At 36.7% G+C, this 288,358-nt stretch overlaps 5 protein-coding genes across 10 annotated transcripts; 2 read left to right on the top strand and 3 right to left on the bottom strand.

Annotated features, from left to right (window-relative positions):
- Positions 1 to 81,521: 81,521 nt before the first annotated feature.
- LOC133628370 (uncharacterized protein C12orf50 homolog) lies at positions 81,522 to 87,675 on the bottom strand. The gene is made up of 9 exons (XM_062016455.1): positions 87,621 to 87,675; positions 86,281 to 86,436; positions 85,975 to 86,052; positions 85,771 to 85,884; positions 83,767 to 83,886; positions 83,334 to 83,531; positions 82,611 to 82,736; positions 82,218 to 82,309; positions 81,522 to 81,611 (listed from the first exon to the last, which is right to left on the bottom strand). The coding sequence occupies exons 1-9, from the start codon at positions 87,673 to 87,675 to the stop codon at positions 81,522 to 81,524; spliced, it is 1,029 nt and encodes a 342-aa protein (XP_061872439.1).
- Positions 87,676 to 88,111: 436 nt separating this feature from the next.
- Positions 88,112 to 102,986, bottom strand: LOC104552312 (uncharacterized protein C12orf50 homolog). The gene is made up of 10 exons (XM_062016338.1): positions 102,819 to 102,986; positions 100,991 to 101,108; positions 99,884 to 100,045; positions 98,823 to 98,900; positions 98,619 to 98,732; positions 96,291 to 96,488; positions 94,585 to 94,704; positions 94,142 to 94,345; positions 91,403 to 91,494; positions 88,112 to 88,168 (listed from the first exon to the last, which is right to left on the bottom strand). Exons 1-10 carry the CDS (start codon positions 102,984 to 102,986, stop codon positions 88,112 to 88,114), a joined length of 1,311 nt encoding a protein of 436 aa, XP_061872322.1.
- A 1,352-nt stretch (positions 102,987 to 104,338) lies between these two features.
- On the top strand, positions 104,339 to 113,022 carry RLIG1 (RNA 5'-phosphate and 3'-OH ligase 1). The gene is made up of 7 exons (XM_062015996.1): positions 104,339 to 104,474; positions 106,185 to 106,302; positions 106,906 to 107,001; positions 108,440 to 108,556; positions 109,499 to 109,693; positions 110,792 to 110,961; positions 111,533 to 113,022. The coding sequence occupies exons 1-7, from the start codon at positions 104,385 to 104,387 to the stop codon at positions 111,719 to 111,721; spliced, it is 975 nt and encodes a 324-aa protein (XP_061871980.1). The 5' UTR covers positions 104,339 to 104,384; the 3' UTR covers positions 111,722 to 113,022.
- CEP290 (centrosomal protein 290) lies at positions 112,504 to 165,408 on the bottom strand. Of its 5 annotated transcripts, XM_062015992.1 has the most exons (54): positions 165,086 to 165,408; positions 163,058 to 163,114; positions 162,359 to 162,480; positions 162,144 to 162,221; positions 161,353 to 161,422; positions 161,139 to 161,185; positions 160,632 to 160,775; positions 160,378 to 160,431; positions 159,291 to 159,443; positions 158,740 to 158,922; positions 158,380 to 158,469; positions 158,185 to 158,307; positions 156,591 to 156,714; positions 155,907 to 156,079; positions 155,234 to 155,396; positions 154,507 to 154,607; positions 154,330 to 154,417; positions 153,723 to 153,835; positions 149,835 to 149,919; positions 148,313 to 148,455; positions 147,668 to 147,832; positions 146,567 to 146,716; positions 145,448 to 145,563; positions 144,097 to 144,199; positions 141,700 to 141,930; positions 141,276 to 141,449; positions 139,908 to 140,019; positions 138,884 to 139,089; positions 136,691 to 136,842; positions 135,920 to 136,031; positions 134,713 to 135,168; positions 132,069 to 132,233; positions 131,718 to 131,825; positions 131,493 to 131,627; positions 130,578 to 130,844; positions 129,972 to 130,079; positions 128,674 to 128,873; positions 127,850 to 128,063; positions 127,531 to 127,668; positions 127,219 to 127,440; positions 126,502 to 126,618; positions 125,013 to 125,158; positions 124,023 to 124,178; positions 123,286 to 123,409; positions 120,934 to 121,068; positions 120,689 to 120,775; positions 118,762 to 118,926; positions 118,298 to 118,420; positions 117,812 to 117,975; positions 116,343 to 116,484; positions 114,698 to 114,771; positions 114,452 to 114,555; positions 113,546 to 113,652; positions 112,504 to 113,270 (listed from the first exon to the last, which is right to left on the bottom strand). In XM_062015992.1, the coding sequence occupies exons 3-54, from the start codon at positions 162,458 to 162,460 to the stop codon at positions 113,070 to 113,072; spliced, it is 7,413 nt and encodes a 2,470-aa protein (XP_061871976.1). In that variant the 5' UTR covers positions 162,461 to 162,480; positions 163,058 to 163,114; positions 165,086 to 165,408; the 3' UTR covers positions 112,504 to 113,069. The 5 variants fall into 5 exon arrangements, 4 of the variants coding, with proteins under 4 accessions (XP_061871976.1, XP_061871966.1, XP_061871973.1 ...); XM_062015982.1 differs by lacking the exons at positions 112,504 to 113,270; positions 114,452 to 114,555 and having other exon boundaries at positions 113,545 to 113,652; positions 165,073 to 165,408; XR_009820526.1 differs by lacking the exons at positions 112,504 to 113,270; positions 113,546 to 113,652; positions 114,452 to 114,555; positions 114,698 to 114,771 and adding an exon at positions 117,527 to 117,658 and having other exon boundaries at positions 116,408 to 116,484; positions 165,073 to 165,408.
- Positions 165,409 to 165,445: 37 nt separating this feature from the next.
- TMTC3 (transmembrane O-mannosyltransferase targeting cadherins 3) lies at positions 165,446 to 204,513 on the top strand. Of its 2 annotated transcripts, XM_062015994.1 has the most exons (16): positions 165,500 to 165,546; positions 173,172 to 173,339; positions 174,464 to 174,575; positions 175,154 to 175,370; positions 176,727 to 176,945; positions 181,245 to 181,344; positions 182,046 to 182,161; positions 183,802 to 183,974; positions 184,797 to 185,049; positions 190,445 to 190,593; positions 192,852 to 192,972; positions 193,546 to 193,657; positions 194,339 to 194,442; positions 196,159 to 196,328; positions 197,113 to 197,339; positions 199,956 to 204,513. In XM_062015994.1, the coding sequence occupies exons 4-16, from the start codon at positions 175,182 to 175,184 to the stop codon at positions 200,774 to 200,776; spliced, it is 2,754 nt and encodes a 917-aa protein (XP_061871978.1). In that variant the 5' UTR covers positions 165,500 to 165,546; positions 173,172 to 173,339; positions 174,464 to 174,575; positions 175,154 to 175,181; the 3' UTR covers positions 200,777 to 204,513. The 2 variants fall into 2 exon arrangements, with proteins under 2 accessions (XP_061871977.1, XP_061871978.1); XM_062015993.1 differs by lacking the exon at positions 173,172 to 173,339 and having other exon boundaries at positions 165,446 to 165,546.
- Positions 204,514 to 288,358: the final 83,845 nt, after the last annotated feature.

Below are 288,358 nucleotides of genomic sequence, written 5' to 3'. Positions count from 1 at the left end.
CCTTAAAACATGCCAATGGAAAAAGTATCAAAAATCGCTGTCCAGATTCCCAGGTTGTCTGTTTTACTTGTATCTCAGGGAAAAAAAATTGTTTCAGCCTCAGTTGCCCTTCCTGAAAAATTCACTCTCCAAGATCCCTGGAGATTATTCTGTCTCTGAGGATTCAGTGAGATCTACTCCCAGTATAATTTTCAATTAATTTCCTTGAAATTATTTCCTTACAGGAAACTTTTCTTTTTTTATTTGTATGAATGTAGATGTCTATGTTTGTACTTCAGTGTTTCTTATGCATGCTAAGAGCATTCAGACTGGGAGCCTTTGGGCAGAAGTATGAGCAGCTCATTCCAGCAAGGAACAAGTGGAAGATTCATTCAGTTCCCTTGCACCCAAAACATACACATCTGGTGCAGAAATGTGTGTATGCATGTGCATGTGTATACAGAGAGCAGTGCGGGGAAGAACCAGAGCTGTAGGTACATCTCAGTTAAAAGTACCCCTTTTTGTTCTATGAATACGTCCACCAGACTTCCCAGGTCTCTCAGTAAAGCTTCTCCTAGCAGGTTAACTCCTAACAGGTACTGTTGCATGGGGTTGATCCTCCCCAGATGCAGGACTCTGCACTTGCCCTTGTTGAACCTCACGAGGTTCCTCTCTGCCCAACTCTCAAGCTGGTTGAGATCCCGCTGAATGGCATCACAGCCTTCTGGTGAATCAGCCAGTCCTCCCGGTTTGGTGTCATCAGCAAGCTCGCTGAGGGTACACTCTGTCCCCTCATACAGGTTGTTGATGAAGATGCTGAATAAGACTGGCCCCACAACTGACCTCTGTGGAATCCCGCTGGCCACAGGGCTCTACTTTGACTTGTCACCATTGATCACCACCCTCTGGACTGTGTCATTCAGCCAGTTCTTCATCCACCTCACCCAAGCCACACTGTCTGAGCTTTCCTATGAGGATGTTATGGAAGACAGTGCCACAAGCGTTGCTGAAGTCAAAGTAGATAACATCATCTACCATCATCTACGTCACCTCATCTACCCAGCCAGTCATGTAATCACAAAAGGTTATCAGGTTGATCAAGCATGATTTCCCTTTGGTAAATCCATACTGATTGATCCTGATAACCATCTTTACCTTTGTGTGCTTAGAGATGACATCCAGGATGAGCTAGCTGTTCAATCACCTTTCCAGGGATGGGGTTGAGGCTGACAGGTCTATAATTTCCTGGATTCATCCTTCTTGCCCTTTTTGAGTACTGGAATGACATTGTCCTTCTTCCAGTCTAGAAAAAATAAAAGTGACCATAAGTGGATCCTAGAGTGAGAAAGAAGAACATGAACTAAGACCTCCAAATGCTGACAATCCATAATAACATCCCCACTACAAACACTGAAGTAAGACTGTTCACCTTAGCACTCAGATGAACAGGAGATAGATAAAAAGCTAGGAGTAGGAACTGAATGTATATGTTTTACATTTTTAACGGTATTATTACTATTTTTAAGAGTGTTTCTTTGTAGAAATGTATTCTTTCTTTCTTGTTCTGTAATAATTGGATTTGGGCTAAAAATGGTTCTTAGATTATGCTGTAAAGATTTGGTTTCTGTTAACAATCTATTCTTGACTTTTTCTATAGAGTGTTTTTCCCTCTTTGTTGAGCATAACACAGTCAACACAGACTTTTTGATACATTTTCTTCTTCCAGAATCTCTCCCCTTACTGTCAGTCTCCAAGACAAATGGAACTTCTACTAGTGCATCATGACAACCTTCTAGGTAGAGATTTATGGAGAAATTATAATAACAAGTCAGAAACAGGAAAACAGCAATCTATCCAACCTGTGAAAAATAAAAAGCAATGGGTACATGGAAAACTAAGAATGAATGTTTATAGTTAAACTCAACTGAAGTTAGCAGACTATTTCCCTAAGATAATTCCAAAAAGTGGGAAAATAATGTCAAAATATGAAAGAGGTTTCGTGGTTTCACTCTCAAGGCAAAGAGAGCTATTTGTGAGAACTCAGCAGTCCTGTCCATGATGTGTTTTACAGTCATGGGTACAGATTCTCTCTCTAAAGGCATCTGATACTTAGGCAATTAAATGCTAACTCTACTGACTGGTCAGCAAAACAACTTTCTGGAGGCTACTAGGTACAACTGCCATGATCCACTCATGTTGTGTGCGCCCAGCCACTTGCTTACCCTTGAGACCTAAAGAGAGATAGGAGGCGAAAAGATAACCAAAGGCCTTGTAGATTGAGACAAGGTCAGGAAGGGCACTCTACTAGTTATAGTCACGGGCAAAACAGTCTCAACTTCTCAACTTAGGGAAGAAAAGAAGATTTTAATCACTATTAACTAGAAACAACAGACAGAAAGCAAAAACAGAGCATGATGATGAGAAAAATACAAACAGCCCTTTCATATCTCTTTCCCCCACCCCTCCTCTCTTCTGAGTTTAAGGTACCTGCTCCCAATATCTCTACCTCCTCCCACCTCAGTGGTACATGGGGGCAGAAAATGGGGGATCTGGTTGGTCTGTCACAGATGGTCTCTGCCACTTCTTTCATTTCAGAAGATTTGTCACATTCTCCCCCTGCTGCAACATGGGATCCTTCCCATGGAATCCAGTCCCAAATGAATCTTTCCGGTGTGAGTCCTTACCAAGGGCTACAGCTCCTCACAAACTCTTAAAGCACAAGTCTTCACCATGGCAGCGGAACTCCAGGCACATTGTGCTCCAATGGTATCTTCCAATAAAGTCATATCTTCCTCCAGGCATAGTCACCACCACCACAAGCTGCCAGCAGTTCTCAACTCGACTATTACTCCCCATGGCTTGCAGGGGGGACAGCTACCACTTCACCACAGAATGTAGGGAGTCTCCACTCTGGCATATCTCCTCCTCTTTTCAGTCACTGACCTTGGGGTCTACATGGTCGCTTCTTTCTCATCCAACTCCTTCTACCACCTCACAGAAAAAGCAATCTCCCTCTTTTAGCTTCTACTTCTTTAAGAGTGATCATAGATGCACTCAACTAGCTCAGCTTCAGACATGGGTCTGACTTAGAACTGGGTGAAGTCTCAAGCAATTTCTCACAAGAGCCACCAATGCAACCCCTCTCAAAATTACCAGAAATTACTCTACTCAAACTCAATACATCCAGGTTTTCAAAAGACCCTCATCCTTCTACAATGTCTGCTAGAAGTAGAAGGCATCACTCAAGGACATTTAAAACCGCATTTGACCCTGATGCTAAAGAAACTGAATACTGTCGTAACTGAGAAACACAGGAAGAAACATGAAATTGTACACAAAGAACCTTAATGAAATATCTTATATTTCAGCTTAATTTCGACAGGTTACTTTTTAAGCAGTCTAGTATAGCTGCTAAAGGAATATTCAAAAAAAACTAAACCAAAGACATTTTCAACAGAAACATTAAAATAAATCCTCAAGAAATAGCCGTTTATTAGATTAGAATAGTCCTTTATATGAAAATCATCTACTGAAAAAAGTCTTCACTATAAAATCATTCACTGGAGAAAAAAGTGTGCTACAGACATCAGGATGAGGATGAGCAGTAGTTATATTGAAAGTGTAAGCACATTTTAGGAAACATTTCCATACCTTTTAAACCTTCTACAGTCACTTCAGCACAGTTTCAGATATGTAAAATACATTTTATGATCACTAGTATTCTCATCCAGAAGCAGCATTTTATTGGCTCAAACAGAAGAAGGATAAAAACTCTTCCAGTAGTGAGAGATTTAATGATTAATTTGCCCTATGCAATGATGCATTCATCCATCTACTTATTTAGTTAAAAAAGCTTAATAGCGCTTTCCACTGGAATCACAATATTTTAGAACCTACATTAGAGAACATAATACACATAATTATAATACCACTCCTGGTACTACAGAGATTAGTATGTTTCCAGAAACGGATTTGGAAACACTGCTTCTCCCAAAGGACTAGTTGGAAACAAGATAGGCGCTTTTAAAAAATAAAAGGTTACAACTTTATGTTAAGGATTCTAAGGAGTTTCTGAAGGTTAATTCAGGGCTAAAAAAGGTCAGAAAAAAAGAAGAAAATGTAAATTATATTGTATACATGTAAAAGGAGAAACAGCGAAGAGCATGCTTCAAGCAAGTCACATAACTAAAATATGAAATATTTTATATTAAATATAAAATTTTATATTTATATGAAAATATGAAAGTATTCCATTTGATTCTACATGTTAGTGTGACAGAGAATCTATTTATTTATGTATTTATTGCTTTGAGAAGACTGTGATGATACCCAATGAAATGTGTTAAATTTGTCTTTATGGTCTGGTTCTTAACTCCAGAAGCACTGACTGTTGATGAGAAACTTGCCTAGAAAACTATCAGTTTTTAGCCTTAAGCTTTCTTAAGATTTTGCCTTACATGTACATATGAAAGATATAAGTTTTCGACACATATTAAAGAGATAATTTTTAAATTTATATTGGATATGTTTGCAAAAGCATCACAGAAAAGAAATTTATTATAAAAAGGAAGAATATGAGTGTCTAACACAGGTTTGCATGCATGGCCTCGAGAGAGTAAGCAGATACATGTATGCCTTTATCCCCCAAAAGAAAAGCTTAAAAAACAGTAATACCCTTTTCAGTGTTGATTACTGAATAAAAACAAGACCTTGGATACCACCCTCTTTCCTTACAAAAGGCAATGCATCCTTTCTCTTCAGAAAGCATCTTGATTCCACATGGGAAGAAACTATGTAGTTACATCAGATCACAAAGTAAATATGAATCTCACCTTAACGCTCATTACACTACCATCACTAAAATCCCCAGTGATATACTCTCCATAAAATATACCTTTTCTGACTGTCAGTGAAACAGCATCATTTCCAGTTAAAACATTAGCAATTCAACAAAATATTAAAAAAAAAATCTGCTGAAGAAAAATACACAACATTACAGATCATATAGTGTGATTTTTTTTTACATTAAATATGATCAAACCATCCACAGTCAGACACTTTTATCCTACTTTTATCTGAAGGCATCTCAGTAGCAACATAGCAGCGACAACAGTATCACATCATTCTCTATGTTAAAAATGGTGAAATGTTTTAACTGTACCTTTTCTGGAAACATAATGCTATTAATAGATGGGTATTTAATTCAGCTGTATTGCTCTGAGTCATGGTTTGATGTGAAACTGTTTCTGGTTTTGCTGGCTGGGCAAAATCATGACACTCTGTGATGATATTTTTTTTTTTTTTAAATAACTCTTGCTGAATTCTGCTTTTACTATGTCACCTTTAGAAAGTATAGGAGTATCTTAAAAGTTGTCAGAACACATTTCGACACTTGAAAAATAATTATGACACATAACAGCATCTTATAACAGTCAAAATATTTCAGGTGGGAAAAAAAGAATCCAAGAAAGCAATAAATCCCCCAAAATACAGTACAAATTGATGGTAGTCCTGTCCTTCATCTAGTATGGCAAATAATAGTTTAACATTGTTGGATCAAAAACTTAGAAATTCACAACTTTAAAACCCTAACTGCAGTAAACCAACATATTTCTCCCAGTTAATTAAGTTATAATTAATATGTTTTACAACATTGAAGAGTTGCACTCAATGACTTAGTATTCTAGTTAATAATGGTATCTAATATTTTATTCTAGCCTTGATAGCACATAGTTTCTTCACTAATGAAAAGATAAACAAGAGAGATGTATTATTTCTTCAAAATCATAAGAATTCTGGCACATTATGTTAGCTGCAAGGATAATAGATCTCTTGCAGCGAGATAAGACTTGACTGTTAAAGTATCTTTAGCAGATTTGTCAAGCTTCTAATTATCTCCTGTAGCATGAAGATTAAAAAATAAAAACTACTGGATTTTCTGCCTCTAAGATTGTTTGCTATGCTTAGGCATTCATGTTCCCTTTAATCAATACAGTGTTGACATAGCACTACAAAAAATATCTGAGATAAAATATCGTTTGGATACATGTACTTGTCTCATTTACATGATTCTCCAATTAAAAATAAATATTTCTATGTACTCAAAATGTTTTGCTCCAGATTTATAGCAATCTGTATCATAAAGTACAGTTTAGCAAAGCTGCAGTTTTATCAGTTCGTTTTCATATTTTTCTGGTTAAGTTTATGTCCAGATGAATTATCTCCAATTTTATTTATAGAGGTTTTTTCTGGTGATTTAAGACAAGAAACTAGATTTCTTATTAGGTAAATATTTTGTTTCAGTGGATAGAATTTTGATTAAATAATTAAAAATGTCAAGATTTTAGAAATAATATTTTATTAGAGGTAAATGATATTTTCATTAATAATTATTTTGGTTTGGTTTAGTACCATTTTTAATTGGTCATAAAGGTAACTGACAATCAGGAAATAACATGTCTAATTACAATTCTAGCAATTATTTCCTGTGTTGATTGGTTTAGACATTCTTGGTTTAGACATTAACAGACATCAAATTTTGTCTTTTAGTATTGTATCTTGGATCGAAATGTAAATGATCTTTTTCTTAGCAATCATGTCAAAAATTTGAAATTACCAACTTTATGGAAAGTTTTAACATTGTAAAGTTTTAAATATTTTCTGTGGAATATACATGAGAACAGCATTCTGTATATAGATGAAATTACCGCAAACATCATTTCCTGGAAACTCAGGGCACCGCATTTTACATGATTTTTGGCATAATAAGTGTAAACATAAATTAAAATATGTTATGAATTTTTTCATTTGGTATTTTAATTTCATTTTTATCAGTGACCTCACCAAAATCAATTTTATTTCTTGCCAAGAATCTTACTGTGTGAGAACACTTTAACAGAACCTTTCTGACTAGCTCTAATGTAATAACAGTGAAACACTGAAAATAAATTAGTATACACTAGTAGTCTGTATTTAAAATGACTGATTTTCCATTTCACTTCAGTTTGATTACAAGGATTTCTACCAAAATAAAGAAAATAGACTCAGTGTATGAAAATAAAAAGAAGTAGAGGTGAAATTATATGCTGTCTGACAGAAAGGAGACATGGGTCACTCAGACCTCAGCACAGACAAAATCCTCCATTCTCTAGGCACCAGCCACCACCTTCATGACCATAAATGTCTCAGGTCAGAAAGTTAGAGGGTGGTGGCTAAAAAGATGCTAGTATTTCTTGATATCGATGATATTAAAACGTGTGGTGATGAGAAAATTGCTTTACTTCTAAGCTTAACATTTTTTTTTCTTATGCATATTTCTTTCCCAAACTCAGCAACTCATTTATAAAAGAGAATTTAACAAAATTACGCACTTCAGAATCAGTTATGTTTCATGAATGAATAAAATAACATCTACTACTTTTTTTAAAAAGGGAAAACTGTAAAGAAGAGCAAATGAAAATTACTTTGGGGGTTATTTGAGTAAAAGTGTACTTTATTATGAATATTTCATAATGCAATACATAAATCATTGCAGAAAAGCTGGTACTGCAAGTTAATGCAGGGGATGTCAGAAAGGTTAAAGTCTATATAAGTAATGAATGAGGAAAAGAAAAAATAAAAACTTTTTCTTGGTAAGGTATCATGACAGATTTTTCATAGAATAGATTTATTAATATTTTCAAGCAAAATTTTGCTAAAGATCTTACTCATTAAAGATGAAAAAAGGACGCATGCTGTCGTCATCTGCTATTTCTACAGTTAGCATGACAATAGATTTTTCTTAGTCTAACATTTCCCTAGCTGTCTGAAAGTGAAAAGTAACTCTTAATTTATTTTTTCTGCCTCTTTCAGCACTCTTTCCCCTTGGATCTCCCATACCCACCCCATTGTCCCAAAAGAAAAAGATCAGGATTTCAGTAGAGTTTTGAAAAGAACAATAGAATTATTCTGCACAGTTCATGGTTTTCTGGTTTATATCATTGAACAAAGTTGATCGTTATTTTCAAATGGATTATCATGTTAAAGTTGATGGAAGTGTTAAAATTTTGATCCTTTTGAAAAGTTCATATTGGTACAATGCATCTTGTTGTAAAAAAGAACTGTGGTTAATGTTATCAAAAATATTCTCAAATTGTATCTATATGATATTTTTTATTATTTTTAACTTCAGATGTTTTTTCAACTAAGAAGAATTTTTAAATAATTCAGTATCAAGGATTTACACCACTGAAGTTTTTTCAGTATGATTAAACATTGCAAGACATCATTGTTCACCAGAAAAACACAAAAACACAGAAACATATGCAAATTGAAACTTACTTATGGATATGAGAAAAAGCCTTATCTAATTTTATGCTTATTTTATAAGCATTCATGTGAAATAATATTCTAAGGCATATTTAGTTCTTACTTCTACTCTTATACACATGGAATGGTAACATTCCCAAATTTGGTGTGTAGCCAAATCTTGATATTGCCAAGACACTATCAAAGTACTATTTGGTCTGATACAAAGAGTAGAAATGAAAAACAAATAAATAAATAAGCTCAAGAAGATGTTAGTTTAATCAAGAAACCTCAATAACATATCTGACTACCATAACCAACCCAGGGTTTGTAATGATGAACTTTGGAAAGATTCTGTGTGGGTTTTCTGGGGAATTCAGCATGCATTAGTAAATATGGAGCGTCATAAGGCAGTATTACTTTTCATGTCACACTTAACAAGAGCTCTCATTCTTGTTGGAGATGAAGGGTGACTGGATGAGTGCTACAGATAGAGTGCTGTGTGGGCCTGACAGGCTGACAAAGACAGATAGTTCTCACTTATTTTATTGACTATTGATGAATATGTTGGAGAATAGAGAAACAGTTCTGTAATATTTGAATTTTTGACAGATTAATGGTCAGGATCTAGCACAATGCTCTGCATAAAACAGCAATGCAGAAAGAACTATCAAGCCTCATCTCCCAAGGCTAATATGAGTCTCGATTGCGTTGAAGTCCTTTGTTTTACTGAATGTGTTCTGTACTCAGTACATCAAAGGAACACAAAACTTGGAAAGAGAAAGAAGGATTGCTGAAAAAGAACCTTTAACTTACTCTTGCAGGTAAATTATTATGTATCATGATGCTTACTTTTAAGAGCAAAAAAATAACATTTCCATAGACTACAAAAATAGATGTAGATATAACACAGTGCTTCCTGCTATTCAGAATGTGATCCTCTTTGCAAACATCTACAGTAAGTCCTTTTGATCTATGGAAAGAAAAAAAAAAAGTATAATTGCTTATCTCTGATTCAGTAGAAGTAAAAATATTGGATGTACATTAGAGTACTCCTTTAAAAACCTAAAAAATTAAAGAACCCCAAATCCACACAAGAACTCTCTGGTTTAAGCTGAAGTGTTTTGAATTTATCCAGATTTCAGTGCATCTTGGAAAGAAATTTTTTTGATTTCTTTGTTTAAAGAAATAGTCCTATAGTCCTTCACTACCAACACCTGGCCATGCAAAACCCCTACAACCTGTTATGTTGTTTCTTGACATATCTGTCCTAAGTTTACCTTATTCCAGCCTCCCATTTGTTTCTTACTGTTTCCAAATTGGCCTTAGCCTTTCCCTTTGTTTATTTTTCTCTGCCTTGTGATATAGACTTTGCTCTTTATCCTAGTTTTTGTCCAGACTCTGAACTTAGCTATTTGGTTCTGCATTTTACCACTTTTCTTTTCAATAACTTCAGTTTGTTATCTTCTCAATTTCTCAGATTCGGTCTGTCTTATTTTAAGCAGCATGCGTTTCCTGTTATCAGACTGTCCTAACTCTTGGTCCTTGCCTAACCTGCCTTATATAGTTCCTTCTGTATGTTTGTTTTATAATATGGGAGAGCACAGAAGGACAGTACCTTTACCAGTTTGTTGTTGGGCTTTTTGATGTTTGTTGGTTAGTTGTTAGAAATTTCACAGACACACAGGACTCCAAAGCAGAGGAGAAATTAGGTGCAATGCAAAGCATTCGGTCATTATGATCTCTGGACATTTACGAAAACACAGGTAGAACCATGAAAGAAAGTATTGCCCTAGTGAACAGAGCAAAGTTGATGGTTTCATTAATTTACAACGTTATCTATGTGCAAAACATCATGTCACTACGTGGTGTATGTCACCATTAGGAATGCTTTACGGAGAAAACACAAGGGCTGTGTGTCAGTGTGAATTCATTTTATTAGTGCAAGATAGTATGTAGTAAGATATTAAAGTTTACACTATGATTTTAGGAGTCTCAATAGAAGCTGCATCACTTTCCACTTTAGTAAAAAAAGTAGGGAAATGTCTAAATGGATTTGTCCTTCTTACTCAGGAAATTTCTGACAGACAACAAATGTAGTTCAATATATGATTCAAGAAAGAATATATATAAGCAAACTGTTAGATTAATCTGAAATATTGAAAATATCTTTAGTACAAGTGTCTGGTGCTGCCTAAAAATCATGATGAGAGAACACAGAGATCTGAGAAAAGAGCTCACAAAGGTCAAGAATTATTTATTTTCTGTACCATTAAGCTACTCATTTGTCCTTATTAATCATATCATAATTTTCCTAGGTAAAAACTAAAAACTTAATTTTTTCATATTGTGAATTAGAAATTTAGCATACTGCTCTGGTCCAAAGGAAATTTGCTATTAATATACTTCATAATAATACCTTTTAACAGTTGTTCTACCTGACATAAACCATCTATTTCCCTCTGGCTCGATATTCATTCTGTATCCTGATATGGAGGTCATTCGCTTCAGATCATGAAGAACTCTGTTCCAGCCCTTGATTTGAATCAATTGCACAATGATTGTATAGCTTTCCTGCTCTTATTTGGTGCCCCATACAACAGGCTATAATTTACTGTCATTTAGGTCCTGAAATATCCTGTAGGAAGCAGTTATTTGAAAGACATAGCTCTTCCACTTTTATTTTTTTCTCCAGTCAGTTCTAGACACATTCTTCCCATGCCTTGAAGAAAGTGATCCAAGTGATGCTTTACTCAAATAATAACTAAAGGCAGAAAATATTCCTTAATTTGTTTGAATTCTAGGCTTCATGTTTATATTCTAGAAAAACATGCTTGTTTTATTATAAATGGAAATAAATGAATGCATGAAGAAACTCTCAGAGGTTTAGTGATTCATTTATTAAGAATCCTTTCCATAAACACTTACCAGAGGAATATTTTATGCCCATCTAATGATCTGGGCTATAAAAATGTGCTCATTAGGATTCATCTTCGGTGTTCAGAAGTATTAAAAAGTATGTGCTGTTATACAATGCAGGTTGAAGCCTTTGTGAATTCAGCCTTTTCCCACAAGATGTTTATATTCATCAGTGCAGACATACTGAACAGTCAGAATGCCATATACATTTGCTAATCCAGCTTGATAATGCCAACATTATTTAGGTTACTCAAGTCATTAGCTACAAAAAACAGGAACAGCAAAACGGGGTTTTTTTTCACCCTGATTAATTTTCTTCATACTTAGTCTCTGGGGTTTAAGAGGTCCTACTTGTTTTCCTTTTCAGTGATTAAAATACTTCATTTATAATTTCCATACTTTAAATTCAGCATATTTAATGTCATATGATACATTCCATTGTCTATGCTTTGTAACTCCCCTTTTATAATGCAAACTTTATCATCAAGACCTTAAAATTCTCTTACACAAGCGGCTCACGAAAATGTGAACCTGTGAGTGTGCTGGAGCTGTTCAGTGTGAGTAGTAAAATTATCACTCACAAACCAATTGTGGAGCACACTTAAAAATTTTCAGATGCTTGGGGGAAAAAAAAAGTAGGGGGGAAGACCATCACCTCTTAATAAGTATTGATGAAGAAATAAGCAAGCAGTCAGAAAATGTAAAACCAGTAAAAATGTGAAAAACTAAGAAACAAAACAAAGTGCATGAGAAGAGATAAGCAACTTCAACATGGAACAATATTCTAAAATAATGTGTTACTAGAATTGGTATGTACCAATTTTAATGCATTCTCAAAAAATATTAATTTTCTGTAAAGTGATTCTCCGCTAAGCCTTTTAGGAAGATGATTATAAAACTAAGGAAATTCTTGTTATGAAACTATCCAGTGAAAGCATCAGAAAACTACAAAGAGGATGAACATTCTTTCTTATTTAACCTTAGAATATTGTAAGAATTAGGGTTGGGTTTTTTTTGTAATTATTGCTTGTTTAGAACTGAGCAGCTTCCTGTCTAAACTTAAATGTGACCTGAAACTAGGTGGAAAAATGCTTTAAAGAGTTTGAGACAAATAGTATTCCTGCAAGTACTTCTAATACCAAGACATAGGAACCTATTCCTGAAAAGAAAGAGATGCAGCCACTATTAAAACAAAGGTGATGTGACTGGTAGGGTTTCTAGTGTTCAAAAAGATTTTGAATATTTGAAATTAGGAGCCATGGATTTTCAACAATATGGAAGTTAACTTTAAATTTCAACACTGATTGTACTGTAACCCATCCTATCTTCCTAACGTTAAGCTAGAAAAATGTCAAATCCTTGGAGTCAGAACTATATAATGTCTGGAAACAGGTCATATCAAATGTGTGGTTTCCATGATCAGAAAGCACAACAATTACTCACAATTCTAGAAGACGTTACATGCCTGGAAATGAGGGAAAAAAATAAAAATTTATTACTTTAGCTCATTGGTTCTTAGAAAATAAGATCAGTCTTTGGGAACCTCATATATACTAATAATACATAATTACTTGGGCCAAATAGCTATTCTCCTTGTAAACCCATTCAAGAGAATAAAGGATGAACTCTACATTCAGTCTTTCTCCTTGTAATATCAAGTTAAGGAACAGAGTTCCTGAAGGTGATATCTCTCTATATTTGTCCTCCTTGAACTCCTCTCCGTATTTAGGCTTTCAGTCAGCTGTTTCATGTTTCCTTTTTTTAATTCATATTTGTTTGCATCTATTGTCTGGAGAGATATTTGATCCTTGCCTCCAGAGATTCAAAAAAAATAGGTGAACACAGGGGATAAGGAAATTCTGAATACTTGATAACAGTAACCCCTTTTATTCCTGAGGTAGAACCATGGCACAGATGGAGAAAAGGATGGTTCAGCTTGATTTAAGAGAGCAGTTTAATCTTTTGTTCACTTGCAACTGGCACTAAATCCTCTATCATCTCCTTTCTGAACCATTGACATATAAAGTTGCCATAAGGTATTACAGTAAAAAATTAGTCAGTCTGACTTTTTTTTTCCCCCTGAAATACATTGAGACGCTAGGCTGTCACAGGGGTGATGGGTGACTACCCTAGTGAGGACTCAGAATACAAACAGAGACTGTTACAAAGTCTCATATAATGGAACAGATAAAGCTGAAACACAAACGTAAAATAGTATGTGAACATAAAAATAGATAGTACATTAGTAAGGCTAAATGAGAATAGAGGGTTTGTGACAGTCCTGAAGTAATGGATCCAGAAATAAACAAATTTTTTTGAAAATATATAAAGTTCATCTGCCAATGAAAGAATTGGAGAGAAAATGCTGCTAGTATACTACTAGCAGACTTTCCATAAGATGCAAGATATCTACAGACAGAGCACATAGCTCATGGTCCTGTTGCTTACTCTTTCAATCACTCAGGTAAGATGACTTAATGAGGAATCAAGTGCCAGAATCACCTTTGGGTTTAACAGACAAAAATCACTGTAGCAAAGAAGCTTACAGGCTCTATAGAATGTCCAACTTTGGTAACTTCACAAAAAAATCAGTCTAACAGTTGGATCACTGTACTGTTTTAAGGCTGAATATGCATTTTTTGTAGCTGCTTTCCTTTCACTCTCCCTTTACTCCATCGGCTTTCTGCTCCACTCCATGAGTCCCTCTCCCTCAGTAACCTGCTACTGCGGGACCTGTGACTGCACAAACAATGAGGTACAAGTTGATTCTATCACAGAGAAGTCACAGTGAGCATTCAAAAGCTCAAATACAGTAAAGGTAAATGTAGAGGTTTTTCATGAGCCTTTACATGATTTTGTCAAGTTATTTCCTTTTTTGTATATAGACTTTATATTGAATGAAAGAAGAAAAAATATTTAAAAGGTGCATATAGGAAAATACAGGTAGCTAAAATCACTCTTACTGAAGAAATTACTTTTCTGATAAATGCCATTTTCTGAGAAGAGGTCCTTTTCTCCTCCTCTTCCTGGTTTAAATGTCTCCACAGACATTTACATCCAGTCTCTGAGGTTTATACAGAGACAAACACAAAGTAAGTTGGTACCAAGTGTTTAATATGAAAAACAGCATTCTGCAGTTCATTTTAGCAGCAGAGAAACAGAACATATCGACCTTCAAAACTGAAGACATTTCTGAAAATTCAATCAAAATATTTCTGTCTATAAGCAAAGTTCTTTGCAGAAAGACACATTAGGTTTTCCAGCTGAGATGCATTAATATTTTAGTCAAGTCTTTCATGGCATTTAGTGTAGCATGTATAATGTAGCATTTGAAAAGTTGCCTGACTCTCTTAGGATCATAATTATTTCTGTAATTTTAGAACCTAGTAGGATATGGGTAACTACAGCAATTATAGGCCAATTTTCTTAATTAATACAGTCTGAAAAATTCTCACACAAGCAATAGTAAAACTCATTAGAATTTTCTTCCTATCAAAATTAATTAAGAAAAAAGAGATACTCAAACAATAACGTAACACTCTTTCTTGATCTCGTTAATGAAATTTACAGTAAAAATAATAAAGTGGTAGATAAAGTATCAGATAGAGCAAGGGAGCTAAATTCAAAATTTAATAGTCTAATGTGTTTTTGCTAGAATACAATCAAACCAATGCAATGGAAGAAATAAAACATTTTCCTGAAAAGATAATTTCCTGATTAGTTTAACCTACTACTGATATCAGAAACATATATCAGCGCAAAAGAATGTTGTGGGTTTTGATTGATTTTTGACAAATAAAATGAAGTCATCAGAAATTTCTATTATCCGTGCCAGTTTTCAGTCATGATGGACACAAAGTTTTAGAAAAGATTGGTACAAAACCAATCTGAAGGAGTAGTAAAAATTTGAAATAATTATTTTAATTGTCACACGTCCTGCAGTACAACTGAAATGATGGTTCCAGACCTGAGAGAAGATTTGTATTGTTAAGAATGGTGGTGAGTTACAAAGCCAGTGTCTTCAAATAATGCTATTCCTGGAACTAAAGTATCAAGAACAGATGAGTGACAATGGGAGGAAAACATCTCCACAGTTAAAAATCTTGGTGTGATTAACTTTGTTAGACCAAAATGTTTGCAAGTGGAGGGTACTCTCCAACTATAAATAAGGAGAAGTACTTTTGCCCTCTAAGGAGTTCACAACTTCCAAAGAACTTCTTGCATTTTACTGACTTTCTCCTTGCCTATAGGCTTCTGGAGACCATAAGGAGTCTTCTTCCCTGAAGACATTGAAAATCCACTTGGATGAGTTCCTATGTGACCTTCTCTAGGTGGTCCTGCTCTGGCAGGGGGTTGGATTAGATGATCTTTCGAGGTCCCTTCCAACCCTTAAGATTCTATGTGATTCTGTATGAAATGATCTAAGCAGTTCATTAGGTTCAAATCCAAACTCTACAAAAAACTAACAGAAAAAAAAAAAAATCACAAAAAAAACCCCACACCAAACCAAACTAATCAAACAAAAAAAAAAATCCACGACTAAACCTTGCAATAATGCCAGATGATTTTTTATGACAATTAAAAATAGTGTATATAATGTATTTAACAACTCCTGTGAATATGGTTATCACCATTTGCTACAGAGATTTCTAATATCACAGTAGCTGATATCTAGTGTTCTTAAAACAAATGTCTATTTACAAAAAATATAAAAGGAAATTCAAAGTAATGATACATGAATATATTTTAAAAAGCAAATGATTTTGGTTACTTTCTAACTTGCTAAGAAACATAGCAATTTATCTGATTTTATCTTGACAGATACTATAGAATCATAGAATGGTACAGGTTGGAAGGAACTTCATCTAGTCCAACCCCCGTACAGAAGCAGGTTCACCTAGATCGCGTCACATAGGAACATATCTAGGCAAGTCTTGAAGACCTCCAAGGAAGGAGACTCCACAACCCCTCTGGGCAGCCTGTTCCACTGCTTCATCACCCTCATAGTAAAATAGCTTTTTTCTTATATTTAAATGGAACTTTGTGTTCCAGCTTTTATCCAGCCAACAATATAGTTTTCAATATGTCCATGCATTTTCTCACCTGACAGAACTTGGACATTTAGGCTAAATAGATACAACATACACTCCAAGCAACGTAGCACAAGCCTCCAAGACCCAACTGCCAACTTGTGAGAAATTGCAGATGACCTGCATAACACACGTGCCATATACACATACTGAAATCCATTTACTTTTGCTCAGCTAGGAAAAGGCTGAAGAGTATATTCATCATAATCTATACCGTCCTCAAGAAGGGGTAGTTGAGGGGGAAGTGCTGATCTCCTCCCTCTAGTTGCCAGTGACAGGACATGAGTAAAGGTACTGAAGTAACATCAGGGAAGTTCAGATTGGACATTAGAAAAAGATTTTTCACAGAAGGAGTGATCAGTCACTGAAACAGACTCCCTAGAAAGTAGTCATGACACCAAGCCAGTCAAGAGTTCAACGAGCATCTGGACAACACTGTTAGTCATAGGATATTATTTTAGGTAGTCCTGTGAGGAGCAGAGAGTTGGACTCTGTGATCCTTATGAATCTCTGTATAACCCTGTTGCAATATTCTATCACTCTACTTATGGCCACAGAGATCAGTTATTGAAACAACATCAAACTAATTTTATCTGCCTACTGTAATAACACATGCATAATTTTATGTATTTCAATACTGTCTGGCTGTTTTTCCAGAGAACATATGGTCAGATACAATTAAAAAAAATAGTATCTTTCCAGGCAACATACGATTCAAAGAACTTGTAGATCTTGTATGAAACCTAGAAGAAAGAGCTTCCTACTACAAATCTTGCAGGATCACAAAACAAGTTGTCCTGTTATTTTCTTTCATTTGGTCATAAATTGTGTGTGAATTCACTATTTGTAAGACATTTGTAAAAAAGAGCAAATTTGCTCTGTATTCCCAGTCATAAGCAAACATCAACCAAAGTGCAAATATAATACCTATTTTGTACAGCTTTCCAAAGATAGTTCCTGAAGTGATCATTTATTGCCAAGTAAAAGGCATGTAGAGTAAAAGAGGGAGGGGTGCTTGACTTTACTTTTACATAACAGCACTATCCTCCCTCCATACATCTATCATATACTTCTTCTATCTTTATATATTTAAAGAAAAAAAAAAAAGCTCTAATTGCTAGAACGTTCTTAACTGGTTGACTGATCTGGAGAAGGCTCTCCTGTTTGTAACACACAGTCTGACTAGATTTTTCTTCCCTTGCGCAGCATCGCTTTACGTCACTTGTGCTTTCCATGTGGAAATCTTTCTGTGTAAATTTTGAGAAATGTATATGTTTGTTTTGGATTTTTGAGTGATATTTATATATACCAACATGATACTTATTAAATAGCTAAGACCATCATACCTTTCACTAGTGGCTGCCAGAAACATTTGACGTACACACACTGTTGTTGTAGGGCATCAAGGGTATGTCTGATGTTTTCTGAAAATGCTGGATGTAATGATCATTATCTGTACTAGGTCAAGGTGGGTATGGAGTAGGTCTGATGCTTCAAGAAAACATCAGACTCCTTCAAGTATGATAAACAGCAATTTATGGTCCTCTAGGAGATCTTCAATTAACATGTGGAACTCCATTCATGCATCAATTGATTTAGAAGGCCTGAGATTAGATATAGTTATATTCCTGTAATTCCCTATTTGTAGTCATTCCTTGTTCAGTGGTAACACACAAACTGTTTCAGCACAAATTATAGGAAATGCATAATGACTTTGGGCTTAGCTAATGTCAGGGGAACTTGCACTATCCTTCTATCATGATCTGTAATTACATACTATTGAACAAGATTGTAAAGATCATTGGTGCCAATTAATCTTGCATGGAGAGCATTCAGTAGCAAAATAAAGTATTTGTCCTTTTGAATTAAGTATTTAGTGACTTATCTTGAGGAAAAAATAGGAGCTATATCCCTGTTCTCTGCCAAAGTTTGAAAAAGTAAGTTTTAATTTAAAAACCTTCTCTATGATTAGTATTTGTATTTTTGTAACAGTCAGATGATCTAATCAAGATCATGGTCAGGAGGCATTATTATGCAAACTAAAAATACAGAGTCAAGGAAGTAAAAGGAAATCAGTCACAGATTCTGTGCTATTTGCTCCCGGTGGTTCCCTGTATACTACCAACTCTGAGCTACTGGAAACAAACATTGTGATTCTGCTGTGCTCACTAACTACAATGGATTATACAAACAGGGCAGTAAGCACATTTAAACAATTCCTTGGAAGTGTGTTAATAAATAAAAAATCTTATGCGGTAAAATATTGCCTTTGACATTTCTCAGGCTTGTCAAATCATCTTGACAACATATGCCCTGTTGCACTGGCCTATTAGGTAAGGGTGAATGCCAAAACAAAAATGCATGACAGGCCAATTATCATGGCCTGGTTGTCGTCTTAACTTTTAGAATTTCTGAAGTATTGTGAAGTGTTATACTAAATAAAAACCAAAATTGCACTGTTACTTCTGTGCAATCATAGAGAATTTTTTAGTTCATACAGGTTAGAATTTATTTTCAAGGACCAATTTTGCACCTAATGCCCAAGCCTGACTGCACATTTTAAGTTTTGAATGTACATGGAGCATGGGCTGATTAAAATTATTTTGATCATTATTATTTTAGTGGATAAAGCTTATCCTAATCATAGCTCAGAAAACTCATGGTGTTTTTTAAAAAGATTTGAATTTGAAAGATTTCAGTAGAGTTGAGGTGATAAGTGAAAATCTACCAATGTGACTGACTTAATTCCAGCTATGTTTAGGATGTTTCTGTTACACTTTAAAAGAATATCCTACATTAATTCATTCCCCAGACAGTTCTTCTCAATCTGAAAAAATAAGTAGTCTCCATTTGTCAATATTTTGCCCTGGCATTCTCGGTCATATTTGACAAGGCTGGCCACTTGTGAGGTGGTCTCTCTTCCTACCTCCAGTGAACGGTTCAGAAATCATTAATTTAAGTGGAAGGTTGTTACTGTCAAATGCTCACTATAGCTATCTGTATTAGAACCCATGACAGAACCAGATAATCTAAAAATGAGACAAGTGATAACTCACCCATGTCATCGTAGTGATGCTTTTCAGTTTCTGCCTTTATAATCATTGGTTTCCCATCAATCTACTTGCTTTTTTAAAAATTAGTCAGTTATAGAGGAATGCCAATAACACTACAAGTTTTACTTCTCAAATATAAAGTATATAATGAAAAATCACCTTTCAAAATTTGTAGAGAGATACAGAACACTGAAAGCTTCTTAAATTAATATTCAAATCACATAATTGTTTCAACAATGGGCAGGTTTAATGAATGTACAAAGATTCAAATTTCAATTATATAATCTGAAACTGTATTTGTATATAAGTATTTGGTTAAGAAATCATTGAGAGGATTTGAAGATTAATCACTAGCAACAGCTAGCTACAATAAAACATGAGAGAATGGATAAATAATCATTTTAAAGATTGATGATGAAAGAATGGCTATATAGCTTCCTGTGTTTTAATGTTTGTAATAAGTAAAGTGTTTGCAACTGTCCTTACACTTGCCAATATGTGTTTCTTTATATTAGAACTAATGCAAGTAACTAAGAAAAATTACAATGATGAAGTTTCTTAAAGGTATTTACTTCTTGGAAAATTAATTTCCTATGTTCTCAGGTTAATTGTTTGGAATCATTCTTTCCATTTTCAAATTGAGAGAGATTCTTAGATGATATAATACAAGCCATAATCACCACATGGCTGGCACATTCAGTACTTCTAGAACAGTTTATAAATTAGTAAATACATATACCTGTTCCAGAGTTCTAAAGGATTTTTTTAGATGAAAAATTACTGAGTAAAGCAAAAACCTGAACATACAGAAAGAAAAGTTTATTCTAGGTAGTCTATAGGAAAAAATATTATGGTGCTAGCACTTCAACAAGAACAAGGGCTACTAAGTTGAATCAAATAGCATTGATACACTTACAGCACAGATTCTCTTATGTGTAGTCAAACTGGATACCCATTGGAAATGTTGTCTTTCAAATTTTAAAGGAATTTTTTCCAGCTATCTAAAAATAAATAGAATGGAAAAGCTGGACTACATATTCCTGTTTCTGAAATCATAACACTGATGTCACTGTTCTAACCCTTAAATTTCTATAGTCACGCCTGTTTTCGAACTTTCATCATATGCTACAGTCAACACAATGGAAAAAAACAGGAGTAAGCATCATTGATATCCATCTTATCTATCACCCAGAAAAGTCTGGGATTTGATTTCAGTCTTCCTAGCTAGTATTTTTCCACTCAATGAAACACCATCTAAATAGATAATGATAAGTATTAACTATTTGCTTCAGGTTAAACTCATCCTTAAAGCCTATTAATTTCAGTGACATTTAAAGTTCACCACATGCTTTAAATACATTGATGAAGTGGGCTTACAGGTTAGCCTGTTAGCAGGTATTGTTTGCATCCTGCGACCTATCTTTTCTGACAACTGTTGTCAGTTCAGTGTTCTCAAGTATCAGACATAACAGCATCGTCCAGTGTGTACCTCCATTTTAACATTAACAACGGACAAAATTTCAAGATCAGTTACATCCGTCTAACAGAAAAATATATGTATTAAAATACATAACAAGTTTCCACTGTTCTAACGATTTTTAAATGTCAACCATGAAATATTGCCTGAGGTAGTTTCTGTAGCATATTTTTGGAACATTTGCAATTGTATTCAGTATTTGGAAGCAAGAATAATCACAAAACTGTCACTTCTTCAGAACAACCTGCCACAGGAAAGCTGCCAATGCTCTTCACTGCACTGAATAATGACTGAGCATTTAAAGTTATGATTAAAAACTTAATCTTATTAATTAAAAACATTAACATATCTAGTTCTACTACCTAGGTAATTTTTGTAGCATATTGTTCATAACGTGCTAGAAAACATAGTAATACTTAAAACAAAAAGAATTAAATAAAAGTTAAGGTTTGCATTTCTTAATCAATTTGACAAGAGGAAATAATCATATGCAATAATAAGCATTATCATAGATGAAGCCAATATTAGTATGAGCATAGTTACACTTGGAAATCCAGAGAATGGTTGTTCATCCATAAGAGAATGACTTTTCTTTCATAAGAGAAATATCTAAGTCAATTGATTTATGGCAGGTTGGGCTTTTGTAAATTCTCTCCATCTGAATCCAAGTATACCTCAGACATTCAACTGAGCAGTAGTGGCATATCTTACTCTCCAAAGCACAGAGCTCAGTCATTTCTGCTGCAGTTAAAAATATGTGCAGGATCAGATACCTGTACCACCATCATCAGAGACTCTAGCAGAACCTGAACCTCAAGAAATAAATAGCTGAAATACCTACAAATTAAAACTCAGTTCAACTATCTGCCAGCTCCTGCCTTTTGGTTCTAAGACCCTCTTTCCACACTGAATACTCTAAGAGCTGAGCTGGAATCTCTCTCATACATTTACAAAAGATTTTCTGCCCAGTCACATACTATCAGTAGGGATGATGGGATGCATACTCATTTCGTAGCTTCTTGTTTTGTAAGTAGTCTTGGAAAGTAAGAACTCAGTGCTTGAGTCTGTTCAGCAGAGGATGTGACTGAACTCACATTTCTTGTTATTCTAGAAAGCACTTTGAACAGAAGACCTTTAATGGGAGAGAAAAAAAAAAAAAAAAGAGATACAATCCACACATTCTCTATTATCACAGTGTCAAAAGATGATAACGAGGTATAGTCATTTCCTTGAAATAATGGCTTTGGGAACCACTGTTACAGGAATATTCTGGACTGAACAGTAAAACACCCATCCCTGCATAAACAGAAGTACTTTAAAAAAATGGTTTTCCTCCAGATGTCCTACAATGCATTTCTAAATAATTTTTTTTTTTTTTTTACAGTATTTGTACTTCATTGTATGTTTTGTGTAGAACTAGTCCAGTGGCATCTTTGACAGAGATCAGCCCAAATTCTCACATGCTCATGTGGCTTCAAGATCATGTTAATTTATCTCTTCTTGCAAATGAGAGGTGCCAGATGGTTCTCTGGCCACTGTATTAAGATAGTCAAGTAATACACATTGAGATGAGATGACATAGCAGCATATGTTCATATATCTGGTAAAGCATTCTAGAGAATTCTAGAGGATTCTTAGAATGTTGGATCTGTCAGATTAAGTTCAAAGGAGTCAGAAGAGATCTGATATTTTATACCATTTTTGCTCTTTATTTTGTATTTTTTCAAGGCTTTATGTAGAAACAGATGGAATTTTATCCAACTATCATTTGTGGCACAATATCACTTATGTAAAGTAGCACTTATGATTTTTTACCCTACATTATACTTCAGTAAAAAGAAGAGTTACTCAGAAAAAATTAGTAGTGATTTTCAAGGAAGAAAAGCTCAAAAGGTAAGATCAGTAACCTAATACAATGAGGAGTATATTTTCTTGGATATGAACACTTCTCCAAATTTCAAGGAAGGGGACTACACAGAGTGTAGAACTAATAACCCAAATTATAGACTCGGAGAGGAAGAAAGCAAACAAGATAAAAATTGAAATTTAATAATTGGAAGCTCTATGAAAATTACAGAAACCTAGAAAAGCGTATCTTTATTCTGCAGATATTCAGTAAAGATTATTGGGACTTTCAAAACACCAGAAATAATGCTGCACAGCATTTGTATAGTGTATAGCTGTACGTCACTTCTACATGTATGTAAACACTGTTTCTGTATTTTTCTTGTGACTCTAAATCAAATTCCCATTATATTCATAGAGTCATTAAATTCTTTGATTGGAAAAAAATCTTTAAGATCACAGATCCAACCATTAACCTAACATTACCAAACTCATCACTAAACCATGTCCCTAAAATGATGCAAAATTCAAGAGAAAAACTACTAGCTTTGTGGGGTTTTTTTCCTCCATCTTCTTATCTCTCATGAGTGCTTTAAATAACTCTAAAAAAGCAAGAAGAAAGAGCATTTAATATTTCTAGAGGGGTTTTTTTCCCCATCAACATGACCTAGAGATGCACAAGATACTAAAGGCAATGTATAGTCCACTTATGGTCTATATATAAGTTGCATGAGTTAGTATGCAGACATTTTCATATTTTCTAATCAAATATCCCTCCATAATGGCAAGACATATTTCTATAAAACAAAAATTCACACAATCATTTATGAAGCTATAGTGAACATAGTAACATAATCAAACATAATTTTCACGTTTTACTCTTCATTCGTATTTGCATTAAGAATCAATGACAAAATATAAAAAAATAGTCATGCTTTTAGTAGACCAGACAGCATACTTTAAATACATTATGGATTTCTACTTCATACCTCTTTTTGAAAACAATTTCAAAAAGAACCGAAGTCATTCTATTGCCAAGTGTAAAAGTGACTATGCTTCATTCATGTCTGTACTGCAACTGTTGTCTTTAGGCTACTTGTTATGATTGAAGAGATTTCTTTCTAAATAATTACGTTGGTAAAAAAGAATAGGAAACCCCATATCTTCTTCAAAGGGAAGGGGGGGAAATAAAGTTTTCTACTGAAGCATTCTTCTTATGTCTTGCAGAATAATAATAATTTAAAAAAGAATAAATAATAATATGTTTTTTTTAAATCTAGCTTGAATCTGTTATTCCCTCTAAAAAGGAGGCGATATAACCAAGAGGAAAAACTATTAAAAGACAAAGGTCTTTATATAATATTTAATATATGTTAATAAACTTTCTAACTAGATTGGAATAAAAATAAACCATACTAAACTATAGTTTATATCAAACACATACTTAAATAATACTTAGCAGCAAGTGCACATCACTCCATACTGGGGAAAAAGAAATCCACAAGAGTTTAGATCTTTTTCTAGTTTTCTTATGATAATTTTACATGTAAAAATCACATTTAATTATTATTTCATACTACTTTTTATATCAGCCAAATTAAAAACTTACAAGAAATGGCAGGATAACGAAGTTAATGAATGCAAATCAGGAACTACAAATTGAAGAGACACAAGAATAGCACAAACCATATAATGTGTGGAGGGTGGTTTGAATGTACATTTTAAAAAATAGTCATGCTCAAATATATTAGTATATTCCACAAGAGAAAGAGTGGACAAAACCAGGAAGAATTAATAATTTCTATCATAATACTAGAAAATGGGAAGCTGGGGATGGGGGTAGCCAAGTCATCAATCATAAGAACTTTTTATTTTAAATATCATATTTCATCCTCATAGTCCAAAACAGAATCATCTATTCTATGTCATTCTAGGCACTCATTTTTAAAACTCAAAACTAAAGTTAATTTTCTAACATGGAAAATAATACATATTTGTAGCATCTTTACTCATCCTTGTAAGCTCCTAGTCTGTGATCTGTCTCCTTCAAAATTTTAAGGTTAAATTTAACTGAAAATAATTTAACCCGGGTGTTACTTACTCTCTCATTTCTGGATGTAAAGACCATATTGCCATTAATTAAAACCAGTTTGTTGTTACTTGACTTACTCATGTAATTTCAGGGGAATAAAAATAGCATTATATATTAAACTGATGGAATATGTTGACTGGGACAATCATTATAGCTTTCCTTCTTGTGCCATCTGGAGGTCATCTTTTTCAATATTTTTAATAAGAAATTTCTCTAGTAAACCAATTCACATTATCTGTGATACTTTCACAGTTACAGCTCTCAGCAATAGCTAACGTTATTATAGGTATTTCCAATCACAGTATCCTTAGAAAATGATCTGCAGTGACCTCGAGACTGTGGAGTTAAGGGAAGTGAGCTTGACTGACAGCAGAACTTCAGAAAAGCAAGACTCTTCAGGAATCTGCTTGGCAGTATCCTATAGGAAAATGCCTCAGAGGGCCAAGGAGTGCAGGGGAGCTGGCTGATTTTCAAGAACAGTCTTCATAGAGTAGAGGAATGGTCCTTTCCAGTGTGCGGGAAGGCAAGCAATCATGGCAGAAGGCCAGCATGGGTAAACATGGCGATCCTATCTGAGCTCAAACAGAGAAAAGTAGATGGGACATAAAGTGGAAATAGCAGTATAAAGGCAATGCCTGCATATGTAGAAAGAGTCGGGAAATGCAAAGGTCACCTGGAACTGAAATTACCAAGTGAAAACAAGAAAAGTAAAGGGAAAGATGTGTGCATCTATAGCAAAAAGAAAGGTGAGGAAAGTGTAGTAGGAGAAAAGAGCTTGGTATCACTTAACCCACTCGGACATGTGCAAGTCTCAGGTAACAAACACAATACATCCAAGAGTGCTGAAGGAGCTGGCCCATGTCATCCTGAGTCCAATCTCTGCTATCCTCAAAAGCTGATAGCAACTGAAGAGGTTCTTGATGACTGGAAAGGCACAAAGGCTGTGTCTATCTTCAATAAGACCAAGAAAGAGCCTTACCTCAGTCTCTGGGAAGGCTATAGAACAAATTCTCTTCTAAGATATTTTTTAACATGTGAAAGACAAGGTGACTAAGAGAAGTTATCTCAGGTTTATCATGAGGAAGTCACACCTGATTAAGGTCTTTGTCTTCTGTGATGAAAGAATTGGTGCTGTGAGAAAGGAGAGGGTAGTGAGTGTTTTACAACTTGATTTTAACAAGGCCTTTGAAAGTCTCCCATATTCTTCTTATCACCACATACATGATCTATAGGCTGGATAAGCAATGAAATGGTTAGAAAATTTGCTGGGCTTTTAGACTCAAATATCGAGTCTGCTTATGTAGAAGGCAACTCTACAGAAAAGGATTTGGAGGTCATAGCAGAAGACAAGTTGAACACAAAGCAGCAGTGTGCCTTTGCAGTAAAGAAGCCCAAAAGCTGAGTTTTCCTGGCAAGAGCATAGCCAACTGGTCTAGGCAAGTCCATCTGAAGTATAGCTTCCAGGTTGGGGTTCCATATTGGAACAAGTGCAGTGGAGGGCCACCATCTTGGGATAGTTAAGTGCTGAAGAATACAGCTTATAAAGAAATATTGAGAGAGTTCTGGCTTTTCATCTTGAAGTGAAGGTTTAAGCAGTAAAAGGTCTCACTTCTGTCTACAATGGTGTAACTGGAGATTGCAGTGAAGACAGATTCTTGAGGGTGCTACGCAATAGGAGGAAAAGCATCAGAGACAGCTCTGAGCAGTATGATCTAAATAAACCTGTTTAGAGCAAAAGTTTGCACTAGATGACTTTCAGACAACCCTTCCCAATCAAATTACAATCCCATGATTCTTACATATGCCGAGCAGAGTAAATAAACTTCTCTTTTCTAAACCACATCAGTTATCAAAATTTCCTCTTATTCCTCTACCAGTCTACAGCTTAGATAGCGGTGTCCTCTTCATTGTCTTTTGTTAATTACTACAAACACTAGAGATTTACACAAATGTGGTGGCTGAGATCATTGCTTCATGGGAAGTATAATCCAGTTTGCTGTAATCTGTATACAAGACGACAAATTCTTATTGACACTAACTGTTCTGAAAATTCTAAAGTGTGTTTTGAGTAGCATAACATCAGTCTAGATTTCTAGAAACTGCTCCTCTGCTGCTCTCTGAGCTGAGAACAGTAGTCCTAAATATTCTTATTTCTGTAAGCAGATTAACTAATGCACTGAAGCTGAAAATTGTAGTTTTGCATATTAAACTGTACTTCTTACTAAGAAACTTTAGGAGTTCCTAAACAAGAAGATTTTCTAATCTAGAGGAGACAGATCCTTTTTTCAAACTCTTCATAATTTGAATTCAAAATGTCGAATGAATGCTAAAAGACAGAAAATTAAGGTGGGAGGGAATGATGAAGCTTATAATAAAAGTAGAAGATGCTTCCAGCTGATTTTGTTATGTTTTTCTTATTTGGTGTATTCTTAGGTAGATCAGAAATATGTAGGATCATTACCATGAAAAATTCTACTCCCTCTGACACCATTGTTTTTTGTATATTTAAGTTAGCGAGAGCATTGTAACAACTGAATCTCTTCCATAATCAATGTAGTAAGTTTCCAAAGGTGATATTTGCATAATTGCACATGCAGAGCAACAAAGATAAATTACTGCATATCTAGCAGAAAAGTATTTTTTTTTCACACCATTGCTCTAAACTGTTTGGCAAAGCTAAATAGGAACACAGTAGCCCAGATGTTGTTACAGTGACAGGATCATCTAAATTCAGTGTAAATGCAATAGCCAACAGTTACAGAAGTTGTTCTGCAGTTATGCTTGTATAGCTGGCAATTGTACAAGACAATATTTAGAAAGGAATGACAGGCTTTAAAGAACAAAAGGTCAGAAAAAAGATGGTGTGTAGGTCCTAGGTAGTGTAACAGTTCAAAGTTCTTAAGTCATTTAGGGGAAGTTCTAGAATAGGTTAACATGAAAGGATTTTTTAAAATGTTGCTCTCTCTGAAGTTTACAAGTTTCCAAAGAAATTCAGTCAGACGATGAGAGCTAAGCATGTAATCCTTTTTTGATGTTAATTCATTACCAAGTCAGCTCAGAGGATTAGAGTGCTCAAGGTTACTTAATGTAGGCCATCAGAATGAAAAACCATATCTGACAGCAACCATTTCCTCACAGATACTGTACTTTACCGTTGCAGAGACTTCTAGACACATATCCCATGATTCTTTTTGCATGAATTATTCCTGTTCCTTCCCAATAAACTGTGAAATAACTTGTCAGTATTTCTGGACACTTTGGAGACTGATGGAAGCAGATGAGAACTGAAGTAATTTCACTTGCTTTATTACTAGCAATACCAAGTTACTCACATGTGCAAAACATTCAACCAAGTTTTAGTCATCCTAAACATCTCCACTGGAATTTCTGTCAGTTAAAAACCATATTGTTTGCCTTTTCATAAGACTCGTATGTATTCCAGTCTATACTGTGGCATTCCAAGTGCAAATAATTTAATATTAAAATATATTATTGACTAAATAACCTTTCACATCAGACCAGTGACATTATTATATAAAACACTAAAAATAAAACTTTAGCATCCAGATAGAAAATATATGCTTGTAAGTATATACAGATACATATACATATGTGCATAGTAAATGAAATGTTTTATAAGAATGGGACTATTTGAACCATCTGTTTTTCTAGAAATTGTAAGTATAAAAACTTTTGTATGGTTAAATAAAGACATATGGGTTGGCACACTCCTGCTCTAAGCTACCTCTTAGCCAATCATATCTAATACAGTATTTTATCCAAGCTAATTAGTCCACTGAGTGCAACATGGTCAGACTGAGTTAGTTTTATTTCCTGGAAATAATATTGTAGTCACAAAATATTATGCTCAAAGATAGTGTCACAAACTGACATGTAATTAAACCTAATCTCCCCAAAACAGCAAAGTATATCCACAATTTAATCTGATGGAAGTAGTCATGCTTTGAGAAACTGAGACAGTGACAGAGGTTCTTCCTTAAAAGGGTCATCATTTGAAAACAAGAAAAGATAGAAAATAACAGGTTCTGCAAATATAATGGAGTAAATCAGTTATCATTTGTTCAGAGAAATATTTTGTTATAAAAAACAAACTTTCAAAAAAGACATAAAACTGTGAAGTGTCATATTAAAATTCTGTTTATGTGCAAAGACAAAGAAGTTAATATTTTTAGTGTATTTGTTACATATATAGATCTCACTAGGAGATGGTAGAGTGCCTTTTGAGTCCAAGATTGATATTTAGAGATAGAAAGGGAAATAGGATTTGAAAACTATGTAAAAATGTTACTAAATTGAGCAGTAACTTTGTAAACTTATTTGCAAGTAACTAAACAATACTTAATAGTCTGTCCTCTTTTGCATTCTGTCTCCAATTTTCCCTCACTTCTCTCACAACTGTTTTAACAAGAGTTGTACTTGAAACAATTTACAGTTCAAGATGAATTTCAGCTTCATTTCACATTATTCCAGAATCTGTAGTTTAACTCAGTCATATTCATGTTGTATGTGATTCTCTACAAGTACCAGTTGTCATACATATGCCTCATAATCCAACAGATACAGATGAAGATAAGAAAAATAGATACGATTGGACAACGCTCCACAGTTCTGACATGCAAGATTATGTCCTCCAGCTAATGCAATTGCCTCTCACTGTATCAGTAATCTTCTCAAAAAAAAAAACCCACCAAACAAACAAACAAAAAAAAAAATAACCAAAAAACCCCAAACCATTTATGAGGATAACTTACTCCTAAATTCTGCCCTGTTAAAAAACTTGTTTTTATACATTGAAAAGCTAATGCATGTAATTAAGCTCTACCTTTTGACTTCTTGAAGAATGACAAAACTTTGGTTAGTTTTCTAAAAAGCATTTTTCATGGAAATTTAGTATTCTAGTCACTGAAGCTTTTTCAACCCCTAAATGTTAGGATGTAATGCTAGAAAGAAGAAAATCACAAAACTCTGAAAATTAAGTTGATTTGTATTAATTCATCTACATAATTCAGAGGGAAAGATGTTCATTATTAGCTTTTTCACTGAGAAAAGAAATGCCTCATTAATTTTAAACACATCAATCTGCAAATGCTATCCATGTCAGATAGAATAATGACTGACATAACAGAGAGCACAATAAAGTGCACAGAAAATACAATCACCCATTATTCACTGTCATATGAATTTATGCTCATGTGTAAATACACATGCTTTTTGGTGTTATGAAAGTTTTGAAAAGGAGAAATCTTAAGAAGAACTGTGAGGAAAAAATAACATGGATTCAGAAATTCAGATATAGATACAGACAACAACAGTGGGTTTTTTGCTTATTGAATTGATGCAACCACGCATTCAGTGCTCACCCTTGGTCCCTCGGTCCACAGGCTTACACATCTCTTCACAGAAAGCAATCAAATTGGTCAGATTTGACTTATTCTTGGTAAATCCATGCTAGCCCAACTCCACTCCTTTTTTTCATTTCTGGAAATAACTTCCATGTGACTGCAATGTTACATTATATTACTACTATCAGTCTGTTAAGTATACCTAGCTGTCCTATTTAATTTCGGAAATAGGATCATTTCAGAAGTATGTTCTTTCTTAAAGTTCTTACAACAGAAGTTGTTCTTTTGCTCTTCATTTCTTGCTGTAGATGATGGAAATGCCAGTAACAGACAGACTATTTTTCTGACTGAAAGTTTAAACATCTGATCGAATGGATGAAATGTGGGGAAACAAATAAATAGTAGTTTCATGATATAAGCAGACAACAACTAGGTAAGCTTTTTTCTTTTAAGGTATCAGCTGTCTAAATGGATATTAAAAAAAAAAAAAAAAAATCTGTCAATATATTTGCTAAAACACATCCCCAAAACCCCTTTTTGTAGTCCCTGTAGTGGCTTGCTCATCTCATCCAACATTAGTAGTCACATTGTGTTATTTGATTTATTGCAACTAATTTAAGCTGAAGGTAAAAACATCAAAGGAGAAGGTGAAAAAAAGAACTGGTCACCTGAGATATGTGAAAAACAGTAGCTCTCAAAGGAAGAAAAAACAGCAGTAAAGTAAATTAAGGTTTGTAGAGGGAAATAAATTAAGTACTATAATGAAGTTCTATTGACCAGCTTATAGTTACTTTGAAGCCTTTCCTCTGCAATATCCAACTTACATTTGCTGTTCTTAAAGCATAAGTCACTCTTCTTGCCTTCATATCTACCCATTTATCAACTTTCACATAAAAATAACAATAAATAGCTCAACCAACCATTCAGTTGATACGAAGGAAGATTACACATGAGAAGATTCAACTTAATGAAGACTTGCAAATTGTTATCAGCTTTATATTAGTTATTGCATCTCTATTTTTCTATTAACACTGGTTATCACTTCCCTGTAAATATAATCTTTAATGCCTGAAAACAAACGCCTGTTCAAAGAAACCTATACTACTACTGCAGATCTCTCATGTTTCTCAAGTAAAACATGCTATCAGGCTAAATTAATACACATGAGTTTGAGAGAAAAGTGTATCTGTCCATACAAGTAACAGTTGATCAGCTCCAGAAGAAGTCTACCTAAGGGAACTTTGAATTTAAAAGTAAAATCTACTCACATCTTGTTTAGCTGGATTTTTCCTTAGTTTTTCAGTATTTCCCCTGTATTAAATGACCCAGGACTGGATGAAGAATTCTAAATGTGATCCAACAACTGGTATGGTAAGCAGTGGAATCTCTCAGATTAAAGGACTGTGAAACAGGTTTTTACAGTACCACAGAAGTGTTAGAAGTCAAGCACAAGTCTCACATTCAGACACAAGGCTGCCCTTTCCCACTTATTTCCCCAAAGGATTCACAATTCATAAGAGTCTCTTCTTGCTTAATTATTTCTTTTGAATAGAACTCAGTGCTGACGTGAGCAAGTTCAGAAACATTATATAACACTTCTGAAGATACAGTTAGCAGTCAATGTACCTACTTTTACATTTTATTTCTTCTTATTTTATCTCTGAATTACTGCTAAGACACAACAATAGTTTGTTAAAACAGCTGTGTGTGGAATACACGTTGGCCCCTCTAAATGGATACAGTGCACTGCATTTCACAATTAGTGTGGTCTTTGATCCTTTTTCACAATAACTTGAGCAGCTCTGGAGTGATGAAATTAGCAGGTTCCACAGATTTGATTAAAATATCTTCTCTACCCACAGGAAAAAAAAAAAAAAAAAAAGAAGAAAAAAAGTAATTCTTGCCCAACTTTCTTGCCCCATATTACATTTTTCATACATATTTTAAAAAATTCAAGAAACTTACAGCATATTCCACAAATAGGTTGACATTCATTTTATGATGAGGAAAGTGTGGAAATCTCCAAGTTGAGAAGAGGTTTAAATCAAACGATCTTATCAAAGCTACTTCTGTCAGAAATCCAAGGTTCTCATACATTTTAAACCAGGGTGTTACAATACGGGACACTAAGACTCATTTAAAGATGCAATGAAACTGCAGTAACATGTATTAACAAAATATGCACATAGATACGGGCCTTTTACTTGCAAAACATTAAACTACCTTTAAGTACTTTTTAAGGCTGTTTCATGAAACAAAAATGAAATCTGTCTTCTAGTTCCCCTTCATGGTCATTTTCATTTTTTGAAAGATGAGTCCAACATTTGCTTTTTTGCAGTCATGGGGAATTCCCTCAACCTGTACATCAATTTAAAAGTATCAGAGATCTCTGGCTTGATCAGCTTTTACTGTTGGTTGTTTTTCTGTTTGAATTCTGTGTCTAGGCACAAAAACTGGGTAGACCTTATAGTGAATATAGAGGCAAAGAAGGCCCTGAATGGCCTGGTTTGTCATTGACCCACATTTTCATTTATTGTTTTACAGTTCATGTAGCAGTAAGCCTTGTTATTGCCTGCAACATCCCTTGCTATTTGAATTCTAATTGAGGTTTCGCTTTTCTGACACCATCTCTGCAGTCCTAGGCAATGTTTCCAAGTTCCCTCTTGGCAGCTTGCCTTCATTTAAATCTCCAGTATAGGTCTTTTATGTATCAGAGTTTGGTCATGAACTCCCTGTTCAGCCAAGCTAACCGCCCCAGATATTCATATGCGCATTTTTCTAAGTATTACGATGAATCATTCTTATACCTGAAGATATGCTAAGCATATATGAGGAATCTCAAGGAAAAAAAAAGGAAGCATAGACAGTACCAAAATTTATCACCTTCCAATTCCCTTGTTTCATCACTTCATAAGGCTAGGATAAATTTTACATAAAATCTAAGGTTTTCTTCTTTTTTTCTCTTCTCACTCTTTTTTAGAGCTAGGTAGAGAGAAAGAAAGATTTTTTTTTTAATCTTTCCTTTATTATATTTAGTTCAACTAAGACTGAGTTAAAAAATATAAACAATTACAGGTCTCACCAGAAATACTGAGAATAATCAATCTATCAATAATCTGAGGATTATCTTCATTTTTTTTTTTTGCTATCAGTTGTCCCTAATTATTTTGTTCTAAATGGTCCATGGATAAGGTGTTGTTCATTGTCTTGCATTCTAGAACTCCAGAATTGACACAAAAATACTCTCAACTACTTAAATTTCTTCTGTCCCTTTTCCAAGTAATTGTTAGAATATTAATCTTGCATAGTGAAACAGCAGTCACAGAATCCAGCTTCCTGAAAATTGTAAATATCTTTTATTTACCCTCCTTCACTCTTTCATTTAAACAGAATTCATAGACAAGTAACACATCTGGTTATTTTAGTCAAAAAAAAACATGTTAGTTTCATTACTACTCCTAGAAGATATTAGTGAATATTCAATTAAAAAATCCACAGTTAGCTGTTGAATCCATTCTTCACGACAGAGCTCTTTGAATAGCTTTTTAGATAAATTAATAGATGCATAGCTATTTGCCTTTTGTATATTCCTATAGAAACTCTATTATCCAGAATTCACATTTCATAGTTCTTTAAGTTCAATTAATTTAGAATCATAAGCATTCCAATAAAATTCATGACAAATCCAGTTTAATTAAAAGTCGGTTAATCTTCAGAAGTACTGAACATCCAATCATACATACTGTTAAAGCAATTGTAGTGGTAAATATAAGCCATCTTATTCAGGGCCTTAAGAGTAAAAAACAAAAACAAAACCACCTTTATATTTCTCATAGTTTGATGGCCAGACTAAGTAAGAGAAAAAAAATCCCTAAAGCAACACCCACACATTAGATTAGTAATTATTTTCATCACTAGGTATCTTACCAAAACAGTATGTCTAAAATTAACACAAAGCTACATTTGTCAAATATAGTAAGGCAAAAACTCTGCCTTGGTCCATATTTCGTACAGCGCAAGCTCTTCTTCAGATTATACTACATGACCTTATAGATCAATGTTAAAAATGATTGAAAATAATTCAGGTCTATATTTTTTCTGGACATGATGATAATTCATGAGCTTATTGGCTCATACTCCTCATTGATGTTACCAAAAAACTGCTTAGAAACTTTTCCACCTCTTTTATGCTACTAACCACTTTCAGTTCCTAGGTCACAGCTTTTTCATGAGACCAAAACTACAAATTACCTCTGCACATTCTAGGAAACTGGAGAACTGAAGCAAGCCTGTCATATTTGAAATACAAACCCATAGATAACTGCCTCTCAGTTTACAGACATTTCACTACTACACAATGCAAATGAAGGGAAGGATGGAGACAGAGAAAGAGTGAGATAACAGAGAAGTACATACAAAGAAAATCTAATATTTCCCCAATTCAGATTATAATCAGCTAGCATGGACTAAAACTCACACTGCAATAGACTTTGGAAAGGACAGTTAACTTATTTATTTGAATGTAAAATGTTAAAAGCAAATCTTCCAGATTTCTGATAACTTCAGCATTTTAAAAAATAAACACACACACACACAAGTCTACAACCAATTGTTTCCACGGCTCATAAAATGGAGACCATATCTCAACTGTGCCACAGAGCAAATGCATAGTTACCTCAGGTCCCCAGGCTCTCCATTGAACTCAGATGAACCAGGGAAGCATACTCAAATTATCTGAATATGACAGAACATACCTCTTCACAGGGAACAAATAATATAATTTCCCAGATAAAAACTGCCTCACATATAAATATCTAGATTTCTTTTTTTTAATATTTTGAGGTGCTATTAAAAATGAAAAAAAAAGCAAAGCAACAGAGAATGATGGAGACCAAGTAAGAGAATAAGTTAGAGACAAAGATAGAGGCAGAGGGGCAACAAGGAGATAACAGAGAGAAAGGCAGTCCAAAAGACAGGTGACTATATCAGCTACAGTTCTGGGCACACAAGCTTCAGGTGGTACTTGGGATTAGAGCTACACACACACCTTTATCCTATGAAGTTAATTGTCAGTGACAAGGGAACTGTAGAAAACAAGAGCCCAGATAAATTAGAGTAGTCTTTAAGCCAGGGAATAAGGAGACTACTTTCTATTTATATTCTTTTAGAGAAAATTATCTGTTTGCAGACTTTTGCTTTATTTTCTTCAAGTTTTTCTCAACTAAAGACTGAGGGAAAAAAAATTATACTTGAAATTAGTTTTGATCATAAAGGGAACAAGATGTACTCAGAAGAAAAAAAAAAAAAGTGAAAAAAAAATTTATTTCCCAGAAAATGTCACTACATTACATCTGAAAAGCCAAATCTTTCACTTTGGAAGATATTGCTCTCTGGATGGATTATTTCTTTAAACTATTATGTCTGCTAAAGGAAATAATGTAATTAGTAAAGCTGGACCTGAATACTAGAATAAACTGATAGCAAATGATCCTTACATTAGGAGTAATTTCTGAAACTGGTCTAGTTTTCACTTTCTACAAGGCTCAAGTGGTGTGAACAGAGTCCAACTGGATATCCCTGTGTAATATCAGGACAAGATGAATGCTTTTCAAAGTAGAAAAAGAAATAGAGTCCTTAGGCATTTGATGAGCATTTGAGAGAAATAACGTATGCAGACAACAGCGCCCAACAACATACCCAAGAGGTAAGGTCAGACAAAGTAATTACTGTTATTATTTACAGACGTTAGGACAATAACATCATCCTTGCTTTCAAACAGAATGGGTAGCAGAAGAATCCTGTCTTTGGTAGACATAATTACTGTGCTCCTTAATCAAATTGTTACTAAGTATGAAAGTTGATTTAAAAAGTAAGAAGACGTGACAAACTACTTGCTCAAAGAGGAGCTTAGTGGCTTTAAAAATATATATTTAAGGTAATATGAGGGGAGGCCTCTCTGTGTACTCAGATTTGTCTGTTGCTCAAACATACTAATTTTCAGCTTCCTTAAAATGCAAGAACTAATTTGGTGAATTATGCTGCTGCAATGACTACACCAAGAACAGATGATTACTCTGTGGTGTGTGTGGTTGTTGTGAGATAATTCTAACTCCTCTCTTGTGGAATATGATGAAGCAATGTGCTTCAGTTTCTCCCTGCAGAGAACAACCTAAGATACATGCTCTGATGTTGCAAATCTCATCCAGGTTATTGTACATACCTTAAGTAACAACAGTCCCCCTTGAGGAGAAAACACACATACCTAACACACAGAAATATTTAAATTTGTCCTGTGAGAAGGAATTGACAGACAGAAAGGGCCAGTGTAACTGTATATATTTGCTACTCTCTTGAAACTCCCTTAGAACATCCCAGCAAACACTGGATTTAAAAACATGTGGAAACAAAATACATTGTTCAAGAAAACTAATTTATTGTCATTCTTTACTGGTTCTTTTCCTTTTCAGTGTCCTCACTGTTATACTGTGGGAATTATGTCCAGGGTTTTCTTTCCAAGAATATTTCCTTGCTTTTAAAGTGCATGTCTCCAGTTCACGTTTGTAAAAAATTGCAAAGAGCAATCATCAGGGTCTTTTCATAGATAAAATATGTATGAAATATGTACAGCAAAATGAATCTAAAAAAAAAGAGTTGTCCTTAAATGTGTAAGCTGATACTTCACCAACATAAACTGAAATTCTCTATGAGGAATGAATTTGTACTTTCTTGATTAAGCTATCTTTGTTTAGTCATGTATTTTATTTGCTTTCTTACTGAACAGATAAATATTTTAAACTATCACAAGACCATGATCTATGGCATGTTTTTTACTTTGGTCTTATAATCAAACACAGCTGTCAAATCCAAGTTTATGCAAGATTAGATATAATATTACAATAACAAGAGTAAATAATAAAACCAATAGTCAGACAATTGACTTGGTCTTTGCCTTTAATTTTTGCACCTAGTTAATAATGATCTAAATATGTGAGACTGCTTCATCGCCCATCTATCTACTGCATTGAATGTTTTAAAATAAACATTTTTAGTTACTCGGCCTTCAATTGACAAATACATTGGTTTCCACAACTATGTGACAAACTGAAAAGTTTGTTCATTCTCAGAAGATCAAAAGTGGGACATAAATTTAGCCTTTTGACCTCAACTGTTCTGCTGCATACAGGGATAATAGATCCTCCTGCTATGTTAGTGAAAACAAGGACTAGGAGCTGCTTTCTGAGATTGCTGCTCACTGAGAGGGTTACAGATTCTGATGAGCCTTTTCTTACCTGTTCAGTGGGGCAATCTCTGGGCAGCAAGTAATGAACCTCTGCCAGTACTGTCTGTCAGAAACTGAACAAATCTCAGTACAGGATAAGAACACAAAGGATGGATTTGAAAAGAAATGTTCTTTCTTAAAGAAAGATATGTGATGATAAGAAACATTAGTTGGAGAGGCTATTTTCTCAGAAAATATTACCAAGATGCAACAGGAGAGAAAAACATTCAAAACCATATTGTTTCTCCAAGATAGCTGAAATTTAATTTTATAACACTGTTCATTTATTGTTCTCCTTTTGTGAAACATGGATTCAAAAACTTATTCTCAGTAAATTACACGATAGGTGATGGGAAAGCTGGAATTTCCATTAATCTGATGTTCTGTAGCCAGTGGAATGTCACTTTGGGATCTCAAGCATCACAGTCAGAGACCTATTGTCATTATTTGACACAACAGCCTTTTCCTTTTGCTAAGGGGGAAGGGGCTATAAAGATGGCTCCTGTAAGAGGTTGCTCAAAACTCTCCCCAGCTCTGAGCCAGACCCACTTCTGGGACTGAACCAGTTAGACTCCTCCACAATCACTTTTTAAGAAGAAGCTGAAAGAGGAGGCGTCTTCCTCCTTTTTCTTTCTATTTCTTCCTTCTTCTGTCCCTTCTTCTTCTCTGGCTGGTAGTGGTGCAAGGAGTAGGAACAGTGAGAGAAACAACCATGCAGACTCCAAGGTCAATGATGAAAGAGAGGAGGAGGTGTGCTGGAGAAGAGACTCCCCTGCATTCTATGGAGAGGATTGGTGAAGTATTATTTTTTTTGCATTTCTTTAAAGACCCCTCATCAGCAGTAGAGACTTATTTCATTAAAGGCCCCGAGCCAGGGACAGTGACTATGGCCGGAGGAGGCCATGTCCCATGGGAGGGACTCAATCACTTCACTACAGACTCCAAGTCAGGGGCAGTGATTTTCTTCGTTAAAATTATGGCCAGAAGAGGTCTCGTCCCGAGGGAGGGACCCTGTATCACTATGGCTGGAGCAGGCGGTGTCCTGTGGAAAAGACCTCAGGTTCACAGCTGTAACTGTGGGAAGGAACCCACAACAAAGCAGCTCATTAAATTCATGCCCAGAAGAGGCCACGTCCCGAGAGAGGGACCCTATAACTACAGAAACTGCAACCCTAGTGAAGAATCCACGCCAGAGACACTCACTAAGGACTGCATCCTGGTGGAGGGATCCCGTATCAGAGCAGGGGAAGAATGCAAGGAGTCGTCCTCATCTGAGAAGAGAGAAGGGGTAGAGTCCATCTGTGAGAGACTGATCACATCCCCCATTCCCTGTTGTGCTACTGCTGTGCAAGCTAGGCCAAACCACGACACCTATGTTTGAAGTAAAATACCAAAAGAAAAGACTGAAATTGCATTTAGGTGTTTTTTATTTCACTTCTCTCTCTCTGGCAAATATTTTTGCCCTTTCTTAAAATCTGTGCCCTGACAGGGCTCTGGATACCAAAACTTGCTTCTTAAAGTGTGTAGTCAGGTTTTGTCCAAAGACAATGGAATGCACTAAGTATTTAAGTGAATACTGCCTAAACTATGCCCTCCTCAAATTTGCCATATTTAAAAGCCTTTGCAGAATTGAGCTCATTTGCAAACTTATACTTAGGAGCAACATTGTCTCTGTATTAGGAAATACTGTGAAGATGTATTTTTAAATGGTTGTTTGAAAGGATGCAATATGCACACATACACAGACCATAAGTATGTTGTTTTGTTCAACATTTACAATTCAGAAGACATTGTAGCTGAAAAAACTTACATGACCTGTGTTTGGCACTCCTGAGAATATTTGAAGTTTTGAATTGCCCTGTAAAAGGTTAACAGAAGTAATAATTACAGCTGTAGTTAAGTGTGGAAAACTGCATTTAGGCTTTTTCTAAAAAAATTCCTAAAATAATCTATATCAAAGAAAACTAAAGGCTTGCTACTGAATGTAGCAATAATTTTTTTGAAAGCATGTCTGAAATCCAGTCACATCCCACAGCTTTCTATGGATCCACATTAATAGTCTCAAGGGCACTATCAAAAATTTTTATAAACATTCTAAATAAATGTTTCTTTCCAACAGTTTTGTACAGTGAGGATGCACCACGACAGACACAGTCGAAGCATTTTTTCTTTAATTTTTTTTCCATATCTTTTCTGTAGTATCCTTAAAAATCCATCTGGATACATCTATTAGTAATATGTCTGGCTTATAAGCAATTAAAAGTTGCCAAATTAACAGATTTTTGTATAGCAAATTTTGTGATATTGCCATACACTTACAAACTGCAGTAAAAAGGAAAGAAATAAGCACAGTAAAGTATAATACAGAAACAACAAACATTCAAAAAATTACAGTGACTAATTACAAAGATAATCAAACCTATGATATGTAAGTGAATGAAATTTGAATATGTCATGTGTATAGCTCAGCCTACCTATGCAAATGTTCATCTTGTTCTGTGCCTCTGATACTGAACAGATGAATGTTTTCAGTTGTAACTAAGTAGACAGCTTGATTCTGGCACTGACTGGAAATTGCTCTTGTGAAGCAGTGCAAAACAATACTGGCAGCCACCATTGGCCTATAAATAATCTTATCTGGCAAAGTTGTGAAACAGTTAAGCTCAATAAAATGAGGATTTATATATTTTAACACTTGCATAGTCAATTGAAAGTTCCACACAGAGTTCATTAAAAAGATAAAGATCTAACTTTTGGTAATTCGAAAAAGAAATTAAAAGGTTTGTTTGGAAGAACGAATTTAATGTATGGAGTAGCATTCATCCAGCAAAATAGGGACAGAAACTAAAAGAACCATATTAGGAGAGAAAGAGACAAATCAATACCTTTCACCATATCTTTCTCCACAAGATTGGAGTTTAGAAGCCACAAAACCTGACAAAATCTAGTCAGAGCCTAGCTGTTATTGAATGAAAAGGACACAGGGAGAGTGCTCAGTATTTTCAACCTAAATTTCCTTTCTGGAAGAAGGATTTGCTGGCAAAGTATATTCTTGGTATGGTAAAACAACAACATGATTTGTTTCTAAAGTCTAGCAATCTAATCTTTTGCTGAAGAGCATGTATGGCTTCTGGCTTAGGACAGTTATTTAGAGAGAGATTAGAGTACACGGCCCCAGTGATTGTAGGTCTGCAAAGGGCCTGCCAAGGGAAGGTGAGGATTGCTGAAAACTTTTCATCCTGACCACTTTTCTGCAGGAGACATAGGTGGAGACCAGGGCTCTGTCTAGGGTTACAATTATAGTTAGGTTTTGGAGAAAGAAAGTGCATAACCTCAGTGTTTGTGGAGCTGCAAAGTGGCTTCTAAAAGATAGTGAAGGCTGTCAAAACATTTTGGTCCTGGCCTATTTGTTGTTGGAACCACAGCTGTAGCCCTATACTCTTACTTCCACCTTCCATAAATAACAACAAAATAGATCAAATAAAGACAGAAAAAAACCCTATTGTTTTCTATTCTGTGCTTATAGGAACTGGATTTGCAATTTTGTTTATGTGTTGCCACCGTACCCTTCTAGCTACTGCAACTAATGATAACAACACTATCCCAAGAAGCTGCCCAGACTTCAACTCTATTAAATGAACATGTAAACTCCTCTGTTGAACCAGATCACCATTCTCAGATATTCAGTTTTCTCTCACAACATATCAATATTACCTCCCTGGCTTTCAAATTCCTCAGTCGTTACAATTACAATATCTATTTTACTTTGCATAGACTATTCCAACTCTACTTCAAAGACTGAATCTGCTCCAAAGATATGTTCTCTTATATGTTCATTAAGTAATCAAGTTGCACCCTACATTTCCCTCTATTAACCTTTTTATATTTTGGCTTTTTTTGTAAGGAATGTTTTAGCCATAAGCTTTGATACTGAATTTGAAGATACTGAGAATCTTCTTAGGTGTCTTGTACAGATGATAAAAAAACAGGTGCCGAAACTTTACTGGTTTAATTCAGATCAGCAGCGAGCTTTTGAAAATCTCCCAATCATCACTACTTACAGTACATAGGTTTACATGGAAGAAAGACCTTGAAGAGCAAACACTGTAGTCTTTTCATATAAAGACATACTAAAAAAAATGACATCTATTATGGAATCTTCAGGACTTGAAACCTTAGTTTCTCTTTGATATTGTCTTTGTAGGAGGGCTGCCATTTGGGAAAGTTCAGATGATGGTCAAACTTTCTCTCTTAAATATGTAACAGATATTTTCTTTAGTAATTGCTTTCCTGTGAAATAGCAAAGATGCTACCACAGGAAATATTTTGCTTATAGTAAAACTAATACTTAGATCCAGTATTCAAATAACAATTTCATTAGTCAACAAAGACACGTGAGGCATCATGAAAAGGAATGTGATAATGGTTAGGAGGTGCTTTAACTTCTTCTGAGTACACTTTTAATAATATTTTATGTTTGTGTGGATTTGTTTCTGGTAACAAGGGAGAGGCTATTGTGGTGGCCACTCTAAGAAGTTGGTGGAAAATTCCCCTGTCTCTAAGTCAGACACATTTCAGGGCTTGAGCCAAGCGAGTGCCTCTGTGAACACTTTTTAAGGAGAAGAAATCGGAAGAGATGGGTGGAGGTGTTGGAAAGAGTGGACAAGAAACCATGTAGACCCCAATGTCAGTGAGAGAAGAGAGGAGGAGGTGTGCCAGAGCAGAGACTACTCTGCATCCTGTGGTGAGACAGCAGCTATCCCTCTGCAACCCATAGAGGGCAATGGTGGAGCTGAGATCTGCTGGCAGCTCATGAAGGACCCCATGGTAGAGGGGATGGCTTTGCCAAGAGGGGCTATGACTCTGTGGGGAAGCAGCACTGGAGCAGAATGTACCTGGTGTTCTGCCAGTCACAGATGAGATTTGTGCTGGAGGAGTTTGTGAGAAGCTGCAGCCCTTGCGAAGGACTCACATCAAAGATGCTCATGAGACACTGCATCCTATGGGATGGACCCCATGTTGGAGCAGATGAAGAATGTGAGGAGTCCTCCTCCTCTGAGAAGAAAGAAGAGTCAGAGACCATCTGTGAGGGACTGACCACAACCTCCATTCGCAGTGCCCTTGCACCACTGAGAGGAATGATGTGGAGATATCAGGAGCAGAACTGAGACCGGGAAGAGGGGAGAAGTAGGGGTAAAGAGGTCTTAAAGGGCTGGTTGTATTTTCCTCATCAACCTATTTTTTTTCCCCATTTCTTCTCTTTCTAGTTGGTGATGTATCCTTGTTTTACAGGTCTTATTTTCTTCCCTAGGTTGAGTAGTGAAGTCTGTTTTGCCCAGAAACATTATTTGCAGGTGAGCCTTTCCTGTCCTTTTCTCAATCTGTAAGATCCTTCCTTATCTTCTCTCCTTCTTATCCAACCACAGGAGAGGATGAGGTGGGATGGGGGTGAGTGAGCAACTGTGTTGTGCTTCATTGCCAGATGGGCTTAAACCACAACATGTAATAAAACCTGATGATTTACTGATTAAGCCCAATTCCAGGTGAAATAGAAACAATTCACAGGAAAATTAGAAAATTCAAGTAGTTTTCTGTAAAGTTACCATTTGTATTTCTGTTTACCCTTCAATGGCTGATTCAGACCACTCATTTTCCTAAATCCTTCAGGATATTGTACAGATATGAGAACAATGAGAGATGTACTGATTACTGAAGCAAGGTGTCTCTCATTCATTTAAAAGAGTAAAAGAGCTGTAATATACAGCATGCTTAGGTTTTATCATTTGCTATCCCTTATGAACAATAATAATGTCCTTAGGCCGTACAAGCATCAGAGACTAGCTGCTTACAAGACTGAGATGTTTCTCTTCAGATGTCAAAGCTAGATTTCTTTTGCCTTCAAGTTCCAGCTTCACAGAAACTGGTTATTGGTTTATCTTCACTTGCATGATTCAATAAAATGGCCCCCACAAGAAATTCAAATTAGACTGGTGGGAACATACAGAAATTAGACACAGGTAGTACAAGATACTAATAGCACAAACTCTAAATTGAAATGAAAATGGAAATAATCAAGAACAGAAATAGAATACAGAGATTTTTTTTTCTTCCTCCCATACGGGGCAAATATTGTGCCCTTAGAAGGATATTAAATGCTTATTTCACTACTAGATACTCTCTGCACTGTCTACGAATTTGTTTCATACTTTCCCCTGTTGGAAAAATAATCTCAGAACAACTACTCAGATCTACAGGTGCTCACTGTATGGAGGAATATGAGTCAGCTACAAGGCAGTCAGAAGTGTCTATTTATAAAGTCCCATGGTAGCCGGAGAAATTGTGCTGGAAGGTCTGGCCGCTGCTCCTCCGGGATCTTCCTAGATGCAGGTTCTGAGCCAGCTGAAAAACCAGGGGGTGAAAAACAAAAAAGTCTCCTGCTTCTCCTCTGTTCCATACCTATTCTTAAACATGCAAGATTCTGCAATATCACAGTCCACTGAAAGTCTGACGAGAGTAGAAAAAATTCCCTTTGTAATGATGTTCCTGTTTTGTGTAACCAGCAGACTTTCTGTAAGCAAATTTAATTTAACTCTTCAAGCCTGAATTAGAGGATATTGGGCAAAGAATGAAGAACAGCTCACAGGAGATTACAGACATATATAGTTTCAACATATATAGTTTCTAGTGGTATCTAGTACAGTACAATCTGTTGGACCCTACTCCTTCTTATTCCGTCTGTTCTCTACTGGTTAAAGATATGAGTCAAAACTGTAACAGAAGAAATTGTATTAATGATTTCCCCGTGATGCTTCAAGGAAATCAAAACAACAAGGAATATCTAGTAAAAGGCAATTTATAGTACTTTAGCTGGAAAATTATCTCACTTGTGTTGCCAAGGTAAGAAGCATCTTTTTTTTAAAAGTCCTATCATGTAAATCAGGAGTGATTCAAAGAAGAAAGCCTGAAAAAACTGAAATTAGGCAATCAAAGGGAACAAAGAAAAGGCTTTCAATTCTAAAATACTCAGTATTTTAGTATAGTCAGCAGGATAAGTTACTGAACTGAAGCCTGGAACACAACAGAGACTCTTTAGGAGTGGACACTTTTGTCCAGAAAAGGCTCTCACAGGATGAGCATTTCAGTTTTTTCTCTTTTGATATTATCTATATAATTTAGGGAAATTGAGTGGATTTTAGACAAACAACTATTTTTGTCCTATTGTTAATGCAATGATTTTATTCTGTTTCATATATGCTGATATTTCCACAGTACAAAATATCTACATATCATATCTACCTGTGTAGATATTGTCAGACACCAGCCTGATACACTCAGGCATTCTCATTCAATTTTAGTACCCCATCGTAAGAGGTCAATAAGCCCATTGGGCAAATTATGGAATATTTTACAAGAGAAGCTATATTAAGTAACGGAGCAGTTCACTTGTTTGTTTTCATCTTTATCCTATTTATCTACTGGACACAGATATATACTATTTATCTAGAAATCATCACTGTAGTATGGCCTTAAAGATCAGATTCCTTTACTGTGTTTCTAGTACAAACATTTAGAAATGTATGTCTCATGTTTTTAGTGATTTCCAGCTTAAACAGTTACATCATAGGAGAGAGATACAAGTACAAACAGGAGCTGGCAGCTTTCTTCACACAAAGCTACGTGTTAGACAGGTGGAAAATACAGTACATGCAACAGTTACATTTTTAAAGATTTTGGAATTAGGTATTCTTGCTCTATATAACCTCGGACCAGTCAGTCTAAAGGGAGTAATTTTGGACATCACTGAAAGTAAATAAGAAATCTTTGACCTTGAGATACAAATAAAAACCTATTATAGAGATTTCACTACATTAGACTGAAGCTGTACTACAGCTAGATTAAATATTTCAAGCCATGTATGAACACACAGTCTATTCCTAAGTAGCGCAAAAAATTTAAACAGAAACACTTAGTTCATTAATTCTTTACAAATACATAACAGATGTGATTTTAGGATAGGAATGAAAAATTTCACAGAGGTGACCTGTCTTATCAATCTTCTCATCACAAAATCTTCCATAACGCTCTCACCAAGAAAATATGTCACAAAAGAAAACCACAAACTAGAGTTGCATTACAAGAAATATTACACATAAAATTCAAACAGTAATGACACTGCAGATAATCATCTGTCTGTTTCAGTTATTCAAATGTAAGATTTTTTCCTCTAAGATCTGCTAATATCAGCTTATTTGCATAAACTTTTGAAAATTAGGTAATTATTTATAGTGTTCACTATTATTTTGTGAACTGCCCATCTGTTAAATATTTCACTTGCGTAATTTCCACTGTTATATATGGAAAACAAAGTCAACAACACATATATTCTACCTCTCCATCCCATACACAAGAAGGTTATATATGCACATGACAAGGTACACTTTGCCTTTTTCCCTACTGATATTTTCATTTCTGTAAAAATCATGATTCAGAAAATAGAAAACAGTAAATTTATATATTGAATAATCTGCCTCTCTGAATCTAATGAAAAAGGAATAATTTTCTGAAAGGCAATGTCTAAATCCTCTGTCACAGTCCTAATCCAAAAGAAGCAATTTTTTGGTGAGACCTGTGAGTTGTGGTGGACAGCAACCTAAATATGAGCCAGCAGTGTGCCCTCTTAGCCAAGAAGGCCAATGGCATCCTGAGATGCACCAAGAAGAGTGTGGCCAGCAGGTCAAGGGAGGTTCTACTCCCCCTTTACTCTGCCCAGGTGAAGCGTCATCTGGAGTCCTGTGTCCAATTCTGGGCTCCCTAGTTCAAAAGAGACAGAGAATTTCTGGAGAGAGTCCAGCACAGGGCCACCAAGATGAGGGAACTGGAGCATCTTTCTTAAGAGGAACGACTGTGGGAACCGGGGCTGTTTAGCCTGGAGAAGAGAAGACTGAGAGGGGACCTTATCAGTGCTTATAAATACTTAAAAGGTGAGTGACAAGAGGATGGAGCCAATCTTTTTTTCTGTGGTGCCCAGTGACAGGAAAAGAAGTAACAGGCACAAGCTGTAACATAGGAAGGTCCACCTGACCATGAGGTGGGGGTGACAAGAGCACTAGAACAGAATGTCCAGGAGAGTGTGGAGTCACCTTCTCTGGAGGTTTTCAAAACCCACTTGGACGTGTTCCTGTGTGACCTGATCTAGGTGGACCTGCTTCTGCAGGGGTCTGGAGTAGATGATCTGCAGAGGTCACTGTATTACTGAGTCTGCAAGATCCACAACATGACTCCAGTACCATGTTCTACAGGCCACTTCCCTGATCACCACTGGCGCTATCCATAGCCTTTCATCCTACCACCTCCTACCATCACCATTCTGTTTAGTCTCACATCTGAGAGCAACTGGAGAGAGATGGCTACAGAAGGATCTCAAGATGAGGGAACGAGGATGCAGCTGCTTACTGGAAATAGAGACAAGGAGAATGAAAGGTCAAAGTACAATTGTGAGAGAGTCAGGAAACACCTCACTCTGGAGTATAATATACTAAACCAACAAGAAATTATTAAGGAGGTCTTATTCCAGGTGTCCTGTTCTCAAATGAATGTCTCAGTTTATATACACTGCTTATACAGAACACCAAGTGACAAAATATGTTTGTTTTTTTTAAATTCACCATGAAGTGAGAAGCTAAAGGATACAAATCCAAATACAGACATCATCTTAAACATTCTCATTTGCAGACTTAAAGAATACTTAAGTAGCTGTTTTCTTAAGCAGTGCTTTTGATTGATGGACTACATGGATTAACTGTCTATTCTCTGTCTCTGGAAATAGAAATGTTTGTTTTGCAGCGACTGTGGTTTCTAGCCCTCATAGCTGATACTTGTAGTGATGCTTGCCTAAAATTAAATGTGTCCTTCTCTTCTTCTCAAATTTCTTGTTTGATGGTTCTGTAAAACTTTATTATTCTCTGTCATATTATGGAAATGTGAATGCAAATTATTGATAAAATTAATTATACATTGCAAGATGCAAGATAAATAACAAAGATTATTCCCAACCACTGTAAGTGTTCATATACAAGTGTTCAGTGCTTACTACACAGAGGGTTTTACAGTTTTACAGTTTAGAATGGTAGAAGTTGGAAGAGACCTTTAGAGATCAGGTAGTCCAACGCCCCTACAGAAGCAGGTCCACCTAGATCAGGTCACATAGCAACATGTCCTTTTCAACAGCTTATTAGTTTTAGTGTCACTATCAGCCATAAGGGTTAGGATTGACAGAAAGAGCAGACTCCCAGCTAACACATGAACAGACCTCTAAAGCATCAATGCGGTGTTAACTGATCATATCCATTTAATAAGAGACACATCATAGTGTAAACACAGGGACAAATCCAAAATTCTCTTTCTCTCTCTAAAATCTTTTCCTGCTACACTTTAACGTAGTCCACCACTCATCAAAACATAAATAAAAAGTGTTTCTAATGAGTCAATATGTCATTTTATTTAGACATTTAAACACACAGTCAGTAGTGACTTGAACCCTCTAAGCTGTCACAAGTGCGGCTGGTTGCATAGAAGCCGAATCTTTCCTATCCCTGGGTCTTCAGCTATCCCACCCCAGCTATAAAAATGACATCTATGACTCTGAATTAGTATTCAGATAAAAGCTTGTGGTTTGAATCAATGATTGTTTTTGGTAATACACACTACTTAGTTTTTATTTAAAAAAAATGGTGATAATGGATTATTTCAAGATGCAGAAGAGGAGAAAAAAAAAGAGAGAGAGAGAAAATTAGGTTTAACTGCATTTAGAAAGCACTTTAATGCTATGTAACTTGTAAAACCCAACAATTTTAACCATTACTGTTTCTTTGATATGGGCTGTAGTATAAATAATACTTGTCAGAAAGATTTCTAACTGTCTACACTTTCTTCAAAACATTTTACTGTATCACTTAAAATTAACATCCATATGGTTATGGGAGCACCTAGTGGCAATCTAAACATGTTTATGTAAAAGTAGCTGATCATCAATTACCAGAAATCTGTGATGTTTTACTTTCAGAAAACTATTCTTTTACTTGAGTAACAAACTCTCATCTTTGTAGGATGAATTTCAATACAAACCAACATCAAGAAATAACAAGTGAACATGACACACAGGCAATTCCACTGACTGCCCCTTCCTCTCACCCCTCTCCAGACTGACATGTGTCTACAGGAGACTTGTAAAATAAACACCCTTTTTATTCTGTATGCTCTGTCAGAGCCCATTACTTTCTGCACAACTTCTTTTAGACACAACATTCCACACAAGATGAGTGTAATGCTTAATACCAAACTTACTCATCTGAAGATATTTCATGCTGAACTGGAATTTGATCAGAGGGATATCACAACATAGTGAAATCACAATGCAAATAGAACATAGCAATTCAGCATACAGTTGGATGACAATACGAATATGATTCCTGTTACTGATCTTCATATATCTATTATCATGACACTGGGTATCTTCTGTCACCAGGAGGGAATACTTAAGTTGAATCTATTGTCTTCAAAGTTCATTCTGTTGCCTGTTTAGGTTTTATACTATACTGAGTAACTTAGACGCTTTTTCCATGCTGGTCTGGCTAACTCAGGAAAGCAATCACGTTCTTTATTAATTTCTGAATTTAAAAAAAAATTAAAAAATCAATTTTATAACCAGTGGATCCTACGCTCTAGTCCCTTATGTGTTGACCTAAATTCAGCTTTCCAGATGTGGTGGCTCCATGTTTTTTTCCCTGAGCTACATGAACTGGTTGTCTGTGCTCACCTCCTCTGAGCATTCTTCAACAGTGGTGGGGTTGGTGATCATCTCGTTTTCCTTGCCTCCATCAGAGAGGGAACATTGCCCATTATGTCAAAGGTGTACTCAGATAAAATGAGGAGGAGGCCATCTGGAAAACAGTTTCCTTTCCTTAATCCCAAGCAGTGCAACATAATATATGCAATAGTTACAGAGATCAGAAGAAGAGATGTTATTTGCAAATGTTTCCTAAAATTGAACACCTAGGCCATAACAACAACAAAAAAGGATTTTCAGTGTAAACTTCTTTTGGCTTTCCTCTGTAGTGAAGCTATATTCTTGTTATCTAGGTGAAAGCCCACTCTGAGTATCCTAGACAATACAAAGAACCTCTATATGTATTGGAGGTAGCTTTTTTCCCCACCTTTCTTGCTGACATTAGCATAAGGTTTTTTTCTCTGGCAACTCAGTACTGGATTTCCACAGAAGTTATTCACATATTTAGATCTTATAAACTATTTCTTCATTTCAAAAATGGATCATTTTACAAGAACAGTGAATGACACTGTAGGTTTTATGGTTTGTTTCCTCTATTCAAACTCTATGTTGTTTTCCAATAGACTTCCTAAATTGCCCTCCTTAGGGTTTTCTCTTGATCGTTGACAAAGTTCTCCTGCCAAATTGCTTTGCCTTTCATTGTTTCGCCTTTCATTGTTTCTGCCTAAGGCCTATATGAAGGAAAACAGTCAGGGCTTCTTCAGGCAAACAGTCTTATGAAGCCTTCATTCTCCAAAGAAAAATCACAGTGTTTCCCAGAGAAGCATCATAAAAGAATATTTTTCTTGCTTCTCACAGAGCCCTTGGCACTAAGTTTTGGCCTGCAGATTTTTTTGGTGGAACATTCTGGATGACAAAGATACTGACAATTTATTAACAATTATTAATATTTTACTTATACCTCTCCAGCTGCTCAGAAGCTTCATGCTCTAGCAATATCATTACAGCACTAACTTATGAATGCCAGCTTAACTAAGCTTTTTTTTTTCTTTAGGGAGGGAGTGGGGATTATGTTTGTTTCACCTAGATACAACCAGCAGCAACTAATAGGTCCGCTCCATCTCCACCGAGCTGTACATATCCTGAAGAGAGACTTTAAGGCCTAAATTATACACTTCAGCTGCTCTCTAGGGAATCATAAAAACACACAAAAAAGGAACACTAATCCTACTATCCCAATTACCTCATGTAGCTCAGTCACCAACATCATTTTGAGTAACAACTCATCATCTGGATCTCACAATCAGATACATAGACAGTTCACTGAATTCATTACAGAGAGCAGATAGGAATTATTTGTTCATCTTTATGTCAGGACATAGAAATTTTGTGCAACTATGTTGTTGCATCTTAAGTTTATCTCTCCATAAAACTGCATGTTTTCATGTCTTTTTTAAGCCTGCTTTATTGAAGAAAGCTTTTCATCAAACAGCTAGCAGCATTTATTTATGTAGAGAAATCATGGATTCTTTTGTTCAAATTATTCTAACAAAACCATCTCTCGCTGTTATAATGAAGCATTTTGGAGTAGTTGTAAAACAGTGAGTGAACTGTCCTCTGAATCTTTGGTATGGTCTTTCAGGTCCTATCTAGGACATTTCTAGAAGGTCCTCAAGATCCTCAGTGCTCAAGACTGCTTACCATCACAAAGTCAGTCTTTTCCAGCCCACATTATAGTAGAATAATTGAGTAAACTTATTAACATAAACAAACACAGAAAGAGATTAGGCAATTAATCAATCTGATTTTCATTGCTTATGTAGCTGTAAGGCAATAATTTCCATGCTTGAACGAAATAACTAAGATATGCTCAACAAGAGAGGGACAACCATAACTATACAAAATATACATATTTGTGTGAAGATTTTGCTTTAGCATATATGTATAAAGACATTGCAGTGCCTTATCTGTCGTAATTCAACTCTTTTTATTGTAACATTATTGTAGTGTTGAAAAGATAGTACTATTGTCAAAGTGACATGAAAAACACTTGCTGTACAAGTTAAGTATTGGAATCACTCTTTCCCAAATTATTTTGCTTCACAGGTAATATCCTTTCTCAAAGACAACAGAAAAGGGAAGGATGCCTTTTATCTACAATGATGCACAATTGTGGAAAACCACAGGAAATTAAGTGTATAAAACAGATGAGCAAACTTTAAAAATGTAATGACAGAATACAGATATTTAAAGTGTATTCACAAGACCTCTTTCCAATGTTGCTAAAGAGTATTTTGTCATTGTTATCTTTTTATCTTTCCTTGCCCATATCTAGATATCTTTTCTCTGTTTAAGTGACATATCCTCTATATATCCTCTATATTGCACATATGCTATGGTCTTACAATTTTACTACAGAAAACATACAAGACAAATTTGATTTTCACCATCCAAAATTAGAACACTACAATTTATGAAGACCACAGAGCAAGAAGGAATCCTATTAAGACTTGCTATCAGCACTGAGGAGCTATTCTGTGCATTCATTCACAAGTGGATCAGGTCATGCCCTAAAATGGGATGAAACAGATGTTAGAACTTCAGAGTTTTCTCTCATGAGTACTCGTTTGTAATTATTGTTAGTCCAGAAACACCAGTTTAAAATCATTCATATGAGAACATAAATAAGTACTCTCCAGGGTCAGGAAGCCTGTCCATGTAGCATAATATACCAATTCAGTGTATTTGGTTTGTGTGGCAAAGTAATGGGGAGAGGCTATAGGCCTCTGTAAGAAGATGCTAGAAGCTTCTCCTATGTCCAACAGAGCCCAGGCCAGCCTACTCCACGATAGATCCACTGTTGGCCAAGACCAAGCCACTTAGTGACAGCCTCTGGGACACCATATTTAAGAAAGGAAAAAAAAAAAAAATTTACAACACAAGAGCAAAACTGCAGCAGAAGAGAGGACAATGTGAGAGTGTGAGCGCAACAATTCTGCAGACACCAAGGTTGGTGAAGGAGGGAAGGAGATGCTCAAGATTCCAGAGCACAGATTCTGGTGCAGCCCATGGTGAGGCAGGCCTGGCCCCTGCAGCCACATGGTGAGGCCACAGGGGAGCAGAGATCCACCTGCAGCCTGGGAAGGACACCACGCCAGAGCTGGTGGATACCCGAAGGAGGGGGCATGCTGAAGTAGGCAACTGGCAGGATCTGTGAGCCTGTGGATAAAGAGGAGACCAGGCTGGAACAGGATTTCTGTCAGGATTTGTGACATCATGAGGTACATGTGTGAGCATTCTGTTTCTGAAGGACTGCCCCTATTGGTGGGAAAGAGGTTAAACGTCCTTGCTTTCCAGCCAACCTCAGATAATTCTGGGTGGCTTGAGGTAGCTGGGCTTAACTCCTGAGTGATGTTTGATTAAACAGGTTATCACAACCAGGTTTCATCTATTCTCAGGGACACAATTAAGACTCAAAACAGAGTCAAGGGCCAAATCACTTTATTTGACCTGAAAAGAGAAGGGGGAGAAAGAGAGAAAAGAATGAGAAAGAAAGAAAGTTATAATAGGTTCCACCACAGATCCAGTAATTTCAATGTCTTCTTAACTCCAGTGGGGAAAAAGTTCCATCTCATCCCCCTGGTCTCACCTTTTATAGCATTGCCTCATTGCATAGCAAATAAGTTCCCGGAACTATTTTGTATAGTCCCGCCTCCCACATGGCAGTGGGGCACACGTCCAGTACTGACACTAGGGGATCTTTGAAAGTTCTGGAGGGTCCAAGCTCCCCCTCACCTCCTCCCATTTGCTGTCCGTGAGGACCTTGTACTCAGCCTTCAGTTGACTCTGGTCCCAGGCACATGCACAGAGGACTTGGGCTATGTGCTCTGAAATGACAGGACTTGAGCTATATGCTCCTGATATGTAAAAATTCCTGGTTGTCATGGTGATGAAATGGCTGTGGCTAAACTGTCCTGCAAGCAATGTTGAGGCATATTTCTAGTCCCTTATAGACCCCTCACTGGAGCAATTCAGAAAGAACTGTATCCCACAGGAAGGACTTAAGTTGGAGAAGTTTGTGGAGGACTGTCTTCCATGGGAGGAACACCATGCCACAGTAGAGAAAATATAAGAAGTCCTCCCTCTGAGAGGAAGGAGAGGTAGAGGCCAGCTGTAATGAATTGACCATGACTCCCATTCCCTGTGTCCCTGTGCTTCTGAGGGGAAAGAAACAGAGACCTGGGAAGAAAGGAGGGATGGGGGAAGGTGTTCTAAGATTTTTGTTTGTTTGTTTCTCATTACCTTTCACTCTTCTGATTGATCTAACTTCACTTTCTTTTACCTGTTCAAATCAACCTTTTCTAGTTTAAAGTATTGTCTAATTCTTGTATTATGAGACTCAGTAACAGCTCCAAATTCAACTTCCTCCTCAGCCTGCTTTAAGCCCAGAGGTCCCACTTTTTCCTCATTAGATAGCTGGTCTACCCCATTTGCCTTTTTCTAATTCTTGTCTCCTTACTGTATTTCAATTCTGTTCTTGGCCTTCATGTCCTTCTTGATGATGTCCAACATCTTTTTTACCATTTTGATTGCTGCTGCATGTTAAGGTAATGCTTTCAGAGGACTGTCAACAATTACTCTAAGATCTTTATCAACGATTTGAATTAACAGATTGAGTGCCCCCTCAGTAAGTTTGCAGATGACATCAAGTTAGTCAGTAGTGTTGATCTTGAGGGCAGAAAGGCTCTTCCGAGGGACCTGGACAGGCTAGAGTGATGGACCAAGGCCAATTGTCTGAGGTTTAATAAGGTCGTCAGGTCCTGCACTTGGCCCACAACAACCCTATGCAAAGTTACAGGTTTGGGGATGCATGGCTGGAAAGCTGCCTGATGGAAAAGGACGTGGGGGTGTTGATCAACAGACAGCTGAACATGAGCTGGGAGTGTGCCAATCACCTCATGGCTTGTATTAGAAATAATGTGGCCAGCAGGAACAGGGAGCTGATTGTCCCCCTGTACTTGGTGCTGGTGAGGCTTCTGGTGAGGTCACTGAGGTGCTGGAGCCTGTCCAGAGACAGGCAACAAAGCTGGTGAGGGGTCTGGAGAACAAGTCTTGTGAGAAGAGGCTGAGGGAGCTTGCAATGTTTAGTCTGGAGAAAAGGAGGCTGAGGGGAGACCTAATTGATCCCTGCAACTATTCCATACAACTACCTCAAAGGAGATTTTGGCAAGGTGGATATTGATCTCTTCTTCCAAGTTATAAGCAACATGACAAGAGAAAACAGTCTCAAGTTGTATCAGGAAAGCCTTAGATTAGATATTTGGATTTTTTTTTTTTCATCAAAAAGGTCATCAAGCACTGGAACAGGCTGCCCATGGAAGCAGTTGAGTCATAATCCCTGGAGATGCTTTTCCAGCCTAAGCTATTATATGATCTTGTGACCTCTTTCCTGAATGTTAAACACTAATTCCAAATTTAACACTGTGTAGTTTTGATGCATTCCTTAGAAGCCTTACCTTTAAGCAGTCAAAACTGAGACTCAACTGCCACCTTTATCCAGTCTCTTAGTTTTGTAACATCCTACTTGAAGCCCTTGCCACTGTCATGGCATTTGACTGCACAACACAGTATCTATTGCACTTTGTGCAATAAATCTAGCAGCCTTCATTCTGCTTAGAGACTTCTACCTGCATATTGAGATAAAAAAATTGGGGGTTTTGGAAATTTGTATTAAAATATTTTCTCTTTTAAAGCAATACTTAGTATTGATTTTCTCTTACCCAGCTGTACCCTTATTAGGCTAGATACTGGTACATGAGAAATATCCAAGCATATCAAGACAATAGAAACAGGCTAAACTGAGGTGCTCTGCACTGCCATCAATATCTGAGTGCTCTTTTGGTTGCCTGCAAGAAATGAACAGCCTGCTCCATTTTGAAATGTTTTTCAGACTAACAGGCTTCACTCTGTAACAGTTGTCTGTGTGATCTTAAAACGATTGCTGAGAGTTTCCTCGAGGTTGATGTCAACCAGGGTCTAGTCTTCAATCTTGTTTTGCTTCCCTTGTCCCACAAACAAAAACCTTTTCTGTTCAGCATATATTCAAAGCCCATCAGCCTGTAAATCTATATGCTTGTGTATTACGTTGTCTTTTCCTTACACTATCTTGTATTTCTGACCTTGTGCATGCATGGAAAAGGCCAGAATCTAAGATACAGAAAGTGAATGTGCAAAGATTGAAAAGCATTTTTTCAGGGAAGAAGCAGGGAATGTCATCTAAGAGCCTTTGATTTAAGCACATTGTGGAAAGATAGGTAGAATAACAAAAACTACTGTCAACAGTGCAACCTGGGAGCAGAAAATGAAAAATTCTAACAAGAAATGCTACCAAAAAACTCCTCTTGATAAAGTTTTCTATAAAAGCATACCAATGGAAGATTATGAAACTGACATAGACATGTTTTACTGAAAGAGGATTAGAAATATAAGCTTGGCCAAAGCATATATTTATATCCAGAGGAGAAAAGTTTGCATTCAGTCAGGAAAAAGGTATGTATGTTTGTGACAGGGGGAGAACATACTTCCTATTTCTTCTTTATAATATCTTTTTGTCAAAAACTTAGACACCCAGAGGGATAGTTACTGGGTTGAAAATTAAGAAAAAAGGATAAGAGTTGCCAAAATTTGAAACCACTTGATGTGTTTAAAAGACACATTTTATAAAATTAATGTGAGGATTTCTCTTGACTAAATCTGCCATTGAACTTTCTTGCCCCACTGAAAAGATGTAGATTGGAAATTAATCTGCTACAAGAGAGTAAAGGTAAAATGTTAACCCCTAGATCTTCTCTCTGCTGACATTTAACTGCACACCTACATATTTTCTTAACTCAAGTACCAAGAACTGTTCAAAATGCTATGATGAAACTTTCACATGTGCATGCAGCATTAGAATTTATGTCATTGTGTAAAACCCAAAATGTCTAAATGAAATCACATTATTAATAGATGCTAAAAGAGCAAAGCACAACCTTAAAAGTGCCTCAGAAAAGCAGCTGTCTTTTCAAGGATACTTTTTTCACCAATGCAAGTGAAGAAGACAAGAGGTGGGGAAGGGTAAGTGGTGATTTTTTTTTTCAAGTCAATATAACATTCTCAAGGAAAACTAAATCAACCAGTTTTCAGATCTTAAAAATGAGTATATGTATAATTAGAGTTTGTGTTTTCAATTTATTTTGAAAGAAATTCTCAAAGTGACATGTTTTATTTTATTCAAAAATATAATTTCATCATGAAAGAAAACTGTGACAAGTCTTATTAGCAAAGACTTGGAATCTACAAAGATTTATATACAGTTGCTTACAATTGCAACATTTGAATAGTCTCATTAACTTTGATAAATCTTTTCAATATCCAAGATTTTCTTTGTCTACACAGAGTACATATTCCAGTATGTGTCTAAATTTCCCCTTCTTACATTTTTAAATTTGCTGTCTCTCTCCAATATTTAGGCTTTCCAATTCTGAAATTGATTAAGTCTGTGCTTTGCTTTCTTCCCCCAAAATGTACCCGGAAGACCTCATGTAAATCATGGAAGTAGCTGGCAAGCAAAAGATAATATCTCCGACACTGACATTGATCTAAAAATGCTGCTATTAGCAGTACCAGTAGGATGAAACAATGCCTTTGTGTGTAGATTCATCAGTCTAATCTCTCTGTCTCAGACTTAAAGCTACAGCCTCTTGAAATACTAATGAAACAAATACAGAACCAAACACAAATATTTTTGTCCTTGCTTTTATAGTAAACTAATGGATCTGAGAAAATTGGTTTCTTCCTTATATCTTAAATATATGTTACTTTTTTTTAAAAACTTGAATTCATGTAATTACTATGGCATTTGTGAGTAACAAAATAACAGGATGTTGACCTCCATTAGGAAAAAAAAAAAAGAGTTTTAATGATTAAGAAAGATTAAGGGTTCACAAATTATACAAGGAGTTACAGACACTGCATTTTTGTACATTCTCAATTTATATAGAATCATAAAATCACAGACTGGTAGGGGTTGGAAGGGACCTTTAGCGATCACCTAGTCCAACCCCCACTACAGTTTATCATTAAAGAAAAAAATGATAACCATCATTTTGTTACAACTTATTACATTTTTCATGGATAAGCTTTAATACAAAACTCCTCATTGTTGTATAACTTATGTCTTATAAAACAATTTTCTATTAGATTTCTTCATTAGTGTTTTCAATTCCAGCTTTGTTCTCTGGTTGTACAAAGGAGAGACATTATACTACATACAAGCGAAAAGAGCACACGCAAACATTTTTTAAAAAACTTCAAGAATAAAAACATGAGAGAGATTAAAATGTTGTTTTAAGATTATATTATATTTCTATTTTTCTATTTCTTGGTTGGATATGCAAATTCCTTATCTGTTATGCACAGTGCACAGAAGTCATAAGAAATAAAATACAGGCAAAATAGTCTCCCTTTAAATGTACATCAAATTTATAAAGGTTTAACAGTAAGAACATGAACAGTTTTTAAAGATCCTCACTAAAGTTCTGTTTAAAGACTGCATCACTTCCATATTGAGAAGCCTATTTTTGAAGAATTTCAATTGTTCATTACAAAAGCATGAGTAGCTGAAAACAATCTTGTATTCTTTGATACTTGAGGTATCATTATGTAGTTTATCTTCTCATGATCCAAACATCAGTGTAACAATAATAGTACTTCCCTAAAGATCCACAATAATGGTTTGTTTTGTCTGCCTAGTAGGTTTGTGTGGCAAGACTTTGTTAGCAGGGGGCTACACAGATGGCTTCTTTAAAACAAAAAGGCTGCTAGAAGCTTCTCCTATATCTGATAGAGCCATTGCAGTTGGCTCTAAGATGGACCTGCTGCTGACCAAGGCCAAGCCACGTAGTAATGGAGCTAAGACCTCTGTGATAAGATATTAGAGAAGCTGCTGCACAGATGCTAAACTACAGCAGCAGGAGAAAGTGAAAATGTGAGAAAAACATCTTTGCAGACACCAAGTTCAGTGGAGAAGATGGAGGAGGAGGTGCCCAGGCACCAGAGGAGACATTCTGTAAATCGTGATGCAGCCCATGGTGAGTCAGGCCCTGCCACTGCAGCCCATGATTGTCCACAGGGGAGCAGAGATCCTCCTGCAGTCCATGGAGGACCCCATGCCAGAGTGGGTGGATGCCTGAAGGAGACTATGATCCCATGGGAAGCCCACTTTGGAGCACGTTCCTAACAGCATCTTGGAACCTGTAGAGAGAGGACCCCATTCCAAAACAAGTTTGCTGCCAGGACACTAGAGCAGTTCATTCCTAAAAGTGTTTTTCCCATGGATGAGAACCACACTGGAGCAGTTTGTGAAGAACTGTAGCCCATGGGAAAGACCCACATTGGAAAAGTTCGTGGAGGACTGTGTCCTGTGGGAGAGACCACACATCATGGCAGTGGGAGATGTGAGGAGTCCTCTCCCTAAGAGGAAGTTGCAGCAAAGATCATCTGTAATGAACTGACTGTAACTCCCATTCCCCATCCCCCTTGCACCAGCAGGGGGAGGAGGTAGAAACTCAGGAACAAGGGAGAGATTGGGGTGAGATATCTTAAGGTTCAATTTTTATTTCTCATTTGCCTACTCTGTTTTGATTGATTGTTAATCAATCAAAATAATTCTCCCCTAACAGAGTCTGTTTTGCATGTGATGGTGACTGCTGAGTGATCTCCCTGTCCTTATCTTGACTCAAGAGTCCTTTATTATATTTCTCTCTCTTCTGTCCAGTTTAGGAGGAGGAGTGATAAAATGATTTTGTGTGCACCTGGCACCCAACCAGGATTAAACTTCCTCTCAGATAAAAACTTTTTATTGTTGTTGTTATTTTTATATTATATTGTAGTTCATTCAAGGTGATCAATTTCTGGCACATACTTTCTTCTTTTGAGACAGAGAGGATATCATAATTGTGTCATTTGTGCTAGTGAAAGCCTTTTCAGAGAGGAAGGTCTGTTCACCAGCTATTTGTTTTATTAAGGTTCTTTATGGGTTATTCATAGATGAGGAAATTGTCAGACAGAATCACAGACCTTATTGCAACTCATTCTGCTTATATATAATTGTTTTGTCTGGAGTATTATATCTGAACAAAAACTGTAAGAGAAGAAAGAAGGAGGCAACAGAGAAGGGATTTTTCTTTTTTTTCCTTTTATTTATTTTAATAGTATTTGACAATTCACTGGACTGATTTGGTCTTTTATTTACTAGACTTTGCCGACCACATCAAGACAGCTAGCAGACAACTCATTTTTTATTTAGGAAATGTATGCTTAATGGCTTTAGTGTCTGAAGTTTCATTTGAATCAAATTTCGTGTAGTGCCAGCTTTGGTTTCATTTAATTTGAAATCTGGCAGAAAAGAAGACGCAGAGGGGGAAAGAACAAAACCTCACATTCCTTGTTTATGTCCTTTCCCCCAGCCACAGTTGAGGCAGAATATGAATTAATTATGAGTCCATATGAAGCCAATACCTTGGTGACTGAGGTTTTTATAGGTTTCAATGTTTTATTACAATATTAAATCAGTGATTTTATTTCCCTTGTTTTTGCTTACATTCAGAGTTGCAAAGATCTACGTGCATGTGTTTCTCAGGGTTTTTTAAACAGATGAGTTATCTGAATTGAGTTAATTTTAGTGCTAAGCATATTAATTTAGTATACATTCAAGTAGCTGCTCTGAAAAAAAGAAAAAAAACACCAAAGAATACCATAGGGGAATTTTGAATAGCTTATTTATGTCTAAGAATTGCTATTCCCCTGCAGGAGCAAATAAGCTATGGGAATTAATACTTTCTTCATCTTTGGAAATAAATACAGACCTGTGACATTAATTATGGATATATCTTTATGGAAAGCATGGATCAAAAGAGAGTATATACAAATAATTATACAGCAAATGTATTAAATTTGTCCCAGAAACAGATGTAAACCACACTGTAAACTCACAAAAGAGCAATAAGAAATTAGAAAGTTACTGTTAAAGAGGAACATGAATCACTGAATAAATGATCACAGTACTATAGTGTTTGTTACAATACAATCAAACATCAGAGACCTGCATCCAAGAACTCAGATGCAGATTACATCCTTAGGCTACAGGCCTATGGACGCAGAAAGGTTTGAACAGTCATGTAAATAATCATCCCTCATTCTTCAAAATCTCTTCTAGAAGAGGTAACAATAACCTTAGAAGATCTGAAACAGGAATATTGAGTTTACATGGGAAATGAAGCCATGTTGAAGCTAGGTGGCCAAGGCTCAGATCTGTTGAGAACGTTGTTGCTAAGCTATAAGAAATTTAGTAAGCTAAAGCCTCTGCAGATAATAAAAATGAAAACAGTTTAGTTGCAGAGATAGCGAGTGGCTCAAGAATTCAGGAGGAAAAACAGTGACTTGAAAGGATACAAAGCTCTTAAGCTGTATATATCCTGTTTTCAGTGTGCATAGTAAAAGAAGTCAAGCAAAAATAACCTAGTGAGCTGGATTACAGATAACACCCTACCACAAGCAGCGTAGGACTTCAAGCCTCAACAAGTCTTTTGGTTTAATGTAAGCCAGCAGTGTAAAATTTGATAGCCTGTCATACTGAGGAGGTAAGACTACATGATTTAGACATCTTTTTTGAGATTAGCTTCATGAATTTAAGTCTCTCTCAAGCAAAGGTTAGCTTTGATTTTTAAAGAGAAACAGTAATAACATTAGAATGTCTCGATATTAACAGTAGCATCTTGCCCAGGCTAGCAAGGATCTTGCAAACGAAGGATTCAGATTAACTTTGTGAATAGCTGCTGTGACAATAGAGGATTGTGCTTGCTAGTGGTGTGGAAGAAAATTGCACTGAAGAATGCCTGAAGCATTTGAAATAAAGAGGAGTTTTAGCTACGTCTAAAATATGCCTGTGTGTTACAATTTTCCAAAAGGGAAAAAAGCATACCAGAAGATTAAGCCCACAAAGATAGCAGCTAGCCAATGCTTAGATGGCCCCCATATGGTAGGATAAAAGAGGGCAAAATACTTAAATTTTTGGAAAAAAAAAACAACCTTCCTTGTTGACATACTTAGCCTAGAGCCACTTACTAATCATAACTCTCAAACATTTGAATTCAAGAAGTGAGCTAGACAAAATTTTTTATGAAGGCATTTTCAGAAGTGTAAATATTGTTAGGATGGGACAGTGAGGAGCTCAGTGATTTAAGAGTTAAAATACTAACAAAAATGGATTTAAATGTTCAGGGCCAGCAGGGAAGAAAAGCAGATAATAACACAGCAACTCAACAGCAAAAAGGATTAGCTTATACCAAAGAGAGGGTTGTCAGACAATACCTTCATTGTACTTTTTGACTATATTAATATTTAGCCTTCTAGCTAATTAATCATTTCTATCTGTTATGTGTGGACACCAATAAGCAATTGCTATAGAGCCTCTCTGTGACTCCTGAAAGATCCCAAAGTGTCCCAAAGTGAGTGGAAAGAGCTCTCAGCAGAGCACACTGGTGTTCTGGCTTCATTTTATTTTCTCTTCAGCTAAATTAACCCTGAGTTATTTAAAAGAAGGTAAGAAAACAAAGTCATATTTTCCATGTCCTACTATTTTAACTGTCAAGAAACAATGTAAGAGGAAGGCAGTACCTCACTGTCACTGTCTTCTCCTTCTACAGCAGCTGTTTTTTGAAAATTCAATGATAAGCTCTTATTGGTCCTTTCAGAAAGTGCTGAAAAAAGTTAGGGGACTACTCTAAGGATAAGATTCTGCTTTCTGAATTTCAAGCAGAATCGCATCTTTTTACAAGGAATGGTCTGACTTCAGCACCAAATATGTAAGAAGGAAACAGAGATTAAAGTCTGTGCTTACTGTTTCCCATCAGTTCTATGCAGCCTCTAACCAAGCTTGGGATGTTTTTTATGCATTTTCTGAAGTTCCATTTCTTCCAATGCACTACATAAAGATCTTCATTAGCCTTCATAATCCTCTCTGAGACCATTCACCCACATTTTAGGATTCTGAGTGTGTGAAATTATGGACATATGCAAGCTGTTGCAGGATTGGAGTCTGGTCTAATGCATACTTTCAGAGATAGAACAACTGATTTGTTTTGCTAATTTCAAGGACAAGCCATCAACACTAAGACAAATATAAATAGTACACATTAAACTCCACATAGATAAAAACACATTGATTCTTATTAGAAGTCTTCTTGCTTCAAACTTCAAAACCATGAAGGCAAAATTAAAAGAAAAAAAAGAAACCAAAAGCAGACAACAAACTAACCTTCTTTATTCCACAGAAACCTGAAATATTTATTACAAATTGGTTGGATAGAATCACTTGGGGAATCAATAATTAATTAGTAGAAATGTTTCAGATCCCTTATAAATATCAAAGGCTTTTAATAATTATGTTACAAATCCAGATCAGCACAAGTCATGAAGGCTTTAAACATTGTGGGAGGTGGAAACAAGCTAAGAAGCTGAGAACTATAAAGTTTATAAAAAATGAATCAAATATGTTTTGATCCTATACTGCCTTGTTGGGAAGGAGATTAATACTATAAACATGAAGTAGCATGGATCTTCTGATGTTCACTGGAGTTAACAGCAAACCTTTTCACAGCTTTAATGATCTAGAACTAGATGTACTGAAAGGTCAGAGTATTGATGATAATACAGTTTGGGTGTCATTAATAATATTTCAAAGCAAGTGAGCTTTCAGTTGCTGTTAGAAAGTAAATTTACTTTTTAATCTTATAAAAGACACATTAAAGGTTTTGAGGTACTGATTTAAGTGATCAAATGAGTAAAGCTCTAGTTCAAATGTGAGAAAAAACTCTCCCCTCTACCCCATCAAAAGACTGAAAATTATTTTACATTAAAGACCCTTACTATGCATTTGTAAAGAAAAGCAAGTGTTTCAATTAGAATGTCATTTCTAATCATGAAAAAAAAAAAGCATAAGAAAGACATTTAAATTAGGCATTATTAATTAAACCCTAATTCTGACAGTTTTCCTGTGAGGATAGAATTTCCATAAAGAGTATTCTTTTTTAACTATATGCAAAACATAGGCTAAACCCAGAGCTGAAAGGTTGAACTGCTGAAGAGCAGCTCTGCAGAGAGAGACCCTGGGAGTCCTGGTTGATAATAAGCTAAACATGAGCCAGCAATGTGCCCTTGTGGCCAAGAAGGCCAATGGCATACTGGGATGCATCAAGAAGTGTGTGGTCAGCAGGTTGAGGGAGGTTCTTCTCCCCCTCTGCTCTGCCCTGGTGAGGCCTCATCTGGAGTCCTGTGTCCAGTTCTGAGCTCCTCAGCTCAAGAGGGACAGGGGAGTGCTGGAGAGAGTCCAGCACAGGGCCACCAAGATGATCAAGGGTATAGAACATCTTTCATATGAGGAAAGGCTGCGGGAACTGGGGCTGTTTAGTCTGGAGAAGAGGAGATTGAGGGGTGATCTTATTAATATTTATAAATATCTAAAGGGTGGGTGTCATGACATTGGAACATCCCTTTTTTCTATAATAGATAGTAACAGGACAAGGGGTAATGGGATAAAGCTGGAACACAAAAAGTTCCACTTAAACATAAGAAAAAACTATTTCACTGTGAGGGTGAGCGAGCAATGGCACAGGCTGCCCAGAGGGGTTGTGGAGTCTCCTTCCTTGGAGGTCTTCAAGACCTGTCTGGACATGTTCCGATGTGACCTGATCTAGCTGAATCTGCTTCTGCAGGGGGGGTTGGACTAGATGATCTCTAAAGGTCCCTTAAAACCCCTACCATTCCCTGATTCTATGATCTTTAACATCATTTATGTGGTTATCAATTAAAGATCTTTTAAAATGAGGATTTCCTATCTTGACACAAAAGAACAGATTCCAATAAAATACTTGCAGTGTTTCTTGAACAACAGAGGTTATCAATATCTTATAGGTTTAATATTGTCAAATCCACTTTTTTTAAAAAACAAAAGGTTTTAGGCTGGCAGGCTAGGACTGTTTAAAACATGAAGGGAAAAGAGGGATCTCAGAATAATATATAGGGAAGAAAAACTCTATTGTGCATTTGCCTTTCTTTTCTACCTTATTCACTTCATCACATCCATGCTATCTAACATCATAAATCCTGCATCATTCTCAGAAGCCTTATAATTATGTAAGGAAGGATCTGTTCAGCTTATCTCTAAGAGATGCTAATCCCACAGAAACTAATAGTTTATTCACCAGTTAATCCATCCTCACTGGCAAATACTAAACTCAGTATTCACCTTCACCCTTCATCAAACACCATTTAGTTACATGCTTGTATCCTTCTGTACCAAGACTATTTATACTAAGCTTTTTTTTTGAAAAAAAAACAAAACAAAACAAAAACTGTACTTCTGGCCAAGGGAAAACTAGCTAGCTTTGGAATTCAGATATTTGTGTGTGTGTGTGTGTGTGTTTGCTGACATAAGTACTACAATATAAATAAACAATAGGAGAAAGAGAATCTATTTCTAAAAATAAAAGGAACCCTCCTTTTACAAGCCTTACAACAGGGCCAGGGTGCAGAACCTAGGCTGTGTTACAAACAGTGCAACATGATATTTCCTCTCCTAAATTTATTCACTATATTCATTCTAATATTAATCTGAAGAGTTTTGCAAGCCTCTATTTTCTGTCATGCACATTCATTCAAATGTTGGCACTTTTGTCTTTTAATCATCCCTTTATTGGCCTTGATTTTTGCCTAATCTTCATAAATAAGAGCCTAACTACTACTGAAACAGCACACATCAGTAAGTAACTGCCAATGGAATTTGACAGGGAAGGCAAGAGAGTGTTCAGAAGGATTTCTCTAAGGTCATCTGCTCCTAAAACACAGATATTTAAATTCAGCTACTGAAATAAAGATTATGCTACAATGATCTTAATTGGAAAGTTGTATTTGTCATTCTCTCATTCTTCTTTCAGTTTAAGAAACAAAACTGCACTCCCATGCTAACATATTTGTAAAGGCCACTTTCTCTCTGATTTTCCCTTCCTTCCTCTCTTTCCCAAAGCTCATCGGTCAAAGATAGTTTCATATCTGACAGAGGTTCATTCTGGTTGTTATGAAGAAGAAAAGGAAAAAAATGGAACTAGAGTAAAGCAGCTGGTTAAAAAACAAATGAAAAAAAAATCAATCCTGGTTGAAATTGCAGCCATAGCACAGCATGGCTCTGACTTTGTTAACTCAGGAGAGGCACAGTCTGTGGCCCACTCTAGAACATGATTGACACCAATGAAGGAGAAAAGAGTAAACTAACAAGTCCACTGCCTCACTGCATGTAAAAGTCAACATTTGACAGTGGAATTCCTGGTGGAGCCCCATTTCCCCAGCTACTATGTCTTCCTGAAAAAAATCACTCTGTTAGAGAGTTACTTGCTGGCTTACAGGAATATGTAGGTTGTGCCTACCTGTTACAGCGTGAACTAGATCCTAAGCTGTATCTGACTGTATTTCAGCAAAGAGGATGTATTGTGTTATCTCTCACCAAATAGTTTTTGTTCTTTTCACTCTGACAGATTCGTACTTTCTTTGTTTTTTACCACCGCTTTTTCTTTCCCTATAATTTGCCAAATGCTAACATTTCCAGCACATCCTCACACCCACAATGGATATGATGCAATGAAAATTAAAGTCTTAACCTTCTTAAACTCTGAAGTTGAGATTATATAATGGCATTCAGCTCATGAGTGACCCATTCATAGAGCAAATGTTGGACAGAAAGTAATATAATTACAATGATTGCTTATGAGACCTCAAGAGGCAGAACCTTGCAAGATCTGGGAGTTTAACCTCATAAAAGATACAGCAGAGAGACGATCAGGCAAGGTCAGGGAAGATAGGCCACAAAAGAAATGTCTTGATTGCTGTTGAACTGTTTCTTCTGTGAAAATGAAAACAATTTTTTTATTTATTAAGTACTGACACAACAGTGACAGCAGATATTTATGAAAAGCCAGCAGAAGTGCAACAGAACTTTTTTTTCCCTTCTTCCGTATAGAGTATCAAGGGCAAAGGACAGTGACAAAGAACAAAACTTTGATCACTACTTAGCAGCTCAAATGATGTGATTATAATAGTAGGATTTATTTTAATCTCAAGACTCAGAAGTGTAAATAAACAGTTGCCTTCTGTTTTGTTTCATAGCTACAATCTAATTTGTCCTAGTTTTTCATCTTCTTCCAAAAGAAACTAGCTCTCAAAAGAAATAGCCACATAAGCTTCATATTTTTGTATTTTTGCTTCCATCTTGTGCAAAATAATGTTTTGACTGCTAAGAAAGTTACAGAGCAAAATAAGGACAAGCATATATGCATCAAGAAGATTCATCAAGAGGAGTGTAACCAACAGGTCAAGGGAGGTTCTTCTCCTCCTCTACTCTGCTCTGGTAAGGCCTCATCTGGAGTACTGTGTCCAGTTCTGGGCTCCTCAGCTCAAGAGGGACAGAGAAAGTCTGGAGAGAGTCCAGCACAGGGCCATCAAGATGATTAGGGGACTGGAATATTTTTATTATGAGGAAAGGCTGCAGGAACTGGGGCTGTTTAGTCTAGAAAAGAGAAGACTGAGGGGAGATCTTATTAACATTTACAGATATCTAAGGGGTGGGTGTCAGGAGGTTGGGACATCCCTTTCTTCTATTGTAGCTAACAACAGGACAAGGGGTAATAGGATGAAGTTGGAACACAAAAGCTCCATTCAAATATAAGAAAAAACTATTTTACTGTGAGGATGAGTGAGCCCTGGAACAGGTTGCCCAGGGAGGGTGTGGAATCTCCTTCCTTGGAGCCCTTCAAGACCAGCCTGACATGTTCCTATGTGACCTGATCTAGGTGAACCTGCTTCTGCAGGGGTATTGGACTAGATGGTCTCTAAAGGTCCCTTAAAACCCCTACCATTCCATGATTCTATCATGATACAGCAAAATACCAAAGTTCTCATAAATGCCATGAAAAAGTAGGTAGACAACTAGAAGGGGAAAACAAACAAACAAACAAAAAAAACCTACCAGACCTCCTTTGCCTAGTTCTGCCCCCTCTTCCCAAGTCGCAATAAATACTCAATTATTATTATCAAATAACGCACAGAAATCCTCAAGATATCTTTCCAGAAGAAATTCTTTAAAAAACTCATGTTGTTTATCCTTTTCTTTTTGCTAGCTTTTAACTTTCTAACATATAAAAGCCACTTGAAGGCTAGAAGTTGTAGTTGTAAAGCATCTAGTCCAAATTCTATGCCCATAAAATAACATCTCTTTACATCAAATTCACAACCTTCCCGTTTTCCTCCTCCCCTTAACTTGTTCTCTGCTCTTCATCCGTTAGCACTTCATGTCCAACATCTCCTAAATAACTTCTGTGATTCATACTTTGTCTCTACCTAGCCCACACCTCTCACTTCAGTTATCTTGCTTACATTTCAATGAACAGGGCTATCTCAGTTTTTTATTCCAGAGATAAGGCTAAATTTTAATCACAGTTTGTGGGAGGTGGCACTGAGACCTCACATGCTTCCCATCAGCCTAAACAATACCGTAGTGTACCACTACACTATTAGTTCCCACATTATGCCTCAGGGAGTTCCTGCTACTGCAATCTCTTACTGTACTCAAGTTTTCTCTTTGCATAATGCTCACATGGCAAAGAAACCGCTCCTCTTAAGACCTGGACAACTGCTTTTCCTGATGCCTCTGGGAATGTTGTGGCTGTTAAACATCTGTAAGTGACAATCCTGGGGGCAGGTGAGAGAGCAGAAAAGCTCTATCTCTTCTCATAATAATGGGAGTGTCACCTTATAGGAAAGATACCACTTTCCCAGTCGCTCTCACACTTCTGTAGTTAAATTCCATTCATCTACCAAAAAAAAAAAAAAAGCCAAATAAGCAATGTTTGTGCACTCTTCCCTAACACAGCTGAGAGGCTCAGCAGGATGCTACCACTTCTCATGCTTCATTAGCAAGCTTATCTGCTAAACTCTGCTAAGTTATACCTCAGCAATCCTGACTGCAGGCCCTATGTTTGCTAAGGTGCTGTTAACAAATTAATCAGAAGAGTGGAGTTTGCATGGGGGTTACTTTTATTCCTCCTCAATTTCACTATTGATCATTCCTCGGGGAAGAAAAATAAAATGGCAGTTGCTATTTCTGGAGGCCTGGTTGAGTTTTTAGTGCTAGCAGCTCATGAGTCTGGAGATTTGGACTTGTATTTTTAGTGGGTTTGTTGTCCCAAAACCCGATGTGGAGATGCCAATACACACACACAGAACAGAGACATTTTATCACAGATTTGCACAGATATAGGTGCTATGTGGTAATCCACAAAGCTAGCACACTCCAACAGTGCCTCCTGTGCTGTATTTATGCACAAAATAGTAGCATAGTCTGTATTATAATACATATTATTCTGTTTAGTGATTGGTTTAACAGCCCTTTGCCTGGCATGTAAATGAATATTCGTGCTCAATTCACTTCTCCTACTCTTTTCTTTTGGGTCTGGCGTATGCGCTGGGTAGGTAGTCTGTGAGTCTGTGGTTACAATCTCCCCCTGTCACCTTTACCTTTCCCTCAGTTACTGCAAATGGTTGATGACTTCATGCTAATTTATCATCCATTTGGCCCTTGGCACCATCAGAGGCAGGAAGTTCCCTCTTTATCAATCTTAGTCTTTCTTCAAGGATACAAAGTGGTCAGATTCACACAATGAAGCTATTGATTTATGGTCATCCCAATATAAACAGTGTTACTATGGCCTCAGAATAAACCCCTGCTTTTAATCGCCAAAGCCTGTTTCCCAAGACACTGAGTTCCTTGCACTTGCTTAAAGAAAAATTCCATTCTATAAAGTACATCAGGTTGAGCATTAATATTAGGAGATTATTCAGAAGTAACACTAGGTTGTACTATATTTACATCCCTTTGCAAGAGCAATATTTCTCACATAGGATGTGTAATACCTCTCCTTTAGGAAGAAAAGTTTCTTCTAACATTTGCATTTAATCATACTTCTAGGACATGACTGAGCAAGCTACAGTGAGTAGGCTGTCCCCTGGACAGTACTCCTATAGGAAGTAATTGAAAGGCAATTTGAAAATCTAACTTTTGTTGCTATTAAGCTACAAATGTATGCAAAGAATCATTCCTACTTCAATGATTTAGTAGCTGCCAAATTTCTTTCATGAGCAAGCACTAGCAAGAATGATTGAGCAGGGAAATGGACAAAAGAAAGCTACATAATCTGCCAGAAAAATTAATCTAGTTTAATTTCTGTTATTTGTTTTACAAACGGCAAACTGTTGCACTGCAAAAGTCCAAGACTTTAAACTGATCTCTCAATAGTTGCCTACTAAGTATAGAAAATCTTTATCCATTTAAATGTCTTTCCATGCTGACCAGTCTAATAGTAAGCTTTTCTCTCTTTTTTTTTGTTGTTGAAAAAACCTTTAATTTTTTTTCAATGGTACAATATATCTTGCATTTTTTTTTCCTGTATGTTATTTGCTCTTTGCATTTGCCTGTAGAAGATAGCCTGTTTTGTTTGGTTGGTGTTCTCAACTCACAGTGATTTGCAAACAGGTGGTAGAAAGGCCAATTAAAAGCACATAATGAAAAACTTTATAAAAAACAAAATATTGAGCATTTCCATGGCAGTCGAGACATTAGTTTGTCAGGGATCCTTCAGATGCCTTAAAAAGAGAAGATTTAAGCAAAGGCCACAGACAGTTTTATAGGACTGGGGTTAGCAATTTAAATGAAGATACCTTGCCAGTTCTCATCCGAAGCCATAATGCTAACTAGATATGTATCACAGAATCACAGAATCTCAAGGGTTGGAAATTACTTTGAAAGATCATCTAGTCCAACATCCCTGTCAGAGCAGGATCTCCTAGAGTAGGTCACACAGGAACTCATCTAGGTGGGTTTTGAATATCTCCAGAAAAGGAGATTCAACAACCCATCTGAGCAGCCTGTTCCAGTGCTCTGTCACACTCACAGTCAAGAAATTCTTCCTTGTATTTCTTTGGAACCTCTTATGTTCAAGCTTGTACCCATTGCCCCTTGTCCTATCATTGAACATCAGTGAGAACAGCCTGTTCCATCCTCCTTACACTCACCCTTTACACATTTGTAAACACTAATGAGGTCACCCCTCAGTCTCCTCCAAGCTGAAGAGCCCCAGGTCTTTCATCATAAGGGAGATGCTCCACTCCCTTCATCATCTTTGTGGCCCTGAGCTGAACTCTCTCCAGCAGCTCCCTGTCCTTGAACTGAATGGCCTAGAATTGGACACCATAGGAAATCATTTCTTCATATAGTAACACAGTCTGCAGTAAAACCTAAGCTTCTGAGGTACAATTCTAAGGACACGTCACCATCTCCTTAGTATTTTCTTCTCTGGCAACTTGCAACTGAAATGTATAATTGCAAGGGCAAGGGAAGGTCACACTGATGATAAAGAGGATAGGTCTCTGTGGGGAGGACATTACCCACCCTGGCTTTCCCAGACAGCTGCTGGTGCAGTGTGCTTACGGAGTCCCAGACCAAATTTCAAGATGTGCTCCTTCTGGGTAAGCCTGATTGCAGCACCCTTGCCCACCTGGCTTTCGGGGCTCAGAAATAAAATGTAATGATAAACATTGGTAAGAATAATCTGACCTACTAATGCACCTTAGAGGGCTTCAAATTACCTGCAACCACAAAGGGGAAAAAGGGACTTAGATACTTCTCTGAACAACTCAATAACAGTCACTGCTCAATACACAGCATCGATCAAAAGAGCAAACAGAATGTTAGGATGCAAACAGAGTGATGTTGAAAACAATATTGAAAGTGAACAACATTGTATACATCAATGAGCGAGCTTCCTCTGAACTGCTGTTCTGCGTTGATTACTTCATCAAAAAAAGATATGTCAGAAGGTTTGCAGACAAGCAACAAAAATGAAGAGAGGCTTGGGAAACTGATTATATGGAGAATGAAATGACTGGGACACTTCAGTTTGAAGAGGTATTATTTAGGGTGTCTAGAACAATACATTCACTAAATTGAAATTAGGAAGAGATTTAAAATTTCTGCCCATCTAGATCCAGTAGAAAATGTGAATTTGTTAAAGCAGAAGTAATTTGAGGGAATGTGCCATTAAAAATATAATTTCAAAGGAATCATAGCCACTGTTTCTGCCTGTGAAGGACTTTTCTACCATCAGAAACACATCTTATTTCCTCTAAGCAGGCTGTTTGGGATCCCAGCTTTCAGTGGCAGATTGGTGTCATGGGTGTCCTCAGACACAGGACAAGCAATTATTTAGATTCAGAACTCCTGGGCAAAGCCACTCCAGGGAAAACCAAGAATTTGAAGCTCAAAATTCTCAGTGCTCTGAGAGCTTTGCATCCAACAGCACTGTACTTGTAGAAAGGCAGAAAATCTTGAATTCCCCCAAACTTAGCGTCTCAGGATTTTATGAATATGGCTTGAACATGTAACATACTTCGTTGTTCGTTTAGTGTACTCCTCATTATAAAGGAAATGAGTAGGCATACACAGTCTAGAATCCAAGGTGAACCAAAGGGTGCAAGCACTGTATCTTTCCCAAGAAGTTTTCTAAGAGAGAAATGAATCTATGTTGATAGTCCTCCAAAGCCCAAAAAGCAACTTAGTGGTAGTTCTCATAGGTTAGGTCTGCTAGGTATTGGACTGAAGGACTTGGGGGATGGGTGCACAATGACAATGTTCATATCATCCCATCCAAATATGTTAAGGTGACAAAAGCAGGGACAAATGCTCCTCAGCTGCATGTCAAGATAAGAGTCAGAGGAGACTCAAGAGAAACCATCTCAAGGGAGTGTGTAACTGTAGAGAATCACTTTGTACTCATCCAGGGAAACCTGCACGCTCAAGTAAGCTCTCTGATGACTTTACACCAACACACAGAGCTTGGGGAACAAGCAGGAGGAACTGGAGATGTGGATGTAGGTACAGGGCCATGGTCTCATTGCAATTACAGAGATATGGTGTGATAGCTCCCATGACAAGACTGCAGTTGTGAATGGCTATGTACTATTTAGAAGAGACAGACCAGCAAGGCGAGGATGTCACTCCTTGACTCTTCACTGGGCCTTTTCAGTGGTCAGCAGAGATTCAGGCAGCAGGCACTGTGATGTCTTCTGCCATGGATGAGCAGGAAGAGAATTCATACTTCATTGAGGGTCATGCTCATAGGGACAGCAATGTGCAGTCATCATTTATGTAGGGCATGTGAAAGGATACAGCAAAATATCCTCCTGAAGTCCACTGTCCTCGTGGCAAAGGTTCATAGGAAAAGATTTCCTTTGAGAATGCTTGGGAATGTATCTTTTACCCAGAGCACTCTAAAATGCACAATTATGAATTTTTACCCCTAATCTGGGGACCTGCAAACTTTATCCTTAAACCAAATAATCTTTTAGAATTTCCCAGTTCTCTGACAGCAGTCTGTTTAGAAGAACACATAGTGCCATCAAAAAAACTCTTAAGAACTGAGACAGCAAACTGCTCTGATTTCACAAAAATGAAAAGAGGGAATGGGAACAGGACTATATGACTTGTATGAAAAGAAATATTTAATTGTAACTTTTTTGAAATGTCAGGATTTTTAAGAGAATAAAAATACCAATTGTCTGTCTCCAGTGTAGTTTTCTCGTTTGTGGAAAAAGGGTGCATCATTTAATGGAAAGGAAAATCAAGAAACTGAAACCTGAGTTTAAAAAAAGGATACATTTAGTACCTGACCAAAAATAAAAATTCTGTGGTACTCATTTTTTCCAATTATATTATGCAGGAGGAAAACATATCACTTTAAGCCATAAAATCACTAATAAACAAACTTTCCAATACATGTACCTGTCATTATGTCCCTGCTTTGGAAATGACTGCAGTTTCACTGAATCAACTCCTGGAAATGGTTCATTGAGCTATCCAGATTGGTAATCTAGATGAAGAAATCATAGATTTTTATAATGTAGAGTTTTAATCATCCTACACATGCAGGGACCACAAATTATAGGCATTGTAAATGAAGACAAAGGAAGTACAGGTTATGAATTTACAGTATAAGGAGGTCACTGAAACAAGCCATACAATGTGGAAAATAGTGCTTTTTAGCAACAGTACTGTACATCAAAATAAAATCTAAAAATATTTCTAAAAAAATAGAAAGCCTTTTCTTTGCTAATGTTTGTCTGGAGTTTACGTATGAATTAAGAGATTGCCTTCTCTAGAGTAGCTGAGAGTCATATATCAAATTCTTGGGAGATGAATTATATGCTCTAGTAAGCTAAAATCTATTTCCATTACATATCCTAATAAAAAGTGATTGCTAGATTATTAGAGTAGATCTTTTGTACTGCCACTCCTTGGCTTTAAAATAACATTAGTGTGTACCATCCTAGGGATTTTTTTTAAATTACTTTTAAAATAGCTTTTTCCAGCAAACTAAATGTTGATTCAGACATACTAGAATAAGGGGAGGAGAGTCTGCTGTGAATCCCTGAGTTGTGTCACTTTGAAATAGTGCAGTGCGCTCTAGGACAAATAAAACAATAGGAAATCAGGAGAGTTCAACTGCTGTGGCTATTTCTTTTACAGTAACTTCAGTTCAAGCCATGCTGATAGCTTTTCTAATGCCTTAAATCAAACAGCAGGTATCTGTGGCCTCTAGGTAAGAAACGCTAAACATCTGTTAGTTTCCAGACTTGAAACATTGCAGCTGCCTTACCTGAAGGAAATTTTACTGTTGATGTACCAGAAATCTCAGTGCTACTTGTGACATTTTCACTAAGAAATACTTTATTGTGACTTCACAAAATGTTTAACAAAGATCTTCTACCAAAGATCCAATTTTAAATAATTTGCAAAATATTTTGGTTATCATATCTATGAATTTCTTATACTGGCCACAAAAATATAGCCACAAACTATTCAGTGCTTCAGCCTATGAGAAAGACTTACAGATGTAATCAGAATTGAATCAACCAAACAATCCCTCAAAACAGTTCTTTCAATTTTTTAGTATCCTGGTACATATAAGCACAAGCATGCTGGCCAACTGAAGGAGCTGGTACAAGACATGTTTTATCTAGCTTGCAATACGTGTCGTGTTTCCATGATTTATTTTTCCTCTTACGGTTCTCTACTCTGTTTGCCCAGTTTGCAAATTCTGCTTTGAAAGCCTTGCTGGATTTTGCATCCTCGTTCATCTCCAAGAGCAATATCAATTTGGCAAGCTGCATTGTACTCCAATGAAAATCCTGGAAGACACTGATATGATCAGTTAACATATACGTGAATTTACGAATATGAATAATTCTGTTGAAGCCAGTAGAATCATCATAGGTTACGTCAGAGTTATGTTTTGCTTGCTGCATTCTTCTGGAAGGCAGTATGATCTTCAAAATCAGAAGCACATTCTATCCTTACAGTGGAAATTCATTAATAAACCTTCATCATGCATGAACAGCAATAACAAAGACATCAACCTTTGAATAAATCCAGGGGAAGCAAAATGTGTCATAAAAAAAATGAGTGTCTTTTGCATATGTGTTTTATACAAGAGTCTTGGATGTTGCCCTTACCTTCTTAAAAAGTCCTGTAAACATTTAGTTCTGCATAACTACTTTTTTTTTTTTGGTAGGAAATAAAAATAGAAAATAAGCAGCATGAATTATTTTATATTTTAAGCACAACATTTGTACTCGCAAGCACCTCAAATAATACATACCATAACAGCACGTTTCTATCATTATTTTCACTTCAATCTGGGAATATATCTTTGTCATGGGTTTGTGTGTACCTGCTTTTTGCTTGGTAACTATCATGGTTTAGTGAGGAGCCGCTTTTGCTTGGCAACAGGGGGATGGGGCTGCAGTGAAGACCCGGTAAAGAGCTCTCAGACTTTTGCCTGGCTTTTGGGTTCAGACCCACCCTCTAGCCCAGCTGGGCCAATTTGACACCTCCATCAACACTATTTAAGGATGGGAATTTGAAATGCTTGGAAGGAGGTGTAGGAGTGGTACAAGATGGAGGTGGCCATGCAGGCTGCACAGTCAGAGAGGAGGAAAGAAGAGAGCTGGACTAGAGACCCCTCTGCAACCCCTGATCAAAACACAGGCTGTGCCCCTGCAACCCATGCAGGGCAATGGTAGGACTGAGAGCCACCAGCAGTTCCAGGTGAGTATGCTTAGATGGATGAGAGACTGTGTGAGGAGGCGGCCATGGTGCAGGCCATGCTGGAGAGCCTGCGGGCTGCAGAGAGCCACATATGAAATGCAGAGGGAGCTGCAGCCCTTAGGATGAATGCACATCACAGCAGCCTGTGCAGGACTGGTCAGTGTGTGAGGGACTCCATGCTGGAGAAGGAAGGACCAGCAGGAGTCACGAGGAATAGACTGATTGAAACTCCCATTCCTTGCCTTCTTGAGCTGGTCAGGAGGGGGAGGAGATAAAAGACACCAGGATCAGGACTCTGAGCCCAGGAAGAGGGGAGGGATGTGGGGAAAATGGTCTTAATGGGCTGGCTGTGCTCTTCATCATGGAACCACTCTGTATGGTTTTCTGTTTGTTATGTTTTGCATTTTATGTTTTTAGTTGGCAGTGGATTCAATTAATGTTTGTTTTCTTCCCCAAGTTGAGTACTCCTGTCTGTTTTGCCTGCGATCATAAGGGGCAACTGAGTCCTCTCTGTCCTTAAGGCATTCCAAAGGCCCTTGGTACTTATGGCTGAGTCTGGTCCTTTGTTTCAAGGTGGGCCAAAATCATGACAATGTTTTCAAAGACTGTTTCCCTGACAAGAAGCTGTGGTGAGGGCTGTCCAGGTCTGAAGGTAACAGAAATGCCTTTTGGAAAGCATGTAAGATGAGGGAGAAATAGGGTTACTTCATCATCTGTCTTCAGAGACAAAAAATAGCTATGTAGAGATTTTGAATATAGGTTGTTGCCCCTCTCCCCTGAGTTTGTCATTAGGAAGCATAACAAGACTATTGGGTTCCTTTCTCTTAATGTGAAGTGGTTACAGAACACTGCAAAGATGCTTTAGCTCTGGAGATACTCTGATGAAGGTTCGGTCCTGAGTGTTGTTCGAGCCCATTCCTGTTACTGCACTGACCCCTAGTGACAGCAGAGACACTTAAGTATTTTATAGGCACAATTACTTATTTTTAATACATCTATATTTACATAAATTATATTTACATATGTATTTACTTATCTATAAACTTACATCATTTACATAATGTATTGCTCTACAAGGGAGTATTTAACAGCCAATATCTTTGTTAGGAGGAAATTTTCAAAATCCTTCTGTTTTAAGCAATCTACACAATTCTCAGTGAAGTTTTGTTCAGTTTTTATTTTACAACAACCAGGCTTTTTCTCATTCAGATGTTGACTTGAGATGGACTTTGATACCTTAATTAACAGTTTATTTAAAATATCAAGGCTGTTGAGATGCTGGGAAACAGTGGTTTTAATTTAGGCACGTTCAGGAATGCAGGATTTCAGGATGGCAGGTTTGAAAACTTTTAATAAAATACAGGTGGTACCACTATTAATCTGTTTACTGTCTAATATTATTAACCTACACTAGATGTCTGATGTGCTTTTAGAAGTGCCATCTAGAAGAATATTAGCATATGTTAACATGCATAAGGTAAAAGCAACAAATAATTCCTTTCCTCTGGGCCTTTCAGCTCAGCAGCAGATTATATATATGCATACATAATAACAGGGTAAGTTCTACACTCCTTTGGTAGTCCTCTGCCTCTGATCTTTGGCTTATAATATCAGGACTTATTTTCAAGTACTCTAAGTTTAAATACATGCCAGGGACCTGTCACACAGCAAGTACTGAAGACACAGAAATGCAATCTTTAGGGCCTTATTGCATGAAGTGCTGAATATCCTCAGTTTCGTTTGACTCTTCTTTGGGGGCCTAATGATAGAGACAACCAGGCAGAAGGAGATTGAGTAAAATAATAGGGAATGCATCTGTAATCTGAAAGACACATATGTATTTTTATTATTTTCATGGATCTTGGTGCCCTTGAAGCTGTGAAAAGGAAATCTGAAATAAGAATTTGATCTCACAAAGCACTGATCCCTTTACATTCCTCTGAATTCAGCCAAGACTAGTTAGCACCTCACAGGAAACACTGATATCTCACTGAATCATGTGTTTATTGTACAATGATGAAGTATTTCTTAGTAACTCTCAGTTTTTGGGTTGAGAAAGTGATCATTAAGAGAACAGTATTTGTAATTTCTTAAAAGGAATCTACAGCAAAAAGCAAAGAGATAATGTACTAAGCCTGATCTAATGGGTTTGTGTGGCCAGCTTTTGGTAGTGGGGAGTTACAGGGGTGGCTGCTTTAAAAAAAAAAAGAGTTGCAAGAAGCTTTCCCTGTATCTGTTGTGCCAGTTCCAGTCAGCTCCAAGATGGACCTGCAGCTGACCAAGGCCAGATCAATTAGCAATGGAGATAATGCCTCTGTGATTAACATATATGAGAAGAGGGAGAAGTTGCTGCACAGATTAACTGCAGCAGCAGAAGGAAGTGAGAATGTGAAAACATCTCTGCAGATATGAAGGTCAGTGGAGAAAGAGAGGGAGGAGGTGCTTAGGCACTGGAAGAAAGACTCCCCTGTGAACTGTGATGAAGACCATGATGAGGCAGGCCCCACCCCTGCAGACATGGAGATTCACAGAGAAGCAGAGATCCACTCAAAGCCTGTGGAGGATCCCACACCAGAGCAGATGGATGCCCAAAGGAGGTTGTGACCCTGTGAGAAGCCCACACTGGAGCAAGTTCCTGGATGTGGGAACCTGTGGAGAGAGAAGCCCACATCAGACAAAGTTTTCTGTCAGGACTTGTGACACTGTGGGTTACCCACACTCCAGGAGGTCATTCCTGAAAGGACTGTTTTCCCCATGGATGACACCCATGCTGGAGCAGTTCATAGAATCATAGAATTGCAGGGTTCGAAGGGACCTTTAGAGATCATCTGGTCCAATCCCCCTGCAGAAGCAGGTTCACCCAGATCAGGTTGCATAGGAACATGTCCAGGAGGGTCTTGAAGACCTCCAAGGAAGGAGACTCCACAATCCCTCTGGGCAGCCTGTGCCAGGGCTCCATCACTCTCACAGTGAAATAGTTTTTTCTTATATTTAAGTGGAACTTTTTGTGTTCCAGCTTCATCCCATTACCCCTTGTCCTGTTGCTAGCTACAATAGAAAAAAGGGATGTCCCAACCTCCTGATAATCACCATTTAGATATTTGTAAATGTTTATAAGAATTGGAGAAGTTTGTGGAGGATTTTTTCTCATGGAGGGACCCCACACTGTAGCAGTGCAAAGTGTGAGTAGTCTGTCCCACGAGAGCAAATAGTGGCAAAGACCATCTGTAATTACTGTAATCCCCATTCCCCACCTCTGTGTGTCACTAGGGGAGAGGAGGTAGAAACTTGTGAAGAAAGGAGGAGTGAGGGGAGATATTTTAAGATTCGGGCTTATTTCTCATTTTCCCTGCTCTGTTGTGATAGATTGTTAATAAACCTTAACAAGTTGAAAACATTTCTCATTGAGTTGTGTGTTTTGCCCATGATCATAATTACTAAGTGTCGTGGTTTAGGCCCATCAGGGAACAAAGACCACGATTAGCCTTGAGTATCAAAGAGGCTGAGAATCGCTCAAGGGCAGGGAGGGCTTAATTGCCGCTTAAGGTTCAGGACAAAACAGACCAGGCTACTCGGTTTGGGGAAGAAAACAGAAAAAAAAAAAAACAATTTAATGCAACATCAACTAAAACATACCCCAAAAACCCAGAACATAACCAAAATGAAACAACACAGAATAATACATCAATGAAGAGTCCAACCAGCCTTTTGAAGAACACCTTCTTGCCACACCTCCCCTCTTCCCGGGCTCAGAGCCCTGATCCCGGTGTTTTTACCTTGTCCCCTCCTGAATGGTTCCGAGGGGCAGGCAGTGAGGGTTTCAGTTAGTCTGTTCCCGATAGCTTCTGCCGTTTGTCCCTCCTCAGGACGAGTGAACTCCACGCCAGTCCTCCCTGCGAGTCCGTGGGGTAACTCACACACATGGCAGCCCTGCACGGGCTGCTCCGACGTGCACCCATTCCAAAGGCTGCAGCTCCTCTTTGCCTCTCGTGTGGGGCTGCTCTGCGACGTGCAGGCTCTCCAACACGGCCTGGGCCATGGCCGTCTCCCCACACAGTCCTTCTCCCGTCTGGGCTCACTCACATGGAGCTGCTGGTGGCTCTCAGTCCTGCCATGGATCTCCATAGGTTGCAGGGGCACAGCTTGCATTCTCGCCACGGCTTGGAGAGGAGTCTCTGGTCTATTGCTTCTCCTTCCTTCCTCCTTCTCTGGCTGAAGGGTCCGCGTGGTCGCCTCCATCTTGTATCACTCTTACACCTCCTGACTCGCATTCCGAATTCCTGTCCCCTAAATAGTGATGGCAGAGGCGCCAGATTGGCCCAGCCGGCCGGAGGTGGGTCTGAACCCAGGAGCAGGGGGAGAGTCCGCAAACTCTTTACCGGGTCTTCACTGCAACCCGTTCCCCCTGTTACTAAGCCAAAAGCTGCTCCTTGCTAAACCAGAACACTAAGTGATTTCTTTGTCTTTATCTCGGCTCATGAGCCCTTTATTCTATTTCTCCCTCCTCTATTCAGTCGAGGAGGGGGAGCAATGGAAGAACTTGGTAGGCAACTGGCACCCAGCCAGGGCTAAACCACCACACTGGAGTTCCACAACAACATTGGATTAGTCAAGTGTTTCCTTCATGGCCACATACTTCTCTTCCTGCATTTCTTTGTCCTTTTCTTGAGCTAGGCCTGACACTTAGTCCGATCCTCTGCTGTGAATATGCACTTGTGAAGATGCTGGAAAACAACCTACTTTCAGCTTTGACCTGTTCAGTCAGATTTTCAGTGTGGGCAGGTGGGTCAAATTGCACCAGGAGGTGCCAGTTCTTTATGATCCCAGTCAGAAAGGTGTTCAGCTTCTATAAAGCATGTCTTTAAAATGATGTTTTTTTGAGATAACAATAAAAAGGAAAGGATTATTACAAAGATGGTCATGCAACCCTCCAAATGCTGGGAACCCAGGTTGTGCAGCATTGAATGGATGTCCACCGTGGCCTAGCACACCCTGCAGATCCCATCCATGGAAAAGTTACCCTGTTTTGGTCATTTGCACTCTAACAGGATTTTCCCAAAGACTCCAACTCTGTTTCTCACTTCTACTGCCAAATAAAAGAAGTTTTCATCTGAGAACTTCTTCTCCCTTCACTGCTAACGGTGAGGCCAGAGAGAAGGCCTTGAATTAAGGTTTTAACTTATCTCAGACAGACAACATTTAAATTGTCACTGCACATCATCACAGGCTGCAACTTGAAACTCCAATATCTAATTAGAAGATGAGAAACATTTTCAAAACACTTAGTCCACATTGGAGCAGGAGAAGAATGTGAGGAGTTATTCTCTTCTGAGGAGGAAGTAGTGACAGGAACCATCTGTGAGGGACTGATTGCAAACTTCCTTCCCTGCTCCCCTATTTCGCTGAGGGGGGAGAAGATAGAGATATTCGGAGGAGGTAGCTAAGCCCAAGAAGAGAAGAGTGGGGGAAGTAAGTATTAAAGGACTGGTTGTATTCTTCTCATTATCCTGCTCTGTTTTTACTTTCTGTCTCTGCTGTTTCTAGTTGGTAGTGGATTAAACTGGTTTTGTTTCTTCCCTAAGAAAAGGAGTTGAGTCTGTTTTGCCTAAGACCATAACTGGCAATCCCTCCCTGCTCTTTGTCTCAATCCATAAAACCATTGTTTATGTTTCTCCTCCCATCTCACTGGGGCCTCCACCATCCTGCTGAAGGTGGGAGTTTGTGGGGGAGGTGAGCAAGTGGCTTCATGGTGCTCCATTGCCAGCTGACCTTAATCACAACATCAGCTAAACAAGGTACTCTAGTTTTTTCTCTACTTCTCTCAGTTATGGAAAGAGTTGTCCAACTGTTTGTAGTAAGAAGAGTATTCCATAAGATTAATTATATGGAATATATAGAAGGCCTTTATACATGACCATATAGAGCACAATTTAAAACTGTTAATCAGTTTTGGAATGTGGAAGTAGACTTCCTTACAATATAAGATTTTTTGAATTTGTAGTTTTAGAGTCTTTGAGTTTTCCAGTTGATAGTGTCTTTATGTCAACTTCAATTGTTCTTGTAAATTGAAGCATTCCCATCATCTCTCCTCTCTGTGTATTGTTCTCCTTTTCTATTCATTTCCAAATCCTCTTGGGTCTGTTGTCAAAACAGAGAGACAGAAGACTAAGTGCATCATTGATTAGGGTAAAGCTATATGCTCTTCCAGAAATATATGAAGAAGTATACTTTCAATGGGAGACATGAGATTAGAGATCCTAATCTCTGCCTTCAAGACACCCAAAGCACCATTAATGTATTTTACAGCTGTCTGGCGTATCTTAAGTAGACTGAGTCCTTTTATAAATTTGGACTCTTCTGAACATCATTCAGTCACTGCACGTGCTTCACAAGCAATCAGAGAGACAAACAGGTCACACACCTCTAGACTCTGCTGTGCTTTGTCCAGTGCTAACAGTCAAAACACACTTCCCGTAGCTCCTCACTTTAAAGGCAGGTACATGGTTTGCTTTCCGGGCAGTGGGAGTGTAAAAATGTTGGAAATGGTGGGTTAGTGATCCTGGCAAAACTACAAGTCTGCAAACACACAAAACTATGAACTGCTCGTTCAGATGACTCAGCATTGCTTAGAATCTTGTCAGGTATGGATGAGGAAGTTTTACGACCACTTTTACATTTTCTAGGTGGGGAGAGACACGTTGGAATTGTAAGATGGAATTGTAAAGATTTCTACCAAACACTTACATGAATGGTTCTTCTATTCTTAGGGAACGTTTTTGCATGTGGATTTCTATTCTTCCAAGCTGGTGCACTGTAAAATCCTGAGTTATATTTGTCTATAGAAAAAACACAAATATTATTTCTCTTAGATTACACTACTCCATAATGCAGTCTCCTGGTTTATCTCTGTGTGTTAAAGCCCTGGATGCAGGATAACTTGACATTTTTGAGCTAGGCAACTGATTTTGCAGCAGAGCAAGCTGCTTAATTATTAACTATTTCCTGTAAAATTTGCTTAAAAATAATATTAGCAATACTCTTGTTTTCTGTTAATTCCTGATTACTTCCTTTCACTCAAATTATTAATTCCAAAATCAACCTAAATATTTTGCTTTTTACTCCACACAAAGGTATAGCCATAGTTTTGCATGTGGGTGCACAATCTCCTGTTTATGGTAAGCTGATTTTCTACTTTGGAGCATTTTCCACCATATGGCTCAGGTACAGCAGAACAGAAAGGTAATGAAAATAGTTGTGGTTGCTCTTAGGACAGAAATACTGGTCAACTGTCCATTTTACATGCTCTTTCCTTTTTTGAACCTGGGAATGTGATGATATGTATTCTTCATAATAAGAAAGTTCTCTCTGTGATCTCTGAACCAATTTATCCACAGGTAATCAAAGCAAACAGTCAAAGAAAAAAGGAGAAACCCACAAATGTTCATCATTGAGATGAAGCAGTTATGCTGGGATGTATTCCACCTAACTATATTCATCTTAAAGTAGCAGTTACTCTGAAGGAAGTTCCTTTTGTTGGAAATTAAGACAGGAAAGCATCTCAAGATGGAGACTACATTCATGGCTCATTGCTCAGCAGAGAACTGAATTACCACTATGGAAGTGGCTAAATTATTGTTTATCAATGTTCCTTCCGACTGACTGCAAAGCTTTAAAGCTTGCAGTTCTGTCTATGGATAATGCTTCAGCCTGCTTGTGAATATGAGCCTGGATCAAATTTACTCTTGCCTGTATTTAGGAATAAAGAACAATGCTGAGCTGCAGTGACAAAATCAAAAGCACTACAATACACATGGGCATATTTGAGGACTTAAGAAGCCTCTGTTTTTATCAGGAACCCACTTGTAGATCCATTGGAATTTGGCTCATGAGTGACACTACGGTAGACTACATATGCTGATCTTCGAGGGTTTGGAGAATTTAAATGAGTTTTTCTTCTAGTTTCTCTCACATTTGGAACAGAAGCAGCAATTTCAGTACCCTTCCTTTGACTTCTTTGTTGATGACATGGTTTTACTTTGCAATATGAAGTGTGAATTCCTAAAAGTGGGAAAACAAACAAATAAACATACAAGGACGTTGTTCTATTACATAAATGTTGTCATATTGCAGGAGAAGAGGCTGGAAGACACTATTATGAAAATGTTCCTTGTGAACATCCAATCTAAATACAGATTGTACATATTGGGCTCTAAGAAGAGCAATTAACTAGGTAGTGCTACATCATCTACCAGTTTAGTCAATAAAAATTAAGTGAACTGTTTTCCCAAAATACCTTTGCTTCCTACTGTATTAGGAGAATTTCTTGGCTCCTCAGAGACCCATTTATTTTCTTTTAAATCTTTACAGTGATATTTCTTTAGAAGCTCTGTGTGATTTGTTTCTGATGTAAATTCTTTTTTGAAAAGCACACAAAAATTTCTTATGCAAAAATGCTATGACGTTTCAAAAACCTAATATTTCACTTCATACACATGACTTCTTGGATGGAACAGGGTTTTTCACGTTAATTATTCTGTAAGTATCATTCCCTAAAAAGGAAGGCAAAGGTTGCTGTATTCCTCTAGTAGAGTTCGTGGTCAAAAAATGAAAAGTAAAAAATGGAAAATTGAAGGCAATTCAAAAACTGACTGTAAATGCAAAGAACAGCATTACTTTGAACTTATACAATTGCTATTGACCAGTGCTGTATCAGGATGCTTCTTACTATCATAGAATCATAGAATGGTAGCATTGGATTATGAATTAGAAAATCTTTATTAATACATTATTTAGGCTTTACAGTTTAAAACTGCATTTGCTTTAATCCATGTACACATTTGTAATAACTGAGAATCAAAAGTTGCATGCAACTTAATGTGTGTGTCACAGAGGTAACAAAACTTTTTCCAAAGTCAAAGTGGAACGTGTAAATGGGAACCTAAAGGAAGTGGACTCAAGAGCATAGATTGACAACTGTGGGCTTGAACTGATTCTCATTACAAGGTAACTCAGCAACAAGTCAGGAACCTTAATAATTTCCTGTAAACTGGTGCTTACTTCTCATCCCCTGCCCAAGAGAAATGATTTGCCTGTCTCAGTTCTATCACTTCACTTTAAATTTTATGCCTACATTTGCTTTTTTCAAAACGCCTCATAATGATTTCTTTGCAAAAATTAAGCAGGAAAAAGACCAATTGGACTGAGCACCAAGAAATATTTTTTTTTAGTATAACCCTTGAATAAGCAGAATCATAAACAGTGGTTTAGATTGCTATAATGCATATGTATCATGAGAAATAGTCTCTAAAACATAAAGCAAGGAGAATTCAAATAAAAAAGGGTGAAATGTAGTACATGCATATCCAGGTCTTTTATCTACCACAAGATGTTCAGCAATGAGAAGTTGATGCTAAAGTATATTACCTGTGTTATCCACAAATCTGTGATCTGTTCTGGGAACATTCTCCCTTGTTTTTCTCCCTCCTGAACTCCTTCTTTCTCTTTCTGTATTATAATATATTATAGGAGTGGCAGTGCCATCACCTGGAAGGGCAATAGAAAGTGTGTCTCAGCTGCTTGTGTGTAAGCACAGACAATGACATTGAAATTCTCTTTTTCCTCCCATTGATATTACCTACTGGTTAGGGCACTGCCATTTCCTGTAACCTCTCCTTTTGCACACCCCTTTCTCTTTAGTTAGTTATTTAGGTCCTATCTGGTGTAACTCATGTATAGCTGTCATGCTCTACAGGAATATACCTTAATTGACTGTAGAAGACTATGCTGCAATGTAAAGAAGCAGCTAAAGGTATTGGGTAACCTTTCTGCCCAGCAGTCCTTAATGACAAATTTCTCTTTGGCACTATCTTATGATGCAAGACATAGTCCCATAAGAGCGCCCGTCTCTCCCCATTTCCAACACAGAGCCTAGATGGGAAACATCAGCTACATTCCTCACCTTTGGGTGGTTACAATTAGACCACATAAATCTTGATCTCAAAGGAAAATTAAGTGAAAGACCTATCTCAGGAAAGAATGTGTGAGGTTAATGGTCCACTTCCATCTTTTCCATCTGCAGTCAATGCAAAGAGTCACCAAGTCTGTGACACTGCATACATAGATAGAGACATATGGAGAAAAAATAATGAAGTATTTTTATGCTCTTTTTAACATGCTATCTTTTCTTTTCCACTACCTAACAAAACTGTGGAGGAGGGGCAATCTATGCAATAGTTTCTCTCTGTGACAGAAACTTTAAAAGTGGTACACATTGTCCAAGAAGGTGAAAAGTACTTGCCTTTCTGCACAACTTGCTTAGGAGCTTCAAAGGGTAATAGCCCATTTTCCCAGAATGAAGGCACAGTGCTTGTTGACTGGTTCTCCTGAGGGTACTGCACCCTGTAATATTCTCCTAAACATAGCCCAAGAAGGAAAGAAACACCAGAGTTTACTCTATTGGCAGCATGGCTGCTGAGCAAAGAGTGACTAATTTCATATTTACCAGATTTATAGCATATTTCCTTTATTGCTCTTTCCTCTTCGATATCTGCAGCAGTCTTAGGCACCCACTCAGAAATGTCTGTAGGAAATATTTTGAGAAATTACAAGAATTCTTTTTAATAAAGAAGATGTGCGTTAATTATTCCAATAGAGAAATATACAGCTAGGCATTTCCATGGAGTTGGAAAATCTCTAAATGGGTACCGGTTATTGTAATAAATCAGTTGTGAAGTACATTGCAAGAGTCGGCAAAACCCATTCTACTTCTTTGTGGGAAAAAAAAAGAAAAAAGGGAAGAAGTATTTACAGTTCTCTTCATCGTCCTCTTCATCATCTTCATCATTTAGGTTTATGATGACTGGAGGGTGAATAGGTAGTGAAATATACGTATCAGTTCCAGGTGATTCGTAACAATGGGTTGGGTGCTGAATGCCTTCTTGGTCATCATATTGCAATGGGGCATCTGCAAAGAAGAACATGATGTTTATTTATTAGGAGGGAACTAAAAGACCATTTTAAACACGCTGGATAGCAGGCAGGCCTGTATCACTACCCACAGCATCAATTTTGAGGAATTTAGCAGTGCTAAGCAAAGCGTTGCTCATTACGAGCTTGAAAACACCTTTTCTTCTATCAAACTGAATCACAACTCTCTTTACAAAGTGCAAAATGTAGATTTTGAGAAAGAAGATGAAGTTTTTTACACTTAATGAACTTCATCTACCCATAACGTTTCCAACATAACTATTTCAGTACTGGAATGGTCATTTTTGAGAATTAGGAAATGCAACTGTCTGAAAAGAATAATGATGGAAAATGATGAGTGTAGTTTAATGTTCAAGCTGCTCAATTTGGAACTATAGATACAATCAGGACTCTTTGCATCCTATGAAAATATTGGATATTTTTTCCATTTTTAAACAAATAAGATGAAGTACGAGCATTTTATTTTATTCCATTTGCTGTTATTCCTCTACTCAGGATTTTCAGATACTGGGTTGCCTTGTGTCCGATATTCAAGCCTGAAAAATACACAAATCGATGACCTGCAGATACATCTGCACCCGCAGCAATGTAATCTGATATTATATCTACAAGGAGTCTTCCACCCAGAAAACATGCCCTGCTCTAGCAGCAGCTGTTCCTCCATGGGACGCATGCAGCATTCTCCCCTCACCACATTCACTACTCATTTCTCTGAAATGGTTACCTGCCTACTAACCATTCTCACTGCTAGAGAGGTTTAACGTAGCAAAAACCTAAGGAAAGCAACATTTTTACTCTGTGCACATCAGCAGCCTAAATTACCACCCCTTGTGACTCCATCTTCAGCTGCAAAGAGACAGCTAAAATGTCCATATAGCAACCCTACTCAAATACCAGTACAATTCCTGGCTTTCTCTTCAACGTACTGGGACAGCAGATCATACCTGATTGGTTTGCCACGGTACTTTTCTTGATCTTATTATCCATCACATAAACACTGGAGGCAAGGACTGGAAAGAAGTTTTCATGTGCTTACTTGCTCTACTGAACAAATTGTTGATAAAATATACATACTGACTGTTGCCAGGCATCAAAAAGAATCCCACCATTGTTAGGTAGTTGAGAATGTCATGTCTCCACTGTTGCCAAGGGCTCCTCCACCTTGTGACACCAACATGGCGCTGTGTGACCTGATGTCCAACTTGAACATCTTCATCTCTCGAGAGTAAAGTGCAGAAAATTGATGCATTCCAGTGTTTCTTTAGTGAAAAAATGTTACAAAAACATTTGGTGGGGCTTGAAAAAGACACAACTTTTTGCCATAGGAACTGTAGTCTTGGAAAGAAATCTTCAGTAATACAAAGACAAATCTTAATCTTTGACTACTTTTAAACCAAAATCCTTGTACCCAATGTACTTCTTTCTGTACCCCTTCCTTTGGATGGAGAAACTTGCTGCTTCTGTTAGTACACTGCTAGAAGATGACTCCTTACAATGTTGAGGTTAATTACTTTTTTTGTTTTTCCATGATATCTACTGCCACAGCTGTGTACAGGAAAGTGTACAATTGTGTCCCTAATTAACTTGTGTCCCATTCTGGTACTAGGCTGCCTCTGAATAAAAAAATATCTTTGTGGGGGAAATGAGAGACATCAGCGAGTTGGAGATGAACACTTTGGAGCCCTGTTATCGGACTTGTCAAGTAAAACCTGAAAGGAAGAGCAGAAAGAAAAAAGAGGCGTGACCTCAAAAGAGAAGAATGCTATCATTTAAAGTGTAGGACTAGTGGTTCAGAGGTTCAGCACAACAGCACATGGCTGGTGGCTCCCGGGAAAACAAAAAAAACCAAACCCACCACTGTACTGAAGGCCATTGGTCTGCCAGTGGGAAGGGTGACAAATGTGTACATGAAAAGCAGTCACCACTGGCTCCACTGGCATCAGTGGTACAATCTGGCTCAGCAGTGCTTACTCATGCACAGGGGGAGAGGTACAAAGCCACTTAAAGGATTAGGAGTCTTCTAGTCTCTCTAGGAGCCTATCACTTGTTTATACCTCAAATATCAGCAGATGGACTGAACAGTAACCACATAGTAAAATGCCCCATGTCTGACCACTGGGATTTTGTCAGTGCAATGAAATGATTTCTACAGGAATGACTACACTGAAACACATAATGAAACTACTCACCAGCATCAAGGTAGGGAGTAACATCCATAGCCAGGAGCAGGCATAGGAAGAAAGCAACAACACTGTCAAGAGCTGTTCAAACAGGGGGTCTTTGTAGTAATGCAGCTGTGCTTAAATGAGGCACAGAAGAAGAATGCATTTTGTACTGGAATTGTATGGAAAGGTCTTGGTAGTGAGGATGGGTTTATAAAGATGGCTGTTGTGAAATAATGTTTGGATAATGTATTGGCTTTGTGTATCAAGGTTTCAGTAGCAGAAAGGCTATGGAGGTGGCTTCTGTGAGAAGCTGCTGGAAGCTTTACCCATGTCCAATAGAGCAAATGCCAGATGGTCCCAAGATGGACCTACCACTGGCTAAGGCCCAGCCCATCAGCAATGGCAATACTGCCTCTGATAACTTATTTAAGAAGGGGAAAAAAAACCTGCTGGGCTGCAGCAGACAGAGACAGGAGTGAGAATATGTGAGAGCAATAACTCTGCAGACACTAAGGTAAGTGCAGGAAGAGGAGAGGAGGTGCTCCAGGCAACCTGCAGCCTGCGGTGCAGTCCATGCAAAGACAGGCCCTGCCCCTGCAGCCATGGAGGCCTCAGGTGAACAGAGATCCACCTGCAGCCTAGGGAGGACCCCAAGCTGGAGTGGACTGATGCCTAAAGAAGGCTGTGACCCCATGGGAAGCCCATGCTGGAGCAGATTGTTCCCGAAGGATTGCATCCTGTGGAAGGAGGGGCCCACTCCAAAGCAGTTTGTGAAGGACTGTGTTCTGTGGAAGGAGGGGAAAAACGTGAGGTGGAAAGGGCAGCAGAGATAGCAGGTGATGACCTGGGTGGGAACTGTAGAGAGACGAAAATTATTTATTCACTTCTCTGAAAATAACTTTTAAGTTGGAAAATGAGTTCTGATGTTTCTTGTCTGTTTTTTCACGTTTTCTAATTCTCAGCTAAGCCAGGTGCCCTAGGTTTTTCTATTCTTCTCTCAGTTAATGAAAGTGTTGCCCAACTGCATATATGTTTATAGTCATGACAGATTAAGATTAAATTATTAAGATTAAAGATTAAAAGATTAAGATTAAATTATTAAAAATCATATTTCTACACAAAATAAAAATTACACATGTACCACTCAAGGCTTATGTAAGATATTCTCCATAAAGTAGGATAGAGAAAGGTATGATTATCTTTCTCATTGAACAACAATATCATTTCAACAAGAAAGTGCCCTGGAAGATATCTGATCTACCCTCATGTTCCAAGAAGTCACTATGAAGAAAAGACTCCAAGGAAGAAAACCACTTTAACAGTTACAGGTGTCACCCAGATAATTACCCAGTTTAACAGAAACAAGTTTGATGGATTCTCCTCTGAAACTGACAGTGTTCTAAGAATTGTCGATGGTCAGGTAGAGGTAAAAATGGAAAAATGTCTGAGACAAAGATAAAAAGTCACATATATGTAATGATTTTCTATGATTTTTTCTTCTTCAGAAAGCAATATTGAGTATCCCTCTCAATAGTCTTCCTCAGTATTTGCCTAGTCTTTTTTACTTAAAAATATGTGTATAGGCCTGTTTATGTTAATTCTGAGAGCTTTGTCACAAAGTTCATTTAGTTCCTTAAACTGTTCTGCTGCCCTGATAAAATGGCAAAATTTCAAGATCAAACTCTTACTGAGACCTCAAACATCTGACAAACAACTCAGCCATCTAAGAGTCTGGATTTCACACCACAATAGGTACTTTCTGGTATTCCTTAAAATTTTTATTTACAATAAAAGAAATCTGACACTCCTGATAAACACTAATCAATTTTGTTCATGTCTGGGACTATGTCTTAAAATATATTATGAAAAAATAACTTCAACTGTCAAATACTTTTAATAAAATAAACTCAGTTAACATAAGGAAGGCCTTTATACGTGACCATATAGAGCACAATTTAAAACTTTTAATCAGTTTTGAAATGTTGCAGTAGACTTCCTTCCAACATAAGATTTTTTTGAATTTGCAGTTTTGGCGTCTTTGAGTTTTCCAGTTGATAGTGTCTTTATGTCAACTTCAATTGTTCTTGTAAATTGAAGCATTCCCATCATCTCTTTCTCCTCTCTGTGTATCGTTCTCCTTTTCTATTCATTTCCAAATCCTCTTGGGTCTGTTGTCAAAACAGAGAGACAGAAGACTAAGTGCATCATTGATTAGGGTAAAGCTATATGCTCTTCCAGAAATATATGAAGAAGTATACTTTCAATGGGAGACATGAGATTAGAGATCCTAATCTCTGCCTTCAAGACACCCAAAGCACCATTAATGTATTTTACAGCTGTCTGGCGTATCTTAAGTAGACTGAGTCCTTTTATAAATTTGGACTCTTCTGAACATCATTCAGTCACTGCACGTGCTTCACAAGCAATCAGAGAGACAAACAGGTCACACACCTCTAGACTCTGCTGTGCTTTGTCCAGTGCTAACAGTCAAAACACACTTCCCGTAGCTCCTCACTTTAAAGGCAGGTACATGGTTTGCTTTCCGGGCAGTGGGAGTGTAAAAATGTTGGAAATGGTGGGTTAGTGATCCTGGCAAAACTACAAGTCTGCAAACACACAAAACTATGAACTGCTCATTCAGATGACTCAGCATTGCTTAGAATCTTGTCAGGTATGGATGAGGAAGTTTTACGACCACTTTTACATTTTCTAGGTGGGGAGAGACACGTTGCTCTTACTAACAAGATGGAATTGTAAAGATTTCTACCAAACACTTACATGAATGGTTCTTCTATTCTTAGGGAACGTTTTTGCATGTGGATTTCTATTCTTCCAAGCTGGTGCACTGTAAAATCCTGAGTTATATTTGTCTATAGAAAAAACACAAATATTATTTCTCTTAGATTACACTACTCCATAATGCAGTCTCCTGGTTTATCTCTGTGTGTTAAAGCCCTGGATGCAGGATAACTTGACATTTTTGAGCTAGGCAACTGATTTTACAGCAGAGCAAGCTGCTTAATTATTAACTATTTCCTGTAAAATTTGCTTAAAAATAATATTAGCAATACTTTTGTTTTCTGTTAATTCCTGATTAATTCCTTTCACTCAAATTATTAATTCCACAATCAACCTAAATGTTTTGCTTTTTACTCCACACAAAGGTATAGCCACAGTTTTGCATGTGGGTGCACAATCTCCTGTTTATGGCAAGCTGATTCTCTTCTTTGGAACATTTTCTACCATATGGCTCAGGTACAGCAGAACAGAAAGGTAGTGAAAATAGTTGTGGTTGCTCTTAGGTAAAAAATACTTGTCACCTCTTCATTTTACATGCTCTTTCCTTTTTTGAACCTGGGAATTTGATGAGATGTAATCTCTGTACCAGTCTATCCACAGATAATTAAAGCAAACAGTCCAAGAAAAAAGGAGAAACCCACAAATATTCATCACTGAGATGAAGCAGTTATGCTGGGATGCTTTTAACCTAACTGTATTAATCTTAAAGTAGCAGTTACTCTGTTTGAAGGAGACTCTTTTTGTTGGAAATTAAGACAGGGAAGCATCTCAAAATTTAGATTAAACCCAGCTCAAGAAAGATATTTGAATGTGGCAACATGATATCACTTTCTTAACTTGTGCACTAACTTCCTTTGTGAAGGAATAGATGGAAAAACATGATCCACAGTAACCATGGAAGATGAAAGTTTAATGAGCAATAAAACTGAAATTATGTACTAGATTGTGTGAACCTTTATTACAGAAAACTAAACCTAAAGCAAAATATGTAAACATTTTTTACATCTGAAAGAGTTTGCCAAAGAAAGATACAAAAATCAGAATGTTATCTGTAGGGCCTTGTCAAATTGATGACATATTACATACCATCACTAGGATAGCAGTTCATGGGAAAAAAATGAAGGAAAATATCATCCTGAATTAATGTCAGAAAGAATGAATTCAGTCCTCTGTCCAACATAAATAATGTGAAATAATCAAACACATCAAAACCCTTTACACTGATAAAAGAAGTAAGAATTAGACTCTAATCCTTCTATATTTAAGATGAAAAATATTTCTAAATAATGACAATAATCAGAAATGCATCACAATCAGATTCCAGTGAAATTCTGATTGTGGAAAAAGATCATGCAAAGGTCATTCTTTCGTCTCCTGCTCGAGGATAAAGCTTAAAAAGAAACATTTCTGGAGAGAAAACTTAAACACTACTGAAAATCTACTTCTGTTACAGATATTGAGAGTAAACCCAGAAGTTAAAGGCAGACTGTTATGAAGTGTTTTATACATTTCAAAAGAAGTGATCACACCATCCTAGAATCATAGAATGGTAGGGGTTGGAAGAGACCTTTAAAGATCATCTAGTCCCACCCCCCTGTTAAAGGAGGTCTACCTAGGCGAGGTCACACAGGAAAATGTCCAGGCAGGTTTTGAAGACTCCACAACCTCCCTGGGCAGCCTGTTCCAGTGCTCTGTCACCCTCACAGTGAAATAGTTTTTCCTTATGTTTAAATGGAACTTCTTGTGTTCCAGTTTCTTTCCATTACCCCTTGTCCTGTCACTAGACACAACAGAAAAGAAGTAATGCCCCAACCTCCTGACATCCAATATTTAGATATCTGCAAATATTAGTGAGATTTCCCCTCAGTCTCCTCTTTTCGAGACTAAACAGCCCCAGTTCCTGCAGCCTTTCCTCATATGAAAGATGTTCCAGTCCCCTGATCATCTTGGTGGCCCTGTGCTGGACTCTCTCCAGAAGTTCTCTGTCCCTCTTTAGCTGAGGAGCCCAGAACTGTATACAGTACTCCAGATGAGGCCTCACCAGGGCAGAGCAGAGGGGGAGCAGAACCTCCCTCAACCTGTTGGACACACTCTTCTTGATGCATCCCAGGATGCCATTGGCCTTCTTGGCCACAAGAGCATATTGCTGGCTCATGTTTAGTTTATTGTCAACCAAGACTCCCAGGTCTCTGTCCACACTGCTGTTCTCCAGCAGGTCAATCCCCAGCCTGTACTGGTGCACGGGTTTCTTCCTTCCCAGGTGCATGACTCTGCACTTGTTCTTGTTGAATCTCATGAGGTTTCTCTCTGCCCAACTCAAGCTGGTCAAGATCTCGCTGAATGGCAGCACAGTCTTGTGGTGAATCAGCCAGTTCTCCCAGTTTGGTGTCATCAGCAAACTTGCTGAGGGTACACTCTGTCCCCTCCTACAGGTTGCTGATGAAGGTGTTTAATAGTGAGGATCCACCTGTTAGAACACATCAACAACTACACCTTTGCATTCATGGCTCACTACTGAGCAGAGAAATTAATTGTGTCTATGAAGGTTTATGCTTGTTCCATCTGATTTCTGTCTATGGATTCTGCTGTAATCTACTATGAAAAGGAGGCTGGATCAAATTTATTGTTGTCCATATATAAGAATAAATAACTTAACATGCACCTGCACTGACAATGCCAAAAAGATTCAAGAAGCCTCCATTTTAAGCAAGAACTCACCTGTAGATCCATTGGACTTTGGCTCTTGGGTGTCACTACGGTAGACTACATATGCTGATTTTTGATATTCTGGAGAACTGAAATGAGTTTTTCTTCCAGTTTCTCTCATATTGTGAATAAAAGCAGCAGTTTTATCTCCCTGCCTTTGACCCATTTGTTGGTGACTTGGTTTCACTTTGCGGTCTGAAGTGTGAATTCCTAAAACTGAAAAGAGAAAAAACATGTTATGTTGTTAATCTAATTTCTGAACTCTCTCCTTGTTTTGTATTATTACCAGTAGTTTGTATTGCTCTTATTAGTAGGGCAACATCAGAAAGCTTCTCTAGAACATAAAGAACAAAGAACAACTCTGATGTGAAATGTTGAATTCCAACATTCATATTAAGGTTTTTAATCTACTAGAAGAGGTTCAGCAATGAGAAGATGAAGGCTAAGTATATTACTTGCATTTTCCACAAATACACAACCTGTTACAGGAGCACCTTCTCTTGGTTCTCTCATGTCTGAACTCTTTCCTTCTCTTTCTGTATTATTAGATTTTGTAGGAGTGGTAGTGCCATCACCTGGTAGGGTAACAGAAAGAATGTTTTATCTGTTTCGGTGTAAGCTCAGGCAATGGCACTGTGTGAGAGACTCTAAGAAAGAAGATTTTCTCAAACAGTTGTGATCTTGTAATCAAATGTTTGCCTTTTCAGTGTTTAATGAGGGTCTTCAATGAGGGAGCCACAGAGACAGGATAGACTTTACAGAGCTGGGGCATTGACTCGTCTCTGGCTCTCCCTTTGCATATTTACCTCCTTTAAACTGCACTTGTTCAGTGATGTTAAAATTCCCCCCTGTATGGATGGGCACTCACCATATAAAAAGAGGAAACTCTGAGTTCTAGGCAGCACATTCTACCATCCCAAGTTTGAAAATGCCACTGGACGTCACTGAAACCCTGGGTGGTGATCTTTCTGCTTTCTATCTCCTTTCTTCTTTCCTCTCTTCTTTCCCTTTTCTCTTTACTGTTTTAATTTCTTATTGACCAAATAAGTTCTTGAAATCCCTTTATTTGCTGCTTAATAAATTGTCTGTGTTTTTCACTGTCAGTGTAATTTCACCTCTAGTTTTACATGCAGGTATCCAAATCTAAAGTTAAATCCAGAGTAAGCCCAGCAGTCGCATTATCCTGGTCACGACACACTGCTGTTCTCTTTTTCCGTCTCACCTCTAGAAGCTAGTGCTTAGGGTAGTGCCATTTCCTTTAACCGCTTTCTTTGTATTCCTCTTTCTCTTTTGTTGGTTATTTGGATCCTGTCCGCTGCAAATGAGGTATAATTTCCATGCTCTCCAGGAAAATATAATTAAACATGAGTTAAAGAAATTTATGGCTCCAAAGTAAAGAACCACCTACACATTATCTGCTCATTCTTGAGCTTCTTATGAATGACATCTCTGAGACTTATCCAACTTAGCGCATGTTCAAGATGCATGTCATCACAGCACCTAAAATCTCAGAGAGGTGATTGAAAAAATGCTTTGGGGATACATCTCTATTATTTTCTCTGAATATATCTGCATTTTCAGATTGTCTCAAGTGCAGCTGGGAACATAACTCTCTTCAACTACTCTTAAGTGCTGACTTTGTGCCCAGAGATATATTTTATGGGTCTGCTGTAGTGCAACTGATGTCACACGTCAAGTGTAACTGATGTGTAGCTGTCATGCTCTTTAAGAAAATATCATAATACAGGCATTGAAGATAAAGACAATGCCTCCAAAGTGAAGAAAATACTAAAGGTAGCAGGTCACGTTTCTGCCCAGAAATTCTTACTGACTGGTCTACTGACTACTCTGATGTCATATTAAGAGCCTAACTCTCCTAAAATGGAATAATGTTTATAATTATCCAGTAAAAAATATAAAAGAACTTTCTTTCAGTTATGCCTCTCAGTCAAGAAGCTATGAACATAACCACTCTTCTTCTCTCTTCTAAATGCTGATGTTCTGCTCAGATATATGCTTTCACTACAATGCAGAGGTGAAATGTGACCCTCTGGAAAATCCATGGTTGACCCCATGGAGACCAACGGACTCCAAAGGACACTGTCGGGCTGAACTACAAATGGCTGACTGGTTGCCTGTAGCATTTTGAGTAGGCACCCACCTGTAGATTCCTTGGACTTTGTCTCTAGAATGTCACTACGGTGGACTATGTATGCTGCTCCTTTGTATTCTGGATAATTGAAATTAGTCTTTCTTCCAATTCCTCTCACATTTGAAATAGAAGCAGCATTTTCATCACCCTTCCTTTGACTCATTTGTTGGTGACTTGGTTTAATTTTGTAGTCTGAAGTGTGAATTCCTAACAGTTAATAAAAGAAACAAAATGGTGATTACTCTCTTTCCTGAACTATTAATCATGAACAGTGGTTTGATTTACTATAATTCATATGTAGCATGAGAAAGAGTTGCTACAACATAAAGCAAAAAGAACTCAAATATAAAAGGGTGAAAGGCAGTGCATGCATATCCAGGTCTTTTATCTACCACAAGATGTTCAGCAATGAGAAGTTGATGCTAAAGTATATTACCTGTGTTATCCACAAATCTGTGATCTGTTCTGGGAACATTCTCCCTTGTTTTTCTCCCTCCTGAACTCCTTCTTTCTCTTTCTGTATTATAATATATTATAGGAGTGGCAATGCCATCACCTGGAAGGGCAATAGAAAGTGTGTCTCAGCTGCTTGTGTGTAAGCACAGACAGCAACACTGCAATTCTCTTTTTCCATCTCACCTCTAGAAGCTAGTGCTTGGGGTAATGCCATTTCCTTTAACCTCTTCCTTTGTATTCCTCTTTCTCTTTTGTTTGTTATTTGAATCCTGTCTAGTGTAAATGAGTTATCATTTTCATGCTCTCCAGGAAAATATTATTAAACATGGGTTGAAGAAATGTATGGCTTCAAAGTAAAGAACCAGCTGTACATTACCTGCTCATTCTTGAGCTTCTCCCTTCTCATGAATGGTATCTATGAGCCTTATCTCATCTAACTTAGGTTATGTACAAGATGCATGTCACCACAGCACCTAAAACCTCAGAGAGGTGATTGAAAAAATGCTTTGAGGAAATGTCTATTATTTTCCTTGAATATATCTGAATTATCATAGAATCACAGAACAGTTTAAGATGGAAGAGACTTTTAAGATTAAGCCCAGCCTTTGTCCCAGCCCTATCAACCACTAGACCACTTCCCTAAGTGCAACATCCAACCTTCTCTTAAACACCTTCAGAGACAGTGACTCCACCATCTCCCTGGGCAGCCTGTTCCAATGCCTGACAGCCCTTTCAGTAAAGAAATTCCTCCTAAAACTAATTTTTTTTTTTAAAGAAATTTTCAGACTGTCTCAAGTACAGCTGTGAACACAACACCCACTCTTCCACTATTCTCCTCTAAGTGCTGTCTTTCTGCCCAGAAACATGCTTTATGTATCTGGTGTAGTGTAACTGATGTCTAATATGTCTCATGTGTAACTGTCATGCTCTCTAAGAGAATATTGTAAAACAGGCATTAAAGATCGAGATGATGTCTCCAAAGTAAAATAAAATATAAAGGTAACGGTTCTTATTTCTGCACAGAAATTCTTAATGACTGATGTAGTGATTACTTTTATGTCTTGCCATATTAAGAACATAACTCTCTCTCCAAAAATTTAATTATATTTTTACTTATTCAACAAAAAAACACAGCTCTTTTCTAGTCATGCCACTTGGTCAAGAATGAAGAAAAAACTGTATAAGGGGAAAAAACAGATGTTGATTTCTCTTCCTTTGACTTCAGTTATGTTGGATATAGCTCAATATTCAAATCACAATGGAACACTTCTGTTACTTCCTCTTAGAAAAAACTTAAAGGTGATATTTATTTACTATAAATTTACATATAGGAAAGTTGGATGTATCACCACATTTGGTCATCTAGACACCCAAGACAGCTAACAGAGAGTGCAGAGAACTTCTGCAAAAGTGACTTATCTCACCTGTCTTTGGCACTATCTTATGATGCAAGACATATCATTCTATGATTCTATGATACAAACATCTGTCTCTCCCCATTTCCAACACAGAGCTTAGATGGGAAACATCAGCTACATTCCTCACCTTTGGGTGGTTACAATTAGACCACATAAATCTTGATCTCAAAGGAAAACTAAGTGAAAGACCTATCTCAGGAAAGAATGTGTGAGGTTAATGGTCCACTTCCATCTTTTCCATCTGCAATCAATGCAAAGAGTCACCAAGTCTGTGACACTGCATACATAGATAGAGACATATGGAGAAAAAATAATGGAGTATTTTTATGCTCTTTTTAACATGCTATCTTTTTTTACTACACTAACAAAACTGTGGAGGAGGGGCAATCTATGCAATAGTTTCTCTCTGTGACAGAAACTTTAAAAGTGGTACACATTGTCCAAGAAGGTGAAAAGTACTTGCCTTTCTGCACAACTTGCTTAGGAGCTTCAAAGGGTAATAGCCCATTTTCCCAGAATGAAGGCACAGTGCTTGTTGACTGGTTCTCCTGAGGGTACTGCACCCTGTAAAATTCTCCTAAACATAGCCCAAGAAGGAAAGAAACACCAAAGTTTACTCTATTGGCAGCATGGCTGCTGAGCAAAGAGTGACTAATTTCATATTTACCAGATTTATAGCATATTTCCTTTATTGCTCTTTCCTCTTCGATATCTGCAGCAGTCTTAGGCACCCACTCAGAAATGTCTGTAGGAAATATTTTGAGAGATTATGAGACAGGTATACAAACACCTTCAACATTCTTAACAACCAAATACCATCTGATCACAACCTCTGCTTCTAGACAGAAAAAAATGGTTCCTTACCTGTAGGTATTTCCTACTGGTAATACAAATTGTGGTTACAACACTTCGCAAGAAGCTAACGTTTGTTGAATTGAAATTATGCAAAACCACCTTTACTTCTCATTTGCAAGATAACCCTTCTTTTACACCCACAGGGAAGCCTTCTGACTAAACATGTTTCCAGAGAGTGCTTGTTACAAAACCTCTGCCCAAATATGCTGTCCCATAAAGTCTGTCGGCAGAGCTGGCAATGTGAGTGATGCTCATCTGTCTCAGTTAAGCCTACTAAGATCAGTAAAGCCATGTTTTCTACGTTGTTTAACTTAAAGTGGATTACTGTGACTGTTAGGTAGCACCAATAGGCAGCTCATGGGCAGGGGAAAAGTGACAATCACGGTGGCTGCCTGAGAACCAATACAGTAATCTGCGGAGCGCATAGGGCAGCTGGACATTCTCCCACTTTCACTCTCTGGGAATGTGCAGTTCATTCCTTCCCTACAAATCTCTCATCCCTAAGTGAGATACAGTCAGTGGTTTGAAAAATTTTTAAATAAAGAAAACTGTAAATGTATACACAGAGACATTCAGTTAAACTAGTGAGGAGTTTTGCATAGATTCTCTTTGCCAGACTTAAGGATAACTTTCTGTAAAAAAAAAGTGAGAATGCCTACAGAGTATGGAAGATGTTGTCTCGCTCACATCTGGTGATTATTAGTTTCAATATTTTAGGGCTTAGCTGGCAATTATTTACAAAAGCCTGACAAGAGCTCTTTTCTAACTAGGAAGGAGTTATATATAATAAATCAGTTGTGAAGTACATTGCAAGCGTCAGCAAAACCCATTCTACTTCTTTGTGGAAAAAAAAAAAAGGTAAGAACTATTTACAGTTCTCTTCCTCTTCACTGTCCTCTTCATCATCTTCATCATCGAGGTTTATGATGACTGGAGGGTGAATTGCTAGCGAAATATACTTATCAGTTCCAGGTGATTTGCAACTATGGGTTGGGTGCTGAATGCCTTCTTGGTCATCACAATGCAACGGGGAATCTGCAAAGAAGAACATGATGTTTATTTATTAGGAGGGAACTAGAAGACCAAATCCAGGTTCAGACTAGCAGGAAGAGTTTTGAAATCTTGGACATAACAAAAAAAAGCTTTGCATAGACAGATTGTACCTTTCAGGAAAAAAATCTGCTGCAGAGGCTGGCAAAAGGGTATTGTCCTACTACAGAAAGAATGACCCACCACATAGATCTTTACAACATAGGAAACATGTGATTAGCAACATCTGAGATGAAGTGAGTAAATGAGTTTAGGACCCCACCTGTGAAAAACATTTTAAATATGTTGGATAGCAGGCAGGCCTGTATCACTACCCACACCATCAATTTTGAAGAATTTAGCAGTGCTAAGCACGGGGTTGCTCATTTCTAGCCTGAAAACACCTTTTCTTCTATCAAAGTGAATCACAACTCTCTTTACAAAGTAAAAAAAAATGTACTCTAATCTGATGTTATCACTACAAAGGGTCTTCCACCCAGAAAACATGCCCTGCTCTAGCAGCAGCTGTTCCTCCATGGGACGCATGCAGCATTCTCCCCTCACCACACTCACTACTTCTCATTTCTCTGAAATGGTTACCTGCCTACTAACCATTCTCACTGCTAGAGAGGTTTAACCTAGAAAATACCCAAGGAAAGCAACATTGTTGCTCCATGCATCTCAGGAACCTAAGTTACCACCCCTTGTGACTCCAGCTGTAAAGAGACAGCTAAAATGTCCATATAGCAACCCTACTCAAATACCAGTACAATTTCTGGCTTCCTCTTCAACATGCTGGGACAGCAGATCATACCTAATTGGTTTGCCACGGTACTTTTCTTGATCTTATCTATCATATAAACACTGGAGGCAAGCACTGGAAGGAAGTTTTCATGTGTTTCCTTGCTGTACTGAACAAACTGTTGAGAATATACATATACTCACCATTACCTGGTGGCAAAAAGAGTCCGTTTATATTACGAGACTTGCTATGATGGAAGATACAACTGATCCTCAAACAGCCTATGGGTTGGTTTTCCCAGAAACACGGAATGTTGCTGCACTTTTGCTGTGGGAGAAAACAGTTTTCAGATACTGTAAATGGATTAACACATGGTGTATTGCTGTCAACAGATGACTAAGATTTTTGGGGACAACATTCTGATATTTGAGAACATGTCAAATTATCTTTAAAGTTATCTTAATCTCCAGACAACTATCAAGTTATCTTGACGTAGTTAATGGATCTTTCATGATGTAAAACTGTTCCTAGATAAGGAATAAAGCAGTCTACTTACTGTACTTCAGACATTTTTTTAGATGCTGTGAAGAAAAACAATGTCTTATGTGACATGAGGTTGAGTTTTCTTTCCTGCACAATGGGATAATCAAGGCAATCTGAAATGATAACTGCTCTCCAAGTGCAAATCTTGCACTCGTACCTTTTACTGTTAAAAGACATGAGACTACAGGAAAATGAGGAGTAAGAAACAAAACTCAGAAAGATTCTCAATGGAATTGATCAAGATGTCACCAGCTGAAAAGGCTGCACAACATTGCAGAGATAGCATTTTCATTGTGGGAGCCACTCTTGTCTCTCATACTTTTTTTTTTATTGTATCTCTGCAAGATCTCTTACAGATTTTAGCATCATCTCTGATTATGCAATTCATTTCTTCTAACCTGAGGTAGTACTACTATTGCTAACGGTAGTACTGTAACCAGTACACTTGAGCTATTCCCTGAGACATGCTAAATACACGATGCTGAACCTCCCAAGGTTTTATCAATTGGAGTACAAATATTTATTTGAAGTACTTTGCATTAAATAACAGAATTTGCAGAAATTCAGGTAGTCGCTCTATGCAGAAATGATGAACATGGCCCATTTATTCAGAATTAATCTAATGCTTTACGAGCAAATTTAGCTCATGTGCTCTTTTAGTATTTGAGCCCACTTCACCAGAGTAATTGCCCACAGACCATGAATCAAAGAATCAGAATGGTAGGGTTTGGAAGGGACCTTTGAAGATCATCTAGTCCCATCCCCCTGCAGAAGCAGGTCCACCTAGACCAGGTCACACAGGAACGTGCCCAGGCAGGTCTTGAAGACTTCCAGAGAAGGAGACACCACATCCTCCCTGGGCAGCCTGTGCCAGAGCTCCCTCAACCTCACAGTAAAATAGCTTTTCTTACATTTAAATGGAACTTTTTGTGTTCCAGCTTCATGACTTTACCCCTTGTCCTTGTTGCTAGATACGACAGAAAATAGGGATACCCCAACCTCCTGACACTCACCATTTATATACTTGTAAATATTAATGAGATCCTCCCTCAGTCTTCTCTAGACTAAATAGCCCCAGTTCCCGCAGCTTTTCCTCATAAGGAAGATGCTCCAGTCCCCTAATCATTAACTCTTCTTTGATCTACAGATGTGAGCATGACCCAGACAGTATGGCATATCAACTTCTAACTGTAACATTACATAGTAAACCTCCATCTCAGCGTGGATATACAAACCACTATCAAATGTATGGTATTTACCTGTGCATTGAGGGAAAGAAAAGGGAAGGAGAGGTCATTTCCATTTCTGGTCATTTTAGCCTCACGTGCTTCTACTCCACTCTATACCAGCAGAATATGCATGAAAACACTGAAGCTACCAACAGTCAAGCAAATCATAATCTTATCCTGAAAACAGTTTTCTTCTTACAAAAATGGGACCATTGCTTCTTTTTGAAAAAAAAAAACCAAACCTCCAATTGACAGTAAAATACACTTGAACGGAGAAGATGGTCCCTTCTTCAGGCTTGTTGAACTGACGAAGGCAGTTGTGAGCCGGTAGAGAATGTTTCCACAGTTGCCAAGGGCTCCGCCAGCTCATGACAACAGCAACATGGCGGTGTGTGACCTGATGTCCAGCTTCAGCATCTTCCTTTATCTCCATCTCTCCAGAGTAAAGTACAGAAAATCAATAGTTTCAAAGAGTTTCCCATTCCAGTGTTTCTTTAACGTAAAATAGAACAAAAGCATTTGGTGGGGCTTAAAAAACACACAACTTTCTGCTATAGAAAATGTGGTCTTGGGAAAAATATATGATAGCACAAAGACAAACCTTAAAATTTGACTATTTTCAACCAAATGTGTTTCTTACTGAGAATATGTGGGAGCAACAACTGTGTAGACACCAAGGTCAGCGCAGGAGGAGGAGAGAAGGTGATCCAGGCACCAGAGCAGAGATTCCTCTGCAGCCCTTGGTGCAGCCCATGTTGAGTCAGTCCCTGCCCCTGAAGCCACAGAGGCCACAGGGGAGCAGAGATCGACCTCCAGCCCAGGGAGGACCCCACATCAGAGATCGTGAATGCCCAAAGGAGGCTGTGACCCCATGGGAAGCCCATATTGGTGCAGATTGTTCCTGAAGGATTGCATCCCGTGGAAGGGGCCCACTCTGGAGCAGTTTGTGAAGGACTGTAGTCTGCATGAGGGACTCACACTGGAGAAGTTTGTGGAGGACTGTGTCCTGTGGAAGGAACTTCACACTGTAGCAGAGGAAAAATCTGAGTACGAAAGGGCAGCAGAGATACCAGGTGAACTGACCACAATCCCCATTCCCTGTCCTACAGCACCACTCAGCAGGAGGAAGCTGAGGAAAACCAAGAGCAAAGTTGAGCCTGGACAGAAGGGAGAGATGGGCAGAAAGTGTTTTAAGATTTAGTTTTTATTTCTCATTACCCTACTTAGATTTGATTGGTAATAAAGTAATTTCCATGAGTCACGTTTGTTTTGCCAGTGACGATAATGGGTGAGTAATCTTTCCCTGTCCTTATCTCAACCCACCAGTTCTCTGTTGTATTTTCTCTCCCCTGTCCATTTGAGAACGAGAGCTATAGAGCAGCTTTGGTGGCACCCAGCATCCTGCCAGGCTCAACCCACCACTAATTCAAAACCGTAAGCCGAGGCCAGGGGTCTGGGTAACAAACAGGGGCAGCTGTCTCGAGGAAGAGGTCCCCTATGCAGTTGGCACAGGGCATCCATCCATGCCCCAGCCCCAAGCGTGTGGCACCACGAAGACCTGAACCGACAGCCTGAGGAAAGGCTGCGGGGCCAGGGGAACGGCACCACCAACGGCTAACGCCCGCCAACACGACCTGCGACCGGGCCGCCGCGCGGCCGCCTCGGACACAGCACCGAGCAGAGCCCGGGCGGAGCGGGGCGTGACGTGACAGCCCTGACGCGGGGAGAGCGGCCATGGACTCCATTTCCCGTCGCGCAACGCGGGCGCTACGTGATGTAGGTGCAGTCCCGTCGGGGCGTGGGGCCGGCAGATAGAGCGGCGGCCGGGGCCATGATCCGCCGGGGTGCGGTGCAGCGGAAGGTGCCGTGTCTGTTCGTGACCGAGGTGAAGGAAGAGCCGTCGGCCAAACGAGAGCGCCAGGTAGCCGGGGCGGCACGGGGCAGGCGGGAAGCCGCCAGCGCTGCGGCCGGGCCCAGCGGGAGTCGCTGGGCCGCGAGTAGCAGGGAGTCGGGCAGGCAGCAGCCCGGGCAGGCAGCAGACCTCGTCCGGTCTGGCTGCGGGGACCCGGGTACTCGAGTGATGAGAGCTGTCGCCGCGTATCTTCAGCGAAATGCACGTGGAGGTTTCCATAGGCCTCCCCTCTCCTTTAAATGCGAGTAAGAAGTGGTTTAGCAGCCTTTTTATCTCCTCCGCACTGACAAGTGCATCCAGGTGTTCACTCTGACGTCGTGTTTGCTTTTTTCCTAAGCCTAGGGGATAGTCATGGCAAGGAATGAGGTCGCTCCAACGTGACTGAACTGGGAGCATGAGTAAAACCATCCTACCTGTGAGCCTTTTGGGGGAAAAAAATTAACGTATTGTATTTTTATTTCTCTCTTTTTTTTTTTTTTTTTTTTATTTCTCTTGATCAAAGGAGTATCAAGCTTATAATGGGGAATTCATTGCTGACTGTAAGGCATGGGGTTCTTAGCAAGGTGTAAGTAGTGGAAGCCAATCAAAGTTTCTTTTTCCTGAGACGTGAAAGGCAGTGTTGGGACAGACTGGTGTGGGATTCACCTTTCTGGCAATAGACTCCTGTTTCACACTTTTCATAGCTGTTTGTATGGCTGCCTTTTGGCTGCTTAGTGAACTTGAACCCATCTGGGTGGGTTTCTCTCATTGGTATTTGACTTTTATATGGAAGAGCTGATGAAATGATTGCCAGAACGTAAGTAACTTAATTGATCAACACATTTTTTATATGGGCATGTAAGAGGACCTTCCTACACTATTGTTCCTTCATATAGAAAAAAACAATAACGGGTTAGATCTGGAACTGCTATATGCTATTTTTGTCAGAGTGCAGCCAGGGGGTTGCAACTACTGGGAAGAAAGGGGGTGGTGATGCTAAAACCAGTGGGTGTTATTTTAGCGTTCTGTTTTGAGACTTTTGCAAGAGAAGAACTTCCATTGTGTTTGCTAGCAGAAAGAGATGGTGACCAGCTTACAAGTCAGTGTTGCCTAGGGAGAGTGGAGGGAGGAGTGATGATTATATAGAAAAACATTTGGATCCAAACACACCTGATTATGTTTACAGTGAAATTGGTACAGAAGCCCTGTAGAAGTCCTCCTAGAAATCTGGACTAGACATGGCTGGATATTTGCTTCAGACTCTCCGAGTCACTTCTTTTTGTTGCTCTTTTTAAGCCAAAAAAGGTTTAATTGACAGCACTAAGTAATTAACACCAGGATGATGTTACCACCTAGCAATCCACTAGTCTGTGTATGGCACTAAAAAGGTGCTGTTGACATTCAGCTCCAGACTGTGAGGTTGGAGCAGCTGGTCATTATGAACTTCTGTTGCCATCATAATACAGGAAGATACCTCTCAAAATTTTGTAGTGTTGGACTGGAACCCTTCTAGTTTATAGGCACTATTTAGAGTAGAAGGCAAAGTCATCTCTAAATACTAATAAAGAGTGGAAAAGAGGGAGAGATCAAGAGTGTATTTCGATAGGATTTGAAATCAGCAATACAGTGTGTAGTACTGGAATTGAAAGAGACAAGCTGTAAAGAGCAAAGGCCCATATGAGAACAAGGCAGCAGTAACACAGCCATGATGAGAGTTTAAAGTAACTGTCTTCTTTTCAGCCATTTAAAGTTTTGGCAACTGAAACTATAACTGGAAAGGCGTTAGAGGCAGATGTATACAGTGCAATTCCTACTGAAAAGGTGGATGGAACCTGCTGTTACGTAACTGCCTATAAAGGTAATAAGGAAGATCCATATGCAGATTTCTTGCTTTGACTAAAAGCCTTGTTTTACTTAGTTTTATTGTATGATTTATTGGATTACAGCTGTGTGAATTCAACTCTTATCAAACATCTTGATCACAAAGTAATAGTTACTGTAAACTTAGGAGGTGTTCATAAAGTTGTTGTAGATTTTACTCTCTAAAATACATGAAGTATGGTTTAAGTGAATGTGCCAGTCAAGGACCTATTTCAGATTTAAAATTTCCCATTAATAAATTTTCCTTACACACTGAAATTTATATAATAAATGCTGTCTCTTTTCCTTGGGAAGTATTAAAAGAAGGATGTAGGTTGGGAAGAAATAAGATGACTCTGGTTCATTGTATCACTGAGGTCCTTGCCTACCCCTGAAATTGTAAGGAAACTCTGTTAAACTAGATCTGAATCTTCAAAGAGATTTTTAGATTTATAAAGAGTAGTTAATTTAAGTAGTGTCTTTGGATATAAAATTTCTCCAGGGGCAAATGAGAATTCGTACTTGCCTTTTAGTTGATTTCAGTACTCTGATGAGTATGGTTACTGTGGTAGACTGCTGGTTTTATCCCTCTAAATTCTAGGGCAACCGTATCTATGGGCCAGGCTGGATCGAAAGCCCAACAAACAAGCTGAAAAAAGGTTTAAGCAGTTCTTGTATTCATTGGAAGACTGCAAAGGTTAGTGAAGATTCTTTTCCCTTCTTTTTAGCAATGTAAGTTATCCAGTTGAAAAAAAAACCCCTGAGCCTAACACGGGAAATGTCAGTGGTCATGCTCCAATTGTTTTAATGTCACTTTTTACTTCGAGAGAGTTTTAAACTAGAATCGATGGGGAAAGGAGATGCCAACAGGATTGCATTAGGTGAGACAAGGGTTAGCATGACATCACCAGGGGGTGGCAATGCTAGTAGCAACATTAACACTGCTCTTGGGAGCACGGAGGGCTCAGGAGCGTATCTGCTCATACACCAGTGCCCACAATATGAGAAAGGTGCAGGATGAACCGGAAGCATTGATCAGTTCCCAGAGCTACAACGTCATAGGTACTGGTGAGACTTAGTGAAATGAGTCCCATGAGATGGGATGAGTTCTGGGATGGAGGGCTACAGGCCGTTCAGGAGGGGTTGGCAGGGCAGGCGAGGAGGACATGTCGCACTGATATGAAAGGGAGAGGGTTCATTGTAAAATTGCACTGGGATTTGGGGATGCTGGTTGACGTCAGGCTCAATAGCAGTCAGTAGTGTCCTGGCAGCAAAGAGAGCAATCCATGTCCTGGGGAGCATCAAACACAGTAGAATCATCCAGTCAAAAAAGGTGATTATCCCACTCTATTGAGCATTGGTGCAGCCTCACTTTGAATACCATGTGTAGTTCTAAGCCCCACAATTTAAGAGTGTGAAGGTCCTTTAATGCATCCAGAGGAGGGCAGCAAAGCTGTTGAAAGGGCTGGAAGGAATGTTCTATGAGGAACAGCTATGGACTTTAGGCTTGCTTAGCTTTCAGAAAGGGGGGCTGAGGGGCAAGGTGACTGCTTTCCAAAGGTTATTGCTTTCCACAGCTTCCTAAGGTGGGGAAGTGGTAAGGGAAGTGCTGATCTCCCTGGTATCCAGCAATAGGATGCATGGGAATGGTTCAAATCTGTGTCAGGGAGGTTTAGATTGGATACTAGGAAGCAATTTATTTAGCAAGTGAGTGGTCAGACACTGGAACAGGCTTCCTAGAGGGACTGATGCCAAGTGTTTAACAGAAGCATTTGGACAATGCACTTAATAATATGTTTTTAACTTTTGGTCAGCTCTGAATTGGTCATGCAGTTGGACTAGATTTTTTTTCTAAGTGAAATATCTTTTGCTCTAGTTCAAATATAATGTCTGTTTAGGTAGCTGGTTTTAAATTTTAGTTTAATTTTTAAACTCCTTAAAGGCTATCTTGCTTCTTTAAACCCTTCTAATTGTAGACTCTGTGAGTGTGCCAGATGTTGATGCTTGTACAAAGTTATGGGGACTACGGTCTGTAAAACAGGATTTAGATCAATGGTACTTTAACACTTGCATTGAAAGGCAATGAAAATGTAAAAGTAGGTAATAGTTTGCAACTAAATGTCACATATGCCTAGAATTTGTTTGGAACGTTGAAGAGGATTTCAAGCCTGTTCCAGACACCTGGATTCCAGCAAAGGACATCGAGTTCTCCAATGGCAATCCTTTGCCTGATGAAAATGGACATATGCCAGGTACCTATGATACAGCACAGGTAAAATGAGGGAGGAATCAATTTTTTAAGTGAATTGCAATTAGTTATAGAGTTAAAAGTAATAGCTAATATATTCAGAAGACAAATGGTATGTCATTCATTCACCATCCAGAAAGGCTTTGTTGGTCTGACTGTAGTAGTTTGACCCTGTCTGGATGCCAGGTGCCCACCACACTGCTCTATCCCCCACCTCCTCAGCAAGCCAGGGAAGGAGAGAAAATAGGATGAGAATCTCATGGGTTGAGATAAAAGCAGTTTAATAAAGAAACGGCAAAGCCGCGCGCGCGGGAAGCAAAGCAAAAGCAGATAAAGCTGTTACTCTCTACTTCCCATCAGCAGCGATGTCCGGCCACCTCCCGAGAAGCAGGGCTGCAGTACACGTAGCAGTTGCTTTTGGAAGGCCAGAAATGAATCTTGCCTCCTCTTCCTGCTCCTCTCCCCCAGTTTATATTACTGAGCTGATGTCATATGGCATGGAATATCTCCTTTGGTCAGCCTGGGTCAGCTGTTCTGGCCATGGTCCCTCCCAAGATTGTGCTCACCCACAGCTATTGGTGAAGGTGGGGGAAGGAATGCTGGAGGGACAGCCCTGATGCTGTGCGAGCGGTAGTCATAATATTGATACCAACAGTAAGCACAGCACTGCAGGAGCTGCTGTGGAAAATCACTACCGTCCCAGACCCACTACACTGACACATTGAAAATAATTGCAGTTTGCTGTACAGACTTACAGGGTGTCATCTGACAGTGTAGTTGTCATGTTTGCATTCCTCTGATGCTTCTCTGAGATAGGACAGTTTTTCTAGTTCTCTTTGTAGTTAACTGATTTTTGGGATTTTTTTTTTTAAAGGAATGCCCAGTTCTAGTATGTATTTGTTAACTTCAGATATTCACATTTGGTAAATGTAATGTTTTCTCATAGGTTGGTTGCCTGTGGAGAAAAACAGTAAGCAGTATTGCTGGCACTCATCTGTTGTAAATTATGAGGCTGAAATAGCACTGGTATTGAAACACCACACTGAGCCAGGTCTTCTGGAAATCGGCCCGGTGCCATTATCAGAAATTTTAGAACAAACATTGGAGCTTATTGGGACTAATATTAATGCAAATCCATATGGTAAGTTTGTGTGGACTGTTCTTAAAATCCTTTTTAATGTAGTGATGTGTTTGAGTGAAACCCTTTTTGGTTTTTTTTTTTTTTTGTATGTGTTTTAAAAACCAGTTCTAAGTTTGGAGGGTAAACTTTCTAGACAGGAAAGAAAGGGCCAGCTCAAAGAGCAGTCACTACAGAATACCTCAAAGCTGAGTTCACATGAAACTATTTAAACCTCTTTCCACCTCCCTTCTTTAGGAGTTATTATAAAAATGTTTTGCTGGGAAAGTTGTTCGAAACATTACTATTAAGATCTATTTTAAGGTTGATTACTGGTGTCTTTTCTTGACTTTTTTTGTTAACTTGTTTTTCTGATGCTGTTTAGTCCATTAAAGTAGAGCATGTTATTCAGCCATCCTTTGAGTCTCTAGAGTTAATGATAAGCTGCAATTTCAAAATTACAAAACATTATTAATATATTTCAAGGAAATGTAAGCTAAACTTTGGTCATGGCTTGTCCCTTTGAAAGCCTTGTAACAGAAAACCAATTAGGTATGAGCACAAGTGAGTTCTAACTTCTGAGCTTTGCTGTTAGGATAACATGCAAGGATGGATAGGAAAAACAGTAATTCCTGGTATAAGCATTTTCTCAGAAAGTAAAGTAACTGCAGCAGAAAAAAAACCCATAGCTGCATTTGTAGTTGAAGATTTCTGTTGAACAGTCAGTGAAGAGGCAATGTGTTTGTTAACAGCCTGGCTTAGGTGTGAATACATACTCATAAGAAAACGTTCCAGATTTTCAGGAACTGAGATGGATCATGTTCTGAAGTGTGAAGAATTTAGCTGGTAGCTTTACGGTTACTGAAGAAGTGACCACAAGCAGAAAGCAGGCAACTATATAAATTATTACATTACGTTTATTTTGTACAAATAAAAAGTTACATGAGGAGAGGACAGCTATGTCTGATACCAAAAAGTATATTCAGCTGTTCTCTTGCGGGCAGGATGATATTGTATCTAACAGAAGTCCATAGACTGCCTTTAAGATAGTCGTAATGACAAAAGTGAGGAATATCTTATTACATGTAACTAGCAGGAAGACTTTTGTTTCTTTTAACATAGGATTGGGAAGCAAGAAGCAGCCTGTACATCTTCTTGTACCGCATGGAGCCTTCGAAATAAAGAATCCACCTGCTTTGAAACAAAATGACATACTGTCTTGGTTTGAAGGCTGCAGTGAGGGTAAAGTTGAAGGAATTGTGTGGCACTGCCATGATGGGAGTTTAATCAAGGTAAATATATAGATAGATATGTGGAAAACACTGTAATAATTCATAATATGTGAAGTAGTGTGAGGTATTCACTTTTTTTTTCTTGTTTTCCAAATTCTTTAATAGGAAATGTTCTAGCAAATCAGGTGACAGTAGAATTAATCAGGATGTTGAATTATTACAACATATTAAACCTATTAGGATAATATAGATGATGAAAAAAAGTGATTGAAACCTTAAAATAATATTTTCTTGCTTCCTTGTATAGGAATCACTCAACATTATACATTCCTTTAATTTTAAAAAAGTAATTTGTCACGTTGACTTGTAGAACAAGTATTGTTAATAGAAATGTAACTTGATTAATTAGCAAGTTTATATTATTTACGAAGCTGCAGAGGACAACTTGGTCCTCGTTTGCCTTCTGTACTTCACTCTTACATTATTCAGATAACTGATTAGTGCCCTAGTTAGTGCCCTATTGCAGGGAGGATCCTAGAATTAAAGCACACACACCAACACCTTTCAAGTTGGGAAGGGCTGGGATACTGTATCAAAATCTCTAAACTGATCTTATTTCTTTTTGTTTTAGCTCCATCGCCATCATCTCGGTTTACGCTGGCCCCTTGCAGAGACATACCTGAATTCTCAGCCTGTTGTAATTTCTTTTAATAGAACTAAATATGACTGTGACTTTGAACCAAAGAGTTTGTTTCATCGTTTTTCAAACCTGAATGGTCGGAGATTTGACAGACTCAAAGATATCAAGTTCGATGCTTGAAATGATTTTTCTCTGTGCAGTTAGTTGTCGTATGTGCTGCATTCCTCTTCTGTCTCCCACAGAGCTCTTTAAAAATAATTCTCTAGCTTAGGCAGCAGGCTCTGTATTGTATGATAATAACTTTTTCCTAAATGACTAATTTTATGCAATGAGAGATCTGCCAGACAGAGCAGAGGTCTAGCTCTCAGCATGTTTATATTCACTTCTGAGAAATCCTTAACTTCCATTTCTGGAAACTGTTACAATTAAGTGTAAGAAGTATGTTGTCTTAACACTGGCTGGTCCTAATTTCGTAGCTAATGAATATGAATCAAGTGGCAAAGGTCCACAGCTTCCACTTGTGTAAGTACAATTAGTATGACCCTATTACACATAGGATTCAGGTTTAGAATGTAGTTGTTACTTAACAGTAAAGGACGTATTTCAGGAGGGACCAGAGTTAGTCCTGAAGCGTGATAGGTTTTTTTTTTAGAAGTTTTTAACAATTTCTTTGGGGGTCAAACTTTTCACTGTATTGTTAAACTGAGAAGCTGCAGCACTATGCTATTACTTGAAAACCTGATTAAGCTATGTCCTACAGCAACTTCTGCTACTTTGGGACAAAAAGAGTAAATAATAGAAAATACACTAGTTCTGTTGTGGAGATCCTTAATTAGAGACGCACCAGATTTGGGTTAATAATACCCCTTTTCAGACTGCATCTCAAGTAGGAAACTTCAAGGGCATATTAAGTAAGTAAGACGGTGTAGAACTAATAAAGGTGAGAAGGCATGATTGTTTGAGTTGGCTTTATTTTATCTGTGCAATAAAAATATACATCCAGCTATATAAAATACACAAAATGGAAAAAGAAGCCATTTATCTACAAAAATGCCATTAGTTTGGCTGAAATACAATAACTTTAGTTTCAGTTCTTTTGATTTTTCTGAAATTGAGGTAAAAAAATAATAGGGCTGTAAGAACAGCCATCCAGCATGCTGACCGAGTCCATAGTTAAGAAGTATGAAACCACATATTAATTAGCAATCTGGAAACAGCATGTTTTCTCAGCCTTTTAGGCTAAATCCAAGGTTCCACTTCACCTGACACCTGTGTATTACCCAAATTACTGTTCTGAATTAAAATACAATATTTCAAGGGAGTTGGGAGAGGTAAAACTCACTTTTATTGTAACTGGTGTATATAAATACATACCATAAGCCACTGACTAATCCAATTCTGCACTCTTGGGTACATGCTGAACTATTGTAACTTAAGTAGACTTGTATCATTCTCAAATAAAAACAGAAATAAATCTGTATTCTGTAACTGCCCCAGATGTTTTTTTTCTGTAGCAGTACTGAGGATACTAACCACTAGCCTGATCAGCAGAAAGACTGTATAGACTATCTGCTTTAATGCCAAACTCTTCTGAAAGCTGCTTTAATCTCTCTTCTAAGATAATATTTTTCTTCACTTCTTCATTGTAATTATATTTCAGATCCTCAATTTCTTCAAAAAAGGAAGGGTCAAAGTTCTCTAGTTCTCTTTGCAGCTTTTGTGTTTCTTCCTGTTAAAAAGAATGAAGGAGTACCACCTTTATTCATAACTTGGGAAATACATGTCAACAACTTCTTTTGCCTTTTTATTAAGAGGCTAAAGGATGAGAGGATAAGTGTGTTCTATGGAGACACAAAAACCTACCCATGAACAGCACATTCCCTAACACAATAGGCTTCATACATAAAATGCTTAGAAACTGACTGTTATTGAATATTAAACAGCTATTTCTAGCTAACTGTAATTTTGCTCATTATCTTGCCTAGGATGATGCTTGCAACTTGCCTTTAATTGCTGTTTTTCCAACTCCGAGGCTTTCAGCTGTTTCTGCAGGTCAGCTACTTCTGTCATTAACATGTCGATTTTATCATTCTCTACAACTTCATTATGTCCTGCAAAAATAATGGTAAATTGTGATGAAATTTAAGGCAATGAAAAGCAATGACATGAATAGTGTAGTTACAGTAATTCTGCATCTTCTGAAAGCTGAAACGGTTGAACAGTGTAAAGCCAACTGGGATAAACAACTACCAAAAACGCAAGTAATGTGGGCTTTTTAGTTTTTGTGTAAATTAGGTGGTGGTGTTTAGTTCCTGTGGCTGAACACAATATTCCACTGGCCAATCTATTAGCACACTTCTGAAAAATAAAACATGTGCTCGTTCTCTGTATTAAAATGCACAAAGCTTGGAAGTAACATAATGTCAGGATCTTGCTAATTGTATTCATAATTGCAAGAGGGTTAATTTTTTTCTCCTGTCATGGCAATGAACTGCTCTATAGCGCTCTGCTTTTTCCATGGGACTCATGTCTGCTACTTCTTAAACCATTCACAGAACTGGTATCTGGAAAAGGACACTCATTCTTGGGCAGTTGGGAAGGCAAGTGAGTTTCAATGAATGACATCTTGCAAAGAGTCTGTCCCAGTTTGAAAAGCAAACAGTGGCACAAACAACACGTCTTGGAAATGTTGTAAAGTTTACATTTTTCAAGATAACTAATTATGGAGATTGTTACTTCTATAAGTACTCAAAAATCTAAGACCTTAGTCTGCTCCAGTTTACAGTATCCTAGTGTTAATAGAATTCAAAGAGTTCTGAAGACTTGTTATCATTTTTAATGCATGTATTAAGTAAAAATAGTTTTAGGCCCAAAATGTGGGAAGATATTTTAGGTACTTAAAATGATTACCAGCTGCAGGACCTTCACTTCGATACGTGTGTATGTGATGTTTATAATCTTCTACCTGTTGAGCTAGTTCTGCTTTTTCTTTCTCTAATCGATTATTAGTTAATCTGGAATATAAAATAGAATATTTTTTAAAGTGATTTAAATTTTAGAATATAAAATATGTAACTATAAGTTGCAATGGACATTTCCTGGCCATTCCTATTTCATATATTTTCCAGTGTCTTCAGTTATTCAAAAGTACATTACCTTAAAAGCTGAAGGTCCCTGGTGAGGCTTTGCTCTGTCCTTGCACCTTCAGGAACAGGTTTGAGAATCTCAATCTTAAAAGAAAAAATTAATAGAGTTTTACTCTTGAAAACAGTAGCCATGGCTAGTGCAGTTCAGAAGGAGTTCTCCTTGATCACAGCATGGTAGGGGTTGGAAGGGACCTCTAAAGATCATCTAGTCCAACCCCCCCCGCTAAAGCAGGTTCACCTCAGTCAGGAACAGACCCAGGCAGGTTTCAAAAACCTTCAGAGAAGGAGATTCCACACCTTCCCTGGGCAGCTTGTACCAGGGCTCCTTCACCTGAACAGTAAAGAAGTTTTTTGCTTAAGTAGAACTTTTTGTGTTCCAGCTTTTGTCCATTACCCCTTGTCCAGTCACTGCAGAAAAAAAGTAACGCCCCACCCTCTTGAATGAAAATAATACTATGGATGAAACCCAGTACTAAGTTACCCCAAGTATTCATCTACTGAAAGTTTCCACAAAGCTAATAATCTACAGCCTTTTTAAAGTTAGTATAGATCATTGTTACATGTATCACGAAGGGTGAAAAGTATTCAAAAGTCAGAATTCCAAAGTTAGACACATAGGTATATTAGCACAATTTACACCTATGCTTAAGGAAGTGATACGTCTACACCATTTAAGTGCTTTAAAAATACTGCTGATGGGCTTATTTGCATACCTAGGTGTCCTAAACTTCTTTTTAAATGCAAGAAGAAAAGCCTGTGATTTCGCAATGAAAATCCAAATGAGTGTATCTTCTTTGGAAGTGACCTGCTGTTTTAAGTTAAAATAGGTCCCTGACCAGAGAGGGAGTTAGCCTTTAGAACTATCTTTTAATAATAATGACTTCAGAAAAGGGAAATCAAGCAAAAGTTATCAAAATAATTGTTTTGCAAGACTTAATTCCAAGTTCTGTTTATTGAACACACTTCCAATATATGGCTTCCTATATTGACAGTTATGTGTACAATACCTTACACTGAGAATGGTCAGTACAAGATATCTGGAGAAGAAAACCATGCAGGTAACAACTGAGAAGATGGAAGCTAAGCTAGGTGGATGGTCCTAGGGCTACATCTCTAGAGTACTTAAAGAACAAAATTGGACACCTTTTTTTTCAAAGGTACTCGAGTTTAAAATTCATCAACTCTTACACATGTGAAATGATATTTTTAAGACTTAGTAAAGTAAGGGGCCATAGTAAATGTAAGGGGCCATAACGGAAACTGGCATCAAGATCCTCTTTAGGATGGCAAAATCAATCCCCCCCAGAAAAGACATGGAAAGAAGAAGGAAGTCCACACAGCAAACTAATTCTGCAGAACAAGCTAGAAAGATTTTTAAGACTATTGGAAGCATCCATACCTACAGGCTTTCATGTGATCAGTGAAACAATAAGGAAAAAAACCTTACAGAAGAAGACAGTAGAAAAAATAACAGTTTTCTCCTAAGACTGCAAGTCAAGAATATGTACTGATAGTATGTAGTAAACATTAATTAGCTAAAATTAGAGGATTAGAGGAAAAAAAAAAATAAGTACTCTGCCAATATAGACATTAGAAAGATCTTAACTAATAGTAAACAATCTGTTCTCAGAGTCACCTGGCTAAATTTTACTCACTTGTTCTTTTAGATCTTGTATGATTTTATCAGCACTGTGTTCACGTTCTGTTGCTTCTTGAAGCAGCCGTTTAAGGTCAATAATGCTTTGGGTTTTTTTAGCAATATCCATTTCCATTTCCTTCATCTTAGTTTCATGCATCCTGGTAGTATTTTTATTTAGAAAGAGATAACAGCAAAAGCTAATACTTTTGCAGAAACAGAGATTAAATACCATAAAATACACCCTAAAATATGTTTGGGGCAGTGGCCTTGAAGTAATCACTGGTCTTATTTATAAGCAAGCTGAAAGAAGCATAATGAAAAATACATTTTTAACCTTAGAATAAAGGCCTTTCCAAATGTTACACTTCTGTGGATCTTATTTCATATCTACACTTTATGGGGGACTGGAATCTTTTTATGGTATTACACATAAACCTTGGACTGGCACCTTGGTTTTGGTGTGACTGTTTGCAAAAATCTTTTCTGTAAGCAAACCACAAAACACAGAACTAAACACCTTGCTTTTAGGAAAGGAATGAATGCAGTTAAAAGTTTTTCAGGCTGTAGAGTTAGGATCTCCGGCCTGTGTAAGTAACTTTTCTGTGATAATCATCTGAACTAATTGCAGAAGTACAAATAAAGACTGAGTGATGCAAATGATACCTGAATTTTAAAACAAATGACAGGTCTCAGTTGCAGGTAACTTACTGGTAAAGAGTTGAAGATATTTATTATTATTACCAAACGAGAAATGATTTTTTATGCTGATTTTGAACTGAGTTTTGTCTAAAACTCTAGAAATGCTGATTCCCACACTTCAGTATATATATTGGAAAAGATAATACAGCACCAGTCTCCCAACATTTTCTCCTTTCTTCTACAGATAACTGGCTGACTGCAAATAGCTTTCAGGCTCTTTAGAACATATAAATGAAGGATCTTTAGCTATGCCTACATGTCCCAAAGAGTACAGGAATCCCACTCTAACACAACCTCTGCACATTTACAGGCTTAAATGTAGATTCAAATGCAGTGAAGCTGTAAAATGCAGACTGCTGGCTTGTAGTTTTTCCTTTAGATTGTCCTCTGTTTGGTAAGGTACTGAAATAATTTCTGTGTTCAGCAAAAATGCTGACATTACTCCATAAAGTATAAATTGAATACATTTAAACAGCAAGGAACACAAAATGCTTTATTTACCAGAACTGCCCAGAAGTCTACAGCTGATCTGAAGGAGATAAATAATTGGGTACTGTATAAAAGCAGCTAACGAGGCCAGTACACTGGGTGTCTTCTGGATTCGTATCAGAGACCTGTTACCGATCCTACGCACTAATGTAGGATCAGAAAATACAATACACATAATATCAAATGATGTTCAAAAGAGGGGAGAAAAATTATGAACATGAAACTAATTTGTTTGCTGATTTTTAAAGTGGAATTAACACTTGTGTTTATCTGCCTTACTTCATTCTCAACTCCTACCTTTTTACAACAACTGACTTCCAGCTTTTGCTGTCAGCTCCATCTAACTGGCTCTCAGCCAAATGTAGCCTCTTGATAGTCTCCTCCAGTTGTACAGTTAGCTTCTCATTTAATATCTCCAAGTTGTTCTTCACTATTCGTAGCTTCTCTCCACTGTCAGCTTCCTATTGTTCAATAACAACAAAGCTTTATGGAATACTGAACCTGACATGACGCACAGGATTATCCAAAATGATGGTGAGATCGGGTCAGTGCTGATTTAGAGGAAAACAGTGTATCTGAGATCACTAGTCTACAACTTCCAAATTCTGTCTTGGTCCACCCCTTGGATGTCTCCTCTCCACATAAAATTAAAAATATCAGTGCTCAGAAAAGTGTCCATTCTATGTCAACCATAAAAAAAAACCCAAAACAGTAAAAAAAGACAAGATCCTTACCCCAGCCAGTAACTAATGAAAATAGAGGGATACCTTACAATGATCTCACCTTTTTCAGTTCTTTACGTAGCCTCTCGTTTTCAGTCATGACTTTTTCCATTCCTTTGGTTTTAGACTCATAGTGCATACTCAGCTGCCCTGCCAGACGAAGCTTCAATTTTTCTATTTCAGACTAAATATCAAACAGTTTGTTAAAACACATATACGTTGCTTAGTAGAAAATTCGAGATTTCTGTTTTTAAAGCGTGGCATAGTTACAGCTACCTAGCACAAGGAACATAACGTTTCATCATATATTTAAATACTTCCTTAAAGTACAGAGTGCCTTTACATAAATCATGCAGTATGTTATGCTAAAATGAAGGTTTGCTTTTCTGTTCTACACATTTAACATTTGGTATTTTAAAACACTTTTGTACCAGTCACTGTAAAAAACAGGTTTGCTGCTCCATTTTCCTACTAACCTGCATATAAACTGCTATCTAAATATCGTTACTGGAGAGAAATCAGTACCTTTAGCCTCTCATTTTCCTGTTCAAGACCAAGTAATTTCTCATTAGTAACCACAGCTGGAGCTTTTTTCAGATCTTCATTTTCTCTTTGGACTCTCTCTACAACCTTCTTCATCAAACCAATTGTTTTTTCCAATTCTGGAACTGTCTTTCCACTTCTACCAGCCTATGGAGAGGAAATAAGGTAAAAGGAAGTAAATAGTTCATCTTAATATTCTGAGATACTCCAAATATGACTTTATTGCTTATTTTCCCATTGCAATTTGTACTTATGTTATATTTTGGTGTGACTTGAACCCTGAAGTTTCTTGCATACTTAGCCTTACTTCAAAAGCTCTAGTTCTATTCCCTCCCAAAGGCAACATATCAGCTCCTTCACTTTCTGTGTTACCCAAGAAAGCTGCAGTTGGTCTGCAAATTTGTTGTACTTTATGAACTACACTGAGACCTTAGGGCAATAAATCAAAGTAACAATTTTTTTTTTTTTTAGCTTTTCTTGTAGAGCCATACCCTGATCCAACAGACCATGCAATTACTTGAATGCTATTAGTGTCTAAGGGGGGAAAAAGCCCAAAATGAATGACTGGGAGCTTGATGGAGGGAAAGAGGGCCCTTGTTCAGCATCACACTTCTGCTGGATTAAAGTGACAGAAGAACTACATCTCATAGCATGAGTACATGTTCTCCCTTTCCCAAGGCTTGTATTCTCCTTGCAGAATGATAAATAAATAAGTATGGAAAATAAAGCTTGTAATGTCTCTATTTTTCTTCTTTCGCTACATTCATTTTTGAGATGGAAAAGCTGTTGAAGGGTCCTCAAATGCATTTATTTTCTCATAACCTTTGTAATAACTGTTTTCCTCAGCAATAATAATTTAGAGTTGCTGCTGTTGGTAGTTCTAGGCCCATGAATTATCTTGTTTTCCTTCTACAGAGGTAAGGAACACAGTAGAGTGGAAAAATGGGAATATTTTATTCCCTGGACCTCTACATAAACCTATATAGCAACCAAGTTTTGGAAGTAAAAAGTACTTGATCTTTTTTCTCTAAAATAACTGGAGGGATTAGGAGGTTTGTGTTGCTACATAGCAGAGTTAAAGAAAAACCTCTGTTGGACCTTGGTGCCTGAAAAGGAAGATTCAGAATCCGGTGCCTCCTCAAAACTTTTGCATGAAACAGTTTTATAAACTGTGTTTCCTTATTGAAAAACTACCACTGCATAAGAGACAAGCAGATAAACAAGCAGTCCATGCAAGGCACAAGTAGAAGACTGGGAAATATAAAACCTTTTCCAGATATCCAGAAGTAGAACTAATCCTCCTTGTATACTGAAATAATTCCAAAGGCACTTAACAGCTTTTATTAAGTCAGCTTCCTTTAAAAGGTCACAGAAATAGTTGGTAAGTTAGTGGCAAGGACACTGCTGAAGCCTTTTCTTACTGTGACTTCTGAAATATTGCTCTATCAAAGAAGCTGACAGTAGCAAGGGTAAGATTTAACTGTCACCTTGTATAGTACAACAAACAAAAAACTTTACTAACCACTTTAACTCTGCATTAAATCAAAGTTCTTTTAAATCAAACTATAATAACTGTATTATGTAACTTTATTATGAATTTACATAAATACATTAATAAAATGTTCATTATTAGGGCTGTAATTCTTATGTTTTGTATAAATACATTTCTGAAGGTAACTTTAATCGAAATGACAAATAAGGCCACGATAGTGTAAATATTTACTAGTGCAGCTCTAGTCCTTCTAATAGTCCTATTAACTGAATTTCATTAATATTTTACACCACTTTGGTAATCAAATAAACACATAAGAGGCAATTTCATTTTACTTTTGGTTGATTCCAAATAATTTAGCTTTAATAAAATATTTTGGTTTCATATAATTATGAAAAATGCTGTTGCAGTACTCACCCCTCTAATGCTGCCCAGCTTCTGTTCAACATCTGCTTTCTCTTTCTTGAGAAGTTCACACATTTCTCTTAAGTCACCTACTTGGTCCTAAAACACCAAAGTAATAAGCAGTATACTTAGATTTCAAATTGAGGTGAGCAGTAACTAAATTGCAGTTGGTTTACTTTGAAAAATGTAAATAGAAAGCAATCCCCTAACATGTGTCAGGGTAAACACAAATACAACTACACCTAAAAAGATGTTACCTTTAGTCTTGGCAAATCTTTATTGGCTTGCTCTAGCTGGAATCTTAGTTCAACATTTTCAGATGACAATTTTAGATTTTCCTTTAAAAGCGCTTGTTCTCTTTGATATTGATCATCTGATTCTATTCCTGATGTCTTGAAGAAATGGAAGGGAAAAATTATTACCAAGCAGAAATGCACTAATCATTATAGCAGTCGTAGCTGATAAACAACAACAGAATTTGTGTTTTTCACAGAATTAAAACAGATGACAGTTTTATCACCAGTTTTGATCTAACCTGCTCTAACTTTTAACACGTTCTCTTCCACTTGCTTAACCTTAACGGGAAGTTTACAAAGTAAACTACCAGTAAAAATTTTATCAAACCAAAATTAACACTCAAACTATCGGATAGAAATAAATCTCAGTCAAAAAAACCTCGTGAGTGTAGCAATCTGTGACACTGCACCTGGGGACACCATCTAATTTTAAGGACATATTCAGATACATATATTATATTTGGTAAATATGACATAAGCTGTTTCACTTAAAGAGATCACAGAGCAAGTCAGGAAGAGTAGTATAGAACTCTACTTGTTGTCTGTCAGTTTCTTCAATCTTAAGTCTTTATTCATGGAGGCTAGTGATTTCTATTGCATAAGGAGTGTTTTCCACACCTTATATTGCCAATTCATATCAAAGTATACAGTAAATTATCATGCCTGACTAGTAAAGAGTATAACCTTTTGATGATACAATAATCATCAGTTTTTACTCATGGAATTAACCATAGGATCCATTAATTCCTCACTAATATTGACAAAGTATTTGTTTCAATAAAGTTTGGGGTTTTTGTCCTTAATGTAAATAATAACACATCATAGGTATCTTAAAGAATGAAGGTCATCAACTAGTTGCATGTATAATTGGAATTATTTGTGAACTTTCTGCTTCAAAATTTTATTACTGACAGTAGCTTACTTGTGAGCTGACATATTCATGTCTATCATGAAAGCATAAGCTTTGCTTTATGGACCAGTTGGTGACGACTTCAATATCCCTGCAGACCATGCATAGGAAACTACTGCATTACAAAGATCAAATTATTCTATTTCTACAACATTTATCAAAAGAAACACTAGAGGACTGCTACAGTATCAAACCTCGGGCATTTCACAACATTCAGGGGTTCCTTCAACACCCTCTGTACCACTTTGGTTAGTTTCATGTTTATCCTCTGCAGTGTGTGGATTCATTTCATTAGCCACATTTATTTTTTCTGCTCCATCATCACTAGCTTGATTAGAAGGTTCCCCTGAATCAGACTGATTGCGGCTCATTCTTTCAGCACCGCCAGGCTCCTCTACACTTTCTTCTTCATCAACATCTGATTGTTTGAGTATATCTTGATTCCTCTCCTCTTCTTCAAACAGCTCATCAAGTTTTCCATTTTCAGGCTGAGTTATATTTTCTTCTTTTCCACTGCAGTTCTCTTCATTGGCTTCAGATATATTTTTGGTTTTCAGTCCTTCCTTAGCAGTATCTGTGTCCTTGCATTTTCCACTATCTTCAGGATGCTGTTCAGGAGACACTTCCCTGCTTGCATCTGCAGTAGCCTCATGGCCTTCCCCATACATTACACATGTTTGCAGGTCTGCTTCCTCACCTACTTCATTGCCATCAGTAATGCTATGATTAGTCTCATGTTTGATTTCATTCCTATTTGAAATAGATTTATTTTGAAGGTAATTAAAATATTTTTGTTTACTGACACTGATATGAACAGACTTGGTCAGTTCAGTTTGGTCACATGTACTCTGATTCAAGTTGAAGACAGAATGAAGCATGAAAGAAAAGCAGAAGACAGTAAAACAAAACAGGAAATAAAGAAACCTAGCATGTACTGTTAAATCTATTTCTTGAAAGACTATGAGAATCTAATAATGCAATATCTGCAATATAATGAACCTTGTAAAAAATCAAAACACAATAAAAATACCTAATGTAACTGAAATGCAGCTCAGGATTTCCCCAAACTGTGTATCCCAAATTTTCAATTGATATTGAATATAAACCGTAGCCTCTAGGTTGCAGACTCACATATTTGAGAATACATATCCCTTATTTCTCCACATATGCCAGAATGCTGAATATTTCAGCTTCTACATGTAGAACACAGAAATGATTACTTTTGAGGTTTTGAGGGTTTGTTTTGTTATATTTTTTAGCAATGCTAAAAGCTGAGTATTTTGTATCCTGTTCTTGGATACTATAATTTGAAATACAATTAGCTATATGACACAGAATACCAAACGGATTAGAAATAGTATGGTTAAGTAGGTGCAGTTCCTCTAGGCAATATGTTAACTTACCGAGGGTCTAGAATATGTGTCTCTTGAATGTTGTCTCTGCAATGCAAAAAGCTTTTCCTGGAGGTATTTATTTTTGAAATGTAATTCTTCTACAACAGAGTCTCGTGGGATTGCTTGCTGTGTTCTGCATCAAAAAATGAATCAAGCCAAAACAAACAAATGGCTATTAATGCAGAAAAACAGCCCTTGAGGCAAAAAAAACCTCATGAATGTCCAGATCACTAGACTGGATTTCCTAGTATTACTGGATTTTCTAGTATTCTAGTTTCAATGTTAGCCATGCACATGATTCCAACTAATTGTCATGAATGGAAAGTACCTACTTTGGGAAAACAAATCTTTTCGTCTGAGATGTGTAATGTATACAGCTTCTGTTATTTAGGTACACCATCCACTGTGATAGTGCATACACTGATGAAGAATATACTTGCATGCTCAGAAACTTTCACCAACTCTAAATTGTAACTATAATTTTACAGAACAGGGTCAGATGTATTTCATATTATGTAGCTTTATAGAATAATGAACCAATGCAGCATATTCTCTTAACATGCACAACCACTGCCAAGTGGCTTTAAGTTTGCTTGTCACAGACTTGAAGGATTTTTGAAATTCCCATCTGATTTTCCCTTATTGAATCAGTTGGTCTAATAGAGACTATCTATCTCTTTCCATAGGTTTTGTTTGCTCACCTAGATTGTTTTAGTTTGGATAGCTTCTTTTAAAATGCCTCTCACCTTATGTGAGCAACTTCATTTTCTAAATCTAGATTACGTTTTCTTAGTTCTTCCAACTCTTTTTCAGTCTCTGAAGCTCTTACTCCAACAACACGGTCAACAGTAACACCAGTAGTTTTCAGTTTCTTCTGTAGAGCAATCTTCTCCTTTTCAGTTCTGCAATATCCAGTATATTTACATTTCAAACTTCATTTGCCAATTTGCTTTCTTTAAGACAGAAAATATTTTCTCCTAAAGAATTCACGTTTGCAATTTATTTGCTCCTTGAACAACACTTCATCTTCTGTTTAATAACGTAACTTTATAGACATGACAGCTCTACTAAAAAAAAAAAAAAAATCCCAAACCAAAAATCAAATCTGGAAAAATCAATGACCATGAAGTGAGTATCATGCATATTCTAAGTCATGTGCTGATCTTCCCTGTGTTTTATGTGAAATTAATGCAAGACTTGATATGAATAAATACCATTTTGAAGCATTTTCAAACCACAAATCAACTAGAGCTATAATCAACGCTCAGAGTTTCTTCTGCATCTTTTATCAGTAAAATGCTGCCATACATTTACTAAAGTAAACACAACATTTGCAGAAGGTTTGTGCTGTTATTTTTTAAAAAGCTTCCATCAGTTCTGCAGTAGCACTACATATAACAGTTTCTTGGTCTCCAGTTCTGGCAATCTGATTAAATAACACAGCCTGGCTTCATAAAGCTGTTGTTTGTTTCATGGGATAACAGAATGCTATATACAAGAAGCAAAATAAAGGACTTAAACCGGCTTTATTCAGAGATAGTTTCTTTCTAATAAAGTTTGTTTGCTTCTACAAGGGAAAGGAGTAGCCTGCTGCTTGAAAATTAACTTTAAATCTCAACAGCAATGGTAAATTTGAGACATCAGTCTTAAAACAAACTGTTGTAAATATTAGGTGGCAAAAGTATTTGGATTTCTATTATGTCATTTTGTAGCTGAATCTATTAAAAGCAACTCACTTGCTGTAAACTTCCTTCAATGTATTCAACTGCTTGGCTAAAGCATCTGCTTCTTTTTCCTTTTCCCTTAGTTTGTTCCGTACTCCTTCCAGTCTGGTTTGCCATTTTTTACCTTCTTCCCATCTAATTACTTCCTCCTTTGTGGTCTGTGAAGCACATAAAGGTGTTTTGTTTTTTTTTTTTAAGCAAAATAAGTAAACCCATTAGAAAGCCAAGAACAATATAGTCTTCATTTATCAATTTAAAAAATATTAAGCTGCAGCAGGCATATATTATTTACATTATTTATGTAAAGAGCAGGCTGATCTGGACACCTTAAGTATGCTGTAATGACTGGTCTATAAAGCTGGTGCAACTTAATGCTATTTTGCCCAATTCTTCCTTAGCTTTTAATACGCATTTTTATAACTAAGGAGTGACACATTTTTTTTAAATTAGAGGTGCTAGTGCAATGAATACATTTACTTTGCATTACATGTTAGTCAAGAAATCAGACTAAAGAAAAACAGCTGTTTTTCTATTCCAATTTACAGATCTGTCTTCTGCAGTTCACCAGGAGTTTATATGACCCTGCAGCACAGATACACAACTGGTTCTTTTAGTTTATTTTTCCTATGAGAAATAGAATCTCTACCTAAGGTTACAATTCAGTCCAAATCACACACCAGTTAAAACCTATACCTATGTGATCACAAATGGCTACTGAAGAACCAGAAGCAATATTCTTATGTTATTTTTAATTGGACTTTTCCTTCTCCATTTAGCCTGTCCTTTCTTTCTCATTCTAAACAGTTAGTGGTACTAAGGAACCAACAGTAAGAAAAAACTTGGAAAAAAAAGAAAACATGCCAAGTTTGAGAAAATTATCTCTAGACACTGTGTAACAAATATTTAAAAAGTCTGAAATTAATCGGAAGCATAAGCACAGCCCCAGAATAACATTTAATAATATTTAATATCAGAAATAGTCTGAAGGTGTTATATAAGCATGCTATATATAATATTCTAGTATACTTTCTGATTACTATGACAAGCTACTTATTGGTTCCTTAAGTAGTAAAATAAGAAGCAAAAAATGAAACAAATGAACTGTTAAGATGAACACATCTCAAATCGCTTAGAACCCCTTGTATTAGGATTCATGCTTTTGTTCCTAAGTGTTTATATTTTTATCATTTCACTGATTTTGCAAATGCACATTTGAGAGCACTTACATAATCAGTTTCACTGCTACCTATAGAATCTTAGTCTTCTAAGATTTTTAATGAATCTTTAAGTCTACAAAAAGGGCAGGAAAACGTTAACATGCCAGTACTAAGCAACAAGAGCAGCAACAAAGAGCATGGGAAACGTGAAGAAGTTACAACCATGAAACTGCTTTTCTCCTGCTCAAGTTTGGTTGGTTGTTTTTCGAGGCAATAGGGAGATCTGAACTGCCTAGGCCTAGGCTGGTGATGTCTTTCAAAGCCATGATCTAAATATCACATACCTTGTCTTCTCTGACACCCTTTTTTTCTGTTTCTTCACACTTCTTTTCAAGTTCACTTTCCAATTTGGCATTTTTTTTTTTAAGTGCATCTATTAAGTTTTGTTCTTCAGCCTTGCTCTGAAAAAATACAAACTCTTACAAATTTAAAGTTTAATGACCACTACTTAAGTATTTTTCTCCACTTAAAAAATAAAGACATAAATTCCAATTGGTAGAATTAGTTTACAACCTAAAGGATCTTTTAAAATTCTTTAAATTTAAAATTCTTTAAATTATGGAAATATTGGAATATAACTTTGTGTTCTAAATGGAATAATCAGCAGCAAATAGATCCATTAAAAAAAAAAAAAAATAGACAATTCCACTGCAAATCCTTCACTTTTCTTCTGAAAGTAAAAAAAGACAGACAGAAGGAAGTTCCATTTTTTAAAGAAGCTTTCAAAGTGGCAACTCCACTCCTCTCACTCTTTCAAAGATATTTCAAGGAGTAAGTATTCATTCTCTTCCTTTTATTTCAGGCACATTTCCAAAAGAAAAATATAGTGGCACACATATAACGTGGTTGATGAGCAAAAATAGGTTTTTATATCAAGTCTCAATGCCTGCCAAAAGTACTTAATTTTGCCCCCCCTAAAACCAGAACATCTATGCAGAAAATTGACCAAGACAATTCAAAAAAAAAAAAACAAAACAAAACCAACAAAAACCCACTTCTACCTGAATGCTACTGCTGAGCCTCTTTATCCGTTTCCTCAGTTCTTCATTTTCTTTTTCCATTTCATTTTTTTCGCTCAACATCTTAGCAAATGCTTTTTGTTTCTTCTGAAGTTCTTGGTTCAACTCATCCTTTTCATCAGATAAAGAACTTTCCTTGGCTTTACTTATTTTAAGGTTATCTGTAAGTTTTGTAATCTGATTGTTTAATTCCTCTATCCGTGTCTAGAAGAAAACAAACAAAACCGCAAACCTCCAAAATCAGGTTTACCAAAAATACAGCAATGCAATACAATGGTATTACCCAGAACTCACTGTTAGCTCCTTTGTTTGTTTGTCAACAATTTCCTGGACATTCATATATGCCTCTTTTTGTGATGCAGCAGAAATAATCTGCTGTTCAGCATTAGCAGTCATTTCTTCTCGAAGTTCCAGAAGTGCTCTACTCAAAGCCTGAAAATAAAGTTCTTTTAAGTGAAAAAGCTGCTAAAATGAACAATACAAAACAAGAAAAGGCAATTATATTTTACTAGGTTATAAAATGCAATTATATTCTACCTCCTGCTGTACTATACATAGAATTCTTAAGCATTAAATATTTATATGACACGGGGATTAATTACTGTTGACTAACTTTCTGCTGCTTCTCCTTTACATCTAACTGGTTCTTCAGCTGTTCCACTAAGTTTTTCAGTGTTGCTGAGGGTGCTCTATTATTTGCTTCTTTTTGGACCTGTAGTTCAGCTTTTACATTTACCAACTCCCTCTCCATCTGAGATAACTCATTTCTTAATTTATTTGCTTCATCTTTTAGTTGTGCCACTTCAATTACGTGTTTTTCTTGAAGCCTACAAAAAAAAAAAAGTGTTAATACGGTACACTGCAATAATTAAGTCAGCAAAGTCCAAATAAATAGCAAAGGCCATGATATTAAATTTACTATTAAATTTCAGATTTGGAAATAGCAAAAAATACTTACTCAACAAAGAAGGCCTCCATTTAATAAGAAAATTACTCAAGACGGCTCAGCAAAGTGAGATTAGAGCATTATTCATTCTAATTTCTGGCCTTCAGAGGTACAGACAGGGGTTAAATTTTCATGAGCTTTAACTTCTTAGGCAGCAAACCCAAATAGATGTATCAGGAGAAAAACAACTCTACAAACTTAGCATGTCTCACTGTAACTTAGAGGCAGCTCCCACACCAAAAACCAAACAACATCTTTCCAAGCTACAATTTTTTAATATTAGTCCCGATGAAGTGTTACACATTAAAAATAATTTACAATTACCAACTATAGTAACTCTTTAAAGCAGTTTTTTCATCCAAGTCTTAAATTTAGCAAAAACATGTTTAATTTGACAGACTGGTCCTGTAGCATCACTACAGGATCCAGTCTTGATCCATCACTAGTTGATCCAATCCTGTTGTGACTATATTAACAGTTTAAAAACTTACTGGGCTCTGCTAATTTCAAACTCTTTGATTTTCATTACAGTAATTTGTTTTTGTTTCTCCAAATCGGATGCTGTTTTCTTTAATTTTCGAACAAGGGAAGCAAGAGAATTATCCTGTTCTGCTACAGTTTGCTCCATTTCAGCTAAGCGAAGAAAATATTCATTGTTGGAAAGTGATGAAGAAGTGTTTTTCACCAACTCCTGTAAACCAGAGCAAATGCATGTGATAAACATTTTAAGCTTTAAATCAAAGGTAAGCATTACTGATGTATTTTAAACTCAATCCTGAATATAAGCAAGTATTGATAGCCAACATGTTTATTTCCTAAGATGTGATTCTTAGTCCACAGAGGACATAGCCACACTAGTTTGAAAAGAGCTTTGTGCATCTAATGATCCACAGAATAACCAGATAAACACAGGTTTCACCTTATCAAAATGTCAAGAGAAAAACTGTATTGCAGATCAAAGGAGGTTCTCCTCCCCCTCTATTCTGCCCTGGTAAGGCCTCATCTGGAGTAATGTGCCCAGTTCTGGGATTCCCAGCTCAAAAGAGACAGGGAACTTTTGGAGAGAGTCCAGCAGACAGCTATCAAGACAATCAGGGGACTGGAACATCTCTCTTAATAGGAAAGGCTGTGAGATCTGGGGCCGTTTAGCCTGAAGAAAATTGAGATGAGACTTTATCAATGCAGGTGTAAAGGGCAGGTGTAAAGAAGATACAGTAAGTCTTTTTTCTGTAGTGCCAAATGACAAGACAAGGGGTAACAGACACAAGCTGGAACATAGTAAGTTCCACTTGACATGAGGAGAAATTTGTTTCCTGTGTGAGTGAGAGAGCCTTGGCACAGGCTGTCCAGGGAGGGTGTAAAATCTCCTTCTCTGGAAGTTTTCAAAACGTGCCTGGACATGTTCCTGGGTGACCTGATCTAGGTGGACCTGTTTGAGCATTGGGGTTAGACTGGATGACCTCTACAGATCCCTCTCAACCTCTACCACTCTGTGATTTTGTGAAAGAGAACAGAAAACAAAATATACCTATGTCTCTTAGAAGTCTCCATAAGTCGGGTTATTATGAAAAATGTTCATATACGTTGAGGTGGTAACTTTTTTTTTTAATATACGTGACTTCTAATCCACTTCTTGTAAATTCTCTCAAGAGTAATACAGTAATTCTCTATCAACCACTCATTTTTTTTCCTGTCATTGTTTATTACCTTTGACTGCAAAACTGTTCTTTTGAGAAACAACTTTAACAATTAGAGAACTTCAGTAATCCTACAAATACACATAACTTACCAGTGCAGTCTCTTTGAATTTATTAAGGGAATTGTCAGTATGCAAATTTAACTTCTGGTGTAGCACTCTAAGATCTTCTTCATGCTTCTTTGCTATTTCCTCTTGTTCCTGTTAGTTCAAAAAAGTGTAACTCTACAGATGTACACTATTCCAGAAAGTTATAAAACTACAGTACTTTAATATTTGATTGTGCTCACTCGTTGCTCAGTATTGCTCCCCAAATTCTCCTCTCATTCTGGCACTGAAAGAAATTCCTTTCTTCTTGCTATAATCAATGATTTTAAATTTTTTGTCCTTCTTAACGCCATGGGGAAAATCCCATATAATGATAAATATACTGAGACACCTTCTAACAGCAGAACATTAATTTTCTTCTTGTCACACTTATTTAATTCCTGGAGAGACATCATATACATAACTTCTTTACTGAGTAAGCCTCTTACTTTAAGATGTTAACAAAATCATACATGATCTTTTTATATAAAAAATTACTAACTGTCTCTGTTCTGTTACCTCTTTTTAAGATTTCACTAGCACCGAGATAAAAAAGAATCAACTAAAAAAACCTTTAAAATGGAAGACAATTTGTTCAAAAAATTAAACTACCTCTCTTGCTTTAGCAAGCAAACGTTGGTATTTTTTCAACACTTCCTCCTTTTGATTTAATCTTGCTTGCATATTTGCAATGGTTTGATGAGCAATTTTTATGGCATGATGGTACTCTGGATCATCTTCTTGTTTGACTGATTCAGCTATTACTTTCTCTCTTTGTGATGTTGTAGGTAATTGAAGTCTTAGTTCATTTATAACTTTGTCTCTTGATAAAACATTTTGTTCAGCTTTCCATAGAGCACTTTCCTTCTCCTTTAATTTCTGCAACGAAAGGTAATTGTTGCAATCTAAACACCGAAAAAGATCTTACTTTTTAAGAAATGTATCAGAAAGATTTATCTAAATGGACTTCTACACACAAAATGTTTTGCACTCACTTCTGACTGCGTGGGACTACTCTGAGATGAAAAAAAGTCCCCGAATGTTAGTATTGTGTTTTCTGTAACATTTTCTTGGAACAAGACATTTAGGCAGCACATTTTGTGCTATCAAATTAAGAAGCTGGTATCTTTGAAACTTCTTAAAAACTGCTAAGTATCGTCTCTAATAAAATTTAAATTCAGCAATTCAAGATTACAGGATTTTGCTACGGTACCTTTAAAGTAATGCTTGCTAAATTTAAGTAGCTATAAGTCAACTGAATTTACACAGCAAGAGCATCTTACTCTATTAAATGAATGAGATAAAGTATTAAAAAACATCCCCAATAATTTGTTTCAATAGAAAAACTATTTCATCTTAGTCATGGTGTGATTATATTATTTATGTTTTCTCTGTGTTAAACACTTGTAAGGGACTGGACATATCTGAGAGACTTTCATAAAAGGATATTTATTATATAAAAAAAAAATAAAGGCCATAGAAGCACAAACTTTTCCCCTTTGTATGGTAATTTATACATTTATTTACCTCCTCCAGTGATTTGCAGGTTGACCTGGTTTCAAGGATTGTTCGAAGATGCTCCTGAATTTTTCTCAAAGCCAACTCAAGTTGTTGTGGGAGTGGCAAATTAGGGTCTGGAACTGATCCTGTAGCCTCTTCTGACTGCACAAAAAGATTCATATTGATGTAATCTGACAACTCTGAAAAACATGCTTAGGAGTCTATTTTTAGTTAATAATTCAGTGGATGTACCTTTAAAGCTGTAGTAAGTATTTCATTATGTTGATGATCATACAGGTCTAATTGGCGCTGCAGTTCTAGTTCCCTCTGGTCCCAAGCGATTTGCCTTTCTTCATGAAACTGTAGTAAAAGTTTGACAAAGATATTTTATTTATTGAAGGCAAAAAGAATTTTGTAACCAACTTAGAAAAGAGAGATCTCAAATTGTAAAATACCCAAATGTGCTATTAAGAATTACAAAACCAAGATGCAAAACTGTGTGTTAAAAACTTATTGGGAAATATCCTCCTTTTAAAAAAATCACTTAGTGAAATAAAGAGTAGGCATGCAAAGCAAAAAGGAATAGCATTAAGAAATACATACCTTGTTCTGCTGTACAATTTCTTCTTCCAGGTTATTGATTGTGTGTTCATATTCAGAAATTACATTATGCAAATACTTTGTCTCTTCCTTTTGCTTGACTAACTCTCGATTGAGTTTAAGTTCTTGCAGATGAAGTTCTTCCATCTTCATATGCCATTCAATTACCTAATAATGAATAACACACAGTTACAACTACAGCAGCTATATTTTGACTTTTGAAGCAGCATAGCACTTATCAAACTAATAGCAAGAAAGACGTTCTGATTTTTTCACCTTGTTCACTTCTCTTGAGTGAAGATGCATGGCACAAGTATGAAACTGCAAGTGCAATGACTGAAAAGCACAGCAGACAATTGGATAAGAAACAGGTTTCCCCTATGCTGACAGAAGTGCACTGTAAATAATTTCAAAATGACCTAACTATGCTATACCCCATGCATCTGTCCAGACTGAACCAAAAGAAAAAAAAAGCATGCAAGAAGTTTGGATAATGTATTGGCTTTGTGTATCAAGGTTTCAGTAGCAGGAAGGCTATGGAGGTGTCTTCTGTGAGAAGCTGCTAGAAGCTTCCTCAATGTCCAATGGATCGAATGCCAGCCGGCTCCAAGATGGACCTGCTGCGAGCAAGGCCCAGCCCATCAGCAACAGTGGTAACAACATGTGATTAACATATTAGAGGGAGGGAAAGTTACTACTTAAGAGCAAACTGTAGGAGAGAGAGGAGTGAGAATGTGAGAGCAACAACTCTGCAGGCATCAAAGTCAGTGAAAAAAAGAGGGGGAGGAGGTGCTATAGGCGCCAGAGCAGAGATTCCCCTGCAACCTGTGGTACAGCCCATGGTGAGGCCCTGCCCTTGTAGCCATGGAGGCCACAGGGGAGCAGAGATCCACCTGCAGCCTGGGGAAGACCCCTCGCTGAAGTGGGTAGACATCTGAAGGAGACTGTGACTCCATGGGAAGCCCATGCAGGCTCTTGGCAGGACCTGTGAACCTGTGGACAGAGAGGAGCCCGTGCTGGAGCAGGTTTTCTGTCAGGACTTGTCACCCTGGGAGGGACCCATGCTGTTAGAGTTTGTGAAGAACTGTAGCCTGTGGGAAGGACCCATACTGGAGAAGTTCACAGAGGACTGTCTCCCATGGGAGAGACCCTACACTGTACCAAGGAAAGTGTGAGGAGTCCTCTCCTGGAGAGGAAGGAGCAGCAATGACTATCTGTGATGAACTGACCATAACTCTCATTCCTTGTCCCCCTGCACCGCTGAGGGAAAAGAGGGTATGAGGCAGAGACACAGAAAGAAGGGAGGGGTAATGGAAAGGTGTTTTAAGATTTACTTCTTATAACCCTTCTTTCTTTTGATTGGCAAAAACTGAATTTCCCCCAAGCTGAGTTTGGTTTGCCCATGATGGTAATGAATGAGCGATCTCACTGTCCTTATCTCAACCCCTGAGCCCTTCGTTATATTTTCTCTCCCTTGTTCAGTTTAGGAGGGGGAGCAACAGAGCAGCTTTGGTGAGCACCTGGCATCCGGTCAGGGTCAACCCACCACAGCTGACTTTTCTAAAACAGTAAAAGAATAAAACATTGTATGTATTGACAAATGCACATGTACAAGGAGTAATAGACACATATAAGTCAAAATGCTCTATAAAAATACTTTTAAACTGTGTTAAAACTAAAACATGCCAAGAGCATGAAACCCACAGCTTACATGCAGACATTTTAGTCATCACAGATATGACCTCATCAACACTTATGAGTATCTAGAAGGTGGATGTCGCCTCTGTCCTGATGGGGCGACACTTTTCTCTAGTGTCCAATGACAGGACTAGGGGTAATGGACAAAACCTGAAACAGAAGAAGTTCCACTTAAACACATGGAAAAACTCCTTTACTGTAAGAGTGAGGGAACCCTGGCACAGGCTGCCCAGGGGAGGGGTGTGAAGCCTCCATCTCTGGAGGTTTTTAAGATCTGCCTGGATATGTTCCTGTGTGACCTGATCTAAGTGGACCTGCTTGAACAGGGGGTTGGACTAGATGGTCTTCAGAGGTCCCTTCCAATCCCTAACATTCTGTGATTCTGTGATAATCATATAATACACAGTGATCTGGAAGAAAAGTGAGAAAGTCTTATTTAAATTTTAAGGTAATCTTGTTTACAATAGCAATATAAGATTAAGTAGAATTACGTGAGTGTAATTATGTTTCTGATATGCTGCTTACATTATTGCCCCTGAATTTTTAATTAAAAAGACATGTATTTATAGTGAAGACTTCAATAAAGTTCATAGAATAGAATTTCAGAATGCTACTCTGTGTTGAGTTTAATTTCATTTATACTTTAATTCAATTCATAATTTAAATCCATTTAATATAACTTGAATTTATGGTTAGCCTCTCCTTCCTAGGACACTTAATTGGGTATAAAGTAAATCTGACTCCACTGAATTTTATAGAGCAAATAACTAATGTTGCATTACTTTTTTAAAACAGGAAACCAAAAAATGATAGTTATATTCTAATGAAGTGTATTTTGAAATCATTAAGTTCTACAATAAAATAGACATTTAGGGAAAAAGCCGAACTGAAATGTAATTTATATGCAGATCAGGTGAACAAAACTATACAAAGTTGTAAAACGGCAAACCTTTTGAGCTCCTCTTGTATCCTTCAACGCGCTTATTAATTCTTCTAAACTTTTCAGCTTTACCTCCATCTCTAATGCCTTGTTTTCTGCATGTCGACGCTCCTGCTGGGCATGCTGAACTTCTTCTAGGACCTTCAGCTTGTCATTCTGTAGCTGAATCATTGTTTTAGAGAATTTTTCTTGCTGTGCTAAAGGCAGAGCACCACTAAACTGCCGCCGCAAAGACTGAACTGTCTGTTGTAGGTGCTTGGCTCTATTCCTTCCTTCCAGTCGGGCAAAATATAAGGCTTGCTCTTTCTCATCAAGCTTCTGCTCTAAACGTAGATTATGGATCTCCATCTTCTGTAGTTTCAGTTTCAGACTCTCCAATTTGCCTACAGCAACAGATTCACTATCTTGAAGGGCTATGATTTGCTGATGCAGTTTTGCAATAACTGCTTTTTCATCTGACTGTGCCTAGGAACAAAATAGAACAAATTATTTTTCATTTTCAATATGGTAACACAGTGGATATGTGAATATAAACAAACAATTAGTTTTGTATTTTATATATTGTATTTGACTCCACAGATCAGAACAAAAATAAGCCTCTAAAACCATCTTTTTTCACGGTTGTTTCTGAAGCCACATTTCAGTGGAATATCAGGAAAGTATACCTTTCCAGATACTGACCTTAAAAATTTTATCTGTCAAAAATATCAGGAAATAAGTAAGAAATGTCCACCTAAACTTAGAAAATATGGTAATGTAAAAGCTGACACAAGTGTATTTAGGGACTCAGATCATTGTAGAACACATCGACAAATACCAATAAATTGTTTTAGCTAAGAACAAAGCAATATAATAAGTCTACCACAAATCTCCAAGATTTACAAGGCATTACTTGTCTCAAAAATGATCAAATTTGCCTGATAATGTATTTAAATGTGGACCATGAGCTATTGATCATATAGGAATAAATATTACCTAAAGAACATGGAAAAAAGCTCAGGATCTATAGGTACTGCAAGAAATGGACAAAATGGAGAAGGTAATAATTAATGTAATATAGAACTCTTAAAAGGTTATGGCCACTGAAAGGTCCAGCTTACCAAGATACTTCTGAAATGCTTTTGCAGTTTCCTAGTTTACTGCAAAATTACTTTTTTTTACTCTCACTCCAGGTAAAAAATTCCAAACTGCAGTGTTTCTAAAGGCTAAATTTTACCTGACAGTCTAAAATTTGCATTCTAAGAGATTCCACTTCTTTATCTCTGTATTTCTGTCGTGCCTCCAGAGCTTCAACTTGCATTTTTGCTACATCAGACAGTTCTCTTAACCTTGCAGGGAAAATAAGAGAATTACGTCGCTTGAAATCATTGAATAACTTAAGTTTTTCTACATACAAGATGCTAAGAAAAGATGCTTATTATGTTTCCTCATACCAAAACATTTGAACTTTGTTCTTTTCTGTACTGCCTCTCAACATTTTCACAGGACATTTTCCCGTAAGTTATACAGAAGCTGGGTAGCAGTAGCCTACTCCAGAAAACCAGTGCCATGGTTTTTATCTGAACTAAGCATCTCTGTCCTCCATATGTCTCCCACTTCAGCACGCAAATGCTCAAAAGGTTTCATTCTCAATTCCTTTATCTGCTTCTCCTAATCTAATCAGTCATTTTCAGTGCCAAAAACAAAGAAACAAACAAAAAAAATTTAAAAAGTCACTGCAAATATCCCCCCAGACTTTAGTGTTTTAGGAATCTAATAGTCTAGGTGCATACTTACAGGCCATCTATACAGGCCAGCACTTAATTCCTTGTTCAAATCAAAATGAAGTAAATTACTTTCTTTCTAGTAATGAATTAAATGCTTAATTTTTAATTCCAAAATTGGCATATAGAAATTCAAAAAACAAATTGGCATTGAAAATCATGTAGCCTGATTACTGAATGCTTCTGAATATACTGCATTCAAAATTTGTTACTTCAACACTTACTTTGTTACTTCAATCTTGAGTTCCATTTCACGCTTCTCCAGCTCCATGATCTGTCGTCTATCTGCATCACTCACTGCCTTACTTACGCTCTTTGACAGTTCATCTCGTAATTCTTGTTCTACTTTCTGTGCCTCAAGGTTGATTTTGGTGAGCTTAAAAAAAAAACCAAAACCAGAAACAAAATAGTATCACAAGCACAAAACTGCTCCCAACTCTGAAAGAAAAAGCAGTGCCAAAAGTAGCTTTGTTCTTTAAAAACAAAACAATGTTCAGCTGTGTTCAGAAAACAATTTCCTCTCCTCTCTGCTTAAATGTCTTCTTGTTTGCAGCACTGCATACACATAGAAACAGAGACACAGACTGGCATAGAACAGGACTTGAAATTAAACATAATTTTTAATTAGTGAATTTTCTTGAAACAATTACCAAAAGAACTTGCTCTAAAACTAAACTAAGAAGATTTAAAAAAAAAAGATAAAGATTGTCAACTCCTTAGGAAATATATGGTCTTAGTTCTATATGTATATACGGTCTAATATAATAGCATTGGTAACAAATACAAGTTTTAAGTGCCAAGACTCACAACAGTGTAGTTACTCTTTTTCTTAAAAAAAAATCTTTCATAATTAAGTCATATTCTTTCAAGATGATTACTAAATACAAAGTGACCAATTTTTCAATTCAATCCAAACAGCATTAAGAAAAATTATGCATCTGAAAAGCATTTGGCAGCACAGAGAAGCCTCAGGAATTAATTTAGTAAATAAGATTGTGGGAGACTAATCTGACACTACTCCTAAATAAAATAACTGATTTCCTAAACGAACAAAATAAGCACAGTGCATTTTATTATCTGCACTTCACATGGTTGAGGCAGTATTATCTGGAAAACTAACAGTTCTGTTGAAGTAGATCTATGAGTTTAGAAGATGTCTAGTAGACTTCTTCTGGTTATTAGATCTTAAAGGAGTATCACTTACAACTGGGACTAATTACCTTAGCACAATCTTGTTCTCTCTCCCTATATCTCTCAAAAAATCGAAACAGTGATGCCAGATTAGGAGGCACTGACAACAAGAGCATATAACACCAAAAAAAATGTTGTCCTGGAGCTACAGAAATGAAGAAAAAAGAGGAACTAATAGGAAAAATATGTGGCACTAGGAGTTCATTAACTCAGAAATACGGGAAGACTATCAGACCTGAACGTATCACTAGACAGATAAAAATATATGCAAAAGAGAAAATGGAAAATGTTATCCTAGGGTGCATCACCTAAGGTATTTCTTAATGAAATAAAGGAAGTCATACCATCAGAAAATGCTTTCACAATACTACTGCTGAAATGCTTCATACACTTTCAGTTACTTTGGGTCACAATTTAATTAAAATCAAACCAGTGTAACAAACACTAGTAAGGGAAATTGCTAGGCTAAACTCTAGCAAAGAGAGCGGGAATGAATACAAACTATCAACATTCCTTCAACATAACTATTGCTTTTTTTACTTTGTGTTTAATTATACTGACACAACAACAAATGTGTACAACTGCCCTTAATTTAGACTGGAAATTATCATAAAGTCTGATACTATTAAATAATGACTTTATATATAAACTTCAAATATGAATAGTGTGGGGGAAAAAAATCTAACATGATTAAAACTGATACAGCAGGAATAATAAGTATCCGCTTCAATGTTACATGACTTTTATTCCTGTGTTACAGCTAATGTTTGGCATGTGACAGAGGATGTAGCCAGTCTGTAACACAATCGTGAGACTATCATTCTAAAAAGGGTTGCAAAGGTCTTAACATTTTTTGAATCATCGGTAATTAAGGGAAAATTAGCAGGATGATATTAATTAGACACAAGGAATAACAGGTCAAGAACAGACTTCTTTCTAGAAGTTTGCTGAAAAACTAGCAAATTCTGTGAAGATGCTCATCACATGCTTCACAGAGATTGCCTAATGTTTGAAATAAAATAATGATACATTACTTAGTTATACTTTTTACAGATGTCCTGTGTATACAAAATAGTAGCTCTTAAAGGCAGCCGTATTTTGCATACGAAAAATAAAGACAGCTTATTTGCTAGTCATGATACAAAATAGACTAGTACTTTTTGAAAAGCTCAAAAATACGCTTTTAAGATGTGTCAAAATAGGTTGTTAAATCTCCGAAGATTTACCTCAGCAAATTTCGTTTCCAATTCAAAATTCCGTTCCTCTATTTGCTTTACTGTATTCCTTAAATGTTCATACATTCGTTGCGAGTGTTCAGCTCTTTGTCTTTCGTTTAGTTCCTTCATTTCCAACATTGTGATTTTCTTAGAAATGGACAAAATCTCACTGTTGGTCATTGCTTTTGTGGCCTTGTCCAAGGCAGTTTCATCCCCTACATTAAAAATAGTTAAACTAGTGAATACACAAGCTGATTCAACTACAAAAATTATTTGCATTATGAAACAGAACATGAGTTTTGCTTTATCTCTATCAGATAAACTTTATCAAAACAGCTGTATTAAATTTTTAAACTGGAGGCAGGGTTATTTTGACTTATTAAGTATCTAACAAATAATCTAATCTAATAATCTAATTTGGTGTATCTGCAACCATGGTTATTGAGACTGATAATTATTTTCAATGTACCCATTCATTTTATCCTTAATTCGGCTGGTAAAACTTCAGGAAATGTAATTTAAAATCTGTAAAAGAAATAGATGTAGATGAGTTCCTCTTAAATAATGGGAACGTACATCAAGAAGATGAAGCTATCAAGAAAAAATACCTTGTAACTAAGTGTAATAGAAGGAAGAGAAGTCATTTTCATGGCAACCTATTAAGTATTTTGACTGACAATCACGTTAGAACATATTGCACCTTATTTAAAAATCCCACGCAAATCAGGTGACGTTGCTTTAGAAGTTCCATCTTTCACACTCCCTAGACTGAGTAACCCAAGAAAAGTCAACGTCGTTTTAGCTTCCAGAGGAATACAGTACCGTTAATTTTGGCCAAATAGATAAGTAAAAAGAAACAAACAAACTTCAGCCCATCAAAATAAGACCATTAAAGATACAAACCAGTCTTGACTGTTTTGTTTGTTTGAAGACACATAAATTTTAAAATGTTATTTTAAATATTACTTTTGCACATGATATACCCTTTAATTTTTCATGTTGCAACATAACTTTGCCCAGTTTATATACTTGCCCAGTTTAGTCATCTGTTCCCAAGCCTGTTCTACAGTGTGAAGTTTCTCTTTCGCAATCTCCAGTTCCTTATTCAAGAAATTTATCTGTGCTTTCAAGGATTCATTCTCACTCTGTATGACAAAAAAGTTGCACCATAACAAACTATTTCACTGTAGCAGACTTGATGTTTAGTATCTATAAAATCTTTTTAGTAAATACAAAGCCTTTTAAATGAACAGATTTTACCTATGCACAATCCATAATATATACATACATGGCAAGAGAAGAGCATTAAGTTTCCTCCTAAGTTTAAAAATTATAGCCTGTGCTCTATGTTGTATCTTACTGTCAACTAGTATTGCTGTTAATATTTATCAGTGATGGTGATTCCTAGACAGTCTAGAATCAGATGATGAAATCTATTTTTGTCATACTAAACAACTCTTTAACAGTGGAAAGAAAGAAGTACTTCCTGAGGTTATTTCATTCTGCACTGGATACTTCATGTTGAGACAGATAATATGTTTCTCTTAGCTCTTTTAAGAATTTAATAGTATGCCAAACTTCAGTTTTGTAAATGTTGCATTACTCTTCCAAACAGAATCACAAATTTCCACTTTAAACAGGAAAACAAATTAAATAATGCTAAATTTAAAATTCTAGTTTTCCAAACCTATTTTTAGTTTGCTATTGATAAATGAATCCAATTTTTCATACACATAAAGTTTAATGGAGGAGGAATCATTCATTCATTAGCTAACACAAATGCATCTATTTGATCCTATGCAGACAAATTTAACAGCTCTCTAAGTTTAACCACCACATGTATTTAAGTTTTGTCAACCACAGAAATCAAAGAAGAACATGATGTGAGCTTTAACTACTGGTTAAACAAATAGTAGTCCAAGAAAGTAGTAATGTCCTGACTGAGGAAGTGCGAAGTGGTAACTTATCTTTGAAGCTAGCTTCACAGTTCTTGAAAAGAAGCTCCCTTCTACTTGACAGTAAAACATTTAATAGTAACATATTTGCAATCCCTACAACATTTTCCAAATGCATTATTAAAAAGCTTTGGTTATTAATTTTTTAATAGAAGTGAAATTCCAAAGGTTTACTGCCTTTTGAAATGGAACATTTTATTCAGTGAGGAGTACCTAATTAAGTAAGAGCCCTTACTTGAGATAAAGCTTTGAAAGTGTTTACACTCATTCTACTGTCATTATGACCTCCAAAACTGACTAAGGATGATAGAAAATATTCCTTCTGCCAGCCTTGTTTTGGTAATCAAAGAACTAAAAATACTTTGTGCAGAAACAAAAAACAATGCAGAAAGAACATATAATGAGGGATTTTTCCCCTTAAGTCTCAAACATAACAGAAACATTACCTCCATGTGTTCCATGTTCGTTGTCCGTTGAACAAGCAAGTTATCTTTCTGTAACATATCTCTGTATTTAGCAGTTAATGCATTATACTGCTTATTAGCCAGTTCTAGCTCAGACAATGGCACGCTACCACCCAAGACTTTTTGCAGAGCTGCAATTTTAAAGCAAGCCATTTCCTATGAAAATAATAAACACAAAGGGTTAATAAGGTCTGCTAGATCTTTAAATAGAAAAATTGAAATGGTGCCTTGGAAAAAGAATATTACTTGAGATAATGCTTTAGAACATGAGACTGCTTTAATTTACTAAATTACTGTCCATCTTTATAAATTGCTTGCAACAAACATTGACAAAAAAAGTACTGCCTCCATTTAAAAAAGTGTATTTATTGACAAATTGTAAAAATGTGTACTATTAGTACTATACCTTGAATCGTTGCAAGTTTCCAATCTTTGCTATAACTGCAGTCTCCATATGTGTTATTTCACTCTTTAGCTTCTCATTTTCTTTTCTAAGATGTTGTTCAGTTTCAAGTAAAGTCGTATACTGCCTTGTTAGTGACCTTTCATTAACTTGTAAAACAGTTATTTTTCTATTATTTTCTGCAAGTACTTTTTTTGTTTCATCAGGATCCAGCTGAAGAGCACTGAGTAAATTCTGTAAAACAATTTTAACAAGAATCTTGTACAGAAATGTGGTAAAACTCAACTATGTGGACAGTCTTTCTTGTACATTTTTTAATCTAGCTATAAAAATTCTGTTAATCTGTCTGAAATAATTTATTTTTGCTAATAAAACATACACACACATTCAACACATGTATAAGCATACAGTATTCTATTATTATAAATAACATGTTAAAAATCATTAGTTTCTGAAGAACAGATGCCAAATTCATCTAATTGGAATTTTAGTTAATGACATTTTCAAAATTTAAAACAAAAATAGTTCTCTAACTTCATTGTCATAACTCTTTCCCCTTTTACTAGAATCAAAACAAATGTACTAAAACAATTTTCTAAACCAAATAGAATCCTTGTTGTTTCTTAACAAAACACTAGTAATCTCTTACTTTAAGGAACAAACCAGTATCTATAAAGCAACCACAGCAGCAGAACCTCTCCTATGGAAATATGCATGTGTTTGCATGTATGTGTGCTTACATGCACATATAAATCCAATGAGAGATTCTCTCTTCCCCCTCTCCTTCCTACCCCAAACTCTCCCTACTGCCAATGTCTCTCTCTCTCCATTTCTTCCCATCCCTGTCTTCTACTGCTCTCTCCCCACTTCAATCTCTCCCTCCTCTCTCTGTCTCTCTTCCTCCATCAATCCCTCATCACCCCTCTCACCATCTCTGTCTCTCTCTCTGCCTCTAATCTCCCCACTTCCTTATAGCTGAAACAATTTCAATTTTCTGGAAATATATTCAGACTGAATTGCCCCAGGATACAATTATTTTGCAAATCAATTACAGTTATAAACATGATTATAAACAGGATCATGTATCACTACAGTAGAAGAGTTAGAACTCAGCTGTCTAAACTTTGACATCCATGGTCATTTTCAACACCTCGTGATAACTTTGCCCTGTGTCTGCTTCTATAAAGGACAAATGTGTCCAATACATCTTCTGTCATATTTTTGTATCTTCCCAAAGACACACGGAGCCATGTAAAATTGCACTATGTATGTGATTAGACACCTGCATCAATTCCAGGAACTTATAAATACCACCTTTTTGAAAGGAGTTTTTTCAGTTTTTTTAATAGAATTTTGAATTCACCCTTGGTGGAAGTAATTCAAACCAGAAAAACGAATTCTCTTTCCTGTTTTTGTGAAACAATAATTCATATACATTAACAGAGACGTATAAATAAGATAAGATGTACTTCAAAGTAACTCTTCCTCCCAGTCAGATAACAATTGCCATTAAGAGAGCGGCTTGAGTTTAAATAGTGTGTGTTAATGAACACCTTAGGCTGTCTGAGAGGACATTTACTCAAAATTGATAATTTAAACAGGGGGATGACCATCAACTAGATTGAACAGTAACCATAAAATCTGAAGTTATCATAAGATTTGAAATAAAAGAGTAGTCAGCTTGAAAATTAGTATAACAGAAGCATGAAAACTTCTAGCAGTGGGAGCAGAGAAAGTTACAAGGCCGCACTCATAACCAACTTCAGCCTCAGAAATTTCCCCACTGTTCTTGCCTCCTCCACCCAGCTGTGAGTGCTACCTGCCTGTGACACCACAAGCCTGAGTGCTCCAGATAAGGGACTGGTGGTACCAAGTGCTGCAAGTAGAGACCCACGCTCAGGTGTGTGGATGCAATGTCCTGGAGTAATTCCTTACCAGTGCATGGATTAGCAGGTTGCGGGGAGGTCCACGGGCACACACACCAGGAGCACACACACCAGGTGTCTGTGTACAGTGAACTTGCACTCTCAGGAAAGAGTGCGTGTGCTGGTAACCTGAAGGGGCCAGGACGTGAATGTAACTGTGTGAATGTGGATGCGTGGATAAGAAATATTTAGGATTCATCCCTGAATGGTGCTTAGAGATTTTCAGGTCTATAGTAACATTTCATATGTGACTTAAAATTGTGATTTACCTTTTGTATTGCTGACATTGATTCTTAATGTGTAGTTCACTGATTGCTGGTTAGTTACATTCCACTAATAAAACAATAAATCGCTTCCCTTCTGATTTTATTTGAGCAGTTTTTCATTTTCCACATCTAACAAATGACAGTATTGTATTAAAACTTTTGTTCTATGTATTAAAAGCTTTTTGAAATATGAAAGCAACATTACTTACAGAATATGCCTTTATTTTTGTGGCATCCTGTTCTTTCTGCTCTTCTAGTTTCTTCATTACCTCTTTCATACCTTCTGATTCTTTCTGCCAGCTTTCCTTTTGACTAAAACAGCAATTAAGTATTTTAATATAAAATTATTAAACACATTGATATTTTTTAAAACTGTAAATAAAGCAGCATCCCTGAAATACTGAAAATGAAGATACTTATTTTTAGCTATTAACATAATTTGAAAAAGACATCATAAATTGTAGATGAATTAGTGGAAAACTATTCCTTATGTTTAGGTTAAAGTGTCTTATCTCTTCTTCACAGGTGTACTATAGCACAGAGTTAAACATGCCTGTGCCTATATACACATAAGGGATTTATTCTGCTTTAAATTACGCACTTGTGTTTCAAACTAATTACTTTCTTGAGCATGTCTTTGTAAAAAAAAGGTGAAGTTCAAAACTTTGCAAATAAAACCATTTTCACCTTAAATACCGCTCTAGAAATTCCCTTTAATAGGAAGGGAGATAAAAATCACACTTCTTAAAACAGAAGTAATATTTTCCTTTTAAAATAAATCTCTCTCTTAGTTTCTTCCAGAATTGAATGGAGGAAAAGAAGATACTCTGAAAGTGAGCCTTTATAGCATGCCAAGTCAAAGAATCCCCTCCTCTAACTTCAATCTCTTAACAAGTTTAGAAAAGGAGCCTTGGATCATCATCTTAGCCCTGTCACTGGAGATACCTAATCTAGTAATGAATGAAGTAGTGTACTACAGCCTTTAATATTTTCATAAAGCTATATTTTTAATGCCTCAAACAGAGATGTTATCTGGGAAGTCTTAACCAATTCAAAGAATAAAAGGTCCTAAAATAAAAAAAACTTCTAATCCAAAATCCATCTGGTGACTGTCTATTCGAGTGCAAAGACAGAGAGGACACAACCAGAAGTCTGTTAATTGAAGAATCCAATTGTTAATTGAAGAATCTGGCTGTATTTGGATAAGTTTTCTTTTTTTCCACTCCCTCAGAAAAACTATTAGGTTCTATACTTGAAAGCAAATGAAAATGAGACTGAACAGAATCCATAATATCGAGTTCTAATAAAACACAAGATGTCAGATGCAGAAAGCACGATGGCATCCTCCTTAAAAAGTACACAATAGGAAAAGAGTTGAGCAGAAAATGTTTTTGTAAGAGTTTCTTGAATCTCTACAGGACTAAAGAAAATAGAGGTGATACCAAAGAGCAGCAGCATTTATGACATTAACTAAAGAACTACTTCAACACAGTAGCAAATCTTGTATTCAAAATTATTAAACATTCAGATAGCTGAACTTCATAATTCAGAAAAGAGTACCTTTGATATTCTTTATAGAGCAAGCCTTGTTGATGACGAATCACTGCAAATTTTCGCTTGTAGTCTTCTACTGCATCTTCTAATTGTTTAAGTAACTGCTCTTTCTTTTCCAGTTCCTAATGATTATTTTCCAAATACAAATATTGAAGTGATTAATACAGGTTTTAAACATGAAAAGATTAACCAAATGCCAGTTCTCCCTCATGTTTTTCATGATGAATGCTTCTGGCATGAACTGTGTGAACTGTAGATATGAAATCTGTATTTTCTTTAGAGGTAACAGATTAAAAAAGTAAGTCCGATGAACTTTGGCATTCATATTAATAAGCGTGAAATAGTGCATAATTGCACTGTGGATTACAGCCCTCAGTTTAAAACACAACAACATGTTGCTAGCCTATAAAGAATAGTAATTGAATGTCTAACTGGAAAGTGATGTTTCCCTCTCATTTTCCCAAATACCCTTCTGCTTTATAATCATATACAGTTGAAAAATATTTTCTAGTCAATAAAACTGATCAAAAACAGAAAAAAATATAATTACATAACAATAAAAAGGTAACTTCCTTTTACTCCAGTTTTCAAAGAATCAATTCTTCTTTACTATATGCTTGTCTGCTATGGCTGATTCTCCCCATGGGAATCACTGGCATCGATTTGAATGTATTTTTGCCTCTTTTTTCAAAGGCTGATTTATTTTTGACAAATAATGGAATGAAAATTCATATGGTTGAGACATTTGCTATATACAGAAAAACTGTTCAGAGTAGGATTTTTACATGAGTGTGGAATCCAGAGAGTGGTTAAAAGAGAATTTCTCATGGAAATGAAACTGTAGAAGGAAGAGTGGGCAAATATTTTGATAAAAGCACAGATTTAAACAAACAAACAAAAAAAAGAGTTGTTGTCAACAATTTAATTAGTACCTTCTAGATTTATAATACAGCATAATACTTAGAGCTTTCAAAAACCAGAATAGCCCAAAGACTGTACTGGATGTCCAAACTCAAAAACAATTTTTGAGAGTTGTACCATGTCCACACACAGCATGGTACTAGATTTTGGAGAAATTAGCTGTATGTCACAAATACTTTTGATATCAATGAGTAAATGAGTTACCTGTAGAAGATGTATTAAATACTCATTCAGAGAATTAATCATATTGACACTTGAAGGAACCATTCCTTCTGGAAGATTCACTGTTCGGAAAACAGTATTAGCACCTTCTGACTGATGTAATATGCAAATTTCATTTTTCAGTTGTGCAATCTAAGGAAAAGAAGTAAAGCCTTATATAATTAGCTCTTGCTATTCAATTAAAAAAATAAACTGATGGAATATAAACTGTCTTGTGCTACATCAGTTGTTATTAAGAACCTAATTCACTTCCTCTTTTATTCTAAAGCATTCAAACATTCTTTGAAGCAACCTTTTAAAAATATTGTGATTCCATACATGCATAGTATCTTAAGACAAATTTATAAAATGCCTCCAGCAATCCAGGCAGCTTCCCACATCTGAAGATTCATCAGTTTTATTCCAAATTGTTTAAAACATTGCATTTCGATTTCTTTTAAAAATATGAAGTTTTGGAAAGAATTATTGCAGTGATTATTTTTAATTTTATACTAAAAAAATCTTTGCCTTCTCATTTAAGTTCTTAAAAGCTCTCCATTTCTCTACTCTAACAGTACATAAACCAGTATCCTAGAATATTAGTTAGGGGCTTTGCATCAACAAAGCTGTTCCAAAAAGCAAATTTAAATTTGGCATCTTGTGAGATAATATTCCATTTTTCATTCTCACTCTGGAAGAAGCATTCCACAGAATCAATTGTACAATGTAAAACAATATACAGGACTTTAGATAATAATTCATCATTTTAGAACACAGAATCTCTGTTACTTGTCTATAAATAACAAATGCAAGACTACTGTTTTTTTGAAGAAAGAAATCTGTAAGCTCTTGTCCAAAAATAGGCACGCTTGGTGTTTACTACAATAGAGTATTCCAAGGATAAAGTAATATTAAGAAGAGTAAGATCTGAACTTGAAATGTTCAAATTGATAGGTCCAATATGTAAATTGAATTAGGATTTGTATACTTACATTGTTCACATAAGCTAATTTCAGTATCTGGTAGATTGTGTGGTTTTGTTCTGAATTATCTGAGCAGTTACTTTTCAAGTACAAAACAAATTGTATAAAATAAATGGTATACCTTTTCGTTTGCATTTGCCAGCTGATTAGAGAGATCTGTTGCCTCCTTCTGAGTCTGTTTCAGTTCCTGTCTTAATTCTTCATTTCGTCCTGTAAGCTGGTCAACTTGAGCTTTCAAATGCACACTAGCATCAAAGATTCCCTCTGAATTCTTTGACTCCATTGCCTAATGCAATGTAAATATTTAATTAACAAAACAGACAAAAAGTGGATAAAAGCTTTGTTTCTTCATAATAAAATGCAACCCTCAAGTTTAGATCACATGAAAATGGAAAAAAGCATGACATTTTAATGTTTTTAAATATATTTATTAGTTTCTTAACTATTTCCTGCAGGTCTCATAGACATAAAAGACATGTAAATGAACTTCTACCTAAGCTTTATGACTGGAACAATAAACTTGCCAAAGATGGTTTATACTATCCAGGTGAAAATTACTTAAAAAAAAGATTTACTGGCAATTTCTTGTTGCTGTATAGTTTTAAGCTGCATTTTTAATGAGGTATTACACTATGTACTCCTACTTCTAACTAAGGAAGTAAGTGTATAAGGGAAGATATTTACCTACATAACCCAGCAACTGAGGGGAAAAAAAAGTTTCTGTTAATCTTCTGAAACTAAACAATACTTTAGAAAGCAATCTTACGTTAACTAAACGATCCAGACTAGGGATTATTAAGGCTGTTTCTCCTCCCTTCATATTAGGATCCTTCTGCACATCTTTAACAGCTTGTAATATTTCTTTCATTCCTTGTTCAAGTTGTTTATTCTCTTCTGATAATTCTTTTACTGTAAGAAATATGGTATGTCTAAAAGCACTGAAAAATTTTCCTAGAACATTTCATTATAACATTTGTTGATATAATATATAAAAAGAATGTTTATATTATTTATAGACATAATCAACTAGTAAGCTAAAAGTAGAGCTGCTAGAAACATCCAGAGCAGGTAGGAACATCCATATTTTGCTGAAGAAATACCAATAAAACAATAATGAAATACTTCATGGGAACATATTTGATTTTATTCATCATTCCAGTTTCCATATTTCCTGAAATTTTCTTCATTTTTTTAGTAGCCTTTCTGACTAGCTTTCACAAATCCAGAAACATGGCTATCTTGGAAATATATAGGTGTAACCATGAAGTATATGGGAAATGCCTGAATTCCTGCTGCAGACTGGGAAAAAAAGAACATTTAAATTATTTGGCTGTAATAAGGACTCTCAAGACATACAATTTTCCTACTGCCATTAGTATCTGGAATTCCAGAGTTTCCAGACCAGAGCAAGAAGTCTGGAAACTTTCAAAAATACAGCAAACTTCTCAGGACATTCTCTGTATCTTAACACAAAGGCTAGCTGTCCTTGAGACCCAAGAGCAAACTGAAGAATTTGTAGCAGTTTGAGCAGTTTCACCAAGTCTATTTTGAAAAGTCGAAAAGTATGTTTAGGTTTCACATTCTCTGAGAAAAAAAAATATTGTCTAGAAAAGTTAGTGGTGTTTTTCATGGTTTGCAAGCAGTGCACTTCTGCTAACATATATATATACATAAGCAGCAAATGGGTTTAATTCCCCAACACTTCCTTGGAGTCAGAAAATTTTACAATTGCACAAGTAAATTGTAAAATTCTTATAATTGAGATCACTCATAGACTCAAAGTCCTTATTAGGTCTGATTCAGGAAGCAAAACCAGGAAAGATCCTAGTTTGAAGTATTTAGCATAAATAACTGAATTGTTTAAACTACATAAATATGTTTCAAGTACTATAACTAATTTAAGTTTAAAATTAACAACAGGAGCTATGTATTTATATACACACAAAGATATACGCTAATATAAGTGTAAATTTTATAAAGACATTAATGAGAATTTGAAGACATTCCAATTTGATAATGCTATTTACATTCACTGTTTCATAATTATTGTGTTCACATCACTGTTTCCCCAACTATAATTTCCACAGAAGTATATCAGAATGATTGTATAACCTTGCATGTACAGAGTAAATTCTATTATTGTGAAAGATATCAACGTTGAATGTAAAACAGAAACTACAGGGTTGGATATTTGTGGTCACAATAACAGAAACAGAACACTTAAATTAAAAAAATTATATGCAGGTACCTGGGAATATTGTCTGGTTTTAAAACAGGTTGCAACTTACACTTAGATTGAAATTTGGCTATTACAGTCCTGTTCTTGTCCAAATCTCTTTCTCTCTCACTTAATTCATTTGCAAGATATTCGTTCTAGAGAAAAGAACAAAGAAAACTCAAAAATCATAATTTAATCATGATTTTTTAATATTAGACTTTTCCTTAAAACTCTGTAGTTAAATAAGAATAAATGCTTGTAAATGTTGCTAAGCCATATATACTCCACATTGAAATTACATAGTAAGTAAAGCAAAAAAGAGGTGTTAAATAGAAGGCAACAATCACAGAAATAGCCTCATCTTCACAGCAACAAAATTATCAGGAAAATATGATTTAAAACATGAATAAATTTAATAGAATTTTTTTTTTTTGGGTTTGTACTACCAGCACCGCCTGGCTTCTGCATCTTTAAAGATTTAATTCTATGTAACTATTCAGCATACTATACATTAGCAAATCTCTGGATATTTGCTCATTCTAAAAAAGAATGCAGCAGTAAGCTAGTAGCATACCATTAAATTTATGTACCAACCCCCCAAAAAATTCGAAGACTTATCTTCAAAAATATAAAATATCCCACTACTTTTCTACTGAAAATGCAATTGGTAGGTATTATTCATTACACTGCTTGGCTAACCATGAAACACGTGTATTCGCAAATAACACAGTATTTTAAGAGAAGTCACAACCCTAAAGCATGGAAAAAAACACTGTATAATTGAAAAAAGTATATAGACTTATACTTTCCATTGATCAATTACATAGCTCAACAGACTCAGTAGAAATGCTATCAGTCCTGAAATATTTCAGTTAAAGACAGGAAAGACCTATTTGGTTATCTTATACATAGTAACCATGATGTTCCCTCATCACGTTCTTAGATGTTTTCTCTCAAATGAAAAACTCAGATTCTAATTTTATCAATTTAATGTTTTTGTCCTAGCCTTTTTTGGAATTTGGAGTATGCCTCCATTAAAATTTCTCAGTCCACGTGTAACTCTCCTGTCTAAAATGCAGTGGTAACAGAGATATATTTACTGGAACAATTACAGAAGATATATCCCATATAACACTGTCCCCAAGTGCATCTCTAGCAACCAAGGCAACATCCTCTACTATACAGGAAAACTAACTAGTATTTTCAAAGTATCAATTTAGGAAGCTACCACAATTTACTTTTTTTTAATGTGAATAAAAGAAGTCACAGCAAGCATCCTGTAATCAACCCGTTCATCTACTAATTATAAAAATTAATTTTCTTAAAAAACTTTTTGAGAACCTAAAAGATTTTATTATTAGAGATGATTTTAATAAATAATAATTTTTTCATATGAAATCTTTATTTCTAAAAACAGATCTATATTATCATTGTCAGTTGACAGGGAAATGGATAAAAACATAGAAGAAACAGCTCAGGAACTTAGATGTTTCTAAGTAGTAAAGCCTTTCCTCATTCTAAAAGTCTTAACTCCACACCATCTCTGGAGGTACATGTCCTCCCGTGAAACAGTATCTATGCCTCATTTCCTATCTTTCTTACCAAAGGACTGATTCAGTCCCTATTTTGTTCAACTAACATTTGTAAATTACCATTGATATTTCTCTGTATTTACAACTATTTTTAAAAATAACCCTCTATCTATGCTGTTTAAAATACAGTTGCAACATGATTTGTATGAGATTCAAGGCTGTGTGCATTAATAAGAAAAGTGATCAGTACTTTGCTTACACAGATGTCTGTAAGATCACAGCATCACAGAATGGTCCAAACCCCCTGCAGAAGCAGGTCCACCTAGATCAGTTCACTAAGGAACACATCCAGGTAGGTTTTGGAAACTTCCAGAGAAGGAGACTCCACACCCTCCCTGGACAGCCTGTGACAGTACTCCTTCACAGTGAAATAGTTTTTCCTTATGTTAAAGGAACTTTTTGTGTTCCAGCTTCATCCCATTACCCCTTGTCCTGTCACTAGATACAAAAGGAAAAAAGTGATGCCCCAACTTCCTGACATCCACCATTTCGATATTTGTAAATATTAAAGAGATTCCCCCTCAGTATCCTCTTCCCTAGAATAAACAGCCCCAGTTCCCACAGTCTTTCCTCATAAGGAAGATGCTCCAGTCCCCTGATCATCTTGGTGGCCCTGTGCTGGACTCTCTCCAAAAGTTCTCTGTCCCTCTTGAGCTGGGGAGCCCAGAACTGGACACAGGATTCCAGATAAGGCGTCACTAGGGCAGAGTAGAGGGGGAGCAGAACCTCCCTCAGCCTGCTGGCCACACTCTTCTTGATGCCTCTCAGAATGCCATTGGCTTTCTTGGCCACCAGGGCACATTGCTGCCTCATATTTAGTTTGTTACCAGAACCCTGTAGAGCTGGTAAATCCCCAGCCTGTCCTGGTACATGGGGTTGTTCCTTCCGAGGTGCAGGACCCCGCACTTGTCCTTGTTGTACCCCATGCGGTAGAATAAAAACTCTCTTTGTACTCATCTATGTGTGTGTGCACAGTGTGCAGTTTTTCCACCAATTAAATAAAAATATAGGACTACGTTTTTCAATCCTATATCAATAATCAAACTGCAAATTAACAACTATGCACATTTTTGCTATTAGAAGAAAAAAAATGCCAAATTCTATTAGAACTATGTCATAGTTTAAAATTAATAATGATGAAAGTAAACTAATATCTCATTGTTATTTGCATTTATGTTCTAAATAACTGTAATATATATAAGCATACACATACTATAAAGGTATCTCACCTAGACCTAAGAAGGGCTAATTTCCAACAGAATCTACCTGACTTGAGTGTTCAAACTGTCCATTTTCAAGTCCACTTTCCAAAGTTTCTACTTGCAACAATTCTGTTAGGCATTTTTTTCTTCTCTGTCTTCTTGAAAGGTAGTTAAATCAGAAAACTTTTACCTGCAAATAAACTTCCTTATCCTTCAATGGGTTTTGTGGGTTACTGGCTTTCCAAGAGCAGATGCACAAGGAATCAGCGTGTTTTGGCTCAGACACAATCCTGGGCAAAACTTCTCCTGACCTATTTGTCCTGAATTAGAAGTTACAGACACATGATTCTGAAGAGATTATTTTGTTCTGTAATTTTGGTTATTTACTTCTGAGGTCTTAGGCCTGACATATCTTCTGATAAGCATAAAATTATAGAATTATTACAGTTGGAAAAGATCTTTAATATTGAGTCCAACCACCAGCCTCATACTGCCAAGCTCATCACTAAACCATATCCCTCAGGACCTCATCTATGTGTCTTTTAATGGTGACTCCACCACCTCCCTAGGCAGTCTATTCCAATTCTCAATAATCCTGTCAGTAAAAAAAGTTCTCCCTAATCTCCAATGTAGTTGTGTAGTCCAATGTGTAAGTCTTTTGACATCTCTCTATTGTGTGTATAATCTGTTACCCCTGCTGTTATCTAATAATCTGTTATGTCTGTGTAAATTGTAGCTCTGGTGAAACGAAAAGCTCTTTTATGCTGTTTCAGAATTACAGCTGTCATTCACTAGTTGCCACTCTGACACGTTTTGAACCTAAATAAACCAAAGAAGTATTTCTATATTTATATCGAAGTAGTCAAAATTCTTAAGTATGCCAGGTAGATTTCTCACAACATTACTATTTTTAGCTCTTTCTCTGACTTCAGAAGTCTAATTGGTATCTCTGTATCTGCAACTGTTTTTCTCCCAGGTTACACAAGCTGCTAGCCTATATTCACAAAAAGTATAAATATTCACCAATGTTAATTTTGGGGATTTTTACAAGGCAGTTAATAAAAGCACCTAGAGAAATCTTTTAACAGATATTTTAAAATAAATTCTTCTTATTTTGAAAGAGAAATACAATAAATCATTACTGAAATTCCATTATGAACCTACCTTTGCTTTTACCTCAGCAATTTCTTGTCTGTTCAAGAAATCAAACTTCCTCTTATTCGCTCCCATCTCTTCAGTAAAGATATTGGTTATTTGTTTATCACCAGCCTCCAATCCTAGTTGCATGTACAAGTAATATATTAGGAATTTTTAATTGGTCTCCAAGCAAATGAATATATTTCATTTAGTATATCTGCACTGTACTTTTCTACCTACAAAGGAAGAAGCTGTAAACTTTCCCACTTGAGCACACTATGTTTCCCTGGGTAGCACAAAATTCAAATTTCAAAACACATACATTATACAGATTTACTGGAAATAGTGGAGAGCTCATCCTGCATCTAAGAACTGCAAGCCAAGGCATGACTCTCAGTGATGAGCGACTCACAGTGACTAGCCATCACAAGTTAAAAAGCTACTGGGCTGTAAGACTACAGAAATACAAAACCACTCATATCTTCCTACAGATGTAATTAAACATATTTAGCCTTATAATTTTAACAAATAAGCAAATAGTAATATAAATATAAAGATAATAATATATAATAAGTATATTAGTGTAAGTATAGCATGTTTTTGAAAGGACAGTTTATAATTAAAAACCCCCTACCTATTGTTGCATCTCTTCCTCCTTTCTCCTGAGCCAACTTACGAACCTGTTTCTTCAGTTCAATTCTTTCCTCTTCTAGTCTTTCAATCTGCATAGTATTCACAGTTCAGTTTTTAATTTTGTTCAGATACATTTTTATCATGTAGCTCTTACACAAAAATAGGATTTATCACTTGCCTCTTGTAAAAGAATCTGGTTTTCTGCTCTGTATTGTTGCTGCTTGAGTGTTTTGCTGCTTCTGAATTCTTTTAAATCAATCATTGTCTTTGGCTCAAGACCTACACCAAAATATACACTGCATAATTATTCATTAAGGAATATTAATCTAGTAATCATTAGAATGCAGTTAATTTAAATAAGAACAGAACTAGTCAGATAGAATTTAAAAAATATATTGACAGTTGAATATATGCATTTCTACATCTATACACACTTCTTATGCTTCATTTAGTAATACCAGAAGAAAGTATAGTTCTATGTCAGCTACTCAAAAACTAAAATGCAAAAAATACCACTTAAAATTAACTATATTTATCTTTCGATTATTCTATGTAAAAATAAGCCTGTGCAAAGCTTCCTGTGTGTTTTTCAACCCAGCATTACAACTTCAGTATCTTAAGGCTTCCAAATACCATATTATGAAATTAAGCAATGTACAAAGACGAATCAAATCCAAAAAAGAACTACAAAACCTCTTCTCCTACTGTCTTCAGGCAAAGCAATTTGTAAGCAAGCTTAGACATGTACCTTTATGTAGTTTTTCCTAACTAAAACTACTTGCAATTATTAATAGAATATAAAAAATTATTTTGAAGTAGTTACTTGGTATAGTAAAAGATTTCCATGATATGTTATTTCAATTCTTACACAACAAATAATTGAAAACATAATAGATATAGCATACCTAAGCGCTCTCTGAGTTCTTCATTCTCATCAAGAAAATCATTTATTTTAAGTTCAAGTTTATTGACCTCCTTAATTAGTGTTTCAATCTCGTGATCTCGTATTTTGATTTGCTTTTTAAAATATTTTATTTCAGCAACAGCCTCTTCCAAACCATATATTCCCTGTAAAAATCGAAATGGAAAGTAAAAACAAAACAATCAACAGATGACAGGTGAATAATTTCTTCTGTCTTTCATCATTACATAGACAAGAAAAAATGTTTTTTCAACCTGTATCCTTCTGCACTATGCTTAGTGAAAAAAGTTACTACGTGATCAAAATCAAATCCTACAAATTTGTCTTTTGACTACAGAGGAATCTTTGCACATTTATAAATTGAGTCCTCTTACTATATAATCCTTCAAAGAATCATATCTTGAATATTCAATTACTGTTCAAGGGACTTCAGGAACCCATATGAATATGTTACAACTGACAACTTGTAACACTTGTTAAATATGGCTAACAAATTGCATGCATTCAGTGACCACTAAAACATTATTATGAAACAAAAGAAAACCAAAATAACAACAGAAGTCATTGATTTCTAATCAGTGTTAATCAGATATGGAAGAAAAAAATTATTTCCTAAAAATAAGATGAAGTATTCTGTCCTCTCTGAAAAATTTTACCAGTTCATAGTCTCGCATTCGCTTCAGAGTCTCAACAAGTTCTTTGTCCTTTTCTCTAGCATCAGCTTCTGCTAATTCTGCTGACTTCTCAGCCTCCTTAGTTCTCTCTTCTAGCATTTTTAACTTTTCTTGCATATCCCCAATATGATTCTGCTGGGCAAGAGATGAGTGACCTGAAAACAAAAAAACCTTAATCTGTTCAACTAGGAATTCTTGCTATAAGTCATTAAGCTAGAAAGAATTTAGATAATGTTATAAAGGAGACCTTAATTTTTGACTCTTTTTAACTAATTACTAATTCCAATTGTTCATTCTAATTGTTCATTCAAATAACAATTATAATAAATGGCCATAAAGGACAGAAGACTTTCTTTTTAATTGCATATTACCATTCATTTGCAATTCTTCATAAAGCTGAAACCTTATGTTACGCTCTAATCTTTACAGACCAGGTATAGTTTCATCTGGCCCTGTATTACCCATAAAACCCACTGAAGTACTGAAAAGAAATTTAAACTCTTCAGGAACTGTTAATAAATGGAAATGAATAAAACCACTAGAGAATAATATTATTCACATATAGCAAATATTATTTCTATATTTATAGAGAATAAAAAATGTACAGTAGAATTGTAATTTCTTATTTTCCTTTACATACATATTAAAACAAAACAGTCACATTACCTTTATCTTTTTGGAGATCATTTTTTAATTCCTCAATAACAAATGCATTTTGTTCCATTTCTTTGGTATACTGTTCAACTTTCTCAGTAAGCAATCTTATCTGAGCATCTCGCTCTTGCATACCCTACACACACAGAAAAAAAACTCCATTAAAGAATTCTTCTTTACTGATAGGCAAGCTACCAATACAGAGCACCACACAGTAAATGAAGAAATTAAAGTAGCTAATACAAAACAATTCACAGAACATCAAATATACTGTACTTACAACATAGAGTTCAGATATTATCTAGAAGTTGGGTATATAAAGGCAAAGCAGGAAAAATAAAAGAAAGAGTAAAAACAAAGTGCTCAATCACACATCAAAAAAAAGCATTATTTTGGTATACTGATTATAAAGGGAACAGATCTCTAAGATTTAGGTGACATATGATGAAAAGTTTCAGGTGATACAGGTTTCTTAAAGCTTGCTCTAAATGCCACTGGGAATTGAGAGATACAAGTTCAAGACTGGGAGGACTAGCAACCTGTCATACATAACAGCTGTATTTCAGACTGCCTTTCAGCATGTCATTCAAGTTCTAAAACTTTATATTGCACATTGTTTTTGATGCATACACACCTGTAAGCATGCACTGTGACTTTTACTTGTATTATACTATTTCTGTGCTTATACATGAACTTTAGAAATATCATAGAGAGCTTAATGTTAACTCTTCTGTGATGAATGAAAAAGAGGAAAAAGATAGAGTTGTGGAAAAAAGTTACAGAAAGTAATTATAATTTACAAATCTCAAGAGCTGCTGACCTTTCTTTATACAAATGTAGGCTTTCTCAGAGCACAAGTAAAACCATGTTTCAAATCTGAAGGCAAAGAGCCTAGCAAGGTTGTAAGGAGCTAAACTTTACTCCTTAGAATGTAAACATTCACTGAACCATAACAAGCTTGGTCTACTTGGAGATAAAACACAGTGCAGTAACTTGATTTACTTTTCAAATATCTTCTTTAAAACCATGCTTACTTCCATAAAACTGCTCAAAATGTCATGTTAATGATGGTCAGACAAAAAAGTAACCTCTATAGCCATCTAGGCAGCTAAAACCTGACTCGGCTACTGCTTTACTTTCACCTGCCTTTCAGAAGCTGATTTGCACTTAGGGTTTTGGGCTTTTTTTCCTCCTGAGAAGTTGTACGTTCCTAGTTTGGAAGACTGCATAAATATATCTCACCATATTGCTTAGTCTATAAGGGCTCAATATGTAACACAACCGTTATGAGCTAGCTCTACCATGGGCTGAACCACAGACTTAATAGTATGGCATCAGGTGAGAAAAAGGAACACATAATAAATATCAAAGAAACAGAACTAACAGAGTTCAGTTCATACATGCAGCAAGACAAGTTTCCTTTGTGCACTATTTTTTAAGACAACTTAGCTGTGGAATCAATCAACTCGTCTCAAAAATTTCAAGCATAAGCAACGTATTTTCCAATATTTGCAAACTAAGAAAGACTACATAATTATTTGGTCACTAGAATATTTAGTGAAAAGTAATCTCTATGTGTGTAGTTTCTAATTTACATAGTCTGTACCTGCTGAAGGGCTAGAATACTCTTTTTATCTACATCAAGTTGGGCCATTTTCATTTTCTCTTCCAAGTTAAATAACATTTGCTGATATTCTAGGAGTTCATCATCTTTTGAAGCTAAGATTTTCTGAAAAGAAGATAAAACACCATTAGAACACTTGTAATAATTCATAAAAATAATAAAAAGTATTAAAAATACCTTCCATTCTTCAACTTTTGCATTTACAGCTGCCATGAGTGGATCATCTTCTTCATTCTTTGCTTTCAGCTGGTCTGAAAGCTCCTGAACCTGGAAGTGCCATTTGAATGAACGTTATATCACAAACACATTTGCTTAACTAATGTGTATTATCTACAAACACACTATACTAAAACCATACAATTTAAGAGATTAACATTACAGCAGCAAGGAAAGGTCATGATTCTGTTCTACCAAAAAGAAATGGGATCTGCACTACAGATCTGCACTACAGTTTTAGAATCTGCACTACATTTAAGGACTACACTACTTTTAGAGTGTTGTTTCAGTACAAAGTATAACATAAGAGTCAGTTCTTACTTGAAATCTGTACTGTTCTTTCTCTTTTCTTAATTGATCCATTGCAATATCAGACTGTTGCACAATTAGTTTCATTCTGTTATATTCATCAGTCATCTTCTCCATTTCTTGCACTGATTCTTCAAGATTCTTCCTCATTTCTCGGTTTTGAATGTCTAACTTCTCATTAGCTTCAGTCAAACTCTGAAAAATTTGAAAAAGAGTTGCTTTTAAAAATTGCATATCTTAATACATGAATAAGAACTAATTGATAGCTACCTTAAATGTAAGATTTGAAAGCCTTACATGAAATTAGCAGAAAAGAGTATTTTACCGCTAGATCATCTTTTTCAATAAATCCTAACAGCAAGTAAAAAGATACATCTCCCATTGCCAGTAACTTCATTTCCTCTGTCAGATTCACAGATATAGAGTATATGCATTACAGAACCCAACTGCACTATGAATTCCCTTGCACCACATGATTTGAATTCGATGTAGTTGGTGAACAACACTATTGTCAATAATAGCCTAATAAATAGTAGGCTAATAATAGTATGCACAGACTTTACCTGAATTTCATCCAAATACTGGACTAGTTCAAAGTTCTTTTTGGATAACTGTGATCTGTAATCAGAATCCTCTCCTCTTCGTAAAAGAATTGTTTCTTTTTGAGAATCTATTTGCCTCTGGTAGTCAACAACATCCTGACGCAATTGTTCATTCTGCACCAAAAACAATCCAAACTTAAATCTACTTTGAAGAGTCAAAGTTGTTGATTTTCTAGCAAGCTAATGCAAAGAGCTAAGACAATCAAAACCCATTCAAATTCCTACAATCTGCTTTTAAAAACCTTAAAAGTCTCACCTTTTTCTTTATGTGTTTTTTCTTTGGATTAAAAACAGAGAGAACAAGACCAAGAGAAAGCATGAGTAACATTAGAAATTATCTTTGGTATAGGAAGACTAAATAGGAATCAACACAGACACAAAATAAAGTTTTCTATACACCAGTGTGTGTATGTACATACATACACACACTTACTTAAAAGAGTATTTTGAGGAATGATTCTCAAAGTTATCTTCCAGGACATTAGCTTAACTTTTGCTGGTTTTTTATTCTCTCAGAGGCCAAGACTACAGGTCTTAAATGCTCTAAAACATGTTGGGTTTTTTTTCCCTAAAAAGTTACAAAACATTTTTGCAAGAGAATTAATTTAAAAAAAAAAAAAAATCTAGTAATAACCTAACGGATTTATTGTTACATTGACTTTTGACTGGTTACAATTTTATTTTAACCAGAAAATCTTGGCAAAAGTAGCAAGCACAAACCAAATTCTGTATAATATCCAACAAATCTATTTGCCTATAGTATCTAAGAAAAAACACTAAAAATTCGAACCACAAAATCCAGACAAAATAAATGCACAGTAGGACTATCTAAATTTAAATGTATACAACTCCTGACCTCCAGTTTCACTGGAGCATACATACTATATGTTTGCTAAATATGATTAAAAGTCCATAGCCTCTTTGTACCAGTACTCAGGAAATGTTCTAAAACAGAATTAAACATCATATCACACCAAAGACAGAAATTTAATAATGTATTTGTAAATAAAGATAAAATATAGTAAATCAGCAATTAGTCTTGACTAACCTCCCTCCTTAATTTGATGTTTTCATTTTCAGCATCTTCATTTCGGAGAGCAAGCTAGAACAAGATAGAAAATATTTATATATAAGACTAATACCACATACTATGAAAACAAAGAACTCCAGAAACAAAATACAAAACGAATGTACAGCAGTCCTATTTCATCAATGGGTTTCTTTTGAATTAGAGATGCTCTTCTCAGAACATCAACTTTTCAAAAGATGTGCTAGAAGAGCTTTTACACGTGTCCTTCTTACCTGTTCATTCACTTTCTTCTCTTTTTCCAATTCTTTTTCTGTTTCTGTTAACTGTCTCTCTTTTTGTTCTAATTGTTTTTCCAGTTGGCGGATCTCATCACGCAAAAAACGAGTATCACGACCACCAGCAGATCTTTGTACCTTCTTAAGAGCATTAAAATAACGTTATAAACATAGTATAGTTCTTCAAATTAAAGCACATACTAAAACTAATGTTCCTCATGTTCAGGAAAAGTAACAGGAAGAGCTAATTAACTTCTTTTAAGAAAACTCAGAAATCTCAAAAAATAAATGGGATTTATCCAAGTATAAAAAAACTTAATCGTGCATATACTTCTTTGCAAATCAAGGCTGATGAATATTCAAAATCCAATAAAAATCTATTAGCTAAAATGCAGGGCTCTTACTTCTCTTTAGAAGATTACAATACTTGACTGAAAAAAAAACCCCTCATTTAAAAAAATACAATAAAAGCACTTTATAAAGGACAGAAATTTTAAAACATACCTCCAATTCATTCTGTAGTTTCATCACCTTTGTTTTAAATTGATTTTCTGTTAAAAAAGAACAAATACAGTGAATTACCCAAGAAGGTAAAAAGTACGTAAAACACTAGTGGTTAACCTTATCCTTTAAATATTTGGCTTCACAAATATTAAACCCCACAAATTTAAAAAATATTATCAAATAATTTCAGAACAGTATAAATAGGCTTGCTTACCACATTTGGCTTGCTCTTCCCCAGCTTTTTCAACCTCTTCTAGTGCCAGCTCTACCTCTTGAGCTTTCATCTGGAAAATGAAAGTATGGTACACAAAGAAGAAATATTTCCTACTGATGTAGCAAAAACCTTGTTCAATAGCCCTCATGTTTAAAATTATGAAAATGTTTACAAAATAACATTGAAATGAAAAAACTCCCACTTTTCCCCATGCTGAAAATTAAGAAGTTCAGATTGTTGAAATATCTGTCCTACTAATTTATTCTACAGGGCTGCCTAAATACTCAAAAGCATATTGCTGAGAATAAAAAATGGTAGAAAAGCCTCTCTAAAACCAGTATGCTAACCTATTCTGCTGTTATTTCTTGCTTTCAGTATATTTACGAGTAAATACAAGAAAGTATGATAAATGTCTCTTTAAAGATAGTAACATTCTTGTTTACTCTAAAACATCAATCTACTAGTTATCTTCTGTTAAAGTTAAAACCCTTATGAATAACCTTCATCTAACCAGTTTTTGACATATGTTTGTATTTTTCATCTATAGAACTAAAGTCCCTTAATTATGTAACCATGTTATTCCTATTCACTTTACTCCGCCACTACTACATGCCATAATCCCAATAACTAAGAGCAGATACACTGAACCAAACACACATTTAGCATATAAACATTCTGAGGAGTAACCAATGAGTTCAATGCATGAAAAGAAAAAAAAAATATTATAGATGCCTTCCTTTAAACAAACAAACGTGTCTGCAGAATCGTAGAAAGTGAGGATTCATATAAACCTTCAATAGCGACTGGGTAATTTTAAACAGGTGTATCAGTTGTTCTGGAGTTTCAGTTTTCAAGTCTTTCTCATCAACCTATGGAAAAAGACAATAGTGTTTTTATAAAAATACCAATGAAACAAACAAACAAAATTTATATATGTGAAGGACTAGACACAGTTTAGGCAACAATGTGTATGAAAATCCTTATGTTCTATTTTCCCTTTGAGTACCTTGGACACGGATTCCAGCAATCTGTCTGCTAGGTCTTCTTGATGAGGCAAAGCATCTGGATCAACTTTCATAAGCTTCTTCCAATCTAAAATGGGTGCCATGTTGAATGTTTTTTTTTTTCCTGGAACAAAAAATTAAAATAACAATTATTAGACTTTGACAGTGCCAGTCAACTTTATGTCAAATGATTTAAAGGAGGCTGGCCACTGAACCACACAAGATTATTCTAAGAACTGTATTGATTTTAACACTGATTAACATCATGTTCACATGTTGGTCTACCACAAACAAGGACACTGCAGTAAAATCATTTTTTCTTGAAGTTAAAAATTGCAACATTTGTGACATGAACAGTGAAGATCAATCAAGACACAGATGAAACCTCTGTTTTAACTTCAATATCCTTCTTTTTTGCCCTTCTCTCTCAATGTAGTATTTTTATGTTAATGAACAAACATAACTGGCTGCACTTTTAACTAGATCTTACAGTCGTAAAATCATTATTTCTAATATTTAAAACACAACCAACATCTGCTTTACCTATAAGCATCCATTTCTTGATAGTAATTTCTAAGATATTAAACTCTCACATTAAATATCCTTTTGTTTAGAATACTTGAATTGATAAAGGACAGTAAACATGCAAACTGACAAAAGTCGTATCAGAAAGTCGTGACAAGTTTTGTTCTATTGCTTACCTACTGGTTGCTACAGGCCACAGTGAGTTCTGGTATACCTTAAAGTCAATGCAGTATCTGAAAAAGGTAGATGGGATTAGAAGTCTTGGATTATACTATTCTGTGGAGCTGCCTCTAGCCTTTAATATCAATATTTCAAAAATTAGATTTTGACAAGTTTAAAACAGAATATTTTTTATTCTACTTATTGACCTAAAGTACGAATATGGCATAAACAGTTACGAAAATGAAGAAAGAAAACATGGCAGGGTCATCTATTTTATAGAAAAAAAATCAAGCCCAATCATTAACTGTAACAACGCTCTATGCTGAGCATAGTATTTTGAGATCTATTCATCATTTAGTGGTTTAAAGACTCAACAACTGAAACTTCCTTCCTTAATGAAAGGCTGAACTGGTATTACTTTCCAAAAAAATATGCCCAAGTAGTCTGAAAGAAGAGCTGTAAGATGTTGAAACCCAGCTGTATGCTTAACGGGCGATAAAAATCAACCTTTCCTTATCTTTTCTGGATACTTGAACTACTTGAGAGCTCCCCTGTATTTACCATTTCTTCAGTGTTTGCAAAATATTTTAGAAAAGACGTATTTCATATAATCCATGACTTTGTAAAGATGACATCATATACACATTTTTGCTTTGCCACGCACAGCAAAGGAAAATATGAGAAAATCACATGTAGGCATCTACTAATCTTGGCACTCCTTCAGTTAATTGACTGTTACTTGATTTCATTACATACCTGTTTAAGGATGAGGTTTAAAATATAGTATTTTTTTCTTAGACAATGAGATGTAGGTATCATGGTATCAAATGCCCGAGAATCAAAAATGTTCTGAAAGCAAATATAGCAACCTTACTACCATTAACCTTTTCCTACCTTTCACCTCTCAATGCTGTTTTTCTCTTAATTCATAATGTCTTAAGAAAGTGACAGTCCTAAAATTTTATCCAAAAGGAGAGGCAGTGTTGGGTGACCAGCTACAGTAAGGCATGGAGTGATATAGTAAGCATGCAGTCTATTCCACAATATGTAGATACTTAAGGAGAGTAAGAACGAACTTAATTAAATGAAGAGTTTTCCATTATAAAATTTAGCTGATCCCTCAACTAGAACTTGTGGCATTAGTTGACAGATGATCAGTGTGGTGAGACGCTGAGATCATGGCTCTACAAGAGTGTGAAACAGATGTGCATTTGACATAACCCAAGACATGCTTGACTTACTCCAGGAATAAAACATACATAAAATAGCCATAAGTTACAAACTGCAGCAAGGGCTGATAGAAAAGCAGGTCTGATGGGCATGTTGAAGTATTATCAGAAGTACAATAATGTCTTGTGCTACCTACAAGCACCCATGTAAAGATGATAAGTTATCACAGTGAAAGTAAGCACTGGCAGGAATAGCTGTTCTTTTTCTATGAAGATGTGTATAATATGTACACAGAGTCAGATATATTTTAATAGGACTGAACACCAAGAAGTATAGTCACGTGAGAGACGTGCTCTGCTAACTCTGTATTACCAGGACTAACCAACTTAAGATACTTCTAATTTTCAAATTGCTTTACCCAGATTAGTTCTCAACAACTACCTCCACAGACCACTACATCTTAAATATAAAGCTGCAACCAAAATAGGACCTTGCGGAGAGTCCTCATTTTCTTCCAATTGGTAGATGCAAGCCCTGGGAATGATTTAGCAACAGACCGCAATCCCTTCAGGATGCTGCTGAGACGAAATTTTGCCTTCATTTTATCTGTCTCTGCTGAATTAACATGTTGCCTTATTTGGCGTCCACCTTCACAGCTGAGGCCTGAACCGAGCGCAGACACAGTGGGCTGTCACCTTCTCCAGGCACGGCGCTGAGATGATACCCGCGCAAGCAGCTTCTACTTCGGAGAGCCCCAGAAGCTCAGCCCCGTCCCGCCACGCCACCAGCCCCGTTGCCCACTGTGCGCGGCGAGCGCAGCCCGCCCCGGCTTTGGCCTCTTCCTCAAAGCAGCCCTCACCCGTTGACCTCACCGCTGCCCGAAACCGGCGGTGGCGGCGGAGGCCGCTGCTAGGCGACGCCATCAAACTCTCCCGCCGGTTCCGCTCCCGGGGACCCGGATACTCGTAGGTGCTCTCGCGGCACCACAGGCGCCTGGGTGTCAGCCGAGCGCTCCCAATCCCAAGCTACTGCACGGCCACACAGGAGGCAAGACCGAGTCTCGATCGAGAGACTCGCTTCACCGGGGTCCGGCGCCGAGCCGCGACCCCCACCCCGGGCGGTGGACTGCGCGTCCCAGCGTGCCGCGCGGCGCCCCTGGGACCACAGCTCCCGGCATGCGGCGGGGCCCGTCGCCCCGCGGGGCGGTTTCCCGACGGCCTCTGCTGTGCGGAGGGTGGTGGCGGGAGGTGCTGTGCGCAGGCGCTCTGGGCGGCGGCGGCGCGAGTTGTGGGCGGCGGCTGGAGAGGTGAAGCCGCTTCTTCCGCGGCCTCAGGTAGGGTGGATAGCCGTGGCGTTCCCCCGCAGGCGCGGTCTGCAGCGGGCGGGAGGTTCGGGTCGGGCCAAGTGAGGCCGGGCTGGACTTAGCTGCTTGCCACGCTAGTTTCCTGCGGCGGCGGGTGGTACCTGTCCTCAGACTGCCAGTTCGGCCTCATCCCTGAGTCCTCCGCGCTTGGAGAGCGCCGGGGTCACGTGCGGCCTCGGCCCCTGACCACGCTTCCGCGCCGCTTGAGCGGGGCTCGGGCCCGTTGCCTTGTTTAAGTCTTCCCGGCGGCAGCCGCTTGTCCAGCTTTCTCCGCCTTTCCCCGCACCCTGGTCTTACAGTTACTGCCTCGCCCCAGGGCTGTGGGCGACATGCTCCTTCCCGCATAACTGTCCGATTCGAGGGCTGCAGCACTGCCTAGATGTGCGTGCGCTTCATGTCTGAGAATATAATAGTCGTGGCCCCGAAGATAATTTGCAGAGCATGCAGGAAAAGATCTCGTTTATAAACTACTCGAATTCACTGAGTACTGGTTGCCAGCGAGGAAGTCTTGAGTGGTGCTATGGGAGTTTCAGATCCTGTGTTTCATCTAAATGAGTGTGAACACAAGTTTTCAAGTTAGGAAAACCAGGAACCGATTTAAAGCATCTGGATATTCATTCAACAGCTGTGGAGAGCCATAGAGGATTTGCCTTTTTTTTTTTTCTTAATAGAAAAAGAAAGGTGGTTATAATGTCATCTTTTACTTTTGCCTTTTTAGGGATTGATCATTGTTTTCTTTTTCCTTGTAATTAATTTCTTGATTAGAGTTAAAATTTAATGAAGGCTGACAAGATGCAAGATGTTTCGCACTCCTTATAGTTACATAACCAGTTTCAATCATGGCATAACTCAATTCTTGATTGAAAGTAAAGACTTTTATACCTCAGACAGAGATTGGTTAATTATAGCTCTCTACTGACTAAGAAAAGCAAACTTTGTAGTTGAGGAAGGGAAAGAGACTGGATTATATTTCATGAATGGTAAACATACTAAAAATAAGGCTCGTTATGGTTAATTGCAAAATAATGATTTCTTAGCAGGAGTGACTTTTATAAGTGGAACAGGTGATACCCAGAGAATAATACTGTCTTGTTACAAGATGAGCTTCCAGGCAACGGATCTTCTTATGACAAAAAAAAAATAATCCATATAGAAAAATATGTAAAATATAGGAAATATGTAATACAGCAGATAGAAAATAAAATCATTTATTTTAAGATTCTTCTGAACAATAACTCTTTTTTTTTAACCTCTTAATGAGATTAACAAGCTAGTAAGGCCAGTATAGCTATTTAATGTGCTTTATTTAATGTGCTTCATCATTTTTAATTGTTGTTCTGTTACTGTATGAACAGAAAATAAATTATTATGCATATTGGTAGTGAAACTATTTGGTTATGATTGTGTAGTGTAGCTAATAAAGAAGGATGATGAAGAACTAAAGGGGCTTTTGAGGTGGACAGAAATTAAAAAAAGAGTTAAAAGAACGGAAATATTAACCCCCCACACAAAATGAGAGGGTTTGAAATACAGAACGTCTTGGAGCAAGTAGATTAGCTTTTCTTTGGTTCTGCATCATATCTAATTGCATGACAAACTTTATATAAGTGGATCTTCTTTCAGTGAGAATACATGCCTTCAGTTCTGGATCCAAAGAACATTTTAGTTGCATAGTACAAAGCTTGACCTAGCCTCATAGAAGAGTTAGACATCCATATTAAACCACAGTCTTCATGATGATATGCCATTTCAAAGATCTAATATAAAAACTTCAATATGAAACGCTTAATGGAATGTTATTAAAAGTACCGCAAGAAGTCATATACAGACCAAGCATACTAAATAAGGACACGCATAGCAGAGTCTAAAGGCTGTCTTTTGAGTTTATACCACCCATGTAGCTTTTGTTACTTTATTCTTTGGAGTTAACAAACATGCAGTTTCTGCATGTATTTCTAGAACACTGAGAATGTTGATCAGCACGATTTCAAGGATATTATTTTTGCATCAGAGACCTATGAGGAAACAAATGACTTCTAAAAATTATTTTATTAGTTATTCTAAATGTAAAAGATATTATTTTATTACTGTCTGAATGTAAGGGAAAAAAAAATCCTTTCTTTCCCCCCTTAAAAAACCCAAAGCTTCTGAAAGTTTGACTTTGAAGTGTGAGATCCTGTTAATCATTTTAAGGTATAAAATACCTTAAAATACAAACATTACTTATGTTGTTTGTATTGAACGATTGTTGCACCAATTGCATTGAACAAAATGAAGTTAAACCCGTTTTTCAATTGTTTTATGTTTTGATTCGTGTTTATACCCTAAAAGGTCCCACATATTAGTTCAGCTTCTTGGTTACCCTCAAGATCTTTAATCTTCCCTCAGGAAATCTTTCTTCCAGCCTGCAGTGGGCAGTCTGACTTCATGTCAGAGCTGGCATTCCTCATCTGTTTGATCCTTCAGAGCTGTATGAAGAGAAGGCTGATGGCTGTTGCCTTCTTGGGGAAAGGAGAGTACTTCAGATTAGTCCCCTTCCTGCAAATCCTGTAGAATTTGCAGAGGAAGGTTGCCACAATAAAACTTTTCTTGTTATAATTGATCTGCTCTAGTATTGTCAGCAAGATAAAAAGGGAATCTAGGGATGATTTTCATTCTTCCTCCTCTCATCTTCCCAAATACTGCTTGCCTTCTCATACAACTCTGCAGCCAAGTTGCTTCATACTGGAGTTGTACGTTGGAGTGACATTTTTAAGAGAAGATAAATTTAAAGGCCGTGTTGGAAAGACAACGGAAACAAAACTATGTTCATAGTAGAAAGCAGCAGAAAGCATATTCTGTTTAGCCAAGAGTAAAAATACAGACAGGGTAACAAGTAAGCAAGGCAAATTGGGACATGAGCAGAACCTCAAAAGCTGAATTAAAATGCAATTTTGAAGTGAGTATACAATGGGGTTTGATAACACATTATGTACGTGTCTGTTCAACCAACGTTTCAGTTCAACCAACAGCTCTTAGATGAACTTGTGACCTGTTTTAAAACCATTCCTAGATTTTTTTTTTACAGTCCTTTGCTTTCTCTACCTTTGATAATCTTACAGTTTTTTGTGTGAACTTTAAGCTATTCAGAACCTTCAACAGTTATCAAACTATACGTCTCCACCCGTAAATGAGATGCATGACTCTGTTTTTGGCAACTCTTTTGTGTATGTCAATGTCTATGTGTATGCTGGCTTTAGATTTCCAAACAGGAGATTGGGAAGCCTACATTTTATGATTAGATTTGGGACTAAATTAGTTTGTTTTCCCAGCTTTTCAAGAATCTGACTGATCTGTATTCAGATCACTTGGTTTTTGTTTCCAACAGACGAATTAATATAACACAAAATTAAGTTCCTCAAGATTTATGTAATAATTATGTTTCACATTGCAACTCCACAGTCACTGACACAACAGTGTCAGACTTGACTCACTGATGTTTATATTGTCATGCCCAGTAGCAGTTTGATTACAGATGAAAACAGTAACATCTTAAAATGACAGAAAAGTGTCCAGATACGTTTGTAATATCTGTGACTATTTAATAAAATGCAAATGAAAATATTCTCCAAACGTGAGATTAAAAAAATATATATAAATATTTAGGATGTAATAACTGCTGCTCTGTCATGGACAGTGAATAAGGTGAATTTTTTTAAAAGTTTTCAGACAGTTTAAACTTACTTTCAAAGTACTGTTTGTAACAGTAGCTGCATATATCGATAATATGTCAACTAAACTGTGTATTTTCAGAAGTAATACAAGCCTTCATACAAAAACCGGAACAGGTTAAAACTTTGCAGTTCTGAAATCTGTTTGAGATGAATTTTAATGATCACATTTGTTCCTGTCAGTTTTTGTGGAAATCCTGAGCAGAATTAGGTAGATTGTATAAGCTTTTACCCATACAGAACTGCCATGGTTTTCAAAATCTATTACTGTCAATAGCCATGTCTTATTTTCTAAAGAAGAAAAAAATTACTTGCATAGAACATTTTCTTTGAAGTAGGATTGTTAGTTATGCCCTTCAGGGTGTAAAAGTGCTGTTACCCAGTAGAAGAAAAAAATGGAAATGGATGTTTAGGTTTCGAAAGTTAAATAGTAAGATGTGCCTAATCAACACAAATATATTTGCTCCTGCAAGGGTCTGTTGTTGATGTAAGGTGGCAGATGGCATGTTTGTTAGGTGATAGTTAATTATGGAGTGCTACATAGATGTTGCATATTTAAGGACTGCAGATGTATACCTGCCTAATTATATACTTCCTAATTTTCCTAAATTCATATGGGCAGAAAATGGCTTCCACATTCACAGACCTTCCAACTAAGGATACTCTTAGAACATCATTATGCTCTTGTTGCGTTTAATTTTTTTTCTAGACTACTTTTGGTAGAGAAAAAGTTTGTTTTCCTGCTTTTCTCAAAGTGATAAGTTGTTAGGGATTTTGGGGGATTGGTTTGTTTGGAGATTTTTTTATACTTTACTCATGTCTGTAATTCTTGAAGAAGACTGGGTGAACTGATAGATAGTTCTCTGGAAGCTGGAAGAGGAAAGCTACATGCCTGTAAGCCAAACCTGCTTTAGAGCTCTGGTTCTTGTCTGTCCTTTCCACTTAATGCCTCTGTATGCACATAAAAACAGTACAGCACAAAGTGCAGATTTCTGTGCCAAGCAGCTTGAGAAAATTAGACTGATGATCATGTGTTTTGTACGGCTTGGACATTCTGATTTTCCGCAGTTGGCTCTCATGGTCACATAATCTCACAGTTCTATCTCATAAGACTTATCATACTACTTACCATTTTTAGCTGTGTATTCTTTATGACATGATCAAATGTTGTTGTAAATTAAAATATCTAAGAGAAAACTTAATAATAAAATACGTGTCTGTCCTGATTTCCTCCAGTCAAATGAGGACTCTGTGGCTGTTCCATAGGTCATGAACTGGCAGTCATGAAGCCCAAGGGATGTTTAAGGTATCTCATGGACAGTCTTACAAACTGTGAAAGTAGCAGGTAGGTGAGAGGAAAAAATAATGTGAGGGACAGTCAGTCTGTTTACATGTATTGGAACACTTAATGATGTGGTTCTCCATTGCAGCAAACCTAACAAACAAATTATTAGGCAGTTTTTTGCAGGTATTTGTCAACACATCCATCAGTGGGAGGGGTAGAGTATTGGCAGTTGGAAAAATGTACTTTGGTTGATAGCAAATTTCAACATATATATTGTGCTGCAGGGGTAATGATATATCCACTCACTTGAGGAGCTCAATCATACCAAAGCTTCAGCAGGCTTCTGCTCATCTATGATCTATGAGCTTCTGCTGGAGCTCAGGAGAAAAAAGAGAATTTATGATCTTTGGAAGAGGGTCAGGCAGCTCAGGAGGACTACAAGGATGTCCCTATCTCATGCCAGGAGAAAATTAGAAGGCTCAAGGCACAATTAGAACTTAAACTGGCCACTGCTGTAAGAGACAAGAGAAAAAATTTCTATAAATATATTGGAAACCAAAGGAGGGCTAAAGGTGTAATCTTCATCCTTTAATGGATGCAGAGGGAAGCTTAGTCACCAGAGATGGGGAAAAGGCTGGGGTAATTAATGCCTTCTTCACCTTAGTCTTCAGTAGTAAAACTGTTCTCTGGGTACCCAGCCCCCTGAGCTGGAAGACAGGGACAAGGGAGAGAACAAAGTCTTCTCAGTCCAAGGGGAAATAGTATGTTACCCACTACTCCACCTCAACACACACAAGTCTATGGGGCTGGCTGGGATGCACCCAAGAGTGCTGAGGTAGCTGGCAGAAGTGCTCATCAAGTCATTCTCCATCATCTACCAGCAGTCCTGGTCCACTGGGGAGGTCCCAGTGGACTAGAGGATGGCAAATGTGACACCCATCTACAAGATGGGTCAGAAGGAGGATTCTGGCGCATCAGCCTGACCTTGGTGCCAGGGAAGGTTATGGAGCAGATCATCCTGAGCACCCTTGTGAGGCACATGCAGGACAAGCAAGGGTTCAGGCCTAGTCAACATTGGTTGTGTAGGGCAGATCCTGTTTGACCTATCAGATCTCCTTCTATGACAAGGTGACATACTTAGTAGATGAGGGAAAGGCTGTGGATGTTGTCTTCTTGGACTTTAGTAAGGCCTTTGACATGTCATCCTCCTGGAAAAACTGACTGCCCATGGCTTGGATGGACCTACTCTGTGTTGGATGGAAAAGTGTCTGGATGGCTGGGCCCAGGGAGTGATGGGGAATGAAGTTAAATCCAGTTGGTGGTAGGTCACTAGTGGTGTTTCCCAGGGCTCAGTACTGGGGCCTCTTCTGTTCAATATCTTTACTAATGATCTGAATGAGGAAATTGAGTGCAACCTCAGTGAGTTTGCTAATGACACCAAGCTGGGTGTGTGTGTGGCCAGGAAGGCTCTTCAGAGGAACCTGGACAGGCTGACATGACGGGCCAAGGCCAATTGTGTGAAGTTTGATAAGGCCAAATTCTGGGTCCTGCACTTAGGCCACAACAACCATGCAATGCTACAGGCTTGGCATGGAGTGGCTGGAAAGTTGCCTGTTGGAAAAAGACCTGGGGATGTCAATCAAACATGAGCCAGCAGTGTGGCCAAGAAGGCCAGTGGCGTGCTGGCTTGTATGAGAAAAAGTGTGGCCAGGAGGACCAGGGAAGTGATAGTCCCCTCTGTGCTCAGAGCTGGTGAGGCTGCACTTTGAATACTGTGTCCAGTTCTGGATCCTTCACTACAAGAAGGATGTTGAGGTGCTGGATGTTAAAGGTGATTGTTAAAGGTGATTTTTTTTTTCTAAAATTCTCAACTAGGTTTCTGTGATACTGGACTGGCTATTTAAACCTGACTTTTGATGTAGCTAAAATCTTAGTGTCTTTATGCCAGAGAGTTCTTTTTCATTCAAATGTAAACAGTATTTTCCCTACAGTTGGCATGCAGGTACATGTATCTCTGTCAGGAAACTGTGATTAGTAGTGGTGTAAAATTAGAGTTCTAGGTAGAAGAAATACTAGAAGTTCAGAGCAAAACAGAAGTCTTGCAAAGGTTTCAGAATTGCTTTGAATGAAGATAGGTAAAGTACCTGTGTTGAGATTCGGTCTGTGTACAGAAAAGATAAGTAAAAACCTAAAGAAGTAGTTGAGAAGCTAACAGATAAAGTTGATTTTGATGTGATGCTCTATTTAGGAATATATCATCATTTTTTTATATCTTTTTTTTTTTTTCCTGATTGGGTAACAGAATCAGTTTCTGAAACAGGATTGTTAAAGAATTACTCAGAGTTAATCTTTGATAGGCAAAGCAGTATCTGCCAGGGCTTGCTGCTTCAACCAGTGTAGTAACCTTATATTGTTAATAAAGAAGTCTCAAGTCACCAAAAGCCTACACACCTTGAGATGCTCTTTCTTACAGGAAAAATGTAAATAAGCATTACTGTTAGTTCTGTGGGGCAGTATTATCTTGACTCATAAATTTTTGGAACACGGTATTTAAAAAATGTATGCTCACTAGTTGGAAAATCGTTACATGTTCTTTGTAGGTCCTTTTTGGGTGTCACTACTTCTCAGAAGAGCTAGAGGACTTCAAGGAGGAGGAAGTGTAGTGTTCAGAGGCTGTGCAAACCAGGAATTTTAAACTCTGTTTCTAGCAGTGAGAAACAGCAGTTTCTCCTCCTCCATATTCTTTGTGGAGGAACTAAAAAGCTTTGGTGAGTTGAAGTTCAAAATTGAGCTGTCGTGCGATGTATTCCTGCAGTATCCTTTGTTTTCTTTTTTACAATAATTTCTCCAGATACCAAGAAGACCATAAATATCTTCAGACTTTATCTTGGCTTAGTGTTTTAAAGTACTCTGATCCAGCCTGGCAAAAAGGTGTATCGGCATTTTTTAACATTTAATGTTTGGTTATGGTTTGGTTTTTATTTGGGGGGGTTGTTACAAAAGTGATGGCAGCTTTGAAAATAGACCTTTTCTTGGTTGAAGTAACATCAATAGCTAGTAATCCAAGTACTACAGAAGAAAAAACCACAACCTTCACTGCCATTACGTAACACTGAATGGACTGGTTTGATGCCTTTAAAATAATCTTTGTCCAGGTTAGTTTAGCTGCTGCATCTTGTTGTGCATGTACTCCTTCCTGACCAATTTTCTTTTACTACTAGTCATGAGAGGTGATTGTCATACTCTGAGGCCCAAGCTGCAAACCACAACAGAGATTAGCTATCTGGATAAGATATCTCTTGTGGCCTGTTTATAGAGGACTTAAACCTGAACACAAAAGCCAAAAGCAACAGACCAAAGCAAAAAAGAGTCACCAGCATTTTTTAATTTAGGACAATAAAACAGGCAATAACTTTCAAATAACTTATCAGCTTTGACATATGAACCCTGATAGACCATAAGTCTGGTGTTTTTTGCATAATTATGGATCTATGTTATCGAGCCATTATCAGTTCTGTGTCCTTACAGATGTTATCCCTCTCTGGTCTTGGGGGAAATCCGATCGCTTTTGTTTGATCATCTCTCTTTTTTTCTCAAAACTAAGTCAGTGTTCAGCTGTCTGTTGCCTTTCAGTATCTGTGGTCCCAACAATTGACAGTAATCTGTACTGGTTCAAGCAGTGGTCAAAAAGAATGCCTTTGGCCTGCAGTTGCCCTCTTCCAAGGCAGAAGAGTGTTTGCAAACAACTCAATACATAGTCATTTCACCTTTTGGTCAGGTCACCCATACAGTAGTTTTAAATTATTTGTAAAACTGTTGGTTTAATAATTTCCAGGATTTAGGAAGTTTATGCAAGGTGAGAAAAAATAACGTGCTATTTTTCTTTGGACAGGACTCTCATGAATACTCAGTGCCATTGGAGCCATTTGCAATGTTGAGAAAAAAAATGACCTTTTCATGAACTTTTATGAAGGATGCAAATGAGCAAAGTATGAGCTTCAATGGTAAGTTTCTCTTTTTATTATTACTAATGTCTTTCTTTACATGTTCTTGAATACCTATATTAAGTTATTCGAGTTTCCTGTTCTTTAGAATGTTTGAATTTTTCTTAAATTGCTTTTGAAATATTTTGATATACACCTTTAAACCTAAAAACCATGAGTAATTAACATACTGCCTTTTTGGTAACCTAGCGTTCTGTGTCTGTATGTTAAATTACTCAGGGTTCTAGAGAACCTAATTTTGATAATTCTCCAGTTTGCAGCATCCACTTGAATTGCATAGGTGTCTGCTAAAAAAGATATTACAGTTTATCATCATTCTCCTTTTTTTAATAAAACATGAAATTTTGTAGCGTATTCAGCTTGTGTGAGGACTTTTTAAGGGTGAGACTTTTACAAGAGTATTTTTCTTAAGCACCTAGATTGTGTAAGATGAATGAGGCTTGAGGAAAGCTTTCTAACTTACTGATTTTTAGACACGTAGTGTCATTAACTTCTAAGATATTGGATGTTTTAATTTGATTTTATCAAGTTTAGTTTTTAAGCAGTAATACTGCTTAAGTTTCTGTCATCTATTCCAGCTTTTGTCCATGAAAACTCTTAGAGAAGATGGCTGATGTAAGCCTGAAGGAAGCAGCATTAATAGTTGGCGTGGTAGCAGTCTGCTACTGGAACAGTCTCTTCTGTGGCTTTGTTTTTGATGATGTTTCAGCGATTTTGGACAATAAAGATTTGCATCCTTCAACTCCGTTAACAAATCTGTTTCAGAATGACTTCTGGGGCACTCCAATGTCAGAGGTAAACTATGAAATACTTTGAGGCAAATGGAAAACGCACCTTGCAGAAAGTTTTTACATTTATTTTCCCTAATGTGGTTTTAACAGGATAGTTTGTTCCTGGCAGAATTTGTTGATGTTAGTGTTTTGTATTTTAAGATCAGGAACACATGTCACTTCATATTCTTTCCCATTTTCCCTTTTTCTGCAAAAGCTACGTATTGCCATACAAAGGTATTTATTTCTAACTGAAGTCTAGAAGGGAATATAACTCTTAAACAGCAAAGCTACAAGTTAGAGAATAGGTGTTGTATCCATTAAATTGGAGAAATTATGTTTGTCTGATTTCAGAGATTTTTGTTTGTAACCCATGTAAAGTGGCTGTGTTTTTATCTGAAAACAGCTGCATTGGCATTAAAGTCATTGATAAACATTGTTGATGCCGATGGCTGAAGGATTTACCTGTAATTTGGAAGGTTACACATGCTGCCATTGCTGAGCAAATGAATATAAATTCTCTGACAGTCATAGTTTTTTCCCCATCAAGGCTCTGATTAGTTCCTGTGAGGTGCTAATTGCTAGCTCTACAAATAGACTTTGATACATAATTTTCATATAACCCTTTAAAGAAAGCTTCCTGACTTTTTTCATATACCATCTAGTCCTGTATTCTTTGAGAGTAAGTGGGATCCTAAACTCCTCTCAGTAAAATTTGTAGTACTTTTCAACATGCTTTTACTCCAAAAGTACCCTAACCACGTGGAGCAGGAGAAAGCTGTCTTACTCAGGATTGGTTTTGCACTTAAACCCAACTGAAAGTCAGGTTAATTGTACCTAAATGAAGTCAGATTAATTTGATCGTTCATGGCTTTTAAAATACTTTTTTCCTATCTTCTGTTTTTGTCTGTGAATGTGCAGTTTGGGTTCCTATCCCACACCCTCTCCTCACAGTTTTTTCTTACATTTTCTTCCTCTGTTTTGCAGATGTATTCAGCAAAATATCAACAGGCTGTGGGTAGACAAATGCATTTAGGAACAGAAAGATGGTTTTATGTGTACTTTCTAAAAGGGTTTATGAATAGAGTATCTTGACAATGTAGGCATATTGAAAATATGTAGATAATACCTTTAGCTGAGCACACCAAAATTTTATTTTATAAAAAGCCAATCTAAAACATGAAATGGCAAGGAAAGTACTTGACTGATGCATTGAAACCATGGAAGTAAGAAAAAAAGTCGAGTTTCCATTTAATTCATTAGATTATTTTGGTTTCGTTTTTTTTTTCCTTAGTGTTACTGAGGGAGAAGTCATATATATGCATAGATGTTTAGTCTCTTTGTAAATTGTTGGTGATTTTGTTTGTTTTTTTTCTTTTAGGAGAGGAGTCATAAATCTTATCGTCCCCTTACAGTTCTTACATTTCGCTTAAACTACTTGTTCAGCGAGTTAAATGCAGTTTCCTACCACTTCCTAAATCTAGTCTTTCATGTGGTGGTTTGCATAGTCTTCCTCAAGGTCTGTAAGCTTTTTCTGGACAACAAGAGCAGCATAGTAGCATCCCTGCTGTTTGCAGTGCACCCAATACATACTGAAGCGGTACGTATAGCTGTGGTGTGCTTAATTTGTTCAAGCTGTATTAACCTTAAATTTCATGCAATTTGTGTCTGTTTATACATAGTAACTCCCAGAAGTGTGGCATTGTACTTACTATGCCCTTTGCAGTAAGGGGTGGAAGTGGCAAACTTCACTGATTGAAGTTGTTTGGTATTCCATGCAGCTACTCAGAAAGAATTAAAGAAACATTAATTTAGCTATTTAAAAATTTATATCTCTGCTATGAACATTTGATTTCATTGAGCTCAATGAACATTGAGCCTTTTATGATAGGGGCTACTTTAGCATACATAGATAGTTGTGTTGTGATGATTCATCCAGTATCGTATTTTTCAAATACTATGAGTACCTCTTTCTTAGTTTCCAGAAAGACTAAGCACTCTCCTCTAACTAATCACCAAGACTGTTCCATCCACTTGCTTTTATGTCAATATATTTATTTCACCAGGACTTTCTCTAGGATTGTTGTTGCTCTGCCCAGGTTAGGGCCTTCTTGTTTGAACCTTCCAGTTTTGAACATATCCAATGCGAATCATATAATCATTTCAGTTGGAAAAGACTTTTAAGAGAAAGAGTATGTACATTTCTCACCTCTTATATTTACCTTTCCTTTGAATCTGGAGGAGTTCTTCGCTGCCATGAAAAGCACTATTTGTACAAGCTGTCCGATTATATACTTTTTAATGGTCAACCGGGCTTTGCAATGTTGCGGAGTAAATGAAGACTTATGACTTGTAGCTGCTATTAATTACATTTGTTTCCATCAGAAACACTGATAGAGCAGATCTGTGGAATTCACTGCTCTGATTTCTGCACTACATAGGTTGGTTGGTTCCAGTTCAAATGTACTGCAAAGCCCATTCCTAGTCTCTCTTTAGCCAATTTTCAGAAAACTGTAAGGTATCTTAACCTTTTGCATCTTTGGAAGTGGTATCCCTTTTTGTTTTTAATATGTGTTTTGTGGGGAGAAGGGTGATGTCTTTTGATACTAGTAAAAGGAGTAGGGTTTGCTCTTATGCTGTATTTTTTTACCCTGATTTGGACAAAGAGTTTGCATCATTCTTATTCTCTGAAGACACAAATCCCCGTCGGTAGCAATTCAGAAACCCACATCTTTGTATTTTAAGCAAATCTTTATAGGAATTAAGTTCATAAGGTTTATAATTGCCTTCTATTTGAACTACCAGTATGTCTTTGCTAGAAGTTTTTAGGGGCATATTGAAAAATGCAGAAGTTAAACATCTGAAAACTTTTGCATACTTTTGTGCTCGAAAACACAAACCTCCATAAAATCCTAGATAAAATATGGGTTAAAAAACAATTTTATGTCATTTAATAGTTTAATTTTGTTTTGGTTTCTGTTTCTTTGAAAAATCGTGCTTTGAGTTTCAAAACTTGACTTTGCTTCTTTGTAGTAAATTTAGTATCTTGACAGGAGCATTGACAAGTTGCTAGTGACTTTGATTAGTGGTTTGTGGCTTAGATCCTTCTATGTAATTTTATCACTCTCAGTCGTAATATGGTGATTCTTTTTCAGCTTCAACTGTCAGATTCAGTATGAGATGACATATCCCCGTTTCTTTTAGTACTGTGCAACAGAGTTAGCAAAAAGTATCATACAAATCCTATAAAACACTGCCTAATGAGACCTTATTGTGTAAGGCAATGTCACAAAGTTATGAAGCAATTTGGCAATAAGTATGTAGTCCCCGATATTAGCCACATGAGGGCACTTTAAGACTGTGCAATTGATACAACTTGGTATTGTACTTTAAATGCTCTGAGATTTAAGTGCAATTGTAATTGCATTCCCCTGCTGTTGTACTTAGGTACTCAGTGAAGAATCAATTAAGAGATTTTCTTCCTCCTTTCCCCACCTTTTTCTGTTTAGGCTTTCTGCTTTTGAGAAATAGTGCATCTTGTCCTTTCAAGTGTTTGCATTGAGAATTCTGCCTTACATGCAAACAAAAAAAAAAATTCTTAGAGTTGCCAGTTGACACTCATGAATGTGTATAAAAGGCAAAATAACTGCAGGTTTTGGCACTTGGAAAAGGGGAGATAATAGCAAGATATATTTTATAACTGGGGGTTTGAGTGCAGACTAATTTGTTCAAACTTCAGTGAAAACTCCAAAATTGATCTCATTCCCAGTTTTTGTGCTATCTGATGGTACCTTTTCTATTTTTTATAATTGAAATGGATCTGATTTTAATTTCTTGAGGTTAATCTCCTACTTATAACTCCCCTACAACAGAATTTTAAACAGATACAATACGTAAACCTTTTCCTGGAAAAGTTAGCGGAGCAGAATAAACAGAAAATAACATTTGTTACTGATTTCAGAGAGAAACTGGACTCTTGCAGTGGTAATATATCATTTTCTGAGGAAGTTTTTTTTGAGGAAATGGGTTTAATAACAACATCATAGTTTCATTTGCCCTTGTGTTTAGAATTAAAGTTCAGTTTTTCTAGCTACTTTGCTACAGTTCCAGACAGAGACATATTGAGCACCTTTACGTCTATGGGATAACCTTGTGAATGCTTGAATTTTCTCTCATAAGTCACTTTTGTATCCAGAAAAACAATCGCGCTTTTGTTGGTAGGGTACTGTGGAGGTACACCAGCACCTTTGCTTTACTAATCATAGAATCATTATGGTTGGAAAAGACCTTAAGACCTTTAAGATCATCAAGTCCAACCACTAACCTCACACTGCCAGGCCCATCACTAAACCATATCCCTCAGTAACTCATCTATGCATCTTTTGAATATCTCTAGGGATGGTGACTCCACCACCTCTCTGGGTAGCCTGTTCCTGTGCTTAATAACCCTCTCACTGAAAAAGCTCTTCCTCATGATCTCTTTGAACTGACCTAGAAAGCTCTCTTTATTTTCTGTCTTAATGCTGGGTAATTTTGAGAAACACTTGAGTCCTTGAAACATCTTAAGATATCTTGGAAACAAACACCTATGTACTGTCCAAAATGTTAACACAAACTCTGATGTCTTATGCTTTGTCTTGTGCATGATTCAGTGAGTTCTTTGGTAAATATATGCTACTCCCAACAGAAGTGTGGTTTCAAGTTTGGGTTTAAATACTTTTCTCTATACTGTGACCTTGAATATTGAATTACTTTCTCTTTTTATGTTAGATCAGTCACGCTTGACTCAAAATGTACCTAGCAATAAAAACTTCTAGCTGGGTCTGGATGACTGAAAGTCAGTTTTCAGCATTGTCGTAATTAAATGGTGAGCTATAAGGTCTCCTTAGCTAAATATGACCATCTGCCTCAGGGTAGCAGGCCATTTTCCTGCCAGCTTACTTGTAAAAATTTAGATGCAAATAGAGACATTGCAGAAGAGGATGAATGAAGAAGAAAGGCAGTCCTTAATGGTACTATGGTCAGAACAATGGCTACTGCAATAACCATTAGCATAGTCATCTGTCATCCATCTCTAGTTCTTGGTTGAACCTTAGGGTTTTTTGAACACAGCTCCTGAAATGGAAATTAACCTCTGTTTCATAAGGGATTCCAAAACAACCTTCTGCCCGGTGCATTTAAGCACTTCTCTAAATTTTCATTAAATCTATTCCTCTCTGTCTCATTACCAAAGGAGGAGCCACCACCTTCAATTTTAATATTGCCAACCAAATTATCATTCATAAAACTGCCAGACTGGTAGTAAAGCCTGAGTCATTCATTAACTCCATCGCACAGAGTTTGCCATCGATTTTTTTGTAACTCTTGACTACTCCACAAAGAGCTGACATAGCACCAATCAACCAGGAAACACTTTCCGATTCAGACCTGTTCAGTCAATGAGAGAAGGTATAAACAGAAACAACAACCATAGTTTCTGAATACTATTGTCTGCAGGATGTAGAAGTACAACAGTCCTTGTCAAGCTTCACTTAAATCTCCCATTGATCAAAGCTAGTTTCTACCAAGCATTAAGAAGGCAATAGTTGTCATGCCCTAAAACTGCCTCAAATGGTATTTGTGACTGGTATTACTACAGATGAAGTAAAGCATTTGTCAGTTATTTCGTTAATGATGATACTTAGGGACACACCAGCCACAGGTAGCCACCAGTCACTTGTATCATCCTTTTATTGAATTCAATATTGTGTGAACTGAAAGCAGCCTTATTTGTGTTAGCTTTTTTTACCTTGCTTACAGATCTTGTTTGTGCATATCCTGATAGTATATCAGTCACGCACTATTCTAGCACTAGAACAGTCTCTGGTTGAATAATTTTGTTTTTTCTGTATCTTTTCAGGTAACTGGAGTTGTGGGCAGAGCAGAGCTTTTGTCATCTATTTTTTTTCTAGCTGCTTTTTTGTCATATACAAAATCCAAAGGACCAGATAATACCATAGGTAAAGGATTGACAAATATGTATAGAACTTAATTTCTATATCCCTGATAATTGAGCTCTTAGAATGATAAAATGGGTACATTGATTATTCAGCGAGGGTGTACAAAAAACATTCAACTGCAAGATACCCATGTAATATAGTACTTTCCATTATAAATTGCCCTCTTGTTTGTTGGGTTTTTTTTCAAGACTTAAGTACTTTTCCAGTTGTTTTTTAACATCTAGAGTAGAAGACTCTTGCACTGACTTCTATTAGAGCAAGTATGTAGAGCAAGTATACTGAGATGCCTCAGATTGTCAGAAGTAAGGTGCAGAGTTTCAGTTAAGATGTAGGAGACTTGCCTTTTTCCACAGTCAAATCAACCTTCTGAAATTTCGTGGCTCCTTATAAAATATTCCATTTGAACAAGTGTTCTAGTGAATTAGGAAAGATTGGGATTTTCATTGTTATCTTGTCATAGATTACCCCTTCATTTAGTTCTTTCTGTTTAAGGGAGGCAGTTTTAAAACTGATACATATATATTATTTTCTGTAGAGTAAAACTGGCAATCTTACTTTTAATAACAAGTAACATACCAGTTAAGTTATTAGAAAATAGCATGTTCAAACATGAAGTATTTGCTTTTTAGCTGAATTTACTTCATTAAATGTTTGGGGGTTGTTGCAAGATGGAACATTTTCACTAATGTCTTTATTTGTAGTGTGGACTCCAATTGCAATGACTGTGTTTCTAGTAGCTGTTGCGACACTTTGTAAAGAACAAGGAATAACAGTGGTGGGAATATGCTGCGTATATGAAGTATTTATTGCTCAAAGGGTAAGTTGTTAAAAAATGAATTTAATTTCTTCTTGGAAATCTGGTAATGAGACATCAAGTACTGTGAAGTGTCATATTTCAGCACTGATTTTTGTCAGTTCAGAGTAACTATAGTTCTGTTTTTCAGAATTCTTTTTTGATGCAACTGATGTTTAACATACGTGGTTCGTAGTGAGGAAATTTAGTGACTTCTAAATTGTCTTTTACGTGCCACACAGAGATGTTACCAAATATACTTAATAAAAAATCAACATGTCGTTTATTGAGGTTTGCACAGACTAGCGTATAGCTGTCTTGATTAAAGTCTGAGGTGCATAGAGATGGGGTATATTTGGTTTTAATTCCTGTAGTAAAATTAGAGAAGATATTGTGTAGAAATGCATTTCATCACATTCTAATGAACAGACAAATGTTTTCAGATAGTCTTATTTAGCTCAGTAATATTCTTATGAAATGTGTTATTCTAAGAACACGTGTAAGTTTGTTTTCTGTTTTCTCATCTAATAGGTTTCATCTTAACTTACAGACTTATCAATGCTTAATAGTAGCTTTTCTTCTGCTTAGGTATACAAGATGTTCCTGCAATGAAATGAAATGGATTTTTAACACTCAAAGCCATAGGCAATTTTTAAATGTATGATTACATAATCTAAGAAAGTTTTCTAGTTTACTAATCCTTAATTACTTGACGGAATATTTTGCAAAAACTCCTCTAGCAAATACTGAAAGATTGTCTTTCTTGGGGATATATATTCAAGGCCAAAATACCAAAAATCACACATGTGTTTATTGCTCTTACAAGTCTGATGATTAAGCATATAATTTTCAAACTGAATTTCTAAGGAAATCACCAATATGTGACCATACTTTTCAATTCACTCTTCCTTTCTATTAGTAGGATTTGAACTGATCCTCTTTTTCATTACAATTTAACAAGTTTGTGTAAGTCAACTGAGTAGAGAAGATAAAATCCAAACTGAGCCACCTTCTGAGGCCACAAGTGTAGCATGGACTAAGAGTATGACCAGTTGTCAAAATCCTATAAATATCTACCATTCAGCCAAGTAGTATATGTAAAACAGTAAATCATCTCCAGCACAAGACATGAAGACATAGGGAAAGAAGTACACAGGGAAGAACTGTGTAAGATCATAAAGTTTATGAGGCAAGGAGGGATAGATTACTGCAGTAGAGGCATAAAATAGAAATCTAGGGTTTATCAGGAAGTGAATAGCATTTCTACCATTCCTAAGGAAGTTTGTTTATAGGACCGGTTTTCAGAGGGGCTGCTAATCACTTTAAAAATAGTGATTTGTTGTCTTCAAAATTTATTTCGTGGTCATACTTGATTTATTACAATCTCTGAAGATGGCACAAATTTTTTAATCTGTCCCTGAAAAATACAGAACTCCAAGTATAGAAGTTCAGCTATGATACAGTTAGCAAAAATACTTGAATAGGGTTATTTTTATTAGAATGATGGACTTCTTTCTGGTATTTGTTATGAAAGCTCTAAGATGAGTTAAGTGACTTCTAGGAGCAGGCATTTAAAGAAGACCAAGTTAAAAAAAAATAGATGGCTCATATCTAAGGGATTATTGAGTACATTGTTTGATTATGAACACTTTTTTCCTTTGCAGTATACCTTGCCAGTGTTGTTGGACACAACTGTACAGATTCTTCGAGGGAAGGGCAGTATTCCTTTCTCTATGCTCCAAACACTGTTGAAGCTCATAGTCCTAATGTTCAGTACACTACTGCTTGTAGTTATCCGCGTCCAAGTTATCCAGTCTCAACTTCCAGTGTTTACAAGGTAGTAGTAAAGTGCCTCTTATTTTTAGACGCTAAAAAAAAAAAGATGAGCCTTATTGAGATCTGAATGAAATATCCAAAAATACATCAACTTAAATTTTAATATTGGTAAACAATGGGTGTACAATATTACATTTTTGTGAAATTGATAAATGATATTTTCCCTTCCTGTTGACAAGAATATTCAAAATATTGAGGTATCTGGCAGGCATTAGTTTTTAAAATGTTTTAAAATGTTTATTCATCTTAGTAATTCAGACATGTTTTATTACTAAAGTATTTTTTATTGACAATGTGTTTGAACCTTGGGTGAATACTCTAAACCTCTTAATAAGTTTTTTCTCTCTACTTACAAAATATTCTATTGATTGTAGTTATGTACCTTTGCAGAAAACATAATTGTCTTCAGATACAGTGTTTGAACATGTGTATATGAATAATGTTAAAACTGAAAAATTGTAATTTGTCTTAAAAGTGTGTTAACAATGTAAAAATACAAGAATCTATTTCCACAGAAGGAAATGAGGCAAAGTGTTTAAAATGTAAACAAGGACCACTAAACTTAACTTCAGGTTGAAATCGTTCTCTTTCTTGGAGGAAGCTCTTTCCTACTTTAAAGTGATCATTGTGCGTGTCTCCCAAGTTACACACCTGACAAATGCAGGAAGAGACAGACATATTGTATATGTCTGACATATTGTGTGTCTGTAATTGGTAGTTCTAGCTATAAATCTAAAGTTTACTGGTTTCTGAGCACAAAGTTGATCAAGGCCATATCTTTTTTTTCATTAAAAGCTCCTTTTTCTCCTTTCTTTTGCTTTAGGTTTGATAACCCAGCTGCTGTTAGTCCATCCCCAGCAAGACAGCTGACTTTCAACTACCTCCTCCCTGTAAATGCTTGGCTTCTTCTCAACCCCTCAGAACTATGCTGTGACTGGACAATGGGAACTATTCCTCTCGTGGAGTCTTTGTTAGATGTTAGAAATGTGGCCACCCTTACCTTCTTTGGCTTTCTGGGATCTTTGATTGTCTTCAGTCTCCGATACCCTGGGGATTCCTCCAAGACTGTATTGATGGTATGAATGATACATTGATTTTGTCCTTTTGAGAATGTAAGTGGCTCAGGTTCTTTGGTCACGTGTCTAGTCTGCTGTGACCTGGAGATGTTACGTACATCTCCTTTTGGGCTAGAGTGAACCCATAAGAAAACATGAAAATTATTGTAGCATCAAAACTGTAAATTGCAATTAAGTATGTGACTCTGTCAGGGATGAGACTAAATATGCCTCTTGTATTTGCAAGCTCTGTTGCAGCATTTATCAGGTACTAAAGATTCAACTAGCAAATGAAGTGGAACTCAAATACATTGTAAGGATCAGAATGCATTTCCATCCTCCTAACTGTGTGTCTAATGTCAGTAGTCATGCTATGCATTTAGGGAATGATTTGATTTACTTTCTTGTAAGTATAAAAGGACATATTTTAGTATTTACGAATATCTTTTTCTCTTTTTTGGGTTTTCTTTTAACAAAGGCACACTTTTCTATATTCTAAGGAAAAACTAATTTAGTAAACCTTTAAGATCAATTCCTGTTTTTCAGTATTATATGACCTTAAAACTGAAGTTGATTAGCAGGAAAGAATATTTTGGAGGCAAGGAAAAGGAGCAAATTAGCTAGTATCTTTTCATCTAAACCCAGTCATCCATTGCAAATTTTCACAGGAATAATGATTACTTTATACCATAGTTTTTATTATATTGGTGGTGCAATTAGGTATACAACAAATCTGTATGAATTAATCTTAGTCTACTTAAGCAATAATGCACTTTTAAAATATGTAAATAGGCCAACAAAAGTTTCAGATGCGTGGGAACATTTATGCACAATTTAAGGTTAAGGATTTCTTTGCTAGTCAACTGACAAACTTTGATCCTCTTCAAAGAGACTTAACATTACAGTTCTGACTCATGGTTTTTCTTGTCTTGAAGTGAGGCAATTTGTTTGACTAGAAAATCTATGAAAATGATCTTGTAGTATTGCTTATGAAGGCTCTTTTCCTGAATTTGGAAACTGTGTATGAAGAAAAGAAACTTGGATAGTTTACTGATAAAATAAATGTGTGAGGTCACATACCAAGATCAAAAATGTTATAGTTTTACAGCAGTTAAAGAATGTAAAGGAGTACTTTAATCTTCCTTCTTACATGAGCTTAAACAGTTTTTCTCCAGTGCACTGATAGCAGTAGAAATGTACATCGGGAGTGATTCACTTCTTTTTCATAGGACACCTCTTGAACTGTAAGACTCTTTTTCCTTACTTTTCTCTTTTACCCTTTACCCAGTAAAGCAGGAAGAGTTAATGGAATTGTCAGTGCACGTTATTGTAAGTCAGGGCTTTTTTAAGGTTAGGGGTTTTTTATATTTATTTTATTGCTCCAAGTGTGTTTTATAGGAAGGATCTTCTGAGATTATTCATTCCAGTGTGTGAGCCTCTGTGTTGCTTAACACAGTATAATCCTTGTTTAATCAAAGTTGTTGTTATCCTTTAATACATACCTATGTTGTGTATGTAATCTTCAATGTGATGCTGATTTTTTTTATTAAGTGCCTGGAAGCTAATTTCTTAGGAAATGAGAATGCAATGTTTTTATTAAAAATTAATAACATACTGTAACGTGCACTCCACTGTAGGCCAAATCCTATTTCTGCCTTCGAGTAAGCCCCTAATGTCCTGATGTAGACTGAATAATCTGCCAAGGGAGGGAGAGGAGAGAACAAAGTGTTTCTGGGGGCTTCTCAATCTGATTTACTAGACAAATCATAGTACCACCTTTAAAGTGAAGAAAGCGAATCTTTATTTAGTGATACCAATTTACACAAATTATGGCATTGTGTCAGATAACTATATTGAATTGTTTTTTAAAAAACCTTTTCCTGCACTTGCTTCTCAATTCTGCCAATGAAAGACTGATCAAAATAAACTACTACCCTGGCAGGTATGAATTCTATGTGCTATCTATATGGATGCCACATGGTATTAATGGTGACTTCATCACAGTTGGTACTTCACTGCTTGATGTTTCATACTCTAGAGGGTCACTCTAAAGACATAATAAAGGCCTTCATAAAGAACTTCTAACATTACAAATATCTAGCATGTTTTGACTCTTCTGCTAGCTCAGTGAGATGCTGAGGTGTCATGCTGAAATTTAGTCTAAGGGAAAAGTCTGTAGTTACTTTTGTTCGTGAGATCAGAAAATGTACTACTTCAGACCTGCTGCAGAATCAAACTTGTTTATTTGGAATTTGGAAAAAAAAAAATAAAGAAAATGAGAGATCCAAAATGTAAAAGTGAGGAAAGATCACAAGTGTGGTTGAATGCGTCTTGCTTTGTTTGCTGATGTGGATATGGATTTTATGCTGTACTGCTTGACGGACAAGACTGAAGAAAGAATTCCTTCTTCTACTTCCTGAAGTGCTAGTAGGCCTTCCACAGTTCTTTCCAAGTACAGTCTCACAGTATGAACTCATTACTGGGAAATGCAAAAAGGACTAATTTTCAGTCAGTTTTCATCTGTTTGGTACCAGTCATCTCCAAGAAAATAACTCCGGTAAGTGGGTACATTGTGGTTTGTTTTGTCTTATTTTAGTTTTTGCCATAGGTTGTAAAATTGTCTTTTCAAAGTAACAGAACTAGGAGAGGACAAAACAGATACATTACTTTTTGTTTCTTAACCAACTGACAATATTAACAATGGGATGATGTTGATAATAGGATTTTATGTTATAAATCAGAACACATCTGAGAGGTTGGTGTCGTGCTGCTGCTTGAAGTAATCAATTATATTAGTAAAGGACATGCCCTGGAAACAGTGTATGAGAAGTTAAATTTTCTTACATTTTCTGTTTACTTTATCCCTGTGAACAGTCATATAAACTTGACTGTCAGAATAAATGACTTATAAATACGTTACACTACACGTATGGAAAATATTGAGTCTCAAGGAAAGTACTGATCTAGTATTACTGTGGAGGCTTGTCAGTAGGTTTCAGAATAAAGCTGTGATCATGGCTTTTGCTTGTTTATGGAATTTCTTGGCTATAGATGTTCTTTTGTTGGCTGGTGAAATTTAATAAAAGCTTTTTGGTTTCTTTTGGTACTTGCTAAGTATCCCAAACAAGCGTGCTTTACCTCTCTTCTGAGAAGAAAGCACTCCATGCTACTTGGCTGCAAACTTTGGTGATTTGGTACTGTGCAAATGTTAGGAACAGACCAGGTATTTTTAGGCTTCTTGGAGAGTAAAGTTTTAACACTTTTAAGTGTTATGCCAAGACATCAGTACTTCTAGATTTAGAAGTATTTCTCTACTCTCTACGCTTACACATCACTCAGGGTTTGAAATGTTTCCTTGTGAACTGTTAACTGGTTACTTAGCAGTTTAGATACTCTTGTAGCTTGGGGTCATATTTTAGTGTTTGTCATGGGCTTCTTTTTTTCCTGCATACTATAACAGTTTCTGTCCTTTTTTCTGCAGTTGCCTTGACCAGGATATTTTTTGAATGGAGCCTCTGCATCTGTTGAAAGACTATGAGAAAAAAGGAAGAATAAATGAACAGAAGAGAATGCATTTTTATCTGCACTAGGGATTTGAGTCTGTTACCCAAGAAATTGTGTCTGAAGGAGAATATACTAAGGAGAGACAAAAAGATCTAAAGAGAAGTTCAGCAAAACATTGTATAATATTTGTCATCAGAGGAATTGCACAGAGCAGAACATGTGAAAACCTTATGAGATGCCTAAATAATCAGTGCATGGTAGAGGTCTAGCACTTGCTGTATCAGCTGCAGAATCCTTTCCACTCAAACCCATTGGAAAGAGTTGGCTTTCACTACACATGTTTACCTCTTGGGGCTGTATGACCAATGTCTTTATATTTAAAAAAACAAACCAAAGAAACCTATAGTTTTTGAGTGATAATATAAACCAATATTTTTTCTAAGTCTTTAGAAGTGACTTCTTCAAATCAGTTTATCAGAATTTCATAAAGTAAGTTCATTGAAACCTGTGTGAAGCCTTACGTACATTAAAAAGTACAATTTATTCACATTGTAGGAAACACATTTGCAAAACAGCACATTGTTTGCTAAAAGCACACTGTGCTGAGGATAGTGTGATGAATCCTGCATTTCAAAGTTGATTACAAAATTCTACAATAGAGTTCCACGTTGAGGCTTTTGCAGATTGGCGTGAAGGAGAAAGGGAAAGGAATGTGAAAGGACATTAAATTTTGACCTTAATCAACTTGTTGTCTGTATTGTGCTTGTGATTTCTTCAAAGGTTGATTATATATTTATTTTCATGTGGCTAAATAAATTATTGTGGATCTACTGAGTTTTGTTAATGATCCATTTGCATAGTCTTGGCCCCTTGAAATGTGAGCTAAAATCTTACTCGAATTTGCATTTTTATATACAAAATTCCTAAATTGACTTTCAAACTGGATTTGTTATTTGGTTGAGCATGGTAAAGGCAGTTAAAGTTACACTTGTATCTAAACAGAAAGTGACAAGCAGTTGTATTGAAAATTTCTAGAAAAGTCCTCTTTCTTCAAAGAAGCATTCCATTTTTGTAGGGATTTCTTTTTTTTGTTGTTGTTGTTACTTGGTGTCAACATATTTTGAAATAATCATTTGTCTTTTTCCTACCAGAGATTGTAAAATTGCTGTTTAACAATCACCCAGGACTTAAAGGTTCTATCCTCTTCCTTAGCAGCAGATAATTTTCTCTGGTTTTTAGTAAACATACCTTTTCCTAAGATGTCTGTTAACAACCTAACTGGTGCAATTATGCCATTCTTAAGTTCTTTGTTGTTTTAGATACTTCAGATTGCCTTTAGTGCACTGTTTAAACACTGATGTTTTATTCAGTGGCCTATTCTGATTTTTATGTTATTCACATTTTTTACAGAAACTAAAAATGGACTTTATTGTATTGTGAAATTAACTGGTTTATGGATGATATAAGATAGTATAAATTTTTAATTATTGTAAAAGAGAGTGTCCAGCTTTCTCAGACTGTCATGTTTTTGTATGTGGAACTCTTAATAAAATGTTATTTTGAATATAATCCTCTGATTTTTAGCGTCTTGTCATACAGCTGCTCTTTTCTGTAGTAAAAGAAAAGCGAATGCACTTGTAGGCCCTTAAGTAAGGAATAATACCATTTGCAGATTAAAACTTGCCATATTTAGAGTGATCTCAACGTAAAATAAATCTCAGTGTTTAAAATCGAAAAAAAAAACCCACAAAAAAAAACGGAACAAACCAAAATCAGAAACCTCTACTATGTATGTCTACCCTGGATGTCTGGTTTTTTGGGTTCATTTTTTAACTTTTTCAGCATTTGCTTTTTGGATACAGTTTGTCACTGGCTAGTCTTGATTACTAATTCATTTGCATTTTTTTCCTAGGCTCTCTGCTTAATAGTGCTACCGTTCATTCCTGCATCAAATCTCTTTTTTCCTGTTGGATTCGTAGTAGCAGAGCGAGTGTTGTATGTTCCTAGCATGGGATTCTGCATATTAGTAGCACATGGGTGGAAGAAATTATCAACTAGAAGGTAAGGTAATATCGCCTATGACAGGTTTAACTCATCTCTCAGTTTCATAAAAGATAACCATATTTATAACAGCAGGCTTTCCCAGTAGAACCTTTACCACTATGAATTTAGTACATTATAGCTCTTTATTTATTCTTTGTAAAGTTCTTAATAAACACAGGGTAATGACCAAGAAACTACCTGGCAGTCATGTGAACAAATGACAGCAAGGAGTTTCTTGAGAGACCAGTGGATTATTCTGAGGTTGTTAGAATAGTTATTTAAAATACACATGCACACACACACATACATGTATGCACATACATCTTTGTATTTATTTTTTATATAAGCATATATATATATACAAAAAAAGTCTCAAACTGCACCAAACATTTTTACAATACAATATAGCTTAGATTACACATTGCTACAATGTAACTCCTTTCTTTTAAGAAACACAAACACTTTCTGTTTAAATCCTAGACATTTTTACAGATTAGGCAAAATAATTTATTGGCTACATTTGATTTATACTTTATTTGAGGTTGATTACTGACTGAAGTTTGTATAATGCATATGTGTCAGCCTGCAGTGTATTAAAATAGCTTACCATGCTAGGAATAGACATCAGAGCCATTCAGTATTTAAAGAGTTTTTCGGATAACAATTTCTCCTTAGGAAATTCTGCTCTAAAAGCATATTTTACATGGACCGTTGTTTTTTCTGCTGTCTTCTACATTGATCTGCACACACCTCCCTCTGACCTGGATGCTTTACCCTTGCCACTGGAATGGCATTCTAATGCTAGTTGAGACAAATGGAAAGGCAGCAAATCCCAGTCCATGTTGTCTAGTATCATTAGAGGTGAGGCCTTGCAGTATAACTTATGCTAATGGTGCTGCCAAAGCTGACAGCACTGGATAATGAGAAATTAGTGAAACCTTGTGGGAGTGAGGAGAAGGTATTTTCACAAATCCCACTACGAAGCAGTAAAAATAGAAGTGATTTGAAAGAAAGCAAAGAACCAGGAGAAAATGGCTGGAGAGAAAAATTAGGCAGCAGTGTCATTTACTACAAAAGTATTGGGAATCAGCAATCTAAAAACTCATATGAGAGAGAAAAGGCTCCTTGATTTAGACATATGTGGAAAGAAAAAGCTTTCTAATAATGCTGGTGGGGATGCAGATTACAGTAAATGTCAGTTCTCACTGGTCACTTTGATAATACTTTTAGAGTTTTTCACTTAATTCTGCTGTTCCACTTATATTATTTAAAACTATGCATGGTAATCTAAGCCTGCGCAGCACTTTGTAAATCTTAAAAATGGAAGACAGAAAAAACTTCCAATTTTTTTAGCAAACTGTGAGGTATATAGCAGTGTGAACAGCTGTTCCATAAGCCAAGTATAAGAAATAGATGACACTCGTGAAGAGCCATATATCTACTCAAGAATGAGATAGTAAAAAAACAAAAGTAATACTCATAGCTGTTAAAACACTTAGTAGTTTTCCTATATGTTTTTTTTAGTAATTATATTACAATTCAGAGACCAAATGACCAGCATGTTAGAGAGTAACATACTATGGTTAAAGTTAGTCGTATTTAAACTCCAGAAAAATAAACTGCAAAATCTTGATTAGTCCTGACAAGTTTGTTGCAGATGGTGACTTCAGCCCCAGTCTCCAGCTTCAAAAATAAAATTGCTCTGAAGACACTAAACCTTTCTCCTATTTAGATATTATGGTACCACTAGGATTTTATCAGCTTATGGAAGATTTGCTAGTCTTCACAGCAGACTTCTCTGTTAAAAAGTATGCTACATTTTTCCCATGGGGAGGAAATTTGGTAAAGAATTTGTGTGGAATTACCTGAAAAGTATAGGATGATACCGGAGTTGCTTCTTATATTTTTTATCATTTTGTACAGTGTTTTGAAGAACTTCAGTGTTTGACATCCTAATTGCGTTCATTGCCTTAAATTACAGATGAACTCAAATAGAAGTATACTTTTTTAATATTTTTGTTTACATTACATTATGTGCATTGCATTTTTTTTTAAGTGATAAGAAAATCAAGTAAATAACAAAAATAACTTTAAATTTTACATTATTTCAAATTTTGGAGTGCACCATTTGGTGATGAGGCAAGTAAATTGGAATATGCCATTCATGAGTATGGTCCTCAGTTTCTTTGCCTCCTAGCATATGAGATATTCCATCTTAGTAGAAATTAGAATTGTTCGTGTACTTAAAACAAACCTTTATTTCTTTTACTTACTAGTGTGCTAAGAAAAATTTCTTGGGTTTGTTTGGCTGCGGTTCTGTTCACTCATGCCTTAAAAACTCTGCACAGAAACTGGGATTGGGAATCAGAGTACACGTTGTTTATGTCAGCTTTAAAGGTACTGTATTCTTTGGAGGTACTGTATATTTGAAAGAATGATGGAAAGTTTGTGTTGCTGTTCTCAAAAAGCTACAGTAGAGCATGATAAAAATGAAGGCAAATTATGCTTGTTTTGTCGCCTTAATTTCTATGTCGACATTATTGTCTAAGTAGTTGCCTTGGGAATGCTTTAAAAGCAGTGTGATACACAGATGCAAATTCGTGTGCAAGAAATAGATTATTTTTCTTGTGTTAAAGCAGTTGAATGTATTTTCTTATCTGTATGAAAGCATGATATATTGTTTCAATACAAAAATCTGCCAAAACTTTCACACATGGAATAATTTCTTCAGTGCAGATAGGGCATGATAGGACAGGATCAAGGGGCAAATAAGTAAAAGGAGCAGACGCTGAGGAACAAGTTCAATATGATCATTCTGCATGCAGTGTTGTTTTGTATATATAGCAGCTTGATTAAGTCCATTATTTGCTGGGCATTTTTGTATCTTTAGGGTACAGTTAGAAGAAATTCAGTCATTCAGTAAGTTCAGCTTAATAGCTTACTCATTGGTATCTTTTTTTCTGGTTTTAGGTAAATAAAAACAATGCAAAACTATGGAACAATGTGGGGCATGCCTTAGAAAATGAAAAGAATTTTGAGAGAGCTCTGCAGTTCTTCATACAAGCCACGCAAGTGCAACCAGGTAAAAGCTTTGACTAGTTGCTGTTGAATGGTGTCTCCACACTTGTATTTTGGTATGCTTAGCTTACTTAACAAAATCTCAATAATCTGTTTTTCTCCAGCTGCACATCAAACAATGTCAAACTCTAGGAAAGTTTCTGTCTATAAAAGGATGAAAAGATTTTCCATTTAAAACTATTAATTGGATGACATTCTTACTGAATTAAACTGTGATGTTTTGCGAAACATAGTTAATATTTAATTTTCTTATTTAAAACTATGGTGATACATTAAAAAATAAGATCTAGATAATATCAAAGTGTACATTGACCCTATTTTATGTATTGTTGGAAAAGAAGTTCTAGATAGTACTGGACAGTCTTTCTATTTTTTCCTTTTAGAGGCCTGATAAATAACCTTCAATTTATATGCCTCTACAATAGAAAGATAGATACATGGAAGTATGACTGCAATTTTTTTACCATTTCCCACATAATAGTCCATCTTTGTATTTTTTTCTTTATGATTAAATTATTAGCTTGATAACTAAGATGGAAAATAACATAGAATTGCTTTTTTCTTGATGGTAATGGTGGTCTTGATGCAGTAGCTGTGCTTAATGCTCCTTTGAAAGCATAGATACTTATTTTCGTGATAATCACTGGACGGAAGTATTTGAAATGCCATTTTTTTCTTTATTAAGATGATATTGGTGCCCACATGAATGTAGGAAGAACTTACAAAAACTTAAACAAAACTAAAGAAGCCGAAGAATCATACATGATTGCTAAATCATTGATGCCACAGGTAATTGGTAGCTTTGTTTTATCTTCCATCAGTGGAGGGAACTCTTTCAGGCCTATATCTACAATATATTTTTTGTATTTTTCCTGAAGCTCTCTGTTGCTCTATACTTTAAACTTGTTATTTGTTTGGGTTTTTTTAATATATTTATTAAAAGAGTAGGTTGTATACAGTCATGGCTGTTAAGAAAATGCTAACTTCTTTGTTCAAACTGATTTCAGTTACTACCTGTACTGCTCGGAGGGGTGTGTTTGAAATTGAGGATATAAAAGAAAGCAGCTTGAATGTAGCCAGCAGGTCAAGAGGGGTTCTCCTCCCCCTCTGCTCTGCCCTGGTGAGGTCTCATCTGGAGTACTGTGTCCAGTTCTGGACTCCTCAACTCAAGAGGGACAGGGAACTTCTGGAGAGAGTCCAGCACAGGGCCATCAAGATGATCAGGGGACTGAAGCATCTTCCTTATAAGGAAAGGCTGTGGGATCTGGACTGTTCAGCCTGGAGAATTGGAGACTGAGGGGGCACCTCATTTATACTTAGAAGTATTTAAAAGGCAGATGCCAAGAGGATGGGGCAGCACTCTTTTCTTCAGTGTCCAGTGATATAATAAGGGGTAGTGAACAAAAGCTTGAACACAAAAAGCTCCACTTAAGGAAAAACTTCTTTGCTGTAAGGGTGAGGGACCCCTGTCACAGGCTGCCCAGAGAGGTTATAGAATCTCCCTCTCTGGAGGTTTTCAAATCCCTCCTGGCTGAGTTCCTGAGTGACTTGATCTAGGCAAACCTGCTTGAGCATGGGGGTTGGACTACGTGATCTCTAGAAGTCCCTTCCAACCCCTACCATTCTGTGATTCTGTAAAAGTGTACACCTACAGTTTCTAGTCACAGTGGGTTTATTTTCACTTTCAGCTAATACATGGATAATGGCTGAGTTTCTGAGCCTTCAAGATAAGGCTTAAGTGCAGCATTGGAGATGGGAAGAGGTAGCTAGAGCAGCAACAACATAAAAAAAATCTTTGCCTGAACATACTTTTAAAAATACCTACATTGTTACCTTTACCATTTGTTAAGTTCTATTTATACATAGCAAATAATACTTATTCTAGCTCTTTAGGAGAAAAAGAGAGGAGTATTTTTGAGAATGTGTGAAGGTAACAAAAGCTGATACAATGAGACTGGCAACAAAAATTAGCAGTCCCTTGAGTAGAAACATGACATCAAAAAGTTAATATTGTGAAACAGTATGAAAATTCTAGATGAAGAAAGTATAAACAGTCCAGTGTCATAGCAGATAAATTGTAGTCATGAAAGATCAGTGGCTGGTAAAAACCTATTTACACTTAGCCTGGAGGGTTAAAAGAAAGAATGAAACTGTGTGATAGAATGTTAGTTTAGACTTTAGGGAATATTCTTTGTCTGAGTGGGGTAAGTTTTTCAAGGTCTGGTTGATTTCTAATAGTTATCTGCATGAGACCAGTTAGGTGGTGGCAAAGCTTAATTAACTGATATCTTAAATATCATGTATTCATAGAATTAAAGAAAAAAATATTATACTTTGGTATGATTTTCTGGGAAAGAAGAAGTATTATTTGTAATCGTTAAGAGCCTTCACACAAACATCCAGTGATACTCTATAACAAATGTGGTAGAGTGAAGAGGAGAATTATACTGATTGTCTTTCATATTTTTATTCATCTATGTTTGATACTTGTATTCTTTTTGACAGATTATTCCAGGTAAAAAGTATGCAGCAAGAGTTGCTCCTAACCATCTGAACGTTTATATCAATCTTGCAAACTTAATTCGAGCAAATGAGTCTCGCCTTGAAGAAGCGGATCAATTATATCGACAAGCAATTAGTATGAGGCCAGATTTCAAGCAAGCTTATATCAGCAGGTATCTTTTCTGACTTTACAGATGCATATTCTTGAACAAATATTTAGGAATTTGCAGTGTTATGAACAGTATTTAGTTCACACAGTTGAATTAACTGCTGGAAGAGGTTAGTGCTCCAAATCTTCTTTAATCAATTGTTCATTACAAGCCTTGATCTTGTAAATTCCTGCTTCAAGTGGTGTGTTTCCACATAGACTGTGTATTCAAACATTGTGCAGAAAGATGATTCCATTAGATTTCTTTCTGGATCTCAATCTCAAATTTCTAACCTCGTAGTTTAGTTTTGAACTAAAAAGCTTTTGATTACTCTAAATCATGGAGCTTTCTTCATCCTTCTTTGTTAAAGAAAATTCAGAAAATGGAAGACAACTAAAAAGTACCTGAATCTTCGCTAAAGAGATAAGAATAATGTGTTTGTGGGTCTTGAGACTTCTGTTCACTGTAATATCAGTTATGATATAACTGATTGGGACTTAGGGAGGTGGCAAGGTGCCTGAACTATAGCTGTTGCAGTTTAATTACAGAGCCAGAATCAGGAACGCTTAATCACTTATTTTCATGTTTTGTTCTGCATATGTATTTGTTGTATACAGTTGTAAGACTTTGAAAGCTTTGGGAATGGTATGTAAAGAGGATACTGTATTGTTTAGTGTTTAAAGCAAACCAGAAAAAACACTTATTTCCTATTGACTGTCTACAGAAAGGCAAACCTTTCAAATAACTTGTCAGTTGTTTTCATATGAGTCTGAATAAAACCTGAAAGTTAAATTTGATTCTTCAACAGGGGAGAATTGCTTTTAAAAATGAACAAACCTCTGAAAGCTAAGGAAGCTTATCTTAAAGCTCTAGAACTAGACAGAACCAATGCAGACTTGTGGTACAACTTGGCAATTGTTTATATTGAACTGAAAGATCCAACAGAAGCCCTGAAGAATTTCAACCGAGCACTAGAACTCAACCCAACACATAAACTGGCATTATTCAACTCAGCACTGCTAATGCAGGAATCTGGTATGTTAGTTGCTTCTTATATAAGTATTGTGTATTTATATTTATATGTATTTATAGGTTCCATACTGGTTAGGTTTTGGTTTTTTTTAAGGAACTGGATTATTTGTGGAAGATAGAAGTTCATAGCATCATTGTAGAACAAACCGTTTATTGTAGTAGTCAGCTTTGTAATTTATTGGCAATGTATGAAATTCATGCAAAGAATATGTACACTATAGCTGATCAGCATCTTTAATACAAGTGCTGTTTTACAATATAACATCTTACACATATAAAGTGTTCATAGTGTTAAACATCTTCAAAATTTTGCTTCTATAATCGTTAAAAATTGTTTACTAAAATACATCTAATATATGTGGTCTGTGTTTATATTGATTGATTTTGTTCCTCATTGACTAAAAAAATGCAACTGACTTCTGTCGTCTAGCCCTAGGAAATGTTAATGTTTACATAGATTCCTCTGTAATAATGCTAATTTAGAATGAATTAAGTCAGATTTTCATGAGTTTTTTTTATTCATAGGTATAGCTTCTAGCTATATGGGTAAGTGTAAACCTTTTGTGAATTCAGGCTATTGCAAAGAGTATTTGGCAATTGAATTGTAAAGTTTGTTTCCCATTTGTTGAGATGGCCAACTACTGTGGTGGTTAAACCCTGACTGGGTGCCAGATGCCCTCCAAGTCGTTCTACCACTCCCCTTCCTCAACTTGACCAGGGAGAGAGAAATATAACGAGAGATTCATGAGTTGGGATTAAGGACAGGGAGATCACTCAGCAATTAGTGTCGTGGGCAAACAGATTTGAGGAGAAATGGTTTGATTTATTAATGAACAATCAGAACACAGCAGGGAAAGGACAAATAAAACTGAATCTTAAAACACCTTCCCTCACCCCTCCTTCTTCCTGGAACTCTCTTTCCTCACCCTTCATTAGTGCAGGGAATGGGGGTTATGATCGGTTCATTACAGATGGACTTTGCCACTACTTCTCAGGGAGAGGCTTCTTCACTAGCCACTGCTACAGGGTGGAATCCTTCCCACAAGAGATAGTTCTTCACAAACTTCCCCAGCATGGATCCTTCCTATGGGCTGCGGCTCTTCACAAGCTACCCCAATGTGTGTCTCATCCACAGGGGAAACCATCCTTCAGGAACAGACTGCTCCAGTGTGGGTAGTCCACAGTGTCACAAGTCCTGCCACCAAATCTGGTCTGGCATGGGCTCCTCTCCACAGGTCCCCAAATCCTACCTAGCACTTTCTCCAGTATGGGCTTCCCATGGGGTCACAGCCTTCTTCGGGCATCCACCTGCTCTGGTGTGAGGTCTTTCATGGGTGGCAGATAGATCTGCCATGGACTGCAAGGCCAGGACCTGTGTCACCATGAGCTGCTCCATGGGCTGCAGGGGAATCTCCCTTCCAGTGTCTGAGCACCTCCTCCCCCTCCTTTTCTACTGACCTTGGTGTATGCAGAGATGTTGTTCTCACATTCTCACTCTCTTCTGCTGCTGCTGCAGTTTAGCAACTGCACAGCAACTTCTTCCCTTTCTCAAATACATTATTCATGGAGGTGTTACCTCAGTCACTAAGTGGCTTGGCCTTAATCAGCAGCTAGTCCTTCTCAGAGCCGACAGGCACTGGCCCTATTAGCTACACGGGAAGCTTCTGGCAGCACTTTGTTTAAAGAAGCTGCTGCTGTAGCCTCTCACTACCAAAAGCCGGCAACACAAAACCACTGCAACTACTCCTAAGAGTATGCAATACAGAGCTAGTTGAAGCAGATACACATACGAGTATTCTCCATCTCTTCTCACATTTGATGTTGGGTAGTACAAGAAATGCCTTGTTTCCTGCCTGTGGAATCACAACCATCTTCAAACAAGCAGAAGCATTAGTTACCTAGTATTCAGTCATTCATACTGGAAGGTGCAGTGCTGTTTTGTAAGTGACAGTAAGCAGTTAAAATGAGCTCCTCCATCTTTCACTAAGTCTGTGCCTGGAATTCATTACTAAAAAATGTTCACTGGAATATTCAGAAAAATAGTACAAGCTTGTCTAGCTAATCCTGATGTCCAAAAAGATCATTTTGCTATATTGTTTTCAAACTTTAATGCAAGTTTAGATGTGACTTACAGATTTTATTGTTTTGATACTAGAAGATATTTATCCTGGCTACATATGAAGCCATCCTATGTGGTCTCTGTCTTTAAACTCTTTCAATCTAATGAAAAAAACCCAGATCTTCCACTCCAAGTTTGCCTCTGTAAGAGCTGCTTTGTCAGAACTGGTGTCTTCACTGCATTCCATTTGTTCAACCATACACAAAAATAACTTCTCTTAAACTTGTAGAGACACCTTTTTGTATCTCTTGTACCAAGCTTAAATATAATTCAACAGATAATAGAATAATGATGTTGACTTTGGCTACAGGTCAATTGTACTTTCATTGTGTAAAGAAGGTAGATATGACTGGCTTTTGCTGTTCCACAATGATAAGAAGTAAAATTTTAAACTCTTTCCCTTTTACAGTTGTGTTACAGATGTTACATTTTAATTTTTGTAAAAGCTATCATTTTACAGGCTTAAATTACAGAATTAAGTGCTTTTTTCTGTCATTTAGGTGAGGCTCGGCTTAGACCTGAAGCTAAGCAAAGACTGTTACATTACGTGAAAGAAGAACCACAGGATGCAAACGGGTACTTCAATTTGGGTATGCTGGCGATGGATGACAAAAAAGATACAGAAGCAGAGGCATGGATGAAGAAAGCCATAAAGTTACAGCCAAACTTCCGAAGTGCATTGTTCAATTTGGCACTGCTTTATTCTCAGACAGCAAAAGAACTGATGGCTTTGCCCGTCCTGGAAGACCTACTGAGATACTACCCAGATCATACCAAAGGTCTCATTTTGAAAGGAGATATCCTTATGAACCAAAAGAAGGATATTGTTGGAGCAAAAACATGTTTTGAAAAAATTTTGGAACTAGATCCCAACAATGTGCAAGGAAAACACAATCTTTGTGTGGTTTACTTTGAAGAACGAGATTTAATAAAAGCAGAAAAATGCTTGGTGGAGACACTGGCACTGGCACCTCACGAAGAATACATTCAGCGTCATCTGAACATAGTTAGAAGTAAAATTGCATCACTCGGTGCTGCAGAACAGTCGTCGCTTCCTGCAGATGGGACTGCAACTGGAGCTACTGCAGAAAAAAAAAATTCACTTAAACATTTGAAAGAAGTAAAAAATGAGCAGAAATCCACCCAAGCGATAGTTGATAACAATAAAGGGCACTCAAAAAGCAAGAAACAAATAGAGAAAAACAATATGGACAAAGACACTCCCAAAAAATCTACAAAAGAAATCAAAGACATTGAGAAAAAGAGAGTTGCTGCTTTGAAAAGACTAGAAGAGATTGAACGTATATTAAATAGTGAATAGTCTTTATCATGTCACAATGGAAAAAGGGAAGAATACTGTTTCTAATTATTGTCTAATATGTGATGCAACTGGAAAGTCGTCTCAGTCCTTTGAAAATAGAAATGTTGACAGCATATCACTTGGCAAGCAGCAAAAGGCACTACAGTGTGTTATGTGAGAAAACTACAACTTTTAAAAATGTGGGGGATGAATGGGGAATCAAAGGATAAACGGTGGAGAATATTCTTAAATGCAGGATCCTAATAGTGATGAAATAGCAGTCATAAAAATAATTGATAAGCAGGGATATCCAGTAATGCTACTTTCAAAGAATTGGTACAAGATCTGAATGGAGAATTAATGGGATAAGCCAGACACTGCTGCTTTCCCCCATAGAGATCTGTTTGTATTAACATCATCTGCATTTCACTTTACACATCAACAGTTTAAATCTTTCTAGACCTATGCTATACATAAAACAGAGTTTTTCTTTGCATTATTTGTTTCCAAAAATTAACAAAAAGTCATCAGAATACCACTGGTTATAGTATAGGAGGATGCAACAACACACTAAAATTTTCTGTTGTGTTCTAAATATGGAATGATACAATAACCTTTTAATTGTTCTTTATTTACAATGTTAATGGTTTGTACTGTTTTACCTGATAGAAATCTTACGGTGCTCTTCAGAACTTTTGACTATGATTTTACTTTTAAGGAAAATATGTGGGTTTTTTTTTCAACTGTCTATCATCCGTTTTTTAAAAATAATATAAAAAGGTGATTTTCTCACTTTTTTCCCCAGTTTATTGAATGCTGACAAATGCACTTTTGATATAGTAACCAGTATGCTATGCAGTAGTCCTTGCTGACTTTGTATCAATGGCTGTGGATTGACTCCTTGGTGTAGTAAATTCTTCCTTGTTTGTAGCAAACTGGCTTCACTATTTCTGTCATTGGAACAGTATTTCTATTCTTGTGACTTTCTACAACACTAATACAAGCCATGATTGTTGAAGGCAGTGTAATACTAATTAAGCCACTGAATTTAGCAATGTTTAACACGAGGATCCTTCCAAATATTAAGTTTTGTTGTTTTGATACTTTGGCATGGGTGTGTGGTTTTTATTAAATATTTGACTACTAAAATATTCCATTAACACTTTTACACTAATGCATCATTTTATTTTCTTACAGAAAATGAAAATCTTTGCAATTTCCGTATTGCTTTTATCCTTGTGCAATGCATATATTTTTGTTTAAATATACTACCAGTTACCTAAAACTGAATGTTTTCTGTAGTTATGAGAAACAAAAGTATGAGAGCTGGCTTGAATCGTAATTTAATTAGTCATTAAATCTAACTCTTACTCTTCATGTTTTGTCTTATTTCATGATGTAGAAGCATTCCTTAGCAACTCTACTGTTTAAACTTAATCCTTTCCATAACTGCTCAACTTTCTGCCTTGGGCAGTAATCCAGCTGTAAAATGTAATGTTTATCTCTGTGGGAGGGACCCTAAATTGTTGAAGGCCTTGCACGGACCTTTACTTTATTATGTATCATTTATAATGTTGCCACAACAACTGCTTGCACAGTAATAACTAGGGGCGGGAGGGAAAAGAAGTGAGTTTTTAGAATCCCAATTTAAAAGCTGCATACAGAAATGGTTATGTGGTGTGCAGTTCTTCTTTGTACAGAATTTTTTAAGTGTTGCTTGTACCAAAGCACTCCCAGGAATCTGTTGACCACACCTTGAAAATTGCTGTTTTATCTTGTCTGTGAGTAACTCAGTTATTTGTAGCCAAAATAGCTGGTATTTTGACTGTTACAGAAACTTTAACTTGCATGTTCAGTCTTCCCTCCAAACCTTTGTTTTATGAAAGAATTAGTCATTATTCTGGGTGTTACAAGGGAACATTTATTTGAAAATGGAAGGAGCTAAGTAATAAGAGAAGGTACTTTCTGATTGAGCAAGTCAGGATACTCCTGTCTATAGTATCAAGAGCTCCTTGAATCCTGTTGCCACATCACTTTCCTTTTGGTCTGTAAATGGAGGAGGGGAGGAAAGGCACAATCTTGATTCCTGCAGTGAAGCCTCTGTCATGCTGCTCTCAACTGGACCAGCCAAGTAGCTCTTATTTAGAGACTAGCTACAGTGGCTACAAAATAATCAGACTCATGTGAACCAATGTATGCCAGATGTAAGTCGGTCTGCTATCAGCTTCTATACCCCCATTGTCTCTTAAGTTTTAGTAAAAACAAATATTTTAATTAATATCAGTGTGATGAGTAGTATTTAGCCTGTTAGGATATATCAACCATTTAAAAATGAAAATCTCATGAGAAAAATGGTTCCGTAAATTGAAGTGGCATAAGTTCTAAAAAATAATCGAAACAGCATTTGCTCACAGGAAATTATCAGAGAATGATTCTGACTTTGCTTACAGATAGAATAATCAGCAGACGTTTTTCAGTTTTCAATGCAGCCTACCTTCTCTCCTCTCCTTGCCATCCACATGTGTGGGAACACCATAAATGTCATCTCTTTTTAGAAATTTCACTTTCACTAATGTTCAAGAACTGGGAATTTCCAAGTATGGGGCAGGTTTACTAAAATAATTTGTAGCCTTCTTCTTGTACAGTACAATTGATGTGGTTACTGAGGAAACCTGAAGAGATGTCTTCTGTCATCTTTGCATACATATACAAATTGTTGAAACTTACATGTACATCTGCAATAAGCATTTTAAGTGTTACACACATCTGTGCATGTAATTTCAGTGCAGACACAGACATTTGTCAAATTAATTTCTGGATCTTTTGCAGATGAGTATTTGCATAAAGAGAGGTAACTACATGTAAAAAGAAGGTTTAATTGTATGTGCATGCATATTTCAGGGCAAAAGGATGCTTGTGTGTAGTGCAGTTGCAGAAGGACGACATATGCAGTTGTAGTCTAATCTTTGAGTATAGAATTTTGACTGTTTCACTCATGAAACATCCTAGGACCTCCTTTTCTGAGTGTTATTCTTTACACTGCAACCAGTTAAAATACAAGCAGTTAAATATATGATCATTCAGATCAGATTTCCTTCTTTTTAGTCTATTGCATTTTATCAGCTCTGTTGCAGAAATAGTTGGGTGTTTTAAAGAATAGGAAACGTTCTCCTAGAATGTCAATGTACAAAGTGTTGGAGATTGGAATCACAAATTAAGGGGAACAGAAACGCTTTTCAATGTGCAGTGCAGTTTGCACCTTGATTAGGCCATAATGGAAGAGAGAAAGTCACACAAGGGGTAGGAAGATTGCCATGAATTGAGGGTTTCATATAAAGAAAGGCAAGAAAAAGTGCTGCAACATGCGTGCTGCCAGAGTATTTAACTAAGGGAAACGAAACTTTTAAATTTCTGCTCAGTTGTGGAGACTTACTGAAGTGCATCTAAGTTTGGAACACAACAGCAATTTCAGTATGTTTGAAAGGAATATTTGAAAGCATATTTGAAAGGTAAGTGGGTCTTGACTGTGAAACAATACCGCCGTGAACCCTATAGGGGCTTCTCCAGCTCCTCATTCCCCACTGGCTGTCTTGTGTGAAGCAGACAGGCTCAGGAGATACTCCTACTCTGAGAGGGACATGGATTTGTTCTGTGCCCATGTGATGCAAAAGATACGTTTTGTTCTCAGTGAGGTACAACCGTGGTTACTGAGGTCCCCCTAAATGGTTGCTGACAGCAGTTTGCATTATTAGTCTTCGCTCAACACCACAAGCTGGAGTGTAGGCCTGTGGGATAGGCAGCCTCAGGTGTAATGGAACTTTGGAGTAAAGCTCTGACCTGTGAGAAGTATCATTTTTTTCTGAGAGAGGACTAAGGGCTCTCCCAAAGCAAAAGCTGCTGAAACATTTTGGCAGTCTTCATGTAGGTTGTCTGGTGCAGCATCTTGGCAACTCTGCCTTTTTCACAGCCGTTAGGCCTTCCAGGACTAAAGGCCTCAGAGAGCAGCCCTTCAGGCACAGTAGTTCACAGTGTCTGCCTCTTCATTGCCAGGTGAGGCTTTTGCAATATCTAACTGTGCCTTGTAGATACAAAGCTTCTAACATACCTTCTTTAAGGGTATGGGGGCTTTGGGCTTAACATGAAGGCATTTCTTCCTGAAGTTTCTTTTGGAAAGACTTAATGACATTCAAAACAATTCTTGGAAGTTGTCAGTCCACCTCAGGCTCTTGCAGACTTTGCATGCCACAAAAGCACCAGGAAGAGTCTGAGTTTGGGTGAGCATATATAGTTGGGCTTTTCCTTTAGAGACTATAATCCACCTCTGGCAAAATGTCTGGAACTGCAGCAGAGCCTGCTACTCCTATCAAGTCCTGCATCAGCCACTGTCATGTAACCAAAATTACACTTCTCTGACTTTCAGATTAGGAACCCTACTTTGTTTAGACAGAAAGCTTGAGAATGGAAAGCCTGGAAGACACCTTCCATCTGACCTTCACCTACTTTCCTCTCCATGTAAAACTGTAACACTGTAGAGTGTTCCAACTGATAAAGAAGAGCCTGTCTCCCAAACCTCCAGCATAGCTTAAACAAAGGTAAGATATTCCTCCCTGGGATCAAAATAACATAACTTACTATGTTGCATATGCTATTTTTTAAATTTAATTTAATATTTTTAGATAGGGATCATGGTGTTATTGTAGCATTCAGTGTGTGGTAGTACAGCTAGTATTCTTTGAAAACTTAAACTGTTTTACACAGTCTAATATCAATTGCCTGTGTACAAACCTGTGGTCCCGCACATGGGATATAGGTCTCTTTTTGCAAACAGCCAGAAGAAATTCTATACACACATCAACAAACAAAAAGTAATGATGCCAAAAATGAAACCAAACAAAATACAACTTACAAGCCAAAACAAAAACAAACAAAAAAACATCACAGAACATTCTGCATAATTGTCCTGGGCTGGGAACAACATAATAAGCTATGTAGCTCTCCTGGACTAGGAAACAGTTCCAGAAAAACATGTTTAGCCCTCCCTGACTTTCTTACTTTCAAAGATTGCTAGAAAGAGAATTGGACTTTAACCACATACTCTGAACTAAGGAATTCTGTTTAAAATACTAATATCATGTTAATACTCTGACATAATTCAAACTGTTAGCTGCTACGTCTTTAACAGTGAAAGAAATATACTGTTAAAAAAAATGAGTAAAATGTCCCTGTTCAGCTACTGTCTTCACTGGTACTTAAAGGACTGTAAATGTCTTTTGTTAAATGTCCATACAGAGGCACCAACTCTCTTTGCAATGAGTTTACAGGTTGCATGCTTTGTCTGAGCTCAGGTTTTTTTCAAATGTGGACAGAAACAAAAAGAAATTAAGTGGTTGGGTTTGTGGGGCTTTTCATGCCACCTTGGCACTGGGGAAAAATGTGTGTATACTTACCAAAGTATTAGTTACTGATAGGTCAATGTAGCAGACAATTTGGTGGTTTGTTTTATATAATTCTGTGGGATGATACAACTTGCAAGCTTTATAAGCAGTTAAGACTTCTCTGTCTTTTCTGCAGTGTATTCAGCATATATATTTGTTCCTCATGTGTAATTACCAGGGTATTGTCTTTTTAAATACACGTAACAAGGTATTTTTAATTACATGTGTATTCATCAATGCACAATGAGAGTAGGTGGAGGAGGAAAATGCAACAATTACAGGATGTCTTAACAAAAGTAGAAGTCAGAAGACTTGATTTTTTAAAATACCATCTTGAACATACACTCACCTTCATTTAATTTGCAATTGTTAACTCAGTCATCTGATTTTGTTGTACATGTTTGTCATTAGAGCACAATGCTGTATTGCTACCTGCCCAGTACTCTGAGCTCAAATGAGATTGTGACAACTGGCACTTGCAGAGTGAGATTTATTTGTTCTCGGGCCTCAGCATCAAGCTGAATAATCAGGGCTTGCTTGTTTGGGTGGACTGCTTGTTTCATCTACAGAAGTATCAGACATTATGGATGACTATCTCAGTTTGCAAGATATAGTAATTTGCCTGTAAAAGTATGTGCCTTCTTATTAGCAAAGATACTGTGATGATATAGTGCACACCTGAAAGCTGTAGAAAGTGAGGAAAAACAAATCATAAGAAACATTAATATTGAAATACAGTAAGATAAAAGATATGTAGTAACTACTGTCCTCTGAAGTTATGCAAAAAATATGAGAAATCTTATTCAGTTTAGAGAAACTCCATAGACAACAATTGATAAAAGAAGATAAAAAGGAGCTTCTGAACACCCGTTCTACCCTCCTGAACAAGTTCTAAACAGGTCTGGAATGATGGGTTTTTTTCAGCTCTATACATAAACATTTGTCACTTTTACAGTGTAAAGAGCTACCAACAATTAAATAGATGAAACAAATAAATAAATGAAACCTATGTGAAAGCTTAAAACTTGTGAAATTCAAATATTGTGCAGAAACAAAAAGGAAGCTGAATGGGTAGTATTTCTTTAGGTGTATTTGTGTGATGGGATTGCATGAAGCTAAAGTGTGAGCTGTAATGATGACTATTATTTGACTGAGTTATTCTGTATTTCTGCCTCTTAATGGAGTAAATATAGTCAAGATTTTAGTGTGAATATTTAGGTTTAAATTTACCTTTCCAGGGACACTCCCTCGACTATTTTTGCAGATACTGCAAATGAAGTAACTTTCTAGAATATTCATGAAAAACAAAAATAAGAAGCATAATTAAATTTTGAGAGTAATTTCCTTCTGATCAATATGCACAAAAAGTATGTATTTGAACAAAAATACATGCATTGTACACAGATAAAAGCAACACTGAAATTACAAATATTAAGAAACTAAAATGTGCATAAGGATTTTCCAATTATTTTCACATTTTTCATGTGATAGAAATAACAAAAGGAACCCTCAGTCTATTAGGTGTCTTTACGTTTTCATTTTCTTTCTGTCTATAAGACCTTTTCTCTTAGAATAGTTTTTTTTTTAATTATGAGTACAATATTGGCAGATGATCCTTCAACTTACAAACACAAAACGTATGGTGACTGTCGAAAAAAAAACCAAAACCAACATAAACTGGAGAGCAACTGAAATGCAAGAAGACATCTGAGGTGTTTTGTTTTAAAAATTAATAACAAAGCAACACACACTGTTATCTTAGGCTGTCTAGTGTCTGAGTGTCTTAGGAGCCTTCTGGCTGATGGAACTTAACTCATCTGTCACTGACCGTTTCAACTTCAGAGTTTAAAAAACATTTCATATGGTTGTTTTTACTAGTATACTGTTCCTTCTTTACCCCTAGACGAAATGGTATAAAGGGCTTGAATGTGAGTTTGAATTTCAATAGCACAGTTTTTCTGTTTCTGGAACACTTTTGGATTCCCTTTCCTTAGTTCTTTTTTTTCTGTGGCACTGTACTTTCTCTGTTCCAGGGCAGAAGGGTGTGAAAGAAAAAGCAGAGAAGCCAACTGAAGGGTTTTAAGTCTATCTGTAGTACTGATTAGCATTTTCAATATACTGCTTTTTGCTTCTGATTTGAATATACATTTATAATGTATATAAGTATATAAATCACATATGTGCATCTGCTAAAGAACTGGAATACAATTACTTCAACATCCTCTAAGAAGAGTGCTCATTTCACTTTATTATTAAAAGCTATTATTATTGCTGCATGGAACAGCAACACAGAAAAATACCTAACAGGCAGTGATGACCAAGTTACTGTTTCAGGTTTGCTAGTGTGAAGCAGCTGCATAAATCACCTAAATGATCAGCTAAATGCAGAGTATTACATAAATAAATCTATAGACTTGTATAATATGTAGAGAATAACACCATGTAGACTGAATTTGTTATATCTTGTGATTGGATCTGTTTAATGCTCAGGATCTGGCAAGGTTTTGAAAAGGTGGTAGTGTCTTCTTGCAAGGGTAGAAACTGTTCAGACTATTATTCGTCTGCTGTCCATTATCACTTCAGAGGTGAAGACTGTTACATTTGTATCTGACCTCTTGGTGAGTATCTTGTTAAAAGGAGGAGCAGAGGGTAGAGTCAACAAGCTAAACTAGAACACGATTTCAAAACTATCATGCTTATATAAAAATCAGGTGATCTATGGATAAGGATGAAATTAACTTTTTTCTGTGTTTCTGTCCTGCATTTGTCCTACACATAGTCTTCAGTGTAGTCTAGTAGCAACTTTGGTACAGTTTAGGCCAGTAACAGTATAAAATCTTAAGCAGCAATTCAACCCATATTCTCCACATGACAGGATAAATTGCAGTACTCTGAATTACACCACTGGAAGATGTGGCCTCGGACCTGAGAAGCTTGTCATCATGGAAGTATGTGATGATCTAAACTAGGAAACAAATAAAAATGGCATTTCCATTATATATTGAGGACTAGTAATAAAGCATTTAGGGTCTTACAAAGCTTCATAATTTTACGGAAATACTGCAATCTTCATGATATTTCTTATTAACATTCCTTGAGGCCTGTAGTTTCCTTCTTAAGAATTTCTTGCTTTTCTGCAACTGCATAATTAGAAGAAAAGCAGTAATTGGCTTTTAAATATTACTGTCAAATCCCATACTCCTAAATTTTTTTTATTTTAATTCAGGGTGATTATGCATGCATCCTGAAGAGCCTGCATGGAGAATTGCACCGAATAGTGAAAGTGCTGTGAAGGCCACATTTAGAGTATTGCAGGTACAATATACTGGAAAGGGTTAAAAGGGGGAAAAAAAAATCATCCTGAGATTTTTGAACACAGAGATATGACCAAAGTTCAAGATCTGTTTACTCCATAGGTTACTGGATGCTTGACTACATACCAGAGAAATACCACTTCCAACTTGCTTTTCAGTTCTGTTTTTCTAAGCATTCACTTTCAGAGACTAAAAGTGGATTACATAGACTGGGGTCAAATTTTATGTAGCTGCTCTTAGAAGGAATTCTTCTGCATACCAACGGTGGCCCAGGGCTGTAGCCTACGATGTGTGAAGAGAGGCAGAAGAAGCTGGTTTTGTTTTGCCTGAAGAGGACAAGACTATAGGGCCTCTTACTGCAGTCTTCAACTCTCTGTAGATGTTTACACAGAAGCTGCAGCCATATTCTCCCCAGTGACATATGGCAAAAATTAATGGACACAAGCTGCAGCACAGAAAATTGCAAAAATAATTCTTCTCAGCATTCCCATTTGCAGATGATCACTCTGTTCAGAGGCGTGCCACATCTTTGGAATATTGCCTGCTTCAGGCTCTTCAGCAGTCACGTCCCTGTGAGAACAGGACTGCACTGGCCAACCACTTCAGCAGAGCTAGAGTGAGTCATTTTGTCTGGCCAGAGACCATTTGAGCTAATTCCAGGCATACACAGTAGAATTCATAAAGGTAGAAGGAAGGGTAACAGCAACTAAATCGATGCAAATGCATCACAAAGGTCATGCATTATTTATACAAGGCTTTTCCAGGGCAGAAGAGATCCAAGGAAGAATCACGCAATTCACAGTAAAGGTGAATAGAAAATAACTTTGATTTACTTATCTTAATACTAGGCTGAGGCACTTAAACGAATGAAGAGTTCCTTGGTAAAGAATGTCTTCACAGAAGACATAATTAAATTTTACAGTTCATTGCAGGATGTTGTGGGTGCAGAAGTATAAAAGATCCCAAGAATCAAACAGCTACATTGGCAAAAGACCTATGAAACTCTTTATAGGAGTAACATAGAATAAACAATTATCTATGGTAACCCCAGTTTTGGATATATATAGATGAAGATCTTGTCCAAGATGTTTTTTTGAGAGAGAAATGTTACGGGACCTTCAGCTTTACAAATACAGATTAGAGAACAAAGGCTAAGAATATGGTAGGGCCTGGACATTTATGTGTGTCCTGGCCAGCAAACAGATAGGCTGTGAACCCGCAAAAGGTGACATTGATTAAAAGGAGTTTTGATAAGTAGTGTGATGTTTGAGAGGATATGGCTGTGACAAACAGTTTTCCTGAAAAGGGAAAAAGTACAAACTGACTTGTTTTAAATTAATCGGGGAAAAAAAAAAAAAGTAGGCCTGTTATTCAAGTCTGATTTTGCAAAGGGCAAATTTTAATTCACCGATGTACTAAGACAATTAAAAGGATCAGAGAAATGTGGAGGTTAAACACCATCAAGTTCTTTATGTAGATTGAGACACTTTTATGCTTGATGTAATAGTTGAAGCAAACACTTGATAGGATCTTTCTGAAATTCAGCTCTGGAGAAATAAATAGTTAAACTACAAGTGACAAGAATTGATGGCGTTGTTGGAGTCTGGATAAAAATCTAAAAGGGCAAAAGCAACAAGCAGCCCTGCAATATCTGGTAGCATAGTAGTTACCAGTGATGTTCCTAAAAGAAATTGTCACTGGACTTCTTTAATATTATCAGTAATGACCCTGGCAGAAGTACAGTAAAAATACTGATTGTATCTGCTAACATAAATCTGTAAGTTTTGTCAGTACAGGATATAAAAGTCAATTTTTAGGACTGGATTAGTAGAAATGAAATGAAAATAATAGATAATATCAGGTGATATACCTTGATATTGGTATCAAACTTCTGTTGAAAGAAGTTTGTAGAGAACTAAGGGGGAAATGCACTTGGCCGTCCTACGTAACTGCAGGTTTATAAATTACTGAAGTCACTTAGCCAGAAAATTAGGCGACTTTTGAAAAGATAACTCTAGTAGATACAGAGATGTTCCTACTATAAGACACTAGTGATGGTCATCTGGAATACTCTTGTTTTGATTACTTATATCCAAGATCAATAAATTCAAACTAAAGCCATTACCCCAAAGACTCCACTGGGTAAATAAGGAAAGCAGGAGGCTTTTTTTATGCAAGGAGCTAGCGCTTATCGTCAGAGGCAAAGCAAGTCAAAAGGGCATGTGTTTATCAAGATATCCAGAAGGAAGAGAAAAACTGGAAGAAAAATTACCATTTAGGCTAAAAGCCAAATGTTTGTACAAGAACAAAAAGGGAAACAACAATTATAAATAAACTCGAGCTGGAAATGAGGCGGCAAAAGGCCTAGTCTAAGGCTGAGGTGAGGGGGAGAAGTTATTTTAAGCTAAGATTATTTGAATAGCTTTGAAAGTGAATGCATTAAATGCTACCTGCAATGATAAAGAACTACATTTTGTGATTCAGGAAGTTCATTCTAATTTTGTGCTTCCTTAAAGCCCTGTGAGCTAAGAAATGATAGGAATTTCCATCCCATCTTCTGTTTACTTTAGAGAATGTGTTTAAATTGGAGATACTCTTGTGGAAATAGCAGGGCCTGTTGTGGTTATAATCTTACTGAACTCCTAATGCAACAGTGAAAATAAGTTGCCTAAACTCAGGGATTTTTCCTTCCTGGATTATTCTGCCATCTTACTCATTTGAATTAATAAGCTTCTGCTATAGATTAAGTAAAAAATTTAAAGAACCAACTCGATGTTAAGACAAATCCCTTGATGTACAAAGTACCACATAGTGACATATGCTGAGTTACTGGTGCAGTTCTTTGGGGTGTACATGAAGTAACTGAAAGGTTACAGTAGAATTCAATTCTTATAAAAATGCAAATACTGCCTTTTTATATATATTAGGGATGGTAGTAAAAGCCTTAAAAAACATTGAAATGAACCAGTACAGTGGGTAATATGACCTTAGAGAAGAATATGCAGATCTTTTCCTTTCTTTTCTTGTTTCCGTACCCTTGAGATTGTAGCACAGACTGCTACAACTGGATCTATAGTAAAATGTTTAAATATTATAAAAATAATAAATATGAAAAAGCTAGTTATAAATAAAAAAGAAACAAAAATGTATTATTTTGTAATGCATTATATTCTTATTTATTAATGTGATATTTAATTCTTTTATATAAGATTCATACAATCATAGAATGGTACGAGTTATGACTAGTTAATGTAATAAAGAAATACACAACAAAAGTAGAACCTACTTTCTTCTGTTATTCAGGAAATACAAAAAAAGTAGTTGCCAAAATAATTTGTTAAAGAAAAAGAAAAATTATTTCAGATACATCTTTTACATGATCAAAAAAAAAAATCAGTGAAAGCAATAACAATAGCACAGAACACAGAGAATATACGCTTAAAAATAAAAAGAGGTCCTGGAGTTTCCACGTTTTGGTGTTTTAAATTATTGACACAGTTTTGGAAAATGTGGTCTGATCTTCATCCACACTTTTTGTGTCTGTCTTTTGTTTCTGAGAGCATGAGGATCTAAAGAAAATATTTGCTGTATGTTAAAATGAATAATAATTATGTCATTCAGAAAATATATGAAGGTAAACCTAATGATATAAGACTTTATTATCTGTTTATTATTTATGTATTTGTTATCTGTTTATCTGTTGACAGATTCTTCCAACAGGAGTCATGCATTTGAAATGCCAGATGAGGACCTATCTTGAAATTTTTGACACCCGAAAGGCATAAACGTATTTTTATATTTATACTAAATCAATATTATATCATCTTTATTAAAACTCTGATGGTAGCACTTTGTATTTTGAAGTGGTTACTGTTTGTATTGCAATAAAAATTTGACACCTCAACACTACATACAGACTTTATGCCTTGGCACAAGCACAAGAAGATAGGTGCAGGCAACCCTAGCCATGTCTACTGATGCTCTGAGACAACTGAATACAGTAACCATGATCCTGAAACAGGATAAATCACTGCAGGCTTATGCCTAATTTAAGACATTCTTTCTGAGTAGCAAAAGTTTAATCCAAAACCTAGGAGCATCCCTTAGAGTGATTTCTCAGTATTAAAGCACCTCTTCTCCAGCCTTTACTTCCCGCTGGCTACAGGTAGATACCCCATGCCTCTACCTGCTGTGCTCATAGCCCAGCCCTTCTGTTTTCCAAAGACAGGATACAGACACGTTCTCATATCTCCTTATTCAACAGTTAAAAGTAGATATATCTCTATCTCAGAGTTGCTTAAAAAGAACCAGTTTACCAGACAACTTAAAAATCAAAGCAGGATAAAAACTTCTCCTATTTTATACGAGTGTAGCTTTTCCCACTTCTTTCCTCCCCTTTCCATCTTAAAATGTGTTGGTTTCACCTGTTTCTGAACAACATGTGCTAGACTTATGAGGTTCTTAAATGGCATGCTAGGCTGAAATGCAGGTGCTCAGTAACCGTGCTCAGCTGTCATCTCATGCTGAGGCTTTCCTAATATACACAGGACTCATTTACACAGCACCCTGAGCTTCTGCTTATCAACATCTCATGGGACTTAAGTGTCTAACACTATGTACATGTGCCATCCCAAGTGAGATGGGCGTACTTGAGCTTGTGTTGCTATGGAGACTTACGTCCTTTCCCATTCTTAAAATGCATTGAGAGGATCCAGCCTTGCACAAAATACAAATCAAGAAAAAGAGGTTCAATCTTTTTTTGGGGAAGGGCAGGGGAGAGTCTATCAATCTATTATTACAGGTATGCTTTACATGTAGAAGTTTTGGGCTTAAAGCTAGACTTGATTTGAGACTAGTCTCAGACTGTGCAGGGACTACATCTAAGGCATGCTTCTCGTACTCTCCTCTTGAGAATATTCTGATGAGAACAATAGGGACTTAGGTTAGATTTTCATTAGGACCTAAGCCGTTAGAGGAATACCCCTGAGAGTGGACCCATTCATGTTACAACTGTGACCTTGCATCCATCATCTTTCACACTGCTTTATCTCATCTTTATTGTAAATGACAGCTCAGTTGCTGTTATTTAATTCTCTCCTGTGTTCACAAAGAGCTTGTTTATGTGGAACATGTTTTGGGTTTGGGGTGTTTTGGGGGTTTTTTGGGGGTTTGTTTGGGTTTTTTTCCTCTCCTCACTGGGCTAATTAATTTTGTAAAGGAAAAAATCAATTTTGGAACAACAATCAATGACTATAAGGATTTTGCTTTTTTAAATATCTGAGAGTTCCAACCTACAACTAAGCACTGAACTATTGCATTTTTTACTCAGACCTCTGATATGTCTCATATGAAGAAATGGTCTTGATTGGATTGATCCCAAGTGTGGGATAAATTAGGCTAGATGTGGAAAAAATGTTTTCCTCCTCCTCTAGTCACTAGTATTCCAGAGTAGATTTTCATGTTTCTTTATTCTGTAATATGAATCTGGTAAAGAATCATACAATCGTAGAATCATAGAATGGTAGGGGTTGGAAGGGACCTTTAGAGGTCATCTAGTCCAACCCCCCTGCAGAAGCAGGTTCACCTAGATCAGGTCGCATAGGAACATGTCCAGGCGTGTTTTAATTTTCTTTTAGCAAAAAATGTCTGTTCAAAGAAATATTTCTAATCTGTCTCTTAATGTAGAAGACACAAAAAAATCAAACAATTATTCCAGGAAAATATTTGTCAGATTTATGAAAAAGATCTTATATTTTTCTATAATTATAGAAAAAAGTATGAAACAGGATGGATACAGGCAGCTATAGTGATGAAAAGTATTAAGACTTCAGCAGCAATGTAACTTAAAGGTAATAAAACATGTAATAACTATAGCACAAATAAGTAGTAGACAAACTCATATAAATCTGTTGAGTCATTTTCAATCTCAAAATATCATTAGAGTGAAATTCAAAATTAATATGATGAAATAAATCCATGGGGGGTTAAGGAGGAGGGGAAATTATACATGTATATGCGTATATATTATATGTGTGTATTTAATATTTGAATATACACATATATTATTGTATATGGCCATAATAATATAATATTGTGTAGTAGATATTATATATGTTATAATTTATATTTATATAAAAGTTTTCTGTCTGCACTACTTATATTTTCATTAATTTCTTAGGAGAGTTTTTGCTTCTGTGTGCTGTTTTTTTCACAGCACTGTTAAATTCTCTGTTTCTCCTTCTGCATTCTTTCCTTTCAAGGCAAAAAGTACATTAGACATGGTCTTGTAGGCAGAAGTTTATTAAAATTTTAGAAAGATTTCTAGTGGCCACATGGATAAGTTAGTGTATGACTAAAGTAGGAAATTAAGTGACAGGAAATTTAAGGATTTTTTTCTTTTCTTTTGCAATGTACCAGCTGCACTCAAATTGCTTGTGTTCATATTTTCATTCTACAGCAAATGAATCTAACACTATGCTGAAGGTGGTGGTTTCCAGTAAAATAATATACTGCAGATTCATAACTTGCTTTTTTCTCACAATGAGAAAATGAGAGCCATGTAACTTGTTCTAAATTTTGTTACAGTATTTCTCAACCTGACATGTTACTCAGGCTAGTAATAAAATTAGCTACAAAAAAGACTCTGTAATGTTTTAGTAGACTAATTTTTGTGCAAGCAATGATTTTGATTAAGTGAATTTTTCCACTGTATTCCCTATCCAAATAGCATTTCCAAAAAAGATTTATTGAACCATAAACACAGCTATTCTCACAGATAGCTCATTTTTTTTTTTTTTACTGAGCAAACAAATTGTAAACATTTGAAAGGGAAATTGTGTTTCTGCTTACAATTTGGTTGCTTTTTTCTTCTTCTTGAGTAATTACAGTTGGAAATAATGCTATCCAAATAGAAGCATTCCTTTAGTAATATGAATTTTCACATATATTTTCAGGTAACTTGTGTAATCATATCACACAGAAAGATAAGTGAAATCAGATGAGAAAGCAAATTGTGTGGGATCTAGAGCAAGAAGACTTGAGAATATTTTGGGTTAAATCTCATCTTTCATAGCTCTCACATGCATATAAACTCTTCTGCTGTTTGTTTGGACTTTTTAATCTCTAATGAGTTATACACATGAAAGCACATTATTCCTGGAAAAGCTCATGTGAGTTTATGACAATTTGACCGCACAAATACTTGGGTCACCAATTTAAGTTTGAAAGAAACTCCTGCTTGAGGATTAAATTTAACATGACTTTTTGAAAGTATTTTTATTTTTAATATATTTGGAAGATAAAGTGATGAAGGGAATATAATTTTGACAAGATCAATCACAAATTCTGTAGACCTAAGCTTCAGCAGGTGATATCTTTGATGACAGCAATATATAAAAAGGAAAATATTTGTAAAATCTTTAGTACCACTGTACACAGTTTTCTGTGTACGGAGATGTACATCTCAGAAATTAAACCTTCTATTAGACCAAGGAATGTTTTCCAAAGTGACCTGAAAGATGACTACTGAAAATACATTAATTCAATATTTGTTTCAGTTAGCCTTTTAATAATTAATGCTGCTAATACTACATATTTCAGAACAGTATGCAAAAAGTGCCACTCATAGAATCACAGAATGGTAAGGGTTGGAAGGGACCTTTAGAGATCATCTAGTCCAAACTTCCTGCTAAAGCATGTCCACCTCAATCAGGTCACACAGGATTTCATCCAGGCAGGTTTTGTTAAGTTCCAGAAAAGGAGACTCCACAACCTGCCTGGGCAGCCTGTGCCAGGGCTCGCTCACCCTTACAGTAAGAAATTTTTCCTTATTATTAAGAGGAACTTTTCGTGTTCCAGCTTTTGTCCATTGCCCTTTGTGCCTTCACTGGACACTACAGAAAAAAGTGTTGTCCCATCTCCTTGACAAACACCTTTTAAATACTTGTAAGTATTAATGTCATCCCTCTCTCAGTCTCCTCTTCTCCAGGCTGAACAATCCTTGATCCCACAGCCTTTCCTCATAAGGAAGATGCTCCAGTCCCCTGATCATCTTGGTGGCCCTGCACTGGACTCACTTGAGAAGTTCTCTGTCCCTCTTGAGCTGGAGAGCCCGGAACTGGACACAGTACTCCAGATGAGACCTCACCAGGGTAGAGTAGCAGGGGAGAAGAACTTCCCTCAACTTGCTGGCCACACTCTTCTTGATGCATCCCTCTTAGTCTTCTACTTTCTAGACTATACAGCCCCAGGTCCCACAGCCTTTTCTTATAAGAAAGATGTTCCAGACTCTCTCTAGAAGTTCCCTGTCTCTCTTGAGCTGGGGAGCCCAGAACTGGACACAGGACTCCAGGTGAGGCCTCACCAGGGCAGAGTAGAGGGGGAGCAGAATCTCCCTCAACCTCCTGGCCAGACACTTCTTGATGCATCCCAGGATGCCATTGGCCTTCTTGGCCACAAGGGCACATTGCTGACTTATATTTACGGTATTATCAACTAGGACTCCCAGGTCTCTCTCCACAGATCTGTTCTCCAGCAGGTCAATCCCCAGCCTGTACTGCTGCATGGGATTGTTCCTCCCAAGATGCAGGACTCTGCACTTGTCCTTGTTGAATCTCATGAGGTTCTTCTCTGCCTAACTCTCAAGCTGGCTGAGATCTTGCTGAATGGCAGCACAGCCGTCTGGTGAATCAACCAGTCATCTGCGAACTTGCTGAGGGTACACTCTGTCCCCTCATCTAGGTCGTTGATGAAGATATTGAATAAGACTTGCCCCAAAACTGACCCCTGTGAAACCCCACTGGCCACAGGCCTCCACCTTGACTTAACTGTATTGATCACCACACTCTGGGTTCTCTCATTCAGCCAGTTCTCACCATCCACTCATCCAACCCACGTCTTGAGCTTTTCGATGAGGATATTTTGGGAGATGGTGTTGAAAGCCCTGCTGAAGTCAACACAGATGTGATCCACTGCTCTCCATCTATCCAGCCAGTTATACTCTCATAGAAGGCTATCAGGTTGGTCAGTTCATGTTGAGTCCTCCTGACATGTCCATCTTCATGAGTTTTGTGATAACATCCAGAACGGGTTGTTCCATAACCTTTCCAGAGATGGAGGTGAGGCTGACTGGTCTGCAGTTTCCCGGGTCTTCCATCTTGCCTGTTTTGAAGACTGGAGTGACTTCCTGCCTTCCTCCAGTCCTGAGGCACCTCACCTGTGCTCCACTGTGTTCAAAAAAGATGGAGAGCAATCACATCAGCCAGCTCGCTCAGTACTCGTGGGTGCATCACATCAGGTCACATGGATTTATGGATGTCCAACTTGCCTAATAGGTCTCTAACCTCATCCACGTCAACCAACGGAAAGACTTCAATTTCTCCAGACTATTTTACTATCCTTCAGGGACTGGACTTTCCAAGGGCCAGTCTTTGCAGTGAAGAGTGAAGCAAAGAAGACATTCTGCTTTCTCTGCATCCTCTGTCACCAGAGCACCCTCTTTGCTCATCAGCAGGTTCATATTCTCCTTAATCTTCCTTTTACTGCTGAGATATTTGAAAAAAACATTCGTATTTTCCTTTACTTCCTTTCCCAGGTGTAATTCCAAAAGGGCTTTGGCCTTCCTGGTTTTGTCCCTGCATACTCTGACAGCGTTCCTATAGTCTTCCCAGGGAACCAGGCCCTTTTTCCCTTACAAAGATCTCCTTGAGTACATCCAATAGTTCTTTTTTTCATCCACATAGGCCTCTTGCTTTCTTTTCCTGATTTTCTACTTCCAAGTATCTTGAAAATCGCTATGTTTATTTAACCTTATTGGAGATTCAACTTTTGTTCTGCATTTGTAGAGGTCAGTACTTCTGATTGTATACCAGATCATTTTTATAGTAAGTCTATAAGATCTCAAGTTGTCAGAATAAACACTAGACTTCTTTTGCATGATCAGGAGCAAACACTGAAGATACAGACATTGGGTTTTTTTACACAGCCAAATTAAAATTCTTGTACTTTATAGTCAAATATGATAAAGATAACATGAAATACTGCTCTCCATGAAAATTTTCAGTAGAATCTTTTTCCAGTAAACTTGCCATTGATATGCTGTCTAGGAAACTAACTTAAGCCCAAACTGTCTTTTTATGCTGAGCAAAACTGAATTCCGTGTACATATTGTATATGTAACTTGCATTGAAGACTTTAATACTTATATAGAAAAAAAAGTTGTTATGACTTTTACCTTCCATTAATTTTAGGAGATAGAATTTTTCTACTCACAATATACTTAAGGAACAATTAATGAAATTCCAAAGAAATTTCTGTTTTGTCTCCATTGGTGTCAATAACCATTAGTCAAATGTTAGTTTATGAAACTTCTAAGCCTTCAAATATTCTGGTTACATCCCTGTTTTATTTTTTCTTTAATTTCCCCATATTCAATAATTCTTTTATGTTAAGTTTGGAAAAGGGTATATATTCCTGTTTACTTTAGAGCTCTGATATCATAGAATCATAGAATCATAGAATCATAGAATCATAGAATGGTAGGGGTTGGAAGGGACCTTTACAGATCATCTAGTCCAACCCCCCTGCAGAAGCAGATTCGCCTAGATCAGGTCGCATAGAAACATGTCCAGGTGGGTCTTGAAGACCTCCAAGGAAGGAGATTCCACAACCCCCCTGGGCAGCCTGTGATATACCCATAGTACCTCACTGCCTGCTAGTAGTGCTTTAAGCAAACAAGAATCTTCCCATGGAAGTACTGCTCTTCATTTTTTGTGTCAAACAAGATGGTATGTATAAAAAGAAGTAAAAATACAAAATAAAATGTGACTGTATGAGTGGGTCTTGTCTTCAGGTCAGATCCTACCTTCTAGTGGAATTTACCTTGGGATTTGAAGTCAGCTGACAAGTATATTCCCTTAATTGAGCAGACTGAGAGCCTATCTTAGTCTATGACAATTCACTTGTGCCACAGGAGCACAGTTGCTTGTCCTGCATATTAGGTAGCTTTAGGTGTTCTGTACCTGTAGGCTATAGAAAAAGAAGGACAAACTGCTGAATGATGCTAATGGGATTTTTTAACAGGAAGCTGATATGAGTGATAGATAAATAGATGGTAGATCTGATCTGTGTTGAATTTGTGAAGCAATGCACTGGTGGGGTATGTCTAAGGAATTACTTTTTCTAGTCTAACTGTATCAGAGAGGGGTCCTTTGAGAGGTGATCAAAGGCTGCAGTCCACCTGAATGAGGCAAAATTTGGTGACTAAACATTATTGACAGTGATTCTGTTTGAGATTTAGCGCCAACAGTTGTCTAAAGTTCTCTTTAAGAAATATGTTTTTCCTCAACCTTCTGTACAAAGAAAGGACATACATCTACATGTGCAACTGCCAAGCTTGTAACCTGTCCGGCCATGTCATGAGATATTGAATGATTGAATGTGTTCAAGCATATGAGTCCAATGAGTGTGAATGGGACTGCACTGTTAACCAAAGGATACTGAAATGGCAATGGAAACCTTTCAAAATTATTTCCTTTGTACTAAGCTGGAGCAGCAAGTCCTGGTTTGGAGACCTGTAGCAACAAGAGTGGTTTGTTCATACTTGAGGGTTGGACTAGATGATCTCTAAAGGTCCCTTCCAACCCCTACCATTCTATGATTCTATGATTCTATGAACTACATTATTTCTTTACTGCTGAGTCTGGGTTTAGACCAAGGTTTTTCATTTCTTCACTGGCTCTATCAGATCAGCAAATTTTTTTTCTCATGCAATGAGAATGTAGTAATCATGTAGGTATGCATCTCAGAGAATAGGAGCTTTACATATATTCTAAAGGCAGATTGTAAAATACTCTATTTGGAACGCATGACGTCAGTGTCCTCACTGGTAGATTATACACTTAGGAAAATCAAAGAATAAAAATAAGTCATTTCAATTGTAATAAATATTTCCATTGTACGAGATGAAATTCTATATAGATTGTTAAAAGAATTGTTTGTGACTTCTATGCTTCAGAAAATTCATGTTTAAAATAAGTTAACTAACTAAGGGACATAGGATTATTTATGATATTCCTAAGAGTCATAATTGGAGTGATTGGATAGCAGAATGGATAATAAATATTCATAAATAAAGCATTGATGAAAAAGCCAATTTATAGAGCTTTATTGTGTTTTGTTCAAATGAACTTTTGACAGCCCAGATAATTTTGGGGTATGTCAACACAGGAGTCTCTCTGGGATAGGGAAAATCTGGCAGGACTTTTGGTGGATGCACAGCAGGTCCAGAAAAGTTGCATTGCTGGAAACATTGTGGCCACCAATCTTGTAATGAGCTTGTAACTGACCTTGTGAATAACTTTAGAAATTACTTTGTAAATGTGATCTTCTTAGGAGATTTGTGAATTCTCTTAACAGTGAAGTAGCCAAGAACATACAATGAGGAGAGTTGGGGCCAAAGTTTTCCAATCTACTGGAAAGTACTTTCAAAAAGTAAACAAAACATGTCAAAACAGAATCTTGATAGTTTATATATTTATTAGAAATACCATGTGTGAATCTTTTCACACTAATGTCATTGTTTAGGCACATTCTGGGATAAAAGACCATGATTAGACTTAAGTACCACAGACCTGAGAATTGCCAAAGGGCAGGGAGGGCTTAATTGCTTCTTATGGCCCTGAACAAAACAGACCAGGCTACTCAACTTGGGAAAGAAAACAGAAAATAATCTACCACCAGCCAAAACATAGCCATAAAACCCCAAAATATAACAAACAGAAATAACACAGAGTGGTACAATGATGAAGAGCACAACCAGCCCTTTAAGACCATCTTCTCCCCACCTCTCCCCTCTGCCCGGGCTCAGAGCCCTCATCCCAGTGTCTTTACGTCTTCATCACAGAAGGGCTCAGGAGGCAGGGGATGGGGGAGTCTTTTTCTCCTCCCCCATTGAACGGCTCAGGGGGGCAGGGAATGAGGATCTCAGTCAGTCTTTTCCTGGTGATTCCTACTGTTTGTCTCTCCTCAAGGCAGAAGGGCTCCTCATCAGTCCTCCCTGCTCCACTGTAGGGTACTTTACACACTACGCAGCCCTACACAGACTGTTGTGATGTGTGTTCAGCCCAAGGGATGAACATCATAACAATTAAAAGAAGACCCTAGAAAAATTGCTGAAAAAAAAAGGAAAAAGTTGAAACATTAACATGAAGGATGATTTATTGATTCTTATTGCAAAAATGCAAAACAATACTTTCTGTGGTAGAGGACTTTGAATTAAAATAATGGAGTAAAAAATACAGCAAAGCTTATTCCCATTACAGTCTTGAAAACTGAAGAATATTGGATGCTATTATCTGTGTATACCTAAATCTCAGAAAGACCTTCCATCTTTGATGAGACCATGGAAAAAGAAGCATAATGAACTCCTGGGTTTGCTTTCTGATTTCTAATTTACTGTATTGCACAATCTTAGCTCACTCTATCAGCACTGAGATCTGTAAGCAGTAGTAAAACAACTGAAAGGAAGAAAGAAGCCATGGTACAGTACCAAAAATCAACCTTTTGTTTAATAGAGCATCTGGAACATGCTAACTTTACTGAATATTTATTATGATTCTAGGATTTTAGGATTCTATGATTAGTGATACAGAGTTCAACTAAGTGCTTAGGGATGTGTTAGAATTTTATGCTACAAGCTTTTTAATTGCTGCACTTAAGCAAGACCTGCTATAGATTATAGAGAAATAAACTTTGATCTTTCATGTTTGTATTGGATGAATTCTAATTCTGATGTCCTGAAACTATAATCTTTGTTGGTAGATCTCTTTGAGTTGGACATTTATAATATGTCATGGAAGCATTAACTAAGACTTCGGGGTTTTGTGGTGTTCAATTTCATTTGGATTTCTTTAGTTTGTTTTGTTTTGTTTTTTTTTTATAGCAAAGTAGCTGTTCTTAAGAGGTATGTGTAGCTTACTTGTGTTTGTGTTGCATCACTTTAATCTGTGTAGGTGATGAGTGAACGCTCTCTTCCTTGCTCCCAGTACTCTCAACTCCCAAACTATTTTCAGGAAATATTTTTAGTATGCCAGCTGGCACTGCTTTTTTTTCTTTTTTTATAGCCTTCCATTTTTTCCCTTCTTTTTTTCTTTAAGCTATGTATTTGTAGTAATTTTGGGGATAAAGTTATCTGGTGCTTTACCATCAAAGAACCTCTTTCTATGCCACTGTCTGGTAACTGATGGTAGACTCTGAGAGCAGGGCGTATCTATACTTAGTTGCATTGAGTTTGCACAACAAGGGTTTAGTAGTGAGGAGGCTATAGGGATGGCTTTGTGAAAAGTTGCTAGAAGCTTCCCCTGTGTCAGATGGAGCCAATGCCAGCTGGTTCCAAGACAGGCCCACTGCAGGCCAAGGCTGAGCCGATTAGCAATGGTGGTAATGACTCTGCGATTAACATATTTGAGAAGGGGAAAAAAGTTACTGCACAAATGCAAACTGCAGGAGGAAAGAGGAGTGAGAATGTGAGAATGAGAACTCTGGAGACCAAGGTCGATGCAGAAAGAGGGGAGCAGGTGCTCCTGGAGCTGGAGCAGAGATTCTTCTGTAGCCCGTGGTGCAGCCCATGGTGAGGCCCTGCCCTTGCAACCGTGGAGGCCACTGGGGAGCAGAGATCCACCTGCAGCCCAGGGAAGATCCCATGCTGCAGTGAGTGGATGCCCAAAGGAAGCTGTGAACCCATGGGAAGCTCACACTGACTCCAGGACCTGTGGACAGAGAGGAGCCCACTCTAGAGCAAGTTTCTTGTCAGGTCTTGTGACCCCATGAGGGACCCATGCTGGAGTAGTTCATTCCTGGAGGACTCTTTTCCCCTGTGAATGAGATCCACACTGGAATAGTTCATGAACTGTAGTCTGTGGGAAGGATTCGCACTAGAGAAGTTTGTGGAGGATTGTATCCCATGGGAAGGACCCCATACTGTACCAGGGAAAGTGTGAGGAATTCTCCTCCTGAGAGAAGGAGCAGCAGAGACAATTTGTAATGAATTAACCACAACCCCCCTTCCCCATCCCCCTGTGCTGCTGGAGGGGATAATGTAGACACCTGGGAAGAAGGCAGGGATTGGGGAAGATGTTTGAAGATTCAGTTTTTATTTTTCATTACCCATCTCTGTTCTGATTGGTAATAAGTTTAACTAAGTCTATTTTGGCCGTAACGTAAATTACTGAGTGATCTCTCTCTTCTTGTTCTGACCCACGTTTCTTTCATATTATCTCTTCTCTGTCCAGCTTGGGAGGAGAAGATATGGAGCAGCTTTGGTGGGCACCTGGCATCCAGCCAGGGTCAAACCTCCCCAGTAGTGTATATAGATGACATTTGTAAGACAGAACCTGGCTCATGCTGCACTTTTACAGGAAACATTCATTGCGTGACAGGATTTGTTTTGTTTTAGCTCTCAACAGATGTGAAATTCCAAGTCTTGCAGATGAGGTTTTTTTCTTTTTTGATAAATATTTATCTTCTGAGTCACTATGGACCATGTGTATCTGCACTCTTTGAGTAGAAATTCAGAAATAATAGAACATTAGTTTCAGTCTTTGAAGTGTTTTGGAATACAAATTCAAAAAACATCCATTTCTTTGTCTGTTCTCATTCTATTTCAAATTTTGGGTAGAGCAACCTTTTTTTCTTTTACCCAACTGTCATTTCATTACATTTTCCCTAAGTGGATCCAAATTTTACTTGAGCAAATACATCACTTTGTTTTCAGACCTTGCTTTTTCTACAAATTCTACATGTGATATCCTTCATATAATTATGTCTCTGTTTTAAATGTTTTGGTCTGATTTTTTTTCCATAAGAATTTTCAAAATTCTTGAACTCTCATTTATCATAATATATTTGGTATAGCAAACACCAAGTGATCCAGATGGATTTCTACTTTGTTCTCTATATTCTATACATTTTAAAAACTTTTGCATCAAGTCTAAAGCCTATTGATTATTGTTGACTGAAGCTAATAATTTCTACTTAAAATAATGAATTTGGAAGTCAAATCTGAGACAAGGTGAACCTCTTGCGCAGACTATTAAATCAAACAATGTACTTGATATTGAGGTTAAATGGAATCAGAATACAGTGTTTACATTTATTATAAAACATTTCCTAATGTTCTCCTAAAGGAATGTAAAGGAAAAACTAAAATATCAGAAGCTTTAAATGAAAAGCAACCCTGAAGTTAATATCAGTAGCACTAACTGCATTTGCCATGGTTTTGGCACAGCCAAGCAACTGCTTGCTTGCTCCTCCCTCTCCTGGCAGGACAGGGAAGAGAAAAGTACCTGAAAGCCTTTGAAACCCGCTAAGGACAGGGAAGGCTCACTTGCCACTTGAGCTCCCAGACAAAACAGACAGGGTTGCTCAATTTGGGGAAGAACTCAAAATTGATTTAATCTACCAACAACCAAAAACATAACAAACAGAAAACAACACAGAGTCAGATGATGAAGATGAAGGGTATGACCAAGCCCTTTAAAACCACTTGCCCCCCACCCCTCCCCTCTTCCTGGGCTCAGAGCTCTAATCCCAGTGTCTTTACCTCCACCTGCCATGAACGGCTCAGGGGGGCAGAGAATGCGGGTTTCATTCAGTCCTTTCCCAATGGTTTCTATTGCCTTTCTCATGCATTCATGTTGAGAGCTGCAACTCCTCTCTTCCTCTCGTGTGTATCTCTGCAGCCCACAGGCTCTCCAGCATGGTCCGTGCCATGGCCGCCTCCTTACACAGTCTCTCGTCCATCCGGGTGCACTCACACAGAGCTGCTGGTGGCTCTCAGTCCTGCCATTGCCCTCCATGGGTTGCAGGGGTACAGCTTGTGTTCTCGCCACGGGTTTTAGAGGGATCTCTGGTCCAGTGCTCTTCCTTCCCTCCTCCTCTCTGACTGTGGGATCCACATGGTCACCTCCATCTTTTACCACTCCTCCATCTCCTCCCATGCACTGCAGATTTCCCTTCTTAAATAGTGATGGCAAAGGTGCCCAATGGGCCTGGCAGGGCCAGTAGTGGGTCCAATTTAGAGCCCAGGGAAGTTTTGAGAATTGCTTACAGGGACAGCACGGCAACCCCCTAGCCCTTTTACCAAGGAAAAAAAAAACCAGCTCCAAACAAACCCATCACAGCATTTCACCTGCTTGTTTTTAGTGGTTTATACTTATGTCAAGTCTGTCTTACTGACTTAAAAAGGGAAAATAGAGTTTAGGCAATTTTGTCAATGACATCCATGCTATATCTATATCTAGTCTTACTTGAAATTGTCTGCTTTTTTTTTCCCTGGTTCTGTGGTGGTTTTAATTGTGATAATTTATTCTCTATTCCCCTTTTTTCTTAGGGAAGCAAAATACAATCTTTATAAAATCTTAATGATGAAAGGCCAGCAGGCATCACTTTCTAATATCAGAAGATAACGTTCAAAACAAAATATGTTGGAATGAATTGATGAATTCAGAATTCCACATTCATCTATTGTGAAACGTACAAATACAAATCCTCAGTCAAGTACCAAATGATGTTCAGTATTGCTCAGATACTAGTTTGAGACACCAACTTTGAGCTCATGTTCCGAGAATTGTACCTGTCTGCAAAGTGTAAAGAGGAGTAAATCTCTCCTAGTCTCAGCTTGCTACAGGCACAGGCTTTTTTGATGACTCGGTCTACTCTAGTGCCAATGGACATCCTCACTCAAACTATTTTCTAACCTCATGGCTTTTTTCTCTTTTACTTAAGAAATGAAAATTAAGTTTAATTTTCTGAAAAATTTAAAGAATCAGGATATGCAGACAGAGGGAAAATGAGGAACAGGAGAAAAAATTCCTTCCTTTCTTGCCAGCATTGTTCTACTTGTCCTGCAAGAAAGCATTAGTTGAACCATTAAGTCAGCTGGTTAGACTGTTCACTTGCCACAAAGTAGACCCATATTTGAGCTCCATATTTAGTTTAGAACAGGGTTTAGAAATCACATTTGACTCAATGTGGAATCCATTTATGCATTAATATCAAATTGTGTTAACACTGTTTGGATAACTTAGTTTCTATGAAATTTCAAGGGAAAATGGCACAGCAATTAATACCTACTTTCTCTGAACTTTATAATATCAGGAATTAATCTGATCCTTAGAAGAGTCATTGTGTACTGCACATTTTAGTGAATGATGAATTAGCTCTGCAATAATCACAAAAATAGTCTGCAATTAGTTCTTGTAGGCCAAAATTTAAGAAGTTATGTAAGAACCACCATCAAATAAGCATGTAAATATTTACATTAACTTCAGGAATTTTACAGATATGTTCAATAGAAGGAACATACTGAGTTTAGGATATTAAAAAATGCTGTACAAAATTGCAAGCAGACTGAAAATTATAATTTCAAGTTCTTGTTTCTAAGATTCCATTTTGCTTTCTATATTTTTGTTGAAATTTTAAAGTGAAACTCCCTGAAATTCCAAAACCTTTACTGGAACCATAGAAGGAAGTTGCAGATTACATTCACTTCAGTTTGATAATTTGAATCAATTAATTTTGTTTGTCAAAACTTTTTGATTTTCTCAAAATAATGTCTAGCATTCTGAAAGCATAATCTACAATTTACCAACAAAAAGAATGTTAGCTGCAGTTACATCACTAGATAAGTGGAATCTTTTGTCTCTGAACACAGTTGATCATCTTCTATGGATTTAATTAGTAAAATCCCTGAAAAACAGATGTCCCCATATATTTTCACATATCTATGTCTTTTTGCATATCTTAGGTGTATCTATTTTATGATATAGTAATTAAAATAACCTCAAACAAACAGAACATTTGTTTGGAACCCTGTATTCAATGTAACCTCAGAAGAACTGGAGTTTTTCAGAAATACATCACGTTTGAAATCATTAAGGACATGTGAGTTACACAGAGTCATAGAAAGAACTCTCTAAGGACTCCTGAGACAGTGATCAATATAGTCCTTTTTCCTAAGGAAGAACGAATAATATGTAAGTTGTTGGCTCTAGTTTTTCCACTCCATGCTTAAAAATGTACAGTAGTTGGGTTATAAAGCCTCTTTTGATAATCTGTTGTAGTGGATCATAAGGAAAGCTGCCCTTACTCTTGCAGTAGTTTATCTCACAACTCCACTTCACAGTGGTTTGAAGTGGACATAGAGAGCAGTTTAGTCTCCTCCACTTCCTTGGTGTGCGAAGGAATGGAGGAAAGTACCCTGATGGGAAACAGATGGTCATAAAGAACAGCTCTGAAGGAGGTTGGAGGTGAGGAGCTGACCCAGCCACCCTGGCTGTGCCACAGCAAAGTGCTGAGCCCACTGTGCTAGGCAATGGCAGCCAGTGCCATCCATGCAGGTAGGTCTTGGCTCCTCTGGGGCTACAGCCACAACTACAGCACAAGTCACATAGAGCAAAGTCTGTCAATATCTGTCTGGGCAATGTAGGGACCTCAGTACTTCCAGTATGTTCAATCTCTAAATCCTTACAGTATTGTGCTTGCAAATAATGACCTTCCAGAGATGAGATTGACAACAGGGCTGAGACTGTTTTGCATTACGTGTTAATTATGCAGTTGATGATGGTTATTTTTAAAGAATGAAAGATAAATTTTGCTTTTCCAAGTCTTGAAATAAAAACATGTTTTGTATTTCTGGTCTTAAATACTGTACTAAAATTCAGCTACAAAAATTCTTATTTTGGTGTACTAGAATTTAATTTTTTATATATTTCACCTTCTTCCTACCTTCTGTTTGTCTCTGTAAACACTGATGGCTTGACGTGTTGGGAAAAGAAGTAATTACATGAAACAGGAGGATTTAATCAGAAGTATATCTGATGAACTTGTTAAAAAAAACCCAAAACTCTGAGCTGTAAATATTTTTGTACATACTTTTTTGAAAATATTTTTTAAAAAATGAGAACATATGTTATTTTAATCTAATTTAAAACACGAGAACTGCTCATTGCAAGGACTCCATTCTTTTGGACATATAAAAGATATATGATACTTATGAGAAAATCTACACTCTGATGTATGACAGCAAGAAAAAGACTTTTAATCATCTCTTCACATTCAAATACTGTCTTACTGAATATTATGAGAACAGAATAAAAGAAGATGGAATGCAAAACTGATAGAAGAGCTATGAGGAAAAATCTTTCAGGATTTTTTAGTACTACCAAAATCATATCACTTAAAAATGATTAAAAAAACCCCAAACCGCTTTACTTCTTACTGGTTTATTTTGTAAGGAAGGACATTAATTTTTATTCTTGACATTGCTAAATTCCTGTCTCTTACACTCATTAGTCTTAAGCTTTTTGGCAGACATGACTTCTCCTTTACAATAATAAACATTTCATAATGAAGAAACATTGCAGTGCTTTTGTTTGTTGCTTCTTTTTTCCAGGAGATGGAAATATAATTAAATATTTTTTTTTAAGAAAAAGCACGTAAGGATAATTGAAGAATAAAAGCAACATGATTGTAAGAAATTCGTAAGCTAAAGATTCTTCTTTGATTTTTCATTTAGGTGTTACTGTGAGAGATAATATGGAGGAATAGATGGATGAAGTCATATTAGCCATGTCTGAGTCAAAAGTAAGTTGCAAAGCCCTGTTTCTGTGGTAATGAATGCTTTATCTTTTCTCCTTCAAAAATATTTCATTTTTAAATGACTGTTACCTAGGTATTGCAATTTGAGCCTCTTCTTACAAAACTTTAATTACATTGTATTAATGTTTAATTAAATATTAAACAATATAATATTTTTATTAACCTGTATTTGGTTGTTATACTGGTTTATAATTTCGTTATTGGGCCTGGCTGTAAATGAAATGAAGGCTCTGTTTCACTCAGAAAAACAAAATAAACAGCAGAGCCTTTTTTTTTTTTTCATATAATAACATTAGTAGTAAGTATTAGTACTATTATTTCAAATATCATTGTAATTTACTTTCAGGAAATTGTCCAGAAGCTGTATGAGCACAGTCCCATTACTGTCAATATGAGAGAACAGATATTTTTAGCAATGGAGAACAGAATTAATTGCAGAGATTGCAGAATGTCTAATGGTTTCCCCTTTAAAGAGTAAATTTCTTCATATGCAACAACTGAAATGAAAATAGAGCTTTCATGTGAAAATTAGTTTAAATCATTTAACTGGTATGACTTACATTTTGAAAATACATGCAGATATGCCACAGCTACATTGTTTATGCACATGCAGTTACAAAGACAACTGTATGTATACAAATATATTAGGTGTTAAATCATGGCAACAAGCAAATTAAAAATGCCTAAATGGAATACAGGTTTCATTATTTGCACAGGCTAATGAAAACCTTGGCAAGATTTTTTCTTTGATGTTTTATACCTAATTGTTTTTAAAAAGGGATACTTTTGATAAATTTCCTAGAATTGTGTCTGGCATCTTTAAAGACACAGCTAGTTTAGTCACCACCTTGCTCTCTATTTGAAAAGTCAACATTGCCTTTGTTGTTTAAAATCCAAGTGTTCTCTTGTCACTTCCAGTTTCAATTTTAGCTGATCTGAGAATTAAAACATTTTGAATTCTAGGACAAATAGGGCTTTCGTGTCTGAATCCATCAAAGAATCATCTTTACAATATATTTTATAGACCTATATGCACTTCAGTTCATACATTATTTTTAGGTTGCAAAAGAATGCTTTTAAAATTTAGCTAGCCCCCTATTCACTTTTCAGTTAATGATATTTTAACCATTAATTCAAAGATGTGCGTACAATTAACATTACAAATATTTTACACTTTTAATAATCGTTCACTCAGGCAAAAAAGATGGAGCTGAAGCAGAGGGTGTAATAAAAGGTGTAATTTGCTGAGTTAGAATTTGTTTGGGATGTTCAGGTTAGCTCATACACTTATTTCATACTTAAACTATATACTTTAACTCTTCCTCTAGAACATTATTCCATTTCTAAAGAGCTTGAGGCTAAATAAGTAGTAATTAAAGAAAGAAAACTTTAGCATATATATGTATATATATATATAAAAAAATATATATGTATATATATATATAATTATCTTCACAGAATCACAGAACCTCAAGAGATGGAAGGGACCTCAAAAGATCATCTTGTCCAACCCCCGTACCAGAGCAGGACCACCTAGAGTAGGTCACACAGGAGCTCGTCCAGGTGGGTTTTGAATATCTCCAGAGAAGGAGACTCAACAACCCATCTGGGCAGCTTGTTCCAGTGTTCTGTCACCCTCGCAGTGAAGAAATTCTTCCTTGAATTTCTTTGGAACCTCTTCTCTTCCACCTTATATCCACCGCCCCTTGTCCTATCATTGGAACTCACTGAGAAGAGCCTGGCTCCATCTTCCTGACACCCCCCTTTTACATATTTGTAAATATTAATGAGGTCACTCCTCAGTCTCCTCTTCCCCAAGCTAAGGAGCCTTTTCTCCTAGTGAAGCATAATCCAGTTACAGAAATGTGTGAATATTTATGTGTATCTGTGTGCTTGTGAACTGCAGAAACAGATACAGATTTTTTTTTAAGAACAAAGAAGGCAGTAGTTTATATGAATTGTGGTACTCTAAGACAGCTTAAACATCAGCTCTAGTTTTATTGGAGGTTGTAAGAGATGGTCAACAGATCAAGACTGGCCAATTGAAAGAGAAAAGATTTCTTTATTTTTGACTGTCATGGATTTTGAAACACTGACTTAGTTCATAAAGTTTCAGTTAACTTGGGCAAAAAAGACTAATGTGTTTTAGTATGGTAGATTTGGCAAACATAAGAAATACTGATCAAGGCTTATAGAAGACAAAATTATGAGTTCTATCTGACCAAGTACAGATATTTTCAAGGTAGAACCCTCTATTTGTGAATTAACAGGGCATAAACTAGCTGAAGTTTGAAGTGACTCTCTAGACATGCGGTTCCTGAATTGTACACAAATGTATTTGGTTTATGTTGAAAGGTTTTGATGGTGGGGAGGCTGCAGGGCTGGTATCTATGAGAAAATGCCAGGAGCTGCCCTTGTATTGGACAGGACCAACACCAGCCAGCTTCAAGGTGGACCTGCTGCTGGTTAAGGCTGAGCCCATCAGTGATGGTGGTAGAACCTCTGTGATAACATATTTAAGAAAGAGTAAAAACCACTGCATAACAGTAGCTGAGAAAAGAATATGGGAGCACCATTTCTCCAGACACCAAGGTCAGTGAAGAAGGAAGGTAAGGAAGCTTTCCAGCTACCAGACCACGAATTCCTCTGCAGCCCATGATGCAACCCATGGTGATGGAGGCCCTGCCCCTGCAGCCATGGAGGAAGCCTTGGGGGAGAAAATATCATCCCACCACACTTATATACACAATCTCTCTGAGAGATACCCATCATAATGACTGAATGAAGGAAAGAAGGTAGCTTGATCTATTGATATATTAAAAAAATAAACCAATAGAATCTGAAGGATGCACATTCCTCCTAAAGGAATGTCTACATGGGTGAATAACAAATTTTAAGTGATATATTGTAATGCAAAGGAAAAGACTTTCTGTTACTGGACTGGCCATGTACCAAGGTTTGTGCTATTGTCAGGAGGATATCCTCATGGAGAGTTCAGAGGTCCAGAACAATTAAGTAGTTTAAAAATGTCTCCCATAGAAAAGAGAAACCCTTGATAGAGAACAAAAGGGAGCTGGAAAAAATACAGGACATGTATACATAGATCACAGCACAGCTGAGATCACCACCAAGCTGTCTGTTCTAACTGGCAAGAAGAGTGCCCTTGGAAATGGCAAATTATACTTGGAAATTTTTGTTGAAAGTTTTGTTGCTTAACACAGGATATTGTGAATGCTGTTAAGCAGGTTTTCTATGGACATGCAATGCAGACAAAGACTCTGAGAAAATGAAAAATTACAAAAGTGCAAATTACCAGTCAGACTGAAGTACAAAATTTAGTTCTCCACAAGTACTCCCAAGAGTGACTCAGTTCTGTTCTAAAGAAGTAAAAACAAATTTAGAGATTTAAATTTTTTAAGCACTAGTGAAAACGGAAAGTATCATTAATCCCAATATATGCATTTGTACCACGAAACCTGTACTGTATGCATGCTGGACAACCTGGCCTCTGAGAAAATGGAAAAGAGTAGACCTAATTCATATTCCTTACTTTTTGTTATGATTGTTATGATTTTCTCAAATTGCTCATATTACTCCTCCTCTGTGTCAATACCTCCAAATACATGTATATAATCAATCACAATAGATAATGCAAATAAGAAAATTTCTTTCCTTTAAGACATGGAGAAACTGATTATAAGCCACTTGCTCCTATTGTTTAAAATGAGATAGAAAATGAATGTAGGTTGCAGACACAGTCTACAAAACTTGTAAAAAGTATAATAAGCAAAGTACAAAGTTAATTTTTACAACAGTATATTTCAAAGTAAACCAAAGAGTATACCCAGTAACCAATAAAATAGCACATGAACTTCCCATTCTAGTGCTCAATTCAAGATACACTGGAGAATAATTGAATCTATCAGAACAGGTTGAATATGATGTCATGATTACAGCCAAATAATCACAGAATAACAGAATGGTTGAGTTTGGAAGGGAATTCTGGACATCATCTAGTCCAACTCTTCTCCTCACAGAAGATCAGCTAGAGCAGGTTGACCAGGACCATATGCAGTCTGGTTTTGAGTATCTCCAAGGATAGATACTCCACAGTTTGCCTAGGCAACCTAATCCAATGTTTGACCACCTTCACAGTGGAAAGATTTCTTCTTACCTTGAAGTTGAAATTCCAATATCTCACTTTGTGCTCTTTAACTGAGCATCATACTAAAGTATGACTTCATAATTTTCCACAATAACCTCCTCCCAACCCTGATATTTGTAAACATTGATAATATCGTCTTGAGCCTTCTCATCCCCAGGCTGAACAGGCCTAGCACTAAGCATTCTTTGTGTTTAGTAGCTGGAAAAAGGCTGCAAGCTTGTACAGTCTTTCTGCATGCCAGGTTTCTGTTCCTATCCCACTCACTCTGAGAGATGTGGCCATGATTTAGGCAGTTTACCATGAAATATGGATTTGGATATATAACTGTTAGTCCTTATAACTCAATAACATAGGCTAGTGGAAAAAAGTAATAATCAAACTAATAAAATGCATACCGAAAAAGAATATAGTCAGACTAATCCATATTTAGCATGATTACTGTGCAAAAGCACAAATTAACATGCTATTAACCACTGACATGTTATCCAAGAAGAATTCAAAAAAATCGAAATGAAAAGATAAAACTTAAAAAAATCCTGTCGAAATATTGTATTTCAGAGGAACGGTGCAGGTGATACATATTGTAGGAGTCCATGATTGTCAGACACCCTGAAACATTAAAATAGTTGTTATGCATCCACTCTAGTTGGAGACATAACAGAAAGGAATCGTTGACATGTTTTATAAGTTCAGTTGGTGAGAATAAAGAATTCTACACTTTTTCCTGGGAAGAAAAATCCATTGAAGACATGTAAGTGTCAGGACATGGTACTGTTAGACTTTGTCATCTCTCAGCAATACTCATAACCAAATGAGTTTTTCAGGTTGAAATGGCCAAATAAGGTGTCTCAGAGGATAAATAACAATTTTAGAAGTAAGTAAAGTTCTATATTACATAAATTCTCATCGTTGGGGCTATGCTAGCCTGGCAAGAGAAGATACACTTTGAAACTATCTTTAAAGCAGTTTAGCTTTGGAGACAGGATGTCTGGGAGAGGGTTGCAGATATTGGTGTTTTGTTGAAAAGTTGCAATTGTCAGAAAGGTGGCAAATGAATCAGATCATTGCAATATTTAACTGAGTCAGACATCTCCCTCCTTCACATGTGATAGATCTTTGGGTTTGGTTCCAGGTGTATTACGGTGGATCAGCCTTGCCGTTCAAACAACAATCACGGGCACAAGCTCTGTGAGGTCTCCTCAGCAATACGTTTTTGCGGATAGATACACACTTCCATATTGTCTATATTTCTCATCTGAAACATTAATTATGTATGTTGCATTATTCATTAGGAAAAAGAATTGCCTGGCAATTGTTTCATTTTAAGTGGATGATCCATAATGTAAAGAAAATGTCATAAGAATATAGTGACTGCATAATCTTAGCATGCATTGTTTGGTCTTTTGGTCATATGTTGCATTTTGGTTTTATGTTGCCTATACTTACAAAACTCAAATAAGCTGTATTCCACATGATTACTTGTTGGGAAGACGCCAACTTTTATACTGTTAGACCTTTATATGTTATTTTGTCCTTTGAATTAAATTGTGTATGTATATCATGCATAAATCAGAGATATTTAAACTCCTTGGACATCTCAGGCACATCACTAGAGCTTGCACGTTAGAAATAGCATCTGGCCCCCGTGTCCCTCAGCTGCTTACATGGTCACTTGAATTTGTCTCTCATTAATTTGTAACATTGATAATTAATAATTAATTTTTAACATTAATAACATTATAGGAAAAAGACTGTAATTATACAATTTTGCAAAAGAGGGCAAAGATGAATATTCATTGCAAATGGTTTTTGGCATGATGATGCTTCTCTTAACTCTTCACTTACACAGAAGCAGTAAGAGACTTCTGGTCAGGAAACAATGGGTAGAGGAAGTGTTCGTTGGCAGAGGTTTATTTCAGGTCAGAAAAGTCAACCATAACAGTAACATATATATATAGGAAACTCCAAAATGTATTTCTAATGACATAATATTTTTCTTTCAGAATATGCCCTCAGGAATCATCTGTCAGAATGACTACTCACTCTGGCTTAGTTTTCAGGCAGAGCTAAGTATTTTCATTTCCCATAATAGTATTTTCTGTCCACATGAGCTCTTCTCCTGCTGTGTAGAGATCATATGGATAAATAGTATACTGGGAATCTGAAAAGTCAAGATGACAGAGCAGCTGCTTTGAAGCAACAGATGATAAATTTTAGTTAGCAACACTTGCAGCAAATATTGCTAAGTAGTTGGAAAAAAATGTGTCAGATATGAATTCTGATAGTTGAAATATTTGTTCATTGCTTCTATCTTCAATGTTTTTTTCCTTGAATTTGTTTGCATTTCTTTGAAAGATTTGTAGTTCTTGTTGGATAAACATTCTTGTTGACAGGGTATGCAAGTATAAATATTATACTGACAACATAGGTTTCAGTTAGTCTAGGTTGAGCTGTGACTAGGCAACCTTTTGTCAAACTTGACATCTCACTGTGATTTCAAAGGACTTTAGCAGTGCAACATTTAGAAAATATTAGCTGTAATGACTTTTTTTATACCAATTCCAGTTTACAAAAGGAGTTTACTGTCCACCAACTTGTTTCAGAATTAAACTAACAAATCTGCAAGTCAAAACCATTTATTTTTTTCAGGAAAAGAAGTCAGTGCTAAATAAGTAATATTACTTTTCTATTTAGCTTGAAAATTTGCAGACTAGCTAGTTGTTTTTCTAGGAAGTTCAGCTCCTTTTCCACCTCTTAAACCTCTCATCTGCTTTATACTTAACTGAGAGATAGCCATAGTCCAAGAAACAAGGTAAATCATGAATAGCAATGTGCTACTCTTACCTGACTGCTTTTTCATGTGTGTTAGGGAGAGCGACTGGCTCCAGAAATCTCAAAGTTTCATACTCCCATAAGTTCTCCAGCATATAAGCAAGAATAAAAACTTATGAAAACACAGATATTGTCTTTCTGACTCCTGGAAAAGTCTACTGATATTCATGGTACTACCCTTTGTAGTCTGCAATTCAACACTTCGCACTTCTCCATATCTCTCTGAGTGTAGATGATAGAAGCTGGCTGCCTTTTACAGCCTATGGCAGTGTGTTTGTTCTACATCATGTCAACACTTTACCTGGCAATATACACTACTTGGGTTTCTTTTTTTTCTGTAAATCTTTCATCTCCTGCCTGTACTCTGCTTTGATATCTTTAAAAAGCCATAACTGAGGCATGTCTGACTGTTCTGAGATACTGATTTCTTCTGAATGGGTTTACAAACTGAATGGATTTATAAACATGTGACCTGCCTGAATTAATGATATGGGCATTTAAACCATGCTGGAAAAAAAATGGAAGAGCCACTGACTAAATTTGCAACAATAGCCATATGTACCTCAGAGCTGCTCTAGTTCATGACAAATGATTATAGCAACTCTATTCTTCTCTGAGGTCAAGAATAAAAAAAAATTAATGTTTATATGCCACGGATACGTTAGACTAGGAAAAATGTATTCAACAATTTGAATTGAAAAAGAGCAGGAAAAGAGAAAGGGGATAGGACAGAAGCCATAAAAAGTTTTGCCATTTCCCTGAGATTTATTGCATCTTTACTTCCCAACCCAAGGGGGCAGTCTGTATTTTGAGATTCCCAGTTCCAAGGAAATGAGCACCTCACACCTGTCTACATATGCTCAATTGTATTTCCCAGTTATACCCTTCTTTGGCTTATGATAGTCTGTGTTTGACCCACACATAGAGTTTGCTATGCTCCTCTGCTATTTCCAATGAAAAACCTCAAATTTTTAATCAGCTCCTAAATCAGTGTTTACACTGCATACTGTCAAATGTCATTTTATATTTCATTTAGTCTACAGTTTGCTAAGAATTTGTCATTCTCATTGATACAATACTTCAAAATGTAGTCACATGTCCGGGCTGCATCTTCACTGACTGTCAGGGCACATATCGATATTCTCTTCCTGTCTTTGACTCATTTCTTCAAGCAATAATATTCCTAAAGTATTTCCTTTTCTTAGTTTCTTTTTTTCCTTTTTCTTTTTTTGTTATTTTCCTTTTAATGAGAATGAACTTCTCATTAAAAAGTAGTCTCTTCTTGTGTTGGTTCAACATTTGGACTGCACAACATTGCAAATTCTGTTTTTCCCATTCTATTAAAACATCTTCAACTTTTCAAAACCCACCTGGACACGTTCGCATGTGACCTGATCTAGATGAACCTGCTTTGGCAGGGGAGTTGGACTAGATAGTCTCTAAAGGTCCCTTCCAAGCCCTATCATTCTGTGATTCTGTGATACTAAGTTTTTCAGAGGTGCTTTCAATTTTCCTTCTGTCCTTAGCGTATGATAATTTATTTTCCACTTTTACAAAGATGATATCACAGAGAATGCTTTCTAAAAGATATTTATGGAAGCTTCCTTTTTGTTGTTCCTAATTTATCTTTTCTAGGAACAAAGAAGAATCTTGATGCCATATTCTGTTTTTACAAATGGAATTTTCACTGTTCAATTTACAAACCACAATAGTCAGACAACAAAAGCTACATTCAGGATAGAATAAAATCACTGAAATAAGTATTTTCTTTCATTTTGATTTAGTTTTTTCTTTTTACATATCATTCACCTTTGATAAGAGACCTACACTTGAGATGTGTCTTTCTGAGCTTATAATCTGTTTTGGTAAAAAGAAAACAAAGTTCTTATTTGCTTTTCCATTTTATGTTATTTACTCTTCTCTGAACCTTTACCAACAGTGTAAAAAAATGGGAAAAAAACAGTGTTGTTTTAAATGCAACTGCATAAGGGACAAGCCTTCTGTGAAGTATCCAGGGTCAATCAGATTCATTTCATGTTACACTCCTCCATTGTGGACTTCTACAGTTATCTTAGTTTTCTCAGGTCCCTCAGCCAAAGGAGAGAACCAAGCGTTTCTTGCATGCAGTTCCATCTGATTTATTTCCATTAGGATGAGGTAAATTAACACCAAGAAAAAAAATCTACTTTCCGTCAGTATGTTTCTGGTTTCTCTGATATATTTCTCTTAATACTTTACTTCCCTGATTTTTAGATATTCTTGATTTTTTTTAACGTTACAATGTCTCTCGATATTATTTCAGGAGATCCAAGCCAAGTGAACCCAACACAAAGTAGCTGATTGCAAACACATGTTCACCAAGAGTCAGTGAAGAACTGCATGACTTAATACTAATCATATATTTCTGTGGAAGGAGTTATTCATATTAGATATTGAAAGAAATAATACGTTTTTATGGATGGAGGCATTTTATCCTGAATTGTAAATGATTGTGGCCTAGAGGGAGAAATTTTACCTGTGAATCAAGAAAGTACTAGAAGGTGAGTCAAGTGCAGAAACAATAGAACTTTGTACAGGTAACACTGTCCCTCATTTAACAGAAAGATACTGCCAGAATGACCTTCAGAAAAAGTTAAAGATGATAAACTTTATCATAAAGATAATTATAAGTTCATAGAGTCTTAGAATGTCAGGGGTTGGAAAGGACTTCTAGAGATCATCTAGTTCAACCCACCTGATAAATGCCCCATTTACTTCGGTCTTTCCTGCTAAGGCCAGCTCTCAGGAAGCCCAGGCCCAGGGGACAGTGAGATAGTCTGGAGAATGGTACACTTTCCCTTGGTGAAGGAGGATTGAGTTAGAGACCTATTAGGCAATCTGGACACTCACAAATCTATGAGACCTGATGGGATGCATTCATGAATGCTGAGGGAGCTGGCTGATGTGATTGCTAAGTTGCTTTCCATCTTTTATCATGGAGCATGGATGAGGTGCCTGAGGACTGGAGGAAGGCCAATGTCACTCTAGTCTTCAAAAAGGGCATGAAGGAGGACCTGGGAAACTACAGACCAGTCAGCCTCACTTCTATTGCTGGAAAGCTGATGGAACCATCCTAGATGTCATCTGTAAACATATGAAGAAGATGGTTATCAGAGGGATTCAACTAGAATTCCAGCAATAAATGTGGTAAATAATCATTATTGTTTTCTGATCTGCTTTATTTTGGCTGAAGATGTGTTTTCTTCCACTGATTTTTTTTTTATGTTTTTCTGGGTTGTCTGTCTTATGAATTAGGTCAACCACTGACAGTAGATAGGATTTTTAGATATAATAATCATAGGCCTACAATATCTGTTAAAGAATTAAAAATTTTTACACAGCAGATGTAAATGTTCACAGTTGCAGACAATGACTTCAATGTATGTACCTGTGTAAGACCTTAGGAAACGGTTCAGTAAGAGTATACGATAAAGCACTGTAAAAATAACAGCACTTTCCCTCTCTCTACTCTTGGCTATATACATCCTTGAACCCTTTTGTGTTGATCCAAGCCACTGTGCAGCCACCTTTCCCAGGGATTGGTTATGGGCTCTGATAGTGTGGAGGTTGTCTAAATTCTGAGTGAATAGAAAGGAGATAGCTATTATTAATACATGAACTTGGAAACTACATGCACAGTGTAACATTATTATGATATTAATATAAATATCATTACTACAACATTAATATTCATAATCTTATCATTGCCAGAAGGAAACCCATTCTATATATGTGAAGCTATGATTTTTTTAAAATCGAATATGATAATCTAATCAAAATAAAGCAAAGAGTTACAATAATACTAGCGCAACTCTACCATCTAATAACAGTGCTACCATTCAGAATGCAAATTAAATATGTGGAAGTCTGTGTAATACAGCTAATTATACAGAAAAAATATTCTTAGTCTTGACTTACCTTCTCTGGTGTTATGCTTACTTTTCAGTGCTTTAAAGTTTATTAGAGAGTCTTTCTCAAGCAGAGGAGGCAGGAAAAGATGCCAGAGAGTTTTAAAAAGTGTTTTGAAATGATGTTTTGGGCCTATGCTGGTAACCAGTTCTGTCAGGGACAGTAACTCATATAAAAATCTAGTAATTTCAAGGCATTGACGTGTGGCTTCTGCAAATCTAAAAGTAAGCCTGTTTTCATTTACTATTCAGTCTTATGTACTCTTACTATTCAGTCTTTATGGGTTGTGGCATCTCCTTCTATGGGTTGTGAAATCTCCTTTTCTGGAGACATTCAAAACCCACTTGGATGAGTTTCTGTGTGACCTACTCTACGAGGTCATGTTCTGGCAGTGGGATTGGACTAGATGGTCTCTCAAGTTCCCTTCCAACCCTTCAGATTTTGTGATTGCAACTGTTTGTATTTCAGTTTAGAAAAGTTAAGAAGAAAAACAGAGGAAGTCCTACAGAGTTTTGAGGACACACTATGTTCACACAAGCTTCCAAATTTGCAATAGCTCAGAATTGCAACAGCTTCTGTATTTCATCTTGGCCAGTTAATTATACATTTTATGAGGAAAATAAAGGACTACTAGAAAAAGCATCACTTTGAGTGATGAATGGAAAGTGATTATTTACTATACAGTAGTTTGGCATACCTTGTTTAGGTTGTAGGTGAAAGGTATTTTAAAAGAGAAAAGTAAGCAAATATTTGCCAGGAATTACTCAAATGACTGCTCCTCTCTTTACTGAAAGACAAGTACAAGCTATTATGAATCGTTGCTATATTTTCTTGGTGGATCTGCAAAAACACCCTGTGAAAATCAGTATGACACATGACTTGTAGATATAGCTTATGGTACTTAAAATAGTAATTGAATTTTGAGAAGGATGTGAAGAAATAAAACTCAAAGAAAGTTTTGATTTTTCTGTCAGTAATGACATCAATATCCAACTCTGCCAGATTTTGAAGAGAAACTCAGAGAACGGGAAAGTGTACTATTGTTTGTATTAGAGTGGCATCTTGGTGATATCCAAGAACAGAGCTCCATTGTGCTAAGCATTATGGAAATGGAGTAATTGACATCATCTGCCTCGACTGGGATGCCAAGAATTCCTCAAAGATGAGAAGTCAGAGGGGATATCTAAAACTGTAAAAGACGCAACAGAGCACCGAACCAGACCTTCTAGTTGCTCAAAGTTGTAGGGTATGTCCTCCTGTTAGACACTAGGCAAAACTACTAGTTCAATCCCCAAAAGTGGTAGAGCTGAATCTATGGATAGCATCACCTATGGACAAAATCTGAATCTTGATCTATGGTTCAGTATGTGTTTCCAACCCATTGTTGGAGCAGGGTTCAAGATCAAAAATGATACCAGGTTGTACAGTTTCAATGGGTGAACATGAAGCAGAGATTCTTGGTTTATGAAAGAACATGAAGATTAAATGTTCAAAAGAACATGTAGGAAAAAACTACTATAAATCCTACTGAAATGTGTTTTTTTAAAATGAGAACAAGAGGGCAAAGTCAGTCCAGGATAGCAGACCCCTCTGAGCTAAGGAGACAATCCCATTTTCTCAGAAGCCTTTCTATGAAGCCTACTTTTTATGAATCACAATATCTTGTTCTTGCCAAGTCTTGTCCCTTGTGCTCTTCAGTTCTAGGACATAGTTGAGAGCCATTTCAGCTATCTTAAAGTAAGAAACATCTGCTGTAGCAGTGTGCCAGCATTGCCAGGAATTGGCTCTCCAACTGAATTTTTATTAGGCGCTACTTTAGCAAACATACTGTGCTTGTCAGTGTTATGTAAAAAGAGATTTGTGTCAGGTCTTTCTGTAATAGATTACTATTTGTTTTTGGGAAAATTGAAAAAAACAGTCTCCTCAATGAGTATTCTTGAGGAAAGTATCATATGCCTTCTACAAATGTTTCTAACAGTAGCTAGTAAATAGTAGAAAGATGTGCTACCTGATACTTATTCTATGAGAACCCTATTTGATCTTTTGTATCTTTTTTGCTCTTGCTAATATTGATTAATCGAGTGTTTCCTGGTTTTCCTTTTTTTTTTCAATGAACAAAAATGTGATGATTTTTTTCCCCCAATACAGGTCATTTTTGCCCCAATACATTAAATTTAACATATAATTTCAGTTATGTGATGGAGACAGCATGTTTATTTCTTACAAATGATTTATCAGCAGTTCTTGAACTTGCTGTCATTGCAACCAAATTAATCAAAGGGGCAGAGATATCAAAATTATACTAGGTTCCTATAATCTTTGTAAAAAATTAAAGTTGAGCAGATGATAGATTTTTTTTTCCTTTTTAGAATTTTTCTCCTCTCTGATGTGGTCTGGCACACAAGAAAAAAAGTTATCACTGCAGCATACCAGTGTTGTTACAGCAACCAGACTGACTACATGTGTGTTGCCAGTGATAGGATGCAGTATAATTCAAAGCATGAGAGGGAAACAACAAAGGAGGTTGTGTCTTGCAGAATACCTCATGTGCAGAGCTGGTTACTTTTTGCATTGTAGGGAACACTGACATACATGTCATAAATTGTATAGGAATAGACTCATTGGAGCAGAGTTTAGTTGAAAAATTCTTGTTTCCTACCTCAGTTCCTCATTTCTGTATTTTGTCTGTGTATTTCTGTATTTGCCAGTGTAAGGTAACTGCAAAAGGGAGAAATTACTGCTACTGCTACAACAAAAATAAGCGAGTAAATAACTAAAAACTGTAGACTTACCACAGAAAGTAAAATATTTTATTTCTTAAGTGGTAATATTAGTTAACTGCAATATGATCTAAAGCTCTCCTATTACTATAACAAGTGGATCATACTCTCTGAATTCCCTGTATACACTATGCTGCTTGTCATTAAAACTGCAGGATCAATTTGTATTGGAAGTAAGAATTATTGTCTATAACTGTCAAATCCTTACATTTAATGTGGAAATATTATATTTCAATGATAGTCACTTTACTTTTTAAATTTAAGTCAAAGTCAGTAAATTGTAACAATGAGAGTGAGAGAAAAAAAAAAAAGTAATAATCTTCAGTCCAGGGGAAGGATGACCCTTAACTTTTGTATTTTATTTGGCTTTGGTTTTTTTTGACTGCATAACACTGAACCAAATATGTTATGATCTGAGTTGTTTTTAACCAAAGAGCCTTATGTAGAAGTTGATTTAATTTCTTGGATGATTGTGTTTATATGAGATTTTAAAATTAACTCTGCTGTAAAGGACTGGAAAGTTAAAGTCAAAGAAACATCTTTTTATTTAGGTAAATAAGAAAAAACATCCTGAAACAAAAACCAGTGAAGTGTTAGAAGTCAGTATTTAATTTTTCTTTCATGATACAGTAGGAGAAACTCTATTCCTTAATTTAAAGACAATGTCTAAAAAAAAATGCTAATGATATTTTTAAAACAATTTTATTTGCAGAGCCCATTTTGAAAAAAAATCTCTGCTGATTTCAGCCACAATAGGATTATGTATGAAAATTGTATCCCAGATTTTTCTTTTTGTTAAATTGACCGGGCTTTGTCTTTGTACATTTTCATTTGTTTATATGGGGTTTTGCTTATGATATGGTAGAGTTTGCATTAATAGTTTCAATCGCTGTTTTTCAACACTAGCTTTTAGCAAATAGGCTTATGAATATCACAGACAATTCTCTCTCATCAAAGCATCCTCTAATAATGTTTAGATTTAATTTCTATTATATAATGATCTATTGTATCCACCTGGATGAAAATGAAGAAGTGATGGCTTTCATAAATGATGTATTGGAATCAGAACAGTTTAACTATGTGGAGTCTCCTGTGACATAAAATGATGGCATTAAGCTCCCAGTGGTGCCCTTCCCACCATACACAAGATCAAAGAGCTATTATGCTCTGAGCCTGTCTACAGCTGTTAAATGCTTTTAAGGACTATTTTCACTCTTTCAATTTTTCAAGAGTATTTGCCATAGGGGAGTATCAGAATTTCCACTGTACTTGAGCTGTAATTTCCAAAGAACAATGTTGTGTTCAAGTGACTGTTTAGACTGTTCAAGTTGTTTAGTTTCTTAAGATTCATCAGATGAGTCACATAACACATAGCATGCCATGGTCATGAAAAATGTGGTTCAGAGGCACTGGAGCTCTCTGCAGAGTTGCCAACTGTCTCCTGCTGACTTACTAGGAGAGAAGTAGCTGCTAACTCCTTCCTCAGCATGTTGCATTAGGGAATAACGACTTGGGCAGCCAAATGGGGAGGAAACGGGTCACAAAGAAGTGTCTGTGCATGTGTGAATTTAAGGGAAAGCCAGAAAGATGAAGAAGAGGTACAAGGACGAGAAAAATCAGTACAGGGATAGTTATGCATTGAAACATTGTGCTGCGTTCACAGAGTTCTGCTAGAGTATAGAGTGGGCTTTGGTGATCTAAAGCAGGTCCTGATGAGAATTGTTCCAAAACATTGAGTTCTTTTTTTATTTTTGGTTCTTGCTGATCCTCAGACATTGTTCATCTTTGGGATGATTGAGTTTAGAGGGGACCTCTGGAGATCACTAGTCCAACACCGTGCTCAAGCAGACCTAGCTACAACAGGTTGAGTAGGACCATGTCTAGACTGGTTTTGAGTATCATTAAGGATGGAGACTCCACAACATCTCTAAGACACCTGTTCCAGCATTTGACCACCCACAGAATAAAAAAGTGTTATCCTAGAATTTAATGTATTTTAATCTGTGCTTGTTGCTTGTTGCCTGTTGCCCTGTCTGTGGCAATCATGGAGAAAAGTAAGTGGATCCCTCTTCTTAATTCCCTCATAAGTTTTACACATGTGGATAAAATCCTCCTGAGCATTTTCTTCCTCAGGCTGCATATTCCCATCAATCTCAGCCTCTTCTTGTATGTCAGGTCCCCTTAATCATCTTCATAGCCCTATATTTAGCTCACTCCAGTAAGTCCATATCTTTCTTGTACTCAGAAGCCAAGAACTGGACCCTTACACTTGATGTTTAAGTTTCATGAACACATTCTAATAGGGTTTTGCAACAGTATTTTATTACTCCAAATATAGTAGTGGCTAAATATACTGGGATTAAAGGGATCAAAAAGAAGAAGTAGTTGGATGTTATCATGCTGTAGCTAGTATTTACATTGTAATAAATAGTATTTTTTCTCATTTCTCAGTATATAAAATATAGGAATGTACCTAAAATGTCCCTCTGTTTTGCATAATTAAATATTATTGCATGAAGCAGCAGTTATTTTATTTTCCAGAAGATGAACACTTTATTTTTTACCTCCACAAGAAAAGCATGAAAAAAGAAAATGAAAAAACATTTTCTATATTTTTTGTAACATTCACTAGAAATTAATCTAGCTCTATCTTCTTAAACAGATGAAGACAAATCTTTTTGTCATTACTGTCATAAAACAGCAGCCTTCTTTTATTTACTATAGCTTCCTGTAGGTGTCTTTTAGCACTATTTTCCAACTTCTTAAAAACATATTAGTGTTTAGAGATATTATTGAGCTGTGAGTGAAATGAAAAGGAAGCAACTTGTAATCCTTACTTTAAAGAATTTGCCACTTAAGGCTGTGTCTACAATACATATCTACTTGTTTGCAAGAAAAACTGTTAGGAAGGGTATTTTCTTACATTTTTATACTGACGAAAGCTTTAAGCAGACATTTATATGACAATTCAGTTATCCAAATGGAACTACTCATTGATTAGAAAATACCATGATTTATAAGTTAGTGTTTTGTACTAAAACTTTAGGACAAAAGTGGTCTTAATAAACCTAGTGTGGAAGAGAAAAGAGAGGTAAAAAAAAAGGAACACAAATTTCCAAGTGATATCATTTAACATCTGCAGGAAGAGACTGAAGCTTCCTAATTGAATCTTGTTTTAACATTTTCCTTGCCCAATACACAACTGACCTACTAAAACACATTATGCATATTTACAGTTGGTTTCACTAAGAATCTAAATCTGGTAATAAAAGCTAGTAATTTAGAAGATATTTCTCTAAAATCACCGCTGTTCAGACAGTACTATGACAATTGTGACTTCTTTTATAAATAGCTTTAAAAAGTTTTAAACTTGCTCTTTTTCCTCCACAGTGTGAATACAATGGGAAAAAAAATCATTTTCACACTACAGAGCAAGTAAGCAATGTCATCCTGTTTCAGCATTCTAAATTAAAAGAGTAACATTAAAATAACGAAGTACCCAAAGGGCAGAGGTGTCCAAGCCTACCAAATAAAAGCCCTTAGTGGCAAAAGATGAGCTTTTTTAAAAAATATGTAACTGTTTGGAAGATATTAAAGGGCTTCCTAGACATATTAATACTTCTTGTCTTTAATTTCATAAAGTCCTACTGCTGGGCTTTGTTTCATAGGAACAAGGGTTGAGTTCAAATTTTAGGGTCAGTTATAAACAATCTCAAGTCCTGTTTAGTCATCAGGGAAAAAGAAAGGAGGTGACCTAATACCCATTAAATTTATACACCCTACTCAGGAATACAAATCAGTTGCCTTAAAACATGGTGGTTTAAAAGGGAAAATGAACAACTTACATAAGTAAGTTGACCCATATGACTTCCCCACATCATGATGATTTGCAGTTTTCTGGAGAGATAATTTTTCATCTCACATTTCCAGACACTAAGTTCCCAATTTTCATAATTCACCACACAAAGTTAGATTGCTTAAATCCACAAGTTACAATCTCCAGGAAGATCCATTGCTTTGCAAATAGATTACAGTTAATATTTACAGATCAATTATCAAAACAGTTATTTGTTTACGAATTGCAAAAGTAGTTACTAGAAAAGAGTACCTTAAGTGATACAAAATTGTACTAGGTATATTAGGATGTGTTTAATGCTGAAGCTTTTACTTTAATTACTATGTAATCCCAGAGGGCTTGTCATGGACATCTCTTGAAGCAGACTTCTGTTATACAAAGAAAAATGTTGTCTGGGCAGATCTGCAAGTGATACGTGGTAAGGCTACATAATAGAGATAAATTAGCACTGCATATTCATGCCAACACTTGCATTTGTAAACTTAGTTTTTAATACAGTTCTCAGGGAAACAAACATGTGCTGTCTTACAGACCTATAGTGGAAACATTGAGTAGGAAAAACACTTGTTGAAAATTTTAGTTAAACTTAGTGGCAGCAACTGAGACACGTTCATTTGTGCTGCAAGATTCAGCTCATGCCTCTATACTACAGCAATTTTTTTCCTACCCATTTCTGCTATGCCAGGGATGTATTTTCTTAAATGTGACTACAGGAATGCAGAAGGTCTACCAACATTTTGTAGCACTGAGAGTCAAAATCAGTTTGCTCAAGGGAAGACTTACGCATATCAAGCTTTAATGTTTGCCAGATCCAAGACCCCACAGGGCCTGACGATGCTGGTTGACAGCCAGCTGAATGAGAGCCAGCAGTGTGCCCAGGTGGGCCAAGAAGGTGGATTCTATGATCCTGTCTTGTATCAGAAACAGTGTTACCAGCAAGACCAGGGAAATTATTATGCCCCTGTACTTGGCACTGGTGAGGCCACACGTTTAATAGCCTGTTCAGTTTTGGGACCCTCACTACAAGAAAGACACTGAGGTGATGGAGTGTCTCCAAGGAAGGACAACAAAGCTAGTGAAAGGTCTGGAGCACAAGTCTTATGAGGAGCAGCTGAAGGAACTGGAATTATTTAACATAGATAAAAGAAGACTTGAGAGAAGACCTTATTGCTCTCTACAATTGCTTGAAACGAGGTTTTAGACAGATGAGTGTTGATCTCTTCTCCCAAGTAACAAGCGACAGAACATGAGGAAATCACCTCAAGTCACACCAGGAGAGGTTTAGATTGGATATTAAAAAAAACCCCAAACACCAAAAAGGGTTATCAAGCACTGGAACAGGCTGCCCAGTGAAGCGGTTGAGTCGCCATCCCTAGAGGCATTTAAAAGACATGCAGATTTGGTGCTTAGGAACATAGTGATGGGTATGTCAGCAATAAGCTAGCAGACTTGATTATTTTAAAGGTCTTTTCTAGCATGAACAATCCTGAGATTCTGGGAAATGCCATGAGCTCTTTTTTTTTAAGCCAGAACAAATTGACAGAAGCCATCAGAAAACCCCAGTGTCAACACACACCCCTCACTCCTCTCCCAACAGTGAAACTGGTTTTGAAACTTTTTTTCACAGGTAGTTGTTGGTTCAGAACATGGAAACACTGATGTCCCTATCTGGTTTAATGGCAGAGCCAAGAAATTGCCCAAGGATCCCTTCCTGGGGAACACTTCCCTAAGGAATCATTCTGAACATCAGCTCTGGAGCTGGGCATCTGACACCTTGGCAGCATAGGTACAGGAGACTAAATTCACACTAGTAAATAAAATATACCAGGCTGTCATGGAGCAGGGTAAGGCTAACTGCTCCTTCTGGAATAAGGATTGGAGCAGCTGGGGCTCCTGTGGGGCAGTCAGGGAACAGATCAGACGCATACATGGCAGGCACATCCAACCATCAGTCTAGATCATCAGTGCAGTGAGGAGATACATCTGAAGTCAACCATCAGCCATTACTAAGCTAGAGACCACCACTCCACTTCCTCAGGCCTAGGTCTGAGCTTAAGTAGAACTTCTAGGGCTGGGAGTGTGGTTGCAGACCCCAGGTGAGGTTGGTCAGGGCCCTTAAGGGCCATTAGTGTCCTGAGGATCCTGACAGAGGTGTTTTCTTTTTCCTGGGGAATAAGTATCATGAAAGGATTCATATATACCTCCTTGTGCAATGCAGCTTGTGCTTATCTGTACTTCCAACTGAGTACAGTACCACAACCATGGAGTGATAGTAACCTGGGGTAAAGTATGCCAGGAGATGTTCTTCATGACTGATTTCCACCTGGGCTGGAGCTCATAGCTTGGTACTGTTTAATGATGTGATACAAATGTAAGTTAAGAGCCTCTGCTGAGAGATGGGAGTCAACAACTCTGTTAGACCTGACACAGATTCTTGTCTCACTGATAGCAACTTTGAACTGAATCACCTTGAAGTAATAACAGCAAGTTAGTCCCAAGCTTTTCTCTGCTGATTACAGCTATTTCAATTATAAGCATAATGGAAGGGTTTGTCTTCATAATCATAGTCACAAATCTGGGTGATGGTGACATATGGGGTACCAGAGAATAATGTAGATATCTCCATTATGGTCTTCCTTCAGGAAGATTTCTACATTGGTGTAGTTATTTTCATAGGGAGATCACCTTCATGAGTAATATAGAGATATTTAAACTTTGAAGTCATAGATTGTGAGGCCTATTTCTGTGTAAAAGAGTATTGCTTCCTCTTTGCTTCATATTAGATCTTGGAAAAAAATTGTGAGAGCCCCCATATATTGAATCTGACCATAGTTTTCTGACCTTTGTTATAGAAAACCCAAAACATAGATTAAAGACAATAAACGCAGTGAATAGTAAATGAATTTACGTTTACCTGCCTGTCATGGGCTTTCCTTATTGGCCACCATTCTACCAGTTTTCTGGTCTTTTTCCCATTGAGACATTCTAAGCTACCTTACATGGTCCTTTCAACAGGATGGACTATAACATCAACTTTTCTGTATAGAGAGTGCAGCACTTCTGATTTCTGTTCTGCATATAAAACTTCAACTAGATGAATCTGTTTTATCATTGCCTTCTAATGAACATAGAAACCTACCAGACGTACTTGTAGGATACTGTGCAAAATAGTTCCATTTTTCTGTTGGTTTTGTGTGATTTATTTAGAAAATGTCTTTATATCTACCAGCTTTGGAGGAAAAGCTCCTCTGTAAGAATCAAGGGTGAGATTCTGTCTAAATTCAAGAGATCTACATTTACATTTCCAGATGTGCACTACTCTTCTAAATTCTAATTTCAGTGACTGGAGATTTTGACATACAGGCAATGGAACTTATACAGTGAAACAACTGAGTTTCTTTGTATTTTCTTTGGGGTGAGCTGTCTCCAGTAGCAGGAAGAGCTTAGATCAGTAGAATCCAAACAGTTGCATACATGTACAGATACATTTAGATGTCTTAACCTCTATACTGGCACATATCCAGTAGCTCCAAAGGCAGCAGTAGTGAACCTCAGCTTAGCCCAGTTCAGATACAACTCATCCATTAACATAGAGAAAGGGGTCAGTTAACAAATTTCTCTTGTAGGAGTACTGGAATTGGGAGGAAATTTGAGGGCAGCTTCAGCATTCTGGCTTATTTGAGCAGAACAGTGGACAGTGCTGCACCAGAAAATCAGCTCATTGAGGAAAAGAGAAAGGCCCACACATAAATCATTTTCTCTATAACTTCATAACTTCATGTCTACCCATCCAAGAAGCTAGTTTGTTTTCTAAGAGGCCATACCCTCACAGGTTGTTTTATTCTGTTGTTCTTGCTGCAGACTGATGAGTTTCCCTCTGCCTTGCTACCAGCTGAACTCATGGCAAGTCTGTAAAGATGTGCAGGGTGAGGTGTAACCGGTAGTTTTAGTTCCTCTGTGTCTGGCAGGGTGGGAGTCACAGAGTGCTCTAGGAGAACCCTGTCCTTTCAGCACTGAGGGTGCAGCATGAGGCACAGTAGATTGTAGTGCAGGCAATCTTCATAAACCCATAAACTGAGAACAGCCTTTGTACTCTCTGGAAAGAATCTGCTTCATAGAACAATCACTGCCTTGTTGATATATATTTCTCCCTAACACAATAGTTTAAGAATAGTCTAAGATATGACCTGCCCTTCATGAATGTATAGTTAGTGTGATTAAGTGCAAATGGATTAGTTTGCTTTGGCATTGTAGTCAGCATCTTTGTATCTCCTTCTAATTTCTCTCAGAGGCATTGTAGGCAATAATTTTCATAGCATCCATTACGTCACCAGCTGTTACACCCCAAAAATCCAATATGGGCTTTGAAAGAATCAAGACTTCTGATTTGAATAGTTCCTATATGGGGTGTTTGTGTTAAGACGTCTGTTTTCTCTTACAGGAAGCTAGAAATAATTTTCACACCTACACTTTTAGAATACATCTGTTGCATAAAGCAGTTTGTAGGGACTTTGGCTTTTGAAAGCTTTAGCCCTTTGTACCAGTTCTATCTCAGCTAACTACCTTTCAGAAGAATTAGTATTTTTATTTAGTTGCATTATACTTAAACTTTGAAGCCCAGAGTACCTGCGTGTAATTCACTGTGTCTATTCTCTTTACACTATGTTTTGATTTTTTTTTATATCAAAGGTAAAAAAAATGATTACTTTTGTTGAAATCAGAGTAATGGGATTAATTCCTTCCCCCCCCTCCCCCCATCTTTTGTTTAATGAGGGAGATTCTTCTCCCTCTCTACTCTGCCCTGGTGAGGCCTCATCTGGAGTCCTGTATCCAATCTAGGCTCCTCAGCTCAAGAGGGACAGGGAAGCGCTGGAGAGAGTCCAGCGCAGGGCCACCAAGATGATCAGGGGACGGGAACAGCTTTCATATGAGGAAAGGCTGTGGGAACTGAGGCTGTTTAGTCTAGACAAGAGGAGACTGAGGCGGGATCTTATTAACATTTACAAATATCTAAATGGTGGATGTCAGGAGGTTGGGGCAGTCCTTTTTTCTATCGTAGCTAGCAACAGGACAAGGGGTAATGGGATGAAGTTGGAACACAAGAAGTTCCATTTAAACATAAGGAAAAACTATTTTACTGTGAAGATGAGTGAGCAGTGGAACAGGCTGCCCAGAGGGGTTGTGGAGTCTCCTTCCTTGGAGATCTTCAAGACCCACCTGGACAGGTTCCTATGCGACGTGATCTAGGTGAACATGCTTCTGCAGGGGGGTTGGACTAGATGATCTCTAAAGGTCCCTTCCAACCCCTACCATTCTATGATTCCATGATTCTATTTCTAAAAATTACTCTTACATGCTAATGTTATATGAATCTGCTGGCAACTATGTACAATAAACAGGTACTCACAGATTAAGTTTGCAATGAACATTAGGTGCCTGAGGATTCCTATAAAATCTACCAGATAGTTATCTGCTTTGGACACAGGACAATACTTCTGTAAAATAGACCCTAAATAACTACTGGAATTAAAAATATCATCTTTAAAATCAGCAGAACAGTATCGGAAGTACTCAGAAGTTACCGAGTTTTAAGATTACAAAGACAATTTGCCTCCAGCTAGCCAAAGATTATGATCACTGCCTTATTCCTCTGTATTTCATGGTTAAACTATGAAAAAATTAATTAGATTAACATTGTGAATGCTTGGTATATATTTTCTTTTTGTTCTGTCTTAATCATAAACAAAAATATTGGATAAGTCCAATTTACTTTTCTCAAAAGCTCAAGTAATTTCCTCTTAAAGCCTTCATCTGATCTTTTAATATTCTGGTAAGTTTTAATGCATTCCATCATTAATTGAGAAATTCAGTCTCTAGAGAGAACTTTTAGTCACACAATGAATACAAAACTAGTGTTTGATTCCCTGACACTACAAAGCCATTTGAACTCCTACAATCCATCATAAGTCTTAGCCCTTCAGTACCTGCTCTGTAAAATATTGTGTAATTCTGAGGTAGATGAGAGATTTTGTCAATTTACAGGTAGAGCTGGTAGATGAAAGTAGAACTGTTCCAAATGATGGTATATATAGTGCTCTGTAGTTGAAATCTCTGAACAACTGCCACAAAAGTATTTTTATCCCCTTCCCTTTAGAGTATACAGTAATGCAATATGTTTTAGAATTTCAGTAGTTCCTTGCTACCATTGCTGTTACCAAAAAGATTCTTCAAGAGAAATAAAATTTCTTTCCCCTTCTCTGTTATTCCACTATATCTGCATTTAGCGTTGTTTCTGGAGACATCTCAAGTCATGTGGATGTTGTTTTGTAGTCATGGCTGCTCTTACACTTTGATTTTGTCTTTCTATGATTTGTTTGTCTTCTTAGTGAATTGAATTGCTAACTATGATAAAAAGAATATTCCATAAGATTGCAAAGTGAAACTAGATTATCAATAAAACTCTGGTATTTCAGAGTACTTCTTTCTTTATCATATCTCAACCAATTTTTCATTGGTGCATCTAAAACCAAAGTTTAAGGATTACAGATTTGAAGAAAAGTAATCCCAAGTTTTTATTTTATTTTTAAAAAAATATCATGATATTAAATCTAAAAATTAGTATGTTGTCAGTTAAAATTGTAGATATGTTAGTTAGGATTGCTATATTAACTAATACTTGATTCAAATAATATACAATTAACATCCATGGAGCAGAAGAATACACTAATTCTTCTAAACCAGGAACAAAATAGTTCATATGGAATCATAGGAAAATTCTCAACAGGTACTTCTCCAAGCAGAGTCAGATCATATTGTTCAGGATTTTAACCATTCTAGCTTTAGTAATGAGACTGAACAAAATTCTCTGGTAAAGCTGTTCCAACGTTTTACTGTATTAATGGTGAAAAAGTTTGTCCATTTGGAAACTTTTGTTTCAAGATTTGACAGAAAACTGCTTTTAGACTTTGGCTAGATGGTGGCATTACACATAAGCTATCACACTGTTATTTATTCATACTAAGGGACTTGAGGTACTACCTCAACATAAGTAATCAAGCTGTGACAGATGTCATCAAGTTTTATTATGAAATGTGGATTTCCAGTTCTAAACTGAATAACTTAGCAGAAACAGCAGCTTCCAAAAATTTGTAAGTAGCTATAAGCATACCCTACAGTTCTACTGAGCACATCTGCCATAACAAATCTGCCAAAAAATCAGGAAATCAATGGATCTGTCAAGAATGGGGAAATGCTTTTTTGAATCTTTTATTTATAAACAAATTAAGCATTTGACTATAGCCTCAATCCTGCTGAGATGATCTGTTAGTAGAAAAAGACATGCATCAGACCTTTAATAAGCCTTTGTCTGATGAGACTATATTATAGCTTAGTGATGTACTAACAGAGCAGCCCAGTGAAAAATGCCTGAGCTGAAGGAAGTCTGTTTTTTGAGAGCTATCATAGGATGAAATGAGTAATTTTCATCTGAGTTACAGACTTGCTATGCTATTCAATCAAACATTTCTTTCTCACATGACAATATGGACAGATACTGTCAAATACAGAATATTTTGCAGAAATATTCAACATGACTTCCCTAAATCATTATGCAGCCAGGCTGAAACAAAAATGGAAGTTTGAAGACTTAGAATTTTCCCTATATTCTGAAATACAGTATTTCAGGATATGTACAACTAAAGGACAAATTCTTATCTTTGATCTGAGTAAAAAAGGTTACTTACAGCAAAGATCAACATTGCTAATCCCTACTTAATTTTGTCCATTCATTTAGCTTGGGGTTAACTACGGGAACATCTGTGAAAACATGCTCTTCTTTATTATTAAAAAATACTATTATAAAGCAATCTTGGGAGATCTAACTGAAAATGAAGTTAGGACATAGTTAAATAGTAAGTCTAAATGAATAATACACAAATAAAATGAAAGAGTACACATCCAGATATTTCGTAAGTTTCTACTGTGACTAGGAAGTCTGGAAAATGCCCAATGACAAGATACACTTCCATGATTCCTGATGGTTGCTTTGTTCCCTGTAAAAAATTTCTGGATAAATATATTATATCCCTGGAAAGGTGATGGAACAACTCATCCTGATGGAACAACTCATCCTGAATGTTATCACTGAATATATGAAGGATAAGATGGTTATCAGAGGGAGTCAAAAAGGCTTCACCAAGGGGAAATCCTGTTTGACCAACCTGATAGCCTTCTTTGAGTACATAACCGGCTGGCTAGATGAGGGGAGAGAAGTGGATGTCATCTCCCCTGACTTCAGCAAGGATTTTTACACTGTCTCTGATAACATCCTCATCAGAAAGCTCAAGCAGTGTGGCTTGGATGAGTGGAAAGTGAGGTGAATCGAGAGCTGGCTGAATGACAGAACCCAGAGTGTGGTGATCAATGGCACAGAATAGAGTTGGAGGCCTGTGGCCAGTGGAGTTCACAGGGATGGGTTCTGGGGCCAGTCTTGTTCAACATCTTCATCAACGACCAGGATGAGGGGACAGAGAGTACCTTCAACAACTTGGCTGATGACACCAAAATGGGAGGACTGGCTGATTCCCCAGAAGGCTGTGCTGCCATTCAGCGGGATCTCAACCAGCTGGAGAGCTGGGCAGAGAGGAACCTCATGAGGTTCAACAAGGACAAGTGTAGAGTCCTGCATCTGGGAAGGAACAACCCCCTGCAGCAGTACAGGCTGAGGGTCGAACTGCTGAAGAGCAGCTCTGTAGAGAGAGACCTGGGAGTCCTGGTTGATAATAAACTAACCATGAGCCAGCAATGTCCCTCGTGGCTAAAAAGACCAATGGTATCCTGGGATGCATCAAGAAGAGTGTGGCCTGCAGGTCAAGGGAGGTTCTTCTCACTCTCTGCTCTGCCCTGGTGAGGCCTCATCTGGAGTCCTGTGTCCAATTCTGGGCTCCTCAGCTCAAGAGGGACAGGGAAGTGCTTGGGAGAGTCCAGAGCAGGGCCAATAAGATGATCAGGGGAATGGAACACCTTTCATACGAGGAAAGGCTGTGGGAACTGGGGCTGTTTAGTCTAGACAAGAGGAGATTCAGGGAGGATCTTATTAACATTTATAAATATCTAAATGGTGGATGTCAGGAGGTTGGGACATCCCTTTTTTCTATAGTAGCTAGCAACAGGACAAGGGATAATGGGATGAAGTTGGAACACAAAAAGTTCCTCTTAAACATAAGAAAAAACTATTTCACTGTGAGGATGATGGAGCAGTAGAACAGGCTGTTCAGAGGGATGGTGGAGTCTCCTTCCTTGGAGGTCTTCAAGACCTGCCTGGACAGGTTCCTACGTGACCTGATCTAGGTGAATCTGCTTCTGCAGGGGGTTTGGACTAGATGATCTCTAAAGGTCCCTTCCAACCCCTACCGTTCTGTGATTCTATGATTATTGACACCCTTGCAGGATTTTTAAAAAAAAAAAATTTTTTTCTAAAAGCAACCATCAGGGACCATGGAAGTGGTCTTTTTAAGGACCATGGAGTTGCCATTTTAAGGACTGCATCCAAGGCAGGAAACCTCTGGCTGATGAAGCAGCACTATCTAAAGTCATAAAAGTTCATAAAAACAAGTATTTACGATTCATGTTATGTAAGAATTGGTCAAAATCATGTAAGGCTAAAATACGATTAATTGGTTTGATGTGAAGACAGGGGTTAGATGGAATCCCATAGCATGACAATATCCTTTTTATTTGTAGCTTTGAAGACTTTACAAGAAGTAACACTAATAGAAACCTATTTGATTGAAGTTGCATAGGGAGACCCCCCCCAAAAATAGTGATATTTATATATATATATAGATAGATAGATAGATATAACTTCGTAATATTGGAAGTTCTGTGTTATTGCCACAAGATGTGGATAGCTTGACGAAGAACAGTAGGGAAAAACAACCAAGTTAAGTCTAAAGCCACAACTTCAAAAATTGTTTCTGACATCTATTTTCTCACTGTGTCTTCCTAGCCCAAAGAGACAACTGAGAATTCAAATCACAAGAAACACAGTATAATTAAATTTACATTCAACATAGCAATCTAATAGGCAGTTAGACTTCTGAATAGCGTAAAAAATGAACCAGTTTTAATTTAATGCAAAATTTTGTACTTGTTCACGTGTAAAAATTGGATATTGAAAACCCCAAAAAATTAAGAAGCCATTGTTTTCACATTGAAATACTGTGAGAGAATACCATGTTACCTATGTCTTAAATATGACTAATGAGAAGAAAATTACCAACATTTATCATAACAGGAGGTAAGCCTGATAACATCAGAACAGATAAAGAAAATCCGAGCTTGTGGAACTTATGGGTCAAATGGGGCAGATTGTGAAGGAAAGATGTGCAGGGAACAATGCCCACTGCCAGAGGTTAGGGAGCCTGTAGTAACTGTGGTTTTATAATAGTTGATGGATGTGGTAGTACATATATTAACAGGCTGTGTAACAATTTAAAAAAATAAGGAAGATTTTTGTTGTGTGGTTTCCTTGAGTTGTATTTACCATCCATTGTCATGTAATTCCAGAGTAGTTCTGCAATCCAATGCAAATGTTTAGTAGTTTTAGATAGTTTAGGTAATGTGATATAAGTTTTAGTTTCTATTTTTAAAAATATAATATAATATATATAATAGATATAATTATACTTTGTAAAGAGACCCTGTATGTGTTCACCAACATTTTTGTTTGTTTTATATAGCAAGCTATGTGACTCTTCCAGAATCCTGAAATTTGACCTAGCTTTTAAAGGCTTCATCATAAATCCACCCTTTATGTTTATTCAGACAGATTGTTATTTCCTAAAACCATATACCTCACCTGGAAAAGAAGATATCAGCATTTTGCTTGAGGTAATATTATGTTGCATTTTTCATTCTATGTACTTGAACATGGTTGCAGATATGTGTTGGTTCTCATGTGTGAAAATTGGCTTTTAAAGTCATTTAAAGATATCAGAGATCTGTTAAAAAACACAGTAAATTTGAACCATGTCAGTTTTGGGTAAACATTTGAAGAAGCAACATTCAAATAAACATTTCTCTGAGGCAGAACTACTCCCCTATTGGAAAACAACATTTTTCTTCCTTCACTTCTAAGGATTTATGGCTAAGATAATCTTCTGGAATTTTGAGTGCCTTTCAAATTCTGCAGATGTGTATTGGTTCTGACTGGGATGGAGTTAATTTTCCTTGTAAAAGCCCTCAAAGTACTCTGCTTTGCATTTTTAGGTGGAGAGGTGCTGATATACCAGTGTATATTCTGCCACTGTGCAGTTTGCACAGCACTCAGACTGTCTCTCCAAAACACCCCCTCCTCACCCTCCCAAAGGGCATTAGGCTGGAATTGGGCAAGAGAGTGGGAGGGGACATAGCCAGAACAGCTAACCCAAACTGACCAAATGGATGCTCCATACCATATGATGTCAAATTAAAGCAACTAAATCTACATTTGTCTCTGGAGCAACCTCTATGAATACTGAAGCTATATTTGTCATGAGATCATAGAATGGTTTGAGTTTGAAGGGACCTTAAAAATAATTTCATTCCAAACCCCCTGCCATGGGCAGAGACACCTTCCAGTGGACCATGGTGCCGAAAACCCCATCCAATCTGGCCTCGAAAAGTTCCAGAGATGGGACATCTATAGCTTCCCAGGAACTATCTGCATATCACCCACTGATGAGAGGTAAAGAATAAGATCTTTTAATTTTATTTTATTTCTATGCAAAACCTTTGCTTTTTTTTAACTGCCTTTATCTTAACCCACAAGTTCTTTTTCGTATTTTTTCTGCCCCATCATGCCATGGAGGGGGAGTAATAGAATGGCTTGGTGGGCACCTGGTGGCCAACCAAGGTCAACTCACTGTAACTGTTAAAGGATCTAGTAAGTGCAGGCTGAGCAGATAGGAAATGATGTCCTCGACTTTTTATTTTTCAGTTTACCTGCTAGCCAAAACTATTTCCTAAAACATAATTTCCCCTCCCAACCCCCAAGGCAGAATTCCAGGCCAAAACACGTTTTCTCTTTCAGCAGCTTGGTTAGACAGGATAAATGAACTTCTCCCTAGTCCTAAATTTTCTTGTGGGATCCTCTTTATCCACACTTCAGTCTTCGCAGTTCGTTAGGGTTTCTACACATCTTGTGCATTTTTAAGTCTAAGTCACCTCGAAGACTAAGCCATATTTCTACACAGACTTTGGTTTAAAAGCTGTTATAAGCTCTTATCTAGTTTTGCATTCATATGCTTTTATTTAAGAAAGAAAACGGGGCAGTGATTCTTAAATCGTATAACTATCTTCATGGAAAAGTAGTCATTCTAGCACAATTTTCACCCTTCCCGGATATCTGAGTAGTTCGGTAAGCATCCTTAAGAGGAATGGGACACCTTATGTAAACAAATATGTTACCATTTGTCATACTCACCTAATTTCTCCTCTGTTCAAATGCAGCTAGACCAATTAAAGGGAATAAGCCTTTCACTCAGCTTTTCAGCTTTTCATATTAATGATCTCATAATTCCATTATAGAAACTTTCAAATTCATCTGCATAGTTCTATGTAGTTTTTCATATATATATATGAGTATAGTCATATACTCAGAGTAGTTCATAAAGAGTCCCAAAATGTTTCTAAAACAAACTCTGACATTCTAATCTTCTTTGTTTCCCTAGGGCTGTCAAGTTCTTTCAGAGTTGTATAATTAGAGTCCTTGCTAGTTCATGTAAGAGCTATGAATTATCATGTCCTGTGAAAAGACAAACTGTGGACCACACCTCCAAAATTTATGTGTCACTCTACACAGCAAAGCAGAAGATCACGCAGATATTCAGAGTAGTGCAGAGCAGTCTCATTCAGTCAGTACTAGAAAGCCACATGCACCTCTAGTGAATTATATCTAATGAAATTACTTTGTCTGAGAAATGACCTGCTGTGGCCAAGGCAGAACATCACATTAGAACGACTATGACATTTCCTCTTAGTGATAATGTGATTTTAGAGTTAGCTTAGATTCTTCATACAAACGTGGTACTTAAACATATCCTTTAATAACTTCACAAACCATGTCTTTGCTTTGTGTAACTATTTTCCTGGTGCTAATATGTCATCTTTGAATATCCTCCATTTTAGCAGCAGCATCTGCAAAACCCTAAAGGCAAATGTAAATATTAACACTTGTGATGATTCAGGTGTTAGATTCTTAAATGTTTCATGCAAAAAGTAGGCTGTGTCGAGTTGCTTTGTGCAGCAAGGCACATATGATTGATTGGTGAAAGACATCTCTTTTTATAAAATACAGATATCTATGGGATTTAGATAAGTGTACAGGGAACATGTTGCAGTAAGGTTTTCATGGGGAGGAAAAAGATCTGCAACAATTTTCTTGATATTATTGTGATTTTCAATTATTCCTTTGAAAATAATACCTTTAGTAGTATTAGTATTAATAGGACCTTTGAAAAGTAGAATCTTGAATTCTCCCTGTAATTTTGAAAATACGAGATTTTAAAGAAAATACCACTGAATTTAGTCCTCTAGGCAAGATTGACAGTGTAAGGTTTAGATTCTGTATTTACACATTGCACAACAGCAGCATATTGGTATTTTAAAGAATTCGCTAACTATTTTGTAGTGAATTACACTGCATACGAAAAAAAGCAGAAGCAGATATTAAAGAAAAAAAATTCACTGAGGTCCAGGCACAAATCCCATTGAAATAAATGAAACCTAAATGATTACTGTGTGTATTATTTTATTGTACTCCAATGTGTGCCTTGAGCACTCACTTTTCAGTTATTTTTAGTATCATGGAGATCTTGACAACATGGATTGTATATTCAGGAAAGAAGAAAAAAGTACAGTTCTTAGTATGAAAATGGTACAGAAAAACCAAGAATCTCTTCTACTTCATTGTAGTTTGTATTAAAAAGGTAAAAGACCTAACTGGTTTTCTGCCATGTCCTTTTTCCTCAACTCTGAATTCTACTCCAGATTTAACTTTTTACAAGACCTGCTCTGAAGATACAATTTTGTCACTAATAGTGCTCTTTGCAGTCATCCTACTGATAAAGAAATGCTTTGATTCACGTAGTTGACAATAGACTTTGTTTTTAGTTTCCATAAATCTACTAAATTCCAAATCTACAAGTAGTGATAAACTAAGTGCACATTTTAGTGTTTATATAGGGAAACCGTTGTGTTTAGAGAATGAGAGTGGCCACAGAAAACTCGGCATAACAAATCACACATTCCCAGTAAAGGCCTAGATCTTTATAACTTAAACGTGGTGGTCTGCCCAAAGTAGGGCCATATTTCTCGGAAGGTAAAGAATAATACTGCATATTTTTTTTGGAAAATATCAAATGTCCATCAACTGCAAATTACCCTAGTAAGCTATTCAGTAAATTCTTCCTTTAAAAGTTCGCATTTTCTTTGCACAGAGTGCTCCAAATTTATAAATGCAAAAATATAATCCAAAATATTTTATTGTAAAAAGAAAGAACATGCCAACGCAGAGCTTTACTCAATGGACCTTGAGATGATAATAGATTAAAATCATTATCTAACATCTGTATTTGGAAGGAGAGGATATAGGATTTGGATCTGAAAAGGAGGAAAACTTTGTTTTTCCAATTCTTCCATGTTAAATCCAGCTAATTCAATGCTTCCAATGGCATGGATTTCTCACCCTTGGGCTACTAAATCGTTGCAGAGACCTCTTTGATCTCATTACAAGAAGTTATGGTCACAACACAAGCAAGTCACAGTATGGTTTGGTTGTGTATTTTCTGTAACAGGTTCTTATTTTGTGTGCCTTGCATATGTCATACAAATATGAGTACTTGTTGCAGCACCAAGATGAACATTCAGAGAAGATATGTGTACTTATTTAAAGGCACACTTATCCTCTTCTGTCCTTTTTAAAAGATTGCTGTGGTTTAATCCCATACAGCACCATCCATCAGGTCACTCGCCCCCACAGTGAGATGTGGAGAGAATCAGAAAAGTAAAAGTGAGAAAACTTGAGGGCTGAGATAAAGACAGATTAAAGCATAAAGCAAAGGTCATGCCTGCACGCTAAGCAAAACAAGGAGTTCGTTTACCACTTCCCGTGGGCAGGCAGACATTCAGCCTTCTCCAGGAAACTTGGGAAGACAAATACCATAACTCTAAATGTTCTCTCAACTTCTTCCTTCTTCTCGCAGCTTTATATGCTGAGCATGATTCCATATCGTGTGGCATATCCCTGTGGTCAGTTGGGGTCAGCTGTACCAGCTGTGTCCCCTCCGAACTTCTTGTGCATCCCCAGCCCACTCAATGATGAAGAAGGGTGAGGAGCAGAAAAGGGTTTGACTCTGTATGACCACTGCTCAGCAGTAACTAAAACATCTCTGTATTATCAACACTGGTTTTAGCACAAGTCCAAAACACAGCCCCATACTAGCTGCTACAAAGAAAATTGACTCTATCTCAGTCAAAATCAGCCCAAATATGGATCCCAAATGGATTTGGAATGTCTTATGGAATTTAAGATGTCTTCTGATTATCACTGCTTTACTTTTTGTGGTGAATAAATTATCATTTTATAAATTATAGTAATAAAGGCAAAACCATGGATTTTTTCCTGTTCTTTATCAAATGTCCTTAATTGATTGATTGCAGTTACTTGACAGCTGGGATATTCTGACCAGAAATTCCTTATAATACATCAAAAATAGTTTTTGTACTTATAGACCTTGTTTAAATGATTGTTCCTAGTTTTGAACATGCCCACTTAACCTGCTAGTCCTGTAGAAAATTTATGTACAAAAGTACAGACATATTAACTTGAATTGTTGAACTTCAGTAAATTATTTGATTAATGAAAGGGAATCATTCAATTGTCATTTTTTAAAGTAATGGTCAAAAACTTGTACTGGATCTGACTGAGATAGAGGTAATTTTCCATAGCATAGTGCTATACTTTCTATTGGTAATTAGAAACATGTTGATAAGACATCAATGTTTTGGCTACTACTTGCACAACATCTACAGTATTTCTCTCCACCCTTTCACCAGTAGACTGGGAGTGGGCAAGGTCCTGGAGTGGAACATAGCCAGGACAGCTGACCTAAACTGACCAAATGGGTATTCCTTAGCATATGATGTCAGCTCAGCAATAAAAGCTTGAGGAGAAGAGGAGGAAGTGGGAGCATTTGTGATTTACAGCTGTCTTCTGGAGCAACCACTATGCGTAATGATGTCCTGCTTCCTGAGAAGTGGACAGATATTGCCTACTGATGGGAAGTAGAGAACAACATCTTTGTTTCCTTTTGCTTTTATGTTCTCAGCTGCTGCTTTTGTTATATTAAACTGCCTTTATCTTAACTGACAAGGGTTTTTTTAATCTTATTTTCTCCCCTCCCGGTCCTTCTAAGGAGGAGGTTGATAGAGCAGCTTGGTGGGCACCTAGTATCCAGCCAAGGTCAATGTACTGCAAAGCTAAACATTAAATAGAAAATATACTAGTTAGATATCTCCTATTCCTGTGAGGGGCTTTTTTTAATGTTTATTTTTTTCATTGACTAAAATTTCATATCATGTTCTTTCTCTGACAGAAGTGGGCAACAATATATATTGGTAAAAATGGTGAATAATCATCAAGTGTGCTAGTGATATCAAGCCTAGAGTAAGGATTTTTTCAAAGAGAAGAGAAATGATTAGGAGAAAAAATTCAGTGATGAGTTGAGCTGAATACTGACAAATAGCACTTGAAAAATGTGTAAAATTGCATAATTCTGGGAGAAGAGAAGATGGAATTAACCAGAGTTTATTTTCAAATAACTATGACCCCTTCAGAAGATGTAATCTTCAGTTATTTATAACACATTTATTCTATATTTCTTAGCAATTAGAAAAAAAATCATTTACTTACAGCATGTGGAGAGGTCTAACGCTGGTTCAAGGTTCTATAGTTAGCTTGATCAGACTTCTGGGAACCTGGCATGGTCAAGCAGAAACTGATTTTCCATAGCAGTGGAATGCAGTTCAAAACTGCTTGGAAACATCAGTGTGAGCTTCTGCCCTGCCTAAATAGCTATGATGAGAAAAAAAACGGTTTTATTAAAGTCTTGTGTTGCTTTAGCAGAAGGCTTGGACTAGATCTTTAGAGGTCCCTTCCAACCCCCATCATTCTGTGAATCTGTGATATCTAGACTTTGTCTTTGAAAGATTAAATTAATCATCATTTCAAGTGAATAAGGTATAGAAAAGAGCTTTATGAGAACTTCATTGCCTGGAATGTCAGATACTATGGGTCAGATATGCAGCCACAGCTAAATGCTCTTTGTGTTGAGTACTTTTCTGTATTTAACTTCTGATCCTTCACTTAAGACAAAACCCACCTGAAGGATGTTCCTAGGAACCATTAGACCATGAACTAACCTTTAAATAAATTGCTGTCCTTTCTTTCTATTTACTTCTACTTTTAATAATTAAGAAAAAACCCAAATTCTAAGTGTATACAAAAAGGCCATTTTGATTGCACCAGCACAGGTTTGTTTCTTTTTTGCTATACTGTGGTAATTAAGATATTTGATGTTGGCTGCTTGTAAGCAGCTCTACTTCAGTGTCTAAATCTTAGCATGTTTTGCCTCTTAAATAAATAAATCTGCTATTATTTTAAATGGTAGCACTCATAAAGAGCAGTAATAACAGGCTAGAAGGAAATAGTTCTCTTCTAGCAATTTCTGACTGTCACCATCTTTTCTGTTCCCTCTACTGGATGTTGTAACATATTAAATGATCTTTCAGCTGTCCACCATCAGGCTGCTCAAATCCTGTCAAATGCTGACCCTTCTCCAACATGCATCTAGACTAACAAAGTTATTACTGATTACTTTCATAGCATATAGCTGAGGAACACTAGTGACAGATCAGTACTGATTGCTTAAATACTGTATAAATACAGAAAAAATATTAGCAACTTCTGAAAGCAGTGCCAGTAAACACAGGAGTAGAGACATGAGGTCAACACTGACAGATGAGGGGTGATGTAGGCATCAATACGAAGGAGATCTTTAAAGACAAATTTAAAGGGAAACAAAAAAGTAGTTTTGTGTCTATTTACAGAGATCCCAACCTGACCTTACCATGCTGAATGAAGACAGGAATTGTTCTTCTAAGATTAAAGGAACCAGGATAAGAGGAAAGTTATAGGCAATCATGGTCTTGACATAAGCTTTTGTATTGTTATATAAATAACTACCTTTCATGAGAAGATGGGGAGGTAGCAGGTAGAAGAACACAGATATGTGAAAAGAACAAAGAAACAGCCTAAGGAAATTGTCATTGAATTAGCATTTTGCTTCTTTCCTTTTGAGCAAGAAATGACTATTTGTCATGGGTAAAGAACAGGCCATTGAAATAACTAAAAATGGCATTCTTCACCCATGTGTATTCTCTAGGGAATACCCAGAGAATAGTTTAATAAATGATCCCCTAAATTCCTTTGAGTCTTCGCTAAATTCCTATTAACATCTCTGGAAATGTTCTGCCTGATACTCCTCAAAAAAAGGGGTCTTTCTAGGACATTGTTAGCTTGATCGCACTTCTAGACCTTCTTTTAAACATGTAATCACAAGATTAACCCTACAGAGATACATGAATGTAAAAGGAAATTGAGTTTTAAAAGATTTTAAATATAACTTCTTAATTCAAGTGGTATATACAAGAATTTATCTCCCTCTCTCCCTCTCTGTAGATATAAAAATATAGGAAAGATAGAAAGTACTTTCATAACTCAGTTTTCTAAACAATGCTGAACATGCTTTAGTCAGGATATTCAGTATTTAATATAAAATATGTCACTTCTTAAGTAGAAGCTTCCACTTCCTATAAGCTTACATACCAGGACTTTTGTAGCAGTACTCTCAGTTTCTTAATCCTCTTTGAGATATACAATATATTTTGTAACCCAAACATTTTATTTTGTATATTAAATACTTTATTATATAAAATATTATTATTTGTTATTATTTCATCAAGTATTACAGAGGAATTTCCTCAGACTAATCACTGGTTTCACTTTTTCCATAACTCAGCTTTCTTGTCTTCCTAACAAGGCTTCATATTGTTGTTATGTAAAATCAATGTTTTTGGACTTTTTTCTATAGGGAAGATTTCCCAAGAAAATAGAATATCATGTGGAACATCTTCCACAAAATGTTTTGTGAACCATGTGTTTTCAGCATGAATGTTAAGACCATTACATCTCTCAGATACAGCAAAAGTTGAATCATCCACCCACTAGAAGTAACAAAATTTGCTATAGCTTGTATACCACTGGATAATTTCCCAGAGAACAGGTTCTTACAGGTTGAAGCAATATTTTGCCTTTCCTCTAGAGGTATATTCTGTGTGACTGGAAATAATCTATTGATTTACTAAAATGGTAGGCAAGAATTTCAAATGCTGAGACTGGGAAAAAGGAACTTCAGTTTCTAGTTGATTGAAGGTTCTGAAAAGCCACTTTCCCACAGTCACTGAAAAGAAACAACTTTTCCATATCTAGCTCGATGAATTGAAGTGCACCCTGTAACTTAATTCCAGCTCTGCTTTGGAAAAGGACTAAGAGAAAACTCAACATCACCCTATTATTTTTATAACGGAATAGGAGTGGAAAATGACATTGCTATTGAAAAACCCTTAACATATACATCAAGTCACCTGAAGAGTTGTTTATATTGACATATTGTACCTCCTGAGGTCAAGAACAAGTGTTGATGATTAGTTTAACTAATGAATCTCACATTTAACCAAATCAGTTGTTTTCTAAATTGGAACTAACTAGCTTGGCTCACATTACATTTTCTTGATGCTAGAAAGTGTGCTCCTTAGTGTGATCCAGAGGTGTCTGGATTTCCTCTAAGCATGGTTTACATCCCTCTACATATTTGTAGCCTCTCCTGGCATCAATGATGTTGAAGTTTGTAAAGTAACTGTAATACATTTTCCGTTCATTGTCTATTTGCTCCTTTCATTTTTTGTTTTTGAAACGGGAGTGTTTCAACACACTTACAAGGGCCTGCTGTAACAATTGCATACATATGACTAGAGCATGATCAAAGGCATTCAGTTATCAGATGTCACTGCAGGAATATTCTAAGAGCACTGTGGTCACACAGTCTGGTCCACATAATCATCCTTTTTTAAGGCATTTTAAAAGAACAAAATCTAACAATTTACACTTAGTATTAGAACTACTTCAGAGTAAGACAACTAGAACATCCATTTTTCATTTTCTTGGTCTTTTATTCAATACTGTTTTCTACTTCTACTGTTTCTATCGTGTCAGAAATAAATATGGAGATAAAAAGACACTTATGCAACATCAGCTTGAATACAGTGAAGTCTTTTAAAGATGTTACATACTCTAATGCCTGGTACTTAAGTAATTACTATGATGAGACTCTACGTTAATAAGATTTATTTGACAGATTAATTTTAAAAAATGTATTTCTTTGTTATATGATCTCCATTTTATAAGGGCTTGAATACTGGAAGAAATTTAACCCTAAAAACCCCTATGAATACTGAATATGGAAAAGAATTACTGGTAAATGTTAAGTTTTGGTAAGGACAACAATTTGATTGAAATCCATGTGCAAATTTCATTTGTCAAGATTTTTCTTGTATGTTGTCATCAAATTGAAAACCTTCTTGCACATTTTTTCACACTTAAAGAAAAAAAATGGAACCTCCCAGAAGGGAGCGGTTTGACTCTAATCTTCTTTTAGTATTGTTAGCTGCTATAGAGGCCAAATTTAAGTACTTTTTCTTTATGACTTAGGTTTTCTCTAATGTCACTTCTCCGCTAAAAACATTAGCCAGATTGCTTTAAAAATCACTTTATCAGAAGTCAGTTAATGTTTGTTTGTTTCATACAGACTCTTTCATTTCAATTTTTGGCTGAACTGAAGAGAATAAAAGTGGAATTTTGTAAAAGCCAGGATAAAACCATCCCAATTTAACCAAATTCTAAGGCTTTGAGGCTGGTTTGATACTAGATCTCAATATAATGAGTCAAGTTTCATTGTTATAAGTTGTTCTAAATGAATGGCAACTTTAGTATCTGCATTAAGAAGAGGATAGGAGTTACACGTTCTTATGGTATACAGAAGACAAAAAGAATTAAAGGTAGGGGGAATGCGCACCCAGGGTTACATAGGGACAGGGGACTTGGTGGCAAACAACATGGACAAAGCTGATGTATGCAATGTCTTTTTTTGCCTCAATATTCACTGGTTAGACTTGTCTTCAGCAATCCCTGGTCCCTGAGACTCATAGCAAAATCCAGAGCAAGGAAGATGTACCCTTTTTAGAGGAGATTCAGATTAACTCAAATAATTTTAGATCAATTCTATCTTTAGAAAAGTCAAGAAGGATGATTCAGGGAGTCACAAGGCTCATCAGCCTCATCTCAATACCTGCCTTGGAAAGTAATGAAGATAAACCCTCCTGTAAACCATTTTCAAACATAAAGGACAGAAACATAATGGGGAGTAGCCATCATACAGTTATGAAAGGGAAATAATACCTGGCCAATCTGATAGACTTTTGTGATGACATGACTGTATTGGTGGAAGAGTGGAGGGCAGTGGATGCTGTTTATCTCAACTTTAGTGGGGCTGTTGACACTATTTCTGTTAACAGTCTTACAGAAAGAGTCGAGAAGAAAACCGACTGATTTTAAGATTGTCATCAGCAGCACAACAAACAGTCACTAATGATCTACCCCATGGATGAAAACGGGGATAAATTGTTTAACATCTTCATTCGTGACCTGAATGATTGAATAGAGTACCTCAGCAGATTTGTAGATGTCAGAAATACACCAGCAGGTTGTGTTGTCATCCAGAGGGACTTGGACAGGTTAGAGAAATGGGACAATGGGAGTTCAACTAGGGCAAGTGTAAAAACCTGCATCTTGGGAGGAATAACCACAGGCACTAGTACAAACTATGGCTATTCTGGAGAAGGAATTTGGGTTCATTTGCAGACAACATGCAAAGCATAGGGCAAAAATATGCCCTTCCAGGAAAGAATGTCAAAATCCTCCTGAATTATATTAGGACAAGTGTTGCCAGCAGGTCAAGGGATGTGATCATTCCCCTCTACTCAGCAACGGTAAGGTCACATCTGGAGAGCCGGATTGAGTGCTGAGTTCCCCAGTTAAAGAAAAATATGGACTTACTGAAGTGAATATGGTGTAAAGCCATGAAGGGAATGAAGTATCTGACATTCAAATTGAGTCTGAGATTGCTGGGAATGTTCAGCTTGAGGAAGAGAAGAGTCAGGGAGATCTTAATGGTGTGTGCAAAAGTTAGGATGAAATGAAGAAGGACTTCTGTCAGTGATGCCTGGTGACAGTGAAAGAGGCAATGGGCACATATTAAAATACATGAAATTCCATCCAAAGTCAGCAAAATACTTTTTTACTGTGCAGATGGTCAAACATTGCACCAAGTGTCCCAGTGAGGTTATGGAATCTTTGTCCTTGGAGATACTCAAAATTGGTCTGAACAATTCTCAATCTGGTCTAGCTGACCCTGCTGGAGCAGGAGAATTGGACTAGATGATCTCTAGAGGTCCTTTCCAACCTCAGCTATTCTGTGGTTCCCTGATTCTATATATCAAAATCATCAATCTTTGAGTTATTTTCAATAGTGTTTAAAATCCTTTGAAAAATGTCTTCTGGCATTATGACTGGTGTGGGAGGAAGTTTACAACAGGAAAAATATTGTTCTGCTGGCAGCCCTCATTTGTTTTTTTATACTACCTAGTATTTGTTTGTTTTCTGCCTTTCTCTATAATTTCTGTTTTGGGAGAAGAGAAAGTTGCAATTCAGTATATTCAGATTGTGAAAGTTTACTAAGATTTCCTTTGACCCCAGTATGCCTCTAAGAATATTGGAAAAAGTGGTTAAAATACATCCATTAGGACTGCATGAATGGATTTTAAAGATATAGACAAATCTTTATATAAAGTTGCTCATGATTTCTTGTTTTACAGGATGATTTTGCTCCAATTAATCAAAAGGGAGTATTTTGGATATCCAAAATATTTATTCAAACCGTGTAATGTCATGTTCTCTGGAGGTATGGTGAATTCAAGAGAGCTGATAAATGAAGTTCATTCATATTTCTGTCTGCTTCTGCCTGTGTGTGCATGTGTATGCTTTGTAACAAAACATGAGAAAGTGATTATCATTTGCATTTTAATGCTTACAAATATTTGTAAATATTTAAGGTTACATTCTGCAGTACAACAGAAAGTTATATCTGGGCCAGTGAAGAGAAAGTATATAATTTTGTTTTAAAGAAGCAATGAGGAAGTTGAAATGTGACTCTTTTCAGATGTTAAAAAAAAAAAAAAAAGATACTGTGTAAAATATGGTTATAGCAGTACTTGAAAGCTTAGTTTATGATTTCAGCAATTTACAAATACCTGCATGATACTAAGTTGACAATCTATTACTGTTGGAATCATATAAAATAACTATAACAACAAACAGCGTAATTAGTGATTTTTGCTGTTTGGTGCACAAGAAGAAAAAAAATAATAATAATCATGTAATCAATGACAACAAACCTAAAGTACTACCACTACCAAATAATCAAAGTAGGCTTCTGCTGGAAAACAAAGAGCTCCTATTCACAATATATATTTAAATGACAACTTCTTCAAAGGAGCAATACTATGTGGACTCTACCAATAATTTCAGTCCACTATTATTGTTCTAAGTTTCTCACTTAGTAGAACATCATAGAACAGGAGTGTCCAGGCTGTTACCACAGAAAAGATACAAAACCATTCAGAAGTGGGAGGCTTTTTTTGATGCTTTAATTAAGTTTATTTATGTTGCTAAAATATGACAATATGAATCATTGTTTTGCAAAACACTTAACTTGGTGAGTAAACAGTAGCTGAAGTGTCAAATTCTATGAATCACTTTGGGGTAGAGATTTTCCCATGGGCCTTTCTTTCCATTATCACTTTTCAAACATTTCTGTAAGAACATACAAATTACAGAGAAGATATTTAACTGTATAGATTTCAGCAAAAAGAAATTTTCATAGTTCACTGAAAGAAAAGCTAGAGAGAAAAGTTTCATAATCTAACTTGAATCTCATATGCAGTTACATTTTTTAAAACCCCTTTTTGATGTGGTAATTTGTATTTCACTAAACCACACCAGTGTACAGTAAAACTTATTTTTTCCAAAGTAAAACAATGTTGATTTGAAGATATCTCTTGGAAAAGTTTTACTGAAACTGTTGAAAACCTATCTTGTTTCTTGTTTGGCTTTCTGATGAGCTTTCAAACACAGGCTTTTGTTCTGTCTCCTCCATTAAAAGAAGATGCACTTTAATAGGTTGTTTTCCTCTCTCTAAAGCTATTTGTATACAGTCATATCTTAAACTTCTTTTGAAAAACTGGACAGACCGAGCGTTTTATTACCCTTCCCATTAGGCCTTTTTTTTTTTTTTTTTCTCAGTATTTGGATTATTTTATGTCTACATCTTCTCTAGTACAGAATAAAGCCAGGAAGAGTTTCTCAACACCTCAATAAGGGTATATACAGATGTAAAATAGTTTTTTAATGCTATGGTGAAGTGTATGAAAAAGACATATTTTTCAAGAAAGTGTACCAATAGGGTTTCAGGAATTAGAAGGCAGAATATAATTATTATGAATGTCAGGAAAATGTAGAAAGGAGACAGAGAAGTCTGAGTGATATCCAGGACATATATGCTACAATGATTTTGGAACAAAAATAATAGGTTATTCAGGTCTAGTTTAAAATTACTTAGCCAAATTTGCCTACCATAAACTGTTGGTGACTGTAGTAAGGAATAACTGGCTATATTCTGATGGTCTTGCTCTGGCATGGGGGTTGGACCAGATGATCTTTCAAGGTCACTTCCAACCCTTACAATTCTGTGATTCTGTGATTATGATCTCAAATCTCGTCTCTTATATGCCATGTCATTACTGATATCACATGAACTCTGGGTTTGTCTGCTACCATACTATCTCTAAGGAATTCAAAACTCGTTTATTTTTCCTTCAAGATAGTTTAATCAGCAAATTCTCTCACCTTTGGGAAATTAACCTTTTTGAAGAACTAAGTGTATAGATTACTTATTGATATACTTCTGGTTTTCTGTATAAAAGGCATAAGCCACAGTTCAATAATTGGTCGTTAACCATCACAAGGAGTTCCTAACAGCGTGAAGGATGTAACAATGTCTTTCAGAGATGTGCCACAAGAATCAGCCAAGATTTGTCTATCATACAGGAAGACTTGCTGGAATAATCACTGCTGTTACAAAGCGTTCACTAGCTTTTTGAAATTCAATCACAATAAACCTAGAAGTCTGGCTAAGTACCCTAAATGCTGTATGGTATAAAAAATGACAATTGGAAAAAGAAGTGAGGACCAAAAAAGGTAAATGTTGTGGCTGAGACAGCAGGTGTAACAGCAGAGTCCTTAGAGCCTTAAGGTCACAGGGGATCCTAGGAACCTTGAGGCCTTGATGTCTGGATAGAATTGGAAAAGAAAAAGGGGAAAAGATGGTTATCAGGAGGAGTCAATACCTATTCACCAAGGAGAAATCATGGTTGATCAACTGATAGCCTTCTATGATATATATGAGTAACTGGGCAGATGATAGAATAGCAGTGGATGTCATCTACCTTGACTTCAGTAAGGCTTTTGGCACACTTTCATAACATCCTCAGAGGAAAGCTCAGGATATGTGGGTTAGATAAGTGGACAGTGAGGTGGATCAAGAATTGGCTGAATGAAAGAGGCCAGAGGGTGGTGATAAACAATGAAGAATCTTATTGAAGGCCTGTGGCCAGTGGGGTTCCACAGAGATTGGTTCTGGGGCCAGCCTTGTTCAATATCTTCATCAACGACCTGGATGAGGGGACAGAGTGTACTCTCAGCAAGTTCACTGATGACACTAAACTGGGAGGACTGGCTGGTTCCACAGAGTTTGGTTCTGGGTTCAGCCTTGTTCAATATCTTCATCAACGACCTGGATGAGGGGACAGAGTGTACTCTCAGCAAGTTCACTGATGACACTAAACTGGGAGGACTGGCTGATTCCCCAGAAGGCTGTGCTGCCATTCAGCAGAATCTCAACCAGCTTGAGAGCTGGACAGAGAGGAACCTCATGAAGTTCAACAAGGACAAGTGCAGAGTCCTGCAGCTGGAAAGGAACAACCCCATGCACCGGCACAGGCTGGGAATTGACCTGCTGGAGAGCAGCTGTGCAGAAAGAGACCTGGGAGTTCTGGTGGACGGCAAACTAAACATGACTCAGCAATGTGCCCTCATGGCTAATAAAGCCAATGGCATCCTGGGATGCATTAAGAAGAGTGTGGCCAGCTGGTCAAGGGAGGTTCTCCTCCCCCTGTACTCTGCCTTGGTGAGGCCTGATCTGGAGTACTGTGTCCAGTTCTGGACTCTCCAGTTCAAGGGAGGAAGTGAATTTTTGGAAAGAGTACAGTAGGTGGCTACTGTAGTGGGTTTGCATGGCCAGGTTTTGGAATGAGAGGACTGCAGGACTGACTTCTTTAAAAAAAAGGAGCTGCTGGAATCTTGCCCTGATTCTGATAGAGTCAGTGCCAGTCGGCACTGAGATGAACCTGTCACTGACCAAGGCCAAGACAATTAGTGACTGAGGTGACACCTCTGTGAATGAAGTATTTGAGAACAGGAAGTTACTGTGCAATTGCTAAACTGTGGCAGCAGCAGAAAGGAGTGAGAATGTGAGAACAACATCTCTGCAGAAAACAAGGTCAGTAGAGAAAGAATGGGAGGAGCTGCTTAGTCACTGCAAGGGAGATTCTCCCATAGCTCATAGTGCAGCCCATGGTGAGGCAGGCCCTGTTACTTCAGCCCATGGAGGTTCATAGTGGAGCAAAGATCCACTCACAGCCCATGGAGGACCACATGCTGAACTGGATGAGGGAGACTTGTGACCCCATGTGAAACCCATGTTGGAGCAAGTTCATGGCAAGACCTGGGAACCCGTAGAGACAGGAGCCCATGCTGGCACAGGTTTGCTGGTAAGACTTGTGATTCCATGGGGGACCCATGCTGGGGCAATTTGCTCCTGAAGGACTATTTCATCTGTGAATGAGACCCCTATTTGGGCAGTTTATGAAGAACTGGACCTTGTGGCTGATACTCACATTTTAGAATGTCATGCAGAACCATAGCCCATGAGAAGAACCCACTTTGGAGAAGTTAGTGGAGAACTATGTTCTTTGGGAGGGACCCCACACTTTAACTAGGAAGTGTGAGGACTCCCCCTGAGAGGAAGTGGTTGCAAAGTCCATCTGTAATGAACTGACCATAACCTCCATCTGGTGGCCTCTGTGCCACTGGGGGCAAGGAGGGAGAAACCTCAGAAGAAAGGAGGAGTGGGAGTTTTATTTCTTGTTTCCCTATTTTATTTTGATTATTCGTTAATAAGACAAACCGTTTCTCCGCAAGCTTTGTCTGTTTTGCCTGTAATGGCAATTGCTGAGTGATCTCCCTATCCTTATCTCAACTTCTGAATCCTTTGTTCTATTTGTCTTTCCCCTATCCAGTTTAGGAGTATGAGTGATAGAATGACTTGGTGGGCACCTGGCAGGCAGCCAGGGTTAAACCGAGATTATTAGGGGACTGGAACAGCTCTCTTATAAGAAAAGGCTGCGAGACCTGGGGCTGTTTAGCCTGCAGAAGACTGAAGGGAAACCCTCAGTCTTATAAATACTTAAAGGTCAGGTGTCAAGAGGATGAGGTGAGTCTTTTTTCTGCAGTGCCCAGCAACAAGACAATAGGTAATGAGCACAAGCTGGAACACAGGAAGTTTCACTTGAACATGAGAAGAAACATTTTTCCTGTGAGGGAGCCCTGGCACAGGCTGCTCAGGAAGGATGTGGAGTCTCCTCTTCTGGAGGTTTTCAAAACCCACCTGGACATGTTCTTGTGTGACCTGATTGAAGTTAGCTTGTTTTAGCACAGGAGTGGGGCTAGATGATCTCTAGAGGTTCATTTAAATGTCTACCATTCTGTGATTCTAAATGACTCTCAAAAGAGAGAGATTTGTCTTGTCTGCCAATAGATGAAAAACCACTGGTGAAAACAAAAAATCTTGAAAACAAGACTCATATGTTTACAGAAGCTATGATGTTTCCAAGAGGGAACAGATAAAATTGAGTATCAAGTAGGTGGGTCACATAGAACAGCCCTGGCAAGTCTTAAGCTTATAGTTAAAAAAAGAACTGATACTTTGGCTCTTTTTTTTTTTTTTTTCAAAAGATCCAATAATTACTTGAATCAATTTTACCAGCAACAGAATATATTACTGTAATATGTAGCTTTTTTGAAGTCTAAATCTGGCGTAGGTGTATCAGTTGGCAAGGACTCATTCAACACCCCATCCTCAAACTGCCCCTCGGAACCTGTGAAATTTAGGCAAAACTGTTTATGTAGCATCCCAACTCATTTCAGTTGCTATGGCTGAGCATTGCACCTAAAAGGAAGCTTGTTTCTCATCAGTGATGAAACTACTGGCTTATCTCCAGTGTTTTTTGCCTTTTTGTGTTTTATCTGGTGGAGAGATTAGGGGAAACTCCAGAAAAAATTTATTGCATTTTTATTTCAAGTTGACCTTTATGCCTGGATAATTTCATATAGTATTTATTCTAAGGTATGTCATCATTAATGGAGACAAGCCAAAGCATTTTGTAATGATGCCTAATCTTTCCTACCCCTCTTTGTTCTAGAGAAAACCACCTAATGCAGTCACAGACAATAAATGGAAGAACTTTATTGATAGCCACTTCTTTTTCCTGCAGTTCTTTGTTCAATTTCTTTGCTCAGCAGTTTGTTGGTTTAGAGACACGATTGTAGTTCATCTGTGGGAACTGTGGGACTGACTCAGCCGCACTTCGACTCCAATGCTGTTTTGTGGCTGTCTGACTCTCAACTTATACCTGAAGGTTTTCTACTTTCCTTTTAGTGCAAATAGAACACCAAAATATGTCTCAAGTCTTTGATGATTCCTCCCTTTCCATCTCTTTTTACTACTTGTTTAGGAGAACGTACTGTCTTGTAGCTTTAATCGATCCCAGCTGTCTGCTAGAATACATACGGTGAATTCTTATGCTTTTTTTTTTTTTCAGTTTGTCTTTACCTATGATATGCAAAAATCCTAAATTTGCCAAAACTTTGAGATAGAATTGTCTAGCTCTTTTCCTTACACAAGAATAGAAAAAAAAAAATAACCAGAGTCTTGTTTGTTTTTACTACAACACAAAATATGAAACTTCCACAAAGTAGCTATTTACAGAGGAAAAACTCAAGTCCCCTGGGCTGAAACTAAAGGTTTGAAATAAACCAGTACTCTGCCAGTTCTGTCCTTGCAAGGACATATTCTTTTCTTCAGCCTTGCTATCCATTCCAACAACTTTCAGTTGCTTCCTGAATTTCCACAAACTCCACACAGTTTTTTCTGGGTGTCCTGCTTTCTGTTGTTTCTGAGTCATAACTTTGGACCATACTCTTTGCTTCAGAGAGGCATCTTGCACCTTTCAGGAGAAAAACTCAATGCTTCATGCATTATTTCAATTGCTCTGAAAACAAGAAAAGAAAACAAGAAAAGAAAGTAAATTCTAACTGATATCAACAAAGATTAATATAAAATGGTAGCATAGACATAAAGAGACATAGCCAGAAAGACCGAGATACAAAATGAAAAAGACACAAAAGAGTTAATATTGACTCAGGGAGGAAACGTTTTTCCTGAGGCAGGACAGAGAGATTATCTTGAATTAAGTGTGCTTTATGTTTTTTTTTTTTTAATCTGCTGTAGTCAGGCAATTGGTACAGGTGCAGCAGAGAAAAATAGTGTTTATACTGCTTCAATAAAAAAGAATGGGTTATAGAATAGCTGGATGAGCTGCAAATCATGCCTATCAGTTATCCAAATATATCTAATAAAAGCAAAGAACTAGTAATCTCTCAGGCGAGTATTTTATAAGGAAATAGAACATAACAAGTACATAAATATCAACTAAAATGGACTTCCACAAATATGCTATTTAAAAAAAAAATAAAATCTTCTATAAGTGAATTCCTTGGAAGAGAGGAATTGACAGATATTATCTGTCTTGTCCAGTACTAGTTAAAAGCCATTTTCACAAGGAAGCTAGGGAAAAGATAACTGCATGAAGTAGTTGCACAGTTGATAGAAAATATATATCTGAAGGTACAGTCAGTTATGCTTCACTGTCAGACTAGCAGCTAAATAAAGTAGGTTTCTATGGGAATTTCTTCCGCACCTAAGTGTTTGTTGCTTCTGTAAGTGGCTTGGATTAACGCCTATATGCGTTTTTGAGGCAAATTTAGAATTCAAGATCATCTTGAGAAATCAAGGAAATGGTTTGATAAAAATATACTGCAATTCAGTACAATAAATGCAAAAATCTATCTTTACATATATACATTTGGCTGTAAAAATATAGCTTGAGGGAGGATGCACAAATACTTCAGTGCAGCATGTACAGTTACTGTAAATCACATGCTGAAAATGAGATAAATCTCTCATATTGCTGTAGAAGAGACAAAAAGTGATACATTAATTACTAAATAAAAGTATTTTCTATGAAACACATTAAATATGTCTATGCTCTCTGGTGCTATGTGATCAGTTTTCAGAAATGGTCTACAGTTAATTCTTGACAGAAAATAATATATTTAATCCTGAAGAACTGGCATATTTAATCCAGGGAAAAATATGAGGAAGGAAGTAGTAAAAAACATTTATTTATTTTTTTAAAATATAAAACCCCATAAGAGTAGACACCAAGGAAAGTCTCTAATTAAAAAAAAGTAAATGCGATGCAGGAAAGTTCACCTTTGGTTGTTAAAAAAAGGTTAAACAAGTGTTTGACACAGCTGATTTCATTTTTAACTGGAGAGAAAGATTTACATGAATGAACTACTCTGATTTCTTTTCCCACCCACTCCATCAATAAAAAGATGGGTTGGAAAAAATGTTTGAAAATATCATGGCTTCTCATAAATTGAAACTGTTTTGTGCAATAGAATTGTGAATCATCTCTCCTCCTCCTCACCAGAGAACTTATTTTGAAACACTCTTCAAATAATTTGGAGACTGAAAATGGAAGGAGTTCTCTAAGCATAGAGTACCACCTACTATTTGGAAGGATTTACATACATGGTAGACTGAAACATCTAATTAAAAATTTGTGATGGCTGACACTTGATCTTAAAGCTCTGATTTGACTACTTAAAGGATGTTTCTACATCAACATGGAATAAAAAGGAAGCGAAAGAAGACTTTCTGCAGTCACTGGTCTCCAGTTAACCACTCTAACAAGCATGAATGTTGAACAAGAAGACAACTTTACAATAATTTTAACTTTGAGCTATTTTTTTGGGGGGTTTTGTCTGTTAAAATCCCAGTTACCTTTAATATATATTATGTGAAGTTAATTAAATTAATATGATAAGCAGATTTTCAAGCAGATAGGTCAGTTGGAATTAGTCAGTCAAAATACTCATGTTATTTCTGATTTGATTCAAAATCTGAATGCCGTAAACCAACTACAGCTGAACAACAAAAAAAAAAAATTAGCAATGTAAAGGAGATAATTACCTTATAGGAGAAAATAATGGAAATGAAAATGTCCAGAATTTAGAAAACAAGATTTTTAACATAACAAGAGGAGCCAGGGATGTATTTTTATTGATCATACTCTCTTTGCTGACTGCCATTTTTGAGTTCTGGCCATTCTAATGAATGTTTTTTGAATGAAAAAATGCTTTCTACTGAACAGTGACTCATATTCCAGCAAGCTTTCCATTTTATAATATCATAATGAAGCTCTTCATGGCCTATTCATATTAATATTTACTTTTAAAAATAATTTTACTGAAGAATAAAATTAAGCCAATGTGGCACAAGTATAAATTTTACTTGTAAATTATATCATACATGTCTCTAGTAATGTCATCTTTCCCAAAAAACAAGGTTCATTTTCATTCTAAAAGTTCTCTCTTGTATTAATGATTAAGCTTTAACTTCTCCAGGGTGCAATAAGAAATTAAAATTGATATTTAACAAATTTTATAGTAGAATTTCATGTATCAGGGAAGCAATAAAAGAACACTGCTTACAAAGCAATTTATGAATCATGTGTCTACTTAAAAGCACACATGGGGATTATTAAATAATAATATATTACTAGGTATTCATCACACTGGATACCCAGCAGAGATAATTACCCTTTTTTTTTTTAAATTTTTCCATTGGAAATTAGATGATTCTTTCTGGAGATGAGCTTTATGTCTTAGTTAAACTCCCTTGTCTGATACAATTCTGGAATAATTTTGTTTGCAGCAGAAGTTAGGAAGAATATTAGTGGCTTTGACTTGGCACTACAGCCACAGATTGGGAAGCAAAGGCTTCCTGATAGCTTCAAGGAGAGTAGACAAAATCATTAGGATAAAACACTGTATAATATCTCATACTTTACTTTTCTGTTCTGTTCTAACTCTCCATCTTGTTTTTCATACTAATATTTTTATTAGTACCTACATTTTGATTTTAAAAATAAAAATAGTTGGGGATCTTATTTGACAGAATACCTCGGAAACCAAAGGTGAGAGACAAATTGGACCTACAGTCCAATTCCTTTAACATCTGGAGCTCTGTATCTTCTGTTTTACTGTTAGGTGGATTTTGGCCTTGTGGCATGTGGACTCAGAGTCACGGAAGGGAAGAAGCATAGGCATAAGAAACAACTGTCCATTTCCTACATAAGATGTGATATGACACACCTTAGCTGAATGATTTCTCGTATTAATTAGGAAGTACTCTTGGCTGTGATTTTCTCCAATATATTTGAGGGAGATGTTCAGGTTTTCTGGGTAATATTCATTGAAACAGAGAAAAATAAAGAAAAAAAATGTAAATATTAATTGAAGTAGACATTGGAGTCCCATACTTGTCCTTCCCAGGGGAATGCCTCAGCATATCACTATTTGTTACATTCTCTTATCTCATGAATATTCTATGTAAAGTGGAACAGCTTAAATGGATGTTAATGATAAACACAATTTCTGAACATATAATAACAATGATTTTCACCAAAGATGGTAGACATGACCCAAGCAAATGAATTCTCTCAGAAACGAGTATTCTGAAAGTGCAGAAGATGAAAATGTAGATTTTAATAGTTAAATCTTCAGAGCAGTGATGTAAGGGAGCAGGAAGCAGCCTTGGGCAGGGTGTAGCAAGGTAAGGAAGCAGAGGTAACTACTCTGGGGATGATGTTAGACGGAGCACAGAGCAAACCCAGTTTTCTCATGTGATGTGTGGCCAGAAAGGGCTTGGGAATTGCTTATTTGGTGATAACCCTGGGGCTACGCTTTAAGTGTATTTTCCTTAGCATCAGCTCATGAGAACGAACAGCACTATCTGTAGGCCTCTGATATATTTCAAGAAAGCCATCAAATGTGAATTGCTTTGAAACATCCTGCTTATAAGAGTTTTTGATAAATGGGATCAAATTAAACCATTTATATGGCAAAAGTACAATGAAAACAGGAAAGGTAGCCAGCTTGTTATATACTTATTTATAGAGTAGAAAATTCAGAAATTTAAAAATCTTTGAAGAAACATTATTGTTTTACCAAAAAGGGACACATCACTTACTTTGACACAGTTGTGTTCTGACATATGCTGATTATACTGAATATCATTAGCAACCATAATATTTTGATAGCTTTTATAAGACAGACATCATTACTGTATAAACTTTTTTTCCTCCAAACAGTTATGTTATCAAGTACCAGGGAAAAAAAAAAAAAAGACACAAAAGTATTTTATTAACTGGAGGGCCACTTGGCAACAATTTTTACTTAGAATGATTTAAAAAAAGGGGAAATGTGAAATAATTTGCCCAAATCTGTCTTTCCTTCTAGGCCTGCCTCTCATCACCTAGTTTATGAAAAGAACTGGTAAGGACTGGAAGCACATTGAATTCTTACTTTGCATAAAAGAAAATGCAGTAGAGGTTTTGGAGCATGAGAGTCTACAGTTTTAAGTTGCTTGGTGAAAGGCAGGCTATGTCATGTTTAAATGTGGCTTAAGGGAGTTTGGTTATGTTCTGTATAACTGAAACTGATGTTCCTGAAATTTCTCACACCTCCACAAAAAGGGAAACCAAGTAGCCAAGCCATTCATATAAACTGCGTTATAGCCAAGTTAAATTGCCATCTCTGTCTAATTTAGAAGTAGAACTTGAAGCTAGGTCTCCCAGAGGTTAAAGGAACCTTGCCACTAGTTAATGAAACTTTTTATTTTGTGGATATGAAACAAAAAGTGGACTAGATCCAAATATCAGCATTAGTTTGTAGAAAATGCAGACAGAAAATGACTACATGGAGGAACTGCAAGAGTCCACACAGTTTAGTAACTGTAGGCTGAGCTGCATATAGCAGTCATCTATAGGTCCCTATATGAGCTCCTAAATATGAGTCCCTATAGGGCTGATAACCTATAGCTGGATTAAAGTCATCAGCTATCTTCTCTCAGAACTCAGTAACCTCATAAAAGCTTTGGCTTTAATCAATCAATGTCTTTCAATAAGAGTTATTTCACAGGAAAATCCCTGTACAACTTTTAATTATGACAGATTAAGTTTGCTAAGATGTGGTATTTGTTTGGCTAATAAAGCAAAATAAGTCAGTATGAATGGTAGAGTTTCAAATTCTCCACTTGATTGTCTATAGGATAATAAACTACAGAATGTTTATGCAAGTTTGGGCAAAGTTACCTGAGAATCCAAGACAAAGATGGAAGAGAATAAGGGAAGGAGAGATGAATAAAAATCAACAAGAAAGCAAGAGAATGAGATTATGAGATGAGATGAGATTGAATTAAAGAAGTTATAGAAGTATCATAGCATAGAAGCATCATTTTGCTACAAATCTACAACAATATATTTGTAACTCTTAGGTATTTGAAATATTTGCTTTACAGAATTGTTAACCTTGTAAAAGTACAAGCTTTACCAAATTGCTAATCTTGAAGAGTGGCAAGAGGCCTTCATTGCAGACCATCTAACTCCTACTGTTATCCAGCAAGAATAGAACTTATCTTGGACCAATCAGAGTGAGATAAATGAATAAACAACTGCTCAAGCATGTCCTTCTGTTTGGATGAACACCAGGAAGCCAAAGGACCACTGGAAGAAGGCGTGACAGAGCTATAACCTGGATGGACTAAGGTAGGACAATGGGTGGAACTAATGAAGAAATGTAATTAATATGTATATGTAGTCTGTATAAATGTAGAAATTTTTGCTTTAAGCAGTGTACACACTTGGTGGAGTGATTCCCCCATGTGCCCAGCACTGCAATAAGGAATATCTGCTTAGTAGTCACATTGGCTATTGAGTGCTGACTGGCACTTTCTCAGCATTGAGATGACACAACACGACACGATACGACACGACACGACACGACACGACACGACACGACATGACATGACATGACATGAGATAGGAAGGAAGGAAGGAAGGAAGGAAGGAAGGAAGGAAGGAAGGGGATGTAAACATGTCACTGCCATCAGTTCTAGAAGTATGGATTGGCAGATAAAGCTGAAATGTCATTTCCTAAGATGACTGACTAAGGGAGAAAAGGAACAGGCCCAAAGACTAATGATATTTTTGTGGATTCTCTCTACAGCTTTTAGAATGTTCTTAGAAAGAAGACTAGAAAGAAGTTAATAGAAAGATGTTATTTCAGATGACAATTCAGAAACTCTAAAATGTTCTGAATTGCTCCTGGAATAGTTCATCTCTTTCTATTAATTACAGAATGAGTGTAGAAAGACTTGTCTGAAACTAACTTCTGCATAGGGCTGCTCAGCACTGCTGTGTGGTGAAGTAATGCATATGTTTGCACACAGTATCTCTGGCTTCTGGAACCCTTCAGACATTCGAAGTGATCCAAATTTTTATAGGAAGAAGATGATATTTACTTTATATTCACTTTCTAGACCAAAAAAGATCACAACAAGATATATTCTATAGAAATATTCAGACACCCCTTCAAACAATACTGCCCTTCCAAAATAGAATCAGAGTTGCTTACAGATTGTAAAACTGCAAGTGTAGTCTCAGCCTGCTATACAATCTCATGTGGAAAACATACACAGTTTTGCAGCCCTTCTGTTGGAGTTCTTTAGGGCCAACTGACTAGAAGCCAGTGGGCTGACGTGGGAAGCTGGCAGATAAATATCTGTCTTCCTCTGGCAATATCCTCCCTTCTGGGGTTGGCTCAGGGCTGCTGAAGTGAAGGGATGAGTTTCTTGGTTTAATGCTTTCACCTATTTACCTAGCAAAACCAAGCAGATTTATCAAAGAAGTGCTAATGGAAATATAACCTCCCTGGTGGCATATCATAACATAATATGTCTTCTTTGTCACATCATGGGGAGAAGTGTGGTTATCATTGATAAACTGCTATTCTCTACTCTTATTGTAGGAAGAATATTCATTTGGAAGCTTGGCATGTCTATGTAGCAGTATCTGGGAAGAAAATGTCTTTCTACGGAATACAATCCAGAGACATATCTCATCCAATTTCTTAAGGCTGAATCCCAGTAGCATATCCCTAGTAAAAATACAGTATCTAGGTAGTCTCAGCCTTAAGTAAGATGTTATGACTTGAGATTGGTCAACCTGTTACATCAATTGGACCATTGACACAGCCCACACTTACCTGCACTAGCCTCCAGCACTAGGCTAAGCCTAAAATACAGGCTTTACCAATTTCAACAGTCTTCGTTTCAGTAGTCTTCTTTGTGAGTTCCTGGTAGCTATCTTTCTCAGGACTCATAATAGCAGGAAGGCTTCAGGCATTCTGAAGTCTTTCAAAATATAATGTAAGCCCTGAGTGCAGGCATTTCAAAGAAATAATGGAGATAATAGTTTTCTTAGTTGTAGATTCAAGCCCATTTTGTTTAAAATTATCTCATATTTGTGGCATTGTTCTTTGGTCCATACTCTGGTGTAAATCAGAAGAACTATGCCAAGTTATAGCAATCAAGAATCAGGCTCTTCACTTTCTAAACACATTTACAAAAGTCGTTTGTTTAAAATAAGTAGAATTCTGAGAATTCCCTGCTGGATTTAACAGAAATATAACAACATAACTTATCTGATATTTATCTGATTCACAGTCAAGTTAAGACCGTGTGCCAAAGCGATCCTGAAAGGCCATTTGGCTTTTCTCTGAAAGCTAAAGGTGCATTCCTCCTTCCTCCTTCTTCTTAAGTGGACGGAACATTCATCCTTGTCCCTTCAAGATTATTACTTATGTCATACAATGTGTACCTTTACTATTACATTTTTTAATTGGCTGGTATATTGACACACTGTTTCAGGACCATAGCACTTCAGGAAGTTGCAAAATCATGAGTCAGATAACTAAAGACCATAGGTACCCAAATCCCAAATTATCATCTGAAACCCTCAGCAACAATCCAACCAAGAAAGTAGCTAAACGGATGCTCTCTCTCCCATTTTTACCTGACAATTCCCTGGGCATATTTAATGGAATTGTATTGTGAACATACTGTATCATCTTTAGCAAGGTAACTGAGCAGATATCTTCTGGAATGAGTTTCCAAAAACTGTCTAGAAGGAATAGAATGATGGACTAACCTAGTAAATGTGTGTAACTAATGTGCTTTTCTTATCTTGGTTTCTTCTAAAAATTAATTTATTGATTCTTTTTTTTCCCATCTCTAGAAATACAATGGTAGGAAACAGTTTGTTTCTGATATTATTATAATACTTGCAGAAGAAGTGAGAAGCATCTTCCTTCACTCTCCAAACATATGTTCATAGTTAGATACAGTTAAAGGTCTATGCTTAAAAAGCCAGTATGTTTGCCAGGGGATTTAGATGAATATTTCTGGTTTTCCACAAAGGGTTTTCTTTCTAGGTGAATCATATGTACTAAAAGAGGATAATCTTATCAACATTTCTAGTTAAAGTTTCAACTCTTAAATTTCTAACTACTGAGTAATCAGACAAGATTATTAACAAAATACTTACTCTAATCAGATTAAAAGCCCTGCTGTTATCTTCTTTAGTCCAAGAAGCCCATTAAAAAAAATGAATTACCATCATTTATCATTCTTAGTTAAACACCTTTGACCCCTAATTTTCCTCGCTTTTATCTTCAATTTCAATTTAAGTCACTGAAATTTCCTTCTAAATCTTCTGATCAGTCTACCTATTGTGAATTTCAAGTGTAGGCTTATATATTCTCCATAATTACTATTGACAACTCTTTTGTTGGTACCTAACATCATTGGAAATGTAAGCAAACCTGTTGTCCTCCAGTCAAGCTCAATGGATACTGCAAAGTCTCAAAATACACTTAGATGATATTTTATTATACATTGTGAGAAAGTATTTTTTTATTTTGGATACCTTTTGTAAATCTTATTAGACATATAATTTTTACTTCCCAATGTAAGCAGTCTTTCTCAACAGGACAACTAATAGTTGTATTATGTATTTTTCTGGATATCACCTGACGTATTCAAGCTGAGAGTTATCCATGAGATTATTTGCATATCCAATCTATTGGGAAACAAAAAGCTATATGATATTTTAATGACTCGGCTACTCTATGCAGAAACAAAGTAGATGCTTTTTTCTCTAACACATTTTGGAAATGAACATACTTTAATGGTGTTTCAAAAGATTAGCCATATTCATTTAGAGCTAAGCTTATTACCAAGCCAATCTTTTAAGACCTATGTTCTAATAACAATGTGAAAATAGCCCTTGAGTATAAATAGTACTCCTGTTTAGACATATTGATGCACTGAGTATATGTAGATCTTTCAACTTCTTTTTACAAAGTCTTACTCTATTAAAAGTTTATGGATTGAATTTATTGGTGAACAATTTTTTTTATCTTCTGTGGGAATAAAGAACTGGTAGTTAGCAAAAATATCAAATAACCTTCAGATTATGAGACTGATTGTGGGAAAATGAGGCAACATTATGAAGTACCTCATTGTGAGTGTGAGAAGCAGCAGGTTGGAACACCACCTGCTGAGCATGTGAGCAGAAAAAGGCAAAATCTGAAGGTCAGCAGGATGGTAAAGCAAAACTGAGATGATGTAATTCTTTACAATAAATTGGGAGTTTGCATTCAGCATGGTAGCATTTGCTTATGGCTTCCCCTTCAGCAAACCTGAATGGATTTGGGATGTTTCAGAGTGTCGCCCTGACCTGGGCTGGCCCAAGAGTAGCAATCTTTCAATTAAAACAATGCAGTCATCTTATTTACCTCCCTTTATTTCAATAGTTAAGACATAAAGCACTGAACTGCATGAAGAATCTATATACAGCTTTTTGTAATGTATTATTCAGAAAGCTAATTATTCATTAGCTACAGTATGTATTTAAGTACCAGCAACATAAATAGAGAACTATCACTTCGCCACTCCATGATCAGGTATGTGCTGGATCAGTTTATGTAATGAAGGAAGGATATGGCATAAAGCTTTGTTCAGGTGTCTTCTAGCAGGGCTGTTACAAGTTCAGAAATTCTCTGTATGATGTGCTCCTCTGCTGAAGTGCAAGGCCTTGATTTTGCCTGTGTATCATAGTTCTGCATATCAAATTGTCTGGCACATGGAAGTGACAGAGTAGCTGTGAGTGTGAGATTAGCAGACTGAGAATCATGCCACAGCATGAATGTTGTCGTATTAATAAGTAGCACAAGTGGGAAGGTTGCAGACTTCTAAACCATTGACATTGGTATCATATTTATATAATGCATTTTACAAAGTCAGATAGACAGATGTAAGTGGATTGTGCTACACTGTTTCACACAATGACAGCATGGTCATCCTTAAGACTAATCTCCTTAACCATTCCTGCTTTCTAGCTCTTGGATCACCTTTCTTAACATGTTGAGGGCTAAAATATCACTAAAAGTAATATTAGCACTGAATCACAGAATGGTAGGGGTTGGAAAGGACCTCTAGAGCTCATCTAGTCCAACCTCTCTGCTAAAGCAGATTCACCTAGATCAGGTGGCACAGGAACACCTCCAGGTGGGTTTTGAAAACCTCCAGAGAAGGAGACTCCACATCCTCCCTGGACAGCCTGTTCCAGTGCTCTCTCACCTCACAGGAAAGAAATGTTTCCTTATGTTCAAGTGGAACTTTTTGTGTTACAGCTTTTTTACATTATACCTGGTTCTATCACTGAAAACTATGGAAAAAAATTTTAGAAAAAAATATTTTTAGAAATAGTTTGGACAATGGATATGCAGTTTTGAATGATTCCATTTAAATCTAATAACATTTGTCTCAAATGGACACACATGTTCTGAATCTTCAAGGAGGCATGTATGTCTCTTTCCATGGAAGAGGAAGGATATAAATGGCTGAAAGGTTGTTTACAG

Source organism: Colius striatus, chromosome 1 (assembly GCF_028858725.1).
Source record: "Colius striatus isolate bColStr4 chromosome 1, bColStr4.1.hap1, whole genome shotgun sequence".
In the NCBI taxonomy this organism is placed as follows: Eukaryota; Metazoa; Chordata; class Aves; order Coliiformes; family Coliidae; genus Colius; species Colius striatus.
This window is presented reverse-complemented; position numbering and strand designations above follow the sequence as displayed.

Excerpts from the sequence above, each read along its gene's own strand:
- LOC133628370 (XM_062016455.1), bottom strand. The coding sequence starts at position 87,675 with ATGAAGATGTTCAAGTTGGACATCAGGTCACACAGCGCCATGTTGGTG. Across the intron at positions 83,532-83,766 it reads TAATACAGTAGGAAGCAAAG|GAATTCACACTTCATATTGC; the intron begins GTATTTTGGGAA and ends TCCCACTTTTAG. Across the intron at positions 81,612-82,217 it reads AGAATAGAAGAACCATTCAT|ACCCAAGAGGATTTGGAAAT; the intron begins GTAAGTGTTTGG and ends TTTTGACAACAG.
- LOC104552312 (XM_062016338.1), bottom strand. The coding sequence starts at position 102,986 with ATGGAGATAAAGGAAGATGCTGAAGCTGGACATCAGGTCACACACCGC. Across the intron at positions 98,901-99,883 it reads CAGTGAAGAGGAAGAGAACT|ACATTTCTGAGTGGGTGCCT; the intron begins GTAAATAGTTCT and ends TATTTCCTACAG. Across the intron at positions 94,705-96,290 it reads AAAGTCCAAGGAATCTACAG|GTGATGGCACTACCACTCCT; the intron begins GTGGGTGCCTAC and ends TTACCCTACCAG.
- RLIG1 (XM_062015996.1), top strand. The coding sequence starts at position 104,385 with ATGATCCGCCGGGGTGCGGTGCAGCGGAAGGTGCCGTGTCTGTTCGTG. Across the intron at positions 106,303-106,905 it reads TTACGTAACTGCCTATAAAG|GGCAACCGTATCTATGGGCC; the intron begins GTAATAAGGAAG and ends TCTAAATTCTAG. Across the intron at positions 109,694-110,791 it reads TATTAATGCAAATCCATATG|GATTGGGAAGCAAGAAGCAG; the intron begins GTAAGTTTGTGT and ends CTTTTAACATAG.
- CEP290 (XM_062015992.1), bottom strand. The coding sequence starts at position 162,460 with ATGGCACCCATTTTAGATTGGAAGAAGCTTATGAAAGTTGATCCAGAT. Across the intron at positions 159,444-160,377 it reads ACATCAAATTAAGGAGGGAG|AATGAACAATTGCGTCAGGA; the intron begins GTTAGTCAAGAC and ends TTTTTGGTGCAG. Across the intron at positions 158,470-158,739 it reads AAGAACAGTACAGATTTCAA|GTTCAGGAGCTTTCAGACCA; the intron begins GTAAGAACTGAC and ends TGGCACTTCCAG.
- TMTC3 (XM_062015993.1), top strand. The coding sequence starts at position 175,182 with ATGGCTGATGTAAGCCTGAAGGAAGCAGCATTAATAGTTGGCGTGGTA. Across the intron at positions 182,162-183,801 it reads AAGTATTTATTGCTCAAAGG|TATACCTTGCCAGTGTTGTT; the intron begins GTAAGTTGTTAA and ends TTTCCTTTGCAG. Across the intron at positions 196,329-197,112 it reads AAGCAAGCTTATATCAGCAG|GGGAGAATTGCTTTTAAAAA; the intron begins GTATCTTTTCTG and ends ATTCTTCAACAG.